This window comes from Anser anser, assembly GCF_964211835.1.
Source record: "Anser anser genome assembly, chromosome: 3".
In the NCBI taxonomy this organism is placed as follows: Eukaryota; Metazoa; Chordata; class Aves; order Anseriformes; family Anatidae; genus Anser; species Anser anser.
The window spans coordinates 16,143,595-16,426,189 of record NC_139722.1 but is presented as its reverse complement, the minus strand read 5'-3'; the positions used below and the strand labels follow the sequence as shown (position 1 = coordinate 16,426,189).

At 46.8% G+C, this 282,595-nt stretch overlaps 6 protein-coding genes and 4 long non-coding RNA genes across 26 annotated transcripts in view; 7 read left to right on the top strand and 3 right to left on the bottom strand.

The window, feature by feature from the left end:
* Positions 1-2,629, top strand: part of LOC310896103 — a 22,239-nt gene extending 19,610 nt beyond the window's left edge. For all 3 annotated transcript variants that reach the window (XR_014581174.1, XR_014581175.1, XR_014581176.1), the window contains one exon: positions 1-2,629. This exon is cut by the window's left edge and continues 8,366 nt beyond it. This is a non-coding gene — a long non-coding RNA (uncharacterized lncRNA).
* YWHAQ (tyrosine 3-monooxygenase/tryptophan 5-monooxygenase activation protein theta) lies at positions 2,347-25,378 on the bottom strand. Its single transcript, XM_083827992.1, has 6 exons — positions 25,180-25,378; positions 24,008-24,392; positions 7,612-7,735; positions 4,928-5,091; positions 4,484-4,579; positions 2,347-3,420 (listed from the first exon to the last, which is right to left on the bottom strand). Exons 2-6 carry the CDS (start codon positions 24,299-24,301, stop codon positions 3,361-3,363), a joined length of 738 nt encoding a protein of 245 aa, XP_083684118.1. The 5' UTR covers positions 24,302-24,392; positions 25,180-25,378; the 3' UTR covers positions 2,347-3,360.
* Positions 25,379-25,416: 38 nt separating this feature from the next.
* On the top strand, positions 25,417-35,794 carry LOC310896104. 2 transcript variants are annotated; one of them, XR_014581177.1, is made up of 5 exons: positions 25,417-25,553; positions 25,724-28,505; positions 29,130-29,198; positions 32,130-32,383; positions 32,844-35,794. It is a non-coding gene; the product is annotated as an uncharacterized lncRNA (long non-coding RNA). The 2 variants fall into 2 exon arrangements; XR_014581178.1 differs by having other exon boundaries at positions 25,516-28,505.
* A 37,383-nt stretch (positions 35,795-73,177) lies between these two features.
* On the bottom strand, positions 73,178-101,295 carry LOC310898060. Of its 2 annotated transcripts, XR_014582932.1 has the most exons (4): positions 94,852-101,295; positions 94,569-94,647; positions 73,384-94,470; positions 73,178-73,290 (listed from the first exon to the last, which is right to left on the bottom strand). It is a non-coding gene; the product is annotated as an uncharacterized lncRNA (long non-coding RNA). The 2 variants fall into 2 exon arrangements; XR_014582931.1 differs by having other exon boundaries at positions 94,569-101,295.
* A 31,124-nt stretch (positions 101,296-132,419) lies between these two features.
* On the top strand, positions 132,420-187,915 carry TAF1B (TATA-box binding protein associated factor, RNA polymerase I subunit B). 3 transcript variants are annotated; one of them, XM_083827986.1, is made up of 16 exons: positions 132,420-132,722; positions 133,543-133,641; positions 134,141-134,228; positions 136,094-136,191; positions 136,486-136,581; positions 137,158-137,290; positions 140,770-140,926; positions 147,530-147,629; positions 169,026-169,173; positions 171,329-171,506; positions 171,799-171,845; positions 174,580-174,670; positions 175,129-175,199; positions 177,723-177,948; positions 182,087-182,201; positions 187,846-187,915. In XM_083827986.1, the coding sequence occupies exons 1-16, from the start codon at positions 132,705-132,707 to the stop codon at positions 187,849-187,851; spliced, it is 1,671 nt and encodes a 556-aa protein (XP_083684112.1). In that variant the 5' UTR covers positions 132,420-132,704; the 3' UTR covers positions 187,852-187,915. The 3 variants fall into 3 exon arrangements, with proteins under 3 accessions (XP_083684112.1, XP_083684111.1, XP_083684113.1); XM_083827985.1 differs by lacking the exon at positions 187,846-187,915 and having other exon boundaries at positions 132,422-132,722; positions 182,087-182,761; XM_083827987.1 differs by lacking the exons at positions 132,420-132,722; positions 187,846-187,915 and adding an exon at positions 132,771-133,434 and having other exon boundaries at positions 182,087-182,761.
* A 2,359-nt stretch (positions 187,916-190,274) lies between these two features.
* Positions 190,275-228,470, top strand: GRHL1 (grainyhead like transcription factor 1). Of its 3 annotated transcripts, none has more exons than XM_083827983.1 (16): positions 190,275-191,070; positions 193,635-193,821; positions 196,312-196,382; positions 197,786-198,176; positions 198,556-198,632; positions 199,425-199,581; positions 200,054-200,165; positions 201,144-201,238; positions 212,494-212,652; positions 217,306-217,393; positions 218,817-218,956; positions 220,152-220,189; positions 220,272-220,360; positions 221,886-221,971; positions 223,884-223,948; positions 225,623-228,470. In XM_083827983.1, the coding sequence occupies exons 1-16, from the start codon at positions 191,051-191,053 to the stop codon at positions 225,735-225,737; spliced, it is 1,890 nt and encodes a 629-aa protein (XP_083684109.1). In that variant the 5' UTR covers positions 190,275-191,050; the 3' UTR covers positions 225,738-228,470. The 3 variants fall into 3 exon arrangements, with proteins under 3 accessions (XP_083684109.1, XP_083684110.1, XP_083684108.1); XM_083827984.1 differs by lacking the exon at positions 190,275-191,070 and adding an exon at positions 191,351-191,481 and having other exon boundaries at positions 217,306-217,357; XM_083827982.1 differs by lacking the exon at positions 190,275-191,070 and adding an exon at positions 191,351-191,481.
* Positions 207,409-272,835, top strand: RRM2 (ribonucleotide reductase regulatory subunit M2). Of its 2 annotated transcripts, XM_083827989.1 has the most exons (11): positions 207,409-207,415; positions 267,476-267,572; positions 267,651-267,716; positions 267,836-267,970; positions 268,147-268,263; positions 268,754-268,887; positions 270,011-270,105; positions 270,856-270,989; positions 271,424-271,528; positions 271,664-271,777; positions 272,174-272,835. In XM_083827989.1, exons 2-11 carry the CDS (start codon positions 267,480-267,482, stop codon positions 272,324-272,326), a joined length of 1,146 nt encoding a protein of 381 aa, XP_083684115.1. In that variant the 5' UTR covers positions 207,409-207,415; positions 267,476-267,479; the 3' UTR covers positions 272,327-272,835. The 2 variants fall into 2 exon arrangements, with proteins under 2 accessions (XP_083684115.1, XP_083684114.1); XM_083827988.1 differs by lacking the exon at positions 207,409-207,415 and having other exon boundaries at positions 267,141-267,572.
* KLF11 (KLF transcription factor 11) lies at positions 228,983-237,755 on the top strand. The gene is made up of 4 exons (XM_083829212.1): positions 228,983-229,110; positions 231,577-231,831; positions 233,334-234,315; positions 236,193-237,755. Exons 1-4 carry the CDS (start codon positions 229,069-229,071, stop codon positions 236,507-236,509), a joined length of 1,596 nt encoding a protein of 531 aa, XP_083685338.1. The 5' UTR covers positions 228,983-229,068; the 3' UTR covers positions 236,510-237,755.
* CYS1 (cystin 1) lies at positions 238,539-253,547 on the bottom strand. Of its 8 annotated transcripts, none has more exons than XR_014581734.1 (4): positions 251,307-251,553; positions 246,561-246,613; positions 238,762-242,099; positions 238,539-238,553 (listed from the first exon to the last, which is right to left on the bottom strand). XR_014581734.1 is itself a non-coding variant. In XM_083829213.1 (3 exons), the coding sequence occupies exons 1-3, from the start codon at positions 251,463-251,465 to the stop codon at positions 242,010-242,012; spliced, it is 348 nt and encodes a 115-aa protein (XP_083685339.1). In that variant the 5' UTR covers positions 251,466-251,542; the 3' UTR covers positions 241,151-242,009. The 8 variants fall into 8 exon arrangements, 3 of the variants coding, with proteins under 3 accessions (XP_083685339.1, XP_083685341.1, XP_083685340.1); XR_014581733.1 differs by lacking the exon at positions 238,539-238,553 and adding an exon at positions 243,230-243,564 and having other exon boundaries at positions 241,151-242,096; positions 251,307-252,105; XR_014581732.1 differs by lacking the exons at positions 238,539-238,553; positions 251,307-251,553 and adding an exon at positions 252,120-253,547 and having other exon boundaries at positions 241,151-242,099.
* On the top strand, positions 253,239-254,025 carry LOC310896669. Its single transcript, XR_014581737.1, has 2 exons — positions 253,239-253,370; positions 253,600-254,025. It is a non-coding gene; the product is annotated as an uncharacterized lncRNA (long non-coding RNA).
* Positions 272,836-282,595: the final 9,760 nt, after the last annotated feature.

The window sequence follows — 282,595 nt, the reverse complement described above, 5'->3', positions numbered from 1 at the left end:
AGGAATTCTGTGCAGATGAAAGAATTTTAGGTGGCAGACAATTCTCAGATATCAGGATATTACTTTGGCTGTGTAGCCCACACTTGAAAACCACATTACCAGTTAAATCACGGACACATTCTGTATGTTCACCTAATTTCTAGTCACCTGAAGCAACGTAGCTAAGTAGTGTGTGCTGTATTTGTTTTACACAACCATAAAATAATTTATCTTCTAGCATAACCAATAGCCTGGTATCACACCAGTAAGAATACTAAACTAGACTAGGAGAGAAAACAGTTCATCTGTTGATATTACTATTTTCAACAAAGAACTTGAGAAACATCAGTCTCCCTGTTTTGCTGATGAACTGAATTATAGCACAAATACCTGAATAGAAAAAATGGATTCAAGTGGAGTACCATCCTTACCACCATCACCCACCTGGCAGAGGAGTTAGGAACTCTAGAGCTCATTTTTTTCCATAGTACTCTGAAAATACTAAGAAATAAGTTGAGATGATTAACATACTAGCATGAAATCCTTTGGAGAGATCAAAACAGAAACCCCGCCCCATAAGATTCTCTGTATACAACTATCTTCAGCAGATGATCATCACATCTTTAGCAAGACAACTATTTTACCAAGGAGTCTTGGATGTTTTCAGTTGTCCACGTGCCTTGCAAAGAATAAACATGGCTCAGGATTTGATGTGTTACTCTGTCCAGCGTTTCCTAGGCTGTAGGGCATGTCCTCTTGGGGGAGGTGGGGCAGCACCTAAGTGCAAATTATCTCCTGGAACTGGAAGCCCTAATGCCCCATGAATATGCTTAATTAGCCTGGGTGTTACACTAATAATGGAACTTACCTGGGGGAGGGATGTGGACAGGGGACTTTCCAAAGGCATTTAGGAAATTATAGTCCATTATTTTTTTGTATCATCATCCTATTCCCCTATACCTTTTGTTGCCTTGTGGAAGTAACAGTACGAGAGAAAACGGTACTGCATTCAGCATTATTAAAAGAGCTGATGCTGCAGTTTCAACATGTATCTTTTGTACAAAATGGAGATGCAATAGACAAAACAGCTACAATTTGCCCATCTTGACAGACAGTAGAAGGAGCATTTAATAAATTTAGCTAATAAATTTAGGCCCAGATAGCAGTCCCGTAACAAACACTGACAACTCACTCGGCCAGTTGCACAAGGAAAGAAAGAAAAAGCAGTGTGCCAGCTGACAATGTAGCATATGCTGAGACAGCAACGAAAGCAAACTCTTAAATGAGCAGATAAAACCGACTGCTAGCATGTATGCACTGAAACATTTTTCCAGGAGAATGAGAGCACTTAGCAGTTAAAAACCTTTAAGGAACAAAGGATCAATAAGAGATGCATGGGGGAGGGAAAGAAATTATGAAACCAAAACACTGATTAAGAAGCATATGAGTTTATGTAGAATCCTGCCACACAATACTTTGACAGCAATTCAAAGTGACTGCATGAAGAAAATGGAACTGATACATTTGTTTGTTTCAAAAAGCAATGCATGTCAGTTGAAGCATACATAATCTGAACAGTTTTATTGTCGGAATACTCATTGTGCACACTGAAAAGAATGAACAAAACACATGGAAGGTGGAAGATGTACCATCAGAAATCTACATGGACTAGCAGTATGTCCTTTTTCATAACGTCATATCCTGTCTAGCCAGGACACTAACAGGAGTTAAATATTTTCAAAAACCCACCAACATGGGGAACTAAGAGGTAGAGGTTTAGAAAAAAAACTTAAGTGAGCTAGAAAAAAAGAAAAAAACATAGGCAGAGCAATCCATTATTACAAAAAGCTCCAAAAATTGGGGAAACAGTAACACTAAAAGCAGTCTAAGAACAACAGAAAGCAGGTTATGATGTGGCAGCACACAAACTAATGAGCTAGAGGACAGATTCCTTGGCATTCCTAATAGTGTATCTGAAATACCGTAACAATAATGATGACCATCATTGAAAAAAATGGGGGGACAGATCAGAGAATTTCAAGAGATTACAAAAAAGGCATAATTTAGGTGATAGGATTTGCAATCCAGGGAAGAAGAACAAGAAATTGGCTATTTTTTTTTCCTTAGGTCATTAATAAGGTGAAGCCATTAGCTCAAGTAGATTTAGTTATTGAGAAGTCCACATGTCAGATTAACTACAGAAAGTTATCCAGGATATTTTCAAAAATGCAAATTGTTCAAACATGACATGAGTTTGAGAGCAGACTTTTTACAAGTATGCACTATATTTGAGAACGACTTCTAGCACAAGATACTTAACTTTAGCCCTTAGGCAATTACATGGAATTGTTACAAGTCAACAGTAAGTGGTTTATAAAATGTAATTTTATTTAATGTTACTTTGCTGTTACAGAGGGCATAACATTTTCACAAGGCTTTTTTGGGACTACAATCAATGATTAGCAACACACAATAGTGGTCCGAACTCTCTAAATAACAATCACTGGACAAACTTGACACCTTCTCACATGTGCACAAACCTGCATGGAAAAGTACTAAATTTTATACTTGGACATGTGAACTTCAATTGGTTTTCCCATTCCAGTGTATTAAGAAATGACATGCACTTTAGTCTGCCAAAAAGCACTGCCTGTACTCCGGCAGTAACATGCTGCTTCTAATACATAGTAAAGTGAATACCAGAACTACAAAGGCAGGAGTGTAAGTGAACTTTTATTGGGAAGGGATATCAACTTAAACAGCAGCAACTGAAAATTAAGAGTAGCCCCTGTTTTCAAACACGCAAGCTCCTGCATTACATTACAAATTGATTTGCTTCCTGTATAAATTTTCAAACTAGAAATGCTCAATTTTGTCTGGCCTGATACTTCTGCATCTCTACCGAAAAGAATACACAGTAGCATGTGGAAGTCAATTATGGGAAGGAAACCCTGCATAATAAGAAGGGAATGTGGAGAATTAAAAGCTATGTGGAACACTCTTTAGTTGCAATTAACTACATTTCCATATCTTACTGTAATATAAAACACAGTCAACTGGCAGGAACTGGTTCAGATTTGTTTTTAAATACCAGGTACACTTTAGTCCGCTACATAAGTGTTTGGAAGTTACTTATGTTTATATGAAATGAAGCTATTAATACTTTTCTACAGCAGTAACCGCACACCAGGAAGGCCAGGACAAACACAAATCAAGGAATGGAGTTTTCCCAAAGCTGCAGTGTGAAAAGACTATAAATTGATTTCCATACACATGGATGGGTTTTCTTTGCTATAGGAAATCCAAGTGGAGCTATAAGGAATGGAGACGTGTAAAAAGGTTTCTTGAGAAGGAAAGGGAGAATGACATCCCGTGTGCAGTTTAGTTTTCTGCACCTTCTGCAGCATCACATTCTTCTCCTGCACTGTCTGATGTCCATAACTAGAAAGAAAAGAAGAGCAGCGTCAGCTTTTGGAAGTGGAGATTTACTTCCAAAGAGGGACAACTATTAACTGTACAGAAAAAAGTATCAATTAGATGTAAGGATCTCTGCAAGTATCAGCGCACTGGAGCCGCAGAATCCCGGCTTCCAGTACTTGCTTCGGGAGAGGCAATTGGAAATGGTTCCCCATGCAGAGGGCACAACCAGCTCTGCCCCTCAGGTATTAAAGGCAGAACAGGCATCGTTCTCAAGTCCAGGCTTTTGTGCTTAATAGCATGGTACAACGTTAATGCTAGATCATTCAACAACTCCTAATGACAGCTTCCTGAATAACACTCATTTCAAAAGCAGAGGTCTGGATCCTAAGAGAGTGCCATTTCGATTAATGAAGTAAAGCATTTTACAGTGCTAATAAAGACATTTCTACTGAAGGGCTATTGCAAAATTATAAATGTTGCTGCAATTTCAAGTACAGCAAATATTCACAGAGAGGATATTCTCTATAAAATTGCCTTCGTTACATATTTTAAGAGCCTAGTGGTTCCATTAGGCACTTTTCTTAAACAGCTGATCATTACAATGATACTCAAACTCATTTTATCTTTAATATACTGAAATTTCAGGCCTTTTCTTTTAATGAAGAAATCTGGAAACTGACTAACATAAGCCACACTGGATGTACAAAAGTGAAGACATTTTGTTTCTGAGGTACCAGTTAAGAAGTTTTTTGTGATCTGTTGGGGATTCTCACTAACTACTATTTCTGGACTCCTTGTCCTATTTTGTATGTTAAAATAGCTGAGAACGCACTTTTCCCCCTTCATTGAAAAGGCTAGAAAAAAATTAAAAGTATGAACTATCCATAAGGTCATTCTGCATGACACAGCATGTAGTTGCTGACATCATAACTTAGTTTGAATGCAGAGTAAGTTGAAAAGGTATACCAGGGTAAATAGCTAGAATCAGTGCTATGTTTTGTGCTGAATGTTTTCGTTTCATCACAAATTCAGTTTAAGCAATTATACGGCTACAGAATAAATAGCACATAAAAATTCAACTCACTGTTAGGTTGTCTCTAAGCAACTGCATGATGAGAGTACTGTCTTTGTATGAGTCTTCATTCAGTGTATCGAGTTCTGCAATGGCCTCATCAAACGCCTGGAACAATGAAGAGCAATTAAGTCTCTCTATTGACTGATCATTAAAAAAACAGAAGTTAAGTTTACCAGTAAAGGCAGCTTTAAAAGAAAAGTGTAACATTAGAAATTAGTGACGTATTGGTCAATTTTATAATGAGGCATAAAGGCAGTGCGGCTTAAAATTTAAGTCACACTGTAAAAAACAGCCTGCTCATACCCCTTTAATTCCATTAACAACATGAGCTTGGAAACCAGATACATTAAATAGGGTCATTTCCTGCATAAACTCTAGGAAGTCATCATTCAGATTATTTTAAGCAAAAACTCTTTTCTACTGCCCCGGGCTTAGAAGAAAAAAGCAACTTACTGTCTTTGCCAGTGTGCAGGCAAGCTCAGGATTGTTGAGAATCTCATAATAAAATACAGAGAAGTTAAGAGCTAGACCCAAGCGAATTGGATGTGTTGGTTGCATCTCCTTCTTGCTGATATCGAACGCCTCCTGATAAGCTCCCTGTGAGTTTTCTATTGTTTCTGTTGAAAGAAGGAGAAACATTTCACTATTAGGTAGGGTTGTAATAGCAGTAATTTGTTTTTTTTTTTTTAAAAAGGTATAACCATTTAAAGTACTCCCTTAGCAGGAGACTAAATAGTCCTCCATTTAAGCCTCCTCTTCCTTAAACCATGGCAATAACTTGAAACCCATTTTAAGTAGAGCTACCACACTGACAAACCACAGGGGGCAGATTAAGCTACTGCAGAGCACCAGTATCCAAAAGACAGATAAACACACAAAGTTGGTAAACACAAACATCAAAAATTACTACAGTACCTCAGCTTGACATACAAACCTATAGCCTTTGATTCAATGCAATCTTCAGTTATTAAAATTGTACATTTTTTCCTACAGAGATCCTGCTTCATTCCCTTCATAGGATGCTCGTGTGTGAGTTGGGCACGTAGCATAAAGAAGGCAGCTGTTTGTGCAGCACTACCTCTTTGTGAGGAAGTCTAGGAGACACAGACTGCGTGCTCTTGAAAAATCTGCCTTCAGAAATTGGGTGGAGAGAAGTAGGAGGTCAAGATAAAAAAACAAGGTCGTACCCAGATTAACTTGGAGAAATGCCACAGAGAAAAGAGGTTAACGGGGCAAAGTAGACGCACTGGGAGCGATACACAGTCTAGTAAAGATTCTCTTCTGGAAGACAACCAAAAGGGCCAACAGTAGCACTAAACGTGCCTGCCAAACGAAAATAGACTGGAGCACATGAAGAGCTAGTCTCAGAACTCAGAATCCAGTTCTCTGAGGAACAGCACCTTAAGTGCTCTAAAAAATATTATTAAAAAAGTAGTTTTGTAATTAAAATCTGTTAAGTATTCATAAGAGTGAAGTTTTCAATATTTACAATGTAATACACATTAATGAACTATTAATTTGTTTAAAACGAGATAAAGGCAAAAAGCCTAGTAAACACAGGAAATAAATTAGCTTAAGTACATAAAGACATATTTTAAGCAGAAAAAACAAACAGATGCTTACAAATGGGGCATCAGAAAAGCTTGCAGTAAAACTCAGGGAAACTTGCAAAAGGCAAGCACAAAGCATACCCATGGCAAAGCGTGTAACACAAGCTCTTCAAATGGAAAGCACCAAAATCCACTAATAAGGTTATCAATCAGTCCCTCTTCTCCAGTAAGCACCCGTATCAGCACCCGTATCACTTTACGTGCGGTCTTTTCAGCCAAGATAAGCTGGTATTTCTCTGCTTAGACAGCCAAAGGTTTTTAACTCTTGCTTGAGACAAAAGGAAAAGACTATTTTTCTATTTTAAAAAGATTTTTTATGATTTTTTTTTTTTTTTTTACTATTTTAAAAGACACCTTGGCCTTGGCTTTCAGACTTGGGCCTGCTGGTGTCATTTAAGTAAGGCAAAAGGTTAGAAATTTCTGAAAGCAATTCATTAACGCAAAGACTTTTCACTCTGTTTTCTGTATTTTCATCTTTCAACTTCAATCCTCTTACAATACAAGGAAACAAAGCCTTTCTTTAAGCGACAGTCAGCTCTATCTTCCCACTTTGCAATTCAAGCAGTTTAAACTAGCCAACACTGTCAGATACCTGCCATGCCCTACCCAAAGGCACAGCCACTTCAGAGCTCTGCCAGCTCCCAACCATCTATCTCCTTTCTGTGCCACAGCATCACTCCAGGACTAATTTTGCTTTTTTACACAAAAAGACATCCCTAGCTTATGCCGTACCATAAGTTTTTAAACATCTCAACAGTGCCTAGCACCTAGCAAGATAATTCTGATAGTTAATTCAACACATCCTCAACATAGAGTTAAAAAACTCCCTAGAAGAGCTTTGAGTTACTTCAGACCACCTATGCACATGTTCCAACCGCATTTTTAGGATGCCCAATATCAAATGACACTACCAGCTGGGACGTTTTCCAGGCCTTTTCTGCTTGGTCCAAAAGGGCAAACTAAAATTACAGGGGTGCGTTATCCCTACCAGCAACTTCCAAGTGAGCTCACACTTTTTCCAGGTTATACTGAGCTAGTAATGGTTACTTATTTATGATCTTAGTCAGAGGACTACAATAGAGTCTGCCTCACACTTTAATGGTTACAATTTATAGACAGGACTTGACACATTTAAGTAGTGAAAAAATTGTTAGAGAACTCTTCCTCAACAACTTTATTTTAATAAAGAAATACAACCAGCCAACATCCAGTATGTTCACAGACTTTTACCTAAACTGATTTCCAGAAGCTCTAAATAAATGCTGTTAGACAACCATCCAGAAGTTTAGGGTAGATGGCAAGAACACCAGCCAAAATTCCCTTGAATCCCACGTTTAAGGTCTATTCTTACTTTATCTACGCGAACATTTGGAGATCCCCACTCAAACACAGCCTGTCCCCACGCTGCTAACTTTCACATAAATTCAGAGGACGATATTGACATGTGTATTTCATTTGTTCCCTCCCCTCTGGCTCAAAACAGAAGGTCATTAACTATTGAAGACCTGCAGATCACAAGGTACTTACGTTTTCTGTCATCACCACAGGCAACTTCAGCAAGGTATCGGAAATAGTCTCCCTTCATCTTCAGGTAGAATACCTTGCTCTCTGGATTAGTTGCATTAGCTATTAAATATTTGTCCAACAGCTCCTGAAGGAAAAAAGAAACAGACAACATGAGCTTATTACAAACTACACTGAAACCAAGTTCAATTTATTTTTCTTCTCTTCAGTAACTTTGGATGGCCTCATATTGACTACAAATTAAGAGGGGGAGGGAAAGGGAAGAGTTTAAAGAGCATTTTAGATAAGCCATTTAAACAAATCGCGCAAATCCACAAAGCTAGATACTATATTACAATGATCAGACTGCAGAAAAAGTAACAGACAAGGTTTACTGGCATATAGTTTCAAGAATGTTTTTAAAACGAGAATTCTGAAACCACTGTTTGAAATGAGTAAGCTTTTACTGGAAAAATGAAACCCTATGCATTAATTGTCAAAGCTATTATAAATAAGAATTCATTCTACTTCACAGGAAAAAAAGAATTACGAAGAACAACCGTGCCATCTTCTGTAAAAGCTGCATTCAGACTTGCAAGAAAGCACCTCTGAGCCGCCTCCCCGCAGCCAGCCCCACCACAAGCAGCACAGGGAGGCACAGCCCTCGCTTCTGCGCCCTGCTCTCCAGCACCATCCTGGGCCACTGCTCGCTCACGCTGCTCCTCTTGCCCTCAGCTCTCCTTCCTGACGGCCAGGGCCAGGTTTGCCAGCCTCCAGCAAGATGAGGGAAGGCTCTCTGCAAGGCCAGCCTCTGCAAGGTAGGGGTGGAGGAGAAGGGAAGCAGAAGTGTCGGATTTTCCCCCAGCCACAGCAGTACTCGGCTCTCAGGTGCTTCAGAGAACTGACGGGGAGAAAGAATATTTTCTGGCTGACCTCCTTGTCCCCAAGCCCCAGGGATTTTTACCTACCTCATTACCCCAGCGCAGCCACGCTCTCTGGAACTTACAAGAGATGCCAATGAGCTCCAACACGCTCTAGGCAGCCCCACAATACCCAGAGCAGCTTTACACTAAGAATTTAAGTGATAAAGATCTGCATTCAGTTACTTGGAAAATAAACAGGTCATAAAAGCAGCAGAAAGTTTCCACAAAGCTTGCAGGCTGTGGCTAGTAAGAGGTTTCTTACAGGAACACGTAGCCAGACTCACAAAGCAGTACGGAGGTACCGTTTAAGTTCGAGGAACCGTAAGCTTCTAGGGGAAAAAAAAAATCAACTTGTAACTGTAGCACTACTGAAAAGGAGTGAATTTGGGATAGAAGCCTCCGTAGAAAAACACTGCCAAAGACTAGACACCAACTAAAAAAAGTTATACAATATAAACATGTAAAAAGTTACACAAATTCCACATTTCACAGTGGGGTGTACGCAAGGGCTTGCACAAAGGTACCGAGCAGCACAGCTCGTTGGTGTTCTGGAAGCAGCAGCAAAACCTGAGCTGTGTTTCAAAACAAGAATTAAGGCGGTGTAGGCAGATGGCTGGTACAACCACGTATTAATACTGTTATTTCGCGTGAGTCATCCACATCTTACAATGAGTTATTCCCACCCTACAGGTTTCTGCAGCGAGAAAAGCTTCACGTTTTGTCTCTGCCTCGCTGTTTTCCTGACGCTTTTCTCCTCAGATAGATGTCTGCACCAGCCACAAAACAGTTGTGAAATCTGAGGTGGCGATGCAGCGATCCACTGATCGCACCCATCTTTTGGGGGGAAGCTTGCTGCCTCCCTGGGCTCAGGGTAGGGACGCTACTAGGAAGCTTCCTAGCCTGGTTCAGCCCTCAGATTATTCTGTTCTTTCTTCTTCACAAGGGTACTGAAAAAAAAATTACCATGGTTAAGTCCAAAAGTCACCGAAAGAAACTTCAGAGCCTTGGGGATATTGGCGAAGGGATCAGGAATGCAGGTAGTATTTTCCTCTCCTTCCAGAAATAGGGAAGGAAATGAAAAGAAGTGGGCGGACCCAGCTTTTCAAGCTCCAAGGCTGGTGCCACCAACAGAATTTGGGGTTCTCCATCCATGGGATGATCTATGCGACACACCAGGCTCGTTGGGGCGTGCAGGGATTCACCCTTCTCAACGGGGGAGAAGGATTTTTTCTCATGAGTTAGCAGGACTGATTGAAAGAGTTTCAAAAGAGCTTCGAAGGGGAAAGGAGATAAAAGTAGGCTTATTCGAGATAAGCCATGGATGGCAGGACAATATTTGAGGGATGACGTGCTGGTGACAGCTTTCACTCTGCTCCACAATTTCACTGGAAATGTGCTAACACCAGCACGTGCCCTGTGAGGGATCAACAAGAGGAACAAGAAGGGTCAGCTCACTCCCTGCTCAGGTCCAGGAAGCTCCAGAAGCACGCTGAAGATAATTTTTTGATAGAGGTATCGAGGGAGCTGACCAAGAAAGGTGTCCTCCTAGACCTGCTTGGAAACAGAGAAAGTCTTGCGGCTGAAGCGATGACTGGTGGCTGTCTTGGACACTGCAATCAGGAAATGCTCAAGTTTAAACTCTTTGGTGATAGGGGAAAAAACCTGCCAGCAGAGCTGCCACCTTGGATTTGGGGACAGAAGGCTTTAGGCTTCTCAAGGAACTATTTCGTGAAGTGCCCTGGGAATCTGGTTTTGAGGTCAGTGGGGTCCAGAGACATGTAATGCCTTCTTTGCCTCCGTCTTTAACACCCGTGATGGGCCCTGGGCTGGAAGATGACAAGCACGGGAGGGATAAGCTCCCACTGGCACGGAACTTGTGCAGGATTTGCTGCTGCTGAATGCACACAAGTCTATGTGGCCTGATAAGACTCATCCCAGGGTACAGAAGGAGTTAGCCAATATTACTCTGAGACATCCCTCAGTTATTTGCCAATGGTCTTGGGAATCTGGAGAGGTTCCAGTTGACTGGAAGCTGACAAATGTTATTCAAGAAGGGCAAGAAAGAGAACGCGAGTAATTACAGGCCTGTCAGTCTCACTTCAGTGCCTGGTAAAGGTATGGAGAAGATTATTCTGAGTTATTGAAAAAGACTTGAAAGACAATGCAGTCATCACTCAAAAGCAACACGGGTTCAGGAAGGGAAAGTCAGGCCTTCTTCATATCCCTCTGTGGCAAGGTTACCTACCTGGTGGATGAATGGAAGAGAGGAGATGCCAGTTTTTGGGGTTTTAGGAAAGCTTTTGGTATTGCCTCTTACAGTATCCTTCCGCACAAAACGCCCAGTACACAGCTGACAGGTACACGACACGATGGGCAAGCAGCTCGCTGGCGGGTGAGGTTCTAAGCTGTAGGAAACGGGGCTGTGTCAGGCTGGTGGCCAGACACCAGTGGTGCTCCCCAGCACTCACTTTTAGGGCCAGCTCTCTTCGGTGCCTTTATCAATGGCCCAGACACAGGAGCTGAGCACACACAAGGTGAGTTTGTGGGCAACGCTACGTTTGGAGGAGCTGTTGATTCCCTTGATGGTAGGGGAGCCTTACAGAGGGATACATACAGTGTGTTGGTGCATCCTCGAAGTGCTGCCTGCACCATGCACGTCTGAAAACTGCTGATTCTGTGCAGACGTCCAGGGATCTTTCAGAAAAAAGCTGCCGCTTGGAATGAACTGCAGTTTCTCAGACAGCAAAGAGCGGGTTACATACATGGATTTCCTACGTGCTCTTCAGCTGGAGGAGCGGAGCTGCCCAGACAGCAGCTCCCACTCCCAATTCATCTCTAGGGCCTCCTAAATCCTTACCACAACCCCTTGGTAAGAGCTCTGTGCCTCTAGCAGCTAGGGCAGAGCATCTTAGTTCCAGATTTGCGCCTTTTTTCTTCTTCCTTTTTAAAACAGCCTTAAATGGAACAAGATTTCTTGTTTATCAATCATGTAGGATGCAAAAGAAAATAAAACCAGACTGAGCAAAGCTAATTTATCCATGCAGACTGTTTCAAATCTATAATATATTTGGTAGACTTAGTGAGCCATTCATCTCAGGATATCACTGTCATGTCTCACCATCCATCTCACCCTCCCCTCTAATAAATGGAAAACGTTGGTGAGGCAGCGAGAGTAGATATGCAGGGTAAGATAAATGATTTTTTATCATTTATCAGGATTGTCAGACAGTCCTCGACACTGCTGCAATCAGTAATAGCCAAGAAAACTCAAGGTTTCCTACATCCGTTCTTTATCTTCCCCCGCTCGGGGGTTTCTGCCTTTCCATCAGACAGCAATCAGTCACGAACTCGCATCTTTATAATAGGAAAAATGGAAACTGGTAGTCTGAACAATGAGGGAGACCTCAGCCACCTCAATTTCTTGTGAAAAATTTTACCTGAAGACAGAGTCAGGCACTCCCACAGGTATGATTCTGACAGTTTCGTATCACGGCAGTCTGCCTTCATATAAAACAAATGTGCCCATCTTATTTTAGGTGGGTTAGAAAATTATATACCAAAATACAGTTGCCACCACGATTAAGATCTGCGATTGCTCTTAGCACCTTCTAAATCGAGGCCTGACCAACCAGCAGTTACCTGCTCTATGAAGCAAAAGGTGCCTTAGATGCTTCCATGAAAAGCCACACGATGCTCGAGCTGCACCTGAGCTGTCTGCCACCGGCCTGCCCTGCTGCTGGGCGACTCAGAACCGCGAGCAGCACGAAGCAGCGGGAGTCAGAAGTCTGTTCTCAAATCAGACCGTTTGTTTTCAGCGTCACTGCACTGGAGTAGGTTTGCATGGTGACAATTCGTTGCCGGTATCTGCCGCTTCCTTGATATTGCGATGTTCTTCTCAAGTGGCACGCTGGTCCTCTCGTGTTGGGACAAGAGCTCCCCTCTCCCTCCCCATTTGTGTTGCTTACATGTCCTAATTCACTTCTACCTTTGCGATGTGCTGACGCTTTCCCTCCCACTATCACGGCATTCCCATAGACGACGTACCTTCTCCCTCCTACGGAAGGGTAGCTTTATTTGTTTCTTAAAGAGATGCCAGCAACATGAGCAACTGGTCCCTGGAACAGTTCCCTGAAGAAGCCAGCCAGGAACCTGGCAACAGCCCCCTTCTTCCCCCCTTAAAGCTGAAATTCATTGTGACATTCTCTCCCCCCATCGGGGGACTTATTCCTTTCCATGCCAAGAGAAAATTGCATTTCAATTGCATTTTTCCATCCTTCTCCAGTTCTCCTTTTTGCTCCTTCCCAACCGATACCCTTTTTTACTATCTATTCCCTCCCTGCTTAAGCAGTAACAATGTTTAACAGTGTCACAGCATCAGGCCATTGCGACTCACCTGAGCCAGAAACATTGAGTTCATCTGCTCTCATCACTTCCTTATCATTTCAGCTTTGTGAAGAGCAAGCCCTGAAGGAATATGCCAGCCGTATCTCTACTTGGAGTACCTGAGATAGACAAAGCAGCTCCCTCAAGACAGCTCCTTCGTAATTATTTGTTGTGTGTGCACCCAGTCAGCCTTTCCTTACATGCACCACACACACAGCCCTACAATTCATGTACCATCCACACTCCACATGTTTTCTGTTGCCTGGTGTTCAGGAACATCACCCGTACCCCAGACCAACTCTGTTTTAAAGGCAAGCCCAACTGAAACATCCAGTTCAACCACAACACTCACTAAATACCTTCTGTACAGCTTAACTGTGTGGCGTGTTCAAGTGGCAGAGAAATAGTTCCTGCTATTTGATCTGTACTTCTCTTCCCACATCCGTGGCTGTAACAAATCTTGACAGCAAAGATGAGTTTTAGAAAATATATTCTTGTGTACTACATTGAAACATTCACTGCCTCCAGCGCTTGCATCATCTAATACGTGACTTTCTGAAATCCATCAATATAAACGTACACATATATCCCAATGCCATTGACTAATACCTACATTCTTCACGTTCCCCAGTTCAGTACCAGAGGATGAACACGAACCAGATCAGCTCCAGAGATTAGCTACTGATCACAAGTAGTTTAAGGTCTATTTTTCAAAGCAAGCTGAAGTTACCAAGTTATCGTGTGCCTAGGCACCTTCAGAAGAAGTTCTCAGCGTGGTAAACTAAATTCCTAACTCAAAATATTTACGATGCCACCACCGAGACATGACCTAAGCCCGTCACAAGCATCGACATCACCATCCCCAAGTTATTTAACAGAGAGATCTGCATTGCCTTTTATCACCAACTTAGCATGGTACATCATTGCTTTTGCTCCATCAGAAAGACATCTTAAGTAGCGACATCCCCCAAAAGTCTGCTTCCAAAAATAAACTGCTTAAATTGCTGCCTGATCTTTAGGAAGAAGCATGCTGATGTTCAAAACCCTGGCACAGGGTTTTGTGAATAAAGTTTAAATAAAGCTCCATTTTTCAAGTAGGACCGCTTCAGCAACATTCTTTCACCCATGCATCTTACTTCAAGTTATTTAAAACTTATTCCACTGCCATCTCTTGGGCATATGATTATAAATGCTGTTCTTTAGAAGTAAATATAATAGTTTGTGGGGATGCAATTTGTATTTTCATGTTTTAGCAATTTAAGACTAAATTCTGTGCTAGGCTTTGACTAGTATGACAAAAAAATCATTTACAGAAAAGAAAATCCAACAAAATTGGACAATCTTTGTCAGAAAAATAAACTCATCAGTATCTGTGCATATACTATTAAAAACTTGGTATTCCTCCTTCCTAACCCAACACCATGATGGAAAAAGTCCAACCCCATGGAATAAAAAGAGCCCAGCTTCAACTTCAGCTGCTCACAACTTCTCTGCTGGCCAAACGTTCTTCAGCTCTGCCAGCAGAGGTGCTACCGGTCCGGAGTACCTATTTTCAGAGGTCTTTCAGAGCCTAGATTCAGTTTATTAGTGCTTCCAAGGCATTCCTTCTCTTCCCAAGCTGACACTCAACTTTCTTTAAGCTTTTATTTATTGTAAGTACTGAAGCTAGCCACCAGAACAGATGTTACACAGGTGAGAGCAAGGATCTCATTACTTAGTGGTGCACTTGCCTGTAACAGCAGAGGCTCACTGGCCAAATCCCACCAAGCCAACTGGTCACATGCCAGCAAAGAAACCGTTTCAAAAAAATCTATTTTTGATGCAAGGTACCTTAAAAAAGGAACTGGCGTGCAGAGCGCATGTCAACACCACTTTATTTTTCCAGCAGGTTAACTCACCACTCCGAACATGGATTCAACACCACACTCAGTCTCAGCTGGAAGACAAGCAGCTCGAACCCAACAGACATGCCATGTGAAGTGTGTGACACTACATAAATTCAGCCAGGTCTACAACATACAAAATACCTGGAAAAAGCCTCCAGTCTGAAGCATTTCTCAAAGCCCATCCAATGTGAGGAAAGACACCTATAAGCAGCACACAGGGAACTGGTTTCTACCACCTGCACTCAAAAAAAATAAAGCTAAGAAGTTGGTGACACGGCTCAGACCGCTATATTCCCCTAAGACAATTATCACCTGCAAGTTCATGCAGTCCAAATATCGGGTGTTCCAAGCCGTTTGACATCATCCACCATCAGCGCAGGCTCAGCCCTTTCAGTAATGCTTGTACTCACAAATGACTGCCTGTTTTAATCACCTAGTAAATTGGTATTAAGGCTCCTCAACTGTTTCAAGTCGAAATCAGTCATTCCAAAGTCCACAGAGTGACTCACTGCAACCCAGGTGTGTTTTAACATTCACCAGTTGGTTTCTCGACAGGAAAGGGAGAGTCCCCCGCTGCAAGAGCACCATCACTTTACTTTCAAACCCGTAATTCAGCAGAAGTAAGCTCTTCATCCTTCTGGATTCGAGCTCTATGCACTGACTCCTTTTGGGAGAACATTGAATGGTTTTCCGGCAGACCTCCTAAGACATGAGTATTTCTGTTTTTATGTTAAGATGTGCCTGTGCCTTTCCTATGCCCTGGCCTTACAATGGCTTAAGACAACCTGACAAAAGCACTGCTGAGAGCAGAGGCACGCATACCTGCCACGGAAACGGGGAGGGTGATCTAATTCATCTTTCCATTTGGTTCCGAGTATTTGTCTACATAGTTTTCAAAACTGGCAGTCATTATTTGGGACTGGCCCTGAACAAAGGATCTGGAATCCCACTTAGCAGATGCATTGGAAGCTTCAGCTGCAGCAGCACGCCTGCCCACACTACTCCCACCTGGGGCCAAGATTCATTTCATCCAGCATTTACGTTCAGTGCTTACATTCCTCCTAAAACAAGAAGTTAGACGGTCCCCAAAGAACTACGTAAGCCAGGAACTAGAAGTGTGTGGAAATGCAACTTCTCCTTTCTATAGATTTTCATCACACAAAACCAACAACCCGAAGTCCAAGGATTATTCAAGATTTTATGGAAGAGGTCTAAAGTTTTCCAGTTCTCCTCCTGCCAAATGTAGGAATGAGTCTTCAAAAAAAAAAGCCATTTTTCAATAATTTCAGTTTTTGCTGAAATAACAGCTGTACAGCACAGCCAAAGCTTTCAGGAAATTTTTTTAGTATCCGACAGATTTATCTCAAATTGATTCTAGCATTCTTCCATGATTGCGTTTTCCAGATTTCTAATTCCTCCAAATACTTCAAGTGCTATTTTCCCCTTAGCAAACACGTATCACTGACAAGTCCTTCCCTTCAGAACCCTGACCACCTAAAAGTTTCTTCCAGCGTCCTCCATTTGTCAACTCCCATAATACAATGGAATCAAGCAGTCCAAGTCTGTTTGAAATCTCTATTTAAAAAATATTTGTGCTTTGCAGCTACAGAAGCTCCGAAGTTACTGAAATACAAGACTAAATTCTCAAAATGAACAACAGCAAGCAGGAGCTAGCGGGGTTTAAGTTGCTCCTGAGTATCTCATTTTTAAAGCCAGCCTTTCATGCTATCAAATGAACCCTGCAGGGTAGCAATCCAAGTTTGACTTGCTTCAGTTCTGCTGTTTGGGAGCCCTAGATCAGAGGCTTCTTATGACCAAAATCCAGAAATGTAATAAAATTTAGATGTCCTTCCCTCCCATTGTTTTATGCTGCTGGAAAAGCCTTTTATGCTGTTCAGCTTTATATTAACTTGAAGGAAACAAAAAATACAGACATGTTTTTTTCATTTGGCTTATCAGCAACATGCCAGTAATATGTTATTCCACAAAACAGACAAGCTCCAGCTACGAAGCCTATCCTCTAAGACTGAGAGCTAAAAGCCAACTTTCCAGATAACCTTGTTGTAACAAGTTCCCACAGCAAGTGAACCTTGACTTTGGTGCTCAGGCCCTGCCTGCTTGCTTCCACTTCAAGACAATTTCTGCTTACAATAATTTTGCAAAGAGTGTTCAACATAAAAACTTCCTGAAGAAGTTTTATGCAGGAAATACGAGGGTGTCAGCCTGATAAGGCAGTGTCCAGCGTATTTGGAAAATTTAGTAACAGAGCCAAAAGAGCTTTCTGTTTCCAGAGCCTACCGTGGTTCCTATACCCAACTGCCTCAGCAGATGGGCTGTATGTATTAAAGACCAGACAAAGATCACCAGAGCAAGGTAAAGACCTTCCTCAAGGTCAGAAATTGGGAACTCAAACACTTCATTCCTTTTACAAATTAAGCACAAGGCACAAGCAAGATTACAGCTAATTCAGGACCTCCCAGTTCACAGGTCTTTATGCCTCGTATGTTTCGCTGGGCGCGCAGAACCACAGGACATGAAACTCAGCACTTTAATTATTTTTAGTGCCTGCTATGTCTATGGCGCCCAGTTCACACGAACTGTTCTTCAGCTGTATGAAGTGAATTAGCAAGTTACAAGCTCACAAGGCAGCTGCGTGCTCCGCTGGAGCATTCTGATACTGGCTCTGGCTTCCTGGGACACAGGAAGAATGAGGAGGAACCTGGAAACACCAGACCCATGAACTCAGTGTAGCTGTGTGAAATTAGGCGCCACAAGCGTTCGAGAACAGTCTATGTACCTTAGCTAGTTAGCCTCTGATAAAATTAGCTTTGTGTTTGCTGTTAAATTCAAAAGCACTTGAACACTAACAGCAAGTAACATCTAGGGGCAGTAAGCCCATCAGGCTCAAAGACCAGGAGTGTAATGTGAAAGAAGGAACAAGATCTACACAAACAAGAGAATATAACTCATTAACAAACACCTCCACCTAGCCAACTCATAAAGAAAGTACATCCACGGACTTTTTACCATCCCTGCCCCTCAGTTTTCCTCACTGCCTCCCTCCGAATGCCTGATACTCCCCACTGCTGAGCACAGAAGTCCAGGGTCCTGTCCTGTCTCTTCAACATACAGACTTCTTTTTACTTCAGAAAGACATCCACTGTATCATTACCTAATGTAGTTGTCTTACTGGCATCTTTCCTGGCTGGCAGGTAATCATGATAGTCATTTTAAAAAGTGTGTTAAAAGCGTCACTGCATCAACAGAATAAATTTGTGCCTTGGTTGTCCAGTACTAGCTAGTGAGTACATCCTATTTGCTCAAGGCCACCAAGGCAATAAATGACCTCCACCAAGTTTAATAATTCTCAACGTGCAAGTAGACTGCGGTACAGTACAAACAAAGCTTTAATAGCCTCGACTACAGCCATGCTAGTTAATTTATAGCTTAACCTCATTAAAAAATGGATCTGACACTGGAGATGGATGAAGCTTTGGCTGCCCTACTTTCAACAGTTGGGTCACCTGCATTAGCAGTATGATTTCCTATTTTCAATTACTCCACATCCTGCTTCTCACAGGATGATAACATTCAGGAGAGGTCTTTCAGAGCTGTTGGCAGGCGTGACTTTGCAGAAGTGGTGCTGATCACTTCTCAAAACTTTTAAGAACAGACAAGCTGACTTTCATGCTTTCCAACCTTCACCAGACATTAATTAACCCCGGTCTCAAGATTGCTATAACCATGCATATCAAATCAGTGATCTAAACTCACCCCAGTAGCTTCTGACAAAGGAAGTGACACTGCATGCACAAATAGAGGCACAAGTTTTCAGAACCTCAGACAGGATACCTTGCAGCCATTTATCTCGTATCTTTCACCACTTCGATGTATTTTAGAAATTCAGCATCTCGGTGGAGGGTGTGGGGGGCATGCAGCAAGTGATGACTGCGTGCAATGGAGGCCTCAGCTACCACCTTAATTCCTGGAACTATTTTTAGTTGGGCTCTAACAGTTTTCAGCTGCTTCAAGAACCTCAGTGCATCCTAGGCTTTATTTCTGTAACCTTCCTAGAGGTGGATTCAGTTTTCCTCCCAGGGAAGCATAGTACTCCAGCAACAGATTCTAACAAAGGGAAAAAAAATGTCACAATACAAGGAACAACTATGAATAAGTTAAATTTAGAATTCACGATCTGAACTTAAAACATTCATTTAATGCTAACTCCGCAATTGTGCATTTGCCAAAAAGCAGTGTTCCCAATCTACGGGCTGGCTTTGAGCCATGAAGTAGCTAGTTTTTTAGTCAGTTACTTAATGAGGATGAGTCAACAGCATTTGCTTTAATTTAAAGAAGGCAGAAAACTGCTTGAGACGCTGTCCCAACTACTATGGGGACAACTAATTCGAGTCCAAAAGTAGCATTAAGTTCAGTGGTTAGTGTATCTGATCTTCGGAACAAAACTGCATCCTGCATCGTCCCCGGCATCAAAAGACTCTAATATCCTTTTACTCAGCTGCCAGTTTCACCTCTACAACATTATGGATTGCTGCTTACATTTTGGCAGTTCATGTAGAATAGGCAAGCAGAGAAAGAGGATTAACTGACAGGACACGGAATTCGGAATTGTTCACATCGTAGCCCAAAGCTCACACTTACTCAACCTAACAGACTACTACATATAAAATAAAAGTCAAGATTTCACTTTTTTGTAGGTCAAAGGTAACAGTGGTGAAGAAGAAGCTTATGTTCAAAGCGTATTCATCATCCAACATCAGGTATTTTAGTTCACATAAGGAGTCTGTTGGCTTCTGCACGAGAACACCAGCTCCATTTCCAATGAAGCTCTGAAGTTGTGCTGTTGAAGGTCACGTCAAAAGCAGCCTTTTCTAATATGTGGTTTGATTTTTGACTTTTTAATTAAAGGGATTAACTCTAGAAGAGATCTACAAAGGGAGTAAAACAAGAAATGGATATAGATTTCACCCTTATTATTAGCACAGTCTTTTAATTACACAAAGCAGAAGTATTAACAGCACTGCAACCTTGGGGGGAGGAGGAAGGAAGGAAGGAAGGAAAGGGGAGCTGGCAAGAGCAATACGCTGCGCCGGGCTTTCGACAATCAGCCCTGCAATCTCGCTGAAGATCAAACATTTACAAGCATCCTCTCAATCTTAAGACAGTAAAAATTGAAATAAGATAGACCTTACAGCTCAAGACTATTGCAGACACCGCCATGGGGCATAGAAAAGTGTCCTGAGCATGGGTAATGTTACTGCGAGTCCATTTCTAGAAGCTCACAGTGCACTCGCTCATGTCCAGGAATACTGGGTCTGACAGTGCTACATAAGACTTTTTGCAGAGGATATCCTAAAAAAAAAAAGTTTGAAAACAACAAAGAGAACCTCATATATGTAGCTATCCTGCAGAAATTTAAAAGCAGATCAAAAACCTTTTGAGTTTCAGCTAGAGACATGAGGAGTAAGCACACAGCTGTTTCCAAGCCTTAATAAAACTTTAGCCACTGCATCTTCTCCATGTTTTAAACCATAAGCACATAGTCATCAAATCTCAATTTCTATTGCTCCATGAAGAGCCCAAACCACACTGGGACCAAGACATTGACCATATGCAACATGCTGAGCACACATGGAAGAAAACCCCACGTTGCAGGTGGAGGGTGAACTGCTTCCAGTCAAGGGTTGGTGTCTTTTTTCCACCGTACTAGTTCTACCTAAAGAATGAAGGAACTTGAACATTAAGCCAGTTATTGATGTGCAAAGGGACTGAGGTTTTCAAACCAGTCCCTCTCTGCATCCCCAGAGGGGTTCCCCTTCAAAAGTTACCCCTTTTGGAAAATGTGAAGTCACTAATGTCATGGGGTATCCACAAAATAAAGCATCAGCCTGGTATCATGCGTTCTTTGTTTCAAGTTTCATACATTTTTTCATTAATCATGCACAAGCTGTTGGCGCATCCATCCCTTTTACATCTAGTATCCCTGCCTCAGACCACTCACAGAACTTAAGGGAATGTGAACTTTGTTCTCAGAGCGTATGAAGCAACCTAGTTCATCTGTACCTTGAAAAAAGTAAAGTTGCCAACCTATTTATTTACCCAGGAACAAGAGAGCTTCAAGAACAACGTGGACTGTGATTCTTAAGGGACAATTCAATATTAATTCTCTACATTACCGAAGAATTAGTCAATCAATACAGGAACTTCAATAAAACCTGCTAGCGTACCTTTCAAATAAAGCACTTCATGCAGGTTGTTTGACAGTCATACCATTTCTTCATTAAAGAGCCACTCTCACTTGAAAGACCAGTCATACAATGAGCAGTTAAAAGCACTGAGATCACATCGGCTGCTACTCGCAAGGCAGACAATTAAAGAAACGTCTCCACTGCTTGGCATCAGATGGAATATCTTACCATGACCACTGAGCGTGCACTCATTACATAATTAGTAAATATGTAGTTATGCATATGCGCACACAGGTATATATTACATATATATTATGTATATATTTGATTATATATATATATATCTCAACCTAATTTTGGATGGCTATATTCTAGTGGTGATGAAATTTAAGTTCCTTATCAAACCACGGCCTAAAATAGCGCCTTTAATTAGTTTGAGGCACTCTTTACAGGAAAAAAAATAATTGCAGATTCAGTGTTACTGCTTTTTTAAATCAATAATCAGAAGGATCTCGTAACGCCAGCACAAGTATTTCTAAATGAAGGTTTCTACAACAGCAGAGAGACTTCGTTTTGAAAAGCTGTGCCACACCAGTAAGCAAAAAAAAAGAACTTTTGAAAAAAACTGCTAGTAGTATGACTAACAGCAGCCACACTCCACCCAACATCCACCCTTGCTAAATTCAAATACTGCAGCTGACAAGCAACCTTTCCATGCTATTTGCCAGCAGTTGCTTCAGTTTAGCTGCCTTCCTAGAACTAAGGAAGGATCCTTGAGAGTCAAGTTTGCAGATCTAAAGAGCTGGCAGCAGTTACTACAGGATTAGTAAATAAGGAATTACCATTCAAAGAAGAAGGAGTCAAAAGCGCTCTGTGGCTCAGCCTTAAGAGACCCATCTTTTGTGGTGCCTGCACATTTCAGCCTCTCTCTTGCTGACTCACAGATTGTAGGAGCAGTAGGTAGACGGAGGAGGAAAGAAGGAGCACAGAACTGCACACAGTGCTCAAAGGGAAAGTAACAACGTGGAGGCTTGCAGTAGCAAACTGTCATCCCCTCCCAGCAGAGGCGGCACACCTTTGCCAGCAGGGCACAGCAGGAAAGGCATGCTGATTTGGAGGTTTGTCTTCACTACTTCCTGCAGCCTTCCAGGCAAGGAGGAAAGGATGAAGCTGCCAACCAGGCCACGGCTGGTAACGGGGGAAAAAGACTAGAATGTGGAGAAGAAGTCAGCTAGGACAGGAAGAGCTTGCTTTCCTGACATTAAATGTCTGTGTTAGCACAGCTCCCAAGCCACCTGCCGTACACCATTTGATACGGCTGGAATATTTCAGCATAGCCACTGGGTGATACGGCTCACTGCCTTTATCACTCAGAGGCATTCTCTCTCCCCCCAGAAGCACAAGCTCCTTGTTATGATGGCACAGCGACGAGATTTTGTGCACAACCTCCTCCTAAGAACTATTACCTAGCAGAAGGACAGAGGGAGATTGAACAGCCTGAAGAACGAGCTTTACGGCCAGGCCCCAGGACGTGGTTCCCAAGTGAATCCAAAGGAGATTGAGACGAATGACAACAGCACACACACTGACACCCTACCACACTCTGTCTAGTGTGAATCTTGTGTGGGGCACTGATTCTCATTTCCTGTGAGAAGTTGCATAATTTTCACAAAGGTGAAGTTTTTGCAACGTAGCTACGCCCAGAACTGTAGAACAGCTTCTCTGAAAGATGGGGATTCTTAAATACGTTCAGGAATTAACTCAGCTGATTCGTTAAACTAATCTATCTCCAAATAATTTTCAAGCAAAGGCAACTCACGTTGACTGATTTAGAGAAAAATCCAGGTGGCAGCCCACAAGGAAGCATACAGGTATTTTCAACACAATCCAGAGCACCCCTTGTACACGAGCCAGAACATAAATCAAGAAGCAAATTCAGCTACTTCCAAACCAGTCGAATTTCAATTCAGGTCTCCTAGCCCAATTTAGGATACATTTACCTCAAAACTTATTGATTTCCTTAAAGACTTGCTTCTTCCTGTTCTCATGGTTGCAATACTAGATATAAAAAAAATTACATTTTTTTAAACTAAGAGGAGCAAACCACTGAAGATGGTCTGCCATGCAATTACTACTGCATTACACACGTGCAGCTTCCTGCAGCCAGAACGCCCTGGTCATGCAGAACAGGGTCCAGCACCCTCCACACTGCTGACACAGGTCTGTACCACTCCTGCTGCACTGCAATACGGCTTTCACTATCATTAGCATGTGGAATTCTGCTGCTTGTACATATTTATTCCTGGGCTTTGGTGCATGCTCAGGTCTGTTACACCTGTCTTCAAACCTTAGTTTTACATTAGTCCACAACTACTGCAAATTCATCTTGAAGAACCCCTGAGAAATCAACTTGAATCTGACAAAGCCAATTTCTACACATTCCTTCTCATTTCCAGTGAAGATGTCTTACTCCATAAAATCACTATATATACACACACGCACACACAAAAACCCCAATCCTAAAGTGTCTCTTAAAGACCCCATGAAGAGTGTTTTTCCTCACATGAAATAGTATATGAAGTGAGCACCACGATGCTTTTAACAAGTTATTAGCTCAGCCCTTTACTTCTTCAGGTAATTCTAATTTTTTTTTTTTAATCTTATCTTATGAATACCTAAGCAGCCACAGCAAACAGGCACAAGCCTAAATTCTCAGCATCTCTGCGGTAACCTAGTGCAACACTGCATATGGATTGCTCCAACTAAAATGGATCTCACACGCAACTGAACATATCTCAAATACCTCCGCACATATGGCACCCATAGCATGGTGGAGACGATCTCCTTCCTCACGGTAACACATGTAACAGTTGCAGAAGTTACTGCACTGACTTCCCCTACCCCGGCCTTACACTTCACATATTCCCCAGTCAAGTTCCCAGTCTTAGTCCTCACAAAGCACCATACACGAATCCTATTTCTTTCTCTCAAAAAAACAGAAGAGAAAAAAATCCCCACTCACCAACACAGTGGTGCAGATGGACCTGAGCTCAGACTCCACCTTCTCCCGATAGTCCTTGATAAGCTGCATCTTCTTGTCGCTGGTGTCTGTCTTTTGCTCGATGCTAGAGATGACCCTCCAGGCAGAGCGCCGCCCCCCCACTACGTTCTTGTAGGCCACCGAGAGCAGGTTGCGCTCCTCGTTGGACAGCTCGGCACCTTGCTCAGTTACTGCCTTCATGCAGGTGGCCATGTCATCGTAGCGCTCAGCTTGCTCAGCCAGCTTGGCTTTCTGGATCAACTCGGTCTTATCCATGGTGGCTGGCAGTGGGGCGGGAGAGGTATGGTAGCGAAGGCAGGAGAAGCTGGGGACGTCACGCTCCCAACGAGAGAACGCACCTCAAAACCTGCAAGAAAAAGAGACAACGACCATCACTCCGGGATCAAATGCTAATGAATGTTGTACTGTATGACCCCTTGCAGAGCCCTAAAAAGAAGGAATGCAGGGAGCGTGTCTCCCTGCCCATCTTGGAGAAATGGGCTGGGATCATCCCGCCCTTCCACGTAGGGCCGACGGGAGCGGCTGCGGTCTCAAGGACCCACTGCTAGGGAAAGGACGGCCGGGAAACTCGGCTCGGGAAGGCACAGCGAGCTGAGAACCCATCGCTTGGTCAGGGCGGGCTTTTTCCCCTCACCTTTCCCTCGCGAGAGGGATCGAGGAGGTTGAGGAGGCTACCCAACTGCCGCAAGCCAAGCGGGCCTCGCTTAAAGCCGTTCCCTGAGGGAAAAGAATAATAAAAAAAAAGAATAAAGGAGCAAAGAGTGGCCGCCAGGCAGCGCCCAGCCTCGGGGCCGGGGGCGGCTTCGCCTCCTGGCGGCGGGGCCGGGCAGGGCCGGGTCCCCCCCGCTTCCCCCGGGCATCGCCCCGCAGGGCCCAAGAGCCCCTCCGGGAGGGCCGGGGCCCCGCGGTGAGCGCCGGGGGGGGGGGGGGGGCAGGGAGCCGCGGGGCCGGCCGGGTGCGAAATGGCGGCGCCGCCGGGCGGCACCTCCCGCTGCCCGCCGCCGCCGAGCGCTGGGCGCCGCGCTCACAAAATGGAGGACGCCGAGGCGGGGCCGGGCGGCGGCGGCGGCCGCCTCACGACGGGCGCCTCACGACGGGCGCCCCAACAACGGCCGCGGGGTCGCCGCGCTCACCTGAGGGGCCGCTGCGCTGAGGCGAGGCCGGGCCGGGCCGGGCGGGCGGCGGCCGCGGGGCTGCCGGGCGCGGGGCGGTGGCGGAGAGAAAGGAGCCGCTGCCGGGCCGGGCGGGCGGGACGCAGGGAGGGAGGGAGGGAGGCAGCGCTGAAGGGCGGCGGCGCAGGCAAGCCTAGCCGCTGCTGGGCCCGCGCCCACGCGGCCAATCAGCGCCTCGCTTCGCCGCCCAGCCCCGCCCCTCCGCCGCCCGGCAGCCAATGGGAGCGCAGCGCGCCGCCGCCGCCGCCGCGGGGGCGAGAGCGGGCAGGGCGCAAAGCTCGGTTGGCCCGTGGGCTGCGGCTGGGGCCACGGGGTTTCCTCCAATGAGATCCAGGGTGAGATGACGTCACTGTCGCCATGGAGATGCTGCTACAACCCTCCCCCCCCCCCCCCCCCGCCTCCTCCCCCGGCCGGGCGGGGGCTGAGGGGCTGCCGGGGGGGTGGATTTGGGTTTTTGTCCGAATACTCTTTTTGTTTTTTCTTTTTTTTTTTTTTTTTGTCCCAGGTGCCCCCAACAAAGGGCGTTTTGCTCCTTCGGGGCCAGGACAAAGTGCATATCCCCGAGCCCCGGGTCGATGGGGTCTGCCACACGACCCTGTTTGTCACCCCCACCATGGAGCCCGAGGGGCTTTTCCTCGTCATGAGCACTTGCTCCACACAGCTTTCTTCAGGGACAGATTTTCCAAAGCCATTTGTAATTCACAGAATCGCAGAATTCACCACAGCTAAACTCCCCCACCCTTCCCGAGGATCCAGGCGACGCAAAATTGTTCATAAAGAGTTAAAATCCCTCCCCTCCTGACGGGATGAAGGACAAGCATTTGACATCAGCACCAATCAATATATTTACTTTTTCCCCCCCTCCTGATTTCACCTGGAGTTAGTTTCGAAGAGGTCAGAGACGCAATGCACAGAGACCGGAATTTTAGGTTCGTGCTGCTGCACATGAATAGCAAAATACTGTCCAGTCATGAGTGAATAATCATGAGTCAATTGCTGCTGTGCTTCCAGAATGCTGCTTGGATGGGTGCGGGATTTGTCTGCGCTCATACCGCCCCAATCTTGGAAGAAATGATAACAAGATAGCGGGTTTGTGCTGCTTGTCACGACGTTCGGCATACAAGACCCGGGAGCGGATCACAGACGTCCTGCCCGTCAGGCCTCGGGCTAGCTCAGGGCCACAGATGTCTTTGTGCAGCGCAGGGCGTCTGCGTGAAGTGATGACATTTCTCACCTTTCGTTTCAGCATCACCAAATTTAGTCATGTTCAGCAACTTCAGCATCCAGATGGAATGACGAATTCTCTGAACCGACCTCAGGATGTTATCGTCTCAGCCCGTAAAGCTCTTGGTCTGTGTTTGGACTAGGGCTGCGATGATGCATGTCGAAATTAGGTCCATGCTGTGAACAAACCGCCGCCTTTGTAATTTGAGTTTGAGATGCATTTATTCTGTTAAAAAGAAAAAAAAAAAAAGAACCTATTGATAATACCCCTTTCAAAGTTAATGAAATTCTCACAGAAAGAATTTTGGAAATATGTTACTCTATTCCAGAAATTACTGTCCTGGCAATTTGCTACACTTTTAGGTTGCCTTTTTATTCTTCCTTGTCACTAGGATATTCTCTCATATTCAAAACCCCAAGTCATCGCTTTCATTAACATGTGAAGGAAAGGCCAAAACTGACCAATTGTGCAACAAAACCTTGATTAATATCATGTCTCCGTCAGAGATGAAACCAGCCATTCTATCTGTAAGGCACAGATGAGTGGATTTTATCTGAGGAAGGACAGCTGACCTAATCAAGGCTACCTCCTTCCCCGATTCCACTCAAAAATTGGGAAGATATTAATCTCTCATGCGCTGTAGTTCACCTCTCCCTCCAACCTACTGAGACCTTGCATTAAGAAATGCAGAATTGTCTTAAAAGCCTGGGAAGCACTGGGTACAGCAAAGCTGTGTGCACAGAAGTGTGTGGTGGATCTGGATGTACTCGCACGTGCGGTGCAGGCACTGAGTACTGCATGGCCCAGGCATCTGCCTCCAGGCCCGCTACGTGCTACAGCTGCCGCCTGGGCTTCTGTTCCATTTGGGGTCCTTTGGGTTTTTGCGTCTTAGGACTACGGCGTGATGTGGTTTTAAAAGACATAGCCATAATCTCGTTTCCCCAGAGGAACCCTATCTCTGAGTAGGTTGATGACCTTTGGGAAGCTTTTATGAGAGGAGGCTAGAAGAATTTGTTGTGTTTATTTTAATAAAGGTTAAGAGGAGATTTGACATTGTCTCCAAAGGAGGGAAAACATGGGTGGAGAACTGTTATTTAAATGGAAGACAAATGTGTCTAAAATGGACATTGATGAATTTAGACTGAGAATTAGAAAATCTGGAATTTTCAGAGCAATGAGGTTATGGAATGACTTTTCTGCACGGAGGGCAGGAAGCCCAGCTGCTTTGAAAGCGGAACCTGATCAATTTAGAAAAGTGCTTATGTGGTGTAGTCGCCAGAGACAGCAGGAGACTAAACTCCAAGAGCTTTCCAATTCTTTGCTTCTATTTAATGTTTCTTTTAATGCTTATTTCACGTATACTTTAATGTACAGCTTACTGCACAGCACTACCCTCCATTGAAGAAAAAATATTAATTTCCGTTAGAGTGTTTCAGGAATGCTGTCATCCTGCTAAACATTAACAACTTTATCTGTGTAATACCATTATGAAATGGGTGGCATTATCTTGTCTTAGGTCCAGGAAATGAAAAATATCAACACTCCTAGATACCTCTGTGGAGAAGTAAAAGGCTTTCTTTTCCAGGGTGTTAAACATTAAATCAAGGACCTTCATTTCTACTTTCTGCTGCTCGACGTGTATTGAATGTCCACCTCCCATTGACTTCAGATGCACCTACTGATGTTCAGCACCTTGGCAGCTCGCACTGCAAATTACTCAGTTGGGGTGGGGGAGAAATATGAGGAATATGTATAATGCAAATTCCTGAGACTTACGTGTGAACTTTAGGATGGAGTTAGAACCCAGTTTTCTAGAGGTTCAGTTATTTGCCATAACGATAGACAGTTTTTTTTCTCTTTGTTGCTGTTTTTGTGTGTGTTTGTTTTCTGGCAGAGCCTGTCCCCTCCATCCCATGGTTTTCATTTCTGTAGCAAATGAGACAGAAGTAGTACAGGCAGCAGCTTCCTCCCCTACCTGTCTCCGTATCAGGCCTTCCCTCTACACTAAGTACGTGGCCCATGAAGGTGGTATCTCACAGAGCAGACAACACTGTGAGTTAAGGTAAGCAAACAAACAACAATCCCAAACTTAAAATGGAACAAGCTGGCTTCTGGCATGGGACTTAGGCTGCCACTGAACATCAGCATGCTGTAACTCTTTGGATCCACAGCACAGTCCTGTACTATCTGAAAAAAGCCCCATCGTGGGTAGTAGTAGAAAAACTCACACATTTTGTGTCCTCCTTGAGTAGATGGGAGATTCTTTACGACTAGTTTCACGTCTGTTTGCTCATTGGCAAGGGAATATATGGCATGTTTGCAAAGGCTTTGTGTTCTGGCAGTTGCAGGGCTTCTCTTTTGCCCCCTTGCTACTTTATGTCCTCTTCTTTGCCCAATTACTTATCCTCTAATTTACACTGCTAACCCCTTCTGTATCCTACCTTCTGCTCAGCTCCTGCCCGTTCTCTCCCCATCTTATTCTCCTTCCTATTATTCTTTCCCTAGCTGTACTCCCTGCCCTTCTGTTCTTTTCTCAACTTACAATAAAACTTGTGGGCAGAAAAGAAGGCTTGCTTTGAACATTTAGTAGTCTTACACGAGAACTGGAGGATGGAGTCTTAGGAAAATTTTGCTGGTAATTTTTAAGATGTTACCTAAGAATACTGAAATTGAATTTTTTCTTTAGGTTTACTGTATTTGGGTAGTTTTCCTTGAAACCAGCCAAAGACCTAACCTCCAACTGGCCAGCTTCTTGGTAAGTTTAAAGGAGCCACTTCAGCGGTTGTAGATGTTGGAGTTCTTCAATTAAATGGTTAAAAAGTTTATTAGCATGGGCAAAATTGGAATTTCCTCTGATTTTCTCTGTGAGAAAAAATCTAAACAATTTTATCTAAAACATGAAAAGCATTCTAAGTGTGTCCAAGCAGATTGATCTATATTTATGCTTGTAGAGAGGAACTAACATGATGGTCACAACTTTTCTAGATCAAGCAAGACATTACTTAGATTCATTTATATCCCACATGGCTTGGGGACTTCAAAACAAAGGAATAAGGAGAAGATCTGCTGTGCACTATTGTATTTTGTGCTCATATTGCAAAGATGCTGCAGGCTGGCATAAGTTAAAGTTCTGCTTAAATTAAAAATAAAAATAAAAAAATTTAAAAATTGAAAGTAAAGGGTCAACCATGTAAGAGGTTAATGCATCATCAGTGTCCAGTAAGTAACAAATAAATGTGAGCTAGTGGGATGAAGCTCTTTAGACTTTTTTCAGCGCAGGACTCTATATTGTATCTCACTGTGCTGTGAGGAAGGCCACAGGACTTCTTAAATTTTGAAAATACTTGCATGGCTTGTTCATTACTGGGATAAACTAATTGTTTCAGGGAGGACAAGCCTCCAAAGGAAGTTGTTGAATATATTGCTTATAATGGGTGCAGATTTTATGCAAACTGTGTTGTGGTGGGAGAAGAGAAATCGAGGCATGTTTAGGTTAGGAAGGTGAGTGTCAGTGTGGGAGGCTGCTATTGAATTTCAATTTTGCTGCTGAGTGCTATTTGTCTGGCTTAGCTTGCTGCATGAAAAGTGTATCTGTGCTGGGAGTCGTTTGGGCTTTGCTGCTGAAGGATGATATTGATGAATACTGGTATCTGCTGTAGGGATAAATGCTGCTGTAGTTGATAGACTGAAGCAGTTATTGATCATGGTTGGTAGAAAAATCTCAGCATTTGACACTTTCTTTTTTCATACCATTGCAGTCGTTAATGTTAAATTCCATTTCTCTCTCTGGGGGTGAAATAGCTATCGTTATGGCATATAGCAGTGTTCCTCTTCATTCTGTCCTTCTGTGTCATGTGGTGCTAAAGATTGGAAAAAACTCTGGGGAGTACAGTCAAACCTCTTTTATCTCTGTTAGCTGTCCACCTCCCTGCCTTGAGACATCTTCCCTTCCCTTCCCTTCCCTTCCCTTCCCTTCCCTTCCCTTCCCTTCCCTTCCCTTCCCTTCCCTTCCCTTCCCTTCCCTTCCCTTCCCTTCCCTTCCCTTCCCTTCCCTTCCCTTCCCTTCCCTTCCCTTCCCTTCCCTTCCCTTCCCTTCCCTTCCCTTCCCTTCCCTTCCCTTCCCTTCCCTTCCCAACCTCTTGTGAAGTGGCTCCAAAGCCCCAGGGCCTCCCTGTGCTGCAATTGCCAAGAGAGGCTCGTGGAAGGAGTCCCGCGGGGATTCCTCTCCAGGAATACTGTGGCATGGGTCTAGTTAGGCACAAAGCTTGTGCTCATCTCCCTTGGGCCTCTCGTTTTTTTCCGTGGCTTTGTCCCATCAATAGTGACTTGCAAGCAGGAGGACAGAGCAGCCAGCTGGGGCTGAATGACGTCCATGCAAGTTGAGGTGTGTCTTTTTTTTTTATGGAAATGAAACAAATAGTCTTTTAATGGCTTTTGTTCAGTTAAACGCAACTTGCTCTGCCAAAACACAATAAAGGGCCCACTTTTGCGTGAACAAACAGGAGGAGCAAACGTGACTGAGACTGCCAAGTAAATTTTGTCCTCCTGAAGCTTCTGCTGTGGGGAGGTAACAGTAGGGCCCCAAGAATTAAGATAAATGCAGCTAATTTCCCTTTAATGGTGATTTGATTATACTTTCATTACAAGTAACTGGTTCCCTTTTCTAATTATATAGCTTGCTTTTATCCAAGAAAAATTACCCAGTTTATGGGAGAGGACCATTAAAGTCACTCATCTGTGAGCAGCTCGTTGTGGTGCTGGGAGACTGCGAGTTTCAGAAAACGTCTATATTGCAAGAAGTACATATAGATTTTTGGCTCTTGGGCTCTTTGGCCAGTGCTCATGACAGATGAGGAAGCAGGTAGCAGGAATGGATGTGCACGGTGAAAATGAAATGGGGCAGAGAGCATGAACCCTACACACATTTAGCACGTCTTTAAAAGAGAGAGAAGGAAGGAGAAGAGGGGAAGGGGGCACTGAGGAACGAGGCAGAAATGTGTGAGGGTGCGCTGCTGCCTGGAAAGACTTCACCAGCTGGTGGTTTAGTAAATTCAGCGAGAGCTCTGCCTGCTGTGCCTTTGACCTCCGCACTTCTGGCTTTTTATCTCCATCTTTTCCTTCCCCGGCAGCTGCCGTACAAGCAGGTTATCCAGCGGCGTGGTGTGACATCGACCGACCAGATTACATGGCTGGGGCTGGGGAGCAGGCACGGGGATGTGGCTGGGGACATGGGGAGGTTGCGAGAGAGCCTCGGGTCCCACAGGGAGCTTGCTGCTGGCCACCCTGATTAGTCTGCTTCACTAAACCGGTGTGCCTGGGATGAGCTAGGGATGTAAGCAGCAAAGCCGGTGCAGAGAGGTAATACCTCTTACCAGATCGATGAGCAGTTGGGAAAATAGACAAGCATTTGATCTGAAAGCATCCATTCCCTGTGTAAGTGAAATACATTCCTTTGCTCTATGCTATATAACACTAAGGCTGATAGATACTTGAAGGTCAGGTGTTTGTCTGTACAGGGAAACCGACTGGTAGAGAAATCATGAACAATTATACCTGTACAATTAGGTACAGTGGGGTAATTCCCCACGTGAAAACTCTGTTCTAGAAAGAAAGGCACTTTTATTCTGAAACAGTGCCTGCTAAGGGAGCACTAACAGCAGAACTGTAATTATCCAATCATTCCCAGCGTTGGCAAACCAAAAGAACGAAGGAAGTAAGGGAGAGGACAGAAAAGACAGGAATGCAAAGAAGGCAGACAAGTGGTTAACCAGCGATACCTGTGGGAAGATGCGGTACAACCATCCTGTCTCGTGTGAACTTTATTGGTCAAAATAAAGGCTGTAGAAAGAATCAGATAAGAACTTTGTTTCAGGGTAAGATTTTTTTTCTCAAACTCTCAGTTTTGAAGCATTCTTCTGTCAGCTCAACGTGGCTTAATGGGTACGTATTGAATTTTTCCTTAAGGTTTGTAATGTGAAGATTCTTGGTTAGGAGTTTAATTAGGACTCAGTGCTGCCTTCCTTGTGCAATGATCTGAAATTTGAGGACTATGAAAAATGCGTGCTAGGTCTCTACCTAGTTATGATTATGTGCCTGATAAACAACAATGATTTATATATAGAACGAAATTATCCTTCAGTGGGAGAGGGGGATGGCATGCTTATATATGTATGTATACATTTATACATATTTTAGGCTGAAATGCTCCTTGACAAGCCCAGAACAGGACACTACATATGCATCCTTAATAACTGAATGCATTGTAGTGGTTAGCATACAACGTCTTCTCTTTACTGAAATATTTTATCACTCTCATATGCCATAATTATAAGCAAGCTGCTTAACGATGGCCTGTGCTCATGCAGATTGTATCGCTTAACTACTTGCATTAATGTTGTAGGAAGCCTCAAATACACGGGGTGAGCATCCATGGAGCTACAAGCAAGAAAAAAGCTCGACTAGTGGAAATGGTTTCTAGGCAATGAGTCGCCTCCTACATTAGTGGGATGAGCTTCCCTACGGGAAGTTTTGCGTTCTGGAGAAACCTAAATGAGAAAGATACTCCGCTGCCCCACACCCTTCTTCTCTTCATGTACTCCCGCTGCTAAAGAGACTGTAAAGCTTCCTGTTGAGATAAAGAGCTGTGCTTACAATGCGTAGCCCCAAACCAGCAAGATAACACGCTGCCGTTTGCTGTGTTAGGCAATGCCGTTTCTGTAGCGGGGCGGTATTTCTGAATGGAGAGATTCAAACAGGGAACTGATCCGTGGATGAGCGTGTGAGGAGTTTAGTCTGAGGGTGCTAGATGTTCGTGATGGTAAAGAGTAATATTGGGAGTTTTCAGATCATTTTCCATGTACTTAAACACTAGAGACTTTCAAATAGAATACACAACTATAACGAAATTCCAGTATTTATTTCATTGTGATAATCAAAGGGAAAGCTTTAGTATAAAAGATGATGTTAAATGTATAAAATATTCCATAAATCTGTTTTTCTAATGTCATAGATTGCCACCTTTCTTAGCTATTTTATTCAAAGCTTTTCAAGTTCCTGTCATGCTATTTTTTATTTCATTGGCTTATTTAGATGTAGAGTGTTTTTTTTTAATTATCTCCAACACAAGAAACTTCTCAAAGTTTTATTGATCAGTAATTTTCCAGCAGCCCCTCCTTATGTTTCAGCAGATAACTCTGGACCAGGGCCAGCTGTTGTTTCCTGGCCTCATTCCAATTTTTTTTGCTGAAAATGAATACCCAAAACGTTCGTCGTTCCCATACTATGGAATCAATGTGCATAATACAGAAAAAATGTCAGGCTTTATAATGTGATGCAGAAAATTAAATTCTTGTTACTATTTGTGAGTAGGTTTTCCTTCTTAGAATGCATAATTTAAAAAATATGTTGTGGCTGCTATTGTGGCTGTCATACTATCCCATACTGGAATCTGTGTCAGAATTATAAAAAAATGCTATATGAGAAGAGAACCCGGGCAGACATTTTCCTAGAACATGTCAGAAGCAAACTTTTTGTGAACAAATGAATAAAATGAATCCTTCTCAAGGCAACAGTCAATTTGTTCTTCTTCAGAACCATAAAAACAAGTGGCTTAAACACATTGTTTCCCCAAATATGTTTTGCCCAATGTGCCAAACGCATAATTTTCTTTTTTCTCTTAGATAGAAAATGGCAATCAGCTATACCTGTCAAGCCCGGAAGGCCTTTCTGCTTGAAATGGTCTTAGTTTCTGGGACATCACATGAAGTATGATGTAGTAGTAATAGGCTTCTCTTTAGACCAGCACCCTGTTGTGTTCAGGTTTTTGAACTGTAAGGTAGTTATACCGTTCTAAATTGCTCATCTTGATTCCAAACATTGTTTTAAGAAAATGGTCCTTTTGTAAAGAAAGTTGACTGGATTTAAGGTTCTTTAGGATGGGCAGGTAGCTGCCACTGAGGCAGAAAAGTCTTAAATGAAGAAGTTTGTGACCTTAGAAAAGTATTGCAACTGTCTTTGCTAAGTAGCTACCCGGGTAAGATTTATGCATGGTGATGGCAAACAGTCCATATAGCAGTGATGTGAAATGACAGTGACTTATCTGACTAGCAGTTGTTTAAAAAGTAATTGGTTCTCCAGTTTTATGGTAAGTTTAGAAGGGAGTTAAGAACCCCTTTGGGAGTCTTGTGAAAAAATAAATAAATCATGAAGTAACTAAAACTACTTCATCAAAGCTTTACTGAATATGTATTTATTCTTACAGGTTAATAGAAGGATGTATCCTGGAAATGTCAAGTCTGTTTTCCAAGATCTTGTTAGGACATTTCCCAGAAAGACTGAGATAGGTTTCTCTCTTGTAGGTACAGTTCCAAGTTCCTACAATTTTAAGCATAGTGGCCCTACCATCTCTTTGTAGCCTGTGGAAGGCATTTCCAGAGGAAAATTCTCATCTCACTGCACCTCTGTAGGTGTCTCTTCCAAGATCCTGTATTAGCTGCTAAAAAAAATGAAATAGGCTGAACATAAGCCAAACTCTAGAAACACGAGAGCAGTTTGAGAAGTATTCGTTATGGCTGAAGTTTACTCCTACTGGACCAATGCAAAGACTATATACTAATTAAGTGCAGGTTAAGTTCACTCAGGAGGCACCTAAGTGGTGATCAGGCCCTCACTGTGGTCTGTACATAGGGCTGATTTTCATACTGTCCAAACATCATTTGTCAGGGGGCTGACTTCTCCAGAGTTTCTCCTTTTATATCATTCATACTTTCATTTCATACATTTTCCAGGTGGAGAAGAATATTCTGTGTTGCTGATGCAATTGGTTTTATTATTATCCTTGGCACACAGCAGTTTAGTTGGTTTGAAGAAACAGTAGTTGCAGGCCCTGATAAGTAGGATGATTGTCATCAGGAGTCATTTAGTGCTTTGCTATCACAGAACACAAACTCCCTGTGACTCACACTAAAGGATAAGGCCAGATTTTCATGTGGCGTACATCAGAAGAAAATGTTGCCTGTTGTGAATGTGTGCGTCTTTTGTGTTTAATTGCTTTAAGATTTTTCTTGCATGCCTATTGTAAGTTTTGTATAATTTGATTTAGTCCAACTTTGCGTCTGATATTCTTCTGTTATACCTCTCTGAAACTTTCTGTTTCACATGTATCTCTGTGATGGGAAAATTGGAACAGAACACCGATCGCAAGTTGAGATTATATCGATTTAGACAGTGGTTTAGTGCCTTCAGTTATTTTTTCTCCATCCAATACTTTCTCATACTTTGTCAGCTCTTTAGAGTGTTTCTGGACATTGTGCAAATATTCTTATTTTGCTGACCATATCAATACTAAAATGATTTCTTCCAAAGCTGTACTTCATAACATGGAGTATCCTTTTAATTTTTATTTTGTGTGTGTGTGTGTGTGTTGTCCACTCAAACAGCGTTTGCTAGATCTGTATGCAGTTTTTCACAACCTTATCTCAGCCTTCTGTTTTGACTGTCAAATAACATTGTGTCACTTGTAAATTTGCCCTGCTCACTCTCTTTTCCAGACCATTAGTCAAGGCATTGAGCAGTAGTCTGCATCTTTGGTCGCTGTGCAGTTAATCTTTGGCCTCAGTTAAAGTAAAGCATGTATTCCCACTTTTTTGCCTACACCAGTGACCATGGCAGAACTTAATGCAGCTGATAAGGCAGCTAAGAAATCTTCTTGTCCCTGTAGGCCATAGCATTGGTTGAAGTTTGAACCCATTTGGACAAAAGATTATGCTGTGAGCACCCGTGGTGGCCTCAGAATATCCCACGGTGGATGTTTCCTCTGGCATATGGAGCCATACAGTAGTTGTTGCCCATAATCTACCCATCAAATTGCCACCAGCTGGCAGCTGAATTCTTGGATGGGAGATGAAATGTGCGCTAAGACCATGGGTGCATGTTCTGCTCTCTAAAATAGGCTCAATCCTTCCTGGTGCACTGAGGATTGTACACAGTAGACCAGATTGCACCGGGATCCATGTAAGGCTTTCTATGCCTTTTTTCTCTTTCTCTCATCGGTCTTTCTAGTTATTAACAGAAAGGGGTATTTCTGCACAGAGCTTGTCATTACTGCGGTTCATTCAACAAGCCTGGGGTAGTACGAAAGTCCCACAACCCCTGGAAACTCAGCTCTCTTTCTTGTTGGTAATGCTATATTCCCAGAGCTTCAACCTAGGATGACTAAGTCCTGGCACCTCTTCCATTCCCAAACGATTGCCTGGCCCCTGCTCAGCTAGGGGCTTTCCACAGTTCTCATGCTGCTGAAATATTGATGCTGCTTCATTGCAAAAGAGCTACTTAATGCCCATGTTTAAGTGTAAGAGCCTCATGTGAGACATTCCCTTCTTTCGCTCATGTCATCCCTCAGATGCTCAGAGGTGGCTCGTGGAAGGAGCGGGTTGGGCTGTGAGGGAAGAGATGTGTGAGCAGATGGAGAAAAGTGGGATCGGTTATCAAAACACCAGGATGGGATTCCCAGCTGAGAAACCTGAACAAAAAGAAGTGTTTCATTAGTTGGAAATAGATGGTTATGTCTAGTCCAATTTGGCAGGGGAGATCTGCTTTTCAACACTTTGCTAAGGCCGCTTCTGAGGGAGCCACTCCTGCCGGCCTCTCTCTCCTCTCAGGTTTGCCTTTAATTACTAACAGCAGAAGTGGGTGCCTTTGGGGAGGCAGTACGAGGGATGTTGGAAGGTCCTGTGCTTGCTCACTGAAGGACAAGAGCAAGTTTTGAGCACACGTCAAGGCAGGAGCGTGCCTGGTTGGCACCTTCTGCTTCAAACGCTGCAATTGAACCTTGTGGTTCCCTCCCTGCTGCCTGCACAAGCGTAGCCTAAACCTCCTCCTATATGCGAGCCTGTCTGGACCTCCCTTCTTCACCAAAGCAGCCTCAGCACCTGTTGAATTTGCCTTGTTCACCACAAAATGCTCGGTGTCTTGGAGCGTCCCCGGCAAGATCTCAGTGAGACTTTCAGTGCTAGCACATTCACTTTATTACTGGTGAAAGTGAATCTTACACGTCTTGGCATCACACTTTCGTTTCTTAGCCCTGCATCACATTAGCAAGGGCTTGTCATATTGTGCTTAGCTGTAAATAAATAAATAGGGTGCTCCTATGTTGCTGCTAAATGATGGGCTTCACAAGCTTATAGCAGAAATTCTGGTGTTCATCCCTAAGTACACGACCTTATACTCCAGGATCTTCGGTTTTATCCTGCCTGTGTTACTTTTTAGCCCACTTGTATAATAACCTGCTCTTCCTCTACATTATGAGCCTTTGAATCTTGCGATATGCTCTGGTTTCATTAGCATGTTTTCATTTTCTTGTGCCAAGGTCATTAATGAAAGTATTAAATAAGATCTGTTCCAAGGTCCCAGGCTTGAAGAAGCCCTAATAGGTTGTGCAGGGTATGTTTTGTAGATAAACAAAGGGCACGGCACAGATCCTCACGGGAGCCAATCAGCCTAATCCTGCTGGCTTCTGGAGAGTTATTCTGGTTATTTAGAGGATTCTGCTTCATTTCAGTCTTTTTTCCTGCACACAGATAGCAAAATAGTCCCTGGTCGTATGGCCCGAGTAGCTTTGTAAGGACAATGAAACGATTTGGAAGAAGCCGTGGTTAGATGGCTAACACCAATGTTCAGGTAGAGGCAAGACAAAAATGCTAGTGTCTGACTGCCATGTGCATTTTGCAGCCACTTTGTGAGGGCAAAAAATAGAAAGGGTCTTGTGCAGTTGTGGGAAGAGGCAGTGGATAGACCAGCTGAGAGCCCTGAATAGCGATATAAGGAGGCCTCACAGAAATGCTGTGTTCTCTCAGGGGCACAGAGTCAGAAACATATTGTGCTCCTGGTGTGACTCAAACAGCCACTTGTGAAAAATAGATATGCCTTTGTACAAAGCATTAGTCAAGCTTATTGCATGTCTTCCTGGGTGTGGGGTACCATTATCATGATTCATGTGTACGTTTTACCTTATTTTATGTGCAAAATTAATCACAATGTCTGTGGAAAGGAAAGACATTTTCAGTGATCTTTGTAATAAATGACAAGGAGTAGATTGAGCTAAACATTGAGCAAAAACTAGTATTAAGCATTCAAAAGCTGTTAGGAATATTAAAGGCAATGGGCTCCAAGGGGCTTATCTGCCCCTCCATGATTCCCAAGAGCTGTCGGGCTGTAGAGTACCAGCCCTTCTCCTGCCCTTTTCTGTCTCTCTTCTCTTTATTATCCTGTTGCTCTGGGGAAACAAAAAGAAGAACAAGAAGTTACTTTCCAGCTTATAGAGATTACCTCTGTGCAGTTGTCCTTTTCCTTTTCTTCAGGTTTGCATCTCCATTCTCACAGAGACTTTACAGACCTAAACAAATCCAAAGTTACCAGGGTTTCATTTTCCCAAATATTTGCTGGTCCCCTGGGCCTGTTGTACAGCGGCAGTGTCTTGCTCTTCTGATAAATCAAAGAGAAATTTATTAAACATAGCTTAGATTGTTAGTTATCCAGGGAAGGAGCAGGAGGCTTGAGGGCTGTTAGCTGGAGAGATATTTTGGGATATGTGTGTGTATATCTCTGTTAGGAAGGTTGATGGTAGCATTAAGTATGGGGTAGCAAAGTGTGAAAAGGGGCAAATTAGTAAGTGGGCACTTCTAGGGCTGTTCCCACTTTGAAGGAAGGCCCTGTCAAGCATGTTGCCAGCAGGCAAAATCAGGTTTTAACTAGCATAAGGACGGAGTGGAAAAAAATACATTGTATTCCCCCAAAATTGTGCCCCCAGACTAGACACAAGCACACCTCCACCCAGCGTGAGCAGCAGCAGAGAGCTGTCAATGCGCAGTCTCCGTGCTGTTGGAGAGCACCACGTTTGGCATAAGTTCATGCAATTCCAGCAGGTCAGCATGAAGTACACTGCAAAATGACAGGAAAGCTGCAAAGAATTCCCTATAGCAACCCTCAGAATTGCTTTATTTTGGCAAGTGTCTGCATAGGCTGAGCTCGGCAGTTTCCCTCATCGTAATAATTGATGCTGGCTCAAAGCTGGGGCATTAATTTAACTGTAAGCCAGCAACGTGTCTCTAGAAGGTTTTTTCCCCCTTGTTCAGTAAGCACTGCGAGAATAAAAGAGCTTTTCCTTCCAACTGATGTGGTTTTCCTTTTGCTGTCTGTAGCCTTTGGCCAGCAGGGTGAAGGAGGGGATTCTCCCCCTCTGCTCTGCTCTCGTGAGCCCTGAGTTCAGCTCTGGGGCCCCCAGCACAAGGAGGACACGGACCTGCTGGAGCGAGTCCAGAGGAGGCCACGGGGATGATCAAAGGGCTGGAGCATCTCTCCTACGAAGACAGGCTGAGAGAGCTGGGGTTGTTTTGCTTGGAGAAGAGAAGGCTTTGTAGGCCTTGAACATTTGCTGTGTAATGTGTTCTGTGATACCTTCTGGAATGGTCCTTTCCCCAGCCTGTGAGGTGGAGCGATGCTCCAGCTGGGATTCAGAGAGAGAACCTGAGCCGTCAAATCTTTGGGAATAACGTGCAGTAGCAGGCCACGTTTATAGAATCATAAAATGATTTGGTTAGGCCTCACAAGGGCAGAGCAGAGGGGCACAGTCCCCTCCCTCGACCTGCTGGCCACCCCTCTTTTGATGCAGCCCAGCATGCAGCTGGCCTTCTGGGCCGCAAGCACACACTGTTGGCTCATGTCAAGCTTTTCCTCCACCAGAACCCCCAAGTCTTTCTGTGCAGGGCTGCTCTCCATGAGTTCTTCTCTCAGTCTGTGCTCACGTCTGGGATTGCCCCAACCCAGGTGCAGCACCTTGCTCCTGAACTTGTTGAACCTCAATAGGTTCACATGGGCCCACTTCTCAAGCTTGTCCAGGTCCCTTTGAATGGCATCCCTTCCTTATGGTGTATCAACTGCACCACTCAGCTTGGTGTCATCTGCAAACTCTCTGAGGGTGCACTCAATCCCACTGTCTATGTCATTGATAAAGATATTAAATAGTATTGATCCCAAGACAGACCCCTGAGGGACACCACTCATCACCGGCCTCCACCTGGACACAGAGCTATTGACCACCACTCTCTGGACGTGGCCTTCAAGCCAATTCCTTATCCACTGAATGGTCCACCCATCAAATCCGTCTCTCTCCAATTTGGAGACCGGGATGTCATGTGGGACTGTGTCAAAGGCCTTGCAGAAGTCCAGGTAGATGACATCGGTCGGTCTTCCCTTGTCAACTGATGCTGTCACTCCATCATAGGAGGCCACCAGATTGGTCAGGCACAATTTGCCCTTGGTGAAGCCCTGCTGGCTGTCTTGGATCACCTCCTCATCTTCCATGTGCCTTGACACTGCTTCCAGGAGGACCTTTTTCATGATATTCCCAGGCACAGAGGTGAGGCTCACCAGTCTGTAGTTCCCCAGATTACCACTCCTGCAGCCTAGCTTTATTTCCTTTACTTTTATTACCATGGAAGTCCTAACCTTGTATCCCTCACCTGCTTTTTTCCTGCTCTAAGCACCTGCTACTGAGGGAGCCAGGAAACAGCCTTCTCTGAAGGCCACAGACTCCAGACTTCAGTATGGGATTGCAGGGGTAAATCGGCTTGCCACCAGCGAGAATACTGCACAACAGCACTTGGCTGTTTGCCACAGCACCAGCAGGCAGGTAACAGAAAAACAGAGGTAGCTGGCAAAGTTGGGAAGTAGAATAATGTGTTGTTATTTCAGAAGGATGCACCCATTTCTATGCTGAAAGGATTAGACTCCTCCAACAGCTTACTGAATCTGCCTCCAGACTGGGTTTAAACCTCTGTCAGTTGTCAATAGGTAAAATTAGCTGCAGGAGCAGGCCCTAACAGCTAACAGCAGTTTACAAGCTCTCCCACAAGCATCCTAGGAGAATACAAGGACAACATTCTTCCTTCAATGGCATTGATCTCTCTCAGTTCAGAAGGCCAAAAGGGAGGAGGTGGAGAGGCTTGTGCCTCCTTTAGTTGAAGTCACGGAGCCACATCTGAATATACAGCGTTGCCCTTTTTCATTCCTGTGTTAGTATTTAGGCTGTAGTTCCACTGTTGTGCCAGTCCTTAGGCTCTGAGCGCACAGGAGAAGGGATTGCCATTCTCCGTGGGGCGCAGTTATTATTGTTTATTGTGCATTGAGTATTAACCTCAACGCTGTTAAACTCAACGAGCCTGTGAAATGTACTGTATATAACTCTTATCCCTCCGACGTCCCTCCAGCTGGAGTCAGGCACGGAAAGGAAAAGAAAGAAAGCCCTCCTTTGACTCATCTCTTACTGGAGATCACTTTTGTTCCATTTCCCCACATTCTTTGCATTCCTTTGCAGTTAGGTCTGGGTCTGGAGCCAGCACCAGCCAGACTGAGAGCCTCCTGCAAAGCCACAGGCCTAAGGCACAAGGATAAACCTCAACAAATCTTCACCTGCAGGAGACGGGGAGTGTGCCTTGTACAGCATCTCTCTTTTTGCACTAAAGGATTAAGGATCTGTGTCTGCAAAGGAAAAGGCACATGGGAGACAAATATTTTATGTTCAAATTTCTTCCCTTTCAGTGGTGAGGGAAGGAAAAGTTCCCTCACACTGGTGAAAATGGCTGGACCAGCAGTAGATTTGGTCCCTAAACACAGGACATCATATTATCTACCTTCACGTGTGAATTTTAACCATTCATGTTCCCCAAAGTCTGGGCAGTCTCCTAGCATACTTCCAGGAGGCTTTCCACACATTTTAAGGTACACTATATACAGTAAGTCTTGTGTGTACAGAAAGGGGCTCACTCCCATTCTGTTTGCAAGCTTTCCCTGCCAAATATTTGAGAGCAGCTTAGTTCATATGGTAACGTGGTTATGCATATGCCAGGATGACTCTGCTCTGGATGTCATTTGATTTCTCCAAACATTTGTCCTTTGAAGCACTTGTCCTAAGGAGAAACTTCCTTTGTAATTCCTGGTGAAGGACAGCTTGAGAAGCCACAGCAACCTGTTCCAAGGCAGCTTCAAAGCTGAAAGGAGGAACATGTCCACAGCAGTGCATCATACCGTTAAGGAAAATAAAGCTGGAATGTTGCTTTTTTTCCTGCTCCAAGAAAGCAAAGGGAAACAGAAGCCTCACAACCTTTTGTGTCAACCTAATCGAATAGAGAAATGAAGGGCATCAAGTAATCTGGACTTCATAGCTGAAATCTAATCTCTGTCAAAGCATTTCTAGGATGTGCATCACGCCTGTTAAAGCCATTACACTCCTGGTAACAGAACTTGCACACTGATTTGCGCTGCCCTTGCCACGAAGCACCTTGGTGATTTTCCTTCTGTCCTCATTTTACAGAGGCAGTGAGGCTTAGTCCATGTTAAAACTCGCAGTCTGGCAGCGAGAGCGTGTCTGCCTCGCCCAGATGTGTCAGTTCACACTTAAGAGATATTGAAAAAGTTCAAAGGCAATTATCTGAGGTGGAGTTGTGTGTTTTTTCAAGCATTGCTGTGCAACAGGCAGTGATGACCTGCGTGTAATATCTCTGGGAAGCGTCTATCAGTTTGTCATCATGACTGTACTTGGCATATTGCAGGGAGTATCACCGTGTGCATGACTGCTGCTGTGTTTGTTTATTTAGTCACCTCCATGCCTCCATCTCAGCCGAGCCCTCTCCCGTGTCACAGGAGCTGCTGAGCGAGGACACGAGGAACTTCCTGATGAAGAAGCGTTCAGAGCACAAGGGGTGACTGCGTCTGGGAGCACAAGGAAACCTTTGCTTGCTCAGAGCAGCTGCAGAACAGAGGAGGCTGTTTGGTACAGCCCCTGCTCTCACCAGCTTCCACCGCGTAGATGTCACTGAGGTGCTGCTCTGTCCTCCGGCCCAAAGAAGGATCACATTTCTCTCACAGAAATTTCCAAGCTTTGTCTGATTCAAGAATTAGATTTAACCCCCAGCTTCAAGCACTGTCTGAGAGCTTGTTAAAACTGAATGTTAATCATCCAAGCCGTATTCCAACACCTCATTTAATTTCCTTCCCCCCCCCTCCCCCCTTAATGCACTATCTTGCCTTTGTTTAAAGTCCGCTTCCTTGCCTGGCTTGTTGTTCGTGCCAACACAATATCTAAATGATTTAGATTGCCGTGTGACACACATTTAAAATATTTGAATCGCAAGCCAAGGACTGTTTTATAGCTCATCATTTTAGCTGGAATCATTAGGAACCCTGAAGAGAGCTGGCTGAGCCCTAGGCCCAAAACACCGTGCAGCTCCCTTTTTGCCTTTCAGAAGATCTGTTTTCACCCTCAAGTTTCCAAATCTTAGAACTCCCTCGGTTTATGAAAAAAATAGAGATTGTGTTAACAGTGGTTATGCAGCTTTAGACTCTCAATTCCTTGATAAATACCTCAGAAGCATCATTAGAGGCTGTGGGAGCTGGGGCTAATTGGTATCTCCGATCTGGCTGAAGGTCTCTGACACCAGGAGGGAGAGCCAAGCCAAGCCAAGCCAAGCCACCAGCGAAGCAGTTCGCCCTCCAGATGCCTTTAGCAGGTCCTTTCCCAGGGCACAACCTGTTGTTTACAACAGAGGAAATATTACGGCTGAAACGCAGTCCCCAGGGGGCACTTCCCCGCCTCTGCTCTCGGAGGAAGTCAGACACACCTCGCACGTGATCTCAGCCGCTGCTTTCTAACCTGTGCACGAACCTGGGGTGGGCAGAGACCAAGACCAGCCCTAGGCTGCTGCTTTGTCACGTAAAAAGCTGCAGGATTGGTAAACACACGCGAGCTCTCAGACACTGAGATGTAAAAAGGCCGCCAGACACCAAAGTGCTTTTGAAGATCACACCCGGTGCCTTTTCCAATCCCAAGGTCACATATTGCACTGACGTACCTGGAAATAAGAAAAGCAATCCTTCTCCTTGACAAGAGGAAACTGGCACTGCACGCTGGTACAGGTACACTGCCTGAGTGTTATCATGGATTGTTTCTGGTTGAAAACCAGAGCTCTGCATCGTCAGGACGCTGCGTCCCTCCTGGAAAGTGCTTTGACTTTGTTGGCACCTGGGGCTGCCTAGCGTCTTCTGAGAAGTCCTCAGCAGCTCGCAGGAGCTGTGTTCATTGGAAAACCGTCCTCTGTGTTCCTCTGGATTATAAATAGGCTGTGTCCTTAGCTAAGGGCTGTTTAGAGTTGGGTTCGGCCAATGTTTTATCAACGATGCTATCTCCGTCTCAGTTTTGAAGGCAGCCAATATTTCAGAAGTGCTGAGCATCTGTGGTTCCTGGGCCTCTGGGAGCTTGGTTCTGAGTTTCACTTTATAAATTCAACTATGATATTTGTTCTCCATTTGTTATGCAAGCTATGCAATGTTTTTTTCATAAAGCTCTTTTGTTAACAATAGGCCAAGTTAAGATGCAATGGTTTTTTTACACCAAATGTTGTATTAAGAACTTGGTTTTGATAAATACTAAACAATTTCAAGGAAGGAGATATCTTCCATCCCTCCTATGATCATCACTATGCTTAGGAAAAGACTATAGGGGAATCCTACATATTGGTTTTCGGAGGCTGATGAAGCCCACTGGTAGCAGGGGCGCTCTGGGCAAAATCAGCTCGGGGTGGCCAGGACAGGTCAGAGCTCACATAAAGAAAATATCAGTAATATACTTATTAAAATACTCTTGCAGAGTGGTGCCTAGCTCTATAACCAGCACAGAGGAGAGCAAAATAACAGGAAAAACTGGGAAGAAAAAAACTGAGCAGAATTCTCTGAAGGTAATGGTTTAAAATCTGCCCTTATATAACTTGTTGAAGTCACCCAACATGAACCAGGTCCAGCGAACTCATTCAATTGCTCATTCTATAAATAGCTCCCTCTCTCCGGCCGCATGAGTTTAAGGCTTAATAGTGGTTTGGCAGTTTCCAGTTCTAACAGGGACAAACCTGAAGGGTTTGCCAGTTCTCGGCAAGGGAGGAGCAGAGGCGTGGCGAAACGCCCCGCGACTCATTTCCATCAGAGCACACACGCTGACTTAGGGTTTGAGCTTAACCCCTCCGTGGGATTCGGCGCATCGGGTATTCAGAAAACACTAGAAAGCCTAACCCTCGGCGGAGGCTTCCTTCCCCAGCGCCCGCCTGCCAGCCTGACTCAGCGCTGGAGCCTCCGCGGCTCTCCCCGCTGCGTGGTGGCACCTCGGGCTCGTGCCTGGCAGGAGATCCCCGAGTTTTTTATACAAGCCAATTTCTGTGTGGTTTTCTCAGACTTCTGAGGAACAGGAAAAAGCACCCCATTTATTTTTTTTCAAGCGATGATCACTTATGTTTTGCTTTCCCAGCTCAGCTCTGTGTTGCTAACTCAATGCGGAGTTAAGGGAGGCTACACTGGAGAAGCCAGGCAGGAAAGAGAAAACAATGGCTTGGATAAAAAACATGCCCCCAGCCAGAAACGGATAGCTGGGCTTAGAGGCATGAGGAGGGATTCCTGAGCTTCAGCCCCTGGCTGTTAGGCTGCTTGTGAAGGCAGGGGAGACACCAGGGAGCCGAACTGTGCGAGTACAAAGCCCGCAGCAAGGGAGGGAGCAGGGGAGAGCTGCTGGGCTGCGGCGGTGCAATGCTGACAGCCCAGGAGGATGTAACGGAGCCAGAGCTGTGAGCACTGGCTGTGAGCAATGCTGGCTGCTCCTGCTGCTCTTGGGGATGAGCAAACGGGATGTGCCAGGGCTGGGAACAGAGGGGATGTGTAGGTAAGGGAATAGGCTGGGGGAAGTGCATGTATGTCTGTGGGGCTGCACCTTGGCTACGTCACCCTTTGATTTTCGGTGTGGATAAGTGAAAAAGGTTAGTTTGGGATGGCTGCATCTGATTCACGGCAACTGACTGCTGCCACAGGTACCTGGTGGAAAGCAAACCTTTTTCTGGGAGAGATGAAGTAGCTGTAGTTGATCACAGCATAGCATAAGCCTTGGAAAACCGCCCAGGAGAGGAGGCACATGAACTCCTCTGCTCCCTGAGCATCCCTGGGGAGACTCCAGAAGGCAGGCCGGTGTCTGTGGCTCAGCAGCCATAACAAGACCAAATTCTGATTTACTGCTTGCTGTCGTTGGTCTTCAGTTCAAAAAGCATACCGACACATCAGAGTCGTCCTTGCCTCTGCTGTGGGTCCTCCTGTTGTGGAGGTGGCCCTCGAGGGAGGGCAGTGGGCTGGCTCCAGCTGCAGACCTGCGTAGTGTCACTGGCACAGCTGTGCGTGCAAAGCAAGCACACCCAGGGGAGCGTGCCTCGGCTGGAGCCCAGAGCACCTCTGTGCACAGCCTGTGCTCCCCTATGCCACGAGGGGAGCCCGCAGGGCTGGTGCTCCTTCCCACTGCCATCGCAGGGGCAGCCAGCACAGTTAACACCACCTCACTGCCAGCCCTTTCCTTTCAGAAGCATACCCTGCTCAAACAAGAAAGGGAGGATTATTTTCTCCAGAAGACACCCAAGAGGATCACATGAAGAGAAAGAAAACTCTCAAGATGTTCCTTATGGGAATTTTTGTTGGATGCCCCCAGCCAGGACAGGAGTGGGGTTTCCATCTCAGTAAGTCACAAAGCCAACACACCTCTCCCATAGTACTGTCTGGGTTTGCCTGTGCCTCATGTACTGGCAAGGCCCAGGTGAGCTACATAAAAAGTGGGTTCTGGTGACACTAAGGGACATGATTTATTGGTGGGACTCTGTAGATCAAATAGATGGTTGGACTTGATGATCTTGAAGGTCTGATCCAAGCTGGATGATTCTATGATTCTCCTGACTCCTTCCTGCTTCCAAGCATATTTTTCCATTGAGTTTTGGCCCTCTGTTTTGCCCTAGGATCTCACCTTCCCTTAAGAGCATTTCCTTCTCCAGAGCAGGGCATTGTCATGGTCATCTAGTGCTCAGGTCCCTGTACATGTCCTTGATTCACCTTTACAATAGCACTGGAGATGGGATTCACTGGCTTCTCAGCTGGCCCAGATTTTGTCTGTGCTCACTTGCCCACTGAGGATGCTCTGTGACACCCATATCCTGTGTAAGGCAGCGCAGGAAGAACAAGTCTTCTCCAAAAACAGCGTCCTGCATGGCCAGGGTGCAGTCCTTGGCCAGGCATTTCCATCTCACACAAAAAGTGGAGGCCCTACTCTTCAACATCTAAAGCCATCAAGAAAGAAGTGTTTTCCATTTATCGATGTTTCTGAGATCTTTCACCATGTGACGTTTCTCATTTTCATTCTCTGTACAGACAACATTCATGTTCTTTTAAGATAAGGAGGATGTATGTTGTTAATTAAAAATGTATTAAGTGTTTTACCAAGGAAAGTGTTTTAACAGGCATTCCAGGTTTCACACACTATTTACTTATGATAGCTTAGGTGAAAAGTGTTGCTTGAGAGAAAATGTGATCTATTTATGCCAAGACAAAATTTCTCTCAGCCCAAATGATTACATTTACTTTACTGTGGCCCTGATCAGAGGAGTAGTCAAACTAGTTCACAAATTGACTTTAATATCAATGGCCTGATGAAAGACCAGTGTCCTCAGACCTTAAGGACTACATGGCACCGCTTTATGCTGTCAATATTAATATCCCAGCCAAATTTTTATTTATATAATTAAATGTGTTTACATGGACTGACCCATGAATGTGGAATGAAACCTGGTCCTACAAAAGACAACGTTGAACTTCTCAAACACTTGGGGTTAAATCTACATTTGGGGTAAATTGTATTTGATACATTGACTTCACAGTGCTTGTATTTGGTAAGTCCATATGGAAGATAATGTTAGTTAGGGCTGTGCTTTGACATTTAAATATGATGTACATTGTGCTGCTTACATATGGAGTAATGTCTATAGGAATATAGACTACAGGATGCGATTTGTAGTTTGATAAATTACCAGTGAGCTTGTAAGTTTGATGCAACGTACCCATGATGAGGGATGGCTGAATCAGGGATCGAAAATGAGCTGTCAGAGAAGATGTCATGAAACCAGCCTTCATCTACAATGCCAGCTTCTAACATCTGATTCAGCGCGAAGGGGCGATCTCTCTTCTTCTGTGTTTTAGTATTTAAAATGATTGCATTAGTGCCTGAAAAAAAAACAACAAAGCAATCTGTTTCTGAATTCTTTTTCAACCATAAAGCAAGTGGTATTTTGGGAATATTACAGTCCTGTCGAGTAAGTGGCTTCACCTCAAATAATTTTGTTGGAAGTTGTAGAGTAAAACGGTTAAAAAGGAAATTTCTGATCTTTCTTTTTTACCAAAAATTGTTGTCCTCCTTCTTGGCAGTATGCAGAGGGTAATTCAAACACAGTGGGCTTGTTTCCCTCTCCCACACTGCAGCACAGATCAGCATCTACCAGAATCAGGACTCATCTGCATGGGAAGCCAGAGTGCTGTAATTATAGATACGCTGCTGCAGTTACACTGGTGCAATCTTCCATGTTGGTCTCCTTATTACAGGATAAAGGGTGACTTTTTTCAGCTTAGTTTAAACTGTGTCTTAAGAACCATCAGCTGTGTTGAAAATGGCCACTGTTCATATTGGAAGAGAAACGCTCACATGGGAAATTAGGTTGCCAGCATGATTAATTAATTTCACACCTTCCTTTATCCTGGCATAATTCCCCTCATCCGTGGTTGGTGTCAGGTTCGGCAGCGTTAATCCTTCTTTCAGCCTGTTTAAACTTCTGTAGCAAGTCAGCTGCTGACAAGCTGTCCAAGCAGAGCCCTATGGCTGGCGTTTCAGCACCAATGGCAGAAAAAGGCCAAAAGCTGCCGGTGTCTTTGCTGGTGCTGGTGATTCTTCCCCCATGGGACAGGTTAGTTACACCAGTACCAATTTCTACAGGACATGATGGTGTGCCCAGAAACTTGCTCAAGTCCCTACATGAAGCTACACCGGGGCTGGCCAGGAGGACGTGGGTCTGCAGGCCTGCGGGCTGCCAGGCCTGCTCTGCAGGCCGAGGGCCATTTCTCCTGCTCGTTTGTCCCAAATTGTTGCACCTTAGAAACCAGAAGGATTCCCCTTCCATTTCCCAATCTGACTGGCAAAAAGACGTCCTGTTTCCAGGTACAAGAGTCAGCAGTTTCTGTGCCAGGAAGGCTTTTCTTCAGCAAATCCACCCTGGCTGGAAGGAGGCAGCACACCATTGACAGCTCTTGTGTTGTGAGTGAGTTGATGCCTTCTTACTCTGTTTAAAGGCAAATTGAAATAAAATGGATACTTTTTATGTTATTATTAAATATATGCCTTCTTGGTTTTAATCCATTCCTGAAATTAAATTCTGTGTTTTTATTTTAGTATATGCAAACCTTTGAAAACAGGTTAGAAATAAATACAAGAAGTATTTTACAGACCTTCTTCGACCACTGAAAACATTGTGAGCAAAGATAAACCAAGAAACCCATCTGGAAAGCAGCTTTGCAGAAAAGGACTCGGAGATGCTGATGGACACTAAGTTGACTGTAAGCCAGCAGAAGACTTCTCCTGGAGACGAGGAGGCCCAGGGGGATCCCATCAGGGTCTGTCAGTGCCTGAAGGGAGGTGCTGGGAGGACAGGGCCAGGCTCTGCCCAGTGGTGCCCAGTGCCAGGACAAGAGGCCGTGGGCACAAACTGGAGCACAGGAGGTTTCATTTGAACACCAGGAGCCTTCCTGTGCCGTGCGGGTGCCGGGGCCCTGGCCCAGGCTGCCCAGAGAGGCGGTGGGGTCTCCTCCTTGGAGGCCTTCAGAAGCCGCCTGGACGTGGTGCTGGGCACCCTGCTCTGGGTGGCCCTGCTGGAGCAGGGATTTGGATCAGATGACCTCCAGAAGTCCCTTCCAACTTCAACCATCCTGTTATTCTGTGATTCTGTGATTCTGTGCAATAGAATCGGTACTTCTGGGGTAGTTCTACCCAGTGGTAGAACTGGGGTGCTGGTAGGTTTAAATCTGAAATAAGAGCATGCGCATCTTTGAAGCATCCAACTTGCTCTGTAAGAAAGTGCACAGAAATCCCCTTCTGCTCTCTTTGCATCACCCCCAAAGCACAGCTTTATATTTTTAAATGATAGCAACAGAGTGACTATACCAGATAGCTCACACCAGTTTCTCATACCAAAAAATACTATTCCTGCTTTTACCCACACCAGGGTGGCTTCTGTGATCAAACTTGCTCCTATTCCTCAGCCTTTAGTAACCTTCGAATCCTGTAAATAGAGCCCAAAGATCTTGCTGAGTGAGAGCTGATCTGAAAATGTGATGATGAATATTTATTGTGCAATACAGGTTCTTTAACTGTGATTCTCCAGGGGCCAGCTCAACATTGTGCAACGAGCTATATAAGATCTCATCCGTGTGTCACACGCCACCCTGTTCTGCTTCAAATGCAGGAGCTTCTTTCACCCCATCTTCGCTGATAACAGTGCGGGAACAGGGATGCACCTAAAGAATGAGCATGCCGTAATCCTCCTGGAGAGGGGTATCCCGTGTGGTGGGTGTTGATCACATCTGCATGGGACTGGGTGGATGGGTAGGTGACATGCAGGAATGTGCAAGATGTACTTTTCCATACAGTTTGGGTCCATTCCCTTTCCCTCAAGGGATCCTCATGAAATACACCTGCTTCCTCAATACATTTTAATCTTTCTTGACCTGATATGTTCGGCATGCAGAGGTGATGCTGCTGATCTGAGTCACTCCCATGGGATGAGGCAATGCTGCTGACAGGTTCCCCACTTGCTGGGGCATCTTTGGCAGCTGTTCCTCCTGGGACTGGCGATCTGGGGCCGCGTGGATGATCATGGGGGCTGTTCCTTCCACATCTCGCTCCTGCAGCAGGTTGCTACACTTTCCTATTTTTCATTAAATTAATTAACTGTGCTTTCTGTTTGATCAGAAGCTATTCACTCTGTATGCCCTGTATATATATATATATTTATTTATTTATCTTTATCTCAGGTGCCTTTCTCCTGGAACAGGCAGGTTTTCCTCCAGCACAGCAGTGTGCTTACAGCTCTGTTAAAGCTGGCACAGACAGCATGCATCTGGGAGCGGATGCATAGGTGCTCAGACAGACCACCAAAGCATTAGGTTTTATTTATTTTTAAAAGTATATTTTATATATTTTTTTCCTCTGTACAAAGGCACAATGTGGCTGACACTAAACCAAATAACCATTGCTTGTGGATGAGGCTACAAAAAGAGGTAAAATTAATTTATCCATGCAAATGCTGTCACAAGGCTGAGCCCCCTGTAATACTTGAATGCAAAGGTTTCAGAGCTTGCAGGGGAGATTGAGAGCCACACATATCCATGTGGCCATGCTCCGGGACTTGTGGTTTCCCACTGGACTCCAGATCCAGCCTGCTATCGAGTGTGGAAGAAGTCCATGCCCAAGAACCAGCTTGGTCATCGATGAAAAGTGTGATTGGGGTTTCAGCCTGGTTTTGGCAGTGCTGATGTTGTCACCTGTGTACAGACAGAGTAGCTTTGCACTGTGAGCCAGGCATGCTGTGCCCAGCTCTGCATCGACCCCACCACGTGCACAGACAGCAGCAGCCTGGTGGCAGTGGCACTGCAATAGTTTGCCTGTGCTGGAACCCCACGCCCCATGGGTGTGTGGAGCAAGCACTGATCTCTGCTGCTTTGGAGTCAGCCTGCTGGGTCAACGTTTTTCATGTGTTCGGTTGGTACTGTCTGTCTGTGCCACTCTAAGATGGATCAGTTCTTATTTGTTCTCCCAAAGATGGCAAAAGCAGGCATAAGGCTCTGAAGAGCATATAAACTTGGCATGATCTGATTTTGCTAATTCTGTAGAAATGTAATTACATGTTGGTGTGTCATTTAGAGTGTATACGTACCAGTGGTTTATCTATTATTGCACAAGTCTGACATTAATGCTGACAGAACCACAGCACCAAGTTCTCGTGAAGAAATGGGCTTCAGTAGGACTGCTGGCTGTCAGAGGTGGTGAAGGTGCTGCTCTGCGGTAATGAAGGACAGATTTGCTATGAAACAGTGAGTGGCAATAGGTAGAGAGACAAAACAGTAAAAAAAGAAGTTTCCCATCGCTGCCATCAGTAGTTTATCTCTGTGAGCGCTGCCACCATTGCATCCCTCACGTTGTTGAGCTGCCATTTGCCACTGGTACTTTCAAAAGAAGTTGGTTTGTAGAAATTTGTGAAGATGCACACTCCCATAGACATGTCTTCCAGTGCATAAGCAAGGTAGGTGATGTTCTGAAGACTCTTTGAATGAAGTAGGTAGTGTCATGGGCTCAGTTACGACATGGGTTCATATCATGGGATCCAGTGCAAATGGTCTACAAAATATCTGTGCCCTTCCCAAACCGTTCACAAACCACCTGCTAGGTTTTATCACAATGCTGCAGAAGATGAAACAACACTGGCTAGCCCATAAACCCATGATTTAAGTGGAGAAACACACTGGGAAACACACTGGGAAACACACCACATCTAGCTTTGTAATAGAAATATCCACATTCAGTTGAGAGCATCGATACCGCTGCCTGAAGTCTTCAGCTTTCTTATGCATGCTGTGACATTTCCCTTCCATCTAATGGCATTAATCCTACTCCGGGATTGCCTTGGCTTGTTGCTGGGATGCTCTTCTGCCCAGATTTTTGCTACAGTTGAATAATGAATATTTTGTGGTATGCAAAACCTGCCATTTGGGTATTATTTTTGCTGCACGGTTTTTCTTAAGTTCCAGAGCCACTTTTCTCCCTCCCTCCCTTTTGTGCGTTACTTTCCCTGTAGCGTGAGCCCATCTGCATTTAGTTGGATGAGTGGGAACTGTGGGCACGCAGCAGTACATGATCCCTTCTATTACATAATTAAATTGCCATAATGTATATGACTTAGGAATATGTCTGAACAAGTTGCTATGAATCATGCATTTTTCAGCCCGAAACTGCCCTATTTAGCTTTTATTAATCATTTCACTGCTCCTACATTGTGAAGGAAAGCTTCCCCTTTCTTTAAAGACAACAACATGGAAAGGGTGAAGCACGTTTTGATCTCAGTTATTCTGGTGAAATAAGAGCATAAGATAGATTTCACCACGTGCAGCTGAGATCAGAATCTGGCACAGTGTCTCTGTACCCCGTGATAATAAAACATCTCTGCAGTCCCAACCTACTGAGCTATCAGGATTAGCAAGTGAGTGGATGGACAATTATTCTAATTCAATTTTCTTTTTTTTTTTTCTTTTTTTTTGTACAGATCTGCAGGGCTAGTAGAGATTAATTAATTAATTTATTTATTTATTTGATGGTCCTTAAATCTGTTGTCTTCTCCTACCAGTGGTCACTTGATCCCTCCTTGTCTTTAGCAGGATCCAATTTGTCCTTATCAGGAGCTATGTCTGATCAGAGAGCAAGGATAGAGCCAAAAACATGGAAGAACTTTGGCTGCAAAGAAATGCAAGAAGTCAGTGGCAATGGGAAAAAAAAGGCCAACGTCTGCTTATTTCCTCTGAGCAAATCTTTGTCTTCACTGGGGTTAATTTAGCTCTCACCATGCGACTCGGAGCAGAGCTTAGCACTCAAGTGTCTGAGGTTCTCCAGCCTGGCTCAAGTTTGCAATGAGCAAACGAGGTAGCCAAATTGCTGCGTCTGGGGAGCAGACGTGAGTCAAAAGTGACACATCCCTCCGGATTAAAGAAACCTGCCTGGTTAAGAGCCACTGTTACAGTGCAGGCAGCATTTGGCAAGGCAGCATCCCTGTTCTCCTTGCCCGGGGAGCTGCCTTGTCCTGGCCACCGATGGAAACGCCTACCCCACGTCTCAGTGGTGGGTGTGTCGCTGGATCTGCCCAAAAAGTCAATATCAACAGGCAACAGGCGATGGAGGCTGGAAACTCTCTTTACTGTGGGTTTGTGCAATTCACAGTCATTCCTTTGCTTCTGCTGTGTCAAGTGGCAGTACTGTGATTGCACCTGAAGAGCATCTCGGTGCTGTGCAGCATTTTATGTTGAATGAGTAACCGAAGCTGTGCAATGCATTTTAGAGTCAGGCTTGCAAAATGACTGGTGTAGCAAAGGGGCTGACTGCCACACGAAGGAACCGCAGGGTACAATCCTTCCCTGCAGAGGGGCGAGGTACCGAATGCATGCATTTTGATGGTCTTTCCTCACATTTCCTTATGGAGCCTGCATGAAATGAATAGCGGATGCCATGGGATTCCTTCTGATTTCTCTCAGCAGAAAGAAGCAGCAGTTTGGAAAGGGAGGGGAGCTGTTGTCAGGCAGATTAAAGCACTTGCGTTCACACACGCGGGGACTTCCTTGGCACAGCTGTGAACTTTCTGCAGCTTTTCCTCTTCAGCTGGAAGATTCACCACTGAAACCGAGGGTGCTCCTCACCTCTGAACCCGTCAGGCTCTGAGGAGCAAAGTTTCGCAGACGGCCGAGCACCTAAAGGTTGACTGCCTTGCAGATGCTAAGTACGGCAGAAGACCTGGCTGGACACGACCCAGCAGCTCGGTGGCACACACAGAAAAACAACCCTGGAGGTCAGTCCTGCGGCCACGTACCAACTGCAACGCTCTGTCTTCCACTGCAGTAGTGGTTGCTTAGACATGTACCGTACACAGCAGTGTCCCCTGAGAATTGTAACACATTCTAAACACAGGGCTTTTGTCCAAGTTATTTCTTCTGCAGTGCTTTTTCAAGTTACTTCAAGGACAAGGCCTTGATGTAATTCCAAATGTACACAAAGTCGCAGAAAATGCTCTAACACGAGACTGCCCCTATATGAAGGATGATCATATGCACCTGCAAAGCTCACAGCACCCTATTGTTCAAACACAAGGATCTGTTGTCACGTGTTTGCCTTCATGGGTGTAAAAAATAAAGAAAATAACTAACACCTTTCCTTAGTAAACATTATTGAATTATTTTTTAAAATATTTTTTTTGATAACTTCTCCAGTGGAGACCACGATAATGCCTGTCAAGGAGTGCTCCAGGACTGCAAAGCTCATGAGCTTAAAAAATGAAAGAATTCAGCACTTTTTCTTTGATTTCCACTGAAGGTTTTTCACCCTGACAGGCCCGATATCAGCTTTCAGTATGGTATCTAAACTACTTTTGCTTAGAAAATTAATTAATATCTATCTCATAGCAATGGCTTGAAGTTAGCCCTCAGTTTAGATCAAGAAGTACTGATCAGAGAAGCCATGGTGGTTTTGTTGTTGTTGTTTTGTTGTTGTTGTTGTTTGCTTTTTTATTATTTTTTATTTTTATTTTTTTTAGATGAAGGCTTACACAAAAATGTGTCATTCCCTCTATTATAGTGCAACCCCCCTATGTATCTCTGTTTAGAGAAGGATGCTTCTGCATTTCTCTGGATGTTTACAGCTCCTGTGTAACACAGGGAGGGAATAAATGAGAAGAAATGTAAGAAACTAAGAGCTCTCATTCTCCCTACCACGTCGTTTTCAATTTTTCTTTGAATTGCCTACTGAAAAAAAGGATTTGAACAAGATGTGCAAGGAGGTGCAGTTGAAAATTCATGGCACCAGGCGAAGTGCCCAAATCTTGAAGTCAGATGGTCCCTCAGAAATGCAGCACCTGGCTTCTGTAGTCTGTAACAGGAGAGCAACCCACCAGCCAGCCGAGGGCCCCAGCGTCAGAGAATGAGCACAGATCGTTGTCAGTCCCAGACCTCTGCTCAGGAAACTGAAGTCACAATTACACTGATTTAAAAGGCATTTGTAGTCCATGTTTTATTCCAGTCAATCGTTGCTTTGATTATTTCAAAACGTGTCTTTCTATTTTTATCACTACTGATCAACCAAAACAAATCAATTTGTGTGTTAAATTAATGAATTTCCCATTGAATTAAATCTTTTTTTTTTTTCCACAACTCTCATTTTTTAACTCTCAGCACAGCCTAAACACCTGCCTTGGTGCAGATAATGCTTCCTTTTGCTTAACGTGCACAGATGTCTTGGAAGGCAAGGATAAGGATTTGGGGAGACTTATCTTCTAGGTTCAAAGAACAGTTCTGTTACTGGGTGTTTGCGTGTTGTTTGTGTGTTTGCTTTTAGTAACAGAAAGAAAAGTAACTAAGAAACCATTATTTTATGTTAAAGGCGAGGGATCCAAACTCCACGAAATGCAGAGCTTTTCCCTCTGTGCTGCTGCACTCCCAGGCTCCCAGCTGCAGCTGGGAGGCGATGCGTTGGTTTTGGAGGCTGCTGATGACAGTCAGCATCTTCCCCCAGCGAGGCCGGTACCTGCAGTGGGGTGCGAGCCCCGCAGAGCTTCCAGGGATGCCACCTGAAGGACGTGGGCATCCTTTACAACATCACACAACAGGTCTGAGAACGAGGTGAGCGGACAGCTGTGCAATTCTGCCTGGTTTCAAGGCATGGCCTTTCATGCAAATCCCGTAATAATCTAATTTGCTTGCTTGCAACTGACTTGCTAGCAGCCATAAACAGTCTTTAGAGACAATATGAATTTTTGCTGCCAAAAGGCAGCACTGGTGGCTGAAGCTATTGCTGCTGCTTCAGGGAACGATCTGCACAGCCTTCCCCCGCACACTGCTGGCAGCCCGGCCAGCCTTTGAAGTAAGAGGATGAGTTATTTGGAAGGAGTCTGGGGCTCCTGCGAGCCTCATCTCACCTCCGGCTTATTGCACAGGCAGCAGACTGGAAGGATTTAAGTGCCGACTGAAGATGGAAGCGGCGGTGCAGGTCTGCAGGCTCTGAGCCCCGCTTGCTCCACGCTGCGATGCGCGGTTCCAGGCTCTGTGGCGCGTGACCTTTTCTGAAGCGAAGCTTGCTTCGTAGAAAAAGAAATGTGTTAAATCTAAAGCTGAGCTTGGTTTAGGCTGAAGAAAGGCTTCCCCTCACCAGCTTATTGTGGAAGTGTCTCGTAGAGCTCATTCAGTCCAAAATGCGTTGTCTCCTGCAGGATGTGCACTTACAAGCGAGCGATTAGCCCCACAGCTTTCAGCCTGCTCTGGAGAGCTGACCCTAAAAAGGCCGGCCAAGCAGTGGTGTAGCAGCCCAGGAACGCCAGGTGTGGGGACAGGCAGGTCCTGCCCCGGCTCAGACACAGCACTTCTGGTGAAACCTGCCCAAGGGCACAGGAGCTCTTGTTTGGGTCACCCGCAGGCTGAAAATCCAGGAGATTTTTGTGAGTGAGTGGCAGAGTAAGTCCACAGAGAGACCCTTACATGTGGCCTGACATCTAGACAGGACTCTGAAAGCATTAATGAATTCTCTTTGCAGCTCTTGTGAAGGGCTGTGGCTTCCTCTACAGCGTCCCCAGCCAGTTCCCGTGCTCCAGCTGCATTTCAGTTATTTTGTCTGCACGTGGAGCAAGAGACGTCTGCCTCTGTCTCCTTATCAGAGACCACAAAATGCACATAAATACAGAGAGATGGACTCTGAAAGCTGGGTCCCTTCCCCCAGAGAAGCAGAGAAGTGGGACATGTGTCCCACTTGAATTACCAGTGGTTAAAGGGACATGAACTCCTGCGCTGCCTGCCCCTCTAAAAGCCTCACGATATGTTCTGAACATGAACATTGTCAGGTTTACTTCTCTGTCCCTTCCCTTCCCTTCCCTTCCCTTCCCTTCCCTTCCCTTCCCTTCCCTTCCCTTCCCTTCCCTTCCCTTCCCTTCCCTTCCCTTCCCTTCCCTTCCCTTCCCTTCCCTTCCCTTCCCTTCCCTTCCCTTCCCTTCCCTTCCCTTCCCTTCCCTTCCCTTCCCTTCCCTTCCCTTCCCTTCCCTTCCCTTCCCTTCCCTTCCCTTCCCTTCCCTTCCCTTCCCTTCCCTTCCCTTCCCTTCCCTTCCCCCCCCCCCCTTTTTTTAAGACTTAATAAATAAATAAGATTTTGCGTGACTGCTGGCCAATATTTAAAAAAATATATATCAAAAATCTTGGCTCTCTCCCTGGGAAACCATCTGTCTTATACCTAGCAGGAGTTTGCACCTAAGTAATCTTTTTCCTTTCTTTTTGCTTGCTCGTAGTACGAGTTATTCCTTACCCTGGATTTCTTCCATCTCTGCCTCTCGTGTGGCGGGGCCGGTCGCATATGTCAGGTTTCGGCAGGCAGCAGGCTTGCTGCCCAGGTAGCAGATTTAATGAAACCTCTCTCTTTTTGCATCCAAGCGAGCAGCTATCCTCCCGCGTGTGCGCAGGAGAGGCGTGATGGTGTCACAGGGCAGCAGCTGCCAGATCCGCGACAGGCCTCGCAAAGGGCTTCTGGGGACAGCAGAGCGCTTGTGAGTGTCCAGTCCTGGATCCTGAGGATCTGAGGAACTCGCTGACGTCTTCATAACATCCCCTTCATCCCTATTTCCTACCCCGCTGTCACAAAATGAGGTAAACTATTAACACTACAACTAAATTGTAAACTGCAGCTATGTGCATGTACACGCACAGCTAGAAACAGCACAGCTCAGGTTCCCTTTTTTTTTAATCCCTTCTCCAAAGCTGCCCTAATTGTTCCTAACGTTTTAGAAATTTAAGGGAAGAGAGACTCAAAACTCATTGTATTGAGCTGACCGATTTTATTATGCCAGGCTTGCACATTGCTCATCTCCCTTTGGTTTTCAAGCCGCAAGACCAAGTGCTGCTCTAGCAAAGGAGAAGTCCTTGGCGCCCGGCTGACCCTCGCCACAACAAGGTGCTCCACGCTGGGATGGGACAACACGGAGGAGGAGTTACTTCACTTGTTTGCAGGCTCTCTGCGACAGGGAGGCAGCTGGAACGATGGTGTGGGCTAAAAGCCACAGGACAATAATGATTAAAAAATGAAGTTGTGAGGGTCTCGTTTATTTTTTATGTCATTTATGTCCGTGGCAGTAGCTCTCAGTCACGATGGGGTGCTCAGTGCCACACGGGAGGCACAGCAAAGCCAGGAGCTTGCCAACCCGATAGTGTGGATGAACCCTGGCCTCACCTCTCCCATCCCAGGAGCTATTGCGTCCATCATCTGAAGAGCCCTGCATCAGCCGTTACTATTTCTGCAGCTATAACAGCTACCCCAAACCAAGACTGAATAAAGCCGGGTCACTGTGATCTAGTTTAAAACTGCGTTAAAACCAGAACTAATAGCTCTTGTCGAAGCGTTCGACACAAGAGCGGTGGCATTCCCTGCAGCTGCCTGACACAGGGCATCTCCAACGTGAGCGTTGTCCAGCTTAGTCCCACCACAACATGTCTGATTCCTGTAGCTCAGTTAAAAAAGTTAAACACCGAAGGCAGAATCCAGCCACAATCCAGTCCAGCCATTGCAAAACTCAGCCAGCTGGCTCATAAAACTCCGGTTCAGAGGACAGAAAGACTCATCAGAAATGAATTAAGGGTGTGAGGAGAGGGAAGTAAAAGAGGAGGAAAAAAGTAAGCATGAAATGCAAACTGCAAGAATTTCTCCTTCCTACCAGGCTGCCTGGTTTTAGGGGAACATGGAGCAGAGAATGTTTTATCTCTGTCCATGTTCTTCATCACACAAGCACGTTTTAGAGTAGATTTTTAACTCTTATAAATGTGCTTGATATTAAAATTATTTGGCCAGTGGTCGAGTAAGTGCATTTCCTCCTAGAATTTGCTCACATTCCCCAAGATAATCCCTTGCTCACGGTACAGGAAAAGTCACCCAACTCCTACAACGGGATTTCTGCTTTCTGAGAATTTGCCTGTCGGTTCATTCACGCATTTCAGCGTAGCCAAGAGGCAATTTCCTGCAAGCCATGTGATCAACGTGCATCTCCACAAGTATTTACAACGCTTTTCCTCTGGATACTTTAGCAAGAAGTTTGTTTGTAGAAACATTAATGGAAAGAGAACAAACTCTGCTGGGCACCACCACAGCCCTTCTGGCAGGGTTGCCAGCCTCATCAAAGCCAAGATTTTCAGTGGCCCCTTGTAACAACACGGGTAAAATGGCTTTAAAATTCATGCCCATCACTTCTTTTTTTCAGTACAGAAGGTAGGTTGAGACTAGCGTCAAGGTGTCTGCGAATTTATGCATACAAAGGAGAAGGGTTATTCACTAAAAAAATGCTGTTACAATAGAGGAGTGGTACTAAAATGTAGAAATCTCCTAAAGGAAAAGAGTAAAGAAAGAGGAAAGGGCTCACTCCCACGTCATTATATGACTTGGAACAAGAAACCTAACATCTTTGTAGGCAAGGTGCCCTGTCAAGTCTCTTCTGTGGAAATCTGTACGTCCGTCCATTTCCACCCTGATGCGAAGAAGCATCCAGCCTTCCTCCTCCTTATAATGAAAATACAGTCGTGCCACGTCAGTTAAAGACTCGACCTTTTGCGAGTGGATATTGAAATGGAATATTGTGGATATTTAAAGCCCGGTACAAAATTACCGCCTTAAAAATTGTACGTTCATCTAGCTCCTAGTACAGGGTGATCGAGGTGTGTCGCTCGGAGTCCAAGGTGCCACGGTACACAAATACTGATCACTCATAAAAGAAGGGCTTATGTTTCTTCGCACAGTTTAAATAAACTGGATTGAGCTAACAGTTCCTTTGCACAGCTGCATATTTTAGGGGCTGTTTTTTCTTCTGTTGCAATAATTTTGCAGTTCTTACAGACAGAAAAGACTTTGAAGCTTAGGCCAAGCTTCAGAGATGCTGCAAATTTAAGTGAAGTTTGATGAATACTTTGATGAAGTCAAATTCAGCCGTAGCTACTGGGAATAAACCAAGAATATTTGTTCATATTGGGCTTACAACAGGAACTAATGAAGGCTCCAGAGTAGGTGCTGGGGACCAAATTCTTGATTCCCTGCTTGTTTTCTGCTCCGTCCTACTTGCATTGAACTGGATGAGGATCCCATCAATGTCCTTGTGTCACTTTGAACTTTCCAGCTCCCACTGGTACCAATTTGCATAGCAGAAAGCAATTTCTTTCTATTAAAAGGGACATTAAGGTGACGTAGCTGAAATTGTTCTGGGCCTTAAATCTGTATAATTTGTTGCTCTTGAACAATTTGGCTCAGCTTCCATTACCACAGACTGACAGCAACAAACCATTTTATCTTCCAGGCCTGTCAAATCAAGTATTTTTTAGAGCACTCTTATAACTTCATTTCTGAAAGTGACTGTGACAAACAAGAGGCTGCATTAGACTCAGTGTCAATAGCAATCTGATTTGCTCCTCAGAAATCTCATTAGCCAAAAATAAATTAGAAAGTGACATGTGTACAGCATAGGAAGTTCAAAACCATTGAAAAATTAAGCCCTCTTGCCTTTGACAAAGCAGCACGGTTTCTTGTCTGTCCCCTGGCAGAATCACTCCTGACCATCACCATCAGAGTCAGGTCTTCTAAGATGCAGTTCACAAAACCGCAGAATGGTTTATGCTGGAAGGGACCTGAGGAGGCCCCGGCCCAGCCCCTGCTCCAGCAGGGCCACCCAGAGCAGGGTGCCCAGCACCACGTCCAGGCGGCTTCTGAAGGCCTCCAAGGAGGAGACCCCACCGCCTCTCTGGGCAGCCCGGGCCAGGGCCCCGGCACCCGCACAGCACAGAAGGGCTCCTGGCGTCCAGGGGGAACCTCCTGTGCTCCAGTTTGTGCCCATTGCCTCATGTCCTTGCTTCCTCTTCTCCAGGCAGAACAGTCCCAACTCTCTCAGCCTCTCCCCATAAGACCGGTGCTCCAGTCCCCTGAACGTCTCGGTAGCCCTCCATAGCCTGGACTCTCCCCGGTCTGTCTAGTTCCTCCAGGGGATGGCCAGCCTTGCTTGGATTAGATGTTTACTTTGTATTTGATTGCCTTTAAATGCCTTGCTTCTGAACAGTCTCAGTTTGCTATGTGATCCAGATCTCTCTGTCCTCCCCACTGTTAGCTGCATTTGAAATATTACCAGCAGTGATTTTGTGTCTTGTACAGACAATGGATGAAAACTGGAGAGGTGCCAAGCTCCTGCTGATCTTCCGAAGATCCCATAGATAACAAGTCTGTTTGATGAAGAAAATACTTTTTGAGCTGTTTATTAGTCACTTCTTCATCCACTTAATGCTTTATTAATGTCTCATATTGTATATTGATAACTTCTAATAAGAATGTCAATACGAGGCTTAGCAAAAGACCTTGCAAAAATCTATTATGTCTTTGCAATTACAAATCAAACACGTAACCTCATCAAAGAATGAAATCTCTTTGGCAGCTCTTGTCCTCCACAATTATGATTCTACTCTTGCCCTTTATCAGCTTTTTTTCCTTTTTTTTTTTTTTTTTTTTGTCTGAAACCACAACTCACTGTCGTTCAGTTGCTGGGGCATGCTAACCAGCTATTTTTAATTTGCCACTACACCAACTCTCTCCCAGCCTTCACAACTGGCCCAGGAGGCTGAAGTTTATTCAATGTTAGCACCAGCAAATTGGACATCCCACCTTTTTATTGTCATCTGTCCCGCCAGCTGTAACTTTTTTCTTCTGGGTACTTTGTTTCCTTTATAATTTTCCTACATCTGCTCCTCGCTTTTCCAGATCATTTATGAGGGTGCTGTCACGTGAACCATATGATTCATATGATCTAAGCCCTGGAATAGATCCCTGTGGGACTTTGCTGGTAATATTCCATGTGTGAGAACACTGCCTGCCTATTCCTACCTCATTTTTTCTCTGTCTTTTAATGGTGATTTGCTCCTAGAGCAATGCTTTTCCTTGTGCAGAAACTAGCTTTCAGACTTACTCATGGAAAGTGAGGGTTGTTAGTGAGCAAGAGACAAAATGCACCTTGTCTGCTCTCCATAGGAGAGCACGAATAGGTCAGCTACATGGGCTGTTACTCATGCATTACCCAGGCCACGCTCTCTGTAGAGGAACATCACCATGGGATGAAATAGTAGAGCATACAAAGCTGGCATGTAACTGTTTGAACAGAAAGAGATAACCACGAGATGGTTATGCCTGCTTGTTGGGGCTCTTCTGGCCCCATTTTTGAAGACATGTCCTAATCTAAGGGCACCTGGCAGAAGAAGATTTAAATGTATATTGAACTCGTGCAGGCTGAGTCCTGATTATGCATTTGACCGATGAAGAGATGGGTGCCAGGAAAATCACCAGGAGATCCCTGTTCCCGGTGCCGGCAGTGCTGCACAGCACAATGCCTTTGCAATGAGAAGGGGCAAATTTCATCAGGAGGGGCTGAAGGTGGTGCTGGGTTATGGGTCTGCTATGGGGAGCTTGGAGGTGCTTCCAGAAGAGCAAAGGAAACAGGCAGTGCCACCAGCACACGTGCCAATGCTGCAGGGAGCTGCAATGATGTGAGCCAACATAACTCACAGCAGCAGAAGCGCATATTGCTGGAACTCCTGGTTTCTTTCTCTGTGGCTACACGGGGCTGAGTGGGGAGCGTGTGTCCACCCGGGATCACTCCTGTCCCAGGAGCACAGGGTTCCTTGGGACTTTCTAGTGGGGATGCAGTGAGGAGCAAGTTTTTCCCCACGTTTTCCTTTGGAGCAGAAATCAGAGAAGTGGAGTCCTTTAATATTCTCTTGATGTGAGCTATTTCCTTTACACGGGCTGATGCACACCGTAGCACCTCTGTGGCCTCTTGAGAATGTGGAGAAGCTGTCTTATACAAATACCTCTTGTTAATAAGCATAATAGTTCACTTTCAGTGGGTAGTGAATAGTGAACAGTTCAGAGGTCTTCGAATAGGCAATTCCATTATCTGGTGATGGTAATGGATCATATTTGCAAATGAAATCTTATTTGCCTTTATGTCACCTTCTATTCCAGCCAGACTCACATTCTGATATAAGAAATTTGCTAATGAGCACTAGCACAGAAATATAGCAATCGTGGCTATGAGAAAGTGGTCAAGATATTTTCCCTGTAAGAATAACATTATGTTAAAGAATATAATAATGTAGTGAAGACCAAATGTTTCGTTTGGGGATATGTAGGACTTGTGATGAGTAATGGGCTAGCTTTGCTTAGCTGCACCGATAGCATCATGCTCTGTCAGTCCGACCGGGTGGGCTCTGGCTTGTTGGGTCGGGGGCTTTCTGCACCAGAGCTGAGCTGTGAGTGCAGAACTGGAGCCCAAGCCTGGGCAGAGCAAGGGATGGTGCTACAGAGGCCAAGCCCTGTCATTCTTCCGTGGTTATCAGCATCACTTTCCTTTCTCCTCTTTCTTGGAGAAAATAAACTTCTAACTGGTGTGGCTCATGAGAAATTCACTCTCAGAGAAAGAACAGGGTTTCACTTCGTACTCTCCGTGGTGAAATGAGAAGCTGAGGCCACATGTTTGGATGGCCTTGGGATACCCAAACTAAATTTGGTAAGTTCTGCCTGCAACCATGGCAAACAAAAAATTCACTGATTAAAGAAGAAGAAACATGGAAAGCATAAATGCCGCACAACTTGAACAGGATGCAAGTGAGCTGTGCAGCCTGCACTGATCCACGCCCTGCTGCTCAGTGGGTCTGGTGTTTACAAAGGCAGACAGCGAAGGTTGTCCCTGAGGTGAGATGGTTTCCCGCAGCCTGGAAAGGCTGCCCTGCTCACGGTGGCTTTTAGAGACCACTGAGCACTGCTACTGGGCCACAAGTCCCTGCACCCAAAATATGTGTCCCCTCCCTAAAACCTCCTGGCCCTATTTCCCCTCCCTCTTCTCCATGAGATCTCAGCTCCCTCCACACTCCTTACATCTGCTATCTGCCTCACCTCGGCCTTCTACGCCACAGCCCCTCCATACCTCCTACCCGACCCCAAATGTCCACCCCCGGATCCCTCCATGTCCCCAACCCCCCCACCACCGCAGTAGCCACCCTCCACCCACCCAAGAAGACCTCCGCCTTCCCATTTGCTCGTCCTTTGGGCTGGGCAAAACAAAACGGAGACGGCTTTGGGTCCCTGTTGGGCCTGGTGGGCCTCTTGGCAGCTCCTCTCGGCCTCTGGAGGGGCCGCATGGCTCCCGCTCCCCCTCAGCAGCTGGGGGGCCAGGATGGTCAGTCACCCCACGGCCCATATGCTGCACAGATTTCATCCTATTTTCTCTGAAAATGTCTTCTTTCTCCCTGAAGCTGCCCGGTTGCTATCCGGGAGAGGGTTGGATCTGGTCATGAGTTTGTTGCAGTCCTTCTGGCAGGGGTAGGGATAAGATTTAATTTTTAAGAGTCCCAGCGGATATATACCCTGGAAGAGGGATGCTAAGAAACAAAATGAAATTCATAATCTACTGCTGACAAGCCTAAAAGCTTTCCAGTAGAAAACAGCCCTGCAGAGACAGCATAAACTTACACTTCTCCCCACTCTTTGTTTGTTGCATCCAAGATTTCCACAAAAAAAATGGGCTGGTTTTTTTTTTCTGATCTCTGTAACAAATCCTGCTCATTCTACATAGTGAAAGAGCCTGGATTTTGGTGGGGGAATGCACAGAGCAATAGATGACCTTGCATGAACAAAACATTTTATTTTCAGGTAAATGTCTGCAATAAACAGGAGGAGGGAACTGATGCGTGAGCAGACCTGTCTCAGCAGGTAAAGGTTTTCACAAGACAGTAGCAGCTCCTTAGCACCCACAGTTTGGAAATGATGCGTTGCTGATATCAAGTCGGTGTTTAACTCCCTGAAACCAAAGGGTTCGGTGCAAGCTTTAGCAGAGAGCTAACACGTGTGAGCTTGGGCATCAGGGCTGGAGATGTGCTCTGCTGTCAGGTAAATACAACTAGCTTTGGCCAAGCTAAAAAGCAGGAATGTAGAAAAATAAAAAGCTTTCATCTGTGTCTTGAAACACAGCCTGTGAGAAATTCAAGCCTGCAGCTCCAGCTCTTCAAAGGAAAACATTAGATAAATATTTTTATCTAACATGTCTGTAGCAAAGAGTTCTTATTTGGTAGCTGAGCTGGCTGAAAACAAGCTAGATTTCCTAATGCAGGATGGTTTGTGTTCCCTGGTACTCGGTACGTTATTCAGGGGAGGTGGCTTCCTCTTATGGCATTGTTACGGTATCAAGATAGCCAGATGCAAAGCATACGCAAAATTTTCGGGCTGCAGAAGGTAGGCAGTGCAGAAATGTGCTCTGCAGACCGAGAGGTGTTCGGTTCCTACACGGCTGCAAACACGTAGAATTTATTGTGCTGATCTTCACCTCTTGATGCACCTGGCAACTCTGAAGGCTCGTCTCAGCAGATTGTTTCCCCCCAGGGAGAATGATGCAGATACCATGCAAAGGAGCAGCCGCGGGGAAAGTGCCAGGGCTAAGCCCTCCACAGCATGGGGTGGTTTTCTCATGAGCTGGTCCAAGCAGATGAAATGAATTCCCACCTCAAAACCTTCTCCCTTCTTTTGAGAGGGCAAGATGGCTATTGCCTCGCTAACCTTCACTAATGAAAGCATTCAGTCAATGCATACTCTTATTTGCAGCCTTAGCTTTTCATATCCTGTCTTGGAAACTGCCTTGGGAATATCTGAAAAGTCCCAGTTTTTCATTTCTTTATGACAAGCTGTTTTTTATTTTCAACAGCAAGAAGATTTGTGCACGAACAATTTGCTCAGCAACTACCGATACCAGGCAGTTCTGAGGAGGCTATGTTCAATAGATAGCTATAGGGCAAGTGGGTGTAAATAATCCTACAGATATATATATATTTTTCTCTGAAAGTGATTGATATTAACTCGTGGTTGTCACTGCATGATAAGATGGGGATGAATGTACTCTAAGTGCTACTTCACATCTTGCTCTGACTTCCATGCTACTGACCACTGCTGGACACTGGAATCTAGATTGCTTGGCTCCTTGGTTTGTTCTAGGAAAGCAGTTTTGGTGTTCTTCCAGAGCTTTTGATGAATACCTCACTCCACAGTCTCTCTCACAATTCCTTGTTTTGAAAGGATATCAGAGCAGTGGGTTCTGCTTTGTAATAAGAGTTCAAAGCAAGGATCAGAAATTCTGCTATGGATTTGATTTCATACAGAAAAAAAGATTACAAGTTAATAGATCTTGATGGGATCTGAGGATGCTTTCTCCTGCTCCAAGGATCAGCTCTGCCTAACAAAATACTGGCAAATATTTGAAAAGAAAAAACCATTTGGGGCCAACTTTGCCCAATAAGGTAACCAGATCTGTTTCGCATATGCCATCACATTACCCATGTCTATTTTGTGAGCACAACTTAGGCACCCATGTTTCTGAATAGTCTAGTGAGAAACTGCTCATCCACCCCATTTCACTTCCTAAGGCAAAATGGTCACTTTGCTCTTGGATTTAGACAAAGGTGCTTTACGACAGTCAAAATTTCCCAAGCAGCATTTTTAGGCTGTTTATGCAAACCTCATATCCTGGGGTGAGGGCTGTTGACATGCGGATGTAAATGTCCCACGGATGACTCCGAACGTTGTCACTGAGATGTGGCTGCTCAGGCACAAAGTGTGACCCTCGTGTCCAGGAGGTGCCAGCAATGTCTGCTGCGATGGCAGCAAAGCCACCCCGAGGTTATGCTTTTGGGGAAGGTCTGTGTCAAGCAGAGCCTGGAAACAAGATCTATTTCCAGCCCTGCTGCGTCTATCTCACCTTGCCCCCACTTACACTCTGTCCCTGTCACTCCTGTCATAATATGAGAATATTGCAGGTCAGCTGGGAAGGGCTGGTGCCAGGTTTAAGAACAGAAAATGTATAAAGCCTCAAATGTAAACACACAAGTGAAAAACTCTCTACAAGCAATGTCATTTTATCATCACACTGCTCCGGAAACAGCAGTACTCGTAGCACTGTGCTGATGTACCTGGTGTTTGGTTCTCAGAGATGTTCTCACGTAAGTGAAAGGCAATCTCCCAAATTGCCCATGGATGTGTTTTCCACTTAGCAGCTTCTCCGGGTGGTGCTCATCAACGTTCAGCTGAGCAGCACAAGAGCACGCTGTAGATAACCCTGGTACACCAGGGATCGCCTTGCTTTCACAGCATGTACAGGCTTTAATCCAAGACAAAACGTGTGATTGATATTCCACAGCTGAAAGAGTCCAACTAATTCCTTATGATTCATCTATGATTTATAAGTGTGCACTTGCGCCCATGTAATGACGGGATGGCTTGGTGACTCAGGCGTGATTTAACGGGCGTGCAAAGTTCCCCTGTGTGTCACTCCGCAAAACTTCAGGCAGCACCGATGAGTTCAGTGCCCCGTGTGAGTTCACTGCCTCGTCTGTGCCTCCAGGCAGAGTCCCCAAAATCCCCGCTAAGAGCAGCAGGGAGGCAGAAGGGATGCCCTAAGCCAGGCGTCCCGTCCTCTTGGGTGGGATGCAGGAGGTGGGGCTGGCGGCACAGCCACATGTTCTCTGGGGTTTTGTTCTTGCAGTGACTCCTCCAACAAACAATTGCTATGGCAACCTCCTCGTTGCATAAGTCTTCTCACTTCCTATTTATTCTAAAACACGGGGACAGGCTGCGACTGCCTCGAACACTTACAAATTTAAGCCATTAGAGGCTTCAGAAGAGAAGGAGTGGGCAGCGGTCAGTGCAGAGAAACGTGACCGGCCCGGAGCACGAGACGAGCCCTGCGAGGCCTTGTTTACGTGCAAATTTCATACCCGAATTTCAGGCAGGAAATTGTAGTTTTCGTGGTTGCTACGGTTTTCTGATCAAAGCAAAGGGAGGCTGATAGCTGGTGCTGCTGTTCGGGGAGGGAGGATGCTGAACTCTTGGCCGCTGCGGTGTGCCCAGGGCTGGGGCAGATGGACCGGCTAAAGAGAAACATTCAACAGCAGGCAGCTCAATTAAACCTCGGTGAGGTACAAGAAGATAGTTCAACAGGAAGGCAAAAAGACAAAACACAGCAAAGAGTCCAGGAGAGGCCATGGCTGCATCTCCTGCTCCACTAAGAGTATGCCACCAGGCACAGAAACCCAGGTGCCTGCAGGTCCACCGGGCTGCCAAGCCCTCTGCACCTCCCTGGATTTTTTAAACACTTAAAATCATTACTAGGATTTTTTGTTTGTTTGTTTGGGTTTATTTTTTCATCTGCCTGTTATTTTTAAGATATTTTTATACAGGAATCTGAAGGAAAGCTTCACCACAAGGATTTCTGCAGAGTCACCAGAGCTCCTGAATGCCCCCCTGCCTAGGTCCCGCTTGCTTCCTGAATCACCAGCCTTCATTTTCTGCTTGAAAGAGCAGTTTGTCATTGGAGAAAGAGTAACTATTTTCCAGAAAGATAACTATTTCCAGAAAGATCTGTGTCTCCTCTGTGCTTGGAGGGCCCCTGCCCTGCCTTATCTCCTGGTACAACCTAAGCAGCAGCCCTGAAAGGGAACATCTCAGCCTAGCTCCTGATCAGGTGCTGATTGAAAACTGATCTTTCCCAGCCCGGGCAGCCTGCGAATCTCTACATCTAAAATCTCTTCCTGGCCCTGCCAAACAGGACGAATTGGGGAAAATAACGTGTACTGCCTGTGCCTGACCTTCCTTGTATGCAAAGTGAGGATGAGATAAATTAATTTGTTGGGGCTTATGAGATTTGTTACAATCATCCTTTGAGATCTGATTAGCAGGACAAAGTTCAGGCATTTATTGTTGTTTTTTTAGCTCAGGTTGCTCTTTGTAAAAACAGCTGCGGTAGCCGCGCTCTGAGGCTGCTTGTGCCATGGCTGGATGGAAACCCCTGGATGCAAACCCCTGGAGGGAAACGAGGAGCGGTGGAAGGAAAACACACATATCCAAGCAGGAGGGAAGAGGCTTTCCTGCAGAGGTGAGTCAGCTCCAGGGCAGCAGGGCGGCTGCATCCCAAAATAACAGCACCAGCAAACAGCCCCTTGCTGTTGTGCGGTGAGCATCACCCACCTGAGAAGCTGGAAGACTTGTCGGCGAGTTTCTTCTCCTTTATTCATCAAGCTGGCTTCTCACCTGCACCGAATGCCACCAGACCTGTGCTTGTATTTTTGGAGTGAATATTAATCTGGCCTTTAAAAAAATATCTGGCTATACTCATCTCTGGGTCCACAGGTGGTTCAAGGTGACCCCAAAGAAGGAATTTATCCCCAGGGGTCAATTTCTATTGCCTCCCATTTTTGATTGTGAGTTGATTAGTGTGTATTTGCTCTCAGGTTCGAGTAGTTCTCACTAATCACTCTCCTGTGTTTAGCATGATTATACCAAGTTCAGAGTATCCAGTTCTGTGTTATTCTTTGTCAGTAACAACCATCTCTTCTTCAGTTTTCCTGTAGCAGCAGTGCTGTTGAAGGGCTATTGTAATTTGTGATGGGCACAACAGAAATATTATCCTGAGCTATCAATCCCTGGCAAGTTTAAAGCTATTTTTTAGCTATTGTTAAGTAGCGAAGAAGATACCTTTAAAATCTAGACTTGGTTTTCTTGACACAAAGTTGGCAGTTCAATTACCCTACAAGAGGGGAAGTTGGTTGATACCCAGGACTGCCACCAACATGAGAGTCTGGGAGCAGAAGAGAGTTAGGAGTGATCACTCACGCAAAGAATCCAGCATTTTACCTATTTTTGTCCATCTCAGGAAGGAAGGAAGGAAGGAAGGAAGGAAGGAAGGAAGGAAGGAAGGAAGGAAGGAAGGAAGGAAGGAAGGAGGGAAGGAAGGAAGGAAGGAAGGAAGGAGGGAAGGAAGGAAGGAAGGAAGGAAGGAAGGAAGGAAGGAAGGAAGGAAGGAAGGAAGGAAAGGATACCAGCTGGCCTTTGCAGATGATGTGCTGCAGAGACTGCAATTTTTACCCCAGCCCTAACAAGCATTTTGGGCAGGTTTGTTCCATGCATTGTAGGCAGGGAAAGCACAAGAGGCCAGGAAGAGCTCCTGCCTCTGCTGACCCGCTGGGGGCACGTGGGCTCCAGGGGCTTCAGCGGGGTGAAGTGGTCTCAGGCTGCAGCTCCTGTGCCGCTGGGATCTCAGAGGAAGGGAAGAAATAAACAGCTTCAGATAATCAGGCTCATAAGGAAACAGAGCCTTCTTCAGGTGACCTCAACTCTCCTGCTCGTCCTGGGAAATGTCAGCGATATGCCAGGAACATCGCCGTACTGTTCAGCATCTCTGTGCTCATTTGTTTTCGGTTACAGACCAGATTTCCCACATCAGGACTGAGTGCAGAGCACTTCCACTTGCTTTTGTACTTCAACACAGGTTGAAATAAGTCTTTTTACTCCTTGACATGGCCACATAATGCATTTCTTGACACTGATTTAACCTTTATTTGGTTTATCTTTCCTGTGCTTTTGGAGGTCCAGACCAGAGTCCCTTCTAATTAAATAAAGAGAAAAATAGAAATAATCTGTTGTCACTGGCTCAGTTAGATGCAGCTGTTTAATACATAGCTTCAGACCCTTTATTAGTTTATAGTTATAAATGAAAAGTCAGCATATGTAGAGGAAAATAATTACCCTTGAATTGCCAGGCCAAACCAAGCTTATTTTCCACATGTTGAAGCTTTTCCCCCCTTCTCATCTCCAGAGCCTTTCTTTGAGCATATTTCGCTTTGGGCTGTCTAGGACAGATGGACCTTTGCTGGACAGGCAGTGCCTTGTCTGTGACAAGCTCACCCCTCCCTTTCACGTCAAGATAATTCCTTAACACATTAAACAAGGTTGGGTGCAGGACAGGAAAATTGGAGAAGCCCCATTGCTTGCACGTGGCAAAATAAAGCAAGGATGAAGCCAGTCCTTGTGCTGGAAATCCAGACATCTTTGGTTTCAACAGGTTTAAGCCAGATTCAGCCCGAGCCATTTCAGCACATTTACATGTTGCATATTTAAGAAGAAACATGCCCTGGGATCTTCAGGAAGAAGCACGGACATCTGTGGATGTTCAGGTAACCTCCATGCACACATTATCAGCAGCTCGAAATCACAAATCAAAGCAAAAGGGCAGGGAAAAATCACTTTTCAGGGACTGTAACAGCCAAAGGAAGAGCTTTCCATGGTGAAAACAAAGGTAACCTGCTGAAGCTGAGGTACACAGCAACATGGACAAATTGAGAAGAACATGTCTATAATGTGATAGTAAAAGGTAGTGTAGGCCATTCCTCAGGAAAACAGTCTGAAGGTTTGTCTGGGCTACCAGTGTGCCTGCAGCCCCAAGGTCTCCATCGCTGTCCTGGGAAGATCTGGCACTGCAGCCAAGCCCTGCAGGAGGCCATAGTCCATTCAACAATGGTTTTGCAGATAAAAAACCCTGTAAAATAAAAAAATGAACTGTTCCATGACAAGCAATTCTTGAGAGGCAGGGTTGGAAGGGCCAAGTAAAGACCCTGCTGTGCTGCTTCTCTGAAAAAAAAAGTTGTTAATCACACTGTAAAACCACTCCTAGCCTGGGCTCCGTTTTCCCATACTTCAGAAACTGGTTTCCTAGCGTGGACAAATACAGGATTTTCCAGGCATGCCACAGCAGCACAACGCTTTCTCAGGAATTTCTGACAAATAAGCTCGAAAGGGGTGAGGCCACATTCCCAGATAAAAATGAAGATTGCAGGGCAGGATGGGTTGTGGAGGAGATACCACCAATCTGGGTCAGTCTGCCTTAAAGCCTCACTCGCCCACTGACAGTTGTGGTTTGTTGGGATTGTCCTGGAGACTAGCACAGAACCACACAGGATGGTTGGGGCTGGCAGGGACCTGAGGAGGCCCCGGCCCAGCCCCTGCTCCAGCAGGGCCACCCAGAGCAGGGTGCCCAGCACCACGTCCAGGCGGCTTCTGAAGGTCTCCAAAGAGGGCAAAAATCCCCATTACGCTGATTCGCCACGGCGGTGCTAAGACACAGATGGGCCCACCTCTCCCTGAAGATTCTTGCAGAGATCTAACCTCCTTCTCCTACAAAGGATTTTCATATTCCTTGAACGGGTTTTCTCCACGTTTGTTGGAAAAGCTTGGATCCCTGCAAACAGAATAATCATCACTTCAAATAGCACGTTCCGAAGAGTGTACTTGGAAACACATAGCACCAATATTGTGAAACTGTAAGACTTACAGGGCTCTGCACACGTGGAGATGTTCACGGTAGAAATTTAGCAGATGTCTTGTTAAGAGTGGTGCCCAGCATATTATCTGTGGGAGAGGAGCAAAATCCTCTGGTATTTCGAAAGCAGAGAAAGAATAAAAGCACAATATCATCATGTGAACTAGTGTGAAAGCTGACTTGGTTGAGCTCCTTGTCATGAAATGTATTGAGCACAAATTTACTTCTCTGCTGGACGGTACACAGCCTGTGAGCTGGTTCTTCTTTTCCTTGACTGTATTCACTGACCCTTTCATACAGATTGAATAAATGACAAATTTTCAGCCTCCCAGCTTTCCCAAGTGTTTGCATCAGTTAGACATGCTGCAAGGCCGTAAATACGCACAGTGGTGTATTTACCTGCAATTCAGCATCTGTCCCTGGTATTTTTGCAGCTACAAGAAGATAAATCCTTAATAAGCAGCAAATGTGGATTTGTGCTAAAATCAAGGAAACACCAGGTTTTGTGAACATGACATTAATACCCAGTGATTCTTTGAAAGGAAACTGTTCTGAGCCGCTTTCTCCCAGATCTCTTAACCCTCTCCGTGCAAAAACTCCTCTACACCAGCAGTTTATGTGAAATGCATGGATTATTCATGCTGACTATTTACTTGCAAAGCCTTGAAGCCAGGGAAGGGACCAGAAATGCTCTGCATCTCCCTAAGCCAAGAATGTGGATTTTCTTGCTGTTCATCCCCAATTCTCCCACTTTATCTGGTGACTCAGCTGCCTGATGCAAGGGCTTTACAATTACAGCTTTGCCGACGAGCTACGCCAGGTTGTGCGCTGCCGGTTTCTAGCCTTCACATGCAATTTTGACAAATGTTTGTACTTTGCAAATTCATTTCTGAAAATAAGACAGCTTCGCTGTCGTATTTTGTGGGTTTTCTGGCTGATGCACCCCAACAACCTGAACATGAGAGCCACCTGGAAGTCAAGACGCAAGAGGCAGCAAGAGGCCACACCAAGGCCCGGTTCTCCTCTTAGAAAACACTCGGTCATTTATTTGCTTAGCACAGGCGATAACCTCAGGGCAGAAGGGATGGAAGGTCACACAACCTACCTCTAAGTGCCAGTGAGTCCCGGACAGCACTTGGTTTCCCCAGGCTCAGCTCGGAAATGGCCTCCTCCACGGCGTTGGCCCACCAGGGGCCTCCTGCTGCGTGGATGAAGCTGTAACGGAGCAGCAGAGGAAGGTTCCCACTGTTTGCGCCTGCAACCAAAATAATCTCCCTCGGGCCATGCCAGCTTAGCGAGAGGAAAGGCCCCAGGGCCTGAAATGGTCTCTGCTTCCTGTTTTTCCTCTTTGCAGAGTAAACAGGTTTCTGAGGTCTCCAGAGACAGGCCTGAACCGAAGCCTCTGATCTGGCCATCCTTGAACTTGTGGGAAGTTGGGATTCAGTCCTGGATGCAGAGACCGCAGGTCAGACGCATTGTTAGCTATATTTATCCCCATTTGTCCCCCTCCTCGCCGCACGGCAGCGGGGTACCTGTGAGCTGGGTTTATGAGGGAGGATGAACAGGGAGGAGGAATCTCGGCTTGCCAGCAAGTTGTGCAATTATCATTATTACTATTTTTTTTTTTGCCATTGTGTGTTATATAAATGAAAAAACACCCCCAGAGTGTGTTTTGTGTGTCTGTGAGGTCTGTCGCAGGCCAGCACCTGCTTTGCCACCTGGCTGTGCTGGGGAAGGAGCAGGCCCCTTCTGCCTCCCCTCCAGAGCTTCTGGCGTCTTGGTAGCTAATGCTGAGGATGCAAATCCTTCTAACACTATAAAACAAAATTAGCAGGCTGGTTTGAGACAGAATTGAATGAAACCAGCAGGGTTTTTTTGTCCGCATTTTCTATTTTCCCAAGCAGTGGTGCAAGCCAGATCGTTCAGTTATGTGCTGTAACTTTCCAGCCACAATTCATATGATTTTCAGTTAGCCTTTTGGTCCCAATGATCATTAAATACTGATTACTGAAACATCAATTAAGAATTAAGATCATTGCAATTTTTCCCAGAGCTCCATGGAAAAGAACTAATTTCAAGCTTTTAATCTGAGACAGGACATTTTTTTTTTCTGTTAGAAATTGAGGCCTGAGTATTTTTTATTTTATTTTATTTTATGTTATGTTATGTTATTTTATTTTATTTTATTTTATTTTATTTTATTTTATTTTATTTTATTTTATTTTATTTTATTTTTTTATTTATTTCAGTTTCTGTGGTCTGGGATGGTAAGGTTGGTGTACCTGCACTTTTATACAACCACTGCCACCTGCACCACTGGGTGTTCCCCGTTTGCCCCCTGGGTGCCACTGACATTTTCAAAAAGAGGAGCCCCACAGAGAACAATGAGGGGGTCTCCTGCCCATCATGGGGACACCTGGAGGGTTTGTCCACCCTAGATAATGTGCTTTGGAAAAATTCTTCTTTAAAGTGTGCAGGTGAGATTTTGGAGGTGTTCCCCCATGCGCACACAGTGCCAGCCTGTGACCACAAGGGTTGACCCAACAGGGCCATGGTGAGGCTTTAAGAAGGACCAAAAAACCCACCATGGAGCTACTTGGGCTCATGTCAAGGCTGTTTGGCTGAAAATGGCTTGGCCCAGCAGCAGGGATGGAGCCCCAAGGGGGACACCAGCCCCTGGTGGAGCAGCAAGAACATCAGGGTGGTGTTGAAAAGCATCAGGCTACGCCCTCTGCCCCAAACACCTAGCTCCTCTGGCCGCTGTGTCTTTCGATAAACTGTGCCTAATGGGTGAATGGCTAATGAAAGGATGTGCACGTTCCCAGGAGCAATCTCAGCAGCGTTGCAGAGCGGTGGCACGTGCTCACGTCTTCATGCTGTGGTGACGTGTTCCCACTGAGCTCAGGGAGAAGCAAAGTCCTGAGCCAAGGGGAAACGGGGAGCCGGAGCCCCCATCTGCGGCCTCCCCGGTAAGTAGGGCTTTCTACCTATTAAAACACCACTATTGTCTCATTAAAGTGGAAGAGAGTTCCTCCATCCACTAATGTGCTATTACTTATTAATGTAAAACCACCAGTACTCCGTTTAGTGAGTTATCTTCCTGCAACCTGTTTTTATCTGTCTCACGGGGGTTACATGCACTTTAGGATTTGTTGCCTGGGACCAAAAGCTGACGCTGCTGGGCACAGCCACGTGCAACACAACCTGCAGGTGGGTAGGACATGCAGGACCATGCCTGGACATCTCACCACTGCAAGCATGGGTGAACTGCAGAACCTGCAGAGGACACGTGGATCTGGCCACACAAAATCACTTGTGGAAACCCCAGGACAAAATATTTAGATATTTTGGAGAAAAAGCTTCCTTTCCCTTCACTACATGTACTGTGTTGGTGTTGGGTATCCTAAGGCAACTGCTGGTGAATTTGTAGGGTGACCAAAGGCCCAAGAGATGGATGCTGCTCTCTCCCCAGTCATGGCTCAAAATGCTCCCCTAAACAGCTGCTACAATCCAGGGTGCTCCTTTCAGTCATCAACTCATTGCTATTCATTTAAACTCAAATATCACCTCTTTCCCCATAGACCTGCATATTCTAGGGTGTTTCTGTATGTCCCATCATATCTCTTGCCAATAGAAGGCAAGCAAAAGGGAGTTTCTGTGTTAATGCAGAGGTAGCCATAAAAGTAAACACAAAAGCAGGAAAAAAAAAAGGAAAGAAAAAAAGAATTTACTCGTGAAGAAAATGCATCTAGATATAATTATGTAATTGGCCTCTGGTGCAAGGTGGCATTTTCCTTCTGGGCAAAGACCAAGGGTGCATGTGTGCACGTTTTTGTGTGTGTGTGCATGTGCTTTGTGTGCTTTTGCCTGCTTATTTGGGTATTCTGATTAATTACCCCATGTGAAAAAGGGGTTCATCCTCCTGGCATTACCTGGGCGCTAATAGCATCGGAAGAAGGGAAACTGCCTGCTAAGTAACGGCATTAGGCACGGAGATAATGGCTTTTAGCTTTCTGTTTCCCACATGCTCTCTGTCCCTGCGGGGCTTTCATAAATCACGTTCTCTGGAGCTGCTATCAGGCTGCTTCTTGCCATCAGACATGCACAGTGCTTGAAAGCCATCCCGAAGCTCTTCCACAAACGTGCACCTCTGTTTCAGCTGCCTTTGAGTCCAGGGAGGGCTTAGGCTGCTGGTCAGAGGGCCGTGTGGCATGGCCAGGGGGCTGCCATGGATGCGTCCCACCGCTGATGGGGCACAGGCCTGGATGGGGAGGGTTTGGGCCTCCAGCTCAATGCAGCATCTGCAGTGTGGGACAACCCTCCTGGAGCACACGTCAGCTTACACTTTTTGGAGCTCAGAAGGCATCTCTGGGGACAAAGCTCTTTGGCAGTCATGAAGCCTCCCCTTGCCAGCAAAGTCCACCTTGCCAAGGAAGAGCAATGGCATGGAGCACATGGCTGCCAAAGCCATGCTGTCTTTAGAAAGTTAACAAAAAATAAAAATACGTCATGAAGGATTCTGTGGGGCACTTTGGAAATTTCAGCATTGTGTTGGTGTTTCCTCATATAACAGTGTGTTTCTTCATGTATATGATGCTAGTATTGCCCTTCCTCCAGCTTTTGAAATAAGACCGAATAATCCTGCTCAGCTCTAAAGAAGATGGGGAAGAGTTGGGAAGGCTCCTATACTTGCATTGATTTTTGCAGAAAATGGTCTCAGGAGGCGGCAGAACAACTCTCCCCTGGTACCAGAGAGCGTAGAAGTCCCCCGGCCATGGAAGACAGCCTGTCCCTGCAGGAGGGATCCACGAGGAGGACAAGGTTGACTCAGGGGCCCCAGAGGCAGGGACCTGAGGAGGCCAGGTGAAGGTTTTTGTTCCTCATGAACTGGCTTTGTGCTGTGCTAAGCTTTGAACAAGCAGGGCTAAAAGAGGCATCCCCAGGGCCCTCAGGCTGGTGGGTGTGCTGGGAGGTGCCAAGGTGGGCGAGGAGGAAAGCAGCAGGGAGGGCAGAGAGGGATGAGGGATGTCGTGCTACGTCCACGTGCTGCTATCTCCCCTAGCGAGTTGTTACTCCGCAGTGATCACAATTATTCACCTTACAAAGGCGATGCGAGGGTCAGTTAGCCCAAACGTGCGATTCATTTTGGAAATGGAGAACATTACTTCATGTAAGAGGTAAATATCATTAACTTCAGTAATTTGAATAAGGTACCGCTCTGGTAATTGAAATAAGTCACCGATGTCTTTCAAGTAACCAAAATAAACAGGTTAAGCAGATGATTTCTTTAGCTGCTGGCCTTGCTCCTGATTGCACAGGGATCAGCTTGTGAGTGGCTCTGACTGCAGCAGTGGTGCAATCCACGCTGGTAGCACGCTGCTGTCACCGGAGCTCTGCGGGCACGCAGAGGTGGTTCTGCCGCCACCCTCCTCTGAACCAGGAGTGTGTGGATGTCCAAAGGGCTGGAGATGGAGAAGACAACTGGGATCTGCTCCTTCCACAATGCACTGCTCCTAAGGCCGTCACCAAGATGGAGTCACGTCCCTTACCTAGTCACTAATGAAATGATTCTGCTGAAATATTTCATTTAAAATGAGTTTTCCCCGCTCCACCTCTCCGCTACCACTGTAGACGTCAATGTGCCCCATTCCCACGGGCTTTCCCCACCTGCCCGCAGCCGGCAGCCAGAAGGGGTGGCTTTCCCTGCCACCCGCTGTGACACTGCTGGGGACACCTGGGACACGGTGCCACCTGCATGCCAAACCCCCCGGCAGCGCCTGCAGGGAGCCACAGGAACCAAATGCTGAATCCTCTTGAATGGAGACAGAAATACCCATTTCATGCTCTTAAATAAGATTAATAACAATATTAAAGATTAGTAACAAGATTAAATAAACATTAAATCACCAAATGACTCCTCTCCCAGTTCCTTCCTCTCTTTGGGTGATTTTCAGGCAGAGTAGGCACTGAGCTGTAAACAACATTTTTTTCAGCCTCAGCTCACTCCATAAATGGTTATTCTGGCTGCACTGTGGCAGGTTTTATTGTGTAATTAGGATGACAACGTGCTAATGCTCTGCCCTAGACCTTCCAAATTCCTTAGGCAGATTTTACACATCCGAAAAAAAAAAATAAAATAAAATAAAAAACAAGCTGAGGAAGTGCTTTCTGTACTGGAAGTTTTGACCCATTGTCATGCCTCTGTTTTCAAGGTCACTCTCTGAATATTGCAGCCTTGGTCAGATGCTACACGAGCATCTCATAAGCCATTTATCTGACCTTCAAAGGCCTTTTTTGCGTGCTTCCCCCAGCACAAGCATCCCCGAGTGATGAGGGCTCTCGCTGGGGCAAGACCACTATGCAGCACAGCCTCCCCTTCCCAGCCTGAGGGCAGCCACAGCAACTTTGCATCCCCCAGTGCTCGAAGTGCCTCCAAGGCAGAGATGAGCCAAAGGATGCTGGTGCATGGGGACCTCACCGTGGGTTCATGGCCTGGGTCTCTGTTCCACTTTGTGTCCAGGTGTTCCACCAGTCGCTGAGGGCTCCTCCACCCACCTGGGGCATAAAACCCAGAGGTAATTTATTTCTGCATCTTCTCCTGGTATGCAAGTGCCTTCGCGCTCAGGGAAGCGTGTCCATGCTTGGAGGGTGAATGCTTTTAGCTGCACTGATGTGGTTACAGCAGCTCAGTTTCTAGTGCAGACAAGCCCAGATCTGCCCGTCTCAGCCTGGGCTGGATTAGACCTTCCCTGGGTGCTGCTGGAAAGGTTCAGCTTGAAACAGCAAATTATAATTACCTGGCCTGAGCAAAAGATGGACTTCGGATGGTAGAGTGACCACCACAAAATAAAAGAACTTCTTGAAAGAATGAATGAGAAAAAAATCAAATTTTCACTTTGCAATGCTTTTCTCCTACCTGCTGCAAGACTTTTCTCCTACCTCCCGCCTGTCTCATCCTGGAGATGGACCTGCCCGTGCCCACCGTGCTCCTCCAGCACCGTGGCCAAGAGCATCAGTGCCTGCAAAGGCAGAAACCAAGTCCACTGGCAAAGCACGACATCACGTCTCATGAGGTTGTGACTTACCCCTTGGTTTAATCGTAACTTCAGGATGGGAGCAGATCTAATAAGAGGCAGCTTATTACCCGTTATTGCTGCTTCCTTACGCACCTCAGGCAACAACCTTTCTGGCAGTTTATTCTGGTGTTTACCCACACGTATGCACTGATCTCACTGCAGCATCCCAGCCACTTTCGGTAGGGCAGGTACCAGCCCTCGGGGCTGCCTTTTGAGGCCGTGATGCCTGGCGGCACCGAGAGCAACCCAGCACCTTGCGACTTTTTCTGATCCTACAAAAAGAAGTAAGTCTCCGACACGGGAGGGAAGTGCTGAGCCTTGCCAAGGAAAAGTCAGCACAGAGCTGTATCAAAAACACAACTGTTGCACAGAGGAAGCCAGTGAGAGCCGATACTTGGGTTTGAACTGAAAAATACCAGGAAAAATATGCTGTTGAAAAGAAGTTAGAAGAAGAGAAAGTCATAACATTTTATTTGGACAATTATTTCTACTTCGTTAAAATGCTTCTATGAAGATATGTAGTAAACTCTGCTAAGCTCAAATATTCTTCAAAATTCTTTTGTTTAGTAAACATATTCAATATGTGAACGTAAACACTTTTCCTCTGGAGGCATGGCTGTTTTACGGGTACATTCCATCCTTTTCAGTGTGTTTTTTCCCCAAAAGACACGTGTGCACAGCTATTACTCTGCAGGTGCTAATGGCCCTCGTTGGGAAGGGTCCTTCAGCTGCAGCTCTCCTTAAGGCAGGGATGAGTTGGTCAACGGAAGAAGTCCCAAGCCAGCGGAAAGAGCAACCTTTAGGCATTAAAACCAGCTGCAGACAAGGACCTAACGAAGACATTAGGCTACTTGTCCAGAGCAGAGACAAATCATGCAGATTTGGCTGTAAAAGGAGCACTAACCCACCGAAAATGGGACAATCCATGGCTTCTCAGCACACAACAGAGCTGATAGGGGCTTTGCATGAGCCTGAGGTGGAGGACTCAGAAAATGCACCGTTTCAGGTGCCGTGCATTTTGTCATTGCTTTCCAAATCCTGCAACGCTGGCCTCTGGGCAACCAGGTAGCTCATGCGCCCGAGTTTCTAAACTGATGTGTTTAAAATATGCCCAAATTAGCTTTTCTGCAGTCCAGATGGCTGAGCGTGAGTGCTTAATGGCACAGTATGAAGGTTTTATTGGCACTCACGAGGGACGAGCAGAGCAGCTTACTTGTGCCTCTTCCATCCGCGAGTAATGCATCTGCCGAAGCCCATGCCAGGAAACTCTGCATCCCACCACTTCGTATTTCGTGCGCCTGTGTGTACATACAATTACTAAATGATGGTAGATATTATTGAAAGAAAATCGAGGCAAGCCACAGCTTATATTGATGTTGTCTTTAGGATTCACTTAACTCCCTGTTTTCTTGCCTCGTGCCAGCTTCTGCTCATAAAGTGCTTCCACTCCCCGGTTGAGTTGTGGGTCTGGTCCTTGGTGTGCTCCCTATTTTTGACCCCCGAGGGACCACAGAGCTTTTAAGGTCAGCTAGCCATAGGGTCCCCAGAATGAAAATCAGTGGCCACGGAGCCGAGGCTGGGAGCATGAACCCGGAGTCCCCACGGCTTCGACCAGTGCTCAAACTCTACCAAGCCCAACCACCTCCTCGCAAAGCTTCTTGCCATCAACCACCATAATCAAAGCTCCTCCCAAGAAAAAAAGCTGCCTCCAAGGACCATTTAAGTGCTCTGCGTAGCATCAAGATGAATATTCACATCTTTCTTTTATGACATTAAAACCCATTAATAATTAAAGAAGAGAGTGGCAAGCAGCCTGGTGCAGAACAAACGAGCGTGGTTTCCTAAAAGTGCCGGTCATGGCTGGGAACTGGGGGAAAACACAGACCTGGGAGCAAGTGCCAGGGCACATAAACGTTAGGCACTGGCATTTTCTGGGTTTGCCTGATTTTGCTGATTTTTTGTCTCTTGTGGTAAAAAATCTGAAGTGAACTGTGCAGCACACAAGGGTCATTAGTCAAGCTGTGTCCTCGCCTTCCTATCCATTGTGTAATGCTTATTATTATTATTTTTTTTTTATAAAAATCAAAGTTTGCATCCCTGTTCGGTCACAAATGTGTATTTTTGTTTGTTTCCTTTTTTTTTTTCATGGCGATCCTCCTCCTCCCTGCAAGGCCAGGGATGGGACCCTGGTGCTGCAGGGTCTGTGAGTCCCTTCTGCAGGGGGGAGCCTCCAGGAGCCCTACCAGAAATCTTCGTTTTCGGTTGCCCTTGCACAGTAGCCATGGAAACGAGGATGACTTTCCCATCCCTTTCTGGCAAGGCTCGGCAGTCGCTGCCACGAGCTCTGTTTGAATAAGATTTGGCAAAATAGCTCAGCAGGGGTGTGAGCTGCCCGTGCTGGTAGCCACGGGCTAGGCGATGCTGGGGGAAGGCAACCAGGTGAAATACTCGTGTGGCTGCAGGAGCAGGGCTGGTTTGGGGCCAGGCATCGCCTACATCACTGGAAGGTGTCGTTGCTCACAAATGCACAGTGCTGGGCGATGAAAGTGAACCCCTTGGGATGGAAAATTCCTGGGAGTTTTGAAAGCCTAGGGGAAAAGATGTTTTTCGCACCAAAATTTGGGAAAATTATATAATTTCATTACTTATACTGCTTGAATGATTATTTTTTTTCCTTTTTTCTAATTCTTTAAGCATGAAAGCACTCTGTGCAGCTGGCCCAGTGAAGGAGCTGCTGGATACGTGCATGAAGCAGAGCACCAACCCTCTCCTTGCCAGCCAGGAGAGAGGTCAGCACCGCGTGCTGACATCCTGCTGCGTTTGGAAGGGCTGAGCACAGCAGAAGCAATGCCTTGTTAAACACCTCTCTATCCTTGCTTCGCCGTTCACTCTAAGCAAAATCAATTTACAAGAAACTTTCTTCTGCATCGCTTCTCCAAGTACCCAGTTTTTTGTGTCAGGGAAACAAAAAGAATTATTATTATTATTATTTTTCCAAGCTCTGCATTTTCCAAGCTCAGCATGGGCGTGGGCTGTGAAAGCACCTCTGATGGCACTTTTCCAGGTGGGCTTTTCCTCTCTGAAGCGTGACGTGAATAAACCCCACTGCCCCAAAACTTTCTCTCAGCAAAGGAAAGGCGGGCTGCCTTGATGTCCCGTGCTGCCTGTGCCCATCACGTGCATGGCTGGCAGGTGGGTCACCATTTCGGATGCTCTGTGTCCACAGGCGTCTCCCCAGTACCTGCAGGCACACTGCAAAGCCAGCCGTAGTTTTGCCAGAGCTTTACGCAGAGCGTTCTCCTTCCCTCAGTCTGTGCATCACCTGGCAGCTTGGAGCAACAAAGCAAAGGCAGAGATGGGAGGCAGCACTACAAGCCCCCAAATCCTCTCTTCTCTCCAGCCTCCGCATCTCCTGCAGGCTTTTGTGAGCACCACACTCCTCTCCCTGCCTGTCGCGGGGCTCAGCAGACAAGCAGCAGCACGAGGGACCAGACTCTGTGTTTGTTTGGTGGCGGTGCAGAGCCCATGGAAACGTGCAGGGTTTTTTTCCTCCCTGCTCAAAGCCCTACCTGCCGGTGAGTCACCACGGGGCTGGCTGTGTGCTGTCTCCTGCATCATTACTTGGCAGAGCAGCCCGGCGTGCTATCTCCTGTAACAGGGTGTGTGATTCACGATGTGAACAAGGACTAAATGCAGCAGGAATGCATTCGAGGATCCCCTGCCTCGCTTACTCCACCCGCCGCAGCGCCAGCCAAGAGGGCTGGCACTCCGCGGGCGCTCTCGCCCAGCCGTGCCGCGATGCTTTGGGATCAAAGGTGCTCTGTCTGCCTCTGATAACTGCCAACGTAAATGCAAAGCAGCCTTTGTATTCTGTGCTTGTTTCCTGAGGAGCAGCAGGAAGGCAATGTGTGAGCAGAAAGCTCACATGGTTTTCCACGGCCGGGACAATATTCCCTGCGAGAGCACCCCTCAGCACCCCTCAGCAGGTGAGAGGCTGAAAACCAGGAATGGGGAAGGGGAAAGGAAACCGTGTTGGCTTCTAGCAAACCTCATTGCTGAAAAGGCAAGGAAAGGTTTTTCCTAAGTCTCCCAGAGCACCAGCTCCACGGTACCTGCTGTGCCCTGCTCCAGAGGGACGGTCCTGCACCCCAGCATGTCCCAAACAAGCAGCATGAGAGTAGGGCCTGTTCCCCTCATTGCCATCTGCAGTTTCCATTACTTGTTTAGTTCTTTAACCCTACCTTTGTTTCACTCAGCACTTCCATAGGTAGCTCTGTGCCTTGGGGGTGTCCCCTCGGACCAAGCGTTTCGGGGTTGAAGCCGAAGCCCCAGCCCCAGCAGGGCTGAGCTGGGTTTGCTGGGTCCCACGTTGCCCATCCCACTGGCTCTGGGGTGAGGAATGAGCTGAGTTCAGCTCCCAGGGACCTCGAAACTCACGTTGCCCACCAGTGCTTCAAATTTAAGGGCAACCCAGCCCCCAGGCAGTCGCTGCCACGTATCAGGTATGGCTCTGCGGCCTGCAGGGCCCGGCAGGCGGTGGGCGTCGTGCTCCCCTGAGCAAGAAGAGTTTGAGGACAGCGTCCAGTGAGACCCCGTGGATCAGGGTCAGGCTGGGTGTCAGGGAAAGGCTCTGCGCCCGGAGGGTGGTCAGGCACTGGGACAGGCCCCCCAGGGCAGTGGGCACGGCACCGAGCCCGCTGGAGTTTTTAACCTTCCCCTTCCGTCACACGAGGAGCTTTGTCCCCTTGGGCACTGAGGTGATTAGGCAGGTACACCTTGAAAAATCAATAAATTGCGCTGAGGGGAGCCAGGTGCTAGCGGGGCTCCTGCCGTGGAGACCCTGGGGACATCCCCGAGCGTCCTTGTGTGCTGGCGCCTGCAGGGGCCAGGGCTGGCCTTCGCTCCCCCCTGCACCTCCCCTGCTCCCCACCTGCAGCCCTCTGGGGTCTGGAGTCACTGCGAAACAAACGGTGAAGCATTCTGCCTCCCATGTGCTCATCCCGATTTGCTAATTGGGGAAATAATTGTGTTTAAAAAGCCCTGTGCAAGCGAAGGCATTCTTAGGAGCCTATGGAGGGAGACGACCATTTTGCTCTGTACAAAGCAAGCTCAAGTGACAGCTGCAGCCAATTTTACAAAGTTTTGGCCCAGGTGTGGTATGTCCCTTCCCTTCAGCCCCAATTTAATGTGCATTCACCCCTCATCCCCTCCCCTTTTTTGCCCTCCAGGCCTCCCAGCTCACCTCTCTCAGCAGCCCTCGCTGCCCCCCAGCACCTGTGCTGCTATTGAATGTGAGGGACCCGCAGCCACCAGCAGGAGCAAGAGGGAAGCAAAGGGCAGATGATGAGAAAAGATCTGGGCTTTAGATGCATTAGGGGAGGCAGAATTTGGTTCTGAGGCTGAACCAGTTTACCAAAATCTCAGCATCTTGTGCACTGCCATCAGTTGTTTCTGCTCTGGGTGCTGGAAAGCTCGGCCGCAGGTCAGTCCCACCGGTTTGAAGGGGTGAGAATAAAAACGTGTTTCTTGGTAGTGGGTAAGGACCAGCCTGGCAGGGCTAGCACGGGTGTGGGGATGTGCCACAGCATCACAGAATCAGAGCACTGAGGTGGGCAGGGACCTCTGGAGGCCCCCGGCCCAGCCCCTGCTCCAGCAGGGCCACCCAGAGCAGGGTGCCCAGCACCACGTCCAGAGAGCAGGTAGCACATGTGCTTCCCTTGCTTGGGGCTTTTGGTGTCGGATTGGAGGGTCTGGTCTGGCTGTTGGTTGACGTGGAGAGCTTTCAAGCGTGTAAAATACAAGATTTATATTTCAAAGTACAAGATACTGAGAAGACAACCCGTCTCAAAATGAAATCCCCATTTCAGATCTTGCCCAGGCTACAGAGACAAGCAACGTGGAAGGCTTTCCTCATCCTGCCAGGGCTCTGAGTGCAGTTTTCCTGCCTCTAAGGAGCAGGCAACCACCCTGATTTGCAAAGATGCTCGAGCTCTGAAGATGAAAAGTGCTATTTTGCCTCTGTTTTGACTTTTTGTTGTGTTCGCTTGCAGGACTCCTGTAATTACTTTGCTTTGTTTGTTTTATCGAGCAAAGGAACAACACTCCAGCCTAAATTTAGTGCCCTGTGTTTGCGAGCAATCTGCAATTAGCAAACAACGCATCTGTGTGCGCCAGGGCAGGGAAGAAAGTGGGCTGTGCTAGGTAGGTGGCACTTCTTTCTCCTTAACAAACAACATATAGGAAAACTGCGCCAAGCCTGCGCGTTTCTAACTGCTCCTTTCCTGCTGTGAGCATGGCTGGTGATGCTGGGGATACCGACGCCGGCTGTCTCTGAAGCACTTCCCAGGTTTCAGCAAGCTGCTTCCACTCCTCTTACAGCACGCCCAGTCCCTCCTTAAGCTGATGGTTGCAAAACCCATCGTCCCTGCTCAGCTGAATTTGTGCATGTCCTACAGCGAGTTTTCCCCCGTTTCCTGCAGGATGGATGCACCTCCATCCCTCCACCTTCCCTTTCCTCTGCCCTTTTGTAGGACGTGCTGGGGCTGAGTCCGAGCCTCTCTCTGCAGGGAGCGGTCGCTCTCCAGCGCGCTCGCTTGGGAAGGGCTGGAATATGCATTTTAGCTCCGAGGAAGGAGATCTGCTGCCATCTGCACCTGGGCAGAGAAAGAGCTCCCCAGCTGGAGGCAGCGGACCCGGCTCTGCCTGCGCAACGAGGCTCGGTTCTGCGCTGGACGTGAGCACCGAGTCCGCAGATCCATCATCAGGCAAAGGGATTTTAGTAACAGGGTGCGTTTGGATCACGTGCAGCTGGAGCTAGGCACGACAAAAAATGGCCATACGCACGCAGAAAGACTTTTTTTTTTTTCTGTTTCCAAAGTCTGGGCAGCAAGATTGCTGGGTTATTAACCTGGCACCCTGATGAGCAGGTGCTAAAGACACAGCACAGCTCAGCTCATTCTGCTGGGCAGAACGAAACTTCTGGAAATGTGTCACCGGGCACAATCGGCCCTTTGTCAGCCCCACAGCATGGGGCTGCTAAAAAAAGAAAAAGGAGGAAAAGAAAATCGCAACGCTATTTCCTTATTGCAGGGCAAACACCCTGTGTTAGGTGCAGGATTTCCCCGAGAGCAAAGTCCAGGGCTGGGAGGGACACGGTAAGTGCTGGCAGGTGCAGTAGATGGTGACACTGTGGGCTAACAGTGCCACCGTACTGACTCACGTAATCTGCCTTGCTGGTTAAACACACAGAGAATTGATTTTTCTAATGATGAGTGCTTTTGTGATGCAGCCAACTGCTGCTCCAGGGACTGCATGCAAGCATTTGGGACAGCTCTGGCAGAAGCAAACCCCGGCACCCCTGGGAGCATCCTTGCTAAAAAGCCTGGTGTGTGACACTGCCCCAGATGCCCCAGTGTGTGGCATCCAGCTACTGGTGTAACTGGGAGTGGCTTTGTGCATGGTGCTGGAAATCGCTGCAGCACTCCAGTCCCGAGCTTGGGCGGTGTTAGAGGGAAGGCGCTGTGAAAGAAAAAAGAAAAAAAAGAAAATACCTGACCTTTCTTGTGTAATGTGCCACATCCAGAGCTCCTAGGAGAGTGGGAAGAGGTAGGCAAGAAGGAGCAGGGCCAGCTTTCTGCTGGAGCACTCAGAGATATGTGCCAGAAAACCGAAAACCCAGCCGTGCCCCGAGCACACCAGTGTTCACCATCCAGATGTTGGCCAGTGTTGGGACTGTGTCATGTATCACCAGGGCTCCAGTGTTTCTAGGGGACCTAGGGCAAACGCTGGGGCTGCTGTGTTAGGATACCCCCTCCCCATAATCCGCTCAGTGCAGGATCTGTGGGGCAGACCAGGATGTGGGTGGCCCCAGCTTCGCTGGGTGTCGCAGGGCACGAGGGTGCTGGGGCTGGGTTCCTCGCCCCGCGGTTACCAGCTCAGTCACAGAAAAGCTGAGGACGCTTAACTCCCTCCCCTGCCTGTTTATTTGCCATGAGTCATTCCCTAAGTAAGCCTCCCAGGGAAATGCCCGGCCGGGGGAGGCTTCGGCGTGGGCTCCAGCTCTGCTCGTGCTGTGCACCAGCGTGCTGCCAGCACCAGCTGCAGACGGATCTGTCAGCAGCCTGCAAATACCACCGGCGCTATAATCATTCGGTTGCTTGGGCAAACACAAAGGAAAAGCTAATGCAAAGCATGGAAGTGATATAGTCACGGAACTGTAGAATCATCCAGCCTGGAAAAGACCTTCAGAATCATCAAGTCCGACCATCAGCCTGACCTACAGGGTCCCGTCACTAAGCCCTGTCCCTTCGTGCTGTGTCTCTTAAATGCCACGTGGTCTTTGCTCCAACTTGTTCCTGTCCAGAGCCAACTGGTCACATCTTCAGCTCCATCTCTGCCTTTTGGGAGGCTGAGCTGCCACCACAGCTCTGTTTCGTGAGGCTCGGGTGGTCCTGTTGGTCTCCGGCTGCTGGAGATCTGGGGTGACCTCCCCAGCACCGCTGGCCTTGTCAGCGTAGAAGTGATAAGAGCTCCAGATCTGGCGTAGGAGCACGGTGATTCACCCCCTTGCCATTCGCAGGCTGGGCCTGCGGAGCTGCTGTGCAAGCAGAGGGCAGGGAGTCGCTGGGACTGGCCCTTCCCCGTCCCGCGGTGCCCCGGCCGCCGTCCTGCTGGGTGTTTTCATCGGGTTTAGCTATTTAGGGGAGGAGACGGGAGCCACGCTGAACTCCTGCCTTTTCCTCCTACAGCCTGGAAAATCACGTAGGATCCTTCCTAGACTCCCCCTGCCTTCCTCCCTGCCCTCTTCCCCTCTGTTTGCTTCCTGCTGCTCTGCTGAGTCAGAGCCGCCGATTTGGCCGGCGAGGAGGAAATTCCCCCTTCCGAGGGCGAGATCGGGGTGTAGCTCCTGCTAACCAGAGCGAGCCGTTTTGCTTTGCTGGCCATTTCCCCGCAGAAATGCTCCGAGGTGCAAGGCTGCTCCCTGCCCGGCTGCTCGCTCCCTTCTCGCCAGCATCCCAGCACCGGTCTCACAAATTAAACCTTGCAGGGGCCGTAATGAAGCACGAGCCCGGCTGTTAGGAAGAGGCCATGAGACTTTTCCACACCCATTTGCACAATAACTCATTATAAGCCTTCAGTCCTCACAGCTCTGGATTTTAATTATGTTTTAAAGTATTGTGAAATGCTTCATCTGCCACAGGAGAAAACAGAAGAGGGAGGAAAAAAAGGCAGCGGGCTTTCACCCTGCAACGTTACAGTGGTTAACAGGATGTTCCTTCCAAATCTATTTTGATGTAGAGGTTTTATTAGCTGAGGAAGTCTTTGGGGACTTTATCTTCAGGGATGCAAGCTTTGCACTTAATTGCTTTTGCTCCAAAGGGTTACACAGAGATACTTTCACTGGGCTGCCGATGACATTTCCCTTACAATGTGGAGGACGCCTTGTCTCCGTCTCAAAGAAAAGCACAATTCTGTTGCCCGCCTTCATAAATGGGCCTTTCAGTGGGACGGCCTGCATAGTCAAGCCCACGGAGCAAAATCTGATTCTCTAAGAGCCTCTCTTGAAGAGCAGCACTGGGATTTTCTTTCAAAATTTTTAGTATAACAAGCAAAAAAAAAAAATAATTAAAAAGTTGCATTGACAGAGCCCATTTTGGCCAACAATGCGTTGTTTCGGAATGACATGGTTTTGCCCCAATGCACATTAACCTCCCTGCTCCATGTGGGTCATGGCAGCAAAGCCAAAGCCCCTAACAATCCACAGTGCCCACGAGTTAATTTACATTCGTAATTACTAGCTAAAGTCTTTGTCCTGTCTCTCCTTCTCCAAAAAATATTCTGACAAGATACCTCCATTTTCAGTGGCTGGAATCAGGGGATGTGAACCTTGATGTATGAAGGTTCGTGAAGAAGAAGCTGCAGAGCTTCCAGCCTCATTTCAAAAGAAGGTTTTGGGCTGAGATTCCAGACATCCTCCGTGCATAAAATACCTGGTGCCTTTCCCAGCTTCTCTCTCTGCTCACAGAGCTGGGCAGCCGCCAGCACCCCGGAGCAGAGGGGACGTGGGGAGCTGCCGAGCTCTGCCGCCCTCCTGAATTAACGCTCCCCTTCCATCCACTTTGCGTTAGAGCAGCTCTTGTTGCTTGCCCACGAAAACACAGTCTCGTTATTGTTTTAAAGTTCTGGGGGGAGGAACGCTACACTTTGAGTCATGGCTTTTTCCCTAAGGCTAGTTGTGTATTTGAAAAAAAAAAAAAGAAGAAGAAAAAAAAAAACCACATTTTTTCCAGCGTGAAGCACTCTGCTACGAGTTCTGCTGGAGCTGACCAAGCACAAACCCTCTTGGGTGAAGGGACTTTTGGAGTGACCTTCTCACACAGGTGACAGCATTAGGGTCTGTTGATCCAGCCCAGGTGTGCTCTGCTTAAGCCACTGCCTGCTCTAGGTAGCGCGGCTTGGGGGTGTTTGGTGGGGCCACCAGCAGATGTCAGGACGTGTGGCTGGAGCTCATCCAGCTGTTGGTCACTTTCATGCTTCCACGGAGGCTTAGAGCAGGGATTCATTTGGTGTGAAGCCATTTCGTGCATGGGAAAGAAAGAGCTTCACTAATAGAAGGCGTAATTAACCAGCAGCTAATTGACATTTTCATTTCCTGTACCCTGCCCTGGGAGGATAATGACAGGTTGGGCCGTATCAAAATGTTCCTGAATACCTTTAGTGACACAACAAGCGATATTACCCACAAAAATTTCTAGAAAATCGTGGGATCAGCAGTACGCCTTGGCTCGGCACTTCAGGCCTTGTCCTGGTCTTCGCTCACGAGCAGAAGCGTGGCAGCAGCTAGTTCCCATGCCGTCCCTGTTTCCATCTGCTCACAGAAATACCAGGAAACCCTCTGCTCCTCTCCGTTAACAGTGGTTACGTGAGCAGTCCCCCTCGCAGAGCGTCTCTTTTGGTGAAGAACTGCTCGGAAGGAGGAGTAGGGGCTAGGCAGCGAGCTTCGCATGGGCAACGCAGAAGATAAAAATAGGACCAGCTTTTCCATCAGCCATCTGGCGATGAAACGGGGCTGCGTGTAGCACAACCGGTCAGCGAGGCAGCTATTATTTATAAAGCACTGTGGATGAGCATCACACTTCACGAGGGCTGAGTCTATTATGGAAAATGGAATTCGTTCCCTAAAGAAATCATATTCCCGAGCACATGTGCTATAACCTCCTGGCCAGCAGGTGGAATACAGCAGCCCACGGCGAGCAGAACGAATGCGGTCACTTCAGCTTCCTCCAAGCTCCTGTGCCATGTCCCAGCACCGTGGTGCTGATACCTGTGGTCCCTACAGCTCATCACAGGAAGACAACGAAGCTCTCCTACCACAACAGGCTGATAGATTGGTGTTTTCTACCCTGCTCCTCCATCCTTCCGTCGTATTATTCCAGCTCAGCAAGAAGCACAAGAACAATTTATAATTCAGGAGAATGGCTGGGATGTTTCCCCTCTTGTGGGAAAAATAAACACGAGTGTTGGCTCTGGTTTCCTACCAACTCCTACTCGCTTTGAGCCTGGTGCGTCGGGAATTAGAGTGCAAGTTAATAATAAATAAGGGCACAAATGCTGCATCAAGAACTTAAAGCTGATTTCAGTCCTAACTGTTTAGCTTACTACAGCATAACGCAGCACTGGGGCTCTGGGTGCTCATTGCTGCATGGGTGGCAGCACGGGTTAGAGCAAAGGACGGGCCTCTTTCGGAGTGGGAATGGATGGTGTTTGCGATGGGGTGCTGACGATGTGCGAGTGCCATACGGGGCTGGCGTGGGTCGCCCATGGTTCAGAGACCCCATACTCTATGGCAATGTGCCCGGAGAGCAGGCTGCCAGCCCCAGATGCCGTTCCCACCTCTGCAGCCCAGCTCAGCAGCGCTGTTGTACCCTCAGCCCCTCCAGCCCTGGTGGCAGCATCCAAAATAAAGGCAGAACCTGAATTGTTGTGGTTGGACAAGCCCTGTGCTTTGCAGCAGGTAGGGTATTGGGCTGTCCTTGCTGCCACGAGGAGCCAAGCAGCCACTCTTTGTACGCCTGAATCCCAGGAGACCTCATTAAGAAGCAGGCACAGCAAATGGCTGCTCCTATTAGGATGTCCAAAACTCAATATTGCACTGACCACAGCTCCATGAATAATGTTCCCAGCAAAGCTGGCAGCTACAGGTTTGGAAAATGTCTTTGCTGCAGACATCCTCAGCAATGCTAAATCTTGCTTTTCATCATGCCCTGATGGCTGCTCAATGGAAGCTTTGTACGGCACAGGACCCCACGATTTTGGGGTATATTATGCCTAATTTTCCACTGCCGTTAAGGCAGTTTGTGTTGTGTTTGTTTGAAAGCTCCTGCCTGGGCACGGCGCTGACTGCTGCGTCTGCAGGAGGTCTTCAGGAGCAGGTCTTCAGTGCGGAGCTGGAGATAGCTGCCAGGGGATGCTGGCCCTAGAGCTGGGTGCTGCTGCTGAGTGCTGCTGGTGGCAGGGGTTGGAGCGTGGCGGTGCCCCTCCTGCATGGGGTCTGGGGGAAGGACACCCGAAATGGGGTGGGACACGCTCACAGCGGCATTTCCACCTCCCTCTTGGTGTCTCCCCTCACCCGGTGTCCCAACCTAAACGTGTCTCTGGGATGGTGAGGGACAAACAGGACAAATTATCTGCGAAAAATCTATGAAAATAATATTCCTGATAGCTGGCGCATTTGCATGTGTAATGGCCAAGGTGCTTTCCCTGGATTATGCCACGGCAGATGCCAGAATGGCCATAAGGCATGTCTGCTTTAAGCTACGGTAAGCAAGGCTGGCAAGCGCTGGGTGGAGCAGGGAGGGGGACAGCTATTACGTGCACACGGTCATTACACATGTAAACACGACATTAAAAATAGAGCTGGCTGGATGCTGCCAAGCGTTTCTCTGACTACCAATCGGAATTAAAGCGAGCCGTGGGTTTGGCTGGAGTCCCTGCCGTCCTGCTCACTGCTCCTGCGATCGCCTCGGCGCACGAGAAAATGCCTGCAGAAGACGGGTAACAAACTCGTGTGTGCGAGCATTTACATGAGAAAGTTTTGCTCCGTACGGGGTGGGACAGCGCTCAGCGCAGCGGCAGAACAGGATTCCTGAAACCTCTTGCCGCAGATTTGCATCTCTCCCTCGCCGTGGCAGGAGCTGTTGAGATGCGATTGCAGTGAGTGAAGAGCACTGAGCGGAGAGGGCTCCTGAGAGATTAATTCGCACCAGGTGAAGAGTGAAGATCAGCTCAGTAATTCCAAATGAAGGCAGCGCCCCGTAATTTCGCCCCCCGTCATGAGGAGCTTTTAATCGCAGAGGCAAAATGCAAAAACCGTGAACCTTCTGACTTAGAGTTATCAAACTGGAGTGGGATGCGAAAGTGAAGCTGAAGCCAAGGATGCTCATGCTGAGAGGCTGAAATTGCTCCTGGGAATGCACAATGCAGAAGGGGTGAAGAGAAGAGCCACAGGAATGATACGAGGGCTTGGAAAAAAAGTCGTTACCCATGAGTAGTTCAATCTGTTTGGTTTATGGTAACAAGAGAGATTGAGAGATGATGTGATTAGGGTATAAGGTTAATTTAATAGGGAGAAAGCAGTGCATACTAAACAGGCTCTATAACCAATATTGCCTCCTCGTTTCCTTGCATGTTCCCACCAACCTCTCATATACAACCAAGAAACACAGCAGGAGGAAACAGGACGCAGAGCTGGGGTGAGATTTTCATCAATGCCAAGAGTAAGGAGGAGACTTCATTCTCACACTCCGAAATTTGGAGCGAGGTGGGTCTGGTGCAGACAGGCCAGATTTTCACCCACCTGCGTCTTCTCTTACCTTCCAAGTGGGGAAGACCTGGCCCAAATCTGAGGTTTCCCCAGGGCTCGGAGGGGATGCGAGCGTCTTGGCACGTGTCGGGTCTCCTCCAGATTTCCGGATCTCTTCCAGATTTCCAGACAAAACAGACTTGTGCTGTTTGGTCAGAGGTGCTGGTGGGAAGCAAGGAGTGGTTAATGGGATTGTTCTCAGCCTCCTGGAAACCTTGAGAAGTTCGGAAAAGTAATATCATCTCGTCCTGGAAACTAACCTGCTTTGAAGGGAATTAAAGAGGCAGAAGGAAAAAAGCAATATAATCTTCAGCTGTCACCTCTGTCCCTTGTTGCTACCTGAGGGATTAAGCCGTTAAAACCGAATGTGAAACAAATATTTCAGCTCCCACGTAGACCTAAACGGTTTTTGTGCAAGTGGTGGCAAGACGCAAACTTATTTCTTGCTGTTTCTGGAACTGAGGGAAACAAACCCAAACCCACCCCCTCCACACTCGCGCACACACGAACGAGAAGCAGCTCGGCCCTGGCGGGGGATATAACCTGCAAGGTGCTTCTATTCTTAGAAGCTGGCATCAGCGCTGGGAATAAAGCACGGAGATCGATCAAGCAAATACCAGGTCGGACTCGGTGGGACCGCAGAGGGGGGCCGGTTTCTATGGCGATGGAGAAGAGCCGTGACGGGAGGCATGGCGCGTGGGCGGCAGCGAGAGGCAGCTCCGCTCCCCGCAGAAGTGGTTGGTTGCTTTGGAGACAGGTGGCACGGGCTGCAGAAAGGCACCTCGGGGGGCAGGAGAGGGAGACGGCGGGGATCGGTGGGTCCCAGCTGCACTGGACGTGGGCTGGCAAGGAGGCAGGGAGATGAGGTGGTGTCGAAGCTGATGCATCGTGGTTGTCAAAAAGCTTTTTGTGTGCCGAACGCCGGAATGGTGAGCATGGAGTTTTGTTACACGGCCTGATAGAAATCAACAAATTCGTGCGAAGGATGGGTTTAGCGTCACTTGGAAAGTCTGAAGGGGGGAGAAGCTGGTGGGCAGGGACACCTCCCACCAGACCAGGCTGCCCAAAGTCCCATCCAGCCTGGCCCTGAACACCTCCAGGGATGGGGCATCCAAAAGCACATACCTGGAGACCACCATCAGTGGGTCTAAGTGCTCGATGAGCTGACCACGCCTCCAGGAGCTGCTTGTTCCTGCTGGACAGGCCCATGGGAGGACGTCAGTGCAGAGGTACGTGGTGGGAGGGTTTGTCTTCTCTTTCCAAATCTGGAAAACACACAAGCAAATATTCAGTCAAGAGTCTCCCCCTCTACCCAAACAGGGTAACTTCACACAGTGGCAGTCATAAAAGGTGAGTACGATGACATAGCTCATAAGATGGAGGTGTCTTGGCTGAGAGCAAGCATGCAGTTGATATTTGGGGACAAGGTGGGACCACATCCCTAGAGGAGGATGCTCTGTTTCAAAAATGAAGCCGTAAATGAGTGTCCCACCACCTGTCCAAGTCTGAACAGACCCTGTTGTACTTCTGTTCCTGTACGGATTGTGGCTGAAGAAGTCAAGGGCTTTGCCAGGTCAGCAGCCATAAGAGACAGCTGAACCACCATGTGCAGGGAGTCACGTTTATGGTTCCTCTACCAACACCTGCATGGCTCTTCAGACGTTAGGGAGATCTAAGTGGTTAAACCTCAGGGCACCCACAGTGGCTGTCGACATCTGAAGCTTGTGGATGGAGCACGTGCCAGGAGGGGGGATGTCTGTCCTGCACTGGCCGGGTGGCTGTGGGCACTGCGGCTTGCACGTGTTGAGGGATGGAGCCAGGGGTGCTGCTCCCTGCCTACGTGGCACAGGGTTGCGTGGAGCCTGGAGGCACCGAAGCGGGGCAGCAAGGCCAGCCCCAAGCTCCCCCTGTGCTTTTTGGGCTGTGCAGCCACAAGGATGGCGCTGAGGCCAGCGTGGAGGCTGCTCGTTGCCCTTTCCCAGGCAACCAAGTGCCTCCATCCATCAGCAGCGGCAGTGCTGACACCGATCTTTAGCTTCCCGACTTCACATTAGTGTCGTCTTGCATGCTACGGCCATTAGGGCTGCTGCATTAGTGATGGATGAGTAACCTGAGATCCTCCCCCTGAATCACGGGGCTGGACAGCGGGACCGAAGCTAAAGGATTGCTAATTACCAAAACGGGACCAAAGGGAGTCCCTCCTCCATCTGTCCTGGGACAGGGCACCGTGGTTATATTCACTAGCCTATGAATAGCATGACTTTAAGGAGATGAAAAAAGGCTTTAAAAAATAATTAAATTATAAAAAATTACATCTACAAATGCAAGGTTTACTGTGCTCATGGCAATGCTATTCATACCCTTGGAAAGATAATCTGACTTATTCTGCAGAGAGAGTTCTGCAGAGAGTACTGGAAAGGCAGTTGCTTAATTGAAAGATGAAGATTTATAACGATTCCCGATTTAACCAGTTTAAAGACCTGAGCAAATTCACTGTGCAATACCTTGTGCATGCAAAGTTATGCTCCCTTTTTTCCCGAATCGCATCCTTTTTCTGACTGACAGGGCTGAGGCCATGTGCTTGCCCCACTCCCAGAGCAGGGACACGGATTTCCACACACCCTAACATCCTGCCTTGTGGGTCGAGAAATAAAACTGGAAATAATATGAGAAATAAAACCTCTCCAACCAAAGATAACTCAGACAAAACACTTTGAAAATAACTCCACCTCCTTTTCCATCATTTCAGCCGCATTTGCTTTATTTTGGAGCCAGTTTCTTGGCTAGCTGCCTCCAAGATTTGTTGTTGGTTTATCCCTGGAAAGCTGCTAACACTTATTTTTCTCCCTCAGTTATACTGGGAAAAAAATGATTTTAAAAGTAGGTAAGCCCTCTGTTTTGAATGTTTTCTTTGAAGTCTTTCAAGCACATGTTATATATGAGTCCTTTCTACAGCAAATTGTGTCTCAAGGGAGCTGAAATCAAGTAACCCGAGTGTGATATGATCCAGGTGAATTTGTTGCAATGTTTACAAGGCAACCCTTTTCCCAGAAAAAAAAAAAAAAGAAAAAAAAAAGCTTTCTGGGGAAACAAAACTGAAATCGTATTGCTCATGATCTTTAAAAAAAAGGTTTTGAGCAAAAAAAGGGTTTTTTTTGAGCAAAAAGTACCCTAACACATGCTGACGGGCAACGGGAGCCCATGAGCTGCTGGTGGAAGAGTGCCCGCGTGGTCATGGGTCCGTGGGGAGCAGAGCCCAGCTCGCACTGCACCAGGGCTGTGACCAACCCTCTGCTCCCCTCCTGCTTTTCCTCGAAAACCTCCCAGCCTCACACTGATGTGAATCCGTCCCGCTCAGTTCTTGACATTTAGCTTGGCCACAGCCGGCGGTGATTCATAGAAAGCTCCTTGTTCCGGCCCTGTAACGAGCGTCCATGTTCCAGGGCCTTTTTTCCGCGCTGCAGTCTTCTAAAAAATGCATGTGCAGGCAGATCGTGCTGCAAATCCTATGGCAACCGGCTGCACCACGGAGGGCTGGCTGAATTACAATGTGCAAGGCTCGGGCGCTGAGAAACGCTACGCCGAAATGGAGAAAACTTTCTAGAAATATTAATATTCAGCACCCACTATCGAGAGATCATAGCAACCCAGCAAGATCTGACTGCTTTGAATTATTATTCATGTACCATGGAATATGTATTTTTTTTAAGGAGCATTGTAAATTAACGCTAGCAAAACGCAATTTGTAATTTAAATGTAAATCAGAATTGACTAAGAATATAATTAAGCTTTGAATGCCTAGGTAGTATCTGCTAACCAGACTGTTTTGCGGCGTTTTTTTTTCCACAAAGATTTTAAAGAGCATTATTTACCTTGAATACTTCAATGCATATTATCTGTGTATGTGCGCCATAAAAATGTAAATAATAATAATAGCTTAGGTTGTGTGCTGTTGAATTCTGGACTGATTCTGCAAAATTGAAGGGTGTTTTATGCAGAGGGTTAGACAGCTTGCTTTGTCAGTGCGTGAGACTGCTGGGACGCTGGGAAGAAATGAAGTCCCCCACCACAACTGGTGCTTTTGGTACCTGTGCTTTCCACTGCGACGCAAGTGGGAGCCACGACATGGATCAAATATAACGAAGTCACGTAGCTTTAAGTGGTGGTGGATGCTTGTGTTTGCTTCACTGTAAGATAACTGCAAGTATAAATATAATAAATCTGTCTTTATAGCGAGTGGTCGGGCTGCCTTGCAGCATTCCCATTGCTCGCCCAGTTGCTGCTGCCCCCTCCTCACCGGTATTTCCCCATGGACATGGCCACACCTGGGGCTACAGCTCTTAGCAAAAGGATTGAGCTCCCAAAACCAAACACGCCACGAAGCTGCACCGCTGGGGACAGCCAACACTCAAAACATAATTCAGAGGTTAGCATAACAGAAGTATTTTCCTGTGGAAATGGGGAGTTTGTAGCAGGAAGCAATTGGCCTAACTATGCTCTTGAGCAATTTAAGATATTAAATTCAAGATATTCTTGAGAAATTTAAGATATTACATTTAAAACAGAGAGGTAGGACTGAGCAACATGAAATAAGTCAGTTCAGGAAGACCTGGAGACCTCCATTTTAAAACACAGTTGAGATTTACAAGTAGCTCTTTTGGTCTGCGCACTGGGGGCAGATATCAAATACGAGGAAACTGCTGCCATTCCCTCCCAGGAGGCAGTAAGACCTCTTGTTTTTTCGTCAGTACCTTAGGTAGCCACACACAAGGAGTTCGTCTGCACTCCTGAGAGTGTTCAGCACGCAGTCCCAGCCACACTTCACCCCGCCGTGTTGGCCATGGCCACGGAAGGGGCTGTGCATCCCCAGGCAATGGCAGCAGGTTACTCACTCGCTTCTCAATCCTTAATGTACACATCCCTCCTTGCTCTTTGGTGGCCAACGATGCACAGGGGCGTTTTGGGAGGAGAGGGGCACAACGGGCCCCGTGCTCCAGCACCAGCCCCGCAGCGATGGATGGCGTTGCCTTCAGGTGTGCAGTTTGACTGCAGTCTGAGGGTGCCATTAAACCCAGACCTGAGAGACAACAAACGAGTGCCCAAATGCCATGCTAATACCCTGAAAGGCTGTTTTTGAAGCACCAGAACTGTAAAATGCTGCTTTTGTGTCTCAGACGACTTTACATACCAAGGCATCTGGAGCCCAAAGCCTTCTGTCAGCCACGTGGCTCCAGCTCCTCTGAAAGGCAGAACTGAAATTATTACTGACAGCTGAAATTAAGATTTTAATAATTACCCGAGCTCCTCTTTGCATAGACCCAGCAGGAAAACATCCTACGATGTGTGGTGTGTCAGCCACTTATCTCAAAGTAAATGAAAGCTGAGGCTTTGCAGCACTGGAAAGATGTTCAGCAACTTTCACCACGCTGGGGACAAATGTATTTTCTTAATATAAAAAGTGGATATAATTTCAGTTGGAAGCTTGCCCTTTTATGAAAGTGAGGACATATATACCTCAGCAGCATGCAGAGTGCAAATGATGTTAGAAACTGCTCAAGTGTAACAGGGAGAAAACGGAAAGGGAACAAAATGCTTTGAGAGAATGTTAGCAGGAGAATTAAGAAGATGGCTTCTCCCTCCCCACACTTTTGTGCTGCTTTCACAATAAGAATCCTCCCTTCGGGTTTTGGAGCTGACCACGTGCCCACGGAGCCCTTCAGCACAGTTAAGAAAAGAAAATGATGCAACCACTACCCACGGACAAGCCCTGAGCTAGCACTCCTCTTGCCCTGCGTGCGGGGAGCGCGGCCTTCAGCACCCGGCCCTTGGCGTGGAGAACGCGGACCCTGCTCCCAGGGGAGCACCATCTGCCTGGAAGAGTGCAAGGAACAGGGAATATAAAAGCTTAGTTAGGAAATTCTGATGCTGGGGCTGAGAGGAGGCTGGGTGGGGGATGTACAGCCAAGGGACCCTGCTGAGGTGGTCTCCAGCCTTGGCTTCCATTTCTTGTTCCTCGGGAAAGGTCACAAAAGAGCGAGGTCTCTGGACCAAGACCCTTCCTACAGCTTTATTGTTGAACACTTCTTGTCATCTGCTTGTCTTGTCTTCCTCTCTAGAGTCAGATGCACGGGCTGGAAGGCCAGCTAGGGTTTGATCTAGAGATTTGGGGTTGTGAACCTCGAAGTTCGGTTTCTGAAGTTGCTTCAAGGAAACCTTTGTTTGGACTGACCTGGGATTTCCTAAAGCCTTCCCCTAAGCTCTGGGTGATTTTTCAGACTCACTGTACCAAAGGTATGTTGGCTGGGGCTCTCTGGTCCAACCTGCTGCTCAAAGTGGACGTGCCACAAGGGGTAGAGCAAGGCAGCGACTGCTTTCCTTAGCTCAGTTTGGAAACCTCCGGGAAGGAGGACCTCCAAGGACAGAGACCCGTCCCTGCCTAAATACCCACCCCAGCTCTGCGCTACCCTCCTGGTGAAAGAGGTTTCCTTCTGCCCACCCAAACTGGCAGTCTGTGCCCTTGTTAGATCAGCTGCCGCTGCTGAGCAGGGTTTAACACCGCTGGCCTCTCTGGGATGAAGGTTTGCTGGCGGGCGTAGGGACCACTTCCACTGTCACAGAGGAGGAGGAGTCCTTCCACCAAGATCAATCAGCTGTGGCCATTGATCACCTCGTCACGTACACATTGCCTTCATCAGATCTGCTGCTTGTTTATTAATCCTTCTCCCACGGGTTTCAGCCCATTTAATTTCTAAGGGGGTTGTGACTTTGTGATCTTTGCAGCACAGCAAAGCTGCTGATTAGCTACGTTTCCCTTGACAACTTGGGAGCGTAGGTGAATCCTCATCCAAGTTGTAGGGGGCATTGAAGAAGGGGCAGCACGCTGGAACCCTGATGTTTGTTTCACTGAAAATTTGCAAGATATTCATGTATCTAAGTCTATAAATCATGTATTTGAATACACAAAATGTTATTGTTTATATGGTGAAAATGATTATATGCAAATTCTGAATAACTCACTGCCGTAACAATCTCATCAGCTTATCTTAAAACTAGTACTTAATTTAGGCCTACGCACATTCAAATATTTCAGTTTTCTGCTGAAGCTGCCTTCTGCCTTTTGCTGCCAGTAGTCCGCCACCAGCCCTGTCTTTCACTGCTCACTGCAGGCTACTTCTGCTTTTCTGTAGCTTCAAGAAACGCAGTGACGGAGATGCACAGGCTGTACCAGTAACTCTGCGATGTTCTGTGATTTACCAGGGCACATCCAGCTCAGACGCTGAGATCAGGTACAAAGCTGGCAAGCTATCAGCTAACAGGGCCAGAGCAATGAGAGGAGCGACCTCGGGAGAACTTCGATGGCTTTTCCATCTAATACCTGCTCTTCTTTCCTTAGCTGGTGCTTGATTATCTCCTCTCCTCCCATTTCAATATTAATGACCTGAAGGAGGCAGGCAAGGGGCAGAAAGAGCATTTTTTTTCACTTCCATTAAATTTGTGGTGAGAACTTTCCTCCTCCATCAAAGACCGTCATGTCGTGCATAGTCAAAAGGTTGGGGGGATCTGGCTGTGCTGGGGCTTGTGTTATACACCAGAACCTGTCAGGTCAAAACACAACTTGTTATACTTCCTGAACCATAAATATATACCTCCAACAGTTAAGGTAAACTTTAACCTAGGCTAGAGATTTCATAGTGAGGTGTTTTAGGACTCTTCCCACTAACCATGCCTTTAAGCAGGACACGAAACCCTGCTGCATAGGTCTAGAATGAAACCATTTGTATCACAGTCCTTCAGTGTGAGGAACAAGAGGACGAGTTTTAAGACAGAGCTGTAAAAATACATGAACCAATGGTCGTTTTCAACAGAACTGACTTAAGGAGCCCAGAGGCCTTTTTAAAATCGTATATCCAATCTTCCAGTAGAAATATTATAATCAGAAAGGTTTTAAAAGTGAGTAGGGTTAATTCCCTACTTGGGAAATGGGACTTCTATACGGTAATATCTCAGGAGAAAAAAGTAGAAATGTAGTCATTTGGGACATTTAAAACTGGATGGGGTAGTACCACTAAAACACAATCTACACGAGAACCCATCACGGGAAGGGAGAGAGTCAGCATTCTGCCAGACAGCCTTTTTGTCCCCAGTTTCTATTATGTCTGTGTTTTTCCTAATGGCTTATTTATTTGTGCACAGTGACTCCTCCTGAGATAAACAGAAAGGATTAATCTCGACAAAGTGACTCTCTGAGAGGCTGGGAACCACAAAGAAGGAAGAGGGGAGTAATACAATTATTTTTGCGCTTTATGAATAATTTGTAGCTGGAATAAGTAAAATTACACACAGCAAGCAGCACTCGCATATATTTTCCTCTCTGCCCCCGAGGGAGTTAAACTGTAAACACGGTGAAGAGAAGCAGTAAAATTAGTTTATAGTGAGTTGTATCTTGAAGAACAATATGCTCTTGTGTGTCTGCCCCTTCTCACAGGATATGGCCCATCAACTGGAGATCGCAGATGTCCTCCTGTTGGTATTTGTGGTTTGCAGCATGCCGAAAATCGGAATATTTCAGATTTGCTAACTGGTTTTACCGTGAGTAGTAATTTCCTTGTTAGAAACAGCCTGTCTGAATGATCCAGCCTTCTCAAGTTTGTGCACCACCTGGTGCAGAAATGTAAGAAGAAAGAAAGAAAAAAAAAAAGAAAAGCTGAATGGATGTGAAAAGTTTATGAATATGCAGAGCTTTGGCACAGAAAATCATCTTCATTCCAGCAGAGCATTTTCCATCTATTTATTAGTGTGTGAGCTTCCAAGGCCTTGTTTCCAATGAGCTGCTCCTTTCTGCTTTCCACAGAACCACACAGGATGGTTGGGGTTGGCAGCGACCTGAGGAGGCCCCGGCCCAGCCCCTGCTCCAGCAGGGCCACCTAGAGCAGGGTGCCCAGCACCACGTCCAGGCGGCTTCTGAAGGCCTCCAAGGAGGAGACCCCACCGCCTCTCTGGGCAGCCCGGGCCAGGGCCCCGGCACCCGCACGGCACAGAAGGCTCCTGGTGTTCAGATGAAACCTCCTGTGCTCCAGTTTGTGCCCACGGCCTCTTGCCCTGGCTCTGGGCACCACTGGGCAGAGCCTGGCCCTGTCCCCCCAGCACCTCCCTTCAGGCACTGACAGGCCCTGATGGGATCCCCCTGGGCCTCCTCTTCCCCAGGCGGAGCAGTCCCAGCTCTCAGCCTCCTCACAGGAGAGGTGCTCCAGCCCCTTCACCACCCTCCTAGCCCTTCACTGGACTCCCTCGACTATGCCCAGGTCTCTCCTGTACCGGGGAGCCCAGGACTGGGCACAGCACTCCAGCTGTGGTCTCACACTGCGGCCTGTGCCAGGGAGCAGGTTCCCTGGCAGGCAGAGATGCCCAGCTGCAGCCGATGCAGGTGAAAGCTGGGGACTGTCGGGTTTGGCAGAAATACACCTTCAGACACCATTCAGACATCTTCTGAGGTCCCCAGAACCTGACCTGCTGAAACGTGCTCCCACCAGACTTACCAGGGATGCAGACACAGCACAGGAGGGCACAGTGTTATGTGAGAGAGCTTTTGCGTTTAGGTGGACACATCCTTCTGGTGAGGGGAAACCATGCAGAGGAGAAATCATTCACTGAACCACCAGATTACTCATCTCAGGTTCAGTTTTTAAGTGCTAAACATCGCCTTGAGTCAGCAGGAGACACAAACTGGGTTCTTCTGCAAGTCGAGGAGAGGAGAGGGAGAAGATACGGCACATGACAAGACCCTTCAAAGGAATCATGTCAGATGAAAGTGCAATTGATACAAGTGGTGCACATGAAGATCACGCAGAAGAAATGATTCTCAGAAAGACGTGAGTAAAGGCAGAGATGCTCGCAGCTCTCTGAAGAAGGTACGCCCTATTGCCCTTGGTCTGCAGTAATGTGGAGGCTCTTACCATGATTTAAATAAGAGTGGGCTCACATCATATTGGCACTGTATAACCAAGGTCAAAGGCATCACAATTTGGGTGATATAAAATCTTCCAGTTGTGTCTCTGTGCCAGCTCTATGAGATACCAGATTTATAATAGCTTGAAAGGAGACAATTCACATTTACTATAGCAGTCATAAATAAATTACTAACAAACAAATATTTATAATATTAAAATATTTTACGATGCATAAACAACAACTCACAAGTAGTATAAATCGTATTTCACAACGATTGCAAGTGAGTTAATCCTTCATACGCAAGGAGTGCTTTTTTTTTTCATGCAATGAGTGAAATAACACTGAGCTGTTAGAGAAAAAGGTAGGTGGTTTGTGCCGGGACACTGTTTGGTTGTTTCTGCTTCAGCTCTGAAATGTTTTAGAAGAGTGGAAGGTGAAATTGTTCAGAGGAATTGTTTTGCCCCAGGGATGTTGTACTAGGGCAGGTGGCCGCAGGATGAGGTAGCACATGCTCGCCCTGAGCCCTGCCGCAATTTTTATCTATTTTGTTCTGGGGCCATCGCTTGTGAGGCCACACGGACAGCCGGATGGAGAAACTGGTTCAGCTGAAAGTTGAAACTAACTGGTTTTGGCTAAAAGTTGCTGTGGTTTTGGCAGCTGTGGCCATTGTTGTTGCAAAGCCAAGAAACTAATGGAAATACTAAATTCCAAATTATGCCTTTTCTTACAAGTTTGCATAGGGATATCTGACAACTTTGCAGCAAGTCATTAGGGTCTTGAGAAAGGTATTTAAATGGAATATAACACTGAGATGGAGAAGGAACTGCATTTAGAAATACACACCGGTCAGGCTCCCTAGGGATGTTCCTCGTCTCTTTTTCCTTTCCAATTGCACAATATCAAATAATACATAATCCCATAGTACATGCAGCCTGCAATAATATACATTAATAATCAGCGGCACTTATGGTGTTAGCCATCTTCAAAGCTGTCTACAAACCTTGGCTAATTAATCTGTCTCAAGACCCCTTGGCTAAGCATAATTATGCTGTAGAAGCTGAAAGGTTAAAGGAGTTACCGCACGATGGGGACAGCAGAGGGCTGAGAGCTCTGACCCCATGTTTTTCCTTCTCCTTACACACCATGGGCTATCACACATAAGTAAAACCAACAAAACGTTAAGCAAAATGTAAAGTTTTTCATATGGCACTTCTTTAGAATGACCTGTTGTTGCTCATCACGTTGTTCCCTGGGAGCAATTAAGAGACCCTAAAGTGAGAACAAAACTATTCCCCTGCTCAGTACCATTGCCAATATCACACATGTGAACCAGGACGTGAAACTTCAGCAGTTGAATCCCACCCAAAACCTGGAGTCCTGCTTTGGATTGGGTGTTCAGCTTTGCACCTGGTCCTAGAGAAGGTCTGAGCCCATTTCCAAAGCTGGCCAGAGCAGCTCTTTCTCTCTTTCTGGAAGCATCTCCACGTGTCTACAGATATTTGTCAATTGTGTTTGATGAAAAACATGTGCTTGATGCTTTTTAGCCAAAACTTTCCTGTTAATGCAGATAGACAAATTCAAGATCATTTTTTATACCATCTGCACTTCTGCTTTGGTGAATTCCTTGCTCTGGAAGGAAAGTATACAAGATTTAATATCACAATTTGAAGGGAAGGCTTGGAGTTTCCAATCTGAATGATTTTATCTAAACTTTCTCTTCATACTTACGTTAAAAAAAAAAAAACTGCCACAGAACTGTTGTGTGCCGACATTTGTCACCGCTTGGGATGTATCTGAGCAGGACTTTTCAGGCCTACCAGGAACAGAACTGCAGATCTGAGCCGGGGAGCTCAGCACCACCAAGCAGATCCACATGCTACATGTCCAGTGCCAGTGCTCCTGCATCATCCAGTGCTCGGATTTTCAAGGGTGCTTCATCAGTGGGAGCAAAGGGTGCTCTGTTCCCTCAGACAGTAAGCAAAAATGTGTGCAACAAAGGCATAATTAACAGATGAGTCATTCATTCTCATTTTTCTGTGGCAACATCGGTGCTGCTCAGTCTGGGGGTAGAAGGTAGTTATAACCGTCTGCTAACGATGCAAAATCCATCCATCACGGTCACCTCCTTCCCTCGGGGAAGCAGCAAGGGAAGGAGGGCAAGGTAGCTGGAACAGATAAGCACTGTAAGACACCCCCCAGTTGAGCAAAACACTGAAATACAGGCGCTACAGTCATGCTGACTTCAGCAAGCCTGCTCACGTGGAGAAAAAAAAAACAAGGCCTTGTACACTTAGCATCAGCAAAATGCCAGTTTATTAAGATAACCAGGCCTAAGGGAAAAAAATAAACAAAGTTCTTTAACTTGTTACTTGCATAATCCCCGATGCCTTTTGGTTCTGCCTGTGGTCTCACACCCGGCTGGCGGTGCCGTAACTCCAGGGATTTAACGGCGCTGGTCCTCCTGCAGCCCGAGGGATGGGGCCGAGCCCACCGACCGAGCTCTGCTCCAAAAGAGCAGCTTCTGCATAAGGTTTTATAATCAGCTTTTTATTAATTCCTGCTCCAGGGTGCCTGGTTTCAAATAAGAAGGCTTCTCATTTTCTAGCCCACATACCGAGAATCTGATGGATGATCGGTGTTTTTCTTGACTATGGCAGATCGAATCTATCCCTGGTGATACTTTGCTCCTGCCAGCAGATTAATCCCAGGAATTAGTTTAATCTATTACCTTTGGTTTCATTTTCCCTGAAATGTTTGTAAAAGAAGATAAATAAGGACAAAGCAATGCGGAGATAAAGCCAACACACAAGCCAGACTAAAAATAACCTGGCAACCCGTTCTCACTGGACAGTATAAATATTCCTTTCAGGTTAAAAATATTTCTTTGAGGATGCAGAACCCTTAAAAATATAATAGGTCTTGGACAATGACACTTCCTCCCAGCCGGCCCAGGAGCGTGTTTTTGCCGGTAAAGGATATGCTCTGCTCTGCAGAGGAAACCGGTGCTGGCCTGCCTCACCATGGAAACTCCAGTCCTGGCTATAAAAAGACCAACTTATCTACCGACAAATATCCTCACTTTTGGAATAACAGCAATAACAACAACAAAGAGCGGCTGGGGTTAACGTTCTCTGTGTTCAGGGATCCGTTTTGTCCCGCCGCCCCTGCCAGAGCACCCAGGCACCGCGGGTGACCGAGCGCTGCGGGCTGGCGACTGCACACCCACCCCGAAAAGAGCACAGATGAGGGAAGGGGCAGTCGCGGCAATCACCAAGCGGAAAGCTGGTGATAAAAGAGCAGCCAGAAATAACGCGCTGTCTTTTCTGTGTCATCCCAACCACCACAGCGAACCAGAGGTGATTTTACACGAGCTTTGTCCTCTGTAGAGGCAGGGTGCTTTTACATCAGTCACAGGCACAATTTGACTTCCCTGCTGCGTTAGACGCTGGCACGTCTCTGCATGAGCCAAGGAGAGAAACTGCATGGGCTGGGGGTCTCCATCACCCGCAAGGACAGCGCAGGCAGCATTTAGGAAGAGGGAGAGCTGTGGCTTCCCATTAACCAGAAGGATGCATCACTGCTCTCGTTTTTCTTTTTTTCAGAAAATACAGAAGAAAGGATTTTTTTTTCCAGTAAATAAATAGAAAATAAAAATAAAAAACAACCCCAAACCACGCAGAGCAAATAATTTGGAAGTGTTCAGGAGTGTTGAAAATCATGTGGAAAGCGCTTTAGGCTAATTTCGAGAACCACAACAGAGCCGTAGCGGGTAGGAACACACTTTCATCTTATTTATTTCTCTCTGCCTTTAAACACAGGGCTTGTTAGAGTCAGTTTCTCCTTGCGATCTGCTCTGCACAGCTCGGCCCTGCTGGCTGCGTGGTGTCTGCCCCATGAGCACAGGCACAAACCCTCCCCACCGCCTCTCTGGGCAGCCTGCGCCAGGGCACCGGCACCCGCACGGCACAGAAGGGCTCCTGGTGTTCAGATGAAACCTCCTGTGCTCCAGTTTGTGCCCACGGCCTCTTGTCCTGGCTCTGGGCACCACTGGGCAGAGCCTGGCCCTGTCCTCCCAGCACCTCCCTTCAGGCACTGACAGGCCCTGATGGGATCCCCCTGGGCCTCCTCTTCCCCAGGCGGAGCAGGCCCAGCTCTCAGCCTCTCCTCACACGAGAGGTGCTCCAGCCTCTTGGTCCTTGCGGGTCCCTTCCAACTCAGGATAATCAGTTCTGTTCAAATCCCAGCCTTTTCCCTCCTGCCCTTGTCATTCTCCCCCACCTTAGGGTATTTCTGGTCACTTTTGGTAGTTCCTGGTACCTCCTGCAAGCAGCAGCCACGCTTAACCCAGCTGCGCGTCCCGTAGGGCCGAGCACCTCCAGAGGGAGCATTTGCCCCGTCTTAGAGCAGCCACCTCCAGCAGGGCTCCTTCCTCGATTCAGCTTCAGGTGGCTAAAAACCAGCGACACAAGCCGTGCCTTAGCCTCTAAGAGCCACCACTGCAATACACCTGTCTGCGTGTGCCCCTCATACCAGCGACCTGCTGCTAATTTCTGATGGCGTTTTACCTTTCCAGTGCCATCAAACATGGCCCCAGCTTCCCACTTCAGACTGAATTGCATTCCTGTTGTTTTGTACTTTATAGAAAAAGCTATTTGTTACGTGTAACTTTGCGGTTTGGTCTTCACTAAAATGTTGCTGGCTTTGCCTCTGTATTTCTGTATGTTTATCTGAGTGAGGGGCAAAGGGGAACGAAGACAAAACCCAGCCTGAGTTCTTCTGTAGCCTGAGCCGCATAAGGCTGGACTTTTTCAGTTCTTTTTTTCAGCAAAATAGCTTTAGCTAATGTAACGGTGGGAGCACTTACTTCCAAAAGAGGAGAAAGTTGGATGGTATATAGGATATTATATTGGATAACAAACGTTTTCCAATGTTTTATAGGATAACAAAAGTTATATAGGAAAACATGGGATGTCATCTTTTGTTTTCCAAAAATTGGGATCTAACGGGAAAAAAAAATACCACCACCAATAATAATAATAAAAATACAACACAGAAACCAAGCTTTTGTAGATTTTTCCAAAGTAATGTGGAAATTATATCATGCTCTTTAATGTAATAGAGAAAATACAAGCTTTTGGGGCTGTTCTGTTGAGATGAAGACAAGGTGCCTTGAATCCTGAAGGCCAACAAATGTGATGGTACAGAATTAGGGCTGCATCACTGAAATCACTGATTAAACAAGAAAGACAGAAGATCCAAAGGAAGCCCTGCTGCTGCAGAAGGAGCTTCCTCGGGTGCAGGCTGTGGGCACCAGATCTCTGGGGCATTTATTTGCAAATCAGTTAAAAGTAGCTCGAATTTTGAAGGATTGTGGGTTCAGGGAGGACTTGGGAGCCTGCAGCCTCCATCCAGGGCCTGCTGAAGGGAAACCCACTGAAAATCTGAATGAAAATTAATTGAACATTTTATCGTGGGGCAATGATGTGGGTTCCTGCAGAATGTGGGTAGCTGGTAATGGTCTCGTTTTTGACAGAAGAGTTTTGGGGCAGGTGGGGCAGAAGATCTGGGAATGGGCTGCTCAATGGGAAGCTGGTCTGGAGCCCTTGCAGGATGAGAGGGACAGGGTGGACTGTGATGGGTTATGAAACAAAGAGGAAGCCCAGGAGGAAGCCCTGGATATGAAGGGACAGAAGGGAATGACCAAAAACAGATGTCTCAGGCTACAGAGCAAGGAGAAATAGTTGCAGAGCTGGGACCAGCGCAAGGGGCCCATGCTTTCACTGCAACACGTGAAAGTGCCCCCAGCACACAAATCCCTTTTTTAATGTGAATGATGAGGACCCGTGCAGGACAGCATCACATCACTTGTAAGAGCTCCCTGAAGCTCTTAGGGAAAAAAATGCATTAAAATATCCCTGGGGTGTTGCCACAGAAATAAGAGCAACCCCTCCCTTCCTATTCCTGTAATCTGCGCATCCACAGACCCTCCTTGGTATCATAAAAAATGATAGGTGTTCCTTACGGTTTCTGGTCATGTTTTATAATTTAATAGTAAATGATATGCTTCTTCTAATACAGCCTCCTAATAACAGGCTTGTTCAGAAATACCAGCTACAGAAATTCTGAGGCTTCTTCAAGTAGCTTTTAAAGAAATTCTCAAGTTCCGGTGGAGAGGCACCTCCAGAGAACTACAGGAAAAAAAAATCAAGATCTTGTAACTGAGAGTCAAAATTCTGATAAAAGCCTCAGCTCTGCCTCCACGAGGGGTGTCATTTCTCTTAACTTCAATGGAAGAAGGCACGGCAGTCCCTACAGCAGGGCTGGGCCAGGAACTACATAACTTAGCAAATTTAGCTAATTCATATTTGCATAGAAGTTGCTTCAGATAGCATTGACGTTATTTTAAATCCTCTTCTAATGCCTTAGAAAATCCTGGCTCCCCTGCAGATTTGACCGCTTGTCCAGTACCTGTGCAATGTGAGAAAATTACAGCCTTCTTTCCCATTAGCTGTGCTCTTGCCCAGATGACTTCTTTCCAGCCCATGCTGCACGCACCAATTTTCAAAACAAAGTGAGTAAAGTAGCATAAGCATTTAAGTGTGTTTCCACTGATTCCCATACTCAAATTAAACATGCAAATGAAAACATTAAAAGGAATGACTTATTCATGTTCTTAGGCAAAGCATACATATTAAATTAACGTACATGTATCAAAGAAGGCACTAAATGCTGACTCTTGGAAATCCTTGTGTAGGAAACTGTATTACAAAGTGTTCACTTAATATTTTTTATTGTTTAATATGAAACTTAGGAAGACTGGCTGTATTGATTCTACCGTAAATATTTGACAATTTATACTAATTTGGAGCAACTTCCTCATTTCTGAATATATATTTAATGAAGTACATAAACTTTTAAGCAGCCACTGAAAGTGTAAGTTTCAACCTGTTAACATTTTAAGAGTACATGTCACATTCACAACCTACAAGGGAACAGTTCCTTTGATGTAGCACGTCAGGTAGGAAGTTATCACTAAGGTAAAGCAATGGCACAGGGCTGCTTTTGCAAAGCTTCAGAAATACATTAAAAATAAAAGATATTTATGAGGATGACAGAGATTGGTTTTAACTCGCACCTCTTCTCTGAGTCTTGCTTTTATTTGCTTGCTGCTCCACTGAAAATTATACTTACTTGCAATTTAAGACCTCTTTATTCTGGCAGGGGAGACTAGGAAAAAAATCATTCAGCACTGTTTTCTGTGTAGTGTCACGAAACGTGAAGCAGGCAGCATCTTCTGTCTGCTCGAGAAGTGCAGGCTGCGGGGATCTGCAGTTAACGTCTCCAGGTTTCTAGCAAGGAAAGGCTAAAAGCATGTCAGGCTAACAAAACCAACAAATAGCTCAAGGACAGAGCTGAAAAGGATAGTTTCAGCCCATTCAGATGCTGGAAAGCTTTCACAGGAGGGAAATTGTCTTCGGTGGCTGAGCTGCGTTCATATACGGAGTGTCAAACTGCTGGTTAAGGCTGGAAGAGACTCAAGTTTTCTCACGCCAGTCTAGGACATCAGAAAAACAAAACACAATAAGTGAGGAAGAAAGAGAAAACAGCACACCAAGGAGAGGAATCTGGAAAGCAAGGAGAAAACACAGAGCGGTATTCACAAGATGGGTGCCAGGTGAGCACAAGGCAGTGAAACAACCCCACTTGCTCAGGAGTAGAGTGAGGTCGGGGTCCACCAGCTTGGACATTGCTCCGTGAGTGTTTGTGGTGGGACGCAGGAGCTGAACCTGCTGCTGCAGGTGTGCGGCCAGGTATTCACAAGGCAGACAGAAACCTGGTGGGGTGGCCACCCCAACGGGAACATCGCCATTAGAAGGGAGGCACACTGCAATACTGCTAGACAGACAGCAGGATCTGTGGGAGACCTCATGTTCCTACACGTAGATCAGAGGAAAAATGGTATTAATAATAAAACTGAGGATACGGGTGGTGGCAGAGCTCAGGTGTCGCTGGGGCTGGACTGCTGACTGTTTTTCAGCAAGATGTGCTGAGCCCGCAGGAGGTAGTGCTAATTTAGACGTAGTGAGGACGCTACGGAAGGGTGGGCTGTAGAAAATGGCCTTGATCAAGTAGATCGTAGAGGATTTTGATTAAACTGAATGGAAAGATAAACAAACCCATGCTGTGCGTTTTTCTGGGTTTTCACGTTTGGCTTTTTTTTTAATTTCAAAGCAGCGAAGCCAACTGAACTGAGGAAGCTCGGGACTTGACTGCAAAAGAGATTCCTGAAGTCAAAGACATAGAAATGTATTTCCAGTTTGCATTTTGGGAAGGAGAAAAAGCTCACAGAGAAGAACTCCAGACCCAGCTGATGACAATCCAACTTGAGAAGGATATAAGGAGTAAGCACAGGGCCTGCAAGGAATGGGGAAAAAAAAAAAAAAAAAAGGCTGATTAACATGGAAAATTGCAGGTCAGAAAGTGTGGGGAGAAAGTGAGATCTGCCAAAAGCTGAGCTGTGTTAGAGCTTGCAAAGGAAATTAAAAACACATTGTAAAATGTTCTTTAACCATATAAATAAATACAGAGAGAGAGAGAGAAAAAAAAAAAGAGAGAAATTTGAGGCTGCCCTGCAGTAAAGATTGGGTGGGGATTAAAGATAACCTAGGCATGGGCCAAAATCTAAATGAAAACTTTGCTTCAGTTTTCAATAAGCACAATGACATGTGGGACAAAGACAGCATAACTCCTGGGAATGAGCGAGCATCTGAAGCAGAAACAGATCTCAAAGAACTGTTCGGATGGAGAGCATGGCCTCGTCTGTACACTAAACCTTGAAAGAACCAACGCAAGAACCTGCAGAAAGTAGCAGATACGTTAACTCATGAATGCGTGATGGAGAAGGACAAGAGTAGATTCTACATTTTAGAAAGCATTAAAAATATGATCCAGCTAAACACCATTAGTGTGATTTCAACACTCAGCAGAGACAGACAACAGGGTATCACTTACCCTAGTTTAATCAAAGGCAGGTCACACAACGCTAACCTGGTATCTTTCTCTGATAAGCTTAATTGAGTCTTAGAGGGAAAATCCCCTAATTTTTTTCTCATCTTGTTTTCAGTAAAGCATTTCATATCACGTCACTTTGGAAACTATTCATTAAATGAGGGACGTATCCAAGGCAGGTGAAGAATTGGCTAAAATGGATATGGCTGATAAAAAATGAATGGGGTACAAAAGGCTATTTAGGCAGCTATTAAAAAAAATACCAACCTGATCTTGGATTCAGCTTACTATTTTTATTAGTGAGCCTGACATAAAAGTATGTCCGTGCTAATGACATTTGCCACCGAGCTCACCGAGACAGAAGAATTAGAATACACTTCAGAAAAACCTGAAGGACTTTGAGGGCTACAAGAATAAGGAAAAGATGGCCTTTTAAGGAGAGGGCCATGCATTAAAAAATGATTTTATTTATTTATTTATTTATTTGCTATAAACTTGGAATTGTTCTGTTGAGAGGTAAGAGGCCTGAGAAGATTTGGTGGTCACTGGTGCCTGTAAGGCAGGCAACTATGGCAAAGGAAAAGGCAGTTCTGGTGTTTGCAGCCTTATGCTTCCTTTGTCGTCAGTGCAGAGAAACCAGGCACCATGGTTTTCTGTTCTAGACGGTGATGAATGACCTGTGTAAGGGACTTACATTAAACTTCACTAAACTTTAAGTGTCTGAAGTTAGGCTAGGTGGACCTCCTTGGGAAATGCTTCGCGTGAAAGCCCTGCTGCACACTGCATTTTGTCCTGTGTGGTGCTGTTGACTTTTGTTTGAAGCAGTTCATGGGAGGTAAGCAAGGCCATAAAAGTCAGACACCTCAAGTTTCAATTATTTTTGAAAGGACGGGGTGTCTCAACCCTGCCTTTGAATGGTTTTGCAGCCTGCCTTTTAAAAGTGCTGTTCGTGGTGAGCTCAGCTACAGCAAAGTGCTGCTGTAGGCGGGGACCTTCCTGCAATAACGCTTCCCAGGTAAGCATTACTGCACTGATTCACAACGCAAAGAGCTGCCTCGTGCTCTGCAAACGCTTAGAGTTGCATCAGCAGAAGATGCAAGGTTTGGGTTGAATTTTTGGGTAAGCAGGGACCCCAGTGGACTGCCAGATGGCAAAGATCAAGGTGCTGGTCTTTGCGGGGAGTCCGGGAGCTCGGTGGGACACACAACACGGACGCTGTCCGGTGTGTCTCAGGCAGTTTCCTCTGGAGGTATCATCCTGCTTCTGCCTTGGCATGCAGAAATGCAAGGCAAGACTACCACTTACTAATAACTGCTGGCCATTACTGATGGCTGGAGCTAAGCTTACACTTGCTATTCGCTACTTCACTGATGTTTGAATTTTCCCCTCATCGGTGTGACACCGATGTGAAATTCCAGCAAAATGCTCTCTTTCTCCTCTTGGTTTTGTTTTATGTTTTCCTACTCCATGTGTTGCAGGGCTGCATTTCTCACCCAAGATGTTGCTAGGAAACAAGACGTGTTTCAGCAGCATCACCCAGCTCTTGGATGGGGTGGTGGTATCTCCCTGCCATGGGAAAGGTGGAGAGAAATGTTATTTTTTTGTGCCTGCAGTGACTACCAGGGGCCACCCACTGTCAAGGAGAGTGCAGATATGCACACTGCATCCTATGCAGGTCCTCACGATCCACACTGAAGTATGGACACTGTCACTCTCCTTGTCATTGAGTTTGTTTCTGCTGACAGAAGAGGGTGAAAATAACTCCAGAATATGGAAAAAAAAAAAAAAAGCCATTCTCTATGTAGCTTTCTCAGAAAAGAGCAATAAAACAAGGGAAGGAGGGTGCAAAATGGGAGTGCCACCAGCCTTTGTCCCCATGCAATAGGGCCCCTGCGGGATGAGCTCAGGTTGTAGGGAAAGGTGGGGTGCACGCACGCATCCTGCTGGCACCGTGAAGATCCCTGGTAGAGAAAGCTGTGAGAAAAGTGTGAATTTTCATTGTGGCCATAGGGTTTCCTCCCCGAGCAGCTGCACGCGCGCTGTGTGATGAGGTGATAAATTCTGCCTCGCCGCCGCTCATCAGGCCGAGTGAGACCAACAGGGACAATTAAACGCTGCAGGGAAAGATGAGGATCACTAATCAACTTGCAAATCATCTAATCAAACCACGCTCCTCACATCCCACTGTTCCAGTGGATTTATAACTATAATTATCCTATTTAAATTTTTTTTTTCCCCCAATCAATTTTACATGAGTATTTATTTTCGTGCGCTAAACATATTGTCCTCTGTAGATTCGAGGAGTTTTTTATAGCCAGACTTCTTAAACAGCCACCTTGCATGGCAGTTCTTAACCTTGGTGCATGTACAGACACAGAGACAACATAAATAAATAAATAAATAAATAAATAAATAAATAAAACCAGCAAATATTTCTAGGGTATTGCTCCTGGCTAAAGTGCAGCATCTGATGGTGCAGATATATATAGGTTACATGTATATCCATATTACTTTTTATTGGGGATTTTGTAAAAAATCTGAATGTTAGAAGATGATTTAGCTGTCCTATAAAAGATTACTGACTAAAAGATGCACTGTAAAAGATGATAGAGATTTTTTAACAGTTGTTCAATTCTCAGAACAACTCAAATCCTCCCATCTTTAGTTAGACAGTGGGCCTTTCCTTTTGACATCAGCTGGACCTAATATATTGCATATTGCAGAAAGAGTGGTGTCCTTAGCGTATACTTAGGTTAGCTAGTATTTTACATTTTAGAGATTTTTTTTAAAAGAACTTTTTCAAGAGCTCTCACTTATCCATATGGGAAAACTCCAGCAGAAGTGCAGCACTCAATGTGAGGCCTCTGATAGACTTCTGAAAAATCTCAGTTCTGAAAAATCTCCTCTGAAAATCCCCGATTGTAGAGGTTTTGTTTGAACACCAGGAGCCCTTCTGTGCCGTGCGGGTGCCGGGGCCCTGGCCCAGGCTGCCCAGAGAGGCGGTGGGGTCTCCTCCTTGGAGGCCTTCAGAAGCTGCCTGGACGTGGTGCTGGGCACCCTGCTCTGGGTGGCCCTGCTGGAGCAGGGGCTGGGCCGGGGCCTCCTCAGGTCCCTGCCAACCCCAACCATCCTGTGTGGTTCTGTGGAAAGTCGGGCAGCTGCAGGTTCTGGCAGGGTTCTCTTGCCTGGCACTGGCAGCATCGTTTCTTCAGGACTTCTGATCGGATCTCGCAGACTGCATGAGCTGTCAAATCAAATCCCTGGCAAGAAATTCAGAAGCTTCTGTGTCAGAAAAGTGACAGAAAGCACTGAGTTCATGAATTATCCATGGAGGAACATGTTGCCTTGTCCACTGTACCGAGCCAAAATGCTAAGGACAAAACCAAAATGAAACAATTATTTCTATATGTAAAACTCATCCAAAATAATATTAATGAAAGCACTGTTATCAGGATAGCACGGTGTGTAAAGCCAGGGAAAAATTTAGTCATTCTAAGCATAAATCTCTGGAGCAAAGAAAGGGGTAGGTTTTCCACAGCTATAAATGAAGCTGCACTTTTGTGCTGCACTATTCAACTCGCTGTGACAAATCCCACCGCTTTTATTGACCGAGGAATTTCAATCCCCTGCCATGGATTTCTCCACTGTGGTGAGATGCAAGGCAGGGCCCATCCCAGCAAGTGCATGACACTCAGGAAATTGGAGAGCTTTAGCAAAAAGCAAACAAATCCCACCTCCTAAATCAAGAAGACTTTGTGGCCATCTATGTTTTCCATATGCGGTGATGCTGTGTGCTGAGCCAACGTCTTTATATCCCCAGTCTGGGAGCTTAGAGGTGGCTGTAACACATCAAGCACAGCTCCGTGTTGCTACTGGAATAAGAGACTTCATCCAGCTGCCAAAAATAAAAACAATGAGCCCCCTCTCTGAAATGCATTCCCATATTTCATATGGAAGGGAGAGTTGACAAACAGCTGGTAAAGGCAGCAATTCATTGGATCAATAAATTAACTGCCTAATTTCCAGAATAATCCTTGAGAATGGCGTTTATTGAAACTGAGGCAGTTCCTTCAGTCAACCATGCAACACGTTTAAGGCAATTCTGCTTCTCGTGGGTTCAGGAAAGTTGACCAGAAAGGAGAAGATCCCCAAAGAAGTGCAGAAGAGAAGAGAGCACTTCCCCAGGCCTGGCTTTATCACTTGATTTGGGATTAATCCAGATTGGCTCCAGCAGAACAGAGCTTTCTGGCTGGGCTCCTCTGCTGCAATTTTACAAGCAGCATATTCATAAAAACGAATTAAGTGGGCAGCTATTTAGCCCAGAGCTCTCTGCCTGGACCATCTCAATTCCCCTCTCTGTGGATTTTATTGTGTCTGGACACGGCTGGCAGAGAGGCCGATCCATACGGGAGATGAGGGCTGGCTTCGGGGCTCTGCCAGCCAAACGAGGGCTGGCTGCAGGACGCCAGACACACTTCGTCCTGATGCCCGCTGGCAGCTACATCACTCCGAGCTCCTGGGCTGATAACGGGATTATTAAATCTGCTCCAACATTTTGCAGTTCTGGCCAGCCTTTGCTCCTCTCTCTGAGCGCTGGTTGGAAATAGGTCCTTCAAATCCCAGCTGTCAGCTACTTTGGCCAAGTTTTTTTTCCCTACGAGAGCTACCATGGCCCCTCCTTGATGACTGAGCTGTGTGCAAGCTGGAAAGCATTAAAACTCCCGACACTTCCAAACTTTCAAAGCAAAACAATAAAAAGAAGAAGTAGTGGAAACCCCAGACTGATGAAAACCCTGGGAAGCCAAATATATTGGAGAAGCGGATGCCTATAGCTCCGCGTTGAAGCAGAAGATACAAAACCACATTATTTAAAGTGCATGGTAAATTATCTCCAGTCAGCCTCCGTGGCACAACGGCAATAAATCGATGATATGTTTAATGGGACACCGGTGTGAAAGCAAGACTGGGATTCAAATGCAGAAGGGAAAAAAAAAATAAAGATGACAGTAGAGGATTACATTTCCATTTGTGCTGCATTAATCGATGATTAGGGTATCTACCTGCACGCCAATAGGCCCCTGAGCTATTTATACACCAGAAAGCTGAAATAAGTGGATCCTTAGAAACACATAATTTGAAACCCTTATTCCCACGGAAAGGTCTATGTTAAGGACAAACTGTAAGATTTTCCAGAGCTTGGATGTAAAGCTTTAAATACACCTTCAAGAAGATTTTAAAATGCTTTTGCCAATGTAAGAAATTGCCTATGGACAATGAGTTAAACATGGTAGTTTAGACAGTGACATTGCAATGGTTGGGAATTCAGCACAATTTTATTATTTGGGCAAATGATGAATGATTTATTGCAGTAGCTATTTGCTTAAGGGCTCAATTAATAAATATTTATGCAGCTGTCTCTGCTATATATGTTTTATCAGCAGAACTCCAGTGTCTGTGAATGATGTCATTTAAAACCAACATATATTAAAAAGTCTATTCAAGGGTAACTGAACCTGTATAATAGAATGTCTGATATTAATGTGATTCCGTGAACTTTTACTGGTTTACTGGGAGGCATCCAGATACACTTGCTGGAAGTACAAGAGTTTGTATATTAGATGGTTTAACTGCCTCAGATTAAAAACCAGAATTATTATGCAAAAGCTTTGAAGAAGGCTTTAGTAAGTTATGATCCCTTAGCCGTACCATTTGAGACGGCAGTTATGTTTTAAAAAAAAATGTGGCATAGGCAGCTTTCTTTGTATTGCCTGCAAGTAGCACGGTGTCATTTTATGTTGAGGAGTGTGGGAGGAGACCTTAGAGGCCATACATCAGGTATCACGAGTGGATCTTAATGTATGTTTCTAATAGGATGGCTGATGTGGGTAAATGCAAAGAACTGCAAGACCCTTCTTTTGTACCATTATATAAAGAAGCAAGGCATTCTTGAAACTGTTTTTTTAAAGGGGATGTTATAGATGGTAGGAAATCAGGGCTTGACTTCATCAGGAAGCGAATGTCAGCCCTAATTCAACCATCCCAGTAATTCAGCTTCCAGAAGTAAACAAAACTCTGCTGCTCCTGTATTAAAAGTGGCTGGGCCACTGACATAAGGGAATAAGATCTGAAATAAGGTGTCTTCCATCGCATACTTGTTGTATGTTGGCTGTTGGAATCTCCAGATTCCATGCGCACAGCCATCAAGGGATGCGAATTTCCCTCTGCCATCCCTCGCAGCTCTCAGCTTTCTGTGGCATTTCTTTGCCGTTCACCTATTTCCCTTTGTCAGGCCAGAAGGCAAGCTGTGAGCTGCGTCCCACCAACCACCCCAACATGCAGGTGCTCTGGTCTCCAGGAGAGCTTCTTTTTTGGGGAATAACCCCACAAAGACTGTCTCGAGCCCTCTATGAGGAAGTGACTCTCTTAGCAGAAGGATGTGGGCTTTTTCATTCCCGTTCCCTGGAATGCTGTAGAGGGCTTTGTCAGGAGCTGGGAAGAATTTGTCTGACATCCTTAACATCTGAGTCATCAAAAGGAAGCTGCGAAGAAAAGAACCGAAGCACTTCTGCTGATGCATCATCCTCTCCAAACGCTACTTCTGCCCACCAGCCGACCTTCCCCAGCCAAGATGCTGGGATCTGGCCTTAACGAGACACAGCAGTTCCTACCCGTGCCCTAATTCACTCCTTCCCCATAGCACAAAGATGCCTGTCCACAGACTGAGTCCACGCAGGATGGTGCAGGCCCATGAGCAGCAGCAAGGAGAAGCCATCGTGATCAGTCCTGTCAATATTTTGGCAGGACGTGTGCTTCTACACTGTGCTGCAAGGCTTCAGCCACAAATCTGCCCACCACCTTTAGTCCTGGAGCTGTGCCTTTTTTCCCACATGAAAATTACATGAGAAATCTCACACAGACAATTGTTTATGCACCTGATTTTGCATGTATGGGCTGGGTGAAAGCAGGAGCAGATGCAGATGTATAGATGCTTCCTCACCACTTCCAGTTCTCTGAATTACAGATATTATTTTCTACTTTTTTTTTTTTTTTAAGCCAGTCCTCTGATCTCTTTTAACCTTTTGCTTCCAGAATTTCATCACAAAACTTCCCGTAGCCATTATTTATATGGGACCCAGAAAGCAGGGTCTGTATTTACAGCTCTGCAGCAGCTGATGGCCAACAGCCAGCCTCTGAGGGCCGTCCCAGGGCTGCAGCTGCTGTGCGCGGCGCCATGACCTGGGCAAAGCTTGGCTGTGTTTGAAAGTCTGAAAATCGCTCTGCACCGTTTGTGTCTGTTTGACCATATTTACTTTTTCCTAATTTGGCAATAAAGCATACAAATGGGTAGAAGTATAGATTGTATTCGAAGGAAATCAGTGTTAAACGGAGGACAACATAATGATGTGAGCCTCCGTGCAATACAGCACTTAAACAACACTTACGCCTCAGAATAGAAAGCTTCCTAATTTTTATGCTCGAGAGGATCAAGAATGATGCCTGTCCCTGCAGCACACATAAACAACCTGCTGGAGAAGACAGCCTGGGCTATTCCTGCCTCAGGCAAAGGCAAACCCATCCGTGGGGCTGCTTTTGCTCAAGGACCTGGGTGCACTTGGTGGATAATGCGGAAGGATGGGGAGGTCCGATGGGTGCCTCAAGGGGGCCTGATGTTGGGTGAGAATAGCCCGTGGTTTTAATTGTATGGTGCTAATTGGTGCTGCATAGTATCGTGTGTCAGCACTGCTACAGTTGATATATGCCACATTAACATGTCATATTAGCAGCTATGTGCCATATTAGAGTAAGAATCACCCAGATGATGATGAATAAATGTTGATGGAACCGAACAAAGTGCAGCGGTGTTAGAACCGGACAAGTGCAGTGGTGATGAAACCAGAACTGGCTTCAGCATGCAAGAACCCAACGCCACACACCATCTCTCCGGCCCTGAAGGACTGTTATGATAGATGGAACCTGAAGGCATGGATTAAACAATCTCAGTGGACATCTTAAAGGGATGAGCCACAGACTAAGAGAATGATATGTGTGTGTGTATGTATCAAAGGACAGGAAAGGTGGGGGTGATTAATTGGGATGTATTGGAATGTGCAGGACCTGAGCACCACATAGATGGTATGGAATAAGGGGTGGATATTGTCCTGGTTTTGGCTGGGATAGACTTAATTTTCTCCCTACTAGCTGGTATGGTGCTGTGCTTTAGATTTAGGATGAGCATAACGCTGATAGCACACGGATGGTTGAGCTGTTGCAGAGCAGTGCTCACACTGCCCAGGGCTGCTCTGTAGGGGTGCTATTCACAACACCAAAATTTGGTGTCTCCATGGCAGAAACCCAAGCAGCAGCCCAGTACAAGTCAGTATGGACAGCATCACACCAGTGAGACCTTAAATCCACCCGAGACATCCATGCAGCTTGCCAGAATGGTTCCCTGCCTCGTCAGGCTCCTGCCATCCATGTCAGAGCACGCCACCAGATTTCTCCAGCACTGGGACACTGGTGGCTGTCACCACTTCTTCTCAGCCATGGATGCTCTCTCCATGCAGCAATACCTGGGAAAAGAAAGCAAGTGACAAGAGTTAATAGGAAACTTTGCAAAATATCATCAGCTGTTCCAGAAGGGTTGCAGAGTAAAAGCCCTGAGAGTTAAACAACTCTCTCCTCCAGGTGCTTCACTCTGTCTTTGGGGTTAAAACTCTACCAATAAAAGTGACCAGGAGAGAGAGCAGTAGAGAAGGGCAGAGGTGGGAGGAAAAGATGACCCAGCTGGGTGTATGCATGTCAGAGCCCTGCCAGATCACTGTGTGCTGACCAACGTGGCCATACCTCGAACAAACTTCAGGTGCAGAATCTTACCTCCTCTTCTGGGGATGACCAACCAGGGCAGAATGAAAGCTGTAACCCCTGGAATTCAGCTGATGTTAATTCCACGATTCATTAATGGATTGTTAGGAAAAGAAAAAAGTAGCAAGCATGCATTTTTCTATATATTTTTGCCTCAGAGGAAGACCTAGGAAAAAATGGTCTGCATTTTCTGATTCTAGTGGGATGAAGGGTCTTTATGATGCTTTTATGAGTGAGGCCAGGAGAATACGTAAGTTGTGCATTAACCCTTCCTCAAGCCCTGCTTCTTAATGCAAGATACTCACAGGAATATTCCCAGGAAGTAATGGTTAAGTGGAGAGCTGTGAGGATTGCAACTGCATATTAAATATACATAGATACATTAATAGTTAATTTTGCTTCTCCCCAGACTCCTCACGTATAACTTTAGTTTCCTAAATGATGAAGACTTCTGAGCAGAGAGCACATCCCAACATTTTTCTGGAAAGTGCCCAGCAAACCCAGAGAGCAGCTACGGAGCATCTCTGGCAACTCAGACCCTCCAGCACCCATCTCCCCAGGTGCCAGCAGGTGCTAAAACCCTGGGGCATAGTTTCCCTCTCTTTTTATAGCCATAACATGGCCACATGTGTGATCTCTGTGTGATCAGTGCTTTCCCTCGGTGGTTGCACCCAATCCAAAGAGAGATGAAAACACAAGGATGGAGGGTTCAGACTCCTTGGTCTGGGTGCGGGTCTCTGATCTGTTTGCCAGGTTGGAGACTCTCTGTTACCCAACAGAGCGCACCTCTTAGCTCTCAATGACAGTTCTTGGCCAGACTGTTTTGTTTCCCGATGTGCTGTTACGGAGCTGCTCAGCCATGTATGTTTTCCTGTGTGGGTGGCGGCAATCTCTGTGCCTCTGCCAGCACCTCTTTTGAAGTGAAGGGTCACATAAGACTATTTTCTGTTGTTGTCAGCCTGTGCTTCAAAGTTGTTTCAGACTGGCTTTGTGAATGGATTATTTGAACAGGTTTCATTACAGCATCTTGAAAGAACCTTCCTGCAAGTTTAGAAAAACACTGAGTTAACTAATGAACAGCATGCTGGTTTTTCTCATGGGTTTGTGAATGAACAAGGGGGAGAGCAGACAGATTTTCACTTCAGATGTTAACTTCCTTACAGGTTCATCTATTCACCTTCTTTGTGCGGGCCTTCCACTTGCCAGGCAGAAGGATGCGCTCAGCTGCAGCAGAGAGGCCAATACAGATGCTTTCTCGCCTCCTTGCCAAAGTGTGAGATACGCTAGGCACTTGGAATAGACGATCTTTGAAGGTCCCTTTCAAGTGAGCTATTCTATTCTAAATGCCAAGAACTATCATCCTGAACACTGCAGACTCACGCGCCAGGCCCTAAACGTCAGGTAACTAGCACTGTGTCATTGGAGAAGAAATTGTGGCTTTAGATCTGCCTCGTGATACTTCAAACTCCTTGTCCTTCTGTGTTCGTATGGGAGAAGTGTGGTGTCCCCCAGATTCCTGGTCTCTAGTCTTTGATGCTGAAGTTCTTACCCTACATTTTTTTCTCTTCCATTTGTCCTCCCCTGTACACCCGTCCTGCCCCACGTACTCTCCTCTGCCTGCGCTGGGTCTCGGTGTAACTTCACAGAGTGGGGAAAATACTGTGGGTTCCTCGTTCCACCTTCCTGGGTTGGGCAGGTTGGACATTTTGACACGTAGAAGTGTATGTGCTTTTCAACTCCTTGGTCTGAAGATTATTTCATTGTGAATTTTAAAAGGAAGCATTTTGCACAGCAGTTTTTTCTTAAGCTTTTCTCATCATTTCCATTTTTCAGTATCAGGAAATTAATAATGAGGGGAAAACCATTCCCTTGCCACCACCCTCCAATTCATTTATTCAAACCTTCACGTATCTACCTCTGTCTTATCTCGCCTTTCCCCACTTCCCTGCCTCCTGAGACGGAAATGCTGATCAGATGGGTTTACCCATCTGGATTGAACTTTGTAGGGCTTCTCCCACTTCAGAGACCAGCTCTAGTCCCAGCAAAACACTATGAGCTACAGGGAAAAAAAACTAACCAACCAACAAACGTTGGCAAGGCTGCAAAACGCAGTGTGTCTGTAGGAGGAATATATTCTCAGGCTGGGGAAATACTGAATTTTCACAACATTGAAGCAGGTAATCTGGAGGAGGATGGAATTTTCTTCCTAGCACTCCCTAGTACAAATAAACAGCGCTGAGAAAACAAACTTGTTTAGGTGAGAGAGGGCTGAATTAAACAGCGGTACCCATTTGTGGTCACCTAAAGCTGCTTCTATGCAGATCGCTTATCTTTGTTTACTGTTCTAAATTGCCTAAACGGTGTGAGCAATGCTGGGGATGGGTGGGTGCTGTTTATGCCTTTGTTTGGGATTGCTTGCCCTTGTCATACAGACATGGATAAGATGAAAATAAGATTCCTGGTCTGAATTAAAGATCTTCTTTTTCTTCCTTTCCAGGGATTGTGAAGTACATTAGAGTACTTTAGGATTCTACATTCAGTAGGATTAATTAATTAAATTCCCTTCACTACCTTGAATATACTCTTGAATTAACATCTAGTGTCCTACTTGCATGGCTAAAATGAAAAAAAATGGAATAAAGCTGCTGAAGGCACCAGTAATTTGAGCACGTGGCCTTTTTACCACATATTATGTTCATGAGAAAGAAAGCATCTATTTGGTGACCATTAGGTGGAATCAAGCCCCGAATCCTTAGTCTGTGAGGCCACATGATTTCACCCAGTACCTTCAGAGCGTGATCAGCCCACTGCATGAAGGTGGCTCCATTACACAGATAGGTGCTGGCTGTTCTCAAGGTGTGGGTGGGATTCCTGGAAGGCTCCATGTGTCGGGGATCTGCATCCCACCTTCCCAGTTTCCAACACTCTTCTGAGGAAGGCTTACTTGAAGAGGTGTTCTAGGTAGGTAGCATGGAGAGGGAAGCGGAACTCATAATTTTTAAACCCCTATAGCCAACACGAAATGTTTTCTCTTCGCCTGTGCGCAGACTGACTCAAGAAACAGGGTCTGTAAGAAAATCCAGTACTCAGAAGTTTTTCATGCAACAGGAGTAGAAAAGACGGGAAAGATAGATAAATAAATAACGAAGGCGCAACAGGGAAAGAAATCCTTGATGCAATCGTAGGCTATCGCTCCAGAAGGATGTGCTGTGGGATTACGCACTGATCTGACTAAGGGAGCTCGTGGTGCACAGATCTACAGATCCATCTGTGAGTGGTGACAGGGGTGCTTCGGTTTCCCAAGGGTGAGCTAAGGCTAAACACATTCATCTGTGATAATTGCTGCAGTACACATACACACGCCTAGCCCAAGTCTGTGGCCAAGAGGGCACGATCCAAAACCCACCAAATGATTTTCCACTGTCCTTGCTGGGCTTTGGATGGGATCTTGAAGTCTGTACTTTAATAAGCAACCAGTTTTATATTTAAAACCAGGATAACAACCAGTGCAGGATCACAATGAATACTTTTAATGGCATTAAAAGGCCACCAGGTGGACAATTTTCAATCACAATTAAACCACCGTCCTCAAGTAGAAACTGTGCTGTTTAATAAATAAAGTCTTAAATTGAAGTGTATCAATCAACTGAAAAAAAAAAAAAGAAAGCATGTCTCATCCCTACTTTTCCTCTTCCCATCCTCATTGCACAAAATCTCTTAAAAATTCATTTTAGTGTTTTTCTTCTGATTATAACACTAGATCCTCACAGAGCTTCAGTTGCATCTCAGCCCTGGTCAGAGCCTTTCTGCACTTTTGCTGTCCCTGTTGTGTAACTGGCACCCTGAACCAAAGCCGTGCAGACTTTGGCACTGCAGGAGCAATGCCTTCCCCTGCTACCTGCCAGTGTGTTACAGTAATAAATTGTTTTAAGGATATTGCACGGGGGTAAGGGAAAGATGAACCGCCATGGCTCTGTCCCCTTGCCGTGATGGTGTCTTTAACAACCATCCCCATCCCGAATACCCCAGCGTGCAGAGGAGCTCAGATACACTGACATGTTCTCTCCAGGCTGGTGTGAACCTATCTAGGTCCCACGGCACGCTGTGATTTACAGGCTTACTCAAGCTACAAATAGCGATGGTGATCTTTTCTTTCTTTAGAAAGTAAGGACAGAAAAAAGGATGGCGAGAAAAGGAGGGCAAAATCCATGGGGGAATGAGATTGTAAGTCAGAGCAAACCTATGCCTCTATTTTGCTATGCTTTCATTTTTATTACTATAACAGCAATCATAACTACTTTTTATAGCCCTCCTCTTAAAAATCATCCATTAACTGTATGGCTTCCTAGAAACTTTGTTGAATTTTTCAATTTAATATTTGGTGCTTTTTTTTTTTTTTGAATGTTGTAGTTAGAACAAAAGTATAGGTTTTCAAACTCTCATTTTAAAATTGCAACCCTGCCTACGTGCTTACCATAAAAAATATTATAAAGGTTGTGTGCTGAGGATAGGGAACAGAAAATGTTTTTTTTTTTCTTAATTTTAAGGGTGCACTTACTTTTCCAGGACCGTGTCTAGTCACCTTGAACATGCTTGTCAGTGCTGAAGAGCTCTGCATCCCGGGGAAGGCGATCCTACCGGTTCTCCCAGATTCCCCTGAACCCCACTGCATTTTCCTTTTGGCAGAAGCGACTTGGGAAGTCCAGCTTTGAGTCCTGAACCTGAAAATGTTCTGAAAATAGAGGTTTGCATTCTGCTCACTTCTATTTCTTCTAGATTTGGCTGTCCTTTACCTCAGTGTATTCTAATGTAGAATCATCTATCATGGTTTTTTGGAGCAAACCCTGGAAACCTGCTCCCAATGCTCTACGGGCCCTTGCCTGATGGCCTGTTGGAATAAGAATCATAGGAAAAGATGCAGGGATTTCTTGAGATTTCCAGTGGTTGAAACCAGGATAGAAGTTGTGGGTTCTTTGCCATAGCCTTGCTCTGTCTTTTTACAAATTTTCTCCTACGACCACATGCCATCTTACATGATCACATTTAAATTACTGGGGGAAAACTAAGTCGGTGTGAAATGACCATTAAGGATACCTGTAGATATCTCCTGTTTGCCACAACAAAGTTTGAAAAGGAGAGAAAACTAAACTCTGGTAACCATAGAGGATATGTTGGGCTTGTTTATTAAGACTCGTCCTAAAAAGAAGGACGTCTCAGAATGCTTTCACACGCTACTTGCTTTGCAGCATGTTTTGTGATATTAATGATTGTTTGGTTATCAAGCACTTTGAATGCGGTATCTCTTTTGAAATGTAATTTAACTTAGAGCTTCACTAGCGTGTAACTAATTAAAAAAGCTTCTGGAGCTGAAACGCAGCTCACTGGAAGGTGTGTAAAAGCATGTATGGCTGCTCAGCATTTAAGTCCTGTGTCATGATTCAATAAGCAGGCTGATTACCAGCTGATTACCAGCACACCCACTTACCTCAGCAGTGGCTTCTCTGGCTCCTGGAGAAGAACTCTAGTGTCACAGTTCCTTCTTTTTCATGTGAGTTTCTTAAATATTTAAGGTCTACCACTTGGAGAGACTTTTAAAATTTGTGCTTAAATAAAATATATTTATAAGACATCAGCTAATGACACTGTGGTGAAGTGGCTGCTGCATTAAGGTACTGAAAAAAACATCTAATTTTTTTATAAAACTGTAGGCTGGCATCCACACATTGGGACTGGCAAGCAACTCGGGGCTCATCATGAGAAATGATGTGTGAGAAAAGGTAGAAGAGTTGCTTTATAACCCCTACTGCAACCTCTGTTTGTTTGTTTGTATCACGGCCAAGACTACACTTCTGTGCAGGAGCAATGACCAGAGAACGTCTCTAGTTATGGATTATGCCCATCGATGATCCCATCTTTGCCATATGTTATGGCATATGGGGCAGCTTTAGGGCCCTGGCAGCCATACTTCTTGGTGTTAATGGAGGAATACTGGAGAAAATAAGCCTGCCACAGAAATCTGTACAGAATGGTTCCAAAACTTATCAGTACTTTTGAGGACTTAATTAATTACATGGTGGAAAATGCCCCGTGAACAACAACAATCTCTCCCCCTCCACCGAGGCTTTGCAGAGTATAACGAACGCATTATTTTTCTTCTGGTTCTGCCACTTTCCGCATTTCCCTCTTGTCTTACGTTCCTGCTTCCCACTGCCCACTGTGTGCTTCTTTTCTACACAGTTTTAATCAGCAGAGGAGCTGTGTGATGCACAGTGCATGTATTGAATATGCACAGACATGCGCACGCTTACTTAATTGGCAACCTCCAGCATCCTGTTGGATTTGAATTCCTTTCCAGGAGCAGCTGTTCCCAGCAGTATTATTTGGAGCCCCTTCGTGAATCCCAGCTCCACAAGGTGGCTCTCGATTCCTTTGAAAATGCCACTGCATTTGTAGATTAAATGCATCTGAGAGTGATCTTCAGGGCCCGGTGGATGCACGGTGCTATAGTGGAAACCGAGATCCCCTTTAGTATGCTGTGTATTTTTCTCTCTAGGAAAAAAAAATAATAAAAAAGCTAGAAACTACACAAAATCTGACACAATCAAAAGTAATATAACTTGAAGGAATGGTAGATGTTAGCAGTTTAATAAACCTGGAAAAGGATAAAATAAAGGCATTATACATGCCTGGAATGTGGACAGGGACATTCAAACACCCACTGCCCGCTCTGTTCCTTTGTGGCTGCTAAGATCACTTTCTTTCCTCAAAGTGACCTACCCCTGCTGTGTAGCCCTGTAGAATGAGATGAGCACAGTCACCAAGTACCGAGGGTGTAATCTCTGCTGGTATGAACAGAGAGAAAGCAGCTTGGTGCTCCTCAGGAAGAGAACCTGCTCGTGAAGGCCAGGTCCCACAACAAGGTCTTTACGTGCCTCCAGCATCCCCAGGCAGACCTCCCAAACAACTTAATCTCTGACCACAAGTCAACACGGCTTCAGACAACATGAGGAGTTTGAACCTAAAGAGTTTTGCCCCCTAGAGCAGCTCATCTGAACATGATGTCCTTCTCTGAGGTCTGTGCCTCCAACACAAACGGTTTGATGATCACAGATAATCAACAGCTCTCCGTGTTGTGGAGCCACAGGTGAAACTGGAGTGAGCCTGTGGCGTTGCAATGTGCCCGTGTGAGATGGGCTGGGCCGCAGCACATGTGCAAAGCAGAAGGCGATGGTGCAAACCCCGTGCTCAGTGCATGACTCGATATGTCTGCCCTCCCTCCTGGCTGCTGCTTTCACCAGTCAAAAATTCAGCTTTACGCTGCTCGCATCCTAAGAACGGCACAAGAAAACCTGAGTAAACCTTGAAAAAAAAAGTTACATGCTTTCTGTTTTTTGGGATGTTCAAGGTCATATATACAAGTTCATCAAGGCTAGAAATGCATTTAAAAAAAATAAAAATTTGAGAGCTGAAGCTGGACAATAAACGCTAAATATCACAAGGCAATGCTGGGCTTGTCCAAGCTGTAGCATTAAATTCATTCTTCTTGTTGCTTCCTTCAAAGCTCCACGTGGCTCAGTCCCTCCCTGGCTATCCTCCCCTGCCAAGCTGCCTGCAAACCCTATGCTCCATCAGCGTTTCCCTCTTTGTTCATTCCTGTTTTTGCTTCTCACACAACTGTATCTCCACAGCTTTGTCTGTGTTGCACTTCTGCTTGGCACAGCTTTTCCCTTTCTATACTGTGGTCTCTTTTAGAGATCAGTTAGAGTAAATCCAGCTGGTTCAGATAAAAGCACCTCCGTCTTGTTTTCCTAACTTCTCTTTGTTTGCCATATGTCTTTAAACACAAGTTGTGCCATGGAGAGACTTTCCTTTTTTGAAGGTGCAAAAATCAAATTGTGGGTGCTAATAACTAGGTATATTTGCTATAAACTAGAATCTGGTAGATCTGCCCTCTGTTAATCTTCACAGTCTTTAGAGCAGCTGAGGTTGCATTTCTGCTCCAACTCTTTGTAGTAGGTGTCTCACAATGGGTAAAGTTTATATTGGACTCTAGGGAGCAACCCTGTTGCAGAAGTTCTTATCCTGGAGCCAGTACAATTTCATGAGCAATATCCTGAAGGATAGGCCAAAGGACACGTCTTCCGGTTCAAGATGTAATTTTTGCGTTTTCACATGTGGAAAGTCTGCAGTCAAGAGACAGAAATGTGATATCAGCAGTGGAACCTGGTTCATTAAAAATTCAAATCATTGGAAACAACAGGACATATTATTTATCTGAGCCTTGAATCAATCTGACTAGTATGCATAATGATCTTAATTAGAAAAGTGAGCTGAAGCAGGAAGACAGTCTGTCTCCTGGCTTTGAAATTATCATACCCCTATCAGTATGCTTGGGTAACTTGTAATTAGGGACAAAGGTTACACATCATTTTATATGCTGAAAAACCGGTTTTAAGCATGTCATTTCACAAAATATTTAAGAAATAGATATAAGACTTGCTACCCCTATTATGCCTTGACTTTTTGCTACCAGATTACTAGTCCGCACTAGTTAGTTGATGGTCCTAAGAAATACTAATAGAAGCTTTGCAGTTATTTAGAGCCTGGATACGAATACATAACTAGTACCATCAATATTACTTTTGTACAACTTTCCTTATAAACTTTGGTAGCTTTTCATATTTTTACTTCACCTGCAGAGTAAGTGCTTGTCCATTACACTGGTATGCCCAGAACTACAGTAATATTGGTCCCCATGCAGTCCCCCACACTTTTCTTGTTTTATCCATCACACTTCTTTTCTTCTCTATCTTCAACTGCTACCATTGAAAATGAAATGCTTTGGTTTTGACCAATTGGCAGAGTCCTGTGACTGTGCTTCCTCTAACATTTTTTTGACCACTTGTAATTAGAAGACAGAAGTCCTGCCTCTGAGGTCCTGCCTTATGAAAGCATCAAGGCAGTCACTTCCACGCTTAACTTAAACAAGTTCTTCAATTGAGTTAAATCCACTGATTCAATGGCCCGTGGCCCGCTCACAGCATCGTCAAACACAAGCACAGCCCTTAGCAGGAGCAATGCCTGTTTTATCGTAATATAGCTGCTCTGAAAATTTTCAAGATAGCATTTCATCTTAGAAATTCATTACAAAAAGATCCAACGCATGAAATGGCCTTGCTTTCCCAGAACTGTACTTTCACAAACAAAAAACATGGAAATTAAAATCACAGGTAGGATCTGTTTCATCAGAATATTAGCTACATTTCTGTGAGGCTGACAATCACCTTTTTACCATGTCAGGAATTATATGCATAATTCCTTTTAATGGGTGTTACAAATGTTCATCCCACACTGAAAAAAAGATCACAGTTGGTATGAGTAATAACTTTTTGTCTTGAACATAAACAGTTCCCCTCTAGCTCTGTACATCTCCTCCAACATCAATGTAACCACAGCTGTCAAGGGAGCCTCACCTCTTTCTATGTATATTTTAGCTTTAATTTTTTCCCATGCTTTCACTTAAAGGATTTTTTTTTTTTTTAAAGGGGCATAAACCTGTTCTCCAATTTTGTGGGCAAATTCATTGCAATAACAGATCTCAGTGTTTAGACATGTGTAAACATTATTATTAGTGTACCAGAAATTAGAGACCTACATCAAGATCTGGGGGTTTGGTGGTGGTTCTTTTTTTTTTTTTTTAAATGAAGGTGAATTTCAGATCATCTTCTCCCTCATTCAAGGATCCCCAAGCACTTTACATAGTTAAATGAGTTCTTCTGGTCTCCTTTTGTAAAGGCAGTAATAGTCTCCTTCAACAGCTTCGGCAGGGCCTGCGGGGGACACGGTACATGTACATGGCCAGGATGATTTGAGGACACTCAGTGAAGAGGCACTGTGGTGGCCCGGGGGTAGAGGAGCTTGTGTCCCCATTGGAAGTGCCCCATGTCCCCTCAAAGGTAAAGACCCCATATCTCTTCAGTGAAGTCCCCATGTCTCCTCAGAGGTAAAGTATCCATACATGTCACCTCAGTGAAGCATTGCATGTCCCCTCAGAAGTGAATGCTCAATGTCCCCTAAGTGAAGCACCCTGTGTCCTCTCAGAGGTGAAGCCCCCATGTCCCCTCTGAGGTGAAGCATCCACACACATCACCTCAGTGACGCACCCCATGTCCCCACAGAGATGGAGCATCCATGTCCCCTCAGCGAGGAACCCCCCATGCCCCCTCAGTGTCCTTCTCTCCCCGGGGACCATGTGTGCTCCTCCACCCCCTCGGCGAGCCCTTCCATCACCCCCCTCAGAGCCCTCATCCCACCCCGGTGCGGGATGGCGGCGGGACGGGACACCGGGCGCTGGGGCAGGCGGGACGCCCTCAGACACCCGCCACCAGCCATGACCAACGCCACCGAGCCACGGCGGGGGCCATAACCCCGGAGCAGCCGCCCAGGAGGCTCCCGGACAAGCAGAGGGGCCGGAACGCAAGCACCAGGGCTGCCGTTTCCGAGCCGGGCCGCGGCGGGGCGGCTCGGCGCGGTTGCCATGGTGGGAGCCCCGGGGCGGCTCCGCGGCGGCTGCCGGCATGGACGAGGAGGAGGCGGTGCGGCTCCGGGAGCCGTGGGGGCGGCTGCTGCGCCTGGGGACGGAGCCCGAGCGCGGCGGCGGCGCTTCCCCGGCGGCCCTTCGGGGCCCGCGGGCGGCGGCTGCGGCGGGGGCGGGCGGAGGCGCCGCGGGGAACGGCAGCGCAGCCGGGGGCGGCGGGCGAGGCCCGGGCAGGGTCCCCCCGGGCCGGGCAGGGTCCCCCCGGGCCGGGCAGGGTCCCCCCGGGCCGGGCAGGGTCCCCTCAGCCCCGTTAGGGTCCCCTCAGCCCCGGCAGAGCCCCCGCAGGGAGCTGCCCGGCCCCAGCACACGCCGCAGCCCCCCCCGCTTTTCTCCTTTTTCTGAGGGTTTCCCTCTGTCCTCCTTCTCCCCCCATTTTCCCTTCTCTCCCCAGTTTCTCCTGGAAGTACCCCTTCCTCCTGGGCACATCACCCAGTCGTGCACGCTTTCTTCCACGCGGTTCTTCACAGTTCTGGAAGCTTAGTTTTACTTTCGCCTCTCAGTGTCTGCTTTCTGTCTTATTTTATTCCCTTTTCGTTTCTGATAGGTGTTTTTTGTTTGTTTCTTGTGTCGTGCCCAGTGTCCTAGGTGTGAATTATTGTCCCCCTTATACTAAAGTTCATGTGCACAAGTATCTTGCCAGCTTCTTCAGTTACTTGCAGCTAACAGCAAATGCTGCGATTATGCGTTATCTACACGAGCTAAGATAAAGGGCACGTGTTTACTTGTCCATAAATCATTTCCAAAGCTCTGCAATAGCCTAGTAGTAGTCTTACTCGTTGTATCTGAATGCATGTGAAACTCTGTTTTTTTCCTTTTAGAGAGATTTCAACGAACGCTGTGCACAATGTTCAGAAGTAAACTGGGGTCTTACTGATGGAGGCAGATTTTATTGCAGAACTTGCCACAATGTTACTGAGGTAAAAACCCAAGATGTTGACCTTCAAATAGGTTTATTTTGGTTGCTTTGTTTGTTTATTTATTTGTTTTATATAAGAAAATGTTTGTTTTTTCTCCTTGACATTAGAAGTTGAAGGCAGTATTGCGATTCTTCCTTTTTAATGCTTGACTGAACACTATTGCAAACGACTGTTACTTCAAGTCATAAAGTTTAAAACGAGCAAGTGTAAGACATGGTGTTGCTGTAGCCGTAGTGCTGCTATGGTGTCTGAGTGCCTTAAAAGTATTTCATGGATATTGCTGCACTTCAGTACAGTACTGGTGTAGGCAAACTCTGTTGCATGTCGCCTCTGTGTCCAGGATAGTCATTCTCTATTTTTGGTATTTCTGAATGAAAAATGTCTGTCTCTTTTTAGTTTGGGAAAATTGAACAAATTCCTCCATTTTGTTTTATGATGGAGCACCTGACGCAAGTTAGGCCTGGCCTTTTTCTTGCTAACACCTATTACTGTTTTGCAGAGAACTAGAGATGTTGTAAACACTGAAGTTATTTGTAATGCAAGAATACAGACAATCTCCAAAGGCTCAAGAAATCGGGGAAAGAGTGGTACGTATGTGCTTCTCTCTGTATTCTGCTTAAGAGTGAAAGCGTTGGGTCAGTTCAGTCAAGGTTCACCTAACACGTCTTTGACAATGGCCAAAAATAGCTAGAAAAGACTAAGATCAGGAACGTAGTACATCCCCCAGATGCTGGCAGAACCTTCAGCAGCCCCAGCTTCAGTGAATTCCTGAGGCAGAGGTGCCTCTGTGAAGCTGGTGGTGGATTTTTTGCATTGAGCAGAGCTGTGCGTTACTTACCACCACTTTGATTTGTGCAAGCCGATACTCATTGAAGATACACATGGCATTCATTCAGATGTGGTGATCCCTTTGGTTCTTCCTTGTATGACTGTCAAAAAAGAGAAAAGTTGTCTCTCTTTGTAGGTGAGATGTGACAGTGCTCTGACTCCAAAGAATGTAAGTTCAGCTTGCGTTGAAGGAACTTGGCCCTGTGATCTACACAGAAACAGATGTGGATGCGATTTCATACAGTTACAATAGCTAGAGTAAATTAGTTCAGCATAACATCTTTCATCCCGAGTCACTTCTACACTTTTAATTTCATGACTGAGAAGTACACTAGTCATTGTATATGGTGATATGCTGTGTACGTTATGGCGAGGCTGCTGCTGTAGCTATGAACGTACGCTATGAGTGCTGGGTAGTAGTTTTACTGTTGTGGTCACTTTCAAAGAGCAAAAATGCATTACAATGCTAAATGAAGTGTGGGGTTATTTTTATCTCTGATGGGCTAACCTATCTTCACTGTACTGTGGTGGCAGTAGATTACTGCGTTACGTTGAAAAGAACAATTGCGGGAAAGCGAAGGGAGGAGTGAAAAAGGGAGCAACCTTAATATCTCCACCTGTCTTTATCCTGTATTGCTCCTGAAGTCTGATTTGTGTGACATTTTGAGCTTTTTACTTCTCCTTTTGGGGTTGTCATTAGCTATCCCCCGTGCTTAAGAAAGAAATCGTCACCTGCATACAGTCCCTTCTGCAAGTGCAGTTAAGTTACACTGTGACAGCTTATTTTCCTACTTCTGTAGGAGTAGCTGTATCTCTGGTTACCAGGTAAAGCTAATGTCATTAAAGCAGGGTAGAAACTTTGGGCAGATAACTTCTAGGATGGTGAGAGGCAAGGTGCGACTGGAAGGAACAAAAATGAAGAACAGGCGTGGAGGGAATAATGCAGAGGAAGTTAGGAAATGCAGAGAAATTTTCTAAGGCCAAAAGCCTGTAGAAGGGACTAGCAAATATAGAGAGGTAAGGGTGAAAAGTAAATATCATGCTGTCTGAGGAAACAGTGAATAGTTTGGAAGAGGCCCACTCCTCACAAAATTAATGTGTTGTTGGGATATGCTAGAAGCATTGAATAGCTGAGAAACTTTCGTTTAAGTTTGTATGATTCAGTGAGAGACAACGGTAAAGAACATGGTGATGCTGTGTTTTTCCCTGACTTACCACTGCAACATAATGTGTTCCAGTTTTCTGCACTGGGAATGGGAAAGAAAAGATTGTATTTAATTTTTTTTAATGATAGGTTCTCAGCTATTTTAAAACTGGTCACTTGACAACTCTCCACTCGATTTCAAATGCCATATTAGAAATTATTGTGAAACATATTATTGCTGGGAAATGTGCAGAGAAATCACTTGTTCAGTAATGTTTCTTCTTTTTTAAGACTGAATAAATGGAAGGTAATGGAATATTCAGTGTAGCTGGTCTTTGCTCTTGGATCTGAAGTTACTTAATGGAGACATGTCTCTGTCCTGTCCTGGATCAGAATATTAAGTGGAAATAAGTGTGCATAAGTTGTTGTTTTTTGTTTATAACGGAAACAAAGCTTTTTTTTTTTTTTTTTTTTAATTAGAGGAAGGCTGGGAATGGTATGTTTGCGAAGGCTTTCAGCTTGTACTCAAGAAACAAGCTGAAGCTTTGGAAGCACTAGGAGTGTGTCCACAAATGAAGGTACGTAAAGATCAGCGTAAGTTCTACATACTATGAGTGTGCAACCAGGGGTGTTTTTAAAAATACTGTAATTTTGCAAGTGACTCAAATAACCCCCTTTTTGAAGAACTACTGAGCACAAGTAAACAAACTTAATTTTCCTGGTAATTATAAAACATGATTTATAAATTGGAGGTAATGAAGTCAGAGCTGGAGTATTATTCAGATTCCTGAATTAGCAGTTATGCTCTGTTCTCTCAGAAATTAATGGTTTTCTAAACTTTGCACTAATCATTGTCCATTTTTATTTACCAGGATGAAATTCTGTGCAATTTTTGGAGGCGTTACCTCCAGAAGAGCCAACAGGCATATTGTGACAGACCAGCTGGTGAAGCTGTCAAAGCATTATCAGTAAGTGAAAAGCTCAGATCCCATGAAATGTGGGATTTTTTTTTTTAAAGAGCAGCAACATAAACCTTTGTTTAAGCTATATATCTAGCTCACATTAATCTCATGAAGAATATCTTCTAAATGGGGTACCACATGTCTATTTTTTTCCTCCACTTCAAGAAACAAATACTTCTGAATATGGAAAGTTGCTTATTTAAAAATATTTTTTTTTGTCGTGGCATACGTTGCGTGTAGATAGAGCAGAAATTATAATAAAAAATAAGTTATTCCAAAGTTACTTATTTCATCACACTTTACCTCTATAAATTGCCTACTTTCTGGTTATTGTAGCAGACTGGAATGTAATGGGATCACTAGAAATCTTTTTTCTTTTATTTTGTCTTGAGCTGAGAAATATTTAAAAAATATTTTTGTAGGCTTTCCTTACACACTCATGATTCACAAAGCAAGTTAAATCCACGCTGTTCACATTTTAACATAATTTACTGTAGATCTTGCGTCTGTTATGCTTTATTTTGTTTATTCAGATCAAAACAGTAACTAATAGATAATACTGAGACTTGTTTACAAAAACAGGTGTGTGATAGCAGTACAGACATGGACAGTGAACCAGAGAGACCTAGCCTCCTTCGCTTGTTATCTCTCTCTGAAAGCGATGGAGATCTACAGACAGATTGCAGCTTTGCCTCGTCAAGTGGCAAGGTCTCAGGTAGGAGCAATGACCCGAAGTATCTGGAAACTGTTTTTGTAGAGTTGTATATACATCCTCTGTGAAGTTGTGTAGATTGAATTGGAAGAACTTGTTGAGGTGTGGTTAGAAAGCGTAGTTTTCAGTCCTATTTGCCACTGGGGTACTTCATATTCTACCAGAAGCAGAAGACTTCTTATTATTTTATTTTATTTCCCCTTCCTACAAGGAGATGGCAGTTGAACAGGGCCTGGAAATGCAGGAGGAAGGTATTTTATAACCAGATTGCTCCATGCGTCCTGTTTGGGGTGGGGAAAAAAAGTGGTATTAATCTGCAAAGCTGGATGTTCACAAACACTGTGGTTCTAAAGAATAAGCACTTAAACTAACAGCAGAGTTGTCAGTCACAACTTTCAAGTTAAAAAATAAGAGTTGATTCTCATTTCTTTTTCTTCTAAATATTATGGTATTGTGGTTTTTGTTTGTTTGTTTTGTTTTTGTTTTCCCCTTTGTATTTGTTTATCTTTCTAATATTTTTCCTTTGTGTTTTTGGTATTTTTGTATTTTTTTTGTCTCTGCATTCTGTTTACTGCTTTCCGTATAGCCTCTTTTATCAAAATTCTTCTTGTAACATTGCGTCAGTTTCTTCTTTCTGCCCCCAAATCAACTTGAAAGCATTTACAGAATGATAAAGATTTGAATTTAAATGTTATAGAAAACTGGAGTCTTTGGTGCTGGGCAAGTGTAATGCCGGACAGTGCTGCAATGTCTGATACTGGAAATCCATTTCAAGGCATATTTGAAAAGTATTGCTTACACTAAACTTCTGATTCTTTGCCTTTTTTTTCTTTATTCTTTGTTTACGTTTTCCTTCTTTGTCTGTTTCAATGTTTATTCTTCCCATGTTATGTGGTCCTCTCGCCGTCCTATTTCTGTTCTTCTGTGGCATTGCCTGTCTACCCTGAGAAGAATGCAATCTTGTTCTTTCACATTTTTCTCTTTTTCATAAAGCCCAGAAATGATAATAGAATGAGAAACTTGATCTGCAGCAATTAGAAATGTTGAGAAACTTTAAAACTTCTGAATAGAAGTAGAGGTGGGGAAAAAGGGTGCAAAAAATGGTGACAAACTTTTGCCAATGTAATGCAAACACTTTTCATCCTATTGCACTAAAATGAGAAGATTTTTAGGTAAAGAATCTGTGTGTTCATGCACATTGCAGATCCTGAGTGTTAAACAAATACATATTGTGTGGATAGGAAAGAACTTAGTGAAAAAATTCTAGTGAAATACTCCATTGAATTTTCTTCCCTTTTTTGTGTCTAGAGAAACTTGTTTCTTCCTTAGTACTTGTGTCTCTTATTATTTACAATAATTTATAGAATAATTTAGAATAATATTTGGAATTTTAGTTTTGGAATAGCTACATAGCCTTAAGATAGGCCACAATTTAACATGCTGTTCTTGGTTGTTTCAGATTGAATTCACCTTTACGTAGCCATGCCTGTTCCACTAAAAGCACTTGAAGTGGATAAGAGCTTAGTGACATTAAAAGTACATTTAGGAGAAATAAAACAATCATAGAAATCGTTTGTATATTGAAATTTAACACGAGAAATACTAGATATATTGTAGTCGACCAGAAATTATTATGAAGATTCAGAGGTTTCCTCTCCTGTGCTGTTTTTATTTTTTTATTGCCACAGATTCAACACTCTTTATTTCCTAAGAAGCTTCTCCAACATGCAAGTGGTTTTTTTTTTAAATTTATTTTTTTGTTATTTTTGTGTACAGATAATAGCAAATTCCACTGAGTATAGCGCTGAGATATTGCTAGGGAAGCCTATTAAACCCTTAAATTATTAGATGTGTGTAATTGTGTGCTGTCATGCCTTGCATAAGCTGCACGAAATAAAAGGAAATTGTGTGCCGTCATTAAGGCCACAAATATAATGAGGATTATTTTAAATTGAGTTGAATGTGAAATTAATAATGAAGCTTCAGTCACGAAGCTGCCTTCCACGTAAAAGGTGAAACTGTTGACTAAAAGGATTAGCTGCTGCTCCTGCCTTTATTCTCCAGCGCACGTATGCACAGCAGACATCTCGGGATCCTCTAATCTAGACCATTTCTTAGGCTGCATGAGGAGTGTCTGTGAGCTGGCTCTTTTAACTTGTTGCTGCCTCCCTGGTACTACCGATCAGCGTTTTAGGGGCCGGTAGGTGGCATCAAAGCCTAATTCTGGCTCAGAAATGCAATATTTGCAGCGTCTTCCTCTGTAGCGGTGGGCTCCACACCTGTATTTGCTGACCACTGACACCTCACAGGCCTGGCTGTCACCCACCAGCATAACCACGGAGCTGCCAAGTCCTCTGAAGTTTTAAATTTGTTTTTTTTTTTTTTTTTTAAGGCTGCTTGCTGTGGCCCTGCAGCTTCCAGGTGGGGAGCTGGGGATCCAGCCTTCACTGTTCCTGCCTGAACAGGCGAACAGCGTGTGGGAAAACAGTGGGGAAAGCCTCCACAGAGGCTGGTGTTTTACGTTGGTGTGCTTTAAATACAAAACATTTTCATTTGTCCTGGCTGCTTCATGATGAAGCGTTTCTTTTTCTCTTCCTCCTTCCCTGAACTCCCAAGGTTTCGCTGCTGAAAAGGTTCCTAACTCAGAAGTCACTCCCCTAAATTAAATTTCTTGTTGCTGCTTCTCATTTTTTAATGATTCATCTCAGTAGGGATGTAGGGAGGTTTGCTTGTTTTGTGGCTGCTTTTTTGTTTGTTTGTTTTAACCCTCTTTACCATTTGATGCATTTGTGTTCTAAAACTGTTTTTTTCATTTAATTTAGTTTTTCTAAAATAATACCTACTTTTCCACAGTTAGAGAATTTGTGGCAGATGGATACACACCGTAACTTCAGTAAAGTCTCTGCAGTGTAGACTGTTCTTGTTAAAGTTCTGACTTGACCACAAGTCACAACTAACTTGAAGACTTTGAAGTGCTCAAGTCTGAAATTGTTTTAATCCCTATTTCCAAGGTACTGATTTAAGCACAGAGAATTTGCCCTCATTTTCCCACTGCTCCCTTATCTATCAAAGGGAAAATAGTATTCCCAGCTCATGACTACTGTTAGTTATATGCTGTATAGGAGTTAACAGCTTTCTAGAGCTCCAAGTTTAAGTGCAGCTCCCACTGAATGGTCTGGTTTTATGGGTACCAGCGTGAGGTTTGTCTCAGAATATGGTCCAATGTCTTCATAAACTGCTATTTCACTTGATTAAACAGGTTGTCCTCGCGCGTTATGGTAGATGAATAAATTAGTTAAGCTGTTTATTAGCAAAAATACCTAAACTACCAAGCTACTGCAAAGTAACGATTAGAAAAATGTTACTAGTTGCTGAACAATGGTCCTTGGATGCTCCCTAATCTTGTGTTCTGTATACCAAGATTGTGTGTATGTCATATTAATTACTTGTTTTTTCTTTTTTGTTTTTAACGTAAACCAAAGAATGTACCTCTATGTGCTCTGGATCGGTAGATGGTAGACTGTATTTAATGAAGAATCAAAAGGAGAAGCTGAGGATGTCGATGCCAATGACCCTTTCGATTTGTTACATGGCATTGCTCTGGCTGAGAGAACCGATGACATTATCTGATCTCTTAAGGTATGAACGGTCTCCAGTGAAATATTTGTTGCTTTTATAAATAATATATATTTTTTTAATTAGAGCTTTACTATTGCCCTGTTGGTTGCTTGCTCAGTGACAGCGAGAAGTCCCCGACTAGTAGTTTCCTTATCCTTTCTCCAACGTAATTTGCGAAGCTGCTTTTTGAGAACATTCCTTTCCATTGCTTGCAGTGAATCTCAAAAAGCTATAAGGGTTTGGTGCTACAGAAGCTCTTTATCCTTCTCCTTTGAAATTTCTTAAGATTCGCTGGAGGTGTGTATGGTCACATTTTTGCTATTTTTGCTGTTGTCAGCATGCCAGGAAATGAGTAGCTGTTCGCTAGGTCTTACGTCAGTGTCATCATACAAACAATGCCAGCAGTATACAGCGATCTGGAAGGTAGCTAGGCAGCTTCACGCGCTGGAGTGGGGACGCAGGAATTAATATAAGAAGTCCTTCTTTGTCTTTGTATCTTTTTATCTGTAATCATCAGAGTTCGTAATAATAGAGCTGTTAATATAGTAGATGTAAAATGTTCTAACAGCAGGGTTTGGTGCTAAATATGGGGATCATCAAAGTACTGCTGACAATGCAATTCCCTTCTACCCCCTACAACGTGGATATGAACACGCTCCTTATTTTCGTAAGGAATGAAAATTAATTTGTCAAGTATGTTTGTTGTTGTTGTTAGTGATAAGTACTTTAAATCAGGCCTAAATAGCTTACATTTAGGAGTTCTTGGAGTTGCCTTGGAAGACCTTTTTGTGTGCTGATGCTCCTTTTTAACAAGTGTTGAAATAGTGAATATTTTTAAAAAGATTGGGAGATTTTTTTTAATCAAAATTTAAGGAGCAGGAAGATCAAGTAACTGTAAGTGGGCGATCCAAATTGCACTGGGGCAAGGTAGAGGAGAAACCTATTCAAGATTCATTCAAAATGTCAGGTTTCAGTTCTTTAATTTTGATTTTTTCAAATCTGTAACCTGTAGGCTAAAAGACAAGGTAACGTATATGGTGCACATAACTAGTATTGGTGCTGAAAGTCTGACTGATTTATCCCAGAGCCTTATCTTCCTTAATGGCCCCTGCCCCCCTGTACTGCTGACCCCCCTCCACTTTTCTAGCTTTGTACAAACTTTCTAAGAGTGAAGTACAAGAAGAACGCTCTTCTCTGAGTCTTTTTTAGAAAGGAGATGTTTCTGTGTCTTAAATGTAGTAGTTAATACTGGCTAAATTATTTCTATGTTAAACAATATCTAATCCTTTGATTTAACTTTAGGGGATGGCTGTTGCCTTCATCAGTGATAATCACACAAACTGTTGCGTATTTGCATAGCTAGGTATGCTGTTGCATAAAAGATGCTTGTAAAATGTTCAGCAAAATGCCACAGTGTTCCGAATTCGAACTGCAATACAGAAGTAAATACTGAGTAGATTAAGAAATAGTAGAAATCAAAAGTGGCTTTCAATAAACAAGTTTATTACTGACTAGTATTTCCCTAAGGACATTCTGCAGGAGTCAGTACTACTGTAGCCTACTCTATATTTTTTTTTATCGATGATTAGAAAATGAATACAAAAATGCTGTCTGATAATGCACGTATATGGCAAAAATCCAAGTAGTAAATTACAGTTACTAGGATGGAGCATACGATGCACAGTAATAAAGAATTATTGCTTAGCAAATCCTGTTCGGAGATAAAAATCAAATATCTATTCTTGGGTCCGTTCTTCCTACCTTGGAAACTGTTTCTGGAAAGCATGTGGGGTCATACTAGGCAAATACGTCCTCACAAGTTCCTGACTTAGTATGATACTGTCTTTTTTTTTTTTCTTTCATTCCTTTGTTTTAAAGTAGAAAAAAAGGAAGGAAAAAAAGGCAGTACTTGGGTGGACTGTTGATTGCATATTAATGGTGTATTGTTGTGTTTGGCGCATCAGAAGTTGGGGACTGCAGGAGAGATCCAAGCAACTGGTGCAACCTGGAGAAACATCCTTTGTACTGAGATCCTTCAGAGCTCAGCATAAGTGCTTGAAAGGATTTAAAGGAAATGTGTAAGCAGCAAAAAAGCTGGAAAAGGAGAGAAAAAAAAATCAGATATCAAATACAGCAGAGAGCCGTAATCAGAAATTAATAATTGGAAATTGAAATAAGATGATTTGAAAGAGAATGCATCACTTAATTTAGGTACAACGTATGGGTTTAATACTCTCGTAAGTGCATGAATCTAGTGGGCAATGACTTTAAATGCACTGAACATGCGACTGAATTAAATGCAAAAAGTGATGCTTGAAAGAATGCCATTTGTATTGCAAAGTTTTACAATGATACGATACTTGTATAAGGCTGTAATTACATTATCATGCTTCCCTCCCTACCCTTAAGGTCTTTGTCTTTCACAAGTTTGATGAAGAAGGGGAAAGAATTCTCAACTGCGTGAACTACCATAAGGCTCCTGTTTTCTCACTTCTGAATATTTAAGTTCAAAAAATCAGACAATGTTAACATTTTTGCATGCAGTAGGATACGCAGATCAAAATAGCAACAGACCAGAGATGAAAACTATGCAGAGAAAAACATGAAAGATTCAGCACTGCCTTTTAAATCTTTATAGGCAAATTGTGTTATTTAAACCATCTGAATTACAGCAGTGCTTAAAAGTTCTGCCTTGTTTCGTCCTCAGTTTGGTTTTCTCCCCACCTTGAAGTCAGCTGACTCCCGCTCCTCCCTTGTGACACATGCTTAGGCACCATGCTAGGGCAATCTGCCAGTTTTTAAGGGATTTACGGCACCAAAAATACACTCCTCCTTGCTGCTTGACACACTTAACAGAAAAACACTACAATTACCTCCTCCGAAAGGCACATTTTGTTTTAAAAATAACATTTTAACAGCCTTCTCGTCTAGTCTGTAACAAATTAAATCCTTTTCCATTGCGAATAATCTCACAGTGCTCGATACGTGGTATTTTATTTATCTAAAGAATTAATAAAATTGTGGGTCTGTGGAAAAAAAGAAATCAGGATGCTAGACTTGGGGAGGCTGCGAAATAATGCCTTTCAAATGAGGTTATACCGAGCTACGCTGGCAAGACTAAACTTGTAATCAGTTTGTGGCATTGCTGTGTGGCTTTAACAGATGCATCATTTCCTCGTAGTATGCAGAGGACGTAGGATTTTCTTTCACACTTAGGCCTGACTAATGCATGCTGCTGCTGTAATTACAAGAGCACGGACTGCCTACTGTGTGTGTGCGCCATTCAGGTTTTCAAGCGCTTCACTGATACAACGTAGTCCTACAAGTGTTCGGATCGCCTGGCTGTGAAATGACAGGTTTGGAAGAAGAGCAGACAGTAGAAACTGTTCTCAAGTGCTATTCCAGATCTGGGCTTTTGGAGTAAGTTCTAACATCCTGAATCATCAGTACATTGTATTCATAACAGGGTATTTATGCTGTTTCATGTATTTTTAGAACATAAAAACTACTCTTTACCTGAGAGAAGAGCACTTTTTTTTTGCATAGAGACACTAATTTCAGGCAAATTCAGGAAAGATGTCATTGTTTTTTACACAGTTGCAGTGCTTTGATATGATAAGTTAAATTTGGACCAGATGATCTTAGAGGTCTTTTCCAACCTAAATGATTCTCTGATTAAATTTTTAAACAAACAAAAAATACCCCACCATGTTTGTAGACATCACTTGTCCATTGCAAAGTAAGGATGTGCTTCTGGTAAATATTTCTGCCTTTTCTCTTGCCCTGGGTGCTAGCACTCACCCACCTTACGGTGTATTAGTTGAAAGGAGATCAGAAAACTAATTTCTGATTTTGCATGAGAAGGCTTCACTGGACATTTTAGTGCAGCATAGTTTGCTGCACGGCTGTCCCTTTCCACCTCGTGCTGGCAATAACATTCGTGCAGTCAGCTGAGTCTGGAAGTCTATCTGGTTGAAATCAAACCCTGGAAAACAAAAGCCCAGTTTTCAATCTAATCCCCTGTCTGAGAAGTCACACAAGTGCTTTTGTCAGCAGGGAGGAGACAGGACTGTGATGCAGAGGACAGAAGGGAGGGTGGGATTTCCCATTTTGGAGGCAGCAAGCTGTTAGGGTGGTTCGCCTGCAATCATAACTGCACCACACCCGACGGCCTTGATTGTTTGTCCTCTTCCAGCTGCTGCTGTGCTGGCTCAGGAGGCTGCCGCTCTCAATTTCTTGGTGCTACCTCTTCAGATCTGGCAGCTAATTGTGTGATTGCTCCTTCCCAAGGGTCCATCAAAGCTTGTGTTCAGCTGAGCCAGTAATGGGACGCTGTTGCTGAAAGGGGAAGGTCGTGCTTCCCCTCCCTGCTCCTGGCTTTGTGATGTATCCTCTTCCCTCTGCCAGTTCTAGTACTTTTTGAAGCCACCCATGAGCCTTAGTTTGTTAGAAGGCAGGAAATACACACACAGCTTTTCTTTTTCTCGCAGTAGAGTTTCTTTTTCTTGCAGCAAAGTTTCTCTTTGCCTGTTGTTGTGAGTTAAATTTGTGGAAGAGGATGATAAGCAACAGGAGCACGCGGCCAGACCAGGAGGAGAGAAGTACAGCTAGTTACACTGAGCTTTTGGGTTGTCTCAGTCCATTCTGTGAAGCCATGCCTCAGATTTCAGTTCTTCAACTCGTTGCTGCTGACCTTGACTAAAGTGAGCAAGGAGCTGTCCTGCAAGCTGCTCATCAGATCCGGCAGGGTGGTAGGGACGAGCAGCTGATGCTGGGTTTGATGACAACCCAGCAAACATGCGGACTAGCGCACGTTTCCATTTGGGATGCAGAAGTACTATTAGAAGTACTAAAAAAAAAAAAAAAAGAAAATTAGCAAAATGTACATCGCACAATTTGATAAAGAAAGGATCTTGTCCTATGACCCTTATCTTTTCATTTAAGAGACCAATATGCAGAGCTTTAAAGTAGGAAGTATTAGGCAGTGTGGTTGTTCAGATTGCTGTAGTTTTTCAGAACTCCTTATAAACGCTGGATTTATTCTAACTGAGAAACAGCTTTGATTGAGAGGCGCTTATCATTTTAATATTGCTTTAAATTCATTTTTCTAATTCAATATTCAGTTAAAAATGCTTAAAAAAGGGGATTTAACCATAATCTTTTCTCACAGTAACTAGCCTTTAAATAGAATTTTAGTCAGTTTCCGCGCACATACCCTGTGATATGCGGCAAGTGGTGATGGAGGTGCAGTGCTGGAGAAGGAGCGGTGAGTCTGTGCGCTGCAACAGGCTGAGGAGAGAGCTGAATCATCAGCGAAGACATTGTTCTGCCTCGTTCTTGTTTGTTGTTGTTGTGTTTTTTTTCTTCAGACGCATTTTGTTTGGCAGCAAGAGATTGCTGTGCTCTGCAGAACCTGGTCTGTCTGCCCGTGGGTTGGGTCTGACTAGGGCTGAAGCCTTTAGGGACTGCCCTGCGCCAGGAGCAGGAGCAAAGCCCAGCTTGGCAAGCACCGGAGGAACCCACGAGGGGCTTGCAGAGTTTGTAGGCTAAGGCACAGCTGGTCTGCCTGGCAAGATCAGAGGGATGTTGTGCAGAAGACACAGCAGGCAGGAGAGAAAATTGTTTTCGAAACTCTAATATTATTTAAAGAACAAGGTCTAGTCTGCTTGAAGTGTTAACTCGTTCCAGTTTGAATTATGACTTGAACAAAATCGTTCTGGAGAGGAAGAGCCAGGAAGGCAGCTCTAACTCAGTCCTATGGGAGACCACTAACAGGCATCTGGCATGAGGATAGTGCCTGTTCCTCTGCAAAGGTCCATGCTTCTCCAGTGCTTGCTTTGCCTGGTGTAAAAGCCCGCTAAGATGTTGGATAAGAGCAGGGGTTTCATGTGGTGGTGGCTTTTTACTGGTAGCTGTTGTTAAATCCCATCAGATAGATGTATTAAATAAATATTTAAAAATTAAAAAAAAAAATCCAAAATATTGTTGTAAACCATTTACCAAAGCCAGCTTTTAAAGAAAGATGAATTATTTCAGTGCAAATGCAAAATAAATGATTTTGTATTTTGTGAGTGTACAAAATAATTTCAATTCATACTAAAATAATACTTTTTCTTAATCAGACTACAGAAAGTAATTAACTGAGTTGCACTTCTGTGTACATGTGCGTAATTCTGCGACGTCCCTCTTACCATGTTTTGTCACTCTCACCTCCTCCAGCAGAAAGTGTTTAATCTCCAATTTGGAAAATTTACTTAAAGCCTTAGAATTTTGAAAGAAAGCTTCCATAACACTTGAGGGAGGCTTAAAGCATTTTCAAAAATGCAGTAGCTGAAGCATGTGCAGAACAAACTGTATGCAAGCATGTTGATTGTCAGCTTATTGCCGTAACATTGTCATTTGTCAGTCATATCTGAGCTTGAACTTAAAGGCCTGTTAAATGATTGAACTGGTTTTCATACAGTAGAGCATTTAGGAGTGTGGGGCTTCAGATAGAATTGCTTAGGCAGCATAAAGATGATGTTACTTCAAATCAGAAATTGATTTGTGGATTAATTTTAGAATAAATGTGCTTTTGTCATACTAAATACTATTTTGATTTGGCCGTCTTTTTTTTTTATGCAGGTTTGTTGTTGAAGGTCACATTCCATATTTGAACGTTTATCAGGATTTTCCAGAGAAGATGAAATTATATGGCCTTGATCTTAAGATCTTTTGTGTCGAGGTAATTTTTTCCTTAAAATTTTAGATTTAAAAAAAAAAAAAAGTTTTTTTTGGTGGCTTTTTTAGTTAAATGTACTAATAAATTGATGAAATCTATTCCTACTTTGTAGAGTTCATGTTTCACATTATTGGAGACTGTGCAGAAAGCAGTGCAATCAGTGACTCTGAGTGCTTTGATCTTTAGCCAGTCTTATTAGGCTGATTACCTAAGTTAAAACAAAATCAGTAAGTACTTACGGGGAAAAAGGTATTCAGAACTGCACGTGGAACATTCAGAAATAGGATTTGGTTTCATATCTAAGGGCAATATAATATCGTGTCTCTTTAACTTATTTATGTAAAATTAGAAGAATTATTTTTGCTCAGTATTGTTTAGATACCATCTTTTGTTCTGTTTCTTGCTGTACTGGTTGAAATATATCAAACCTAAAATCTGCGTGAGGGGATTACTGACCTTCTGGAGGCTGCAAGGCGATAGACAGGCTTGAGTAAAATATAAATTGTCCCTTATTTAGGATTATTATGTATTCTGCTGATGGTTGCCCACTGGTATTTGTGTTCCAGAAGAAAAAAAAAAGTTAATTATGGATTTTTGAGGCGTGCAAATAAAAGCTTAGCTTTCAAGCACAGAAAGCAGCAATTCTGCTGACAGGAAAAGCTAGGTTTTCATCTGCTGGAAGGTGTTTGTAGCCAAGGTCCTCAGTGATGCTGCTGCTGTATGTATGTATGTTACTGTTCTCCAGCAAGTAGCTTTATTCAACAGGTCAGGGGTTGTTCAGAAGCTAGTCTGTAGAATCTTTCTCTTAGACCTTTCCATAATAGAAAAGATTCATCAGGTTGAATTGTGGTTGTAAACCTTTTTTTTTTTTTTTTTTTTAAATCTTACTTCTCAATCTCTCTGTCCTTCTTTGTCTCCATCCTTTAGAGATGTTATATAACCTCTCAAAATGGTTACATAGAACTTTGTTTTTAATTTCGTCTGGTCAAAGTACAAACAAACAAAAATCGTGATCCTACAAAATACAAGTGAAATGTTCAGACAAATTGTGACCCTAGAACTTGTACTATGTCTCAGAGTGGGAGATCTGATGTACAGAGAGAAGATGACAATTGCCCTTCAAATACCTACTGTTTATTTTTGGGATGGAGCTGTTTCTGGCCTGGCGTATCTGATGCCAGTCCTGCGGCTGATTTCATCAGTCCCTGTTAGCTTGCTTTCTCCCAGGACTGTAGGTTTGCAGTATTCTGCTGTCCCTCCATAGCGCGCCTCCACCGCTGGTTGTGTAATGGCTTGGCATGGAGCTGAACGTCACAACTTGAGACCCACAAGCTGGTCGATTTAATCTTATTTCACCTTTTGCATATAGAAGAGGGAGTATAGCCACTTCACACTCTGTCTGAAACACATGCATAACATATAAATATTTTAATTTTTTCACAAACTAGGGGAAAAAAAAGTTAACTTCATTTGATTTTTGATTTAAAGATTCATCATGAGTGATATTATCTAGTGTAATGTTCTATTTAACTTACAGTAAATTACATCCGATTTAAAAGCTGAATTGGTGGCCTGTGCGTGACACAGAAAATCTTCCTTGTCTCTGATATTGATACTTGCTTTCCCCCTGCCGTTTCTGCCAGTACGAGTGGATATGCCTACTAATCAAGTCATCTCTTAACCTTTGTTTTCATTAAGAGGCATAAATTCTCTAAGCTTGATATCGTACAGCTTGTTTTCCAGCTACTGTAATGTTGTAGTGGATTTCTCTTTCTAGGAATATCTGCTCCCTACTCTACCTTAAATGCTCCTTTAGTAACGCATCCACGGGTTTGTTTAGGTTTAACATTTTTGACGATATCACTGAGCTAAGAATTGCAAAAACAAACAAAGCCAACAGTAACAAACCAAACAAAACCGACAACCTTCAATCTGTTCCCTACATCTCACGTTTCAGAACTGATCTTTCTGCTCGTTGCAGCACTGAGATCACCAGTAGCTTACTGCATCCAGTTTTGACATCTGAGTTTTGAGACATTCAAGAGACAAGGTGATTGTCCCGGAGCAGTAAGTCGGATTGTGTAATACTCTGTTCTGCAAACACAGCCTGCATTCTTTTCTCCTTGGTGTTCTGTATATAATATTCTATAGGCAATTATCTTCAAAAAAACTTTTTATCAGATTGTGATCATTACCAACCAGGCAAGTCAAGGTGCTTTAATGTCATTATTTGTTTTGCTTCAAGTCTGGTGAATGTAAACTGCAGACATTTAAAAAAAAATCTAGACACCTGACAAGACTATTCATTATGTCCTTTTATTCTCTTTTAACCAATTTTTACTGTTTGTGTCTTGTGCTAACTTGATGCAACACAAATTTTAATCAAGAAGAAAGTCGTACTAAGTATTATTTTATCAGTTAAGTGTAGATGAATCTGAACTTGATAAGGCTCACCTTACATATAGACACTCTCAGTAGCTTAAAAATCTTTTTTCAGTAACGATCTCCCAGATACCCAAAATATGCTGAACTTGTACAAGGTTGAAGTTATCGTAGCTTTAGAAAAAATAAATGCAACAAATACAACGAGGTGAGTCACATCTACTTTCTATCTGTGTAGTGGTGTGTGTATGTACACAAAACATTTTTTTAACCGTAGGTCATTCAGTATTATTATTTTGCATGCATGGAACGTGACTGGTCTCAGGCTTTCCAGCTGATGGATTTCAGTGCTATGTGTAATACGGGCATGGAGTCTCTATCACTGCTGGTTTTCTGCTGTCCTGCTTTCAATCTAGCAGTTGGAGAAGATTAGAGGATGCAGCATCTGTCATACAAGGAGAAGTTGAGGGAGTTGGGATTTTTATCCCCTAGGAGAAGAGGCTCAGGGGTGTATAGCTGAGTGTGTGAACACCTGATCGGAAGGAGAGGGGATGGAGTGAGACTCTTCTCCGTGGTGCCCAGTGAAAGGACAAGACTCAATGGGCATTATCTGAAATACAGGAACTTCCATTTAAACATAAGATTTATGGTTTTTTTTTTTAGTGTAAGGGTGACTGAAAACTGGACCAGGCTGCCAAAGACCATTGTGGAGCCTGCATCTTTGGAGATGCTCAAAACCTGACTGGAGACGGTCCAGAGCAAGCTGCTGTAGTTGGCCTGGCCTTGAGCAGTGGCATTGGACTCGATCATCTCCAGAGGTCCCTTCTAACCTCCAGCATGCCATGGTTCTGGTGGTGCAGTATGCCTTGGGGTGGCAGAAGAGTCCTTCGTGATCTAGTAATGGAACAGCTAATAAGAAGGGCATAATTTGTCATTCTGTCCGTACTGAGCTTTATTTAAAATACCTGCTACAAAGGTTACTGGGTTTGGCATCCCTGTGTGTAGAGCTCTGGGTGTAATTGCCTCATTTAAAACAAAAAACAAAACAAAAAAAACGAGAGAGAGTGAAATGGAGCCTCTGCCTCTCCATATCTCCATATTATATTCATTGTGATGCATAACTGTGAGATAGATTTGCCAGGTCTAGCTGGAGATTAAACGCTTGAGAGGTAGTACTCAGGACAGATAACAGTACTTTACTGAAGAGCTTTGTGTAAAATGGGAAATGAGTTGTTTATCCATATTCCATATACGTGCATCTTTCCAAGGCTCGCCTTTGTACGCCTTCACTTGATTAGACATCCTATTTACCCCTTACTCTATTACAATCATCTGTATGTTACAAGTTAGCATCTGATAAATGGGTTTTGCCTCAATGTACGATTGGAGGGTTCATGGGGCTAACAGCGGCAGTAGCAGGAAGCTCCTGCTTAATTAACAAATTCTGAGTTCCCAAAACAATAAAAGAAAAGCTAATATTTATCTTACGCTGCAAAACTGCGTTTTGGTAAAGCAGAGTCCATGTGCTCTTATCCCTGTGATAAAAACTTTCTTCTGCATCAAGAAAGAATACAATACTCATGTTTTTTGTTGTTGTTTTTTCTATGCAGGAGATGAAGGTTTTTTCTTCCTATTTACAATTTGTTTCACTATACTAAATTGCTGCTGATCTTAAGGCATATGCCAATAATTAACACATCTTTGAGCAGTCATCTTTTCTCTTTTAGGTAGATACCATCTTTGTTTCCTTCTTGTTGCAGAGAATATGTTTGTTTAAAAGCCTGCTAGTGTAAGACTTACAGCTGGTTTGTAAACTAGCAGTAGTATGTATGAAGTTGTGTGGCTAATTTGATTTCAGGTTGTTATCGATAGGATCTGTCCTCCAGTGCATCTCCGCACACATTCCTTCTTCCATTTCTGAATGGAGTAGGGATACGTCCCGAAGATACACCCCCTCTATTTTGCTTTTAGGAGTTTAATCCGTATCCTTATATAAAACTGATCACAAGCATCTGTTTTCTCTTGAGCTAGCAACACCTTGTCCTTGCCGGAGGTCTGTTTTTCCTTACATTTCTGACTCAGGGTCTGCATACCATATTAACTTTTGTGTAATCCTTTTGTTTGTACCTTAAAGGTGCTTCTGCTTTGCTGTCTCAAGTTTACCTTTAGCTTTCATTTGTAAAAAATCATTAGTCTTTGGCGTATTTTACTCTTAACGCCTTGTAGATCTCGTGCATGCGTGCGTCCAGAAATAATTTTTGGTTTTGATTCTCATGTTCTTGACGCACACACAAACCTATAGGTAAGCAGGTCACTCCCATGGCTGTTGGGCAACTCGATTTACCAAAGTATTGGAGATAACAAACACGTCATTTTGGAGTATGTGCTGTGTGGAACAGGATAGGTGTAGTCTCATAAATATCTTTCAGATCCTGTTGTTCCGAAGAGCTCCTGGAATGGTCTTCGCTCTAGATGTGCAAGTAGCTGGACTTGGCGGGGGGCCAGACGCGTGACCTCAGTGAGGTTCCCTGCCTTCAATCTCTCCGCCACCATTATAATAACTCCTTTCTTCCTAACCCTAGTAAGAAAAACTCCTTTTTTTTTTTCCTTTTTTTTTTTTTTCTGAGTGGTGGGGTGCTAGGAGAACATCGAGCTCAGTGGGTGTTTGATGAGTTCTTCTCAGAGTTGCCCACCCTTGAAGATGGAAGGAATAGGCGGTTACCTCATTCCCCTTCCTACCGGTTCTGCCCTGGAGTGTGGTGATGGAATGGCTTCCCTGTGAGAGCCTTTCTCTTCCCGGCCCCCGAGACTGAGGTAGCTGCACGATTCTGTCTGCTGGAAACCTTTCCTGAGGGGGCCATGGAATACTTTGCTGTTTCCAGGATGGTGTTGATACACCTTGTAGTCTAGGAACCTCTATGTTTAAATTAGTTCCTTTTTTTTTTATTTAGGATTTAATTTTGTTCTTATGTTTTTTTTTTTTAATGATTTTCTGAGTATTGTTGCCCGTTATAATAAATTTATTTAGGCAGGTTTGACCTTGTAACACGTGAACATAAATACCCAGGCTATTTTTTGGTTGTCTTAGTATGCATTATTGTACTTTACACATCCTACTGCCAAGTTAGCTTTGTTAACAGAGGCACTATTTAGGTGAATTATAGACAGAAAAATCTTTCTACTTCCATCCCTTATTGTCTCAATCCATAAATAATTCTTACTGATAATCTTCAGGTCCCCATGATACAGAAATTCTTTCTAAACTCCTAGGTGAGATGGATGTTAGCATCTTCCTTACCTTTGCCTATGCAAAATTTGTGAATGCGTCCTGGCAAAGTGGCAGCAGTATGTTGTGTTCTTCAGAAAGCAGCAGTGGACAGGGGGAGAATCATCACAAAGCTCATGGGATTTTCTCCCACCTTTACCATTGCTTCCTGTATTACACTGAATTGATATGACTTGTCTGTACCAGCTTTTTTCCTTTTTTTTATGTATCTTTCAGTCCAGTAAGTGTTTTTCTTCATTTGTACAGTGTTTTTCTATATTTGTATAGTTTCATCTTTCATTTTTCCTTTCTTATTTTTCAGCCTCACTGAAAGGCCTTTTGTTGTCTCTTTCTTCTCCCTGATACCCTCTTTCTTTCGTGGTTAACAGCTCATCATTCAACATTAAATGATGTCTGGATTTGTCTGTGTCATTAGACCGGTAATTCTGGGCAGTTCTCCATTGTGTTCAGTTCAATAAAAATTTTAATTCATACTCCATTATCATCTGATGTTGGCTTTGATAGGAAAAGGAAGAGCTTGAAAAGCAATCCATATATTTGGTGCCCTAAGAAAAGGTGTAATTCATCCAGGGCCTTCCTTTTCCTTAAGGTAACCAGTGCTGGGTGTGCAAGTAGGTACCATAGTGTATTTCTCAAGTGGGATGGAAAACTCTTCAGCTCTTCTCAGAACGTGCTTCTTTAGTGCAGAGCATTTTATTCTGTATGATGCTTTGGATTTTTTAATTTTTATTTTTTTGGAGTTGAAGGAGTGTATACCTTGCACTCATGCATGCACACATACCCTCTCCAGTGGTTATTGTTACATTCTTCCTCTTTTATTTAGGAGTGAGAGGCTTGCTTTAAACATCAGCAGATGATCTCTTCTCTACACTGTCTAGAAACTCTTAATTCTTTGTTTTCTTCTTTTAAGGTCTTCTACAGTTTATATTTTCTTTTTGTTCTTCGGTTTCTCTTTACCTTCTTTTCCCCCTAATTTTATTCTTAGCAGCACTTTAGTATCCATATGTCACTAATCCTTCTGCCCCCCATCTTTCTATGTCAGCTTCAATCAAATCTCACTTCTCCTGAGGATTTTAGAACTCTGATTTCTGAGATTAACTTGCCAAGATTTTCTGTGTTATTAAGGATAGTTTTTTTTGTTGCTTGCTAGTTCTGCATGCTTTGTTTTCCAGTGGAGAGGATATTTTTGAGTTCGGAGTACCATAATGAGTCCTCCATTGAGTTTGTGTGTGTGTGGTTTTCTGTTTGTTTGTGGTGTTGGTGGTGTTTGATTTTGGCCTCCTTATATCTGTGAGCTATTCCAGAAAGAAGAAAAATGTCTTTTCAGAGCAGCAGCTCCTGTGGATTGAAGCTGGAGCTTCAATCGGCTCTCTCCTCTTATGACCTTGCGAAGGCTGCTTGACTGACAAGATATTTTTAGCTTCCATTTTTCCCATTGTCACTGTACTATTTTCTTCAGGATCCATGCCAAGCTAATAATTCTAGAGTTCCTGAATCTCCCCTTTTACATTTTTTTAAATACTAATGCTGAGAGTCCTTTGATCTTTAGAATTTCTTAGGATTATTTAAAAAACAGCATTTGTGTTTCAGAGAGCGCCTTAGTTATTTCCTTGAAGCTTCTTGTGTGTAAATTTTCTGATCCTATCCTTTGAAAAGCGCTTAATTTTATCAGATACTGCTGTACTTTTTTGCAGACATAAATTTTCTCTTCCTTACATATCATTTGATCGAGATGGATTCATGTTCTTCTTCCAGCTACAGAACAAGCTTGATTTTTTTCTTCCTATTTGTTTCATGACTTACCTGTGGCATTGCAAGTGAAGGTTCTTTTGTTGTTGTTTTGTACTTTCCTTGCTGCTTAGCTGCCTTTACTTTGTTTCGTTGCAGAGCAGCTATGGAGCTGTTCCTTTCCTCTTTTATCCAGGAGATTGTCCCTGAGTACTGCGCAGTCAGTTCTGCCTAGTTGTGGTCCTCTGGTTGTGTTCTCCTTTTGTTCTGCTATCCTAAAATAAAAAGCAGGAACTGTCTAGGAGTATTAGTGACTGACCAAGATGGTATTTTGAGAGGTCTAAAGCACCTGCTTTTATGTCTGGGAGCCAGGGATTTTTTGTATATTTTACTACCATACTTGAGAACAAGGTTTAAATTTAGGATTTATATCCTGCTGCTACCCAAGGCTGGACCCCTTCTCTTCCAGGTTCACAGTGGTCCTATAACAGTAATCCGTTGTGTTACAGCGTGGTTAAATATTACTGAGCTTTACCATGGCAGCAGATGTTAAACCAAAGTTGGATGAACCTCAGATTTTGCCCCCGTTTCTAATTCTTGTGGTTATAGGCAGTTACACTTGGAGTACAGTTATTAATAATGCTTGTGAACCATAAACATTTTTTTGCCTTGTCACCGTCTAATAACTTAGCTGCTTAGTAAGGACTGGTTTAAATTAAATGGGGACGTGCCACAAAAATGTATTTGAATCAACTCAGCGTTGTTCAAGCATAGTAAAAGCAATTTTGTTTTGTAAATTTAACTGGCAAGTTTAAGAAGTTTAAGACGCCTCCTGGTTTTGATTTCCTTGTGAATGTTGGGGGCAGAAGAATTGTCAGGTAGCCTGGAGGAAAATGTAGCATCGGAGGATTTCTCATGGATAAAGAAAAGAAGATTGCTCAATATTTTGAAGATTACCTGTTGTATACAACCAAAACCAGGACTTGGCTATAGTCTTCAGGTTTCAAGCCTAATGGCTCAATTTTGGAGGTAATTTGGCGTTCAGTCCTCATTCATTTCTAATAATCTCTGCCAGATTGTTCTAAAGCGTCGGGGGTTATGTAATATATGCTGTTAGGGTTGGTTGAATAATACAGGTACGTTCTGAATAGAAATAGTGTCAGCGTTATGGGTTTCTTGAAAACAAGTGCTTTGAATTTGCAGCACTGAATAACACATAGATAATATTTATTACTTATGTATCAAGTATATTGCTTGGCTTATTAATGATGGAAACACTTGTTTGCATTTTCTTGTTAGGTACTTTGAGTTCCTTCTGTTTTCTTTTATGCAACTGGGAGCATATCCCATTGATAAAATGTGTTACTGGGTTTGAAATGCCTGAACATAGACAGATAGGACCTAGATACTTGAGTAGGTTGCACAGTCAAGAAGACGGACTGTTCCTAGAGTATTGATGCCTCTCTCCTCACCTTCACTCAGCACTTCTCCTTCAGGGCTGGGCAAGCTCGTGGAGCTGGCGTGCTGCTCTCATTCACGTACGTAGGTCTTCCCACTTGCACCGAGAACAAAGCTTACGTTATTTTTCATTGTCCTTTTGAATACAGGAAGAAAATGTGTACCTTCCCACCTAACAAAAGGGATGAGCAGTATTGCCGGGCAGGAAGGAGTGAGGGCTGTGCTCAGGCCACGAGGTGCACAGGGCACAGCCCGATGTCTGCGAGGCCTCTGTTAATCAGGATGGCTGCAGAGCTGGCTGCTCGGACCTGCCCGTCTCAGTGCTTAGAGCCAGGGGCTAGATATTCTGGGTAAACTCTGTAGCGGTGGCGTGAGCTTATATGAGTATATGGAGTCATAATATTGGCCACTGAAGATCCTTAGAAATCTCATGGCGATTGTTTTTCGTGGTACTAAAACTGTGGGTATTCATCGTGCTCTTCAGGCTAATTCCTCCTTTAGGTTTGCTTGAGTTGTTCGTTGGGTTGTACCCTAAGCTGGATGCAATATAGCTGAGTGCTTTACTACAGCAAATGGTATTTCATGTTTTGGGATTGTTTTATATCAAAGATGCTATTTCTGGATCTATAATTTCATCATCTTAAAAGCAGAAGGATTAGCATTTGCTTCATTACAGAGTTTGGGTATGTTAATAGAAGTTTATAAACTTGACAGTGTTTCTTAAGTGCTCGTGTTTCTTCAGTTGTGGGTGTGGATTTGGTCTCCTAATTATAGTACTCTTCTAGGAGGGGCAGAAGAAGTGAATCACTGTTTTAGGGCTTTATGTTTTTTTGTCCCACTGTCTAAGGAGGAGTGAAATTCCTCTGTATTCTGAGCATTGCATGAGGTCACTCTACTGAAGTTCTTGTGAAGAGAGGGTTTATACCGTGGGTTTGGTATTGCTAATTTGATTTGGTGACAGCCATGCATTCATTCCCTAAATTGACATTACCATTCTGAAATTAATCTATTAAATGAGCATGCTGGTAAGTTTCAGCTAATTTCTATGCTGAAGGTGGTTTTTAAAATAAAATGATCTGCTGACCATTGTTTGTGAGTAAACCACATAGAAAAAGTAAATTGCCTGTCACTGATGCACGTACACACTACCTACACTTGCAGAAGTATTTTTTAAAGAATGATAACTCTAAATAAAAAATCCAAGTGTAAGCATACATACAGGATCCTTTGTCTTCATCCTTTTATTCCTTCTTGTTTTTCACTTTTGTTCTCTTGATAAAATTCTTAATGCTCTGTTATGAACAGCTTTGAATGTCTTGAAAAAAATGCTACCCTCTTGACCAGATTTTTTGCAAGAAACTTGCTCTCTTCTGCATCTACTGAAATACATAACCTCTCAGCTTTAGTTTTGAGAATGTAGATGGAGCAAATATGGCTTTAAATTTCTCAGATTTTCATCCTGTCCAACAGATGACTAAAATATTTTCTATTTGGAAAAGAATAGTAAGTGAAGACATTGAGTGGGAAGGAGAAGATCTTGAAAGACTTTTACAATGCAGGCTTTGTATTTTTGTATGGCATCATTACAGTGGGTAAGCATTACAGTATGTGAGCGCTATACTTCAGTTTTTAGTATGATTTTTAAAAGATTATAATTCAGTGACCCATGAGCTGCTATTAAAATACACACATATACTTTTTCCACCAGTGCCTTCTTTGTGTCTGAGTACACCCACGAGGTGTAAGTCAAACAACAGATAAGCTCGTGCAATTAAGTTTGTTAAATAGGAGGTGATTTTTTTTAAGTAGAAAATTTGTCATGTTCTCTGAAAGCTGGTATGATCAATGCTGTTATATTCATGTACCAACCTTAATGTAAATACCTGCACGATGTTATTTATGCAGGTTTCTATAATCCCTTTGTGATGCTGTTTTCAAACATGCAGATGTTGCAGCTACGTTGGAATTATTTTCGAACAGCTCCTGATTTCCAGTAAAGGAACGGAGAACAGAACTTTGTTCACGTATAAATCCATCAGGCACTCATACTTAAGAAATCTGTGCAATTCTGGTTGTGTTGTGTTGTGTTGGTTGGTTGGTTTGTTTGTTTTGTTTGTTTGTTTGCTTGCCCTCTCTAAAGGGTACGCAGAGTGACAACAAGGACAATCAAATATCCGGACAGGTTTCCTACAAGAAACAATTAAACATATCTATTTATCTTTCGAGCTAAAGAAGAGTTGACTAAGAGGAAGCTGTGATGATAGTTTACTTGTTTAGGAGGCAAATGGTCGATGTCTGTTCCAATACAAGGACTGGGAGGTGTCAGATGAAGCTTACTAGCCTGTTGGTTCGCAATACGACAGCAGGAAATAATTCGTGTGTCTTGTGGGCAGTTGGTGGAACTTCTTGCCATCGGTTGGTCTGAGTGTTAAGAGGGGTCAGGTAATGACTGGACAGAGGCCACACACACCAAAAAAAGGCATATGGAACTAAAAAGTGCAGAGATCTCACTGCTGTCTCAGCCACAAACTGTGCGAAGCTGGACAAATATTTGGGAAAGTGTCATTGTGGCTTGCTTCGTTCCTAAATTCCTCCCCACTCATCTCTCTTGCTTGCTGCTGGATGCAAGGCTAAAAAGATCTTTTGGGCTCAATGAGGTGCAGCTGATTTTGTTGTTCTGGAATTTCAGTTCCGGTTTCAGTTCGTGGGTTTTGTGTTCTGGGGAGACTTTTTTAAGATGGTAAAACTTCATTTTTCATTAACTCAGTATCTCACCAACTTTTCTTCTACGTTATAGTTCAAGCCTTTAAGTTAGGTGAACTTAATGCTCGTCTTTAAAGTTTCAGATTGAGAAATCTGGGTTCAGTTTTATTCAACTACAAATATGTTGAGGAATGATTAAACGGTAGAAGTACGCAAAATCCTTTTTTAAAAGGGATATTGCTAACCTATGGCAAAGAACCCTAAGCAAGGAAAACTTTATCTTTCTTGAGCAAGAGCTTTGCTTTTTGAAACAAGCTTTTGCATGCATTTATTTTGTGATGACGTTTGTTTTGGTGGAGTAACTAAAGGAATTGCTTGTTTAAATACAGTGCTTGGAATATAAGATTTCTTATTGATGAGTAGGATCGACAGTCCCCATGCTAGGAGGAAGGGAACACTTGCAAGAAGTCTGGCCTGGAAGTGCGCTAAAAGGAGAAATGTGAAAAGCCAAGTAAGAGTGAATACTGGGTCGTGTGGGAGGCAGCAAGTTAGGGATTTTTGCACTTTACCAGTAATAGTTCTAAACAGCCTTTGGTTCTTTTCTTTTTGGCCCTAAATACAAGCACAGGTCTTGGATTTGTGAATATATTGAGTTAATACTGTCGTCTTTTCATGTCTTTAAATTCATAGAATATCCTGAGTTGGAAGGGACCCACAAGGATCAAGTCCAACTTCTGGCTCCATGCAGGACCACCCCAAAATCAGACCCTATGTCTGAGAGCGTTGTCCAAACACTTCTTGAACTCTGTCAGGCTCAGTGCTGTGACCACTGCCCTGGGGAACCTGTCCCAGTGCCCAAGCATGACTAAGGTTTTAAGGTTAAACGTACAGAATTTAGGAATTACTGGAATGAATTTGCTTTTAGCTGAGGCCGATGTCTAAGTGTGTGAGGGTGTAGTCACTAATCGTTTAATCTCTTATTGTTTCTACCAGATAGCGTCGCAGTTTAATATGCGGAAGGTAATGAGCTGCTCAGTATATCTCTTTCCTTTTCTTCATCTAACGTGGGAGTTAGGGCTTGCTTTGGTGCACGCCACATCGAGCCAGCACGGTTGCAGAACATGGGCTTCTTTTTCTCCTCCCGATGCCCATCACGCGGCCGCTCCGTTTAGGCTGGGCTGGGAGAAATGGAGCGCTGCTGCTCCCTGACAGCTGGGAAACTGGGACAAAGAGACTTGCCCGAAGCAACAGGGTGGGTTTGTGGTACTGTCATGAGTAAACCTGAAGATTTCCTAAATACTGTAAGGTTGTCACCTTATTTAATTCTTTTTTCTTTTCTATGCTGCCTTTTCAAAAGGGTCCTGTATCGCTTTATAATCTGATCCTGGCTGATGCCCACATCTCTGAGTCATCGTGCATTTTAGGGGAAACCGCTGCCCCTGGGATTGTCTCACAGCCCAGGTTTTGGTGGGTTGTGCATTTGTATTTTAGTTTGGGTCTGATTCAGACTGCTAGTTGCTGACTAAATCGATGAATTGACTCAGGAATACAGGTCAAAGCGTTGGTTCAGTTTTCTGCCAGAGCATTCAGACTGCAATGCCAACAGCTTTCTGCTTCCCTGGGAAGTGATCTACCGAGCTTGCTTGTAGCTGGGTTCCTCTATTTATTGAGGTCCTTTCATAAAATCACATTTGGTCTGGTGTGTAATTTTTGTGAAGATCTCTCTTCTCCTGACTAAAATTTGAATGAGCCTAATTGCCCTGCGACTTTCTTGTTTTAGTGGTAACTCTGTAAAGAATTCAAACGAACACAGCAGCCAGTCGTTCTTGTTTATTTTAAAAAATCTTCTAAGAGGTATAAAATTCCAGCCATACAAATTCTGCTAATCGGTAATGCTGCTTTTGCTTTCCAAAACAAGCAGCAATTCCTGCTTTGGTCTGCCAGGGTTTTGTGATACCTTGTAATCTCTAGTTGGTTGGGGGTGTCTTTCTTTCTTTCTTTCTTTCTTTCTTTCTTTCTTTCTTTCTTTTTTGCATTTTAGCAGGTGCATGTAGTACTTGTTCAGGATAAAAAAAATAGTGCAGAATGAAAAGAAGCAAGGGTGAGGCTTTTATTTAAAAAAAAAAAAGCTGAGGAGGAAGTTCACTGCTGAAAGGGTTATTGTAATCAAGTTTATCATGGGAGCTTGCTGTTGTGTAACAGAAACTCTAGCTTGTCCATACCTGTCTTAAAGCATTACTTAATGAAGAAAGAAAACAAACCTACCAAAATATTTATGAAATTCAATAAAATTTGTTCCCAAACTCCTTCATTTCAATACATTATGACAGATCAGCTCCTCGTTGGATTGCTTTCTCCATTTATAGAAAGACTACATTTTTTAGAGAAGTGGTATTTGTCGTTCAGAGGTAACTTGAGCATGAAGTGGGTAACGCTCAAGCACGTGTCTCTGTTGGTTTAATAATATTGAAACTCATTTATTCAAAAACCACTTTAGCCGGGAAACGTCTAATGAATATGATGTATTCCTCTGAAAGTAGCGTATTAAAAAGCCTCCCGTACATACAAATATATATATTTCTTCCAGAAAAGGAGTGCATTTGTACTGAATGCTCAGTTAGCTTTTTCTTTTGCATGTGGGTTGCTGGCTCATCCACATGCCATCTTGTATTCCTTGATAAAAACTGTTTTAATGCAGTGCAGCAAAATACCCTCCTAGCACACCTAGATTTTTTTTTTCTCTCAAAGATGCATAAACATTGTTTAAAGAGTCATTGTCTAAAATGAATCTTCTCCATACAAAGATCCTTCTCACTTCCTCTGCATCAATGTTCATGAGTAATTTGGGATCTTAAGATGCAGTAGCTGTTTCAGATGAGATCTTGAAGGACAGTTACCAAAGGAGAGCAACAGAGAGAGTGCCAGTGTTACTTCTTGTATCATTTTCAAGTGTTATCTTGGTTTCCTTTTTTTTTTCTCTGCCCATGTGTTGCCAAGTAGATAACTTGGGCAACATGTTTGTCTGTCTCAACGATGCAGAGGTTGATTCCATTATCCTGTCTTAGCCTTACAGTTATCCTCTCTGCTCCATGGCAGCCTCGTGAAGCAGCAATTTCTGTTGACCAAGCGACAAGCGTGTGCTTGGTCTTTTCTAGTGGAAGAACTCTTAGGAGCTACCTGTTTCTCAGCAGGTATTTGAGTGAGGTTGTAGCAGTTTCACCTGCCTTTGTTCGTCCTTGTCACTTGGTTCCCTTTAATAATTCCAGGCACACCCTTTGCTGTTACATCAGCATCTGTATATGATTCATGGATATCAGTGTTTGAAGAAATGTGTCTGCTCCTTTAGTCCACATAAAAACGGGGGTACCGAGGCAGATTCGGCGCTCATCGACCCTGCTTACCTGTTTCTGGTGGTGGCTGGGAAGGGATGGAAGAGCAGCGTGCAGTGGTTCTCCCCATCATGCTTTCACATGTGCTAGCACCTCATGAGGCTGGATGTTTTTTTCTGCCCAGCAGTGGTATCAGTGCTCACAATGCCCATCCTTTACATCCTTGTGTATACCCTATACTCTGGAAAACAATTCATGCAAGCTTCATGTTAAGACTGCACAGAATCTAACTGCAGCAGAGCTGACTGCCGTAGTTTTGACTGCTAACCTAGCTGGGAAAAAATGTGTATTAGTGAGAGGGTTGCTTATTTGGGAAGGTTTTTATTGATAATGATGCACAGTGTTTAATTGTCCTTAATTTTTGTGTGTGAGAGTTATTGCAGTAGTTTCCTGATGTTGGAGGTAGGATGGTGGTCGCTGAGAGGCAGATAGAGGTTAGGCAAGGGGAGGGGGGAAGAGATTTTAAAAATAGACATTGGTAGCATTTGTTTATTAATGCACGTTTGCATGGGAGGGAACCAGACTGATAGAGTTGTGGGAGAGCACCACATTGTTGAGGGCAATACCCAAGTCATGGGAGAAGAAATTATTCAGTAATCAAGGAGTTTAGGCTTTCCAGTCACATTGTGGTTCTAGTACATAACGATTGGGTCATGAGGTCATTTTATTCACTATTAAGTACTAACTTGGGTGTACATTTTACAGCTGATACAGTTGTCTTTACAGTCGATTCTGTTGTGTAACCTGCGTGCACTACAGCTGGCTTCAACCCACGTCAGGCTGGTAGGATAGGCTTGTGCTGCAGACTAGCAGATAGAGCTGAGTCTGCTGAGTAGCGGAAGGAAGTACAGCAAGCCAGGCTCTGCAGGGCTGACGTGGTACCTAATCTTACCTTAGTTTTAGAGTTCCTGGCAGTGTGTTTTAATGCAGGCTCCATTCAAAGATGTTTATGTGCATTAGGGTACCCACTCGGTTTACTACTTCTACAATAAATATCTCCCGGTTTATGGACATGCTTTGCTTTAGGCAGGAATTGAACCAACTTCTGGATTGTGTTGCAAAAAAACCCTTCTCCAACACTCAAAATTTGATCAATAATGAAAAAGTGAAGTAGATTTCAGTATTGAAAGGTCATTAGAAGAAGCTCCTAGAAAAGATGTCCACTGCTGAACAGCTGAAGGTAGACTCTCAGAGAACAGGTAGGCATGGGACGAAAGGAGTCTGGGTTTGGAAATTCACAGGTAAAGGGATGATGAGAAAGGGAACTGTGCTGGGGAAAAAGTACCGGAGGAGAGTATGTAGGGGGAAAAAAAAAAGATAAAAGGGAGGATTTAAAGAACTCTACAATTAATTCTTTTCAGAAGGGATACAACATAATGACAATAAACTAAACAGAACTGTGAGTATGTAAGTACTGCTGGTTTCTCCTCCCGTAGGAGAAAACGGTCTATATGGTGAGCTAAGGAGAGAGTCAGTCAGACCACACTTAAAACAAAAAGCTCTGGAGCCTGCAAATGAAGCTAGAAAGCCAGCCAGTTGTACACTGTTTTCTGCTGGCTGATCAGCAACATTCTGATACTGTCCAAACAAGTAGGAGAGGCTGCAATCTTGGCTCACCCCAAACAATTACTCGTTGCTCTGATCTGATTATCATGGTAATAGTTTGGCTCGTACACTTCTGAAAACCAGGTGGCTCTTTTCTAGCACAGGTGAAAAATTTCATGTAATTTGGAAAGATAAAGGCAACTGATTTAAATAGTCTAATGAGTGTATATCGTAATGAAAATCTTACTCTAGACACTTCTTTACCGACTGAGCAGTGTGTATTTTCTCTCCTGTACAAAGTTGAGGGGAGAGAAAAAAAAAGAAAAGTATTCTCAAGTAGTACTAATTTTTTGTACCACTTTCTGTAGATGACCTGATGTTAACTTATTTGTCGTGTGTGAGAACAAGATACAAAGATTTTAAAGACAAAGCTGTTAAGGAAAGTTCTCAGTAACCTCTGTACCCGATCTAGACGGGTTATGGGCTCTGTCAGCATTGTTGATCAGTCCTGAAGAAATTCCAGCTTGCGAAACACCTGAAAGGGCTATCAGGTGGCATAACTTTAAAAGGGTTTTCTGTCAGTCTTCCTGAAATTATTAAGTGCCCTCAAGGGTTTGTAACTGGGTTTTATACGCCGAGTGTTTCCCAGGTTCTCAAAACAAAGTGGGAGCTCAGTAACTCCACATGCTGATGGACAGGGGAGTTGTCCTAATATTTAGCACAGAAGCACAACTGAAAACGTATAATGCAAAATTGTTTAATTTGCGATTGGATAAGCGAAAGTTGTACTTGGAGGACGTGTGGCATATGATCTAAGGCTGTCCCCTCCTGTCCAAGGACTCCTCCCTTGGGGTTTAATCATGAGGCAGAGTGTTTTCACTTGAAGGAGGCCCCAGCTCTGGAACTTGCTTTCCTACTGGATTTGTTGGTTGATTTTTGGCGCAACTTGTTTTATCATGTTTGTTTTTCCTGGGAGAGATGCATAGCTAGGTAGAAAGTGAGTATCTCTTAGATAAATTTTATCAGCATTTATCAATTTGGAGGTCTTCAAAAGCCACCTGGACGTGGTCCTGGGCAACCTGCTGTAGGTTGGACCAGGTGACCTCCAGAGGTGCCTTCCAACCTCAGCCATGCTGTGATTCTGTGACTTTTGAGGCTGCTTGACTGCAGTATTTTGCTTTTTCTTAGTATTGTACTAACACTTACTGTGCCTGTTGCATGGAATTTGGGCGTTCTGTTTGCTTTAACCCTCCCAGTAAGCGAGATTTTGCAGCATAAGAGACTTACTGCATGAACTCAGAGCTCTTTCAGAATGAAACTGTGTGTGTGTATGGTGCCAGGTGAGAATCTTCAGGGCTAGAAATGCTCTACAGTCTCCCCAGTCCTCTACCTTCAAGTCTTTCAGCCCTTTGTTTGCTGCGATGTATCTTGCTGAGATGTGATCTCCTCTTTGATTCAGCTTACACTGGCAGTTTACAGGTCAGGAGACGACTGCGTGCTCCTGAAGTGGAGCGTTCAATCCATCCTGCGTTGTCATGACTCAGCGCTGCGTTGTAGAAACACGATTACTACAATCAATGCTTTTGAGCTTAGGGGGTTAAGCCCTGGAAAGTAGCAATTGATTTGGTTGGTCTTTACGGCGGATGAGTGTGTCCTTCCTAGATCTGCATGTCCCACTTGTGTTTACATCTCTTTATGAACACACATCAGCTAAGTTAGTCTGTTAACACCCTTTTAAATGAGCCAAATGATAGTACTCAGCGTTCATTTTTATTTTTTTTACACCACTTGTGTTTGTTCTTAAAAAAAAAAAAAAGAGGTTATCATGAAGCAAAGAGCATTTTCTCTCCACTTTGAAAAATAACTTGGTTTACTTCTCTAAACTGCAAACAAAAGCCTGGATTGGATTCTAAAACCTTTGAAACAAAAGTCAGTGTTGGGTGTGAGGATGAAGGGATGATTCACGAGTGCCCAGGACGGGAAAGCTGTCTCCTTAGCCTGATACAGTGAGAAAAGCTCATGTATACAGTGATAGAGGTGCCTACCTTGCACCCTCAAATTAAGAGTTACGTTCCTTAAAGTACCTCTTTGTAAAATTAGACTGCTCAGATAACTTCACTGGTGATAGTTTAATGTTTGAGAAAGGGAGTGCTTCAAATGACTGAATTCGTGGTGTCTTCATTTTCATCTGTGCTATATTATTAAGAAGCTACTAATTCAGCTGCTTTTCATCAAAGAGAAAATGCATTTCCTTTATATCTAATTAGGAATATTGCTCTCACGCTGCTTTTATTTGAATTATCTGGGACTTCTAATTTTTCTCCCGATACACTCAAGAGAAGTTACGTATGATTCAGGTTTTGTTCCAGGATTGTTTTGGTATTCAATGTAGAACTGCTTTTTAAGAGGAATGGAAAGTAATGTGAGCCTGGTCTTCTGCAGGAGCCTGGTAATGCATGTTTTTCTTGTTTCTCAAGATTGTCACATAGAAGTCTAAGCCACTTTTTAACACTGTTTAGAAAATATAATGAACATGATACAACTTCCTAACTGTTACCCAAGTTGCATGTGTAATAGTGACAGTAGAATTATTCGTTTGCTTAAGCGTGTATTAATGCAATTAAGGAAGTCTTAACTGCAGTCTGGGGGGAGATCATTTAAGAAAATTAATAGAAACGTTTGGCAATCATTCAAAAACTATAAAATTTGAGCAATTGCCACATAGCTTATGTTAAAATAGGTGAAACCAAGTGATTGGATGAAAAGGCATTATCTCAGTCTTACTGTTGTCGTAAACACAATCGCTTTGTTCTCAACCTGGTCTATAAAACCCAGAAGTCTGAATTCAGTATTGTTCAGGAAAGTTTTGAATCTGTGTACAAAGTGTAAACTCCTGCAGCATTCCTACTAAAGGAAAGTACCTTAAGCAGAAGTTAACTTGATAGATACGATACATGATAAAGTGCTCTGCTGAGTTAGAACTGCCAAGACCAAGCAGAAAATGCATCCCTTATACATGTAAAAGGGTAAAGTAGCCTGAACAACTGGAAGCTATCACTTTAACAGGTACATTCAAATAACCATTTAAAATTTAAAGAATTAAGACACGCAATACTGTGTTTAGTAGAAGAGTTAAAGTGTTAAGAAATGAGGGTCAAATCTTTCAGTCCATACTTGTGCAAACTCCACCAGGTCCTGCTGAGCTGACTATGAACAAGCTTACCAAAATCTGGCTGTAAGTTATATTCTCCTCTAACAGGAAAATCTCAGTAGAAATTGGGGGAGCTTCCTTCATGTAGTCAATAGTTTGGAAAATGATAAATAACTAAATGCGTAAGTATGGAAGGTGATGGAGCAAATAAACCTGGAAACCATTTCCAAACGTAGAAGTCCAAGACGGTGACTAGGAGCAATCAGCATGGATTTACAAAGGGGAAATGGTCTGACCAACCTGATGACCTTTGATGACAGGTACAAGGCTTGGTGGATGCTCTTTATCTTAAGCAAGGCTTTTGACTCAGTCCTCCACAACATCCTCATTGACAAACTGATGAAGTTAAGGGGACCCCAAGGTGGATTGAAAACTGACTGAAAGGTTGGGCACGAAGAGTTCTGGTCAGTGGCATGAAGTCCAGCTGGAGGCCAGGCACTGATGGTGTACTCCAGGCCTTGATACCGAGGCCAGTACTGTTTAAAACCTTCGTTAATGACCTAGATGATGGGTCAGATGGGACACAGTGCACCTGCCGCAAGTTTGCAGACAATGTAAAGCTGGGAGGAGTGGTTCATACACCAGGTGGGTGTGCTGCCATTCGGAGGGACCTCAACAGGCTGGAGAAATGGGCCAACAGGAACCTCCTGAAGCCCAACAAAGGGAAACGTCAAGTCTTGCACCTAGGGAGGATTAACCCCAGGCACAAATACATCCAGCTGGCTGGAAAGCAGCTTTTCAGAGAAGGCCCTGGGGGTCCTGGTGAACAAGATGCTGTGAAAATGAACGTGAGCCAGTGATGTACGCTTCTGGCAAAGATAACTGACAGCATTCTGCAGAGCATTGGCAGCAGGTCAAGGGATTTTATCCTTCCATGCTCCTCAGCACTGGTGAGATATCTGAGTGCTGGGTCCGGTTCCGGGCTCTCCAATAAAAAGGAGACATGGATGTACTGGAGTAAGTCCCAAGAAGGACCTTGAAGATGATGGAATGAAGCATCTGCTGATGGGAGGCTGAGGGAACTGGGACTGTGCAGCCTGGAAAAGAACCAGATCCTTAGTGTGGTGTCTAGGGACAGGATAAGAGGCAATGGGCACAAATGAAAGACAGGAAAAGCCATTTATGCGTAAGAAAAAACATATATAGCAAAGATGGTGAACCACTGGAACAGCAGGTGTCCCACAGAGCGTTGTGGAGCTTCGTCTTTGGAGATGCTCAAAATCCAAAAGGTACATGGTCTTGGGCAGCCTGCTGTAGCTGACCTGAGCAGGGCACTTGGACTGGATGATCCCAAGGAGTCCCTCCCACCCTCAACCATTCTGTGATTGTCATCTCTTTCCTCTTTAGCAATGTCACTATAAATTGCACCCCTTTTTTTTTTTTTTAATGCAATTTCAATCTTGGAGCATCTGAAAACATATTGATCACTTCACAGAAAAGGTAGTGTGTTGGTCGCAGGTCTGAAGAGCAATCTTTTATTGGCTTTTTGTATGTTTTATGGGCTTTAAAACCAGCCCGTGTTTCTCTGTGCAATGCTGCAGTCTGGCTCCATTCTCGCATGTGTGTTTAGTCATACAGAGTGTTAAAAGAAGGCAGTGTTTCTGTATTAAATAAATAATTTAAAATCAGGAATTTAAAATCAACAATAGATATGGTAAAAGAGAAAATGCATAACCCGCTCTATCCCTCTCTTTCAGTCATGGCCTGTGTATGAAGAGGTGTACAGCAAAATGATTGAACTTGCAGCCTTTTTAGACCTGCCTCGTTTTCCAGATATAACAGAGAGCTGCTTTCTCCATCCAGACACGTTGTGCATGAAGTACTTGATGGAAGTTAATTTACCTGGTAAATATTTTCCCAAACCCAAACTGATAAAATTTTTCTTTGGTTTATTAAACCCCAGCAAAAAACAAAAAACAAAAACCTTGAATCACTACTTTAAAAGCTCCTCCTCTTTTTCTTCTAATTTATACATGTTTAAGCTTGAACTGAAAGATCATTTCTGTAGAAGATACCTTCATCAAACATTTAAAGTAGGTATTGAAGGCCCAGATATGCAGGGGCAGTCCGGTGCTGACTCTCAGCCTGTTGAGTGGACACTTCATTTTAGACCTTTCAGTATCCGTGTGAGCTGAGAGGCACTACTGGAAGTCACGTGGCTTATTCACTTCAGATAAAAGATGCATGAAGTCAGGACCTGATTGCTTAGCACTGAAAGGAATTGTCATATGTAAAATTGAATATATATTCTATAACGTTGCATAATAACATTAATGTTAGTATTAACAAGGGATGCTGGGTGACAGATCAACCTGTCTTGTTTATTTCTGATTTAGTTTTGAAATAATTTATTGCATAAATATGAAATTTTTGCTTATTCTAAAGTTCAGTCTTGAATATGGAACTACCAAAGAAAAACTGATGAGTCCTAGTGTATGACCTGTGTCTGCTGGGTTACCGTACTTCTGTCAAATACTGCTGGCTCTGGAGATGACTTCTGTGGGGAAATAGTCTATAAATTATTTTTTTCCCCTCAAAACATTCCAGAAATTAATAGTTCTTTTTGTTTGTTTGTTAGTTTTTTTTTAATCTTATATTGCAGTTAATTACATTGAATAAAACTACTTTATGTTTCCATATACTGACAGCCAATGAAAAAAAGACAACAAAAAGATTTATGGCTGAAATGCCAGAGTAAAAATTCTGCTTTTGTTCTTTTACACCTGTGTTGCACTGGAGCCTATAGAGGCTCACTTATTTTTCACGTTATGAAGTGTCAGTTGAGTCAAAGAAAAGCTAGAAATTTGGCATCTTCAGGTTTATTACAGAGAAATGTAAAGCTAAATACCCTTTGAAAGTTACTATAAGAGCAGAATATATTGTCTTTCACCCTTTCCTTGCAACTGAACTTTTTATCATGTAGAAGTATCTATTTATGTATTTATTTATTTATTGTTTTTATATTTATATTTTATTTATATTTTTGTTTATTGAAAAAAGACTACTGTTGCTTCCTAAACTCTTAAAGTGAATTGGCAGTGCCTCTTAGGACATTGAATAATAATGAAAATGTGGTTTAAAGTATCTGAAAGACAAGAAAGTATATTGGCAGTATTTGTAAGAAAATTTGTTTGGAAAATGCTTTTACACTTTTCAGATTTTATTTAATTTTTACTGTTATGTCCGAGAGGATTAAAAATTCGTTTATGTTGAACTCTGTAAGGAGCAAGAGAATAGAGAGTAGAGCTGGATTAAGGTTGTACTTAGTCATACATTGCTAACCTTTGTGGAATCTGACGGTGATGTAACCGACACCCGTATTTCTTGCTGAGCAGGAAGGGTGAGAAATTTGGGGGATTTGTATCTGTGAAAAATAAGCATGAAGTAATAAGAGGCTGGCTGGATATCCTACTGCTGCTTTTGGAGCTGCAGTTGTGTAGGTTTGACATAAGCCACACTAGCGGGTGCAATTAGCCTTTACGGCGTAATGCCAGTTTTAACCTAAACTGCCCGTTTTAGCTTCAGCTGGGAGCGTTCCCCAGCCTGCTGCTGAGCCCAGCTAGCCCCTGCTTCTCTTAGCACTGCCACAGTCTGGCCCCAGCCCTACATTTCTTTTCGGTTGATAGACAGGAAAAATGTTTCTGACAAGTTTTTGGCTTTCGGGGTTTTTTGAAACGAGAGTTCAACTGTATTTATATTCTGCATGTGGATCCAAGAGTGCTTTCCTGGAACAATGTTCAGGATGATATAACAACATCTTTTGAATAACATTAAAAAAAAAAAAAGTTTGTTTTTTTTTGTCATTTTTTCCTTATATTTACAATGAAGATTACCCACTGTATATAAAAATATCCAAAAATGCTTTTCAGCCTGAAAAATGGCCAGTTGGTCCAAAAAATGTAAGCATCATTTTCTTCTAATGACCAATATAGTTGCACTGTAAAAGTCTTTTAGCTTGTCTCAACGTACTTGTATTTTTATCTTTATTTATATTAATTAGATGAATTGCATAATTGGACTTGTCGAGTGGTGAAAAAGATTGGTTTCGGAGAAGTGGATTTCCTGACTCTCACACCTGGAAATAAATCAACAAGAAAAGTGAAATACGATGTCCTTGCTGCAGCAATAATTGTAGTAGTTCTGAAATTATTGTTTCTATTAGATGATCACTATGAATGGTAAGTATACAAGCAAATCTCTAACGAAGACCAAACTTTAAAATGGTGCAAATGACTATCTTGGATTGCACTTTCTTTAGTAATATTTGATTTATAGTATTTTAATTTTGATTAAGTTCAGTAGCATAAAACATGAGCTCAAAGGCATTTTAGCAATGAATGTTTCTTATTTTTACAAATCAACAGTTTGAAACCTGGAATGAAAATTAGGGTGTAATTTTTGTCAGTTGTATTTGAAATTCACATGAAAAGTTCACTATTTGCGGCTATAAAATGGTCTTTTTTCCCCCAGGTTACTTTCAGACTTTGCTGCAGAAAGAAATAAAAATAACAAAGAAGGTATGTAAATATTCCAGTAGAAGCAGTCGTGATTTTGTAAATGAAATAACTTTGTAATCAGGCTTAGAAAGACTTAATCCTATTGATCATTGAAGTGTCTTTTTGCCTTTTATTCTTTTCAGAAAGTTCTTTATTTAAAGAAAACACAGTCTTGTTCACGTAAAATTGTCTTGGCTTCCTCACGTAATTTTTACTGTCCCGGATAAGGAATTTTGTACGCGTTTTAGTGGATACCTTTCTTCTTTTCCATGTTTGCCTCTCGTTTTAGAATGTTCTGCATGTTAGGCGAAGGTGAATGGTTATACCGTAAAGAGGGAATGCACTTTGATCATAAATAGCAGATACTTATTAGGGGCATCAAACCACATTTATGATACAATCCAAACTTGTTTAGTCTTGTTAAATAAAATGTCTTAGTGTGTAACATATTTGAGATGTAATCTGTTTTCTTCCAAATAATCCTGAGAGAGTGTGGAAAAGCTAGGAGCAATTAAGATAGAAAAGATAATGGTGTGAACATGGTTCTTTGAGGGCAGAAAGACCAAATCAGAGATTAGAAATCCTCAGGAAGATTCTCCATGGCCTTATCCAGATCACAGTTGAAGATAAGATCAAAGATGTGTTACGGTGATTTATGTTTTAAGCCTTCCATCCGGTTTTGGGTTCGTTTTTACCCTTCTGTTACTTTCTAAAAAAATTAAGTCAATAACAGAAATCAGTGTGAGCCAGGCATGAACACAATTACTGCTGTATGTAGAGAAGTTATTACTCTCAACTAAAACCTGTAATCCTCATTTTTAAGTGGATATGCAAACTTATTTGGGATCTTAGTTTTTCAATTTCATTTCCATTGAAAACTTGGAGTACGTAATAGTGACAGGAGTAGAAGTTGCACAACTGCTTACGAGCCCAGGCTCAAAGCCATTAATGTCTTAATAGGGTTTCTACCTTATTAACCAGTCTCGTTGCCTTTGGGAATTAACAGCTCATTCTTTGCCCACTTTTTTTTTTTCCTTTGAAATCTGCTGGTACAAAACGATCCATATACTGTGTTGTGTTGTCCCTGTACTTCAGACGTTGGAGTGACAGTGAGCAGCCAACGTGAGAGTTTTCTGTTCAGGCACCGATCAGTGCCAGAGCTCAAAACTGCCTCTGGCACTTTCCCAAAGTTAGCGTACTGAAATGAATAATGGCTAATACTGACTTGTAAAGATTCGGTGTATGTGAACTTCATTTTCTATTTAACTATCCTCTCTCTAGTCTTTTTTTTTTTTCCCAGCTCCTGTATTTTTTAAAGACAGACTGGGAGCTGTGCAGTAGATAGTTGTAGCTACCTAGCGTGTATTTGTGTGTCTATGTTCTGTGAACTGCACACATACACACTATTGTTTATGTTCAAAAAAAAATGTGATTGAGACACGTGTATATATGTATGTGTGTATCGCAGAGCTGTATGTTTTCCAGTTGACTCAGCTGTGTGAACGTAGGACTAGCACTACCAGCCAGGTACACGGTTACTGTAGCCTGGCGTCATGTCTCTGGCAGTGAGTTTGCTTGTGACAGATGCTTAATAATTTGTATTAAGGTAAATGTAAATATTTTTGCTTCCCCTGGACTGCCCTCTCAGCACTGTCTGCATTGAGGATTTCATAAAAGAAATTGTATCCACACCTTTGAATTTTAAGAAGTACTGAAGGATCTTTCTTCCTTCATTTGTCTGTTGCTTTTGGAGTCCATCTATAGTTCTAGCTTTAAAGACATCTTGTGGCAGGATAACTCAAATACCAAAAAACACAGATAATACAAAACATACAGAAGTTTGATCATAAGAACAGTATAGTCACCCTCAAAACAGTTCAAACAGCTAGCTGGAAGAGCTAAGCATGATGCAAGCATCAGTGCAGTGCAGCTGGGGTAATGGGGAAATGCAAAGCTTGGTTAATTCACAATGCAGATAATACACCCACGAGTAATAAGAGATGGTTATATTTTAATTGTGCTCTACACTGTAGTTCTGTTTGCAGTGCTTATTGTTACTGTACCCTGTTGATCTACTTCAGTCCTATGCCTCTTCGGAGCATCAATGATAAATGTGCTGCTGGACTGCCTTATGCCTTAATATTTTTGCATGTGCTGGTAAATATGTGTTCATATATCAGTGAGTGAGAATCCTGTGCTTAAAAATATGGGACGGTGATATAAAGTGTATAAAATTGGCTAGCTTATCCTTCCTGCCTTGCAGTGTCTCATGAGCAATAGGATAGACAGTGGGGACTTGATGACACTGTTTCAAATCTTATATCTGAGCTTCGGAAATTATTTATTTAAACCTAGGCTTGACCTACAGTTTCATTAATTCCTTGAAACCAACATTCAAACAGACAAAGGCCAGTCTGTGTTGTGGAGATCTAGTTTGTTGGTAGAGAGGAGGTAGCATTTAGGCTTAGCCTTCAGAAAGGAGGGAAAAGGTTTGAATTGTGCTAAATGTATGAAAACTATTTGAGCAAAGGCACTTCTTCACACTTGTTATGCTGTTCATTTCCTGAATTTCTGCTTCTCATTTCTCTTTCTTACAGAGACGTTGGCTTAAGTACGTTTTCTATAAGCACATAGAGTTTAGGATAGGTTTGCATACAGATGGAAGATACAGGGCATAACTGCATGGAGACCACATTCTGCGTGTCACGTGTTTCTTTTACTTCTTCACAACCTAAAATGTGAATGTTTTATTCAGGTGGTCCATATTTTGAGTTCAAAAAGTGGTACAAAGTTATAAAATGTTCCTTGGATGCGGAGCAAAAAAAACTGGATGAAGAAAGAGCCAAGTAAGAGGTTTTTAAGTACTTAATACTACTAGTAATATTTTTAAGGTAGACAGTTTTAAGTGAAATCCCCACCTCTCCAGAAGTTGAAAAGGTTTGGAATTTGCTCCCTATTTCCATCCAGCCAGCTTGGGTGAATAAAGCAATTAAATCCCTATCTTAATTTTCTATTTACACTCATCAAGTTTATCCAACATATTAATTAAATGCACACTTTTTGTGACAAGTAGCTTATACAACTGAACAATTAGCTGATTACAGTAAATCTTACATGCATCTGGTTATCTACTAAAAAGAAAGGCTTTTTGTATGTGTTGGAGGGACTAGATTTAGTGGTGCTAACCATTAGATTATTTTGTTTTTATTTTAATAGCTCTAGCAGTATTTTAAGAAATTGCCATTCTTTTACATGTTTGCTCAAGCCTTTTTTTTCCTAACAACTTCTGTTTCTCTTACTGTAGGTATCTGTGGAGATGTGAAAAGCCATTGTTTTATTCGGTCAAGAAGAAATCCAAAGTTCTTAGGAGAAGACGTGAGTAAATTCTGCCTCTTTCCATCAACACAGAAATGTGCTCCAAGTTTTCCCATCACAGAAAATCTGCAACCGTGACTGTGATAACATTTACATCTTAAAATACTTTCCCTTCTTTCTTTCATCTCCAGGTAAAATTAACGTAGTGCTATTTTACAACTCATGGCTGGAATTCTTCAATCAGACGTTTTCCTCCTGCTTAATTGAAACTCCTTTTGCCAGTCTTCCCTTTGACAGTCTTCCTAATGACCTATTTAATGTAATCTCAGAATGAGTACTGTGTCCTCATCACACTGATTTGTCAGCTGCCTTTGTATAACTGTGCTCTTCATCAATTTTTGTTGCTCTCCCATGGCTTTTCTAGCCCTTCTCTTTACTTCTTCATATTCTTCCCCCAGTATGTCCTTTGGTCGACCCTGCCTGTCCATCTTCTCTCTCTGTTATTTTTGCAGTCTTCTACAAAAATACGAGGAGCCTTTTTTGTCTGAACATGACTTTACTTGAATGGCTAGCTGTATATGGTCAGAACGAAGGTCCATCCATTTTATCTTAGTAGTTGTAGAAGTACCTCTAAGAATTTATTGTGACTTACTTTTCTATTAAAAACAGACAAACAAAAGAAAAGCAACAAAAATCACAGTCATCGGTTAGGAGAACCAGAATTTTATTCAATTACATAAAACATGAAGTTCCTCATTCTACATTTAATAGTAGTAAGCAGCAGGTATTTGGAGAGAGACGTTAAGTGTGCCAAGTGATGTTTTTCCCTTTATATGCTCTTCCAGTCTCATGAAGTGACTGGTTCAGGGGCTTGTAAGCACGTTGTATAGCCCTATTTGGTTTGAATAGCTTGTGTTGGACTTCCTGTGCAAGAATGCATTTGGTTTTTATTCATGTTTTCACGCTTCACAATTCTGTAGGGGTTATCCTGCAGTTGAGTCACCTTCTGTGGAAAAACATGTTTAGCTTTATTCCAAGTTGATAGTTTCCTCAGATGCCCTGTACTTCCCGTGTTTGTAAGAAAAAGTGAAAAAAATATTCATTGTTTATTATTTCTGTGCCACTCTGGATTCCCCATCTGGTTCTGTTTCTCTTTGAGCTACATGGATTACTGAGCTTTACCACTGACTACTGCAGGCAGACTCTCCCATAGTGCTATTTTGACTGGGCAAGATTCATCGTAAAACAATGTTAAATAGCAGAGATGATGAATACCTAAATACCTATGCAGAGAGTGCTCTAGAACTGTCCTTCTGCTGGTGTTAAACATTTTGTACTTTTGGCTGGTTATTTCTGGACAGATTGCATGTTTCTTGTTCTGAAAGTTTCCTTTACCTGTAGCAGTTTTTTACCCTTCTGGCATTTAGCATATACTTGTATGTCAGGTATAGGTTTCAAAAATGTTCATTTTTTTTCTTTTTTTGTCTTTTCTTTTTTTCTTTTTTTTTTCTTTTTTTTTTGGGGGGGGTTCGGGGGGGTTGGTAGTGGATGGTGGTGGTGGTTGATTTTAGGAAAGCTTTTCTTTTGTCTTGCAAGATAAGCCTCCCATTCCTTGAATCACTTTAGGATATCTTTCCTGCCTTTTTCCAATTTACGAATGAGTTTACTCAGATACAGATCATAAAAAGAACCTGGAGTTCCAACAACAGTGTTTTTTAGCTGGCTTGTTATCCTAGGGAAACAAAGGGTTGTTTGGTCATGTTGTGTGTGCTGATCTATCATCAAAACATCTTTTCCTCTGTCCATCAGCCTCAGTAAAGTATGAAAGTTTGTCATTCTCACGTGCATTTGACGGGGTTTAGAAATTTCAAAGTTGTTCCTGTGGGCTTCTGAAAGGGTAGGTAGGGAGAAGAGAGAGACCCCATAAAATGCTCTCACTAAGAGGAAGAAACATTTTGATGTGATTTTTTTTTTTCTTACACCATATATTAGATTTTTTTCTGAGTATTTCACAAGTAGTGGAGAAAGGTGGTGTGTCTTTTTTATTATTATTTATTTTATTTCCAGTTGAAATCTACACTATGAAAAGTGTAACCTTAAATCCATATGTGTATGAAGCCAGGTTTCCTTAATTCTGGTACACAAGAAGCTATTCAATAAATCTTATCCAGTCCAAGTGATAGCATATGACCAGGTAAATACAGTGAAAGGCATCCTGGCATATGTGTTTTGTAAGAGTAATAGTATCAGCAGTATCAAATGGATTTTACTGGCTTTACCTGGGGAATGCTTTTGGAAGACCCTCATACTATTATCATTAGGTATGAAGAACACGACATTTCGAATCGTCTTTCAAAACCTTTTTCTAAAGCATATGGCAGAGTTGAATTTTAAATGCAATGGAGGAAAGAACAATAGAGCCCTAAGCTTTCTCAGTATTCCTTGTAGAGGTTTAAAATAAAATTAAAAAAAAAAAAGGTACAAATACCCCTATTTTATTCCTTTTTAAATCGCCTCTAAAGGGTACTCCAACACTTAATACTTTTGCTTTTTTTTTTCCCTTGTTTGTTTCTATTTGTACAGAGATGGTTGTGAACTTGCAAAATCAGTTTGGCAAGCTGTCTGGTTCAGTGCGACCTGCTGAAAGGCCAAATCCTTCAAGTTTTCAGTTAAGTTGGTCTGAAGAAAACACAGATGGAACTTGTTTTCATGGGCATAGCCTGAAGGGAATTTTGCAAGAAAAAAACGGTTTACTTACAACCATCAACCCTGACTATTGGCTGTGCACAACTAGACTATGTCCTGAAAAGTAAGTATTCAAATTTTCCTTAAATACCTTTTGGAAAAATCTCCTGACAGGAAAGTACCATGTGTGTATATACATATATCTATATTTTTTTCTTTCCAAATGACGAATATGGGGTGTGTATACAACTATGTCTTCACATATATTTAAAATCATTTGTAGAAAGGGGTGTGTGCGGAAGGGTTAGTCTTGGATTGAGAGTAGACATTGTAATATGAAGAGTGATCAAAGCGAGCTTTTGAGAAGAGAGGAGATGAGACAAAATCAACAAGTAGAGTCACATGGCAAGAGTAGCAGCTAGATAGAAATATTCACCACGCTTCCGTCTTTGTAGTATTTTAGAAACTATTGCACCACCGCTCTTAAGAGAATGGGAAAGCTTCCATTCCTCTCTCCTCTGAGCCCCAAAAAGCATGGAAAATAGTGTTTCTAAATCACTCTCTTGCCTTTTTTTTTTTCTTTGGTGGTCTTAATAAAAACTTCATGTTAAAATTAGCACTCAGAGTTCAAATAAATAGCTAGTTAATGCCTTCAAAATATACCTAAAAATAAAATGACTGGGAATGAAGAGGACTCGATCACTACTTCCTCTAAGCTGTTTTTGCAAGCAGATTGGAAAAGTAAAGTAAGAAATCTGGGAAAAGGAAACGTCTTGTGCTTATTATTAAAAATGTTTAATGTCCGTCTTTACTAGAGAACTGTCCCCAAATCCTGACTTCACAAATTAAAGGGAATTTATTTATTTATTTGTTCAACTAAGGGTATATCAGAACAATGATGCTATTTGTTAGTATAGTCATTTACTTTAATTCTCCTTGCTCTTTAGGTCCTTTATAGCCCAGTTTAGCCAGCCTTGTGCAAGGTTATATGAATATTTCACTGTCTGCCTGGTTTGTGTCACACTTCTCACTCGTCCTTTAATACCTTCCACTTGTGTAAAATTCTGCAAAAACTTGGGGGGGGACGACTCTACTTGGTGGGTACAGGCAGAGAGCCAGGGCAGGCCAGTGACAGAGAGCAAAGGACCTGCCAAGAGAATGCAGGAGTTCATAGCATTACTCCAAGGAGCAGGAAATATCTAAAATAATGCTTCTCCTGAGCTCCCTTGGTGTTGTAGATAAGGCTTCTGGTTTGTGTGCCAGATTTTGGTTCTGCCATTGGTCATACCATGAAATCCTAATCCAGAAGACCACTGTATGGTGGATATCACTGGGGAAGAAGAAAAAAGAACTTTGCAGATGGATTCTCCTGAATTTCTCATGTGTGCAATGTGGGGTTTTGTGTGTTTTTGGTTTTTTTTTTTGGAAAGGAGGTTGGGTACATTAATGTGAAATGAGTTTTCATTTGTGTGTTGTTGAATGTGTGTTGAACATCTTAAATCTTTATCTGATATACACTTCTAAATGTCATGCTAAAGAGAGCAATAGGCCCTACAAAATCTTAGCGATACATTTCTGATTTTTAAAACATTAAATATTCCCCTTGAAAATAACTGGCTTTTACCTGTATGCCGTCTTTTCTTTTAGCGGATTTATTTGCTTATCTTTATTTTCCTTTTCACATTGCCTTTCACATATCCACCGTGACAGAAATGGGTTGGAATAATGTAAACACAGTGTTATATTACAAGAGCTTTGGTTGTATGGATTCATTCTTTTGTATGAATAAGAAGCTTTTTTGGGGGGCCTTTTTTTTTTTAAGGGAGGAGAGGTAATAATCCTTTTTACCACAAATTTGCGTAAATCTTATATACACACGGAATGAGTGGATATTTCGGTGTATGTTTGCGTGAATAATCTTTTCATGCAAAGTCTGTTTTTAAGCCTGCATTTTCATATGTAATGTATTAAAATGTTAATGGCAAACTGTCATAGCTTTCATAAAGCAAGATTTGAATTTAAATTCTTACCGGTTAAATTTCCCATTATATCATTTGCAATGCAAGTAGTTAATTATACACCTGACACTTAGTTAACTTTGGAAAATAACATCTACTCCCTCAGATATGGGGTTTTATCCTATGCAAGTGTGTGTATGTATAAGAGAACGAAAAACAAAGATACGAATTCTCTAAAAATCAGCGTGGTCTGACTGGGACTGCTGGAATGCTTTAGCTGTAGGACTAAAGTGTGATTCCAGCATGGGCAAAGCTGAGGGCGGTAAACTGATTGGTAAAATGTTCTTTTCATTTTCTTATATTTTAGAGGTTTATTTTTTAAGCTGAATTCTAAAGTAATTGGGTATATGACTATTTTGAGATGATATATGATAAAGTATTACGTGTGAGAAGCGTTGAGAAAGATAGATAGGCTTTTCCCTTATTACATCTAAATTTAAAATCCCTTGGAAATTTTTTAGCTCTTTAGAGGTGCTCTTAGTGTAAATAGCACAGAAAGAACACAAAATGGAGCAAAAGTGTGTGTGTGCATGTCTGTTGTCTTTAGGGACTCTTGTGAAAAGTGTAACTCCAGTTAGTGGAGCAGGTGCTTTACAGTATTGATGGATTCTCAGGCACGTTTTGCCTAAGAACATACAGCATCATTCCCCTCCACCCCCATTAGAAAATGAGCTCTGACAACTGAATTGCCCTCAAGAATTGTAAGTGCTGAAACTTGGGGTTAAGACGAGGGTGTCACAAAATGTTTAAATTTATATTAGCCAAAAAATGCAGATTTGGTTCAACCAACACCACTTATAAGTGACGCTTGAACTTAGCAAAGCTTTGGGTGGGGTTGTGGAGCCAGCTGGTTCCTTCTGACACTGCTGAAATGAAAAGTTTAAAACCAGCTTTTGTAAGAGGTCGCTGGCAGCTTTTGGGCAGCATGAGGACAGAATCTGTCGGGCAGACCATGGGACCCACGGTGAGAGAGACCTGGTTTCAGATTTCCAATCTGCCAAGCTTCGGGAGGATTTAAACAAAGACTTTGTTCCCCGAAGTGTGACTTTCATGGTACTCCAGGACGGGTCTATCTGTTCCTCCAGTTTGAGGTAAAATGTAAATATTTTTTTGGGCCAGAGGGAGCGAGCAAATGACTCTATAGTCTAGTAATTAGCACGCTTGCCCATAAAAATTGGGACAGACAGGTTCCAGTCCTTGTTCTGGTGAATATTTAAGACCGCTGCTCTGAATCAGACAGAGGGGAAATTTAAACTCTGCTTCTCCACGTCCCAGGGCAACACGTAGTAAACCGGAGGCTGCATAGGATTTATACAGCTAATAGCACCTGAATCCTCGTGTGAATATAAAGTGTTGGGTTTTTTTAATTGAAGCAGCTGGATTTTATGCTACTTTAAACTCTCTGTTCTTAATAAAAGCAAATCTGGGCTTAACAGGTTATTTTTCCAGCCTAAATTGCTGAACCAAGCAATAGTGATGCAATTGAACTATCTACGCTGTGCGTCCTCCGTCATCTTTGGTTGGGTGTGTTTGGTGCTTCTTACTAGCAAGTCCAGTCTGCTGTTTTCATTACACACTTCAGCAGTGAAACTCCTCATTTCCCTTAAAATTGTTGCCACAACGGCTACAAAATAATTAAGCAGAAGGCTGCTATAGCACTAATTACTTTTTGTCAACACGGCCAATGTTATGCTCCAGTGCTTCCTATATTACTCCAGTGACGTGAGCTTAGCTTTCCTCTCATGTTTTTAGGCGGGTATTCCATTTTTTAGCACACAAAGGCAGCGGACAAGAACTGGATGGGTTACCGTTGCATGGCATAGTGGCAGCAAGAGGAGAGGGGACCGTAGGGAGATCGGTGCAAATGGGAAGAGAAAAAAAGAGCTTGGGGTTTCTGCACTGGATGGTCTTGGCAGTTTTAAAACTAGGTTGAGGTAGCCCAGTTCACACTTTGCTACATGTGCTGAATGCTGGTAAAAAGAGCACTGGTTCAACGTCATGCTGAAAGGCAAAAAACGCATTTCTTGTCTGGTGCGGGATGATCCTAATTCATAGGGCAAGAAGCTATGCATGTTTTTACTTCTTAATGCTTCTGTACCATCTCTGACATATCTTGGGCCAGTCCTCTAAGTTTCTTCTGGACAGAACTGACATTGTAGACAAGAATTGTGACTTAGGCAGTTGATAAGATGTTGGAATTTTCCTCTAAGTAGAATTTGATATATTTCCTTTCTTTCTTTTCAGATTGTGTGGTCATCTGGCTCACTACAAAGAAGTGGACTTTCCCCAGAGTTACCATTTTGTGCTAAGGCTATTCTCCTTTCTTCTGAGGATACAGCCCTCTTATATCCATGAAGAGGTGTGTGTGATAGAACACAAACTTTTTAATAAAAAACTCTCTAAAAAGCCAAAATACAACACAGGCTTAAGGAAGTAAAGAGACCTAAATATAATAGTATTAAAGCTGTGTGAATTGGTTTGATCCCGAACCGGGGTATCACATCTACACTACTGATGTTCCTGTTTCCTGCATAGAAACCTGTTAAGGTCGTAGTGCTGAGCTCTGCCACTGCACTGCGGCTGTAGTGTCACTTCAACGGTAATGTAAGTCAGTCACTGGTTTCCAACTGGGAGAGTTACCAAGGAAACTGTTTACCAGGATTTATTTCCTCACTTTGCAACAGAGCCAACAGGAAGCTATGAAATTGCCATTTTTTCCACATAATTTTACATGCTTCAAGTGTACTGGACAGCACGTTGGCATCTAATTGCATTGTAAGATTTTGCAATTAAAATGCTACTCTTTTTTTTTTTACCGACTTGTATGACAGCAAATATATTTCTAGGAAGTAATGTTTACTTTGTTTTGAAATAGCGTGTTAACAAATAAAAGGAGCGGGTGGTTGATGTTTTCACTGCAGTGAGTTGTTTAGTCTTTGTTCCTAAATGGTCTGTTCTGCAGCAATTCTGGCACTGCTTTCAACATTTCTTTGCATCCTGAGTATCTCCCAGTCTCTTGCTGTGCCTGAGCCTCTCATTCAAGCTAACGCCTTTTGGGTCCGTGTTCCACTCCAGGCTTCACAGCTTTTGCAGCTGCTTTTATGCCTGGAACTCCCCATCCTTTTTCTTGTACAGCAGTAGCTGCCAGGTCCTCCCGTCATTCTTCTTTTGCAATGCTACTCTCTTTTGAGCCGCACTTCATTTCTTCTGATCACTTTATAATGCAGCAGCTTGCGCCTCAGCCATTCTACCCGTTTCTCATGCTCAATCTTATTTATGCACTGTGTTTTCCAACTATCCCAGACAATGTGTAAATGAAGTTGGGTGCTACGACTACATTAAAGACACCATAACATATACATATGTTGAACAGAGATATGCTGGGTAGATACACAGCTGAATAATGCTGCCTTCAGTTGAACGAAACAAAATTCCGTAACTCCATCTGTCAGCACAAAGTACCAAAGTTGCCAAATATACTTGATCAATCACAAAATCACCAGCTGATCCCAGGCGGTATCGTGGACAAGAAAAATGCTGTCTGCAGACTTTTTTAAAATTTTGTTTTATTTTAGTAATAGCTTCCTTCCTGAGCAAGGCTTGGGCTTCAGTGAGATGTAATCCGAGAAGGTAATCAGCTCAGTGAGTAGCTTAAGTGTGATGGAAGGGTTTCAAATTTGTTGCAGTTCAATCTGTGAAACTGTTGTCTAAGAATTGGGGAGCAGGTGAATGAATGAATGATAGGAGAGGAGACGTGCTGCCCTACCCACCTGAAGCAAAGCGATAAAGCAGTATTTCAAGCACAGGTAGAGCAGACAGGAATGTGTGGAAGGGAGGGCGGGCAGGCTATTAAAAGTAAGTTGTAAGAGTTATTTGGAAATGCTGGCAAGCCACGAAAGCTTCACTGGCTCAGTAGAGTAGAGCATGGTGTCCTGATTAGAGGTGACAGAAAAGATACCATTTAGGTGAAAGTTTTTACTTCTTTAGACATTTTAGGCAGTTCTTGTAGAACGGATTTAGAGCCGTGGTCCCATAAAGTGACTGTGACGTGCAGATGAGAAAGTATGCTTTTAGCAACACGAAGCTAACCCGTGTTTGGTGGGGGAAAGAGTACAGGCTGAGTTGTTACCTGTAGTTTGTGTTAAATATTTCCTAAGTGATAGAGTTCAGAGCGTATTGCCATGTTGTGCTAGCTACCTCAAGACTTTGGACGTCTCTTGAACTGATAATTACACTAATGGAGTCAGAATGTACCAATTTGAATCAGATCTCATGTTTTTATTTTAAAATTAGCTGTTATTTATTATACTTAACCTCACCTGAGCGAATTACTGAAGTTTGTAAATATTTAGAAAAATTATCGTTTGTTCTTGTTCTGGGTCTATTTGCGTCAGTTAAAAATTGACGGAAATGTGAAAGCATTAACAACGTGTATTAACAGCGTTTCCTCAAACTCCTGAAAGTATTCCATTCGTTTATAGTATAGTATTTGCTAAAGTTCTGAATTACCTATCTAAAAGACACTTTATATACATAAAGGCTTAATTTAATTCAGAAGTCTTCATTTGAAAGACTTGTGCACTTCTTAATTATAGGTACACCTTTCTTTTAAAACTACTGTAGTAGTAAAATCTCAGCTTCATAAATTAAAAATACCGTACTCATTGTTACATTGTTACAAATGTAACAAAGCTCCCTTGGATGTTAGAATAAATTAAAGTTGTACTTTAATAAACTGGAATAAAGCTTGCAATTAATCATCATGTGCCTTCTGGACACATAGGTGAAGAGGCAGATTTAAGAGAAAAGGGTGTGCCTCTGAAATACTTAATGGTAGTTCAATCCAGCTTAATCAATCGGCACTTACGCTTGAGTAGTGATGTTTAAGAAGCTGAGGAGCCACCACGAGAGTGCCTTATCTTCAGCGGAGTGTAGCCGAGCTCTCCGGGGACAACTGCTTGGAGTCCAGTTAATATGAGCCCGAGGCGGAGCTGTGCTGGTTGAGCAGACGGCTGAAGGGCAGGGTGTCTGCCGCAGCCCAGCAGTTCCCACCACCTCTTCTATCTGCTTTCACCTTGCAGCTCCTTCCGGTAACTGTTTGCTGAAAACGGCCAAGGAAAGCTCAGCTTTCTGATACGGGCCTTTTTGTACTTCTCCCGGGGGAAATTCAAGTCTCCAAGCAAGGTTAAAACGAAGTGCTTTTTTAGATTGAAATTTTAAATATGTATTGAGAAGATTTTGAATAGCTGAATAATTACTAACTTAGACAACAGCATATCAGTTATTCTGAGACCTTGATGTGCCTTCTAAAGTGAATTTATTTTTTTCCCAGTTTGCGTATTATACTTTAACATGCTGTTTTTTCTATCAAGCGTACAAATGTAACCTTACTTTATGAATTTTCTTCAATAATGCAACCTTCCTATTGATTCCTTGGAGAAATATGACAGGCGTCTAATTTTCTTTGAAAGTTAGTCTCCAACAGAATTGGAATTTTACTGTCTTTTCACTGCCTTGGTGTGTTTGCATTCTCAATATCAACTTAGTCTGCCACATACATTTTTTCTTTTCAAATTTTTTATAATTTTCCAGGCATGAAGGAGAGGTGTTTGGCTTTCTCCTTAACCACTTGCATAGAGCGAGGGCTCTGAGCCTGATTTAACAAGAGAAATGAGAATCAGCAAGGTTACACGCCTGTAAGCAATGCTAGTTCAATATATTGTCAGTAGTGTGTTGTATAGGCCTCACTGTAATTACGTCTTTCCTAGGCTATTATTTGGACGTCCCCTGAAACAATGGTGTTAAGGAGATTTGGGAAAGCTTCGTGCAGCGTTGCAGGCAACGCAGTGAAAACTGGCTTCTCATAACTTCCTGGGAAGCTCAGAAGTGTCTTCTGAATGCTTAATGCTGGCTTTTCTCCCTTTGTGGATGACCAAGATTTGCTGATGGTCCTGAAAAGTCATTTTAGGGTGTTTATGGAAAGTTGTCAAGAGGATGTTTTTGCAGGGCCAGCTGGGAGCAAAAGGGCTGGGACCCACGAGCCTTCTGGGAAAGTCTTAAAAATGTAAAGTCCCTGGATAGCTGTCTGCCCCGTGGCTAATCCATCCCTTCCCTGTGTCAGGTTGACACATGCTGCTTCAGAGGCACAGAAGACTCAGGATAGCTTTGTTCAAGATTTTGATCCAAAACCAAATGGGTTTCCCAGTACATATGGTCGTAAATTTCCTGGCTGAGCATGATAGCATGCAGGTTGGCCAAAGTAGAGTGCCTCGGTGCTTTGTCCACCCTAAAAGCACAATGCTCGCTTTCCAGCATCTCCTCCGCGGTCATTGGTCTCATTGCTCCTTGCGTGTGAAGCTCCTTTGCTCCTGGCCAGATTACACGAGGGAGAGCACGAAGGGAATGCCAAGATGTGGGAACTGGCAGAGATGAAAGCTTTCCTCAGCGCTGCGTGCGCTGAACGAGAGACTGAGTAAGGACTGGCAGAACACGGGATGACGAATGCTGGTGTCCTCACGTGAGGTTATAGCTGCCCTCGTACAACTGCTAGTGGCGGCGTTTCGAGAGCCAGAACGCTCCTCCCCGCTCGCCAGCATCTACAGCCTGCATCTGGCAGTAACCCAGGCGGTTTTAAAAGAAAATACAAGCCAACTCCTCTGACAGTCTCACGTGGCTGCTCTGTACTGGAGAAGCATTCTGTATCTGATCCAAGACCTCCTTGTTGTCCTAGCAGTGGCTTTGCTCATCCAAAACTATATCGCAGTGGCACAGCAGCCGAGGCTGGCGTGTGAGGCTGCCGAGGTGGTGAGCGAGTTCCCGGTGAAGAGGCAAGCTCCACGAAGCCTGCGCCCGGGCTGGTTCCTGTGCTTCTCAGCAGGACTCGGAGCACGGTCCCTGGAGGCAGCGCTGGTGACCGGCCCTCTCCCAGCCGCGGGCAACCCGCTCTGTTAGGCTGCGAGGGACGCTCATCAGCGCAGTGAGGTGTGCTACTTCGGCACAAGACCGTGACAAAACATTTTGTTGACTGAAGGGAGGCTCGTCTCTGAGCTCCGTGCCGTTTGTAGCTCCTGGCTGGGCAGCTGAGTGCTGGCTGTGCTGTGGAGCAAAGCGGATTAGGCAGAGAACAGTATGCAGGCAACGAGCTGCACACGCTGTCCTCTTGCTACATCACTCTCACCCCGTATAGTAGGGTATATGTACAAAGGAGTTAAATCCAAAGGAAGTGCTTTATAGGGATGAGAGACGTTCAGTAAGACTGGCTAGCCAAAGGTTTTATTGTCGATATAAAATTCTAGACTTCAGGTTGACTTCTTTTTGTATGTAGGCTTCTGCAAATTTGGCTCATTTATGTGGTAGGCATGTCAGAGTGGAGCTGCATCTCCTGGCCCTGAACGGTCTGCTTTCTGCGAACAGTTTCTATGTTATTTTTAAGGCTAAATACAGAATCAAAGGGAAAATGAGATTTTTAAGGAATGCTGGAAAGATTGCATATAGGGATATGACTGAAAAGCCAACACTTTCCTCTTCTGTATTTCATGCATTGAGCTTTCATTTATTTCTTTACTCCTTTTTCCCCATCTTTTTCCTACAAGGCATTTCCACCTTCCTTTTCCTTGTCCACTTGTTTGCCTCTTCCTTTCGTTTGCGCCTGCTTGACCTCACTTCCTGGTGAGTTCATGAACTTCTGCCTGGGCTTTTCTCTTTCTTTTCATCCCTTTGACTCCTTCAGGTTATTTCTGCGGGGGTCAGTGGTTAGCTGTGGGCTTACTTTTCCAGCTGTATCGTCGGTGACCATATGGCCTAATGCAGAAAAGAAGAGCTTGCCTGGTGGGCCGTGCAGTGAAGTATAGAAGATTTGGTGCTTCTTACAGCCAGATCTGCAGCTTGGCTCCAGCGTCTCAGGGGTTTGGATGAAGTAGAAAGCATCTTGTCTTGACTGCCTGCTGTGTTTTGCGAAATCAAAAATACTGTTACAAATTTGATGCAACTTGTTTGTTACACAGGTGTGAATGAATGGCCGGTGCACGAAGATGATAATTATCACGTACGAACTTATAGAGCCTTATTGGTTAGGTAAGTCATAACAGTGGGTGATCCTCGTCCAGAATAACTCCCGATTTCTCTCAAGAGTGATGTCAAAAGACAATAGGGAAACGGATGAGCACGCTGAGACAGCGCTCAGCCGGATGGTTGCAAATGGTGTGTGGGTTCTGTGGGGTTCTTTATGTGTTTTGAGTGGGAATTCACTTAACAGGAAATGAATGCATGAGGAAGGGAAGGAGAGCGCTGAAGGCAGGACTGAGGAAGAGGAAAAGGTAAAGGGGAGGGCATAAGAGGTGGAGGAGAGCAGTGACACGGAGGTGAAAGGGCTGAGTGAGGGAAGCAGTTGGAGCGAACGCCAGTCAGCACAAGGCAAGGGAAGTCCTGCCAGAGTGCTGCCACATCAGGTTGGGATGGCTTCGTGCCCAAACCAAAGCCCTCCTCAATCCCTTTGTGCTTCTTGCCTGATTTTATCCAGTGATGATGCAATCGGGTTAGTGACATCACAGAAATACACCTACCAGTGGTGTTACAGAGTCTAGATTGTGACCGGCAGATTAGTCAGTGGTGTCACAATCCGGTGTTTGTATCATTGTCTCCTGAATGTGGAAGTGATTGCCATGTCGATAACTAAATTTTCATCCGTGAATCAGGCTGTTAAGAAAAGCAGACTCTTTTGCAGAGGCACCAGCTTTGATTTGTTTGGAATAAAGCCTCGGCAAACTTTAGTTAAGTGGAAATGCCAAGCACGGCATATTACTAAGATTTCAGCAATTGGGGTGCAATGTAAGCAGGTGACTGAACTTCAAGGCACACTGCATCTGGGTCACTGAGAGCTACAGGGTAGGACCGTATTTTGGTGTTAATGAAAAGTGTGCACGTGTGCCAAAAAGCAGTGATCGCGCGTGCACATCCCCGAGCTCTAAGAACAGAGAGCGTTATGGGCAAATAACAGCTGAGAAAGTTAGCAGCCCTTTCCAATACTTCTAATTCTGAGCTGGTTGCGTAATTTATGTTGGAAACAAAGCAAGTTTTACTTGTTTGGAAAAATGTGATTTCCTGACATCTTAATTGATGATAGCACTTTTTCATAAGTGCAAGCAGGTAAGAAATTACATCTTCTGCGTAATCTAGAACTAGATTTTAAAACGGTTTAAAAATACAGAATAGCTTTTATTGCATGTCATGAAGAACAATTCAAGTCAGTTCATTTCACTTTGTAGAGCGAGATCCTACCCAGATAGCAATATTTATCTTTTGCCATCCTATTGGCAATGTTTGCAGATCCAAACAAAGCATTTTGTTTCTAGAACGCTAGTTGTAATCCAGTCGGAGGATATTAAGCAACTTCCAGAATTAGACCCTTAGTGAAAGTTTGTTCCCTTTAGTTTCATATTTCCCTCGGTTGGCTGCTTGAATTGTCCTTCTGTAATTTTGCATTGGAGTATGTCCTGTACAAATAGGGAAGAGATTTTGACCTAGAAGAGAGACCTCTTATTAGTATACACGCTTTTAAATTACAGTAGTTATCTGAAGCATCTTGGCATGTGATAGATAGCGTGGCTGCTGCATGGGGTTTGATTCAGCTTGTTACTTCAACAGGCAGCCTCCCACCCTTATTTCTCAAGGAGAAACTCAAGATTTGCCGATTTATGTCGGTGTGCCCCCGCTGGACGTACCCATGTACCCGTAGGGTCGCCCCGCTGTCACCCCGAGGCTTCAGCAGCGTTAACTCCGTCCTCAGCCGCCCCTTCCCTCCACCCCTGCGCCCAGCTCGAGGGCTGCGGCGTCCTTGGGGTCCACCGTACCGGGGCAGTAGCGAATTGTTCCGTCTTTAAGGACTTTTCCTGAAAAAGGGGTTTTAGTGCGGAAAGTCGCGGGGGGAGCGGGGCGGGAGGGAGGAGGGAAACCTGGCCCCGAGGGGGGCGGTGGGGTCGAGCCGCCGGGGGGCAGCGCGGGGGAAAGGCGCTTTTTACCTCAGGAACGGCCTTTTTATTTATTTATTTACCTCAGGAACGGCCCTTAAAACCTCAAGAACGGCTTATTTATTTATCTATTTTCCTCAGGAACGAACTTTTTTTTACCTCAGGAACGGCTTTTTATTTATTTATTTATTAATTTTTACCTCAGGAACGGCCCTTTTTACCTCAAGAACGGCTTTTTATTATCTAGCTCAGGAACGGTTTTTTATTTATTTATTTTCCTCGGGAACGGACTTTTTTTTTTTTTTTTTACCTCAGGAACAGCTTTTTATTTATTTATTTTCCTCGGGAACGGCCTTTTTATTTATTTATTTATTTATTTATTTATTTACCTCGGGAACAGACTTTATCTCAAGAACGGCTTTTTATTTATTTATTTACCTCGGGAACGGACTTTTTACCTCAGGAACGGCTTTTTGTTTATTTATTTTCCTCGGGAAGGGACTTTTTACTTCAAGAACGGCTTTTTGTTTATTTATTTTCCTCGGGAAGGGACTTTTTACTTCAGGAACGGCCTTTTTTTAACTCAAGAACAGCTTTTTATTTATTTTTTTCCTCGGGAACGGCATTTTTAACCTCAGGAACGGCTTTTTATTTATTTATTTTCCTCCGGAACGGACTTTTTACCTCAGGAACGGCATTTTTTTACCTCAGGAACGGCTTTTTATTTATTTATTTTCCCCGGGAACTGACTTTTTACTTCAGGAAGCGCCTTTTTTTTTTTTTACCTCAGGAATCTCAGGAACAGACTTTTTTTTTTTTTTTTTTTTTTTTTTTTTACCTCGGGAACTTTTTTTTTTTCTTTTTAAACCTCACGAGCAGCCCCGTCAGGGTGAAGACGGGCCACCCCGCGTCTTTGCGCCCATCCCTCCCCCTCCTCTCAGCGCGGCCGCCGCCGCCGCCGCCCGTCCCCTCCGCACCATCTCCGCGGTCCCGCCCCCTCCCTCCCCGCCGCCCAATGGGGAGCCGCCGGCTCCTCCCCGCCGCCCTCGGCGGCCAATGGGAGGCCCCGCGCGGCGCCCGTCCACCTGCGGCCGGCGGCGCCACCTGAGCGGGCGAGAAAAGCCGACAAAACCCGTCGGTGCGGCGGGCTGCGCGCTGCTCCCTCCGCTCGCCCCCGCGCCCTCCCGTCCCGTCCCGTCCCGACCCGCCGGGCCAGTTCTGCCGCCCGCTGCCTCCTCCAGACATGACCCAGGACTACGACAAGTGAGTGCTGGAAGTCCCTGTGGGGCGGGGGGGGAGGGGGAGAAGCCCCTCAGGGGGCGCCCCCCCCCCCCTCCATCTTAGGGCAGCGACCTGAGGCGGGGCGGCGCGAAATGGCGGAAGGGAGCCCCCGGGTGTGTGGGGTGTGTGTGTGTGTGAGGGGATGAGGGGGGGGGGACACCCCTGCGGCCGTCCCGCCCAGCCTGCCCAAGCCGCCGCCCCCCTCCTCCTTAAATGCCGGGCGGCGGCCGGCGGGGCCGCGCTGCCGGGAGCGGGCTCCGCCGCGTGTGGTGTGTGCGCCCCCCCCTCCCCCCCCGTCCCTCACACACCCTTCCCAATGCCCGGCTGGGGGCTGTGAGCGGGCCCCATGGACTTCTACGAGGCGCACCCCGCCGGGAAGGTGGATTTCGGCAGGTAACGGGGCGGCCCCGCGCTTCATCCCCTCGGTTTCCTTAGGGTCGGGGGGATTTCGGGGATTTTCGACCCCCCCCCTTCGCTGCCAGGGAGCGAGCGGGCAGAAGCTTTTTGAGCTTTGCTTCCCCCCTCCTTAACCCCCTCTCGTTTTCCTGCAGGGGCTGGCTGACTGCCGGCTCCGCAGGTAATTCCCCCCGCACGGTGCCGGTGGGGCAGCGTGTGCTGCTCCTCGCTGAGGAAACGGCAGAGAAACGGGCAGCTTTTGCGTTTTGCTGGGTTTCTTCGCGGCCGTCCCAGCTGCCGGTGCTCCTGCTTCTCCCCCTTCCTTCTCCTCCCGTGGGCGTGCAGGAGGGGAGCAGCTCGGTGGGCTGGCAGTCCCGCGGCTCCTGGCATAGCAAGGATGGGTAAAAGGGATCGCACAGCGCTCGTGACACTTCCCTTTTTCTCGCAAGTAACTTGCCTTGAGGACTGGCCCGCTTACTGTGGATATTCCAGGCTCCTTTCATCGCATTGTGTAAGAATAGGAGGAACTTGTACCGCGTCCCTTAAGAGAATTCAGCTTTGTCTTTTGCTGTGCAGTCTTTGGTAGAAGGTGGATCAGAGAATCATCTAGGTTGGAAGAGACCTCCAGGATGTCCCGGATACAATAGCAATCTGTAATTTGGCATACATATTTCAGTCCACACATAAATCCCTACAAAGACCTAGAAAAGGGTTTGGTGAAGAGCTCTTCTTTTTTGTTGTTTGCTTTTTCTCCCCAACTATACAATGCTGTTTTATAGGTACAAAGTGCTCTTATAAATCCTGGAAACTCACACTTAAACTGCCTTAAACTCAGCCAAGCTGTCCCATTGAAGCTGCGGGACTGCTTGTGTAACCGATCAAGGATCGAACGCATCATTTACAAAGTGCTTTGCAATCTTTTTGGTAGAAGGTGGTGATAAATGCAGGATAGTGCTAAGCTGATTATAGTGATTAGAGCGTTTCACAACTTTGTATTTCACAACTTTTTGTATTTGTAGTGTATTTCAATCTCTGAATGCGTCTGGGTAAATAACAGATGAAAAGAATCCTTATCTTCCGGGGAAGGGGTATGATGGTGGTGAGGATGTGTTTTGGTGTTTTTTTTGTTTGTTTGTTTGATTGCCTTTTTTTTAAACAAACTGTTATCGATCTATTATTTTTTATTGGATTAAAAATCTTGGATTATTTGAGGAAATCCAAATGTCCCCTGTCCCACCCAATCTAGCAAACTAATGTTGTCCTTGCACTGCAAGGAGAACTGTTTGAGCTCATCTAAAAAGTCAGATTTTTAAAATGTTACCTTGATCTGACTTTAAAGATGAAGCATATGTTTCACCAACATGACCCGCTTTCGGTTATAGGCTGAAGGTCCAAGTCTTGGACATTTTCTCCTTTGCAGCAACAGCAGCATGTTCAGAGTAGATGCAGTTTCTCAACGTACTACATCATCAAGGAAATAACCAAGGTTTTCTCTCTTTCCCAGTTATAACTTGTCATTGACTCAAGCTAGGCTCACGTCTCTTCAGCAGTAACCAGACAGCAAATCTTTTGGCTTCCGTTGTCAGAAAAACTCACTGCTGTGTTGGTTTTTGAGGACTCTCTGGCCAGTTTTCCACGTGTAGCCTGTAACTAATCATCAGCTTCTAGGTGGTGTTTTAATGTGGACTCGGAGAGCGCAGGCACCTTCTGAAAGCTCTGGGAGAAAGATGTTTTGTTAGTTCACACTTTCTAGTTCCACATGGAAACTCGAGCAGGTTACGGCTCGCTGCCATTACGTAGGATGTGCTAGAGGTTTTGTAGGTGGTAGGCCAGTAAGCACGTATAACTCCTGGGCTGGATTCAGAGCGTTAGCAGGTCTGTTGTGCTCTTAAACAGCTCTGTGATTGTATATGGGCTGGTGTAATCCAGCTGAGTTTGTTCATGTTAATCCCGATTTACACTGAGCACGGGTGAGATCAGAATTAGGTTTCTGGGCTTTTTGTGTTGACTAATCCTTGCAATGCACTGAATCAGAATTTGAACCCTGTGAAACTGGGGCAGCTAACTTTAAAGAACTTCAGGAATGTTTTTCATGACTTCCAACAGGCATTTTTTCTTTTTTGTCTTTTTCATTTTTTTTATGATTCAAGTAAAAGACCCGTGCTGGTTCTTCAGAATGACTCTCTCTACTCCCAGAGACGTCCGTACACCAGCGAAGATGAAGCCTGGAAATCCTTTCTTGAAAATCCCCTTACGGCAGCCACCAAAGCTATGATGAGCATCAACGGCGATGAAGACAGCGCGGCTGCCCTCGGACTGCTGTACGATTACTACAAGGTAGATTGTCACGGGGGCGCTTTGACAGCCACTGGAGCTTTTATTCCGCCGGTGGAAAAGGCGTCATTTGCTTGATGACAAAGAGTCATCGCATGGATTTTGCTGAAGCCGTGAATATATCATGAGGACTTTAAACTATATGGCTTTAAAATTAAGAAAAAAAAAATCTGTTGAAAGATGGTTTATTTTTAGTTCAGCAAAATAAGATCTGGATCTTGCTGTAATGGTCAAAAGCTTCAGTAGCGCGTTGACTCTAGGTTCTGCAGGAGGCAGAGTATTAAGTAGTCACGATGAATGAAACTTCGGAGCGTGTCCATGTCTGAATGTAAATATGCATTTCCTTTTGCTCGTGTGATTCCTGTTCTGGTGGGGCCGCTGGCTTTTGTGCTGCCGGGAAGCTACAAAGACAGAATTTGTGGTTGTGGGTGGGGGAGCGTCAGCCAGGAGGAGCTGGTGCCTGCATCCCTCTAACCTTCAGCGAGCTGTTAACGTGTTAATCCTTTGGCAGCTGTGGTTGTCTCCCCTTAGCATTTGAGGTCTTCTCGAGACATTTACCTTCCTAGGTACCCACGGGTGAGTTGCACCCGAGCAGATAACCTTCTGATCTGCACGGAGTATGTTTCATTGAGCTTTCCTTTCTAAATATGGGAAGCCCAAGCCCGGGTGGCTTTCTTCACCCCGACGTTCAAGTCAGCGGAGGCCAGCAGACACTTGCGGGCAGGGAGGTGTCGTGCCGCTGTTGGGGCGGCCTGGCTCCCCAGGCGGAGCTGCCTGTTTCTCCTTTGCTGAGCAGGCAGGGAGGCCAGAGGGCCGGCCTGGCTCTGGGGCCTGGCGTTTTGGTTAATGCCTTTCAACAGCAGTGAGTGCAATTGCTAGCCTCAGTGTGCTCCTCAAACCCTAGCAGAGGTTGCATTGGGCGTACAAAATCTTTGCCCGTCTATTTTTTTTGTTAGATTTGAATACGTCTTGTGTATCAAAATAATCTTGTAACGCTTTATATGGAGCTTAGTGCTCCACACATGCAACAAAATGCCACAAATTCACTGGTGTGAGTGTTATTCGGCTAGTTTTTTGAGAGCATTGCCTTTCTGCTTTGTGCCCACGCTTGCTGTGCTCTTGGATAGGGGAAGAGAAAAAAACACTTTCACCAGAACAATTTTAATCCACAGGGTTTAATCCAGGGTTTAATCCACAGAATCAATTTTGATTTCTAAATGCATAGATTACAAAGAGAACGGCGATGTCGATCCTTCGTGCTTGGCAAAGCAGAAGGGATTTGCTGTACGTTAACGTCTAATTTGGGGCTTCCTCATGTTTGGGTATCAGTAGGTGTGTAGAAAATTCGGTGGAAAAACAGGTATTCAGCACACTTGTGTGAGGCAGAACGGTTAGGGCTGAAAGATTTATTGGAGGCTGTGATGAAGTAATGTCAGAGGGACAGCGTCTAGGCATTCGCAATACGCCCCCTCTCCCTTTGCAATATTAAAAGCAGCGATGAGATCACCTTTGAATATTTTATATTTTTTAAAAAAAAAAAAAACAAAACACTTGAAGACTCTTCTGTTTGACTAATGGGCTACCCTGATCCTTCGGCTGTTGCTAGCAGGGCCTTACAGAAGTTAAATTTTCAGCCACAATGTGGGTTCTGCAGCCGTGGTGGGCTTTGGGCCACGGGCAGTTTGGAAGCGCCTTGTTCTTTGGTGGATAGCTGTGGTCAGGCTCTCAGTGGTCTCCAAACAGAGGTTTTCAGAGTTCTGCTGGTGGCTGTGGAAAATCCATTTCTGGGGTTATCGGAGTTCCCGTGTTACGTGGAACAGGCAGGATTTAGGCTTTAGTCAGGGGCTATTAAGAGAAATATGCTTTTCATGCAGCTACGTTGCCAGCATCAGAGCTAATTAGCAGCAAAGCGGTGATTCTTCACGTTGCACCTGAGCTGGCAAACAGGAGCAGTATCCGAGTGCGCGTGTGGAGCAAAGGGAAGTGCTGGGAGTCGACTCCTCCTCGCGCAGGAAAACGTTTGCTCTAATCCTTCAGGTGGCACGCTGGGTCCAAGTGCCAGGAGCACCGTTTGAGCCTGGTGCCCCCCAGCCCCCTGGTCTCTGAGGAGAAAGTAAAGCCTTGAGCGGCCTCAGAGAACGTCGAGGCTCTCCCTCAGGTCCAGCTGAGGCGCTCCAGCCTGCGAGGGCTGCGTTTCCCCACCAGCTTTAACGTGGTCTGACACTGGCAGGAGCGCAGGGCTTGCACGGGTGGCCGGGTTGGTGGCAGCAGGATCCTCCGAGCAGCACGTGGGACGTGCCTGGCGCCCCAGAGCTGCGCGGATGTTAGCAGCAGTCAGGCTGTAATGCTAATAATGACTGGTATCGGAGAGCGATGCTCTCTTAATTTGACCAAAGAGGGGGAAGAGCTGTAATGGCTGTGTTTGAAGGACCAATTTTTTGCGTGTGTGTACGGGAGGAGGAATGCAATTACAGCGTGTGTTGTGTTTCCCAGGTGCCAAGGGAGAGGAGATCTTCAACAGCTAAACCAGAGGTGGAACATCCTGACCAAGATCATAGCAAAAGGTATTAGTTTTTGTGTCTGCTTGTCTTCCTTTGCTCTTAGACCACCAAAGCTGCTGAAAGAGAACCTTCTGCCCCAGGAGCAGGACAGGGGCTGGACTGTGATATGGAGAGCTGAGGCCCAAACCGCTGCTTATTTACATCCATTCTGCTTTCTGTCTGCTTGTGTCGTACAGTCAGCTTGGCAAAAGCTGCTTTCTTTAACGTTAAGTGAAGGCTTCCCTTCCCAAGGCTTGCAGAGGTCTTTTTTTTTTTTTCTTTTTTGCATGCAGTTATCTCAGTTCTTCATTGCTGATTTTGGTCTCAGGCACTAGCATCATTGCTCCCTCATGCATGGGCTGAGGGGGAGGGACTTCAGAGTGCTTGTGATTTAGGTTTTCTTACTGTTTGTGGCCTTCTTTTGTATCCGCTAGAACTTCTTTATTTCTTCTTCCTCTTACTGCCCTTCCTCTCTTGTGCCCCCTGCCCAAAGCAGACGAAGATACCGATTAAATAAATATTATGAGCGTGAGGTTCATTCAAGACAGGCTTCCACTCCCACCGTCCTCTTCCTTTGGACTGATTAGAAGATTAAAATGTCTTGAGGACCTGAGGTGAGGTTTTGTGGTTTGCTCGAACGACTTCTGGTTGAGAAGAGCAGCCCGGCTCCCAGCCACGTGTTCCCACTGCTCCCCTGGTACCAGCTGCGGTCTTCCGCCGACCCATAACCTAGCAGGACAAAAAGTGATTAGTTTGCTGCCAGTGGAACAAGCTGAACTGGCTCACCGAGGGGACGGGGGAGAGTCCGAATTGGTGCAGAGCAGACGGCAGGACCACGTCGTTGGGAGGGAGAAAGGGAGGGAGGGAGGGAGGGCTGGCTCTGAGGTCAGCTCGGCCGCAGGTGTCACTGTCATCCTGGCAGAAATGCGTGTGGTGGGGTGGAGAGTGTGAAGCTATGCAAACCACCGTGGGGAGTCTTGGTGGGGCTTTTCTTGGGGGATGTGCACGAACGAGGGCTGTAATTTCCCTGGGAGCTCTTCTTGGGTGGCAAACTTGTAGGGCAGAGGAACGGCGACCTTGTTCTTGATCCCCCTCCGACCACCAGGCAGCAGTTTTATGCAGCCTAGCGTGAGCCTGCATGTGGTGAGAGGAGCATCACAGCGCTTGGTTTCGGATCGCTGTTTTCCAGGCAGTGAGAATTGGGGCTGTGAACCCTCACCCTTTGCTCCAGGGTAATTCATCTCCAAGGTGGAGTTATTAGCAGTGGGTGAGTGGTGGTTTTTTTTCTTTTTTTTTTTTTCTCAGCTTTTCAGGTTAGGGTAGAGTTGGTATCAGCTGTCCCAAAGGCTGAAAAGCAGTTCTAGTTCTTGTTTAATGAGAAAACTAAAAGTTCTGTTTATTTACTTTTTTTTTCTTGCCTTTTAAAGGAACAGCATCCCGAACGTGACGGAACAATCGCTTATTTCTGCCGGGGAAAACAGAGTCCAGGTCCTGAAGAATGTGCCTTTCAATATCGTCCTTCCGCACACGCCCCAGATGGGCATGGACAAGAGGGGCCACCTCACCACCCCTGACACGACCGTCACCGTCTCCATCGCGACGATGCCCACCCACTCCATCAAAACGGAGACCCAGCCCCACGGCTTCGCGGTGGGCATCCCTCCGAGCGTCTACCACCCCGAGCCCCCCGAGCGGGTGGTGGTGTTTGACAGGAACCTCAATCCCGACCAGTTCAACTCCAACACCCAGCCGCAGAACTCCCAGAGGCGGACGCCGGACTCGACCTTCTCCGAGACCTTCAAGGAAGGCGTGCAAGAGGTACAAAAAAAGGCACTCTGTGCGTGTGTCTTAATGGTATCGGCTGAAAACAGCAGTAACCGCGACTTTATTTGTTTGAAAGCCACGCATCAAGGAACTGTGTAGCTCCTCCTTTTCTTTGAGGATTTGAGGAAGCTTTAAAATGTTGCCATAAGTTGACTCAGAAGGCTTGTGAGATGTTGTGCTTAGTTGACACCCAAAAGTTTTGGATTAAAAACCTGCTCCGGTGTCCTGTGTGTACAGACCAAAAATCAGCTCTTATCTGATGATCAGTTTGCCTGCCAGAAGTTCTGTGGCAACACATATCTGTTTAATCTTGACTTTTCTTGGTGCTGCTGTGTTAATTGTTGCGGTGTTCTGTTTTTTGTGTCTACACCAGGTTTTCTTTCCTGCTGAATTGAATCTCCGGATGACCAACATGAATTCAGAAGATTATGTTTTTGACAGTATTTCTGGGTAATGCTTTAACACCCCCCTTGGCCTTTACTCTCTTCTTCTCTTTGATTTGGGTTTTATGTGAGTAGGCAGTGCAGCTCGCTCCCTTCTGCACTGAGTCTCTGTCAGGCTCCTGGGGGCTGCGGATGTCAAAAGCACCAACAGTAGCTGCTAATTGGAATGGAATAGTTGAAAACTATTAAATTTCTACATACATCTTCAAGGAAAACGACCTGTAGGGTTGGAAATACCACCCTGCTTCAGTTGCTGTCCTTGTAACAACTCCCTGTCCCATAAGAAGGTGCGGTGGCTGTCAGCAGTCGTCTCTCAGAGCTGGCTTCTGGCCTCTTGTCCCTCTGCTGGAAAGCCACAGCAGAAATGGGAAGCACGAAACTCGTATGAACTCCGAGGGAGGGGAGTAAGGTAGTTGTGTTAGCTGCAGTTCACCAAGAGGGAAGAGGAGACCGTGGCCACTGAATAGCTTATTAGCTTGTGAATTTAATTTAATTGCTAATAGCTAATGGATAGTTTTCTGTTCCGTGAGAGCAGCTTGCTGCTCCGAGATGGAATAGATTGCTTCCAGACTGGCCTGCCGCTGTGACTCGGAATTTAGCTTGCCAAGAACTTCTCTGAAATCTTCGTTCATGAAGGAAATAGTTTAAAAAGGGGCTCATCCTGTTTTCCAACTTCCTCGCCTGTTGATGGCTTAGTGAGTCAACTAACGACTTTGGAATTTCTCCAAATTAAATGTAAAACATTTAATCAGCTTTCCAGGAAAATGCCTTAGCAATCGCTGTCCTCTTTGCTTCGCAGGAATAACTTTGAATACACCCTGGAAGCCTCCAAGTCTCTCCGGCAGAAGCCGGGGGACAGCACGATGACGTACCTGAACAAAGGCCAATTCTACCCGATCACGCTGAAAGAAGTGAGCAGCAGCGAAGGAATCCATCACCCCATCAGCAAAGTCCGAGTAAGTGGCAGCTCTTGTGGTTTCTTGGGAAAGAGGGCGTGCGTGTTGGGAGCCTTACGCTCTCCCGAAGCTAATCCCAACCGGAGCATCAGCACGCCGGGCAGCTCACCCTCTCTGTTACGTCAGCGCTCGTTCCTCTGCCGTCCGCCTCCTTCCAGACCAACCCATCCTGGCTCGGCCCGCGAAGAAGCGGTGTCAGCACTTGTGTGGAGGTGATGCAACGCCTGCAACGAGATTCGTGAACTCCAGTTAGGAGGGCAGCTCTGCTCAGCGCTTTGTGACCCAGAAAGCGCGGCTGTCTGCCTTTCTGCCAGGCTGCACGTGGGCCAGCTGTGCTGCCGCTTTGCGAAGCGCAACGCGGAAAACCTGACACCGAGGAGGACTTCCAAGACAAATGTACTCTGCGGCCTTTTCTTTCACGTGTTTGCGTTTTTATTTTCTTTAATCTTCTGCCCTCCCCCTCTCCTTTCAGAGTGTCATCATGGTGGTGTTTGCTGAAGACAAAACAAGAGAAGATCAGCTCAGGCACTGGAAATACTGGCACTCGAGACAGCACACAGCCAAACAAAGATGCATTGACATAGGTAAAGGAACACTCTTCTTGCTGATGTCAAACTCCAGCCTAATTCCTTGGCACGGTTTGGCTTTCTGCTAACGCTTTGTTATTTTAACCAACCTTTGGATTACGCTTTCAACTCTCAGTAGCTTTGCTGAAAGACTGGAGAGAGCTGCTGATAGTTTTGAGCTAATGTTGCGGTTTTTAGGACCCCTTAGAGGGGCTGGATTTTGGAGGGGTTTATTTTATTCACGAGCAGACTGAGTTTAGAGTCCTGCATTGGGAGATGCAATGCCTGTCTCCAAACTGCAGTTGTTTTGGCATATCTTGGTGGCTGTAGCTAAATTGCAGCCCACAATCTCTGCGGCTGTCTTAAATACCGTGTTTCTTCAAAGGCCAAGATCCTTGCAGAAATACCTCGACGCTAGTGATCCTCCTTCCCCCAGCTTTGCTCACAACTGGCTTTTGGTGCACGGCAGAAAAAGAAAACACTGCAAATTTCCACTCGCCTCTAGACAAGGCAGTGGCTGGCTGGCGTCCAGCCTTCTCTGGCTGAAGGCTGGGTTGTACTCCTCGTCTTCCTTCTGCGAATAAAAGCAGGGATTAATCACTTGGCACTTAAAGCAGACGCGCATGCAAATCTTTGTTATTGAAGGACTTTTATTGAGAGCTTATTCCTCTGCCGTCCGGAGCAGAGTTTCCCGTACACAGCAGGTTATGGCACGGGGCATGCAGTATCTGTGGTGTCTGCTTTTCCCCTAGGAGTTTCTAGTTGGGGTTCTCTGAGTCCCCTATTTTGCTCCTCCCTCCTGTTTTTTGATGTGTGTGTGTGCGTTTGGTATGAGAACTATTTCCAGACTTTTTAATGATCCATTTTTAAATACAGTTCAGCTTCCTTTGCCCCCAAGGGGTTGCTGAGGAGTTGCAGTTTCTAGCTGCTCTGTGTGAGTAAGAGCTCCGGACGGTATCGCCTCTCCCTCTCCCTCACGCCTCTCCTTTCTAACAGCTGACTACAAGGAGAGCTTCAACACCATCAGCAACATCGAGGAGATCGCGTACAACGCCATTTCCTTCACCTGGGACATCAACGAGGAGGCGAAGGTGTGTGACCACGCTCAGGTTTCCTGTCCTTTCGGGAGAGATTCGCTGGGCGGGGGGAAGGGAAGGGCGTGTGGCCTACCCGGTGATTAGCATGTAACAAGTTTGTTTACACTCCAACGTGAGGCAAAACCTCCTGGCTGTTTCTTAAGAGGGTTCGCATGTGCAACTGCGGGGAGCTTTACGACTGCTTTTAGGTTCTTGGCAGAATCGCCTCCCTGAGAGGGGCGAGCACCGGCAGAAGGAAGCGCCGAGGGTTTCCAGGGCAGATGAGGTGGTGCTGGAGGTGGCGCTGAGCGCAGCGGGGCTTGGCAGTTAGCACAGCCCCTTGGCAGGGGCCCGGGGGGCAATTTCTGAGGAGTCAAGGCTGGGACGAGGGGCTCGTCTTCAGCAGAAGAGGGAGTAGCTGCTGTTGTTTCAGCAACGCATGCTTGGGTAGCTCAACCACGGGTGCCAACGCACGGTGACCTATTTCGAGTTCCAGCAGCCTCCCAGTGAACCCCGTTTTGATCTTTGGGCGCCGCAGTAGGTGCGTAGGTACGGGCAGCTCTCCTGGCCGCTGCTTAGCTGTACCTGTGTGAAGCCACTCCAGCTCCCAAAAAGGACCTGCGTGCCTTCCAGCTGCCGGGGCGGCAGCTCAGGGAGGACGGAGTCCCCTCGGTTCCACAGGCGCTTCCCACCGCTTTGCTGCTGGAGTTGAAGTGCGGAAGCCGTCTTCGGAGAGTTTCTGAACTACCTGGGCAAAAACGAGAGGCCCAGGAGATGTCATCGCAAGCTTTGCTCTGTGCTGCACGAGAGCTTTAGATAAAAGGCCGCAGGGAGAGGTTTTTGGGGGTTGCCGCTGGCTTTCAGCTCGGTGGGAGAAGCGTGGGGTGCTCGGCAGGCAGCAGCGAGGAGCTGTGCGCGCTGCTGGCTGGAGAAAGCTGCCCTGCAGCGTGCCTGCTGTTCCCCGGGCATGGAATTGGGCACCGGGCTTCTCCGTTCACCAGGTCTGGCTTCTGGGTTTGGCCTCGGTCAGCCTGAGGGGGGTGGTGGCAGGGAGGGCCTTGCCTGCTGTGGTTTTTTGAAGCACAAAGCCCTTTGATTTATGGACAAGGACATGAAGCCTCAGAAAGGAGACAGGCGGTGTTCCCAGGGTGTTAACGTGCTACCGTAGCCAAGGATCGAGGAGCAGGGCTTAGAGCTGGTGCTGAGAAGCCGGTGGCTGTCCTGAGGAAAGCCGTCTCTTCCCACCTGCTGACAGAGCCCAGCCATTTTTCTCTTGATTTGACCTCTCAGGGCAGCCTCAGCAAGCAGAGAGGCAACGAGCAGATCCAGATAGGTGCTAAAAATTCGCCGTGTCCTCTATGGACAAAGAAATACGCCGTGCAACCACCTCCCCTGTGCCATCCTTGGCACGTCCAGGCAGAGATGCTGGTTTTAGTGGGGCTAGCAGCGTTCGTCGAGGCGAACCAAAAGGTGAACCAAACCGTTCAAACAGGTTCCTGGGCAGGGAACTGAGGCACTTTATCTGTATGAACCTGGTGCGGATGGTCGTTGCCCAGGTGCTCGACAGACCCCTGAACGTTCAGGTCTTGCAGGTCCGTAGGAAAATTGCCCCTAGCAGTTTGAAAATGTCTCCGGACACCCCCCGGGGTTGTATTTCAGCTCGCGGGATGAGGTGGTGTAGGGAGATGTGACCCAGACTGGTTTGGTAGCTACATAAGGCAAATTTGCCTCCAGACTTTCACTGCTAGTGTGCAAGATCCGTGTGCTTTGAAGGGACTGTGATTCCAGGAGCCAAGGCTTGCACTCTTCGTATCAGGATCACATTAAGACCAAAATACTGTGGATTTTGAGTGTTCAAAGAACTCTCGTTTGTAACAAACGCTCTGTGTTTTAAACATCTGTTTAACCTTTTTATTTTTTTTTTCCCCGAGTGGATGCGTTCTGTCAGTGGTTGGATTTCTCATCAGCGGAGCTGCTGCTCTTTCCCAACTCCTGTGATCTTATCAGGAGATGCCTGAGCCAATTTCAACTATTTTTATTGCATGGTTCGCTTACCTTGCGTGCACGCACTCTCTTTCTCCCCCCTCAATCTCCTCCCCCCCCCCCCCCCCCCCAAGAATAGTCGTGAAGAATATGAAGAGCAGGGAATGAGGAGCGCTGGGTTCCTGTGGAAGACCTTCTGTAGCACCAGAAATAACTAGTGTCTGACGTTTAATAAGAGCAGCGTTGCGTAGACAGTGTATTTAACCAGCCAGCAAGCCTTGCTTATTAGAAACTTGCTTCCTGCGCCCCGGAGTTACCCGGCTCAGAGCCAGGCGATTCTCCTGGGGTTGCTGCTTCTCCCCTTTCCCTGCTGCTCGGTTCCAGGTTGCTGTGGGGAGGACTCGGTGCTGTGCGGCGCAGTACGGTGGTGCGAGGCGCTGCGCCTGAGGTCTGTGCTGTAATTGCTCAGTCAGGCACCCGGGGCTCTGGGTGTGGGTCAGAACTGCGAAGGGGGAAACGCCATCTCGTCGCACCGAGTTGCTCCTCGCAGCTCTGGGACCAGAGTTTTACAGGAACTTGCCTTGCCTCCTGCTAGCCCTTGCTGTGGGGGCGTACAGGAGCATCAGAGCCGCTTTGTGCATGCCAGGAGCGTGTCGCCTCGCTCCCTGAGAGTGCTTTGGCCTGGAGGCACAGGGGATTGGGTAAAATACAGCTTTCTGCTGAGGGAAAAACTGTTCTGACGAGAGCTGGGCACAACTCCTGGATGCGGGACGTAGCAGCTCTGCTTGGAGCGACTGCTGGTGTCCCGCAGCGGGCTGGGTGTGTGCTGTCGAGTACACCAGGAGCACTTCACGCGTGACAGGCTTTTCCCACTCCGGGATCAGTGCTTGTGGGTTTTGGAGCAAATGTTTTGTGCTTCATTCTGGCAGCTCCTCTCTGCCCTCTTCTGTTCCTCGGAGACAGCACAGGAGTCGCTGGGAAGGGCCAGCCTAGGGGAGAGTGGTGCGTTAAGAACTCGGTGGGCTTCCCAGGCGTGTTCAAGCTGGAAAAGGGCTCAGGACCTGAAGGGCAAGGGAGCTGAGGGTGGGGAGGAAGACCAGGTTTTGTCTGGGAAAGAGAGGCTGCCTGTAAGTGGTGCTTCCGAGACTTGAAGGAGAGCAAATATAGGGTAGAAAGACGGAGAGGAGGTGCTGTGGTCAGCACAGCTACTCGGGAGCAGCCCCAGCTGGGTGGAAGCGTGGCCTGATGAGTCTGAGAGATGGGGAGCTGATACGTTCGCTCGCACGCAACGGGTAACGCTGGAGTCACCCTGAGGCTTGCGGAGACTTCAAACAGTTTCCCACCCTGTCCTGGGCTTCTGCTGCGTTGGGCAGACGGTCGAGGTAGAGGTAGAATTGTGTTTTTGTAACAGCTTTTGGATGTCTGAACACGAGCTCGTCATCTTTCGCTTCTGTTACGTCATTAGGGCTGGGATGGAGCTTGCTGTGCAGGTGCCTGCCCCTCCTCGTTGACCAAGCAGGCTTTGGCCGTCTTTAAAGTCTGCTGCTGAACTTGGGGAAGAGGAATTCCTGTCCTTGTAATGCTTTCTGTGTGGATTGCCTCCGCCTGGCAATGGGGAGAAGCATCTGTAGGTTCAGGGTATGAGTTTTTGAGACTGGGAGCCGTCTCCTCCTGTGTCTGTACAGCGTGCCTGGTTCTCCTCCCCTGGCTGGTGTCCGTTCGAGGTCTTCTGGTGGAAATTGTCGTTATGCGCGTGGTTAAGCGCGCGTTTCTTACCCGTCTTTCCTGCCACTCTGTTCTTACTGTTGGCTGTCCTGTTACCTCTGCTGCTACCCGTTAGGCTGTGTGAGGCAAATTCTCTCTCCCTTACCTCTGGCCCGGGGACATGGCCTGCTCTCGGGTCAGTGACAGTTGAACAATCTGGCCAGATCGGTTTCCCCAGGGGTAACTGGCTTTGCTGGATCCGGCTTTGCTCAAGTCCTGTCTGAGCTCCTGCCCCGTGGAGCAGGAGGGCTGGGGCCGGGGCTCTGCCCGAGGCGAGCCGGCGTGCTCCGAGCCGGCCCGGGGGGCTTCGGAACGGCTCACGTGCCCAACCTGCTCAGCTGCAGCTCGAAGGAGAGGCAGGGTTTGGCAGAAGGCAGCAAAACGCACCCGCGTCTTCTCAGTGATTGTGTCTTTGCCAGATTGTGTAGCTGCAAGAACTCGAGGTGGTGTTTGAGGCACCCTTTGGTGCTGTAAGCAGGCACTGTGTGAAAAGACCCTTTCCCCTAAAAGGGGGTATGTCGTAAGGGTCTAACCATGGCTTTGGAGGTGGAGAATACTGTGGTAGAGCTTCTTGCTTCTTTCCACTGAAGACGAGGTGCTGTGACGTCTCTCAAGTGACACCCTGAATAACAGAGTTCAAACAATGCTCTTTTTTTTTTGTCCAAGATGAGTGGGACAGTCCTACATTAAGGTAATTTGTGGCAAACTTGAATTGGCCTTCAGAAATGTTAGATTGCCCGGTGAGGGTGGTCTGCTGGCAGGTCCCTGTGCTTCCTGCCTGCAGTTCCTGGGCAGGACTTCTCCTCTTCTGGAGAGGACAGATTTCTTGCTCTAACTCAAAGTAAGGCTGGGGTGTACGCTGCTGATTTACTTTGAGTTTCTTCTAGCGTAGCCCTTGCTTGGTGTTCACTGTAGGAAGAACTCAACTGTTGTGATTGATGAATATTGCCCGTATTTATATGGATGCCATTGTAATGAAGCGGCAGTCATATGCCTCATTAAAGAAGGTGTTGCCAGCTTGAGCAGCATTGAGGACGTACAGGTTTGGTTAGTTGGAAATGAAACTATGAAATGTGATGAGTCAAACATACTTCAAGGAGAGAGATTGGTTTGGAGCCAGCGCTACAGACCACAGGTACTTTGAGGCACAAGTACCTGCAGCGTTGGAGCAGGGACGCAGGAAAAGCACAGCAAGTGTTGCCTGCCTCTCAGCACGGACCTCTCCTGCTCTGGCCTGGGTTCTCTAAAACCAAGTGGCTGTTGCCCTTGGTTCTAAACGTTGCACACCAGGAGGAGTTTTTCAGCTAAGATCTCCCCTCAGGACTCGGTGTCTCAATCTCCACCACCTTTCTGGTCTTCCACCTGGCCCTGAAGCTCGCAGCGTGTTTCGTAAAGCCAAAACAAAACCCTTCCCTTGCTGAGCTTTCCTAGGTGGAAAGCTGGGTGCTGGTATTTTTTTTAACTTCCATTCCTTTCATGCCTTATGGCAAAACTTCCTCTTCAGCCATTTCTGTGCCTTTGTAGACTTCATTCTTTCAGATTTTTTTTACCTTTTGCCAATTTTTCTCCCCCCCAAGCTGCTGCTTTTGTTTTCTTTCGAACCACCCCGATGGGAGCTGACACCTGGGCCGCATCTTTATCTTATCAGAGCGTGGGGCGGGGAGGAAGCGCTGGCAGGAATGGGAACCTCTCTCCCCGCTTTTCCCACGTGCTGTGAGCAGAGACGTTCCTGTGTTTCCTTGCCCCGGAACACGTTGGGATAACACTCGGCGTTCCCCTGGTATAATATGCATTTTCCTTTCATTACCGTGCCTTTTCGTTCTCTTGATGGGGATGAACTTGCTCCGAGGACGTTCTTTTATCTGCGACTGGGCGATGGCTCCCGCTCCGCCTTCCCTGGCGGGGTGTGGGACCTGCGGCACGCCTGGTGCCAGGCACCCAGACGGGGCTTCGGAGGCTCCAATGCAAACCAATTCCTCGGGCTCCGAGCGGGATGGCGCTGAGCGGGGCTGGAGCGGATGCGGCCCTGTCGCAGACCTGCCAGACGAGCCTTATTTGGAGCGTCCGATCCCAAAGGCAGGAGGGAGGCGGCTGGGGAGCCCACAGGTGCACGAGTTGCCCAATTTTTTTTTTTTAATCTCCCTTTTCCTGGCTCGCCTCCTGCTGATGCAAAACCTGCGGTGCGCACGTGGGAGGTGAAGAAACGAATGTGAGAGCAGGGAGATTAGCGGCCTCTCAGGTGATCCCTACTAAGCTGCTCGGGTTCTTTTTTTTTTCTTCTTCTTTTAAAGACAGAGCAGTCTCCTCAGCACTGCTTTCTTAGGACGTGCCTCAGTGGATGTGTGCGGGCAGAGCTGTGCTTGCCCTGCCCGCACTGCGAGCTGCCTGGCCGCGACCCAGCGCCCGTCCTGGAAGCCACATGGCTTCGTTAGCACACCGCGCTGCTCTCGGAAGGCCTCGGAGCCACGCCGGTGTAATTTATAAGGCTTTGGGGCCAGAGGATTTGCATCCTGCCAGCTCACAGCACAGATTGAGCATGTCAAGGCCTATTTTATGTACATCCGTGCGGACGTAGCTTTAGAAAAGACCCTTTATTTTACCCTTCCGTGTCCATCTTTGTCAAAGCCTTTAGAGAAACCACACGTTTTCCACCATCAGCACTTCAATAGCAAGCGTGGAGTTGCTGGGCAGTTTCTCTTTCGTGTGCGGCTGATCAATGGGTTGTTTGGGCTGCTCCTTGGGACTGCTGTCACCGGGTCAGCCTCAAAGGTTCCTCTTCAGGTTAGCTCGGCCGAAGGGTTGCGCGTCTCTTTGTTCTGCAAAAAGTGAAAATAACACGGAGGTGAAAGTCAGCTGCACAGCAACTGCTGCCTTCCCCAGCCGGAGACCACAAGAACGAGCGTGCAGCCCCAAGTCAAAGCTGAATGTGGAGCTGCACGGATCCCATGGGTCCTGCTGGGCAAGCTCTGCGTCAGCCCACAGGACGGCTCTGCGAGTAGGGTGCGTGGGGAGCCGTCCGCAGGTGAGGCTGTGCCTTTGTGGGGTGGAAATGGCCCCAGGATTTGCTGGGATCCCTTTGCCTACCGTGTGTGGGGCAGAACGCTGGAATTGGTGAGCCAAGGCCATGGAAAATGGTGTCAGGCTGTGTTCCCTAACAAGGAGCTTATTGCGGTTTAGCCTGTCTCTGGTGGGGGTGTTTTGGAGCCTACGCCATGTGTTCTGTCCAGACCCAGTTAATCCAATGTCAGAAGTGGCCTGATAAATTTAAGCTGAGTATAACATTAAAATGAGAAGCTTCTGTCTCTCTAAGGGTGCTAGGAAAGCTGGATTTTTATCTGAATCCTGAATAGGGAAAGAAATAGCCAATGGACTCGGATTATCGAGCGGTGCCTTTATCCTCTGGTCACAAAATCGTAACAAACAGGAGGAGGTGAGTTCAGTTTAGTTGTATTTATTAAAAAAGGAAGCCACAGGGAGCAAGGCGATGGGACCAGAACAATCCCAAGCCCAGCCTCGTGCAGAAGGACGTCCAGGAATCGCGCGCCGGGGAGATCTGTTGCCTACTTCAGGTCTCACCCGTGTGTCCGTGTGCTGGGCCAGCACTCCCGGCCGGCTAATTGCCACCCGAGCTGCTTGCCGTCACCTGTGGCAACCCCAGACGTGCCTTCCTCCTCCTCCACGCCGCGGTGAGTAAGGAGAGGCTGTCCGAGGTGACATCTCATCTGAAGCTTCTGCATATGTAGCCTTTGGACTAAGCAAAATTGCGGGCGCTTCTTGTGTGACAAAGGAGCGCGGCGTCCAAGATAAACCGGGGAGAAGAGATCTGGGTACGCAAGCCTTCATTTCAGAAAGGCATCTTTCATCTCGCTGACAGCGAGGTTCCTGCAGCGCTTTGATTGCCCTTTAATTACGCCTGTTTTTCCTGGTTTGTTTGAAAGGCAGATCTTGTTAGAAAAAGGTGCTGTGTGGAAAGAACTTGGCTGTCTCCGCTGCCCTTCCTTGAGGGCATGCAGCAGAGCAGCCGGATTAATTTTTCCTGCGTTATTAAAACTGGAGATTGTTTCTCGTGGATCCCGACGTGGGCACAGCGCCGTTCTTATGAGTCGCGAGCGGTCGGACGGTTAGAGCAGCCCGGGAAGTCACGAGGTCGGGCTTCTTCCCACGCTGCCTCCCATCGTGATCTCAGATCTCTCTGCTTTAAAGCCTCCGTTTGTTCTTTCTGTGAGGCCGGGCTGCTCCTCTGCCCCAAAGGCTGCGGGACACCACACGTGGTGGCAGGGGACTGGTGGGCGCGGGGCTTCTTGTAGCACGCTGGGGTGAAAAACCAACAAAAAAGAAAGAAAAAGTAAAGTCTGGCTTCGGTTGGAGAGAAAAGCCTGGAAATATGATTCAATGTACGCTCAAGGCTTAACTGCCAAGCAAGCAAAATAGCTCGGGACCAGGTTCCTAATCCTTCTCAAAATCTCTTTTAAAGAAAACCTACGTAACTTTTGAGGCTTTGACTCATGGTTGTAAGCGCTTGGGCTTGACAGCGCTCTATTTTTAAGTGCCGTCTTTGTGTTGAATCCTGGGAGGTGAGATGAAAATGTTTTTTTTAAAAGTAACAACAAATCTTAATATAGCTGAGAATGCGGAACTGCCCTTGGAAAAATAGGTTGGACACATGAAAAGGAATCTTGCTCAGCAGGCTGAAGACGCAGAGCAACTTCTGCGGTTACGTTTTTCTTTCTTCTGGCAATTTTGGGGTGGGGATGTAGCTGGCGCAGTCACTCGGCCTTACGTTTCTTCTCCAACGCAAGTCAAACCTTCCTGAACAAAAGCTCCTGGCTGAAACTGCTTGAGCCCAAGCTGGAGAAGCTGTTCTCTGAAAGTCCGTTTTTGTGGAACTTGAGGGGACTTCAAGCTGGAAAATAGGACTTGGAGTTACAGGATGGGTAGGGAGGAGGAGGTGATCCTTTCCAAAGGGCTTTGTAGGAACAGGAGAGGCCAGGCTCTGAGGGAGGTACGAGGAGGTGGCGGTTGTCATCTGCGCGGCGTCCCGAAGGCTTAAAGGGCATTAAAATGAAGTCAGCCGTTCAAAGCCAAAACTAACCAAATGAGGAGAACTTCAAGTAGCAGGATAAGCTTTGTCATCTGCGTTCCTATGGGACACCCATGCCGCCCTGCTGTAGCAGCACGCACCCATCCTGTTGAGACCGAGGCTCCAAGAGCCGCGTGCGCTTTGTGTGGCTGGTAAGCCCGGCCTCCGGGGAGCCTCTCGGGCAGCAGCCCGGAGGGAGAGCCCAAAACTCGGACCCAAATCCTCCAGAAGAGACGTGCTGCTTCTTCTAGAGAGCTCAGCCTGCCGGGGGTACGGCGCTGTGAAACTCGTGTGGGATTTCACAGGAGTTGTGAGGCTGTGGCAGACCTCCTGGAGCGGCTGCTGGTGCGTGTTTCCTCGCAGAACACCCTCCTTTTTTTTTGTACAGACATGAGAGCTGCGTGTGAATATTCATCAGGGGTAAATAAACTTAAAATTAAAAATGTAGGAACATGCAAACACCGGAGCCAAAGCTCTCTGAAAGCACCCCCCCTGCCCAGGGAACCTGATTATTCAGGCTGTGCTCGCAGCTGATTACACGGCTCAGAACAGGGCGAGAGCAGCTCTTCAAACGCCTCCAAGCTTTCCCCCGGGGCCGTGCCAGCGCCGCAAGCAGAATGAGCTTTGGGAGTTGAAGGCAGCGAAAAGGGGAGGCGGGCGGATGAAAGTCAGGGTAGCGATCGGTCGGGTCGGTCTCTGGAAGATGAAGAGTTTATTGTAAAGTAACTTTCCCAGCTGTGGCTTGTGACGTCATGCGAAAAAGCCGAGGCGTTGCCTTGAAACAGTGAGGGGCTTAGGGTGCTGGCACGCGAGCTGGGAGGCGAGTGGGCAGAACCAGTGCTGAGCCAATGCTCACCACGCTGTCAGCACCCCTTCTTTGCCCCGTTCCCTGCTTCAGGCCGCAGGCAGCTGTGCCTGGGCTGCCGGAGACAGGCTGCTGGCGTTCCTTAGATGTTGTTTTCATGCGTTTTGATCTCTCCGTGCACAAGTGGGACACCACAGGGCGTATGTCGGTGGGATGGGGGCTTGCACGCGGGTCTGGCAGCGCTCACGGGGGCCACCCCAAGAAGCTGCGTGCCGAGCTTGAGCGTTCAGGTGAGTTACTGCAGGAGCAGTAAGTCGTGGAATCGCAGCATCGCTACGCCAGGCTGCCCAAAGCCCCATCCGACCTGGCCTTGAACGCTTCCAGGGACTGGGGCATCCGCAGCGATCCCAACGAAACCTTTACGCCTTTCCGAGCTGCATTTGAGGCTTCGCAGTACTGAGAGGGCTCCGGAAGGTGGCACCAGCTCCCTGCAGAGCTCGTCAGCCTGGCGCTTGGTGTTAGAGCAGAGGAGTCAGCAATTAGGAGGTGGGACCGTGCTCCTGCAGCCTCTGGCAACGCGCTTCTGGCTCCCACAGCTTTGGTGCCTTATTTTTTAAGTTTTTTTATTTGAGGGGTGGGTTGCCAGCCTTAGTTTGCGAGGCAGGGAGGAGAGGAGCCACTGCAGGTCTTGGTAGCTGGTAAATCCCTGGTAATTAATTGTTGCAGCTTCTTCTGAGACACGCCAGTAATGAGCGCTGTGTCTGGAGAAGGGCCCGGCACAAAGCACGCGTTCTGGTCACAGAGCTCTGCTCTGTTTGTTCACAGCCACGTGAGAATATCTCTTCCTTCTGGTCAGCAACGCCGCGCTCCCTCTCTGGTGTAGGGTTTTTTTTTGTTTGAGGCAATTAAGAAAATAAAATTAGATCCATTGAAAATCGCTCTTAATTCATTTTCCCCCTAATTCAATTTTTTATTAGAATAATGACAATATTACCCTTTCCCTTCGGTTCTGAGCTTTAACAAGATGCTGCAGGTCTTCCTGGGGAACATTCAAAATGGTGTTCATAGTTTTAAGTAGAAAACCCAGAAACTCTCTCACTGAAATAATAGCATTATTCTTCTGTTTAAAGGTAATAGCCTGCTTAATATTTTTAATAGCTTTTAATACGATTTAAAAAGTTTTGCCTGTAAGCTGTGCTCGCACCAGCTTATGTGCGACTCAGAAAGCTTTGGTTTACCGTGCCTGAATTAATCTAAGTCTTTCAGGGTGGTTAAAGACTTGCCAGTGAAGCTTGGGTGTAGGAGGATTCCTGCTGCTAAAGGTTTGATGACGAGAGATGAGGTCTCCTCAGCAAAAAATACTTAGGAAAGACAGGTGGAGCTCTCCTGAAGTTTGAGAGTTTGCTGAAATTCACTCTAGTTCAAGGGCTTTGTCCCCTGCGATGACATCTATAAACGATTAGGGATGTGGTACTGCTCCGCGTGGATTTCAGCTGATACCTCAAAGGACAGAAAGCCCTCCTTGGAGGGCTGGGGACCCGCACTTAGGTCTCAGTGCTGGCTGAGTAGTCCATTGCTCGGTGGGCAGCCAGGAATTTCCGTGGCACTTCTGACGGACGCTGGTTTCCTCTCCTGCAGGTTTTCATTTCTGTGAACTGCCTCAGCACGGATTTCTCCTCTCAGAAGGGGGTGAAAGGCCTGCCCCTGAATCTTCAGATTGACACCTACAGCTACAATAACAGGAGTAACAAGCCCGTGCACAGAGCCTACTGCCAGATTAAAGTCTTCTGCGACAAGGTAAGGCTGGGTCAACGTGCAGAGGGTATTTTGGGGAAGGCTGTTCCACAGCTGAGGGGGCTTCTTTCTCATCCTGCCGCTTGGTATTTGGGCTCACTGAGGGCTCCTGTGCGTGCGCAGCCTTGGCAAGGGAAAAAATGTCACCCCTTCCACTTGGCTCGTGGACGTTATGATGACCTCAGATCAATTTGCTGCTCTCAGAATGCTGGAGCGCTCCCGAGCACTGTGTCGGTGTTGACTTTGGAGAAAGGTCAGCCCGTGGCAGAAGATAAATGTGGTGGCCCAGACGTTGGGAGAGTGCCTTCACTAGGAGAAGGACGAGTCGGTGCAGTTGAGCAAGCGGAAGCTTTTACTTTTGCCCAACTTGTGTCATGACGGCCTTTTTAAGTGTCTTTGTGTGTTCTTATTGTACTCACTATTCAAAAAAAAAAAAAGAGATCTGTCCTGTGAGCAGAAAATGTTGCTGTTTTCGTTGTGCTCCCGTGAGTATAACAAGTCTGTTCACAGGCTGGACGGGTGCCATGATGTGTCTGCTCTGCCCAGTGCAGTTAGTTCAGCACCTAGAAAATTCACGCCTTTCCCGCAGTCACGCATCACCTGAAGCTGTGAAGGAAGCACAGCGGGAGCTGAGCTGAGAGCAGTCTTTAAAGCTTCCCTGGGTTCGTGGAGAAGGGATATTTGCCTGCTTCTGTAACCTTCTCCCATCCGAACCACCATCTTCTGAGGGACCGCAGCAAGCGATGCGTGGTGCTGCTCGCAGAGCCACCAAGAGCGCTCTCACAGGGATGAGCGCTGCCCAGAGCTCCCAGCCCCTCTCTTGATGGCTGTGAGCCACGCTGACTGTTTTGCTGGCCCCGTACTTGTCTGGGGCCTCTCATTCTTTACATCCTTGTCTTCTCCGGATGGGCTTTCTGTGACCCTAGGACTCTGCTGCAAAGATCAGTGTCCCCATGACCTCCCAAAACATATGGAGTCTGCCTCTGCTATGGCATCCAATTGGTCCACCCTGCCACGTTTTATTGTCCATTTTTGTATTAAGTAGGCCTCTTTTCCTTGCACGGCTGGGAGAAGCTGCCTGTCGTCCTTGGTATAAAGTCATCTAATAATAAATAACAGTAGTCGCCTTCCTTCAGGTGCCTCCTGAGAAGTCTCCTTGGGATGGTTTCTGCAAGGAATTTACCAGGGAGTTAAATTCTTGCTGCTACCTCTCTGCAGATGCTCTTCTGTGATAGCGTTTCCCTCATCCTGTAGGACCGGCCCTATCTTAAGGACTTGCCAGGAAGCCTTGGAAACTTGGGTCTCATGGACTTCCTCCAGGCCTAAGCCTTGGAGGTCTTTTTTTTTCCCCTTTTCCTCCTTTAAATTGAGACTGAGGAAAGTTTGTCACCTTAAGCCGTTAGATTATCTGGGAGTCTTGTGTGTTATCAACCTTCATTTTATTGTTTTGTGTGTTTATTTGCGATACCACCGAGTGCAGACTTGCTGCAGGGGATGGGGGTTCTCTTACTCTGACGTTGCCCAGCCCATCAGTGACACTGTGCTAAAATGACTGACGTGCTCGTGCCACCGCTAACGAGACAAGTTGGTTAACGAAAGGGCAGACTTGGTGGGTACGTAGCTGAAAGGAAACTGTTTGAGTCCGTGCTATAAACTTCAGCCACTCTAGTTACCCTGCCATGCGGCTGCACCCTTTATTTTCACTTTGGGTTTTGACCTTTCCTCCCGCTTGATTCCTCCAGGTGCTTTGCAAATTGGAGCTGAATTAACGGGGGGGGAATGAGGGGGGGAGAAGGCACTGACTCCTAAACCCCAGCCCTGTCCGTCCCCTCCGGCCACCTGTAAGAGCCCTGCCATTTCAGAAAGAGCTCCCGTTTTCCCAGCAGCAGTCGTGCTTTAAATCTTAAGCAATCAATCAGCTTATCTCGGGTGTTTATAGGACCACCGTTACTATAGCATCCACACAGCGCGGCCCCTAATGTGTTTGTCCTCCTGTCGCTGCTTGCAGGCGAGTGCTGTTACCCCTGCTTTTACCGTGGGGAGCCAAGCCTGAACTGGGGAAAAAGCAGCACAAAATGGTTGTGCTGTGGCCACCCAACTCGGGCAGCTCTGTAGAGCCCCTCAGTTCCGGTTAAAGCCTGCCTAAACCGACTGACTTCGAACCCCAACACTCGCACGGCAGTCCTCTGCTGTCCCTTTTTTTCTGTTTTTTGGTACAAATCGGTGGATATCCCATGGAAGGGAGGACCAACAGTTCAGTTAGCGTTGCGTGAGGCTGTCTCTTCCCCCAGCTCAGTAAATCCGCCCTCGGAGTAGCTGCGCTCCTTGCGCAGACCTCTTCTCGTCTGACCTATTCAGCAAGCCTGACAGCGAGGAGACGAGGCTGAGGATCGGCGGTGAGTGCCCCTTTTCCAGCGCCTCCTGCACGCTGTGGGGCACGGCTCAGGCCTCCAGCTGGCTCCCCGGAGCGCCGTGCCGTTACGTTAGACCTCTTCGGCTCCGTGTCCCCGATGCCCTCACGTCTTCAAGCCCCTTTGCCCTAGTTTCCACGAGCGGGGGAGCGCCGGGAGGGGAAGTGGCTCGCAGTGACATTTCCCTGCCAGCCAAATGCCCCGGCTGCGTTGGCAGATGCAGAGGCACGTCGGGCACGCCGACAGGGAGCCCGGCTCGATTTACGCAGCGCACAGAGCCCTGTTGGAGCGGCCGGCAGGGGAAAGGCTGTGACACGGAGCACCCGGCGAGCTCCTCTGGCTCCTGCGTATCTGGAGCTTACCAAGTAAGCCCCGTTGCGCTGTGGGAGGGAGGGAGGGAGGAATGGCTGCCCTCCCCAAAACGCAGCCTCCCTTTTACAGCCCAAGAATCCCTTACACAACCAGAGGCTTAGCAGGAGAAAAGCAACAACCAAAAAATCCTGCAGCCTTTAACGCATTGCAAGAGCATGAAATCTTAGATTTCAGGCTGTAGGCTGTGTTCTAGGTGATAAAGTTAGGAAAACCTCATTCTTACGAGCCTATTTATCCCAGAACTGTGGAATGCTGGGTTCCTGTCTCTTCTTTCCCACGTCTCTTTTTCTTCTTTCCTCCAAAAGTATCTCACCCTGAATCAGAAAGGCCTGCTATCAAAGCAGTTGAGATGCTGCAGGTTGCAGAGGCCCAGGGAAAAACAAGTTACTTGAAAGCAGAGCTCTGAGACTGTACAGAAAGGGAGGTCAAGGGAGGTTTCCTCAAAACGCCTACAAATCCTGGTGATGGCTCTGTCTGTTCCTCGCATCGAAGACAGTGCTGTTCTGGAGCGTGAAGTTTGAGTGGCAGAACTTCAGTAATTCCATTCGAAAGGTAGAAAACACTGGGCTGGAGCCAAATGCGATCTTCCTGCTGCCGTCTTCTGCGGTCCAGCTGAGATGTTGCAACCCTTTAGGTAAGGGAAGCCGCCGAGGGAGGCGGTGCAGCCGTGCTGAAGCCCAGGTGGGATGTCTGTGCCGTACTGCTGGGGCCTTTCTCAGCTTTAGGGGGACAAACCCACCGCTGGCTTTGCTTGGCTTCATTAGGAACTTCCTTCTTTTTTCCACAGCAGCTGCCTGAAGCTGCTCGTGTCCCTGCTGCTAGCCAGGGGAAGAGGTGCTCTTCCCATGCTCTGCGCTAGGCAGTTTCCCACCCCCTTGCCACGTGTTTTTTGACATCTCCGCTGCTGTAGCTAATCTGCTCTTCCTTGCAGCGCTGCACGAGGCCGTGGGTGTGTTACTGGCAGCTTTGCAGGAGCGGGGATGGGAAGTAACGGCTTCCTGGAGCTCCCCTGCGGCCAGATAACTGTTACCCTGCTTGACAGGACGGGGTTTGGGGAGAGCTTGTGTGTTCCAGCTGGGGCAGTCATCCGATGTGTCGGGCGTCTGCTTTGGGTCGGTCGCCTCGTGCAGCTGCCAGTGTGCCATCCCTGCCTTACCGTGGGTGTCTGTGCAAGCTGGAGGAGCGAACGTCATTCCAGTGCAAACCTTCCTTCCTTCTTCCTCCCCGTTAGAGCTGCCTGCGTGTAGCTAGCAGGAACTAGGGCTCCCTCCCCACTGCTGCTGGGGCTGGGGTGCCAGGGCGGTGTGGGCAGAAACCTGGGGGCTGTGGCTGCTGCCATAGCCTGGCGCTGACACGAGGAGAAGAAATAACGCCTGCTTTAAAGTGACGCGTGTCTGCGGCTTTGGATGGGTGGAGGCTTGTACGAAGGCTGCTGGCTGCACGTGTGACACGCAGAAAAGTGTCTGGCACTTGGTGATCCCGTGTGGCTTCGTTTTCTTGGATCACCATTTAGTGGTTACCTAGAGAACTCTTACACTGAGAAAATGTGGAAGTTTTTCCTGTTTCAAACACTTCAGATTCGTTTCATGTCGTATTTCTTATGGTTGTTTCTGCCGTGGGTATCTTTTGTCGTCACATCCCTATCTGACTTGAGAGACAAGGCAGTGGTTCCGTCTTGGATATGGTTGCCGGACTCCTTTAGGTGACAGGACTGGGAGGTAAATGCTGGGCAGATCTCAACGTTGGTGTGCTCTGGTACGCTGAAGCTGACCTCCGCAAACACAGCTCTTAAAGAATCGGTGTTCATGCCTCTGGGTGAAAACCCAAACTAAAAAGACCTTCCCTCTCTCCCCCTTCCCTTAATCTCTGGCAGGGAGCAGAAAGGAAGATCAGGGATGAAGAGCGAAAGCAAAGCAAAAGAAAAGGCAAGTGCACTGACCCCAGCTCTCAGTTGAATGCCTGTAAGTAGAAATTACTCCGCGAGTATTTTAAGTAGTAGATCTCGTTTTGGCTACACGTAATTTGTGCACTAGTATTCTCCTAAGTCCATTTTTTTATCCCCCATGGAACTGGTTTTGTTTCAAGCTGTTGTTTATGGAGTCACTCCTTGTTTCACTACTTACTGGGTCGCTTAGGCCTTTGCTTTTCCATGTGAGTGAATGAAGTGAAGGCCTTGGCGCTCGTCGTGTGTAAAGGCTGTGGATGGAGCTGCCTCCTGCTAAGCGCCTTTTAACTGCTGCGGATGAGGTTTTGTGTTTTGACTAGTTATTCGCTAACAGAGCCGCTTAGAGGAGCATCTCCCTGCGCTCACCTCTGCGTGGGGCAGGTGTGTGCTCTCCCCTGCTTGTCAGAGCCAGGCTATTAACAGCCCGGCTGGTTCAACAAGCGTGCGCCTCCCAGCTTGCTGGGCAGGATTTTCCTGACGCAGCAGGTACGGGCAGCTGGAGCAGCTTCAGAAGAAGATAATGCTCTGAGGGAACCCGTTTGCTCAAGGGCAGGTGGAAAAAGGGATGGGTTTTTGCTTTTCCCCCCGAGTAAAAGGTAGGTGTAGCACAGTCTCAGAAATGCAGTAGCCCCAGCGGCTCCCAGAAGATTTTTTTTCTTTGCGTAACGGCTGCACGGTGCCAGCAGTTTCAGTACTGACTCCCAGGGTCTTGAGATTTTACAGAAGGTGCTTTCTAGGATGAATTTCCTAGGTTTGGGTTTAGCCTGAAGTGACCTTTATTTTCCTGGAAAGTCCAAGCCATTGCTGTTTAGGTCTTGTGTGGGGAGTTTTTAATTGCCTTAAGCCATTAAGCTGTCGTGCCCACCTCCAGGATCTGTAATACCATGTGCCCGCGGATTCAACAACAGCAGCAATTATTTTCACCCAAAGTCACCAACTATTTTTTTTACAGAAATAGAGCAATCTTGAGAAAAAAAAAAACACCAAAAAACAATGGCAAGTTAATTCTTTGTCTTCCTTCTGACTTTCTGGTGTGGGAAATTGAGCAAACTTTTGGGGGAATACTTGGGCAGAAGAGGGGAGCTTGAACCATCTTTTGCCCTCTGTTTGGTTCACTTGGCACGTGGAAGACCTGGGTTTCTCTGGGGTGAGTGGTCAGACCGCTCCGCAGCCTGTTTTAATGCTTGAATGAAGTCAAGCAGCTCGCTTGGATGGAGCAAACTCTTGCTCCTCTGCAAAGCAAGCTGTTTCTTTGGGGTCCAGGCCCTCACCCAGGACAACCCAGGTCCAAACTTCTCTGCTGCGGGAGGTTCTCCCTTTGACCCTGCCTGCAGGGTACTCGTGCCCAACAGCCTCTGTGCATTTTAACTGATTTAGGAAAGCTGCAGCCTCGTCACCGTTTACCCTGTCCTCCAACCCGCTCCTTGCTCTCTCTCCAGTCTCCGACGTCAAAGTGCCCATGCTTCCCTCGCACAAGCGCACCGACATCACCATCTTCAAGCCCTTCATGGACCTAGACACGCAGCCAGTCCTCTTCATTCCCGACGTTCACTTTGCGAATCTGCAGCGCGGTGCTCATGTAAGTCCAGCCCGCGGGGGTGGGGAGGGCTGGGGGGCGTAGTTGCAAGAAGTCTGGGATGCCGCGCGTGTAAATAAATCTGAAATACCAGACTGTCTGCAGCGAGGCTGTAAACAAACACAGGGCGAGCCTTAAATGACCAAGGGACGTTGCTCCTAGACGTGTTGGCTGGAGTTAACTAGGGATGTTGTCTAAATTAATTATTTTCAAATGAACTCCTGTTGGTAAGAACCTGAAGTGATTTTTTTTTTTCCAAAGCATCTCCAGCCGAGGGTTCACTGAAGGAACTGCAGGCTGTTTTTCTCTTGTAAAGTCTGTCGGATTTCTGGTGTGCTGCTGTAGACCTCGGGCTTCTCCCTCTTCAGCCTGCTGCAGAGTGAAAAGCCGTTTTGCGGAGCTGGCAAATGTCTCAGCTTTGTGATCTGCTGCCAGAGCACCCTGCCTCAGCATTCCTGGAAAGTCCCAGCCGACAGGAAGCTGGAAGGAAAAAAAAAAAAGAGTGCAACCAAATTTCAAAACATTCAACTTCGCTGTGTCGAGAGTTCTGGCACGTTCTGACAGAACGTTAACCTTACTTTTAAGAGCATTGCCTGAGCTCCTAACGGGGATTGGGAGAATAAACTTGTATCCGTAAGATTGTGGGAAAGCACATGTTAAAAATCAAAGGCTCTACTGCTGAGTGCTGATGGAAGACACCGCACTAGACAGAAAACTGATTGGCTCTTGTATGTTCCCATCTTTAGCATTTGAGATCCTTCAATTTCTTTTATGAAACGAGGTGAGGAGGATGCTCAGTGGCTTCTGGAAAATTGAGTGCTTTTGATACAGGGTTGAAAGATAAGAAATGAATTCCAGTTCTGGATAAAATATTTTATAACCCTAAGCAAAAAATACCTGTTTATTAAAATGAAGGCAATGTTTATTGCTTGGACCAAACGTCTTACTTCTAGTAGGGTAGTTGTGGTGAGCTTCCTACCTGACAGCCTCTTTCTCCCGTGTCCTGTACCGATGTGCTTTATGAGCCAGCTGGGCGGGTGACCCACCTGCCTGTCCCTTGCAATTCCTCCCATGGGTTCAGGGGTCCTCCCTCCTTGAACAAAAACTCGTCACTGGAGGACCCTTGGGTGGATAGCAGCGGGATCATCCAATGTTCTTCTGCGTAAGTCAAAACAAATCTTCTGTTTGTTTTTAAAAGGTCCTTCCTGTTGCTTCTGAAGAGCTGGAGGGCGAAAGGTAAGAGCTGTGCCACTTCAGCCTCATCAAGTTCTGTCCGTGTAACTGTGCTGTGGCTAATGTTTTGTCCTGTCAATGACAGCTCCAGCCTGAAGAGAGGAGCTTATATTGGTGAAGAGGACTTCATCGCTAGTCCTAATAAGATGGCCAGAATAGAAGAACCAAAAAGAGGTATTGCTTTCTCCTTTGAAGACTGGATTGTTGTGGTACTTGTCTGTCTGGATAGAGAGATGGATCTGAGGTTAAGGAGTTGGTTTTAATTTATTTTGGAATATATTTTAGCCAGATGTTCTGCCCCTGGATAGTAATTGAAAGTACATGTGCCAGGATGTAGTTCAGCTCCACAAATCCTTCTGCCATGTCAGAATTTATGTTTTTTTCTACCAGCTTAGACATGAACTGCCTGTTAACTTGTTATAAGGAAAGAGGTGCAGGGGAGATGAAGAGTTTACCGGTCTCCTTGGTGGATTAGGGGAGAGAATTCATCAGATAATCCAGTACAAAATACTCTCTGTAAGACTTGGAGTGTTCAGTGCCAGGAACTGGTTCTGGGTGTAAAACTGTTGCACCTTTCATGGGGCTGGAAGACAGGCTGTTTGCCACCAAGAACCAAACTGAGAGAGTATTCTGCTTATTTAAACCCGTTATCAACTTCTGCACTTTGCTGTGGGATTGGACATTGCTGTGGGGTTGTGGAGGAAGATGAGATCCCTTTTGGATGAGATCCCTTTTGGAGATGGTGTTGAGGTTTACCTGCCTGATTACAGCTGTGTGTGGAAGGACAATGACAAAGTTTAGAGGATTAAAATTCTGATGTGGCGAAGGTTAAAGTTCCCAGGTTTGATGCGAATGGGGCTACTTGTGTAGTCTGTGTAAACTCATAGGAGCAATGGATTTTACAAAAGGGAACGAGGCCTCTTTGTTTCTCTTGCTGCTGTATGCCATAAAAGAAGACCAGCGGGATTATCTGTCCTTTGGCTGCTGTAACATCCTACCTGTGCTCTTACTCAGCGTGTGCTGCCTTTAAACCTGCGGTCCTTTTTTTGAACCTTCCTCTAGCAGAGGAAATCCAAGGTGTTGTGCTGTCCCGAGTTCACCTTGTTCAGCTTAGGCCAGTAACCGTGCTGCGTTGCAGGCGTGTAGCTAATGAAGCCTTGTATCCGGTCCAGGCTGGAATACCTAGTCATTAGAAGATGGATTAAAGCTGGCAAAGACGTCCAAGTCCTGGCTTTTTAGCTGTTAAGGCCTACTCCTCAGCCTTAATGCAGTTCTTAATGAGGCTGATGTTATGCACGCTGACTCTCTGCTAGCTTGAGAACGCTAGGGGTGCTTGTTAATTGGGTTTCTTCTTTGGTTTCCCTCCTAGCAGGAAACTGAGCCCGCAGTGAGCTGAGGTGGTACGGGTATTGCTGACACATGGCATGGGGAAGGAGGACAGGAGGAGTGGGGGAGCACACAAATAAATTAGTTAAAAAGGAAGAGGTGGCCAGGTTGGCTTCACCTACTGTGACAGCATCTATCAAATTATTGTGTTGTGCAAGATGCCGTGACTTCATGCAGTCTTCAACGTCTGGTGAATGTACATGTCTGCATCTCTTCAGGGCATCTTTGTGTATTACTCCATACTTTGCCACAGTCATATACAGGTCTTTAAGGAGCAGTTACACAGCTAATTCCTCTCGGATTTGTTTTTCAGTGTTGCTGTATGTCCGAAAAGAGTCAGAAGAAGTCTTCGATGCACTTATGTTAAAGACCCCGTCTCTGAAAGGCCTAATGGAAGCTGTAAGTAATAAGGCTGTTTCCTAGTCCTTGCCCCTAGTTTGGGGAAAAAAAATGTGTAGTTCCTGGCTGTCCAGCTGTTGTGCCCCAAACAATCATAGGAATGCTGATCCCAGTTTGTGTCCTCGTATTCCTGCTGCTTTGGGATCAAAAGCAGGAGGCTGATGCACTTTTACTAAAGGGAAAATGAGTGTAAATAACATTTCAGTTCATTGTTGAAGGGGCTTGTGGAAGCTTCCCTTTTAAGTGACCTATTTCACACACTTAGGGTCCGAGTGTAAAAAGGTGTTTCTTAGCCTTCCTGAAAATCCAGGCTTGTCTTTTTTGAGTTAGTCCCAAAATGATAGGTGCTGCTGGAAAGATAGAGACTTCTGGGCATGCTTGTTGTACGGGTTGTGTTCGGCCACGTGGCAGAAGCAGTTTTGAGGGTCTTTTCCTAGTTGAGTCAAAAAATGGTCAGTGGACTCCCACTTACCATGTCCAAATGTCTCAAAATCAGAGAGAATACTTCCATTAGGAAATGGAGTGATTTCTGGAATGGGTTCAGTGGCTTGGGTTTATTTTGGCCTTGGAAGCCTTGTTTGGGGGCCACCCTTCCCCCTTCACAACCTGCTAGTGAAGAGCTCTTTCTAAGTCCCAGCTTCTGAGTGTGCTTGAACAGTTTTTTATCTATCTGTGCACACAAGCATGAAATTTATTCCCTGGTGCGTGACTTCCAAAACAGCCTTCCATCACCCCTGCTGCTGCTGTGCTGCAGAGGAAATTTGGAGCTTAACCCTGAGGAATGGCGTGATGCTTGGCACAGGCTCAACGCTGACGTTTCTGCCCGTCTTTCTGTGACTAGCGCCTTGTCGCGGCGCAGAGGACAGCTGTTTTGTGGCTGCACAGCCAGGTGCTGCCATTAGATTTTGGACCTGGAGATGGGTCTGTAGCCCGAGTCTCTGTCCTCCCTGTGGGGCTTTGGGTTGTGAAGTTCTTGGGCTGTTCTCCCCTGTGAACCTGGGTGAGGAGTTAGAGGTGGAAGAGGAATTCAGTTGATGTGTAGTTGCTGGGAGCAGCTCCAGCAGCGGTGGGCTGTTGGTGCTGGGACACCCGAGCTTTGTCAGCACAGGCAGGCTGGATGTGGGGGCCAACAGGTAGCGGGAGTGGAGGCTGGGAAGTCCGCACTTACCCCATTATCCTGCACCGAAGCTGCGCCTTTATTGTTTCACTTGGACTCCTTAAAACAAGGAATCAAAAGCTCACAAATGCAGGCTGGAGAACCCACCCTGTGCTTTTGTGTCGTGTCCCTACTGGTTTGGCGCTCGCTGTCAGTGCAATAGAGCAGTTTGCCTGGGTAAATCAGACTTGGGATACCGGCCTTGTGACTTTTATGGCAGTCTGTATGATGAAATGCCATGCTTAGAGGCTGTGGTTCCACGTGGAGAACCCTCTGATGGACAAGGGAGACATTTATGATCAGCTTATGTCTTTAACAGCAGAGTTCTTTGCTCTTTTGCTATTTTTCCCCCCTCTATCAGCCACTGTGATGACTAGTTTTCGCCTGACCCCTCTGACACTGACTTTAAAAATGGTTTTCAATATGCTGAAGACATCCCAGAGAGGGTGCTGAGCGCTTGTTTCCTGTTTCTGTCTCTGTGTGGGCTTTTTGTTGGGTGGGCGGGGGGTTGCCTGATGAGAAGTCAGTGGCCGGGCTTAGAACATTTACATTTTTCGCAGTGAAGTTGGCAAACTGCAGAGGAGGGGTTCTCATCTCTGGGCTTATCCTTGTGCTCTGGATTTGGTGTTGCCCTGAAAGGGCAGAGCAGCTGTTTTGATCTGCAGACCTTTTATTGTTCCTTTCTGTACAACAGTAAGTGGGAGACAGCACTAGCAGTCTCCTTGCTTTACAAAGGCTTTCTTCCTTTTGTTCTAGATATCTGACAAGTACGATGTTCCTTTTGATAAAATAGGAAAGATCTTCAAAAAATGTAAAAAAGGGTGAGTATGTACCCATGCTGCAACTCTGAGAATACGGCACCTTTTCCCAAACCTGTAGGCAAATCTGCTTTAAATACCTCTATGGACTGCTCATATGCAAATACCGTAGCACAGAATTATTAATGTTGGAAAAGCCCTCCAAGATCACCAGGTCCAACCGTCCCCCTACCACCAATGTCACCACCAAACCACATCCCCAGACACCACGTCCAACCTCTCCTTGAACACCCCCAGGGACGGTGACTCCACCACCTCCCTGGGCAACCCCTTCCAATGCCTGACTGCTCTTTCTGAGAAGAAATGTCTCCTCATTTCCAACCTGAACCGCCCCCTGGTGCAACTTGAGGCCATTCCCTCTAGTCCTATCACTAGTTACCTGTGAGAAGAGGCCGACCCACACCTTCCTTTCAGGTAGTTGCAGAGAGCAATAAGGTCTCCCCCGAGCCTCCTCTTCTCCAGACTAAACAACCCCAGCTCCCTCAGCCACTCCTTATACAACTTGTGCTCCAGGCCCTTCACCAGCTCCGTAGCCCTGCTCTGGGCACGCTCCAGGGCCTCGATGTCCTTCTTGTAGTGAGGGGCCCAAAGCTGAACACGGTGTGTGTGTGCACCGCATACTGATCCTGTTCCAGTGCAGCTCATGGAGCAAAAGACTGGAAGGGTCCCACAGAAATAAGCACTCTGACTTCTCCTACAAAACCAAGTCATTGGACTTCTCTGATCTAATTGCTGTTTGAATCAGAGTTGATCGTGCCAGAGGAAGAAGAGTTCAGTCTGTGTAAAGGCTCCCAGTGACAAGGAACCGACTTCAACCCCTGTTAAATGGCTCCAGTGGCTAACTGTGCTCAGGGTGTCTACATTTGGCTACAGTTACTAAACCCGCTTGTCTTTTTGTGCGCTACATTGAAAAGAACTTGACAGGCAGAACACCTGCTCCGCACAAAGGCGACGCTCCTTTTATTTTGTAACATAGCTGAGCTCATGAACACACCTTTATTTTTCCTTTTAATCTTTCAGTAATTTTTTTGGTCCTTCTCTAAAGTCACTTCAGTTTCTCAGCCTCTTCCCCCAAGTCCCTCTGGTCAGAAAAATAAGTCCTTTTATCACCTTTGGAATGTGGTTTCAAGAGTTGTGCTTTCATAGCAGAATTACTGCCCCAGAATAACTGCAAAAGTTATGAATTGGTGGTGGCTAAAGCGCTGGTAAGGACAGTTTTGTGAAGGACAGTTGTGTGTATTTGTGTGCACACAAATACGCAGTTATTGACTGTCCTGACAAGCAAAAAATGCCCAGGCATCAGCACTTTCTCCGTTGTGAGCCCTGCAGGGCTTTGTGCTGAGTCTTTCTAACTGTCAGAGCAGTTCAGAGCCCCAAGGTTGCTCAGGTGTCTGCAGCATCAGAAGGGATTTCTGCCAGTTCTGAGATCTCTTCCCTCCCTGGTTCAGGAGCTAGAGTTACCGCTTGCTTTCAGATCATTCAAGGGTGGCTGCAGCCCTTGATGACAGCTTTGGGTAAAGAACAGCTAGATCCCCGGTAGGAAGCGCTGAGGGAGGGACGGATGGGCAGGAACCTCGGGTTACCTCTGGGCAGCCCCAGCTCTCTGAGATTTGTGTGCCTTTGCTGCCTTCGGCGTGTGGAACTCTAACATTTCCCTGCCTTATTTTGTTTTTCCAGAATTCTGGTCAACATGGACGACAACATTGTGAAACACTATTCTAATGAAGATACCTTCCAGCTGCAGATCGAAGAAGTCGGGGGATCTTACAAGCTCACTCTCACCGAGATCTAAGATCGCTGATCCTCTGTGGATTTTAAACGAAGGTCTCGAGTGAACATTTTCCCATAATTTGGTGTGTTGGGTAAAACACTAGTCACCTTCTCCAGGAGCAAGCCAGGTGTCGGCTCGTTCTGGGGATCAGAGTAGTGGTTTTGCTTAACACCTTTGTGTTTCTGTTCTTTCCGGAGAAGGTGGTAACGCTCATGGCCTTATTTGCACTTGAAATGAGCGAGCAAAGACCAGCAATTAAATAGAGAGCATGTATAAAACACTAGTAACTACGGGAGGGGAAAAAACCCTTGGAAGGTGGCCTTTTAGAGTGGTGATATCGTATTTATCTCTTCAGTACCCACGTGTGAGCCTGTTCTCAGCTAATAGCGTTGTGTCGGACTGTTTCCTGTTAGGTAGAGCTGCGGAACTACTACTTGACACTAGGAGGAACTGCGGCAGGTCAGAGAAAAGTCGTTGTGATGTTTACTCGTTAACAGGGCAGGTTGTTGAGATCACTTGTGTCATTGGGGGGGGGGGAACGTAAAAACTGCCTTGCTTATGAAGAACTCGCCTTAGTAACTGTGTGAACTCTCATCAGATGAAGCTATATTGTATATAAGTGCAATATATTTTTGAAGGTTTGTAAATGTGTACATACGAGTGATATATATATAATATATATAAAATACGGTGTTCGTGTACATACCACGAATGTATGCAATGAAGCCCATCGAAAAGGATGCCGTACGCAGGGGAAACAGGTATTTAACGTAGCTATTTAAAAATGGACAAACCCTTAACGTGCGCCGAAGGTGGGCACGCGTTTGGACGTTGGCAGAACGCCCCGAGACCTCCTCCTTCAGCACGCGTCCTCCTCCGTGGAGGGAAAGGTACCGGCTCTCTCCTAAACCCCGAAGCCTCCTGGAGGGTGTGTTTTGGTCTGCAGCAGCGCGTTTAAAGCTCCCCCAGACCTTCCCTGAGCCTGGCGGTGAGCGTTTACCCCAACGGCAGCTCAGGCAGGATGAACCCGTGGGGGAGAGGCGGTTTGCGAGGATGTCAAGAGCTGGGAGCGGGGCTTGTGGCCCAGGAAAGCTGCCTGCCTCCTGCTGCAGCAGGCGGGGTGGTATTTGGGGAGTTGGGGGCTGAACATTCCTGGTGTGCATCAAAAGGGGGGGAGAGACCAAGCGAGGGCAGCTGGTAGCATGAGTCCTGAGCCCAGATGGCAGCAGGGAGAGCCAGAAACCTCCCCAAGCTGCTGTTGTGCCACATTTGTGCTTACGAAGGAAAGGGAAGGCGCCCTCTGATCAGCAGTGAGTGAGAGGTGCACAGGGGAATGGCAGCACTGGGCTCTAGGGCAAAACCCTGCGTTATAGGGCGGCATGTGAGCAGGGAAGGGCGAGTGCTGGGTCGATTTCCCCTCTGTTTTTGGTAGCGGTCCGGACTCGTGATGGGTTTGTCATGTTTTCAGGCAGAGCAGAGCTGGGAAGAGCTGCACGCACTTCGCCTAGGACGCGGAGGTTGCTCTGGCTAGGATGGAGACGTAGGATGTAGGGCTCTACCCAGCGGTACTGATGCTGCTTCATTGACGCTCGGTTAGGATTTGCTGCTTGGGGCAGGGAGGCCAAACGCCACGCCGAGTTTTATAAACGGGAGTAGAGCCCGCAGGAAACAGGAGACCCGCCTTTTGCTCTACTTGGCACCGAGAAAGCCCCAGCTGGAGCCTCGTGCCCTGTTTTGAGCCTGGCCGTCCCCGAAGAGCACCGTCCCACTGGAGGGGCTCGGGGCTCGTGCCCCACGAGGAAGGACCGGGGCATGGAGCTCGGGGTCAGCTTCCCCGGGGAGGGCTGAGGAGCCAAGTCCTAAACGTGTCGAAGCGTTCTGCCAGTCCAGTGCGAACAGAGCGCCAGGTAGCGGGCTTAAATTGCAGAAATTCAGGTTTACACATTCAGAAGGTTGTTTTGTTTTTTTTTCCTAGTGACGGGAACAGGTCGGCCTGGGAGGCTGCGGAGTTTGTCAGCGGGGGGTCTGCAGAGCTGGGCCAGGGCTCGTTGGTCGTGGCCCTGTGCTGAGCCCAGGTGGCCGCCTGAAATCCCTCCCCACCATATTTTTTTTTTTATTATTATTATTTTATGACTTAGCGAGATGTATTTTGGGGTTTGTGTTCGGGATCCTGAGCCGGGTCCTACGCCGGGCGCCGCGTCCTCTCCTCCTCCTCGCGCGGTGCCAGGAGCCGAGCCAGCGCTGCGGGGTGACGGCCACCACATCGAGCATGAGGACGGAGCCCGGGCCTCCGTGAGCCCCAGGAGAGCAGCACGGCGCCGTGACACCGCAGACACCCGCCGTGCCCTGCGAGCACTCGGACTGACGTGGGACCTGCCCTTTGGGCTCCCCCTCACCTTCCGGGGAATGGAGTTACTATGGCAAGGGAACTTTTTTTAAACCTGGTATATAGATACGGAATATATATATTTACACGTTTTTATCGAAAATGGAAGTTCTGTGGCAGAACCTGAGGCCCGGGGCAGGGCAGTAGCTGTAGGCTGCGCAGAGGTAGGGCGGCAGTTCTTTGCCGATAACCCACGGCTGCCGACCCGGGCCTGCCGCTTTGTTTTCCCCTGGGACGCGGGGCTTAGAACAGTAGCAGTGCTGTCGCGCGCGCGTTGCGGCTCGCGTTTTGTGGTTCCTCCTGCTGCGTTTTGTAACCCGAAGTGTATTTTACACCCAGCTATTAAATTTTTATATGGTCATTTCTAACGCCGAGCCCTTCCTTCAGTGGGGCGGGGAGGAGGGGGTGGGGTGCAGAGCTCGGTAGGGCTGTGGGGGGAGCACCCCAAGCCCTTCCCCTTCCCACCAGCGGGTTTTTGGGGTGCCCCGCCCCCCCCGTCCCCAAAACGCCCCCCAATTTAGGGCGCCCCCCCCCCCCACCCGCTGCCCACGTGCGGCGCGGCACGCAGCGGCAGGGCAAGGCCGCCAGGCCACGCCCCCCTCCGGCTAGGCCACGCCCCCCTCCGGCTAGGCCACGCCCCCTCCGGCTAGGCCACGCCCCCGACCTTTCCCCCAGTTTCCAGCGCCTCGCCCCGCCCCCTCCCCTCCTCGCCTCCTCCTTGCCCCCCCCCCCTCCCACGCGGCGCCCCCCCCGCCGGCAGCCCCGCGGCACGCCGCGATCACGCCGCCCGCCGCTCCCCATTGGCCGAGCGCGGGCCGCGCCGCGCGCTGATTGGCGGAGGGCCGCTCCCCGGCTGGGCGCCGGCCCCGCGGGCGGGGCGGGGCAGGGGAGGGGAGGGGGCGGGGGCGCCGCGCCGCGCCGTGCCGCCAGCCCGCTCACACCGCCGCCGCCCGCGGTGCCCGCGCCATGCACGGCTCGCCCGGCCCGGGGATGGGCGATGCGGCCGCGGTGAGCGCCGGCACGGGCCGGGGGGGTGCTGAGGGAGGGGAGAGGGCGGGCGCTATGCTTGATCCCGGGGGGCGCAGCGCGGGGCCGCGGCGGGCACGTGCTCGGCGGTGAGGGGACCGTTAGGCGGGGGCGGGGACCTGGGGGGAGATCGGGACCTGAGGGGGTGTGGGGACCTGAGGGGATACCGGGACCCTGAGGGGGTGTGGGGACCTGAGGGGAGATCGGGACCTGAGGGGAGATCGGGACCTGAGGGGGTATGGGGACCTGAGGGGGTGTGGGGACCTGAGGGGATACAGGGACCTGAGGGGAGATCGGGACCTGAGGGGATACCGGGACCCTGAGGGGGTGGGGTCGGGACCCTGAGGAGATACCGGGATCCTGAGAGGATATCGCGATCCTGAGGGGCTGGGGTCGGGGCCCTGAGGGGATATCGGGATCCTGAGGGGCTGGGGTCGCTATCCTGAGGAGATATCGGGACCCGGAGGGGCTGGGGACGGTTCCCTGAGGGGATATCGCGACCCTGAGGGGATATCGGGACATGAGGGGCTGGGGTCGTCATCCCGAGGCGATATCGGGACCCGGAGGGGGCTGAGGGGTGGTCGTCGGGGCCGTTGCCCTGAGGGGCGGTGGGCGGTTGGGGCGCTGAGGGGCGGTTAGGACCGTTACCCTGAGGGGGCTGCGGGCGGCACCCTGAGGGGAGGTGGGGACCCTGAGGGCGGCTGGGGCCGGCACCCTGAGGGGCGAGGAGCCTGTGGGACCCCGGGTTCCCCCCCGGCCCCTCCCGGTGCCGCCGCCTGGCCCCGGGGCGGAGGAAGCGTCGGCGCCGCGGGGAGCAGCCCCCGCTTCCTGCGGGGGGCCCGGCGCTGCGGCAGCGGCGGGGTGAGGCGAGGACAGGCGGCCAGGCGTGGTGCTGAGCCGCTTCCCTGGCAGCGGGCAGGGCCTGGCCTCGGGAAGCCCTTTTTTATTTATTTATTTATTTTAATTATTTTTTTTTTCTTGAAGCAGGGGAATATTTTGTCGCGTTGCTGCAGGGAAAGCCGTTCTCCTGAAATGTCGGCTAAAAAAATAAAAGAATAAAAGAATAAATGTGCCGGCTTGGTTTTGCCTGCAGCTGAGCTTTGACAAACGCTCTCAGGCTTTCTGGCTGCCCGGTGCCGAGCCTCACGTGGTGTGGCACCTATTTGACAGGTGATCTGGGCTTGCACGCTGCATCGGTGCTTGCCCTCATTCCAGTTTTCGTTATTTTCAGTGGAGATTTTTAATTTATTTTTCTGAGCAGCTAACCCCTTGGCTTCCTAGTTTAGAGTGCTTTAGCCCCTTCCTGTCCCTAGCCTTCACGCCTCTGCACTGGGTACCTCATGTTTTAGGTTAGAAAACCCTCTGAGAGTGGCTCGCTCCTGTTTCAGATCCGTTTTGTTGGAAACATTTGTGTCTCTGTAGTGGCAACAGTGTCACACACGCATCTGTATCCCTGTGACACCGCTGAGCTTGTTACTTGAGTCAGTAACAAAGCTCCCGGCCTCCAGTCCCAAAGGGATGTCACCCAAGGAGCAGAGTTCCCTGTAGGGTTTGAGGCTGTGATAGCAAGGTTCTTGGTTTTTTAATTAAAAGCCTTTTCCTGCAGTATATCAGCGCTGCATAGCGGCATGGGGCTTGAATTTCACCCTGCACTGCTGAATCCCAGCCTGTATGAAGTCCCAGAGCTTTATGAAGTTGGGGTGCCCTTTCACAGGAGAGTCGCGTGCTGCCGTGTGTGCGTGCACGCACGTGTCTTCTGTGATGCTCGCGTTTGGAAACAAACCAATACGATTAGGTTTGTCTTCGTGGTACTTAGTGCATTTTGGGATATCGAGCCCCTGTGCAGCGCCACGCATTTTTTCAAGTGCGATACCAACAAGTCGCACTGCGCTTCGAAGGCTATTTTCCTTCCTTCCCCCCACCCCAGTCTTCCTATTGGTAAAAATAAGATTGAAGTGTCTTTGCGACGCGTGGTACCCTGAGCCAGAGATCAGACCTCAGAGCATCGTACCGCCAGCCTGGAAGCTACGTTCTCAATGAGGCAGGAGTGAGATTAGTGCTAAATACCAGCAGTCTTTGGGGTCCTGGGAGACAGCCCTGTCTAAACAAGGTTGGAAGTAGAATTCTTCTCTTTTTTGCTTGTGTGCAAGCAAGGGCTGTGTGTGTTCAGAGCGGTGTCATCCAGGAAAGTAGCTCTGGAAACCCGAGCTGCATGTTACACATATCAATTCCTTTCCTGCAAGTCATTTTTTTTTTTTTTTAAAGAAGAGTAAGGGGGTGGGGAGGCGAGCTGGCAGGGGGAGGGGAAGAGTTGAGCTGCCTGGTAAAAGTCTTGCCGCAGGCCTGGGATCCGTTTCAGATGACCTTCATGGCGAGCAGACAGCGTGTGGGTGGTGTCAGCTTTGTCTCCGGACGTGTCCTAACAGCCGGTAATCCGATTGCGTTTAGGTTGACATTGTGGACATCTACGAGTCCATCCGAGAACGGCAGCGCCACGACAGCGAGAGGTCTTCCAGCGGCACCTTGGAGCAGAATGACATCGAAGCTGTCGAAGCACTTGTTTGCATGAGCTCCTGGGGGCAAAGATCGCAGAAGGGTGACCTGTTGAAGATAAGACCCCTTACGCCCTTCTCGGACTCTGGCGATTTCACAATGCACGCCGAGGCTACTTCTGAGTTACCAAAGGATTATTTGTCTACACTGGTAAGAGAAACATGACTGCGGAATAAGCGCGTGATGTCTGGAGGTTACATCCCTGCGATGTTTTAATTTACACGGGAAGGATGCTCACCTTGCTTACGTGTCCCTGCAGGGAGTAGCCACAGCGTGGCCAGTGCTGTGTGTGTATGCATGGAATAGTGAGGGGGGGCCTTGCTGAGCTTGGGGCTTTCTGCTGTCTCTGGGTAGCAAATGTAGGGATGCGGGAGGGCAGTTTGGGTGCTGGCTGGAGGTTTCGCAGGACCCCGGAGCACTGAGGTGGGCAGGGACCTGAGGAGGCCCTGGCCCAGCCCCGGCTCCAGCAGGGCCACCCAGAGCAGGGTGCCCAGCACCACGTCCAGGCGGCTTCTGAAGGCCTCCAAGGAGGAGACCCCACCGCCTCTCTGGGCAGCCTGGGCCAGGGCCCCGGCACCCGCACGGTGGAAAAATCGCTTCCTGCCTCTTGGAGACTTCTGAGTAAGAAAGGCAGAATGAGCCGTGGTGATTCAGCGCTGACTTATCTGGAAGTGCTTTAGGAAAAAGGCTCCTGACGACATTTGGCTTCGCTCTGATTGCTGTGAGAGAAAGTACAGGTTACCATTATGAAACAGGGATTTTAATTAGTTTTATGCTATGTTTCTACATGTAGCCTGCTGTTTCTCCAGAGCATTGGCCTACCCTGGCTGACTAATGTCAGTTGAATCACTTTTTTGTTGTTGTTGCAATTTGTGTTGCAATAAACGTAGATAAAAAAACAAAACAACAACAGCAGAAAAGGCAACCCTCTGTGCCACTGGGGTTTTAGAAGGCTAAGCCCTCTTTCAGCCAGTAGACTTTCAGTGTGCAGCTAGGTCAGAAGAAAGGAATAGTAGAGGAAAAAAGGCTGAGGTGGCACCGCAGCTGGCTGCTGGGCTGCTTCCCTCTGACTCCTGGCACTCAGTATTGGAACTGTCTCTTGAGCAGCGCAGGAGCCAGGCGTGGGCTGAGTTTTTGGTATTAAAGGAGGAAGGAGAGGTGGTGGCGGCAAGAGAGCCCAGAGAGAAAGGGGTAGGCGAGGGGGGAGAGCAGTTTGTGTGTTTATCCTACTGCCCTGCCAGCTGATGGGGGATCACTATTAAAAAACTGAGGTCTTGCTGGAAGGCAGCAGTTTAAATGGCACAGTATTGCTGTCACGGGTCAGTTTGCTGCGAACAGCGGAGTGCTCGTAGCCTCTTCAATCCGTACCTGTTGCTGAGGAGGAGAAACGAGAGGGTTTTCGTAAGGCAGCGAGTAGACATGGAACATCTTAAACAGGTTTACAGTCTGCCTCATTGCATTCCTGTTATTAGTGTGCTTTGAAGCCTGTTCCCAATGGCCGTCAGGTGAAGCAACACATGCTTTAACTGGTTTCCCCAGGAAGCAGTTTCTGAGATTCTGGGGAGGGGGCTGAATTTTCTTTTCGCGGTAAAAACCGTAGAGAACCGTGCTGTGAAGCTGCAGTGTTGTGTAACGGCGCTCTCTTTGTGCAGTGCATGACCCCGCCGCACAGCCCGGACTTCGTCGAGATGTCGGCCGCGATGCTGCTCTCCTCCCAAGTCACTTACTCCAAGCCGAGGACTGTCATGGCGAATACGGCTGCCTGCTCGCTCACCTCCACCACTGACGCGTCCCCCGCGAGCAAGCCGTCGGTTATAAGCGTGGAGAGTCGAGTGGCCGAGCCCTCTGCCCCGCAGCCGTGCCGGGCCATGGCCACGAGCGTGATCCGCCACACGGGCGACAGCTCTACGTACCACCACCTCCCCGCCCCGCACGAGAAGACGCAGGTGGCGCCGGGCTGCGGCGCTTCCGCCGAGTGGTGCGGAGCAGCCGACCGAAGACATTCCAGACCGCCCCAGGACGCGTGTGCTGCTGCTGCTGATGTCATCAACAAAACCTCTCCGGTGCATCGACCCCGTGCGCGTGACTGCGGCGATCCCGCGACCAATAAAGGGCAGCCTCCAGCCCGCCCCGCTTCGCCACAGCCCCACGTACCAAAGAACTGTGACAGTGACTCGCAAAAAAGAGCCGCCCCGGTGACGCCCGCCCCCGTGTCGAGCCCCCAGGTTCTGTGCCAGATCTCCGTCCCCCTGAGTAGGCAAAGCAACATGATTAACGCCTACGTCAAGCCTCCTGCTCCAGCGGTCTCGGCTCCGATGAAACCCATCTTACCGCAGGCAGCCCCGCTTTCCCAGCCCCTGCTCATGGGACCTTCCGTGCCTCAGGGGACCGTCATGTTGGTTCTCCCGCAGACTGCTGTCACGCAGGCACCGCAGTGCCCGCAAGCAGTCATGACTGTGGGGAGCACCAAGTTACTGCCCCTTGCTCCAGCCCCCGTGTTCATCGCTTCCGGGCAAAGCTGCACCCCCCAGGTGGACTTTTCTAGGCGGAGGAATTACGTTTGCAACTTCCCGGGGTGCAAGAAAACCTATTTCAAGAGTTCCCACCTCAAAGCCCACCTCCGCACCCACACTGGTGCGTAACGGGGGGATGGGCCCTGCCGTCGGGGTGCCGAAACGCGCGGCTCCTCTGGGAGGGGTGGGAAAGGGAAGGGGCAGGTGATCAGGAATTTTGTGCCTCCTCTGGGAGAAGAGAAGAATGTTCATTCTTCACGGGCGGGCAAAACAAGACAGACTTTGTTCGGAGACCTCAGCTGACCCCGTAGCGTTAGCTGAATTTCACATGCTTTAGTTGGAGCGAAGCGTAGCCCGCTGCGTGCGTGTGTTTGGATTGGAGTGGACCTCTGCCATCTGGACTAGGCTGAAGTGAATTGTGCAAGGTTTTGTTTTGAGCGTGGAGGGATCTCCAAAGCGTAGTACAGGTGGTCGGCGTTCATTTTGGTAAAGGGAAAGCAAAAGGGAAGAGAGAAAGTCAAATGCTGCACGTTTTCCTAGAGCTTTGTCTAGGCTAAAGGGGTGGGCATTAAGGTTTTGGGCTACTGTGCTGGGAAGCAGAGCTGCTGCAGGAATGTAACTGTTTTCACTTACTTTCAGAACTCCCTTTGTGTGAGTAAATGAAAGTTAATTACAGTTAATAAGAGCTAATTGGCTCTGTAACACCTGGTTAGCGTGGAGGCAGTATAAATGTGTTTTACTTATCCTTCTTCTAGCTCAGAGCTTCTGTTACAACTAACTTTTGAGCTCTTGGAAGGGACTATTTTTGATGCTGAGGGACAAGGATAGCAGATTATTGGTACAGAACAGCTCATTCAAACATTTGTCTATTTTTTTCCTTGCCTTACTTCCCCCACCCTCTGTGGTTTGTTGGAAGGCAGCTTCCATGGCAAGGCTTCCCAGTAGGTTGCCAGCCTGTCCGTACAGTTCCTCTGGGAAAAGAGCTTAAACTCTGCGCGAAGCCGATGATCCTTGTAAAGCAGAGCTCGGCTGGTTCAGCCGCCGGTTTGCGGGGACGTGCTGCAGGCTGCCGAGTTAACCTGGTGCTGTGGGACAGCCACGGGCTGGCAGCACGTGTCTTCTGAGCCCGGACCGCTGCCGATCCGCGGGGAAGCCAGCCCGCTGCACGGCACCAGCGGGCAGAGCAGCTTCAGCTTGCTCCTGCTTCATCCCACTCGTTCAGCTGCCATCACTCACCCAGCGCAGAGCTTCACCCCTGCGATGAGGACAGAGCTGCTGCGGTGCATCCTTTCCGCTGTGCTTCTTGTTCTGCTCCAAAGAGATGCAGTAAATCTGGGTCATGTGCTAGATGTTTATCTGGAGGCCTGTGGGGTGCGGGCGGTGGATCACATCGGTTAGGACGGTTCCGACGTTAAGCAGGCGCCGAGGTGACGCTGAAAGCCTTCCTGGCTGCTTGCGCTGCCTGGCAGACGGAGCTCCTGTCGGGGTCTGGGCGTGCAGGCGTGTAGGGTGGCAGGTAGGGCTGGGCCGTTCCTCGGTACGCCACGCGGATATGCGGAGCTGGAGCGCTTCGGTGGGCCTGGGAGGTTAGATTCCAGGTTTCTTCTTGCCCACAATGTTTGCTGATGTCGTGTAGCGGTCACAGAGCTGTGGCCACGTGGGAGGGACAGGCTCAGAGGGATTTGCTTCTGGTTCAGTCGATAGGTAACGTTGCTTTGTGAAGAATCGTTTTTCCTTAGCTGGGGTTTTGGATAATTAAAAAAAATAGGCTTGATTAAAGAACATTTGAATAGGTGTGAGGAAATCAGTAGAAACAAGACCGATGATTTTTTTCCCTGAAACTGGGATTCAGCTTCTACCTCAGCAAATGGTGGCTTCCTGCGTGAGCAGTTCAGTGAAACAGATCAGATTTTGCGAGGTAGGCTGTAACTTACAAGTTAGTTCTTTGATGAAATGGAGCTTATTGAAAATAAGTTGCGTTTCTTTTGTGTCCTGCAGGAGAAAAGCCTTTCAGCTGCAACTGGGAAGGCTGTGACAAGAAGTTTGCCCGCTCGGACGAACTGTCCCGCCACCGTCGAACTCACACGGGAGAGAAGAAGTTCGCGTGCCCCGTGTGCGAGCGTCGCTTCATGCGCAGCGACCACTTGACGAAGCACACCCGCCGCCACATGACCACGAAGAAGATTCCCAGCTGGCAGACAGAGGTTGGCAAACTGAACAGAATCACCACGGTGGAGAAACCGAAAAGCAGCAGCAGCAGCAGCAGCGCTCTCGGTATGCTCATCCCCGTGCCGTCATCTGTCTGCCAGGGCTAGCCTGAGGGCGCGCCGCCTCCACCAGCTTCCTGAAAATCGGGAAGGGCTCTGCTGGCTGCAAGAGAACTGACAGTGCGACCCTCCTCCCCCAGCGTGTCTGCGCACACTTCAGCTTCCTTCTTTTTAGGTCCTCGGTTAACAATGCTATGTGAGAAATCTGGCCTGTCTTTCCTCACCCCTTCCCTGTGCGTTGTTGTTTTCCATTTTGGGGCAAATGCAATCACCAGCACTTCAGGAAAGCAGAACTCTTTTTGAAACGATTTCGGCAATAGGTTAAAAAAGTCACTTGTAATGCTTGCTGTTAATATTCTGATGGACAGTGAAACAGGGTGATTTTTAATTTTTATACTAGTGTTTTCTATACCAAATATATTTTGTATTTATTCATTTTGGTCTCGGTATGCAGGCAAATTACTCGACCTGCATTAGTAGGGGTGTGCAGGATGAGACCCAGGGCTTCGGAAACGATTTTTCAGGAAGCCTAAAGAAACGCATTCAGAGCATTTTGTAAACTCACGATGTTTGAGAACTCAGTGTTTGGGATTGTAACGCTTCGGGATCCCGATCCTGCAGCGGGCTGCTGCTGTTACACCCTCCTTGTGCAGCTGGCATTGGAGGTTTGAGATTTTGAGATCTGTGTGCGTCGTTGTTTCAAAACACAACAGAATGATTGCAGAATAAAAGTCTTGAGGATTTCAACCTCAACCAAGTCCATACCCTTTGTGAGTGGGGGATGCTGTGACTTTTGGTGAAGCTCGACGTGCTGGGCACTCCCGAGTCCACGCTCCACCTCAGCAAAGTTGGGAGGAGCCAGGCTGCTGTGATGGATCTGCTCCAACGGATGCAGAAGCACGAATACAGTTGAGCAGCCTTGACACTAAAAATGATCCTTTCGGTCCCACTGAACCAGCATATCAAAATCTACTGAAAAAAAATGCAAAAAGGGCAAGATAACCTGTGAATAATTCGCTGGGTCTCCGGGGGTGGTTTATTTTTTTTTTGAATACAGGAGAAATGAGAAATCAAGTTTTTTTATGTATTGTGGATGCTTGTGCACCTTATAGGAAACTGTTCCAGGCTTTCATTTACCTGTATCGAAGCACCAGAGGAAATACTAATCGTGTCTTAACTTAAAAAATAGCCACCGTGTCCGCCCGATGATGCTCTCTGTGTGGCCTTATACTTCCCCCCAGTACTTTGTATGAAATCACCCTTTTCTATTAAATGAAATACTCTCCCCGCTGAATGGATTTTCTTTACGCTGGGTGTAAGTGTGACCGGGGAGCGAAATCGTTGTTCCTACCCGTCAGCGTACGGCTAGAACACGTGGCAGCAGGCTTCCAGCCTGCGCTGGGTGCGCTGGAGCTGTGCGCCTCACCTTGAAGGCGCCCACGCCCTGCTCTCGCTGCGCTGCAGTCCCTCCGGCTGGCGTACGTGCCGCCGAGCGTGTGCACGTGCAGGCCTGCTTTGTGCTCCACAGCGCTCAGCCGAAAACGCGCTCAGGCGCAGTGAGTGGCCGCAGCGTTACCCTTCGGGGGCAGGGCCCCGTTTTCCACATTAGTGTGGTGAAGAAAGAGAGAATGCTGCTCTTTTTTGCTCTGAAGTTCCCTAGAACAAGAGGTTTGACTTTTAGATGCTGCTTTAGCATGCCTGTAATGGGGGGGGACTGTCCTGTCTCGATCTGATAGCCAATTTTGTACTTCATGTGTGGCTTTTTTCTTTGTTTGCCTTTTTCCCCCCAAACCAACCATTTTTGGTGTCCGCCTGAACAAACTGGCTTGGGAACTCTCTCTGTAATTTAATAAAACGTTGTGTTAGGTTGTTGCACCACGGGGAGGACCTGATGGGCTGACAACACAGAATTTCCTGGCGGGTGTGGGAACACAAACGCGGCTCTTCCCTCCTGTGGGCGGCTCTTTCTCCTGCGGACGTGCGTGGATGGGTGGCTGGGCCGCCGCGCCGCTCGGGTCGCTCCTTCTGCTCCTGCCGCTGTGCTGTGCGAGGGTTGGTTACGGAGCGAGAGGGACCTCCGGTCTCTTTCAGTCTATATTTTAAAGAAGTAGAATTACATTTGGGTACCTATCTTTTTTAAATTTCTATTTTAAAAGCTATGTAATATGACTGCTTTTAAATCATAAAAAAAGTGAAATTTCAGGTTTCCTGTGAACATGTTTTGGAGCTGTGTAAAGACATCTGACTTAGGTTTTATACTGAGGCCAGCGTAAGACTTCAGGGCTCGCTGGCTCACTTACCTTCAAACACAGCACTTTTTTATTTTTTGGTCTGGCCGTAGGCTGACCGGCGCTTGTCCACTTCTGACTTTACACAACGCCTCTCGTGTATTTGGTAGGGCGCGCACATCACCGCCAGGGTTTGGGTTTTTTTGCGTGAAAACACAAATCCTGAGATTCGTGACTGTCCTCTTGTAGCACGCCTTCAGGAGCTAATCCCAGCAGGTACCGACCTGCTCGCTGCTCCGCGTGCTGCGAGCTCTGCGTGACACGCGCGGTGCAATTAAAGACGAGGTGAGGGTTTGCCCCGAAAGACGGCAGCGTTACCCCTGCTCCTTCCTGCCCCCGTGCCCTGGCGGGGAAGCCGCCCTGGCAGGCTGGCCGTGACCCGCAGGGCTCGGCGGGGAAGGGCGCGCCCGCCCAGGGTGACAGCAGCAGCGACTTGTTTACATTTGTAAGCACCTCCGGCTGCCTCCCGGATTACGGCGACGTTTATTTCTAGCCGCTACGTTTTGAGATGGCACCGGCGTGGGAACAGGAGGGGGCACGTAAGGGAACGGGAGACGGGCGGAGAGGAGGCGCTGCTGCCAGCGTTGTCCCAGCTGCTGGCTGCAAGGTGACCCAGGCCCCGCGCTCAGGGAGCGGGGAGCTTGAGGCTTTGCCCTTGGAGCGACGCATCCGTCGTGGGAGCGGCCGGAGGATGAGAGGGGAAGGTGCTGTGGTTGTTCCCCTCTCCCCGCTCCTGGAGCCCGGCCGGCCGGCACATATGTCTCTGTTTGCCTTCCCTCCGCGTCTGGCAAGGCAGCGCGCGTCAGGCGGGCTGCGGCCGTGAAAAGGCAAACTCACACAGGCGGAAAACAGCAAGTTGTGACTCAAAAAGTGGCAACGTACGGGCTAGGGAAACTGCAGGATGGTTCAGGAGGATGCCACGGCTGTGCCGGGTCACAGCAATCACATTTCACCCCGTGGGGTCGCCTTCTCTGCAGGGTACGTCAGCCCTGAGGCATTTTCCTTCCAGATCTCTTTCTTCCTCTGTCAACTGCAGCCTTCGTTCAGTCCTGGAGCGCAGGAGAAGGAAATTGGGTAACGCTGACTTCCTGACGGGTGCAGATGGCCACGAGTGCTGCTTAGGCATGCAGAAAGCTTCGGCAAGCATCCGCGGGGCAATGGGCTACCCGGCACGCAGCCACCCAGCGAAAAGGTTCCTAAATCTGCTCCATCCTTTGGGAAGGAGCGACCGTCCCATCACAGCCTGGAGCTCCGCCTGGTCTGGTGGCTGCTCGTGGAGGTGGCTCCTCCTCTGCTGCAGCGCTGGCAGGCTGACAAGACACCACCTGAAGTGAAAAGGACGGCTTGAAGGCTTTCCCTGCCATGCAGCTGTAAGCTGGTTGCACGGGCAGTCAGGAAACACGGAATTTATGGGAGTTGCCAAACTCAGTACTCAGCTGATATCTACTCAGCTGATATCTGATATCAAACTCAGCTGATATCTGCTCACAAACTAACGAGTAACTTCTCATCCATAGCTCCAAGTCGGGCCCTCCTTAGTCCTCCCAGCAGCTGTGGGGTTGCCTCCTTTAAAAAACACTAACAGGAGCGATGTGCAGACAGCTGGCCAGCAAGGCTTTCCTACGTGTAGGCTGGCAGAAGACTCCGTACAGAGCGTTTGTCTTTGTTAGATGAGTAATGCGGTGATTAATCTGCTAACACGCGTCCTTACTGCTGTTGTATTAGCGGGGTTTGCTCAAAGCCTGTGCTCAGCTGCCGTCTCGCTCGCTGCATGAGGCAGGAGGACACCTGTGTACTGGGTGCAGGAACGCAACCTGCGAAGTTGTTCAAGTACAGGCTTTCCTTCAGGACAGACCGAAAGGGGTTTTAGGGATGTTACCTGGACCGGTCACCAAATGCAGCCTCGGAGGGAGGTCCTGGCCAAAAGAAGGAATTCCAGGCTGGATGGAAATCTAAAACCCTACAGCGATAAAAGCCGGGCAGGGCATGGAGCGCTGCGGCCGCCTGCAGTGCCAGAGTCAGGAGGTCTCCCGTGTTTTCCCTGTTCTCCGCACGAGCATTTTCTGCTCACCCCAGTAGGTCCCTGAGAGCTGCCGAAAACCAACACAAGCGATGGGAGATCTGGCCACCGACTCTTGCTGCGCTGCAGAGAAACGGGCAGCCTCCCTGCCACGGCTCAGCAGAGCTAAAAATGACCATTTCTGCTGCTGAGCGCTACCGTTCAAAATGGGATGTTTTTTTTTTTTCCAGGAGAGCAGAGATCCCACCTCCCACCCCGCTGCCCCCAGCTACACGAGGATGCCTGCTCTCCGCAGGGCCTCCAGCCTCGCCACCATCCTCCAAGGGTGCCTCCTGCCCGCTCTCGGCTCGTGGGACCACTCGCTGCTTGAACAGGGAGACGTTTTCTGAACAGCTTATTTGCCTTTATTGAGAGTTACGCAGAATACAGATCCACTTCTTTTTCTTACACAGATTTCAGGAATGACAAAGTCAAAATACAGCTGCGTCCTGCTGTTTCCCCTTGCACTTGCACATTCTTTGCGAAGATTTCATCTGGCGTCTTTTATGATTCAGCTGAAGACAGAAATAAGGTACTTTTCTAGTTCTGATAATAAGCAGCTACTCATAACACATTAAGATGCAGGTAAAACAAAGGCAGAAACCCTAAAATACCAGGCTTCCCTGTCAGGGAGCGCTGAAAACATACGATTTTATGTGGCGATCCAGGCTTTCTGATTCAGCTAATGATAAATTGTAGTGATTTTTCTTCTAGACTAGCTATGAAGGAAAAGAAATGTGCGGGAAGGCCAGGAGCGATGACTGAGAACGGGTGGCAAAGAGCTGCTCTGCAAGCCCCTCTCTAAGTAGATGGCCATGGCCACGGCGAGGTGGCCCTGGGGACCTGCCTCCTGCTTTCACTGGGGGGTAAAAGTCCTTGTGCTGCAGGTACAGCACCTGCACTGCCAGGACAACAAAAAAATAAGGTCTTCCTTCAAAGCACCATATCTCAGCGCTCAGCAGAACTCTAAAATGCCTTCATTTGGAAATACGGTTCAGAAAGGAGCTTTGAAATATTGAATTGCCAGGTGGGCTTTCTTCAAGTCACCCTCTGTGCCTCCGGAGCAGTCGTGCTGCCTCTCGCCCATCCTCTCCTTCCTCCTTCTCCTCCTCCTCCTCCTCCTGGCCATGCGAGGGGTGGCCCTGTTCTGTTGGCAGCAGCTTTCTGCTCCCCGCCGGGGGCTCAGCGGCCGTACTCCCGCTCAATGCTGGCCATCAGCTCCTCCTCCGCGCAGTCGTACGACACGGCCGGCCGCCCCGCCGGCTGCTTGCTGCTCCTTCCCGGGCACCTGCTGGTTAAGGGCAGGAGTTATTGTGGGCATGAGGGGGAATCCAGCTCTGAAGACACAAAAAGACACTGGTTTCATCTGTTTGTGAATAGAAAAGTCGCAATACAAGTGGCTTGCTAAGACATAGATACTCTAACGCATCAAATTTCCACCACTGGCTGACGTTTGCTATTACTTGGTATCTATTTCAGTCGGTGAGTTCATGAAAGTAAAGTCCTTGCAATGCTGCGGCTCACAATCCCATAACCCCATAACCCTCCGGTGAGTTATGGCCGAGGCCCAGCTAAAGCTCGCCATAACCTTTACACCAGTTACTCGCTTCAAGGCTTTATGCAGAAAAGTGTTTTTACTATTTTCTGTTTATTTATTTCAGGATTTGCATGCCCTCTGGCTTTTGCCCCTTTCGATAGGACTGGACGCTGCCAGTAGGAACGGCTTGCGTTTCCACTGTTTTGGTATTTTGTACCTCTGCTTCAGAGATATGTAAGATAAAATGTAGTAGTTTTCTTTGTTCGGGCTCCCCGGGGCCTGAACAAACCCCTCCAGGTTTGGTATCTGCGTGTGCGCTCTGCTGGGCCCGCAATTCCCTCGGAGGAACTTGGGTATTAACACGTTTTCACAGACCTGCAGCTCGGTGCGTTCACTTTGTGCCCCCCATGAATAAGTAAGCAAGAAATAAATGGTTTTGTAGGGCAGTTGGTTGGTTGCCAAAGTGAGGTCTCCATATCTGATAGCATGGCTCTAGCTCTATCACCGTTAGCATCTGTGGCTTACCATTTCTCTAAGGATGAGATCCAGCTCATCCTTGGCCTCGTAGCTTGGATGAATTTGGTGTTAGCATCCCTTGGGGAAAAAAACTGAGAACCCCGGTTATTAGATGAGAGCTGCCCCAAAGCGGGTAAGTGTGGAATGAGAATTGAAGGAAAATGCCCTGAATCGAAGGAAAGTGCCCTGAATGGAAGGAAAATGCCCTGAAATGCTTTTCCAAGGAAACTTTCTCACATATGGGAGCTGCTTTCACAAACCCTCAGCCAACTTTGGCAGCCAAGGATGGTTCTCCTTGGGCACAGGGGTGTCCATAAAATTTCTGAAGCGTTTGCCTGTTGGAGCAAACTGCACGGAGGTAGCTGCACCTTTTAAGAGAGAAGGCCCAGCTGGCCTGACCTCGCAGTGCTCACGCTGTGCCCCGTGCATGTCAGGAACAGTTTGATGTTTTCCCGGGAGCCACCTGGCCCCCAGCTGGCGTGGCGGCCGCATCATGTGGGCCTGGGGCTACGGACATTGCACCCTGCCCTCGGCTGCAGCTTCTCCTGGCAGCTCCCGAGTAGGATTTAGCCAGTTCTGTTCCTTCCTTTTCTTCCTTTCTCTTCTCCTGAAGGACTGTGAGCTATCTGGTTTCTGCTGCAGCAGCACATACGGGAGGAAAGCTGGAAGCCAGTGTCCACGAGCCAGGATCACGTACCAGCAGCTGCAAAGCAAATTCTTTTGAATTTGAAAGAATCAGGAAAAGGAAATGTAGAAATCTGACTTAAACACACAGCTGGCACATGATTTATTGATTTAAACCCTGCGCTGGGACAGTCCTCCAACTAATTTCATGTTACGCGATGAATCGGAGGCAGAGCTCTTGGCAGCTTGCTCGCAGGCCCACAGAAGAGCCATTGTTCCTCCTAACGACTGCATGATTCCTCGCTGTTAATTATTCTTCATGCTCTGGCCTGGCTGGTGACCCCCAAGCACGAGAGAAAGTCTCCAGGTAAAATTCAAGCTCGGTGAAACACGGACGTGCTTTTAAGAAGACAAGAGCAAAGCCTCCTGCCACGCAGGCCCCGGAATCGAGCAGGATAAAGGGGGCAGCGTTTACTTCACGAGCAAGGCCCTGTCCAAGTTCCTTCTCTCTGCTATTGTGGCAAATCTAGCTGTCGTTTAATTTGGAAAAATGGCAGAAAGTCCAAAAAAGAGTGATTCCATCCGCTTAAAAAGAGAAACCTCTCTGCCCCAAGGCCAGCAGGCCTCGGCCTGGTTGTCACGGCCAGGCCGCACGGAGCCCTGAGTGTGGCTCCGAGCCGGAGCCTGGGCCAGGGACCTCACGAGGCCCTCCTAGCCTGACCCTTCATCTCAAGGCCTTGTTAAACAATGACAAAGTCTGGATTTGATTTCAGAAGCCCCAGCACACCCTGCGTCTCCGAAACTATCTTCAGAGAGGGCTAAGGCAGCTGACAGGGCCGCTCCGCGCTGATGGGCACACCCCGGTTATCGTGCACGGAAGAAAAGCAGCCGGTGCAGCTCCTTGGCCAAACATTTATCCTGGTCCTGGCATGAATCTGGGGCACAGACACCTGAGCACGGCTGGGACAGGACCTGGTGGGCCACAGACCTGGGTGGGGGGGCGGCCCTTGGTGGTCTCACCTACAGAGAAGCCAGGGCTGGAGCAGGAGGGACGCAACCACGTCGAGGCGCTGCCTGTTGAATCCAGCCGAGGGCTGTTAGGCTTCCCGACTCAGAAAACAGCAGGTCAGGACGTCGAGGGAAAAATTATTCAAGATCCGGCTGTTCTGGGGCAGGGAGAGACCTGAGAAGGAGCAGTGCTGGGAGGAGAAGAGCCTGGTAGGACAGCAAAGGAAAAAAGGCCAAGGCAACCCATCGAGATGTCTGTACAGGGTATCTGAGCACTAAAAAGTTATTAACAGCTTGGAGGGAGTTAGAAAAGCGGCAATAAGAATGATTTAAGAGGCTAAAGCAAAACAATTAAGGCAAGAGGAAAGCAAGACGTGTGCTCCCGCCCAGCTAACGGCCTCTCTGTGTTCGAGGACGATTAAGGGAAGAGGCATTTATTTTTTTAAATGGATAGACAATGAGCTATGCACCAAGCAGGAGGAAGGGCAAAGGGCAAGACTGGGCAAAAACTGAGCAAAAACTGCCTTTTGGGCAAGACATTGGGCATGGTGAGCCAGCCCAACAAGGTGGGGATGGTGGAGAGCCCAGAGTCACAGGGTGGCCATGGCTGGAAGGGACCCGTGGGGGCCAGCCGGTCAAGTTAATCAAGTCAACCTCAGTTATGTGCCTGGAAATGAGGTGGGATGAATCCAGGCCACGGGTTTTAGTCATTCTGCTGAGGATGGGCAAGTCCAGGATTAATCATTACAACGCCTTCCGCAAGACCTCGCAGCTGGAAAATGGGTCAAAGCCAGGTTTGGGTAACTCTGCTCGTGACACAGGGCTTGGGAGCAATTATACACTCGTTATAACGTTCCTGGGCCGTGTCATCCGACCTGTGCACTGCCAGAGAGAGGTTCACAAAACAATTGCTTGGTGGAAGATAAAAATGTAACACGATGCAGTGAAGAATACATACACGTTGCCAGGCACCCGGAGGTGACTGGAGGTTTATTAGGGCCTGCTTTAGACATTTAATGGGGTCCCACGTGAGTTTTTGCAGTCGGTGCCCACCTCCAGCACCCACCACGGGTGCCTGCTCTGCTGGCAAATAGCACGGTGCTGGGCAAGCTGCTCCGGGTGGCCCTGCCAGCCCCAACCACGCCGTGGGGCTGCAGAGTCTCCTTATCTCCTTTTTTCTCCCCACTCCATGTTTATTTCTTTAATTGGTTTTACGGGAATTCCTCCAGCCAGGCAGTCCATCAGGACATCTGCTGCTCCACACGAGTGTTGGAATAACTCTACCCACAGCCCTGCGTAACATGTAGGACCAGACACCTACACACACTTTAACCACCGCTCCTGTGGCCTGAGCTGCTTTGATTTCATCCACGTGAACTTTTGCTGGGTGCTGAACCACCTCCAAAAAGCGTCTGCGTGCAGCTCTGGCCAGCAGGAGCTGCAGACTTGGAGGCACAGCCTGCACCCTTGTCTTTGGAAGGAAGGATTCAGATCTCACGTTGACACCCCGAGCAGTAGGTCCTCGCCACTCCCCCGTCCCCGAGGGATGCTCCTGCCCCTCACTGTTGGAGCACGGCAGCGTCTCATGGGTTTCTCCTTGTGATTCCCAGGGAGGAAAGCGATGTTATCCATCCTACACGTGCTGGATGACCTTTTTATGAGGTCCTTCAAGATGCCTTTATGACACACAGACATCCTAAACTCTGTACCACTCGTGACTAGGAGTAAATCATTATACTGTACTTAAGCTGGAGCCGGGATCTTTTCAGGCAGCGTGGCTCTTGGATTTTTTTAACTCACAAATATGTATAGAAGAAATATTTAGGGCTATGAACAGTTAGAGAAAACTCTCACAAAACTCTCAGGTGGGACAGTTTGGAGATGGATGGTGGGGAGAGCCATGGACACCTTGAGCTGCCCCATATGGAAAGGGGAAAGGGAAGGGAAGGGAAGGGAAGGGAAGGGAAGGGAAGGGAAGGGAAGGGAAGGGAAGGGAAGGGAAGGGAAGGGAAGGGAAGGGAAGGGAAGGGAAGGGAAGGGAAGGGAAGGGAAGGGAAGGGAACTCACTCATTGCTGACGTTGTTGTTCTCTGGGTCAGGCGGGCTTGCAGGTAACACAGCCTTGAAAAGAACAAACACCAGGTATTTCAGTGGCAGTGCTTGGGAGCCGTGTTCAGCTCTAGGGGGCTGTGTTTACACCCCAAATCACCTCTGTGAAGGTGACGCAGGTGCAGGAGCATCCCCTTCAGTAACAGCAGTCCTGCCAGCTCTCCTCCAGCTATTTGGGCACCCGGCTGGCCACCGGAGCCACCGCCTGTTACGTGATGGCACCTCCTGATCCCCACGGAGGTGCGCTGCCCCACTGACTGGTGGCCAGCAGCAGGAAAACACCTGCCAATGAAGAAAGCTACGGCAACGTGGAGCTGCTTCTTCCCACCTGACACAGCATTTTCCCTGCTGTAAAGCACGTCTCGCCACGCTGCTCGCTGAAATGACCCCGTCTGCAGGGGAAAAACCCAAATTTCTAATGCTGCAACCCCACGGGTTGCTGATGGGTGGGCCACCAAAGCCAAACCTGGGCTTTTAATTTAATTTCATTATTTTTTTATTTTTTTTTTAATAAAATTTTAATTTTTAATTTAAACTGGGAGGATGGTCAGACCCCACATCTGCCCAAGTCCCCAGCCCAACCAGTGGTAAAGCGAAACCCCTGCAGCCAAGAAGAATAAAATTCCCATCTTTCTCCGGTTTTCTGCACCGTCACATGGGAAAGGAGGGGGGGAGAGGGACAGGGGCCGTGGCTTGGCACCGAGCTGGCCCTGTGCTGACTTGGCCGCTGCCTTGCCGAGGCCGGAGCTGGTGATTCACGCGAGTTATTCTGACTCCTGTGACGATGCCCGCAGAGGTTTAACAGGCAAGGCGCAGGCCCAAAGTCAGGACTCGGCGCCCAGAAAGCAGAAACGAAACAGCTCGCCGGGGCGGCTGGGTGGCGTCGGGGCTGCTGCCGCCACCTTGGCTCCCCTGCGCCTCTCCCGGCACCGGCTCAGCCTCTGCAGCCCCACGTAGCTTCTGGGGCTGGGAGAGGTATCTGCTGCCTGCCCCGGGCCTTTCGCATCCTGCCTGCTCGCTCGGAATTACAAACGGAGCCTCCACAAACCTGGAGCATCTTTTGTTACCTTCCAAAAGGCAGTGCGCCTCCTTTCGGAGGGGTCCCCGCTCTTGGGCAATGTGTTTGCTCTGGGAGAGCCTGAAAACAGCTCCTGGGGCAAAGCGAAGGTTGCGAGCGAGAGCTGATGGTGAGCAAAGGGAATTTCCTTCTGGTTACGGAGCATCACCTCCTGGCAGCCTCCTGCAGCCAAAAAAAAGCAGGCAGCAGCCCCTCTACGTGCTGCCAGGACGGAGCTGTGCTGAGTTCCTGAGGCTGCTTCCTCCCAGAACATGCCTCATCCTCCTCATCCTCATCCTCATCCTCCTCATCCTCATCCTCCTCGTCCTCATACTCATCCTCCTCATCCTCATCCTCATCCTCGCCCCCAGCAGGACGCTGCTGCCCCGAATCTCCTCGCACACGGATTCAGCCCTTCCCCCCGCGGGAAGCCTCCTTCCTACGCTCCTGGGCTCAGGGTGGGTTTGGATCACGGGCGGTTGCCTTTTCCCCCCCCTCCGTGGCTGACTCCTCCACGTTACGAGCCGTACGTGTCGTGTGGGCGGAAGGCAGAATTAGTTAGTCATCGGGACAGGGCAGCCCTGCTCGGCAAAACGTGCTTCTCTCTGCAAAACCCGCTCCCACCTTCTCCCGGGGATCCGTCAGCACCGACACTTCTTTCCCAAGCTCTCCGCCGAAGTTTAATTGGGAGCATCAAAAAAAAGCTTGCCGGCCCCGCTGGCACGGCAGGCAGGCAGGCAGCACCCTCCAGCGACGCGAGAAATGCTGTGGGTGGCCAGGCCAGTGATCCCCGCCCAAAACAACGTCTCAGGAACAAAATCCGGCTCGTGTCACGGGGAAATAGGTTCGGCAGGGAAAGGATGGGCCCCCCCCAACACCTTGCTCCGTCCTCCGGCTGGGAACGCGTGCACGGCGCTCGGTTTGGGTCGGGGGGGTGTCAGGATAAAAATGACCCGTGCTCTGCCGAAAAATGCTGGGGAAAATAATACACAGTGGTGGTTTGGGGAGCCCGGCTGTGAGGGGGGACAGGGGCTTGGCCACTGATGCTGGCTGAGAGCACAGCACAGCTCACTCTTTGGTGGATTCTGCTGACATTTCAGATGCTTTCAGGAAGAAAAGGAGCATTAAATTGACAGAGAGAAGGAATTTTCCTCGGTAGCCACCGGGAGTGAGCTGCAGAGCGAGCGTCTGGACTCGGGTGGGGGCATTTTTGGCCATTAATAAAAACAGGAAGGAAACGCAGAGATAAATGACTAGATCTGGACGATCAGATTTCTGCGGCCGGAGGCCTGGTTTGGCGAGGGCAGGAAACCACATCTGCCACCCTGTGCCCCTGCGCTGCGTGGCTGGGGGCGTCCGGCAGCGAGGTGATGCACCGACGGGCGGAAAGCGCCTTGTTTGGGCTGAAAAACCCGGCTTGGAGGGTTTAATCGGTGTTCCGGAGGCGTGCTGCACGCCCTGCAGAAGCGGTTAACGCAGGCTCTGCCTGTGCTCCTCCGGAGCTGCGGCTGGGCGGTGGGTTGCTGCCATCGTGCTCCGGGAAGGAGCAGGGCAGCGCCGGGGAAAAAAGCTGCTAAAGGCAAGACCTGAACGTCTCTGCTCGATTTTCCGTGGTGGGAAGCCGGTGGTGAAACGCCTGAGGCTTCCCTCCCGGCTGCCCCGGGGAGCAGCCACCACATCTGCGCCGCGGCCGCGTTTGCAAAACCACGGGCGTCTCGAGCAAAGACTCAGAGGAAAAGCACGGGCAGCCCTGGGGTGGGGGGAGGACCTAAAAAGGAAGGTTTGGGGCTGGTGGGGAGCTGCTGGGGGCTGTTCGGAGCTGGGTCTCCATCGGGACCGCTCCTCCAGCCCCTCTCGGCCCCCAGCAGCTCTGCCAAACCATCCCGTCCTCTCCTCGCCCCACATCTCCTTCTGCCCCCCAGCTCACGGAGCAGAGGGCACCCCTGGGTGGTGCCGCCCGGCTGGCCCCGTGGGAAGGGTGGGACGGCTGCTTGCGCAACGCCCTGAAATCCCAAACCGCATCCTGCGAGCAGTGCCCGCGGCTGGCAGCTCCCTCCTGCTCGGCCGCACGCAGCCCGTGGGCCGCGAGGAGCTGGGGGGGAGCTGGGGCTGCCATCGAGCGGGACCGCGGCCACCTCGGCGCAGGTAGGAGACCCGGTCTGCCCTGCAAACGTACCTCCAGCAGTACCAGCTCTCTCCTTTTGCCATTTCCAAAGCTTATTTCCTTTCTTTTTCTTTTTCTTTTTCTTTTTCTTTTTCTTTTTCTTTTTCTTTTTCTTTTTCTTTTTCTTTTTCTTTTTCTTTTTCTTTTTCTTTTTCTTTTTCTTTTTCTTTTTCTTTTTCTTTTTCTTTTTCCTTCTTTTTCTTTTTCTTTTCCTTTCCTTTTCCTTTTCCTTTTCCTTTTTCTTTTTTCTTTTTTTTTCCTTTTCCTTTCCTTTTCCTTTTCCTTTTCCTTTTCCTTTTCCTTTTTCTTTTTTCTTTTTTTTCCTTTTCCTTTAAGACTCACATAAAACCGTTTCTCGTGCTCACCAAGCCTCCTGGTTGCCAAATCGGTTTGCATGAAAATCGTCACCGTGCCACAGGCAGGCAGTTTGGTCACAGAAAAAGAGCAAAACTGAGGCACGCAAGCCTGAAAGCATTGCATCCTAAACACTTACTTCTGTCGGTGAATCACAGAACCATAGGATCTTTTTAGGTTGGAAAAGACCCTAAAGACCAGCAGGTCCAGCACTTCCAATCCCACCACTGCACCGTGCCCCTAAGCCCCGTTCACACGTCTCAGCGCCTCCAGAAACACACCGGGAATGTTTTACCCGGGCCTCAGGGCTGGTGGTGCCTCTGCTCGGAGCAGCGCCCGCCTAACAAACAGGACACGGCTTCCACAACACTTCCAGCTAAGACGAACGACGCCGGTGATTTCTGGCCTCGGCACCGGCCGCAGAAACACAGGGCACCCCGCATCGGAGGGGACCCACGAGGATCGTCGAGCCCCCAGCTGCTGGCTGCGCACGGGACCACCCCAAAACCAGACCCCGTGTCTGACAGCGTTGTCCAAACGCTTCTTAATCCCCGCGGGTCCCTTCCAACTCGGATACCCCATGATTTCGGAGCTCCGGCAGCTCGGTGCTGTGCCCACCGCCCCGGGCGGCCTGTCCCAGTGCCCGACCCCCCCCGGGTGCAGACCCTTCCCCTGACCCCCAGCCTGACGCTCCCCGTCCCGGCTCCGTGGCGGTGCCGCCGTGACTTCTGAGCAAGGGAAAAGCAAACAAATCTCAGCTCTCCCCGGAGGGAAATCCAGGAAACCGGAGCGGTTTTTGAGGCAGCGCAGCGGGGGCGGCTGCAGCGGCCGGGGAACCATTTGGGGCCGGTTCCCGTTGGGGTGGTGGAAGCCTTATTTATGGGGGGGGTCCCGGGGAAACGGGGCAGGCTCTGGGCACTGCTGCCCCCCTATTTACAGGGGGGGGTCCCGAGGAAACGGGGGTGAGGAGACCCTTGGGGTAACCCAGAGCCCCCCGCAAGGACCCCCGTGAACCGAGCGAGGCGGGGCGGTGGTGGTAACGTCCCCGCACCCCCCGGGGGGGCTGCGACCACCCTGTGGGGGACACGATTTGGGGAAGGGGCTCGCCGAGGGCCCCGGGGGGCACTTACCTCCCGCGGGGGGCCGCCGGGGGCGGGCAGCGCCGCCGCCCCCTCGCCCCCTGCCGCCGCCTCCGCCGGGCCCGGGGCCGCCCCCGGCCCTCGGGGGTCGCCTCCGCCGCCGCCCCCCGTCGCCACCGGGCCCCGTCTCCGGCTGCTGCCGCTGCCCATGGGCTCGGGGGCCGGAGCCGGAGCCGGCTGACGGCGGGGGCCGGCCCCCGGGGGGCGGCGGAGGGGGGCGAGGGGGCGGTAAAGCTGCGAGGGGGGAGCGGCGCCGTGCGGGGAGGGAGCCCCCGGGGCGGCCAAAAGGAGGGGGAGAAAATGGGAAAAAGGGTTGGGGGGGGGGTTGGGGGGGAGCCTTCCCGGCCCAGGAGGGCTGCCAGGGCTGCTGGCTGGTCCCTAAGGTCCCTCAGCAGCTCGGGATCCCCCGAGATGGGGGGCATGCTGCTGTCTCTTCTGCCCTCTCTCCCCTTCCCTGGGGGTCCAGGGGGTCGTCGCTATTCGGGGAGGGTCCCAGGAGGCCACCACGGCCCCGACAGCAGCCACGGGTTGGGATCAGGCAGCTCCCCTTCTGTGGGGTCTCCCCCAAAGCCCACCCCAAGATGGGGGAGCCAGGAGGGCGACACACTGTTTACGGACCACTGCCAGCCCCTGCGAGACCCCCAGCCACAGCGGGAGACCCTCGGGCGTTTTTGGAAACGGAGGGTGCCCGGCACCACGCCCAGGGGTGCTCCAGGCGACAGAGAGGAGGCTCTGGGCTCCAGGTGGTGGCACGGTCCCGAGCGGTGGCACTGCCTTCAGGCCCTGGCCACGAACAAAACCTACCGGCTCCCTGCAGGCCCGGAGCCTCCTGGAAAGTTTCCTGGCGGCCCCGATGGAAAAAAGTTCACTGCAGGGCAGCGCCGCGGATCCCGCCTGGGCTGACGCCGCCTCCGCAAAGCCTGCGTCTCGCGGCGAGCCGAGCAAGTTGTGTTTGGGAGCAGCTGCAGCCCGGGAGGCGTTCGGGCAGCGGCGACCCAAACGCTGCTGTGGTTTAGCAGGGAGGCCGGGAGATGTTTCCCTGCTGCAAAGTCTGCTGGGGACTAAAGCGAAGATTTTCGGAAAGCTAAAGGCCTGGTAAGCCCATGAATTCTCGGGAAAATCAGCAAAAAGCTACCAAATCCTTTTTTTTTTTTTTTTATGGTGGCTTTAAGCACGGTTTCCCAGCAGGGCCAGTATTTAACATCCTGGCTGATCTTCAAGAGCGAGGGCTGGCAGCGCGCGGTGCCAGCTGCGGGTGGCACCCAGCCAGCGGCCGGGAGCCCACGCAGCCAACACGGCCTCGGGGGAGGCAGCGGCTCCAGGGCCCTGCTGGAGGACGATGCTGCTGAGTATTTTAACGTCGCTGATAGCCATCGAAGCCACGAGTGCTGATTTGCCCCGTTGTGGTATTTGACGGGCTTTGCTGGACTTCCAAAACCAATAGCTAAAGTGGAGTTGGGACGTGCAATTGTCTGGGCGAAATCTCCCTTTCTGATCTTATTTTCAGGTTGCTCATTCCCTGAGTATGAGAACAAAAAAAGAATAAAAGGGAATGACAGTTCCGACCCGTGTCCCAAAGCGACAACGGCAGCTGGAGAGCGAGGAGGGATGGGGATGGTGGGGCACGGCGGGGTGCCAGCGGTCACTAGCTGTATTGCCGCAGTGCCAGGGAGCAAACACACGAGGAATTTGTTTGCTGGGTGAAATAGCAGGCTCCTCTCACCGTGATAACCAAAACAGAGCTGGGGAACTCTGCTTTTTCATGTTGTGTTCCCACCAGAGCTTTTCTAGGGCGCTACAGGTAGTTCGTTGAGCAATCTGACCTTGTGACAACAAATATTACGCCACGTATTTAGGTTTTGCCTTCTTTTCTGGCGTTTGCTGGATTTTCTGCAAGTCTTCAGTAGATATATTCCCTCAGCATAAGAGCTCTGGAACAAAAAGGATTCAAACCCAAAGTTAACATATATATCATGTCAGATTTGCTCTCTGCAGAGCCATCGGGAAAACCTCAATCTTTCCCACTGCAAACCGCAGCGCTGGTGTCACCCTTCGGTGAGCAGGTTTATGTATTAATCTGCCTTTCTAGCATTAACTTGTGTGCAGCAAGGAAAGGTGTGCATTGCTCAAATCGGAGCCTGCCTCTATCAGGCGATGGGACCGCTAGGCTGGCCTTCAATTCCTTTTCCCTGATGTTGTCTTCACCTGGGTTTTCTACAGTTCTGGCACCAAACCTGACAAAAAAAATAAAAAATAAAAAATTACAATTGTGATGGTTTTTCAGGCTTTGCTGTGGAGATCTCACATCCTGTGCCTCTGAGCCCCAGGAAAAAATATCCATGAGGTGGAGGCCAGTGGGACCCAGAGAGGAGAGGTCCTGGGATGGAAGGTGGGAGCTGTGGGGTGGTGGCCCCGGCCCTACCCCATCCCTGGGGACAGCAGGGCTCAAGCAGCTGCTGGGCATCCCTTGCATCAGCTGAGACGGTCTGGAAAGGTAGGTGGAAAATAAGAGCCGTCAAGGTGGGTGCTTTCCAGCAGGGGAGGCCGGTTCCCTTGTTGGAGAGCTGTCCCACAGCAGGATGGAGCCCAGGACACGCTGGAGGCTGCCCCTGTGTAATTAGCGGAGCTGGGCTTTGGCTCAGGGCTGACGTTTGACTCATCAAAAAACCTGCTGAGAACACGTATTTAAATAAATAAATATAAAAGCCTATTTTTAAGAGTGTCCTTTCAACACTTCTCGGATTTTGCTGCGCCCTAAGCACTGTCAGTAAGAGATTTCTCTTCCTGCAGCCCACGTGTTAAGGGAAGGGCCCTGCTTTGCCCAGAAGTCCCAGCCCAGGGAAGGGTTATGTTTTATGGGTTTCACCACCATGTCTTTCTGCACTCTTCCCGTCGGTACCGCAGAAGGCTGTGCCATGGGAGAGCTTCTACCATCAGCTGCTGTGGCGTTTGTGTGCTGGTGGGGCAAAGCCCTGCTGCCGTGTCCCCATGTGGGGCTCACAGAACCATTAGGGTTGGAAAAGCCCTCCAAGATCACCTGGTCCAACCATCCCCCTGCCACCAACATCACCCACTACACCATGTCCCCAAGCACCACGTCCAGCCTTTCCCTAAACACCCCCAGGGACGGTGACACCACCACCCCCCGAGCAGAGGAGCCCTGCAGAGGCCTGTGGGTGTGTGGAAGCAGCAAGAGCTGGGCCTTGGAGCTGAACCTCCCCTTCCCGGCAGAAACTTTGCTCTGGTTCCAGTTCTGGGGGCTTTGTTTCTGCTCCTCAGTGCGGCCGAGGCTGAGGTCTACGGAGACCGGCTGGTCTCAGAGAGCCGGTGTGGGGCAGGCTATGGGATTTCAGCCGGGGCAAGGCCTTGCTGGGCTTGGACCCCAGCTCCCTCAGCTGAGGCTTGCTGGGTGGCCGTGTCCTCACAGCGGGGCTCTGGGAACCCACAGAGGGCCATCCCTCAGCTGTACCTCATCCCGGTGCCACCAGCACTCCTGACACCTCCCCAGCGGGACAAGCTGCAGCTTGCACCGGTCAGGGGTGACACCGGGCGGGTGACACCAGGCCTGCTCTCCCAAGGTCTCTTGGGCAGCGTCTGACTCGGTTCCCCAGGGGCTTTAACTCGCAGGGAGGAAAAAACCAGCCGAGGTTAATATCTTACCAGCAAGCAGTAAAGCTGACCTAGTATTCAGACATCCACATGAGTTATGGGAGCTGGCAGGGCCGTCCCCTGGCAGCAGGGCCGTGCTGGCTGTCCCCGTGTGCCCCTAGCCCACTTCAGGCTGGAGCCAAGGCAGCGTCCCACGGCCTGGTCGGAGGCACGCACCTGGATAATGTCAGCGGCTCCAGGCCTGGAACAACTTGCTGAGAGGCTGTAACGTGATCGTGCCTGACCCCTGCGTGCTGTGCATGAGCCGCGCTGGTGCCAGCCAGCCCGTGTCCCCGAGGACACCCAGCCACCGGGTGGGTCCGTAACAGGGCTGCCGGTGGCAGCGCGCATCCTGCGCTGGGGCTCTATCTGGAAGCATCGCTTCTGCTGGCAACAGCAGTTGGGAAGAGAGCATCCTTTCATCTACCGGGGCTTTGAAGTGCCAAATGACGTGCTTTTACCTAGAGGGGGGGCCTCGGCGTTTTTCTGGTTGAAAGAGCTCGTGCGATTTTTGGTATTTCACCTTTGATGAGACTCATGGCAGGGAAGGTTTTACGTACAACAAAGCTGTCAGCAGGCAGCTAACGATGTCGGGCTGCGCTGTGCCAGAAGGCAGGGCCGAGGGCTCGGAGCTGCGTTGGCTTCTGTGCTGCTGGGAGGCGACAAAAGGGAAGGAGGGGAGGGAGGATCGCTTCCCCTGGCTTCCCCAAAACACGGCTCGCGGATCCAGGGCTTTGATTGTAAACTCAGTGACTGCATCTTCTCTGAGAGGCAAACCTGGAAACAAAGACTGGGGACAGAGGTGGGCAAATCGGCACCGCTGGCAAGGAAGGATTTTGCTTTTCCTGCTCACGGAGGACCAGAGACACCAGCAAACTATGCTTCAGCTGAACCTCCCCATGGGGACAGAGTTGGGCAAATTGGCACCGCTGGCAAGGAAGGATTTTGCTTTTCCTGCTCACGGAGGACCAGAGACACCAGCAAACTATGCTTCAGCTGAACCTCCCCATGGGAACATACGGGCATTTTAGATGCCCTGCAGGTGCCTTGCCTGGCCTTCAGGTGTCAGTGGGCTAGGATTGCTCAGGATTATTCTGAACGTTATTTGTACGGCCACCAGTTAGTAGTGTTCTCACAACGTCCATGAGACATCCCCATAGGTGTGCTGAAGCCACGACCTAGCAGCGTTGTGGATGAGCAGTGACAGGCAGCCCTGGTGCTGTTGTGCAAGTCGGTACCTGGGGAGCACCGGACCCCATTCCTGGGCAGCTCACAAATATGTCAGGGTAGGAAATAAATGGCTGGAGCCATGGAGGAGTAGAAGGGCAAAAGATGAGCACCAAAGCCTGATTTCCTGCATGGTGGTAAGCGTGGGCCTGAGCTTATGAGAATATGGATTTGGTCTGTTCTCTAGGGCCAAACAGCAAGAGGCTACGTTCCCACTGAAAATGGGGAAAAGTTCCTCACCCTGAGCATGGTTAAGCACTGAGGAGGCTGCTCAAAGAGGCCGTGGCGTCTCCATACTTGGAGGCTGTCAGAACTTGCCTGGCCTTGGGCAACCTGCTCCGACTTGGCAGCTGGCCCCCAGGGGCTGGAGCACGTAACTGCTGGGAGGCTCTTCCCATCTGAATATTCCCGTGCTTCGTTTGAGAAGGAGGAGGAGGAGGAGGAGGAGGAGGAAGAGGAGGAGGAGGAAGAGGAGGAGGAGGAGGAGGAGGAGGAGGAGGAGGAGAAGGAAGAGGAGGAGGTGGAGGAGGAGGAGGCCTCCACAGTGCCCACTCAAGGCCTGGAGGTCCAACCTTGTGCACGTCCATCATCTTGGTCAAGGGATCTGGGAGGTTTTGGGGAAGAGGTCACCAGGCCACATTGGGGGTGGTCTTCCAGTTTTGGTGGGGGCAAGAGGCTGGAGCTGTAGAGAGGCAGCCAGGCTCTCTCAGAGGGCTTCTGTGTTGCGGACAAGCCCTGTCTGCATTTATTTACCGACACAGATGGGTCCTCTGAGGCTACGCTTGTTTGCAGGGAAGGCCAAAAGGCGGTTATCCGGGTGGCATTGCTGGCTGGGTCCCAAGCAGGTGGCCAGCACCATGGCCCCACGGGAACACGAGCTGGAAATGCTCCCTGCCCGTGCTGGCATTGATTAACAGGGATGGGAACAGGGCAGATTGACAGAATTCACCACTCCAGTGGCTGACCCTGCACCAGAGATCTGGTCCAGCCAGGGCTGGCTGCACTGAAAGTGGTGAACTTGAGTTTGTTGCCCTGGCTTGTACGAAGGACAGGAGGGAAAAGCTGTTCTGGAGCTGATGGAAAGCTGGGGGTAGATATGGGTGTGTGTAATCAGAGTGGATGTGAGAGCTGTGTGTGGCTGAAGGTGGAAAATATAAGCAGAAGAATTGGGAAGACAGAGTGCCTTATGGGGCCAGACCCTAGGGAGCAAAGATGCTCTGCTTAGAAAAGTAATTTCAAACAAAACTATGGGATCTGTGATATTATTTACTCATAACCTTTATTATCACATATGATTTTATTCTACTGTTACTTTGCTTTACCATAGGCCCAAACTGTTTATTACCATCACACCAAGCAAGACCTTAACTGACCTTCTACACCCTTGGTTGTAAAATCTGTGTACAATACCACCTGGACATCATCTCTGCGAAAATCCCCCCCCTTTTATTCCCCTGGGGCTCTCATCACTGCTTAGCCAGCCCCAGGACACCATGAAATACCTGGGTCGGTTCTCAGCAGCACTTGACAGCGCTTGCAGGCAAGTTTGTGCTTCCTAAACCTGGGGAGAAATCCCCAGAAGAAGGAGGACCAGTGCCTCAGGTACTTCTAGAGATGAGTCCTCACAGGCTTTTAGTGTCCTCAATAAAGCAGAGAATATGGAAGTTTGCTGTCATATCTGCTTTTTTAGACCAATTGTCTTGACCCCAAGTGGGACCCGTGTCTAGATCTGGGGACAGTGGCGTTTTGCAAATTTTATTTTATTTAATTGAGTTATGGGGTGAGTAGGGCTCGCTGCATTGGCGACGGTTAGTTAAAGCAAGCTGACTTAATGTCACTGAGTCATGAGCAAGTCAGACTTTTGCCTGCTGCCTGCTTCTTCTGGGACATGTCAGGGCATTGGTAAGAGCAGAGCATACTTACAGAGGAATACTGGGTTGCTTAATAACGAGGATTTTTCTGCTGAGCTTCGTGAAAAGTCCCTTACACAGGTTGGGCATTAAAGTCCTGGAGACAACGTATGTGACACTAATTATTACAAAATGCTGCTGCAAACATGGGATCTCCCTGTGACAGCACGGTGTAAGCCTTGGCTAACGAAGCTCCCCTGCTCCTGTTGGGGTGGAAGCGGTTACCTCTTGGACGGGGTTTGTTGGCTGGTGTAAACGGTTCCCACAGCCCCAGAAGAACTTAGTGCTGAATCTCCTGATAATGCGTGTAGGTTTTGTTTCTGAGGTAAGCACAGACTTAATTAGAAGGCCTTTTCTTTCTTCAAAACCACAGTAAAAAAGGCTGCAGATGTCTGCCTACACTTCCCTTGGCTGGCAAGTGCTCAGCACCTTAATGACCGGAGTTATTAACCACCAGTCCTCACAAACCAAGCGGTCTCGGCCCGCCAGGAGAATAAAAGAGATGAGGAAAGCAGGCAGCCAGAGCAGGGCTGCACTACTCCTAGCAGCTCAGAGCTCTGAGCAAGGCATTGGAAGGTGGGGATTTAACTGGAAACTTCTGACACGGGGGCAGGCTGCGACCTCTTCCAAGTCCAGGTGGTTTCTGTGCCGTGGAGCAGGGCGCGGGGCTGGAAACCACCACGTGCATTTGTGTGCTACCTTCTGCCGTTCAATCTCCAGGCTCTTGTTTGACACCTGGGTGCAATAACGATGGAAATAATACACTGCGTGCTATAAAACCTTGTGCTGACGGCAGCGCGTTTCCCCCGGCGCAGCCCGATGCCATCCTGCTTCCAGCTGAGTCAGTTCGCTGTGCGGGCAAAACCCTCAGCTCAACAGCTGGCAGCGCTTCAGCACCGCTTGCCTGAAGGCAGCAGCAGGTCTCCTTGCTCCCTTTTGATCCGAGGGGTGCCCGGAGGACGTTTGTCTTGGAGGCGTGGGTCTCGGGCTCAGCTGACTTGTGCAGAGCTGTTGAAATACCACAGGGACTCCTGGGGGGCTGCAGAAGCAGCTGAGATGCGCCTACAGCCTCAGCCCCAGCCCGCCTGCTTCTCACAGAGTGTCTAGCTCTCGGTGCAAGAGCAAAGCAAACGAGGACGTGATCTGAACGAGCCCCTCATCCTGAGATGGAGAAGCCCTGGACCTAGGGCTACGGGGTCAGTGCCAGGGACCAGCAGCACATTCCTGCAGTGCTTCGGGTGCCTCTGCGAGGGGATCGCTCACGGGTCCTGCAAGCCATTGACGTCGGCTGGTCACACGTTGCACGGGGGTTACCTTGGTCTGGTTAGCTGTAAGGATGCTGCAGCCATTTTTAGAGTGTATTATTGCTACAGGTGTAGCCTTAAATTGTCATTTTCAGCCATCAGGGGAACAAGGCCCTTTTATAAATTGGATTCAATAACTTCTTATAAAAGAGAAGTAAGGTACACCATCCGGAGGGACACGAGAGCTTCTCGGTGCTTTGATTTGTTACTTAACTATGTTGCTTTCTCCATTATTTTTTTTTAATTAAGATCTCTATATGAATTTCATACACAACTATTTTATTGTCTTTATTTTAAACACTTTTAATCATACTGAAGGTGTCAGAGGAACCTACCTCATGCTACAGACGCAGTCTGATACTGAGAGGCGACCCACTGAAAGCTTCTGTTGCTTTTCATCTAGCCTTAATAAAAAATGGGAGAGCAAAAGGAAAAAGTCTGGTCTCCTAAAATGGTTTTAAGATGGTTTGTTTCTGCTAGTTTTGAAGGCTGAGTGCTGGTTTCTATACAAAAGTTGTCGTTCTCTTGGAGTCTAAATGTACTTAATTGTAATTTATTATAAACGAGCCTTTTAATCCTCGCTAGTGGCCCTGAGTCTGCAAACAGATGCAGCTGGGCTTGGGGTTTGCACAAGCTCCAAGCAAGGGGAACACAAGGAAGGGCTCTTCCCAGCACAGTGAGTAACCATAGCAGCCGAGGTCTGCTTTGGAAAGAAGGATATGATTTCTTCTCTCTCTCTCTCTTTTTTTTTTTTTTAAGTTTGTTTTTACACCAGTTCCAGAAGAACTTCCCATAAAGAGGTTATTTAGGTTTAAAACGAGACAAAGCTCTCCCCCAGCTCTTGTTTAGCACTGATTAGACCCAAAAGCAGAGTCTTCGGGAGGCATTTTAAGTAGAAATAACAATCGCCTTGAGAGAGCTGTGAGTGGAAGACCCTCCGCCCTCCCCCTGGTGAATAAAACACAGCTGGTGAAGTGCTTAACAGTGCCCAGTGAGCTTTTCTGGGTTAGAAACTTGTTTTTCTTCGCTCACTTCTTAGAGGCTTGACTTGATTTTAGGTCAAAAACAACAACAACAACAAACAAACAAACAAACAAACAAAAAAACAACCTCACCTTATTTTTTCTCTCTCTAAACCCAAATTGTTAGGAGTCTTTTTTTTTCTTTTTTTTTTCTTTTTTTTTTCCTCCTTTTTTTTTCTTTTTTTTCCCTCTTTTTTTTTCTTTGCACAATGCTAAATGTGAATCAACCACAACAGGTTGTACAATGCTATAGCAGCTTGAACCGGCTTGAGCAACCAGTGAGAAGAATACAGCTAAAAATACGCTCATAAAATGTCCTGCTTGAGGCCTGTGAAAAGGAGATAAGTGGAAGAACAGGGAAACCCTGGTCCAGTTGGCTGAGAGAAGTCACCGCTGCCTGTCCCATCAGTACATGGCGGTATTGATGAGCACAGCCTCTTGGCCTTCGAGGTCCTCTGCCAGCCCTGCCGGCTCCAGGGCAGTGCCAGAGCCCCCGAGGGGACAGCACTGCCTCTGCACCGGGGATAAAATCCCCCGCTTGTGCCGCTTGCCATTGCCTGGGACTGCAGGAGCAGCTCAGAGGCTTGCAGGCTGGCTTAGAGAGAGTAACGGCCATGGGGGTGATGTAGCCTGCACTTCGTAAAGGCTGTGCAAGGCTTTCTGGGGACTGTGAGCAGGCACTGGCCAAGTCCTGTGCTCCTTGCTCAAAGACGACTCCATGAAACCAGGTTTCCAGCTTTTGCGAGCACTGACGTAAGCCTGGGGGAGGCCTGATGAGGAATGGAGCTGAGATACCTGTGAGGAGAATTGGTCCTCCACGCTCTCCCCTGCCTCCTGTTGTGCTGGGGATAACACTCCCGGGTAGCAGTGATGCTGGCAGCAAGGTCCTTCGTGGGTTGAAGGCACCCCTGGTGCTTCACGGAGGGAGAAGAGGACAGGGAGAGAGTAAAAAGCTCTTTCAGGAGTACTTGATGAAGGAGGTTGCTTTGTTCTCCTGCTCTTGGGTGCTGCACCAAGGGGTTATTTTCCTGCTTGGTTTGAGGTGCTGCTATCGTGGGAGGCCTTTCAAAGAGCCCTGAAAGTGCTTCGCAGCGTTTTCCAGAGGTGACCACGCTCGCCTCACCGCCTCTGGAAGCTGGCGAGGCTTCGTTCCCAGCGTGTACCACAGCCCGCCCCGCTGTAGCTGGCAGGGGTCTGCCGAAATCTGGGCTCACCCCACAAAACGAGCACCGAAAGCCCCATCTGAGCCCGGAGGCTGAGCCAGGGCTGGTGTCGGACAGGCTGATGTCCCCTCACCTGGCAATAAGGACACGCTGGACACGGCGCTTCTGTACGGGGGCAGGCTGCTAGCTGGCTTGTTCTCCTCCAGCGCGGGAGGCAGCAGGGGGAAAGGAGCTGCTCAGCCAGAAGTTAACGTGTATTTTCCATTCTGCTAGCATTGCTGCAGCAGGCAACAAGAGCCTGCTCGTTGCTCTCACCTGGCGGGGACCATCCCTCTCCTCTCCTGTGCATGCACATTGGTTTCAGGGCTGACTCGATCCCTGTGGCTGCAGGGAGCTGGGGAACCAGCGATGTCCTTATCTGCTGCTTTCCCCCCGTGGTCCATCTCTCCTAGCCCTTTGGGACCGATACTATAGGTTATTTCCAGGTGTTGAGGGGTGTTTTTGGAAGTGGTAGGATGCGACACAGCGGGCGGCACATAAAAGAAGCAGGGGGCAGGTGCAGGGTGGGTGCAGCTGGGGGTGGCGAGGGGGTGCCCGGGCTGAAGGAAGAGCGGGACAGGCAGGGAGACGAGAAGGAGAGGAACTTTGACTACTCTGGGCAAAATGCTTTTTTTTTATTATTTTTTTTTTATTTTTGCCTCTAGGATACGATGGCAGATTTGTAATACTTCGCTCTTCCTCCCTGCCGTGCTGCCCAAGCGCCCCCAGCCCTGGCCAAACCCTGCGCAAAGCTCCAGCGGCCGGGGCTGTGCGCGCAGCGGGGGCGCACGGGGAGGCCTGCGGGCTCCCTCTGCTGTCCCCGAGGGGTCAGAGCTGCCGGGGGAGGATGCTGAGGCCGGGCAGGGACGGATCCTGCCCTCTGCAGTCCCCTCTTCAGCCCTGCTGGGGCCTGCCTGTGCCCCCTGCCTTGCTGCGCCCGGGGGACGCCAGCCCCCTCTCCTCCCCAGGGGTGGGAATGGGCAGCTCTTCTTCTATGCGCTTCCCTGCGGGAAAATTTTCCTTGTCTCATCGCTGCTCTTCTATTGGGGGATTTTTGTGCCTTGTGCAGGTAGCTGTGTTTAAAAAACAGCGCTCGGAAACAGAGAAACGTCTCCAGGTTGTCCCGCTTGGTAAGGGAGCATTGCTGTCTGCATGTGGGCTGGGACCAAGCCCGTCATCCATCCACCCCCCAGGACATTTCCCTGGACTCCGCTGGGGCTGTGGCTGCCGTCCGTCCTTCCTGTCCTCTGGCAAAGCGTGTGGTCCTCTCCTGCTCATCAGCTTTGCAGCTGAACCGTTTTGAGCTCTGCAGAGAAGATAGGAGCTGCTAGGAGCTGCAGGCACCAGGTCTTAGGGGAAGGGCTGGGCACCTGGGATGGTGCCAAGGAAGGGGAGGGGTGTCCCTGGGGAACACGGGGGCCACTTTGCAAAGCTGCTTTTGAGCTTCAACAGATGGGAGCTGAGGTTCTGGGGTCCAGATTTTTGGCAGCCTGGGGAAAAGGAGGCTGGAAGCAGCTGAAGGAGCCTGGTGCTCAGCAGGACCAGCTCATATGTGAGCCCTAGGGCCAGGGCAGGGATGGGGAAGGAGCCCAGGCAAAAGAGGCTGCAAATTGCTTTGTCTTGAAGAATTCATTCATGTGACAGCACTGGACAAAAGGGCATAGACCAGAACTTAAATACTGGAGAACAGCAGAAAAACTAGAGAAGAAATGGGGGCAGTCAAAGGGGAAGGCAACTACTGTGGAAAACTGTAGAGGAGGTGCAACTCTAACGCAGAGCAGGTAACGAATGGTCATGTAATGCCTTGCTGCATCCATGTGTGATTGACATGGAGTTTTTTCTCAACTTTTAGGAAGGAAACACCAGTAGTAATTTGGCTGTAGAGTTGTATCTGTTAACAAAACAAAATAATGCCTCTTCTGCCCCAAGCACTGCTATGGGAAAGGAGGAGAGAGTAGATTTGTTACAGGTTTTAGAAGGAAGGGGGGGATGGGACATGCCACATCTGGCTTTTTTTTTTTTTTTTTTGGTGTGTTGAGTTTACAGTCACAGGAAACCATCTTGTGCAGGTTTTTTTCCCCTGCCTTCAGCTGGGTGTGTCAGCAGGCACAGCTGGGGCAGCTGAGCCCCTGGGCTGGCTGCAGAGCATCGTGATGGATGCCAGGCAGAAGGGCTAATCAAATCATCCATCCTAATCCCTTTACCCCCAGAGAAACTTGCCAGTAACTGCTGAGCAAATCATGATGAGACCGAATAAAACTGTCAAGTGAAGTCTTAAAATCATGGCTGGAAATGGAGGAATCTGCCATGTCACCAGGAAAGCTGGTTCAATGCAAAACTGCACTGATGAAAAATATTTCTTTTCTGAAACCCACTTTCTGGTTACTGCCCAAGGCCAAAAGATCCGATGCCCTTTTCCTTCCCTGCCAGCTGATTACAGCAGTGCCTGGTCAGAAGCATTTTGCTAGTGCTGGGGGTTATCTGGCTACTCCTAACAGCTTTCCCTGTTTTCTTCCCCAGTACATGGTCTTGCTTTTAGGCTCATTAACACTGAGGCCAGAGTGAGACAGGCCAGGTTTATGCTCATTACTCACCGCCCATTATCACTGCCTTCACAAGCAGGCTTGTGCCTATCTCGTCTTTCACTTACTCACATTTATTTGGGATCTTTCCTGCCTCTCCCTGGTTGTGCACAGGGACTGAGCAGTGAAAGGGTCCCCTGCACCTTATTCTGCCCCCATGGAGTCACTGCTGGGCCCTGTGATGAGGTTTGCCCTGGAAGTTGCTCGTTTGCAACAGGACTATGAAAGGAGCATGCTGGTCCCATCTTGATGTGATTGTGACCAAACCCAGACAAATACTGAACCTTTCCAGGCTCTGCAGAGCTGTTTCTGGCAGATGCCACCAGAAAAACAGGCAATGAGAAGTATCACCATTTGCTGTCCTGCCTTGATCTCCTCAGTTGTAGACTTCCATGATTTTGGGGCTGCTTTTCTTTGAGGTACATGGGGGCTCCGGGCTGCTTTGCAAGCAGGGCAAGCTCCAAAGAGGAGCAAGAGAAGAGGAGCTCGGGCCATTTGGTGCTGTGATAGCAGTCACTGAGATGCACCAGAAAAGCTGCTGTGCAGGATCTCTGCTCACCGTAAGCAATATAAGCTGCCCAGAAGCAAGGGACCTTGGGCTGCCTTCCTGCTTCGGCATTTCGCGTGAGTAAATGCAGAGGAATGTAACCCAAAGGAAGCTTCAGTGGAAATATTCGCTTGCGGTGACTGACAGGCTCCTGCAGGAAGGGCCTGTAATTTTCTACGTGTGGCAAGAGATCGGGCGCGCTGTCTGTGATCAGGGCCCTTTAGGCCTGAAAATCCCCTGCCTGTCACATCGCCTCCTGCCTGGAAAGCTGGAGGAGACAGGAGGAGACAAGCGCGTGGTGCTACCAGAATGGCAGGGCGAGGCCTTCCTGACAGCCTTGTCTCACAACCCCATGGATGCTGAGGAAGGCTCCAAAATCAGCGGGGCCCTCGTGTACTGCTCACCTCTGGTGGTGAGGAGCAAGTGGAGCTGATTGGAAAGTTTGATTTTTCCAGCTCTCGAAACTCTTGTAACACTGATTCCTCTATCTGGTGCTTACGAGCCACAGCTCTGTGTCCAGCTCTGTCAGCAGCCAGGGAACAGCATGCCCTGTTACACCATTAAAACACCATTAAAACCACATATGCGGCCGTGTTATCTGCAGACTTTTCCCGGGAGTTGTAAACGGCAGGCAAGGACCTTGAAAAGGCAAGAAATGCGGTTTGTATGAAGTTAAAGATCAGAATGGCTCTGGGGAGACGTGAGGCCTCCTTCCCTTCAGCAGAGCTGGTTCAGTCTACGAGGGCCACCTCCGAGCTCGTTGGCCAAGCTGGTGGTCACTGAGGTGGCACCGGGGCTGCCACCAGGGTGGTGTGAGGACAGGGGCCGTGCTGAGCTCCTCCTGCAGCTGATGGGAGCTGGGGAGGACACGGGACCGTGCCCCCGTTGATATCCCTTGGGTGTACAGCCTGGGCTGGGTGACACAGCATCCCACAGCCCCGGGCTGCCATTACTTCTGCCTTTCTGAATGCCTGCATACCGCCCAGCAAAGGAGGCGCGAAGCTATTTAGAATTTCAGGGTGGGGCTGGGTTTTTGGTTTTTTGAAAAATTCCACTCTGGGCCAGAGCCGGGAAGAGCAGAGTGCCATTTCACGCCCCCACATAAAGGGCCTGAGGCAGGTGATATCCCCAGAGGCGCTAGATGAAGGCATGCCGGGGTGGCACCCTGCTGCCTTCAGTCCGGCTCTGGTGCTTGCTTGGAAATGGTTGCCCCCAAATGCAGTTGTGTCATGGAGGGGGATGCACAAGGGCTCGCCGTGCTTGCTGTCCTCCATCACACTGACTGTAGGTACATGACCATGTACCGTGTGTGGCCTGCAAGCCCCATGCAGCTGCCTGGGTTTTGGCCCAGTGGGTCGGGGCAGGGACAGTAACAGGGCTCCTGCCAGAACCCACCGGGCTTGTTGGAGAAGAATGAATGCAAACGGGTTAAACTGTTGTAATGGGAGAAAAAAGTGTGGGCGTGGAGTCTCAAATATGGCTTTTTTGCAGCTCTAGGAGCAACGTGCTTCCTCACAGGCCCCTTCCGCACCCCCGAGCCCTGCCATGTGCCTTCCCTCCTGCAGAGCCCTCTGTCACCACACAGGGCTTGTCCCCATGCCATCTCAGGACGGTTGCTGAGCTGCAGTGGCGGTGCAGTGCAACGAGTGGTGGTACCAGTGGCAGCCTGGGGGACCGGCGGCTTCGGGATGCTTTTGTGGGGTGGTGGGTAGGCCGCCGGGGCTGTGGGGTTGGCTGTGGCTATCTGCCGGCCGCTCCCCGGCAGCAGGGCAGGGCGGAGGTGCCTGCTGAGGAGGTGGCAGGAGATAGCAGGGCCCTGCGCGGTGCTGGCAGGCCTCCCTGCCCCTCCCGCCCCAGGAATCGCCTTCCTGGTGATGGCTGGAGCTGCCCCGTGCCTCCCGATCCCATCGGGGGGACACCACCTTGGCTGTGGAGCACGATGGCCTAGAGGAGTTTTTCCCTGACACCCAAACCCATGGTTGATACAGGAGGCTGGGATAGCATTGATGGCCTCACAGCCTCTTTTTTTACTGCAACAGACAGCTGTTATGGCTTGTAGTGCCTTATATGAGGTTTGGAGGCCATCAGGGTGGCCTGGGGTGGGTTTTTCAGGGTACTGGGATGTGGTCTTTGTGGCGCAAAAAACTGGGATGGGGTTTTTGTGTCCCGGGGCTGGGGTACGTATTTAGCATCTCTGGGGTGGGTGCCTGCCATCAGTCCGTGACCCTAAACAGGACAAACGCCCCCAGCCCAGTGCCTGGGCTGGCCTCTTCTGGGGGCTGCCAGCCCAGGGGAGCTCAGCCCCCGATCTGTGACCTGAAGTGTGTGACTGGCTTAAATATACGAGGTCGGGGGGGACAGCACTTGTTCTTACAGAAAGAAAAGGACCCAGGGCGCCATGGGGGTGCCACAGCAGCCGGGGGGGGGGGGGTGGCAGAGCGCCCAGGGGGCGGGGCCTGCCCGCTCGGTGGGCGGGGCCTCCGCGCTCTCCCGCCTTTTTCCTCGGCTCGCGAGCGCGCCAAAAGCTCCGTGCCGCTCCTCCCGCTTCCCGCCGCCACAATGGGAGGCGGGCCGCCGGCCGGCCTTCCACCCAATGAGCGCCGGGCTCCGGGCGCGGCGCGGGCCGCGATTGGCCGGCGGGGCGTTGTGGCGCCAAGTTCGAAGGGGATATAAAGGGGGCGGCGCGGGCGGCCGGCGCCCAGTCTCTCGCCGCGCCGCCGCCATGCTGTCCGCCCGCGCCCCGCTCGCCGCCCGCCAGGAGCAGCTCCGGCTGCCGGCCCTGAAGGGCCTGGCGCTGAGCGACAAGGAGAACACGGTGAGCGGCCCCTTCCCTCCCTCCACCCTCCCTCCTTCCCTCCCAGGCCCTCCTCTCACCGCCCCGCTCTCCCCGCAGCCCCCGGCAGCGAGCAGCAGCCGCGTCCTGGCCAGCAAGGCGGCCCGCAACATCTTCCAGGAGCCGGTGAGTGCGCGCCCCGACGGCTTTTTTCCCCCTCAGCGGCTCCGTCCCCGCTCCCTCAGGGCCGGCGGCGCCCCTCGGGGCCCGTTTCCCCTCCCTCAGCCGCTCCCTGCCCGCCGCAGGTCCCCCGGAGCGCCGAGCAGGAGGAGCCGCTGCTGCGGGAGAACCCCCGCCGCTTCGTCGTCTTCCCCATCCAGTACCACGACATCTGGCAGATGTACAAGAAGGCCGAGGCTTCCTTCTGGACGGCGGAGGAGGTGAGTGCTCCCCCCGGGCAATTCCCCTCAGAGACCCCCCCAAGCCTTGGGGCACCCCTGAGGCTTCACCACGGGTGTCTCACCCACACTATCCCTGCCTCGGGAGCTCTTCTTCTTCCTCGTTTCATCGCTTTCTATTAATGTCTTCTATTAATGCATTTCTCTTAACGTTTCAGGTCGATCTCTCGAAAGACCTCCAGCACTGGGAGTCGCTGAAGCCCGAGGAGAAATACTTCATTTCTCACGTCCTCGCCTTCTTTGCTGCCAGCGATGGCATTGTGAACGAGAACCTGGTGAGTGTGGGGACAGAGCCCTGATACTGAATTGCTCAGGGAATTGAGTCTAGCCAAATAACTGCGTGGTTAACGGCACAACTGCTAGCTTGTCTGCTTAGAGCATGTAGTGGTGCCTGATGCTAATTAGCAGACTCAGGTTGCTTTTTGTAATACACAAGTTTGCCCTTTCCCCGGTGAGCATTGCCCTGTAGTAGTAGCACTTGCCCACTTCAGAGCCCCTGATCTGCTTCTAACCTGTCAGTGCTCTCCTCCCTAGTGGAGGCTGAGGAAAATTAAGAAGGTTCACTGTTCCTTGGATTAAAAACCAACTCATGACTTGGAGCTGTGAGGGGCAACTGCTCCTCCTCTTCCTTTTCAGAGTCCACACTTCTGGGACTAACCTGCAGAGAGCTCTGTGGGCTGAGCAAGAGTAGTTGCAGGTTAGAAGCAGTGGTGCTGTCTGTAACTTAGTTAAAAATTTTCACAAATGCTCATTTATTTCCTCTAGGTGGAGCGGTTCAGTCAAGAAGTACAAGTCACAGAAGCTCGTTGTTTCTATGGCTTCCAGATTGCCATGGAAAATATACATTCAGAAATGTATAGCCTTCTGATTGACACGTACGTCAAAGATTCTAAGGAGAGGTTAGTATTGCCTGGTAATGAAAGGTCTGAAACTCTTAACTGTTGAGATTTAAGTGATGTATATCCATTACTTTGACTCAAAAGCTGGTTTTGGGGTTTGAACTAGATGTATATAAAATAATGCTAAAAGTGCTGCTTAAAAGCAACTTCAGAATCTTTTTGTTCTTAAGTGTGTGAGAATTTGCTTAGATTGCGGGAAACTGAAACCACTCAACACTGAAAGTAAGAAATGAAACTATCTAAAAGATAGAACAGTCAAACAAGTGGCTATATTAAATTACAGTAAGCTCTCATATAGAGGACCCACTGCACCTAGCAGGTAGTTCTGTAGGATAGTTTCACTGAGAATCTTACCACTTGAATTAAATAATCTTACCGCTTCTATTAAAATCTCTAAAACCCAGGAAATCTAGTTAATGTTTAGCACCTAGTGACTTGACTGTTTTTGCTTGGTTTAAAAGCAAGCCAAACACTTTATTTCCCAAAAGTGGCTTTTGATGTTGATTAAAAAACAAAGCCAAAGTGTAACAAGATGGATCAATTCAAGAGTTGTGTATTAAAGCTAAATTCAGGGCTTTTGAGCAGTCTAGACTGGATTTATTCTGGTATTTTCTTGTAAGACCAACATCTGTTGAGAGGAATATCATATGGCACTAGATGTGGTCGAGAGAGATTTAGTTGCTGATACCTTGTTGAAAGCTGACGACATTTCTACTCCATGGTGCTTAATTCCACCAAGTGATTAAGGAAGAATTGTCTACTCCGTGGTGCTTAATTCCATTAAGTGTTTAGGGAAGAATTGCTTACCTGAAAACTTAGGTCTTGTCATTGGAGGTTGGCCTGTAGTTTTGAAAGCCTCGTTCAAGTATAACACTTGATGAAACAGTACTCCCCTTGACACTGTCAGGAGTTCATGTGAACTGGTGTTGACATGACAGAAAGGTGGTGCAGAGGTAGTAGATGGACACAAATAGAGATAGGTGCAAAATAAAATGGGTCAGGTTACTTCAATATTGGTGCTGAGGGTACAGAGCACTTGTAAGAATAATACCATCTATGGCTCAGAGCGTTGTGTTAGTTGCTGTGCTGCTGTCTCATACTAATGATGCTTTTTTCTTTGCAGGGAATTCCTTTTCAATGCTATTGAAACGTTACCATGTGTTAAAAAGAAGGCTGACTGGGCCATCCGCTGGATTGGGGACAAGAAAGCAACATATGGTGAGTACGTCTATTGGAAGCAAAGCGAAATTCCTTCCCTAGCAGAATGGAGGAACCACCATTTCTCTAGACAGTTTAGAGATTGTCACAGGATGAATAAATGCTCTCTGGTATAATTCTGGAGATGAAGATTTCCATCTTGCAAATGAACATGAATATTTGTGAAATTGTTGGCGTTTCAAATAATGATAGCTCACATGGCGTTCTTCATACGCTTTGCTGTACGAACAAATAGGTAAGGCATGTCTGGAACTGCACTGGCCATTGGTCTCCAGCAGCCTTGTAACAGTTCGAGGCTGTGGCTCCTCTGCCCCAGTGATTCTTGATGTCTCGCTTCACAGGTGAGAGGAGATGGTAGAGATCGTTATTTTACTACTACTAAAGCATTAAGTGAGGCCAAAGGTCCTCACTTAATTGAGGATGAGCAGACACTGACTTCAATCTGCTGCCAAAATGGCTGCTCTGTGTGTGCAATCTTTGGAAAAAGGCAGCATTGTTTAACCTAGGGGAAGGAGCCTTGCCTTCAGCTACCTGCTAGCTACTCTAATTTGTTTTTACTTCTCATATTCCACAGTTTTACTTGATAACCAGAAGCCTTTGCTATAATAGTTTTATGGACAGTCTATAGCACCCTTGAGAAGAAGGCTTCATTTTCCTTGGAGGACTCTGTTTATTGGTCTATTCACAACTTCTCAGCTTTAATCCTGTTAAGTCTTCTATGTGATACCAATATCCATTTTCTTGTAACAGGAGAACGTGTAGTAGCTTTTGCAGCTGTGGAAGGAATCTTCTTTTCTGGCTCTTTTGCATCAATTTTTTGGCTGAAGAAAAGAGGATTAATGCCTGGACTCACTTTTTCTAATGAACTCATCAGTCGAGATGAGGTAGGACTCAAATTTTAGCAGCTAATACGGTGATGTGCAACGTAGCTCGAAGTAATGATATTCTGCTGGAGCCTGTATTTTTCTGCAGGATTGTGTTTAGAAAGAGGCAGTCTGTAAAGCTCACTACAGCGTGTAAATATGTGGCCTCATGGATCTTAGTGGGTGAAAGTATTTTATTAACTCAAAAGTAGCTTAAAGCTTCTCACCAACTCTTTCCCTCAGCGTACCTTGCTGAGGGAACAAGTGCAGTTGGTACTGGCCTGAATTCAATTGTACCTCCTTTTGGTTAGGCAGGAAGTTTGTCTGCAGACAACACATGTGGCAAGCGTAATAATGGTGCCTAGACTTTAGGCTAGTGGTTATTCTGTGTTACTGATTCGAGTGGTTCTTTTAAATCAGCGTTCGTGACATAAGTTTCTGAAACTTCTTCCTAGGGTTTGCACTGTGATTTTGCCTGCCTCATGTTCAAGCACTTGATACACAAACCATCGGAGGAAAGGGTAAAAGAAATCATCATGAATGCAGTTCTCATAGAACAGGTAATTGTCTGCTGCTTGTTTAGGAACTTGATCACAATTAAGGGTAAAGCTGTGGAGCTGTTGGGTATAAAATTACCCTAGACAGCGCAGAATGAATGCGAGCTGCTGTACACGATGTGCTTCTATTTTCTGCAGGAATTCTTGACGGAGGCACTGCCTGTTAAGCTGATCGGTATGAACTGCTCTTTAATGAAACAATACATCGAGTTTGTAGCAGACCGGCTTATGTTGGAACTGGGATTTAAAAAGGTAAGGTTAATACACAGAATCTGTCATGGGGGAAAGACCATATCAAGTTTAATTTCTTCCAGAAACCCGAATCCTAAAATGGCTGCAGCAATATTGGTATAACGTACAGATCCTGTTATTAGTCCCGCTGTTAGGAGCTGTGTGGGTACCCACAGAAGAAAAAGCAAAAGGATGCTAATGAAAAACATGTAGGAGTTGCTGTGCTTCTGTCTAATGGGAATTGGGATGTAAAGGCAGGAATGAACAGAGAAGACTTGGGGCAGAGGTTTTGTTCACTATGTAGCAAGCCCATCAGTGGTGTCATTAGCTGCCTTTGCACAGCTGATCTTTTTAATGCTTTCATGGGTTGAAGATTTGAGCACCCCTAGTGACTGTAGCATTACCTTTGCATTTCAGATATACAAAGCAGAGAACCCTTTTGATTTCATGGAAAACATCTCTCTGGAAGGCAAGACCAACTTCTTTGAGAAGCGAGTAGGTGAATATCAGAGGATGGGAGTCATGTCAAAGCCCACAGACAACTCTTTCACCCTGGATGCAGAATTTTAAATGGACTGAGATGGCATGAGTTAGTGTGTATGCTCTCCTCTTTACAAGGAAAGATTAAACATATTGAGTCACATTGTGACTTGATATTTTGTACTAAAATCCCCCTGTTGAGAGGTGTGGAGACATGGGTACTTTTAAGGAGGCTAGTGTAACCCCAGCAGTAAAATCCCTTTTATATTAGACTTTGCCAAAGGTGCTAATTCTTAGAATGCTTAGATGTATCTCTTGAAACATGCGCTACTTATCTGGTGAAATGTGGGCACCTTCCTTCTGCCAGATGGGGGGTTTGGGTAATCACCACTAGCTTCTCCAGTTCTCCACATCTAGGAAGGACTGTTTGGCAAATTCTGGTCTTAAACTTGTTGAATACTCTGTAGAAAACTCTGGAGGCAGCTACGTGACCTCACTGCTTTCTTAGCAGGTTTTAAGTTTACTTTTTTGTATTATTTTAATAGTTTGTACATAAACCTGGCACTTTAATTTTCAAAATAAAGAACTGTCTTGTAATACTCTAATGGTAAAATGCAAGTCTAAATGTTCATGATCTTGCAACCTAACCTTTGGTGACGGGTGCTTCTTTCCTGGTATATAACATGAAAGAATGGTTCTGTGAAACAGACTGTAATGATTTTAAAATCTGTCAAAGAACAAAAGTGTATGGAAGGTAAGCAATTTGATAATAAGCTGGATATTCTGTGTATTGGAGAATAACATGCAGCTTGCTTGTGGGCTCGATGGGTTTTCTTCAGTATCTGGGGAAGAAACTTGATGGAACTTAAATAATTTCTGAGAAATGGAAGACTGCTGAGTTGGCTTCTTTCTGCTAAAGGCTTCCCTCTTTGAGATTGTATATAATACATACGGTGCTTCTCAGAGATGCTGTCTGGGGTTAGAAGTCACTGATTTGCTGATCCTTGCTCCTTCACTCTTGAGTGCACTGAAGCTGATGGTGTGTGACTGTTCTTCCCCTGGGTCCGTGAAGCTAGCAGGATGTGCACGTTTCTAAGGCTGTCCTAGGGAACAAAACCATAAATTAAAAATAATCCCACACCCCAAAGGCTGGAATGCAAGGCAGAAAATGCGAGACTTCTAACAGATGGCTCCAAAATGTCCCTGCAGCACTGATGTTGGTAACAGGTCAGCAATTGCAATGGGCTGAGAATAATGTGCCGGGAACTGGAATTGGGGATGTGTTAAACTGAATGGCCAGATGCATCATTTTGAAACACTGAAACTTGATTGTTTTTAAAGTTATTGGGCATGTTTCCTGCTAAATATCAGCATTGTTCCCTCAGCAAGTTTAGTTTTGAGCTTGGTTTTTGAGTAGGGTCTAGCTGTATCATAATCTTTTTCAACTTGATTCTCGATATATACCAAGGATGGAAATGGTTAGGGTGGATAACTTTAATTTTTTATCCCTAATTCAGCAGATACGAACCAGAACTGTATTTTCAGCATGCTATAGAAGTGCTGCTTGAAATGGAGGTGTGATGGCCAAGTCATCTTCCTGTAATGGCGGACAGGAAGAAAGTCTCTTGTAGCCAAGTGTATTTATGGGGTAACAGATACTGTAGACATGGGCGCATTAGGGATGGATTAGATAGGAATTAGTCAGAAGTGATTCAACAAGAGAATAAGGCTTGCTGTGGTTGGTATTAATCTCATCCTGGCGTCACAGACGTATAAATGCCTACTTAATTTTGGTTTATGTACATGCTGTAATGCAAATCAGTTCTTATTGTGTGGTCTGGAGGAAAGCTATGCAGCTGGTCCCACCTTTTTAAATTTTGTTTTCACAAGGAATTAAATGTCTTGCTGGTGCTTAGATTACATAGATCATGTCCAAGCCTTGATAAAATACTTATTTACTGAGAAGCGATTAGTTTCTAATTCAACTGAGATGCCAGTTGTTTTGACACTTGATCCTCTTAAGTATTGAGGAGATAATGAAAGCTGTCACTTCTCTTCAGAAATAAACCAATAGAAAAATGAATGTAAGTGAAAATTTAACTGACCCTTCAGGATATGTTTAGGAATTGAGTTTGAAGAACCAGTAGAGACTGAAGCAAAGTGATGGAAGTGCTGATTTTTTTGTACATGTATGAATCAGAACAGCTGTCTGGTGGGGGTTCTGGCACAGTAATTGCCGCAAGTGAAAAGCAATTAGGCTAGTAGAGGAAAAATACTGAGGGATAAGTAAAAACGGATATGTTTGGTGCAATACTCTGTCAGTTAATTTATGCAGACCTGATCCCTAGCTATCCCCCTGTGTGTTCTATTGCTATTAAAACTAACAGCTTTTAATAGCACCAGACGCCATGGAAGAAGAATAACTTCAAGCCCAATTTCTTGTTATGTTTATTTGTTCTGGTGATTTGAAAAACGAACTTGCATGGGTACAGGTGAGAGATTCTGACACGTTTTCTCTTTCAAAGTTGCATGTCAGATGTAAAATCTTAGGCAATGTGGGGGAGTGTAAGAGCAGTGACCTAAGGTTAGGCTCGTCTTCAGGAAGCAACTGCAACATTAGAATGTAATGACAAAGAAAATCCCCAGATTTCTCAAATTTCCTGGAGTGATTACAGCAATTTGTGCCCAGAAGAGGTCAGAGAACAGTTCCTGCTGCTCATGCCTGCAGCAGGGCACAGCCAGCCTGCAAATCTGAAGGCATATTAGCAATCTGGAGCAATCCCTGAAGGGTAGCTGCTTCCTCTACGCTGGTGAGAAGACAGAAAATTTGCCAAAAAGTAGTAAGTGAATGGAGTTCTTTCAAAGCCTACTTCTCACAGTCAGTGATGCCTCATTTTATTTTAAGCTTTTGATTACCTATTACCTCTTTAGCCTCTCTATGCCTAATGAGTTTTCATTAGAAAGGATCTGAGAGCTTCTTGTGTCCTGTTGGCTGGTGGAAAGCTACTGTTTTTGTTAGGAATTCATCCCTTGGGAGTGTTACTGATATCCTCTGATTCACACAACACAGTCGTTTGGTTTCTGTGGTACAAGACTTCACATCAGGACTGGCTTACAGGTCAGAGTTATGCCTGTGCTGTCTTTAATGGTGGCATTGCTCCTTCCTCAGCCTGCAGAGAAACAGCTTTATTCCTTTGGAGTGTATTGCACGGTGGAAAGATGACGTCTCTGATATCTTCAGTGATGAGTTCTTCCTTGATCAGCAGAAAAAAGGTGGTGCTTGGGCATCTGCTCTTAGTTAAATGACAGGTAGCTGTGGGGTGTCGGTGGGATGAAGAAGGAACACCGGTTTTCATTCCCATGTCTGGGTGTTACTGGTGCTCTGCTGGCCATCAGCTGGCAAATGTGTGTTGAGGTATGAAGCCAAGCAATCAGCAACTCCTAGGGCACTGACTGGCCACCAGAGCTGTGGCTTTGACTCCTGAGTTTAGGTTACTCCCACACCACTACGTGCTTTTTGAATCTGCTGGAGAGGAGTGTTTTGAAGGTGAGTGCTGCATGCTCCAGAAGAAAGGGTTGTGTTAAAATTCCTCCTGCTGCGGATGCTTATTCTCCTCCTGCAAGCAGAAATCCTGAGATGCATCGAGGGTGAATGAATTTAAAATGAATACCTTTTCTTCCCCCTGCTGTTACTCATTTTTTTCGAGACTTCAAATATCAAGAGAAAAATACCTTAGTGGAATGGCTTTGCAATTCTTTCCAGTAACCAAATCCCTCTTCTGCTTTTTCCCGGCTTGTAATACAGCGTGTAGTTCAAGCCACAGGCAACATTGCTTTGTTCATCAGATGAAGATTACAGTGAATTACTAGGAGATGCTTGTGCTATACAGCACTCGGGAGCACTTGGCTGACACTGAATTCTCGTGTGGAGGTTTTTCCCCTGGTCTAAGGGTGAAGATTCACATGTTGGATACACACTGGTGCCTCTCAGAAGCAGACCGGGGGGGGGAAAAGCATCCAAGGCCAGTTTGTTATCAGTTACCAGTAACTCCTACATCCAAATACTGTAGGATTTAGCTTAAATTAAGGGAGCGTTTGCAGTTCTTGCATGTCCAAAGCTTGGACTTGCAAACAATGGTCTTTTGGGTTGTGTTTCTGGTCTTGGGGCTAGGGGGTGCTGGTACTCCTGCTGCAGCCTCTGCTGTTGTCAAGGGCTCCTGGTAACATCCAGCTTGTGCAGTCTTTACTTCCCCTGGTAGTATGAGAGTTTTACTTTGCTAGAACCTCATCCTAATGTGAATCTAGCAAATGAATCGTCAGGTAACTGAGGCAGTTAATGCTATGCAAATAAGTTGGCAGGTAACTAAAACTGTTAAATCAGTCACTTTGAGGCTGAGCTGCTGGGCCCCAGAGGAGGGTGCCTGCACGAATTTCTGTAGATGGCCAAATTTTGGGGCAAACCAGTTCTTGCTGTGCATGCATGTCCGGGATATGTTCCCTGAGAAAGTAAACCTCCAAACCCACGGGTCTGCAGGTGCTGCTCGTGTAGAGCCCCAGGAGATTTTGCAAGAGCAGAGGAGTGACACTAATCCCTGGTTTGAATCTGATGCCCTGAAGGTTGGTGCATAGTTTGCCAGTGCCCAGGCTTTTGTGAGAAGCCGGGGGCCCATCTCTTCATTTCAAAATGCCATTTGGTGCCTGTTTGACCACTTACACACTGTTTTATTTTAAATTTTGCTGGCCTTCTCTGATAGCTGTAGCCACATTGTTTCAGCAGTCATTGATTAATGGCAAAGGGAATTTCGTCCTATCCTCCTGGGTAACTTAAATATTTTTGTCAGAATTTTATCCCTGAGCCACTAAACTGGCAAAATCCTTGTGATTCAAAATCAGGATGAAGCACTGGGCTTCGGCTGTACTTCTTGCGGTGATTTTCTCACTTCCTTTGCACTGTTTTACGTAGTAATTTTGTTTTGATGTGATCCAGGAGCTTTCAATAAGTGTTTGTGTCAGTGCTTCAGAACAAATCTCCATCCTCCCACCTCGAATCACTGTTCTGCGAGACACTGAAATGTGTTTTCCCAATTCAGGACACAAATGAATAGCAGTCTCAGGTTGCCACCTGCTCTGGTTTTATCTTGGTTCTGTAAGTAGCAAAGTGTGCTGACAGCCAGATTCGTATACCTCTCTCCCTTGTATTTAATTAAAAGATGTCTCCGTCATGAATTGATTTTCAGGGTGATGCTAAAATGTTTCACCCCCACCAAAAAAAAGTACACTTCTGTGCTTCAAAAGTTAAAGTTCAGTGGAGCAGAAGGGAGCAGGGACTTGGCAGGGAAGCCGTGGAGCAATGAGCTTTCATTAGATGAACGTCAGAAGCAGCAGTGTGTTTAGGCAGGGAGTGTATTGGAAATGAGCATTTCACAACAGAAATGTTAGCAGGGCCAAGTGTTCCCATTTGCAAGTGTCTGTTCTGGCCGTAAGTTTCTGCGATGCCACTTAAATGCAGCCCCAGCTATAAGGAGGAGTGAGATGTAATTCCCTCCTAGAAGGAATCAAAATATTAATTGTGTATTGGATTCTCTAACAGCTTCAAGCAAAACACATTCAAGGCTTAACAATGACTTTGCTGTTTCGATTACCGCTTCTGGAAATTGCATCTCCTATTGATGTAGCTATTACAGTTACTCCTGATAATGCTGTAAATACATGCGGACGTACAGAAAACCGAGCCTGATCTGGTTATTATTGCTGCGTGTGAGCTAAGACTGGCAAATGTTGGAGAATGTAACAGGATTATTTTTTAATACACATTTTCCATAAAATGGTTATCCCTTGTCAAATTGAAAAGCTATTTACTATGTGAAGTAGGCTAATTTTATGGTAAGTTTTTAATCTTGCAGTCTTTTTCATCATTCAGCTGTTACTGCACTTGCTGTTACTAAATCCCAGGATTACATATGAAATCGCAGGACGGCTGGATTGCATTTAAATTAATTAAAGCAAAAATGTTTCAGGTGAAATGCTCAATATTGTGTAGGTAATCAAGAAGCAGATGCAATTTCACCTCTTGCATCCCCACATAACACGTGGAAAAGGACTGAGATTTAAATGTGCACATACACTCAAGCATCACTGCTCAGACTCCACATGGTGGGGGGGGGGGGGGGGGGTGAATTTTGGGCAGATTAGGGAAAGTTGTTCGTAATGATGAAGTAACTTTGCCTGAAGAGACATTCAGGACCAGGCTTCCCCATAAGCACAGCCACGCAGCTGGTCCTTGTGGTGGCATTGACACAAGTGTGCAGTGATTCCTTTGGGCCATTCCTGCAGGACATCTCCGCGTCTGAGCCTCCTGTGGCTGCTGTCCCATCGCCTCTGCAGGTGAACTCAGGCTTTCTTCTACCTCCTGCTCACCGATCTATGCTCCAGTTCTCCATCAGCTCAAGCAGAATTTCTCTTGGAGTTAGGTGGCTGCCCCAGCACTCAGTCTAAAACCTGGTTTTGCAATAACTTGTGGTTGACTGCAGGTAGCTGCTGCAAGCACTACAGCTGGCTGTCAGCAGGGGGGCTCCTGCACAAGGAAACCAGCAGTGAGCCCAGCAGTGCCGTGACCGGGCTGCTGGCCCAGCTGTCTGTGAGGTGCCAGGTGACTGTCACATTTGGGGTGAAGGCTGGGCTGCTGGGGCTTCCCCTGCAGGAAAACACGGGATCTATTCCTGTAGTTGCTGCAGCAGTACAGGGCATCCCCTGCTTGTTTGCTTGCAGAGCTCACAGTCAGAGTACGCATGCAAATCCTCTCTACAAGATTTTGTAGCAGACTTCTTGCTATGTGGGCTGCTGAGGTTTTGGGGAGCTGCTGATTCTGCAGCACAAGTCCTTCCCTTGCAAACCTCCTGGGTATGGGACTGTGAGAAAGTGCATCACACACACCTAATTTCACCTTGCAATACAATTGAGGATGGGAATAATTCCTTTAGTGGATGTGCCGTGTATTTTAACCAATGACAGAACTTAGTTCTTACTTGTGCCCACTGCTCTGCCCTTTTTGAGCTGTGCTGAGCTTTCTTTTTGGATGCTGGGGCTATAGCAAGCAAGCTGTGCATCTCCTATAGAGATGGACTCCCCAGGATGCTGTCACAAGTGCCCTCAGTGGGGGAGAGCATAATGTTTGTTAATTTAGGCTTTTCCCACCAAAATCAGGGTTGTGCCTCTCCTTCTAGCCTCCTGCAGAATAAAATCAATCCAAACAGGGAGGTGGACTTAATGTTGTTAGAAATATTGGGCTGGGTGGGAGGGTGTGATGAGAAGACAGCAGAGGTGGGTTCTTCATTTTTTCCTGTAAATCTTCCACTTAGGATAGTGTCAGTCCAGCAATAATTTATATCAGGTAAAATCATACAGTAAATCTAGGGTGAGGTGTTAATGGTGGGTTTAATAGGTCTGAACATGTGCATGCTCTCTCCCTGCTGCTAGCCAAAGCACTAGCTGGTATTTAACCCAGGTGGAAGGCAGCTCTTGTTTTGAGTGGCTTCACCTGGAGAGCATGTTTGACTTGCTGAGAAAACCGTGTATTGCTGAGCTTGGTAGCTCATTTAAAACGCTGGGCTGTGAATGGAGCTGTCATGTCAGCTGAACAGCTCTGGGGGTTCACCACAGAGCAGGACATGGGGCAGCTTTGAGGACAAAGCTTGAATTTTGTAGCACAGGGCTATTGGAGGAGGGATGGAGCTGGGCAGCACTGTCCTGTACAGCTCCCTCCTTTCAGTTTTTGTGCTGCTCCCCTGGCCCACACCCCGGCAAAGCAGACCTTCATTAGCAGCATCTATCTCAATGGGGCTAATTAGCAGGTTGGTCCTGCTCTTTGGCTACGTGAGGCTGCGAAAAGCTTGCCAGTGTTCAGAAGGGCTGCAAATGCCCTGCTGTGGAAACTCAGAAATACCTTCCACTGGCTTACATAGGCCCTTTGGCCCCAAATACAGTGGTTTAACTATCTGTTGCTTCCCATATGTTAAAAGCATAAAAGGTTTACCTCACGTCAGCCTGTCCTACACGTGCCAACTGGCAGAAGCCACATAAAAGTGCCATGGTGAGAGGCGAAACAGCAGCCAGCAGCCCTGGGTAGCCATCATGGTTTGTTGACAGAGCCAGGGGTTGTAAGCTGCCTTCTAAATATTTGCCAGAAAGTTTTGCTTGGAAATGGTGAATATTATGACATAGCGTAGCTAAAAATAGAGCTCTCGCTGGTAATTTTTCAGTCTCTGGTCTCACAGCGTGAGGCGTGCTTTTCAGAAGAGCTGTACATCTGTGTTCCCCCGAATTCAATCACAGCATCTTTGCAAATCAGGCCTTTTGTGCCGCCAAAAATCAAGTTCATAAATTAAATAGAAAGAGGATTGATGGAAAAAATAAACCTCGAACTTATACCAGCAAGGGAACTATTATGGGAGCTGTTATGCCCAGTGCTTCGTCCTTAAGAGTTCGCCGAAGGGAGGCTGGAAAGGATTTCTCACCTTCGTGTATTATTCAGGAACTAGGTTCGCAGGCTTTTCAAGTTGTTTTTGGCAAAGAGAAACAAGAGACTCATCAAGGGGGACAAGTGGACTGCAGTGAGCCACAAGCGGCTCGATCCTGCCCTTGCTGGAGCGAGTGGCGCGGCTCGGTGCTGTCAGTAATGAGGGTGAGGTCAGGCTGTGAGGCTCTTACAATCCCTTCCCTAATTAACTAACCGCGGCCTTAATGTTTCCCGGCAGCTCGGGGTGCTGTGTGTGGCAGCAGTGCCACTTGGTCAGTCCTGAGGCTTTGCGAATTCTGCTCCAGACCTCCTGAGGGATGAGCTAAAAACGTTTTTTGTTTTTAAAAAGCCTTTTTTTTTTGGGTCTCAGGAGCCTTGTGGTAAAGAGGCTGCTTCTCTCTTTGCGCTGGGGGCCCTACAGAGGCCTGGCACGGGCTCGCCTCTTCCCCTGCCTCTGTTCACTGAGAGTTGATGCAGATTTTCCCCTGGTCCTGGGGCCAAGTGCCCCATTCTCATGGCCTTGGGGCCAGGAGGGGGTGCAATGCCTTTATGTTTTTCTACTGGGGGTAAAAGTTTCAGCTCCTCGGAGCCAGGAGCCGAGTGAGCAGGCTTCAGGCAGCGAGGGCTCACACCACAGCGGTGCGCCAGGCCTCAAAGGGCGTCATGGCGGGCTGCTCTGCTCCCGGGGCCTGGGCCTGTAAGTCTGTTTTCAGATAGTACTCACTTCAAGGAAAATTTGGGCCTGTACGTCAAACAAACAAGACTTTCCATGCTGCTGACCCTGTAATAATGGCCTGGAAGGTGTGGGCTTCTGATTCACACTTGACTACAACAATTCATTTGGCCATGTAGGATAACCTTGCTGGAAGCAGCTAAGGATGGGCAGTAAATCTCTTCCATGGGAGGGTTGGACAGATGCTTTATTGCTGTCTTTCAGGTAATACACGTCGTAATAAAAGCCACCGTTCTCAAGTAGAATGTAGTATTTTCCTCTGCATGTAGCTATTTATTTTGATGGTGTTTCAGTAACTGAAATGCCAGGTACTCTTTCAAAATAATAGTTCCTTTAATTATTTATACCTTCAGGATCAAAGAAGGTTTCATTTTGCCTGGCTACGGCAACAGCTAGATGAGTCAGAAGAGCAATTGCTGGTGCCATCAGAGGAACCTTGATATTTCTAACAGGAAGTTTAATTACAAACTGAATCACCATCATGTCGTTTGTGTTACCCAGACCCATGTGTCCTGAAGATATTATTAGCCTCGTCTTGTGTTACAGGGCTGTGGCTCCCTCCACAGAGCAAAAGGTTGCTGAGGCTTCGTTTCTTCGTTTGCTTGCAGGGCTGGTGCCTCACAAAAAAGACACCAGGCTTGGGAGAAGCAGGGTGGCTCTGAAGCAAGGTGCTAAGTGTCCCGAGCTGTGCTTCCAGTGTGGGTATGGCCTCTGCTGGGTGCTTCTGGTTTTTGGGTATGGATTCCTGAAACAGTCTATTTTTTTTTTAATTGGAAACCCATAAGCATCATAACCCCTCACACCCCGATCCTTTGGTATCTTCTTGACCTTTTCTCTAGCCTGGGCACTTGGAGATGAGTCCTGAAATTACAAAAAGCTTCCTGTACTGTCTGCAAGGTGAGTAATTTCCCAGAAGGCAACCGCATTTTCTTGGTGTTAATCTTGATTAGGGCAGGTGTACGACAAATAATGTTGCCCTTAAAACTTATTGAAAAATCTCCCCAAACAGTTGTTAATTACATAAAGCCACTTCCCTCAGTTTTCCATTGACATCGTGCATAAGATGTTTAATTTTAATCATCAGACTGTCAAAGGGATATTTATTCATCTT

Excerpts from the sequence above, each read along its gene's own strand:
- YWHAQ (XM_083827992.1), bottom strand. The coding sequence starts at position 24,301 with ATGGATAAGACCGAGTTGATCCAGAAAGCCAAGCTGGCTGAGCAAGCT. Across the intron at positions 5,092-7,611 it reads CTGTGGTGATGACAGAAAAC|AAACAATAGAAAACTCACAG; the intron begins GTAAGTACCTTG and ends TTCTTTCAACAG. Across the intron at positions 4,580-4,927 it reads CCTGCACACTGGCAAAGACA|GCGTTTGATGAGGCCATTGC; the intron begins GTAAGTTGCTTT and ends TCATTGTTCCAG.
- TAF1B (XM_083827985.1), top strand. Across the intron at positions 140,927-147,529 it reads ACATTATCTGATCTCTTAAG|GTTTGTTGTTGAAGGTCACA; the intron begins GTATGAACGGTC and ends TTTTTTATGCAG. Across the intron at positions 169,174-171,328 it reads GATGGAAGTTAATTTACCTG|ATGAATTGCATAATTGGACT; the intron begins GTAAATATTTTC and ends TATATTAATTAG.
- GRHL1 (XM_083827982.1), top strand. The coding sequence starts at position 191,435 with ATGGACTTCTACGAGGCGCACCCCGCCGGGAAGGTGGATTTCGGCAG. Across the intron at positions 191,482-193,634 it reads GGGAAGGTGGATTTCGGCAG|TAAAAGACCCGTGCTGGTTC; the intron begins GTAACGGGGCGG and ends TTATGATTCAAG. Across the intron at positions 193,822-196,311 it reads TGCTGTACGATTACTACAAG|GTGCCAAGGGAGAGGAGATC; the intron begins GTAGATTGTCAC and ends TGTGTTTCCCAG.
- KLF11 (XM_083829212.1), top strand. The coding sequence starts at position 229,069 with ATGCACGGCTCGCCCGGCCCGGGGATGGGCGATGCGGCCGCG. Across the intron at positions 231,832-233,333 it reads AGGATTATTTGTCTACACTG|TGCATGACCCCGCCGCACAG; the intron begins GTAAGAGAAACA and ends CTCTTTGTGCAG. Across the intron at positions 234,316-236,192 it reads CCACCTCCGCACCCACACTG|GAGAAAAGCCTTTCAGCTGC; the intron begins GTGCGTAACGGG and ends TGTGTCCTGCAG.
- CYS1 (XM_083829213.1), bottom strand. The coding sequence starts at position 251,465 with ATGGGCAGCGGCAGCAGCCGGAGACGGGGCCCGGTGGCGACGGGGGGC. Across the intron at positions 246,614-251,306 it reads CCGGCGGCCCCCCGCGGGAG|GCTGTGTTACCTGCAAGCCC; the intron begins GTAAGTGCCCCC and ends GTTCTTTTCAAG. Across the intron at positions 242,146-246,560 it reads AACAACAACGTCAGCAATGA|AGCTGGATTCCCCCTCATGC; the intron begins GTGAGTTCCCTT and ends TTGTGTCTTCAG.
- RRM2 (XM_083827988.1), top strand. The coding sequence starts at position 267,156 with ATGGGGGTGCCACAGCAGCCGGGGGGGGGGGGGTGGCAGAGCGCCCAG. Across the intron at positions 268,264-268,753 it reads GCATTGTGAACGAGAACCTG|GTGGAGCGGTTCAGTCAAGA; the intron begins GTGAGTGTGGGG and ends TATTTCCTCTAG. Across the intron at positions 271,529-271,663 it reads ATGCAGTTCTCATAGAACAG|GAATTCTTGACGGAGGCACT; the intron begins GTAATTGTCTGC and ends TATTTTCTGCAG.